The sequence below is a fragment of the Cupressus sempervirens genome, chromosome 9, assembly GCF_028749045.1.
Source record: "Cupressus sempervirens isolate cs-2001-9-10 chromosome 9, ASM2874904v1, whole genome shotgun sequence".
In the NCBI taxonomy this organism is placed as follows: Eukaryota; Viridiplantae; Streptophyta; class Pinopsida; order Cupressales; family Cupressaceae; genus Cupressus; species Cupressus sempervirens.
The window spans coordinates 132,587,331-132,833,247 of record NC_143126.1 but is presented as its reverse complement, the minus strand read 5'-3'; the positions used below and the strand labels follow the sequence as shown (position 1 = coordinate 132,833,247).

At 35.3% G+C, this 245,917-nt stretch overlaps 2 protein-coding genes and 1 pseudogene across 3 annotated transcripts; 2 read left to right on the top strand and 1 right to left on the bottom strand.

Annotated features, from left to right (window-relative positions):
- Positions 1-6,026: 6,026 nt before the first annotated feature.
- Positions 6,027-56,498, top strand: LOC149537884 (mannosyl-oligosaccharide 1,2-alpha-mannosidase MNS2-like). 2 transcript variants are annotated; one of them, XM_089799277.1, is made up of 14 exons: positions 6,027-6,552; positions 17,772-17,819; positions 17,998-18,192; positions 21,478-21,590; positions 21,775-21,840; positions 22,171-22,342; positions 31,196-31,285; positions 31,491-31,618; positions 47,129-47,194; positions 47,372-47,480; positions 47,579-47,677; positions 49,653-49,733; positions 49,944-50,114; positions 55,661-56,498. In XM_089799277.1, the coding sequence occupies exons 1-14, from the start codon at positions 6,397-6,399 to the stop codon at positions 55,988-55,990; spliced, it is 1,824 nt and encodes a 607-aa protein (XP_089655403.1). In that variant the 5' UTR covers positions 6,027-6,396; the 3' UTR covers positions 55,991-56,498. The 2 variants fall into 2 exon arrangements, with proteins under 2 accessions (XP_089655403.1, XP_089655402.1); XM_089799276.1 differs by lacking the exon at positions 6,027-6,552 and having other exon boundaries at positions 17,754-17,819.
- Positions 56,499-74,048: 17,550 nt separating this feature from the next.
- Positions 74,049-135,261, bottom strand: LOC149537882 (putative carbohydrate esterase At4g34215). Its single transcript, XM_089799275.1, has 3 exons — positions 134,836-135,261; positions 134,276-134,616; positions 74,049-74,596 (listed from the first exon to the last, which is right to left on the bottom strand). Exons 1-3 carry the CDS (start codon positions 135,050-135,052, stop codon positions 74,330-74,332), a joined length of 825 nt encoding a protein of 274 aa, XP_089655401.1. The 5' UTR covers positions 135,053-135,261; the 3' UTR covers positions 74,049-74,329.
- On the top strand, positions 76,467-77,479 carry LOC149537883 (protein disulfide-isomerase pseudogene; annotated as a pseudogene).
- Positions 135,262-245,917: the final 110,656 nt, after the last annotated feature.

Below are 245,917 nucleotides of genomic sequence, written 5' to 3'. Positions count from 1 at the left end.
ATGAGTATAATGATACTATGTAATGCATGGAGTCTATTCTGGGAATATTATTAAGTTTGTCTGTGCATCTTCATATTTATGTCTAGGGTAAAGTTGGATCTCAAGAAAAACTTAAAAATCAGGATAAGATCTTGCATTTGGTCCTTATCAATGTAAATATCTCAAAAATTAATGAATATATCCAACATTTATTAAAAGATGTTTTGTGTTTGAATTTCCCTTGTTCTGTTGCATCTTTCAAAGTAGGGTTATTAAGATATCTTCTAATCATTGTAAATGGCTTAAAAGAAAACACAAAAATAGGAAATAAAGGCACCTACTAGTTGCTATAAATGGCAAAAAGAATTTAGATAAGATAACTAGTCTGGAATTGAAAGAATCATGAAAGAAAGTATCACTGCTAGGGAATCAAGCAAATCCCATCAATTTAAAAGCTCGAAGAAGCTTTGTTTAAAATAAATACTTTACAAATATAAACCATAGAACAAAGTAGAAATGTATAGAACAAATGCTAAACATGAATTTAATAGATTAAATATACAATTATTAGTATATAAGAGTAATACAAGATAAGAAATCATGGAGTAATAAAGGTCAAAATAACGAAAATGGTAAACAAATACATATGGTGCCTAGCTATGAGATGAACCTAATAAAGGCAGAGAGAAAAGATTAGATAAACTTCAAACTTTGAACTATCAACGAAACTAAGTATAAAAAATAATTTGGAGAGAGTAAAAGAAACAATAAAATCAAGGAAATTGCTAATCTCTAAGCTAAATGTGAAACTAAAGAGTCTAAAATATAAATTAATTTGGTTTAAACCCAAACTATGAAATACTTTCCAAAACTTCTAGATGGTTGTCTTGCAAGATTTCAAATTATCATCAACAAACTTATAAGATTCTCATGAGTGAATTAATCTATCCTAGATATGGATAGATTGACAAATAGAAGATTCTAATTTTCACTTTTATTGATTTCTAATGACTAATAATTTCAATTGAGCTATGCATGAGATAGGTTTGTTTCGACATAATTTAGATAAGCACAACATCATAAAATTGTGATTGAGAAGTAATGAAGACTCTCTTCGAAAAAGGGATGAATGATTCAACAAGAAATTCCCTTAAAGAAAATAAAAATACTTTACTAATTGTTAAAAATAAATTTGGAGCAAGAAATATGTAAATTAGGGATTGTCCCTTTTAAAATGTAATCATTTGATAGGATCGTGGTCTCAGGCAAGACTAGAAGTTTTCTTGATCCGTTCTTTCCTACCAGTGTTTATTTGGACAGAGACATTGTAACTTTTATTTCATTTTCTAATATAATACAAGGGCTTACGCCTTTTACCGAGCAAAAAAAAATTAATGATTATTAATTGAAATAAAGTATTATTAATAACTAGTTAATACAAATTGATTACAATAGTATATAACCTACAATCAATACTAATAATATAAAACATTATTTAAATTATTTTTTTAGTGTATTACAATTCGAATTGGGACAAATATGCATGTGAAAAATATAACCAATTTGCAAACTCATCACAAAATAAGTACAATTTTGTTTTGACAAAAAAATTAACTTGTTTAAAGGAGAAAGATATTGAGATGATTAAAATGTGTAATCATGAAAATAGCTAGGTCATGCGACTTTTTTTTACAAGAGAACAATAATTATACTTTTAATACTTCTAATAAGTTTTGTTAAATGTTAATCTAGAACTTTATCTAGTATTCTATTACCTTGAAGATAAAAATAAATTTTTATCTTGATGTATATCATATTATTTTATTTGATATTGCAATATGAACAAAGCTCAAATTTACAAAAAATATGGCAAGAACAGAAAATACAATATATTTCATATAGTGTCACATCTCAATTTGCACTTGCATAAATCTAACATTAGTAATAAAAAAAACTAGACAAACTATTCAAAAACTGTCTCATGTTATTGATTCATCAATTCATTGATAAATGTATTTGTGGGAATAATAGTTAGATGTTATTTCAGAAAATGGATGGAATAGATATCTAAATGGTTATGAAATATTTGTTGAAAGTGATTTCAATTATGATTATGGTTTTATGTACTGATATATTGACAAAAAATTGAGTATGAATGAGTGAAGTGAATAGGATAGAAGATGAGAACATGGTTGAGGTGAGAGGAATCATGCATGTACATATGGGAATAATGGTTGGCATAATGGGAATCATGCATGTATATATGGGTGCATTCAATTTTGTATAGAATAATTTGTAAGATGAATATTTTGTGGATTATGGACCTTATGATTGACTCGTTGATGAATTATGTACCATGATTTTTTTGAATATGGAAATTAGGTTAATGGGTACACACGTTGATTTTTATTTATCAATTGCAAAAATTAAATATAATATACATATAGGGTCCTTTTTATTTATATTTTTCAATGAGCCATTGTGATCTTATTTTTCTCTCAGTGTTGATCGACTATGATCAATAACCCTCTAAGAAGAAACCATGTAGATCCAAGTAGAGAGAGATAAGGATAAGAAAAATAGGGAGGTTGAGGAAGAAGAGAGGGTTGTGGAAAAAGAGAGGGTTAGAGAAGAAGAATGGTTGAGAAAGAACAAATTACTTGTAGAACAATGAGATGAGGAGCTCCTCCTAAATATACTCAAGAGGGTCCATCAATAGAAGGAATCAAAGAAGAACAATAAGAAAAGGAAATTGGAAAGGTGGAACCTGCAACAAAAATTGTCAGCGATCAACCAATTGAGGCAACATCTAAGGTAAAAAAAACTCTGTAAAGGATATTAAAACCCCTAAAAGGGGTTCTTCTCATTTTAGTGAGAAGAATGAGCCATCTAAGCCCCAAGAAACATTTTTATTAGTGAAGATACAAACTTTAGAAGGGAGTATTTGTCTAAAGGAGAAAAAGAAAGGGATAAACTACAACAAGAAGGAATTTAGCAAGAGAATTTGGAGGAGCCAAAAAATCAAGGTGATATAGGAAATATTAACTTTGGATTGGAACAAGAGTTACCTTATGAAGAGGAATTGCCTTATGCAAAGGAATGAGGGGTTGAGCCTACAGGACAATAGACAAATCCAGTCCTTGGTTCTGTTACACATTTATTTTACCTAGTAAAATTGGATCCAACATCTAGAAGGAAACTAGAGTACATCCTCATAGATGGTGGTGAAGATGATGAATTACAGGGTGTATTGTAGAATATTAAACTTTTGAAGGATGAGAAAAAATTGGCAAAAGCTAAAGAAGTAGAGCTTTGAAGATTTTGGAAACAAAGATTAACACCAAACACAAGAAAATGAAGGAAGTTCAAAAGGAAAGTGTTCAAGAAGAAGTTGACAGTCACCTATTCTTACCGCATTTACAATTGGCATCACAATGTGAGATTGTATTTGAAAATCATTTAGCACGAAAATTAGCAAGCCAAAGAAAAAGAGAAAATGTAGATTAATTTTTGATGCACAACTCGAGGAGAAAGAGGAAGATATAAAGAAACTAAAGGTCTCCTTAAAACACTTGAAATTTTTGGAAAATTAGTTGTAGTTGTAGAACCCCAATAGGGGATTAAACCCTTTATCTGCAAGAAAATTTCTTTGTTTCCAAATCAGTTAGTCATAGAGTAATTTCCACTTTTCTTGGTTGGACCAAGGTCATTTCTTATTTGTTTTGCTAAAGTTCCCAAATACACGCAAGATCAATTATGTGAGCAAGGTCATAGTTAAGATTGACATTACAATGTGAGACTATATTTGAAATTTATTTGGCACAAAAATCAACAAGCCAAAGAAAAAAGAGAAAATGCAATTTGATTTTGAGACACAACTTGAGGAGAAAGAAGAAGATATCAAGAAACTAAAGGTCTCCTCATAACACATGAAAAAGTTGGAAAATTAGTTGCATAGTTGTAGAATGTGAAAAAGGGCTTACACCCTTTATCTACAAGAAAAAATTCTTTGTTTCCAAATTAGTTAGTTATTAAAGTCCACTCTCCTTGGTTGAACCAAGGTCATTTATGATTTATTTTGATAAAGTTCTTTAAGACATGCAAGATCAATTATTCGAGTTCTACATACATAACTTAGTAGTACTATACAAATCAACAAAGAATCCTTTATTTTATGATGAATATATACAAAGAGCTTTAATATCTTATATAGGAAATGATAAGGAAAGAGGAGAGTTAGCAAAAACTTATAGAGGGAGAAAAAGTAGAAAATAAAAAACAAATAATTGATGAGTGAGTTGAAATGATGCACAAAGATATAGTTGGCCAATGCAAACTTCAGGATTACAGTGAAATTAAGGGCTTGATTTTGCACATGGGAAGGAAATCAAGAGTGCGTGTTAAGAGCAATGGCCTTATCTCACCCAAGCATTAAAGAAGAAAGAACCCCATTCCATTTTAGAATTGCATTACTTTGGATTCCAAGACAATCAAGTACATTCAAACATAAACAAATACCAAGAATAGATGGATTTCCTTAGAGTTTTATTTACTATTACTCCTTTACCAAGTGCTATATTGGTTGGGAGAGTATGTGGTGGAATTTTTTAAGGACAAAGAAAGATGGGAGAATATCAGATGCAATAAGGGTTTCTATATGGAATCCAAGGCAAAAGAGTCACACATGTTGTAGATTATAGGCTTGACATTCTTTATTATAATAGTTGATCCGCTTGAGCACAATCGTGGATTTATGAGGGGAAGGGGGGCGGGGATTTCAACAAGGCTGAAGCTAGTCTATGTTTGGTGTCTTTTTGCAATGTTTTAGGTTTAGTTTCATGAAATTGTAGTAAACTTATGTAAGACTTGGTTATACTTAAGTAAATTATGATGGAATAGTCATAATATAAGGGTATATAATATAGCTCCAATTCTAAGCAAAATGGCAATCAATCTTCACTAAACATGTTGTTTTGAGGTATTTCAATGTGATTGTTCATACCCTCTATTATCTGAGCTAATCTACAACCACAAAAACATAATAGGGGATAGTGGACTGATTACTACTACAAGGAAGACATGGTTAAACCTATAATTAAGGAGCCTTTGTGAGTTATGGTATTTTTGAACTCATCATTTCTATGAATGAAACATGTTGAATCATGCAACTGGTAGTGAATGTTTAGCTAAAGAAAATAGTTATATGCTAATTTAGCCACATGTCCCATGTTGCATGGTTGTGCCACATTTAACATTCCACATTTTAGTTTTGCTTTGGTGCATTTTATGTTAACAAATAAGTCAAGATCTTTAAAGATTGACAAGTGCAATGAAAGCTTTTAGAGCCATTGTTGCTAGCTACTTCGAGACTCTCTCGTATAAAAAGAAGAGAACTCTATTGAGAAAAAATGGATGATAGTTGATAAATCACAGTATTAGATTCTATTCTAGCTAGCATTGCGAGTAGGTCATTGTTGTACCTTTGTCATAGGTAATAAAAGGTGGATGATGATTTTTGTTTGAGAATAGCATAGTATGAATTCAAGGTTACAAATTTGCATTTTAATTAGTACATTTTCAATCATACTTGTTAATTAGAGTAGTTCTTCTCTCCTTTAACTCCTTTAGTGTAATACATGATTAATGTAAGTTGCAAGTTAATCTATTTTATGGTTAATGTAGGTGCAAGTAGTTAAGGTTCTCATAGTAATCCTTTTGTTAATTAGTGAATCTCAATTAATCTTGTCACACACAACCATACTGTTTACTTGCAACTAAAGCTACCCTTGAACTAGGATAAGTATATGATGCTTTAATTTACTTATTTTAGTTGAACATTGTATTTTGATAACTAGCTTGACTATACTATGTATATAGTAGAAGTTCCATCAAAGGAAAAAATATGTCCTCATTCCATAATTAAATGAACTTCCATTAGAATGAAATTACCAGATTACTTTTCTCTCAATTTTTTGGTGCTCCCCATTATTATGCATAAGAATATGCTAAAAAGTATTATAAATATAAATAAATAACAGATAAAACTTACTCAGTCAAACCATTTCATCACAAGCAAAGAAAAAAGAATAACAGTCAAATCCCAGTCAAGCCAAAATATCCCAAGTAAATAACACGGCAAAGATTCAGTCGATACATTTCCATACAAAGGGAGGTTCATCTGGTGTGAAAAGGTCGCTTTCCATTAACTCTATTCAGGTGCGCAACAGGCACGCAAATAGAGTAATGGCGGGTCGGCCGGGAAATGAAAACCCTTTGCCTGAGTTGCCAAATTCCTCATAACCGTTTTTTCTCTTATTTAAAATAAACCAGGTTACGTCAGAACATATCGGATCTGGGAAAATTAAAATCCCTTCAAATCGGGGGAAGGGTTTTTACTTTTTGAATTTTATTTTAGCAATGGTGCGCCATCGATCGTCATCTTCGAGCAGATGGCGGATATTACATCCCTCGTATTATTTGAAAAGACCGCGCAGATTGGCTCTCCTCGCCATTGCCTTCGTCTGCGCAACCTTCCTGGTTTGGGATCGCCAAACCCTCGCCAGAGAACATGAGGTATACATCAATTACTACAGCATGAGAAATGCTAGCTTTTATATTATTTTTGAGATGTAATCGAAGCATCGTAGTGTAAGTAAAATAATCTTTATTCTATATTTGCGTTGACGGATGGCCTCGCAATCTTCAGATTCTTTCTAGTTGAACTCCAGTGAGGGAAGTAGCCAATCGTGAATAAGGAAAGTATAATACTGAATCCTAAAAATGCTAGAATAATGACTCAATAAACATGAAGATTTAATCACGAATTGTAAATTTTGATTATTACGTGGTTCTCACTGTTTAAAATAAAGCTTATCGTCGCAATCCTATGTTTTAAAGGTTTGTGAATGACCTTAATAATAATTTAGATATACTTCTGTATTCGCTTCTGGGTGTGATTGTGTATGTTTTTTAACATCAATGTTTCGGATCATACTCTATGATCCGATGGATCATAGAGTATGATCCGAAACATTGATGTTAAAAAACATACACAATCACACCCAGAAGCGAATACAGAATTTTATGGATTGTGGAAATCTGTTACAATTAATTTAGATATAACTTTGAGGCGTTTTCGGCCTCCAAGGGATCTTCATAGGGGAGGGTGGTCCCTGAACCACAAATCCAGTGACTTTTAGTTTCAGGCATTTTTAATGACATATCTAAAATACTAAAATTGTGAGTTCCCGTCTCCTGTGGTTTGCTTTTTATGCTTGTGGTGGATTTGTGAGTAAGTAAAATGATCCAAAGGATCTTTTACTGTAGGAAAAGTTTAGGCTTTGGAGGAAAATGGTGCTGGAAAAAATGTGTAATATTTCAAATCAAATGATAGCTCTTCACATTTCTCATCTATTGCTATAGATTCGGATTTACATGTAAAACATTCCTGGTTAAGCTCTTTAAAACCACATCAGATGAGGATGCCTTACTAAAAACCAGTTCCTTGCATATTATTGTGGACTTTTCCTTAATATTGCCCCGTTCTATGACAAATGTAAACCTCTGTTCGGATAAGCTACTGTAAGTCGGTGCCTTTGGAGTTGATTATGGTTTGGTCTTTTGGTACAGATATGCATGTATAAGTAAAAAATTGTAAAATTAATTTCCTACAGCTTTGTAGGTCAGCCAGATTTTCACTGTTTGATGTCATGATAAAGTTAAATGAAGGTCAGTGCTGCACGGAAGACCCCAAATTTGATCTTTTGTTTTATTTTTCACACGTGCAGTGGCTAGGATTCAATTCCCTTCACTAAGTGATGTTGTTATAGAATATCAGGCAAGCTTAAATCTCATCCTTTGAATATTTCAAATGAAATGAGGTGCATCCACAAAGGGCACAATTTGGTCATTCGGCTTGAGTTTCAAATACAAGGTAAATGGTCCTAATTCAATTCCTTATGTTAGTGGGTTATATGCCAGAAAAGCTTTTACACTGTGTCATACTTTCCGAAATGATTTGCAACAGCCAAGAACAGTGCCAAAACAGCCTCATAGCCAAGGATCATTACACCATGTGTCAATATTGATCAACAGCATGGAGATTTGTGGCTAGACAAATGATCTTAAATGAGGAAGAATTCTCGACAGAAGATTTCAATGGCCAGCTGACAGGAAAAAGATCTCCATGCTTATGTAGAGTGAGCAACAATGAGAGAAGATCAACAATTGAGCAATATAGGAAAAAGTCTGCCCATGGAAGTCAAGTGTCATTCCGACGGCCACCACCAAAAAGGAATGTGAGGAATAACAAGCCACATAAAATCAGAGGACATGTGCTATATAGCATTGTGTAAATCTGTCCATGGCAAGTGCACTGCTGAAGGCAACTACAATCAATTTGTCAGATTGATCCATGCCACCAAGTTATAAAATAAATGCATCTTTAATAGCTGATGGAAAATAGTTTAAAATGTACTTAATTTGTCCAATCGGCATAAAGTAATTCACATTTATAACAAAAACAGCTCTTAATAGTTAATATATATCTTGTTGCAGCCAAATATAAAAAATTAGACATTTATACGGTCCTTTTATAGCAGAATAATGCACAGTCATGTATCAGCTTCTAAGATCAGTTTTCAAACAACCAGTTTACTTACCCTTCCAGATTTGGATGCCTTTGCACCAAATATTCAATCAATTTGGAGAAAAAAATAGTTTTTATCCTATTGTATTATTTCCATCATCTTTGGTTATCATTCCTCGCTGCCGCTGTATCATAGGATAGGATAAAATATGAGAATGATGAATGTTTTCTTGTTATCAGCTAGGCCTTTATGTAAGAGAACAAATGATCATGCAATTATATGTGACTGGTTGTGAATTTGAAGCTGGGCATGAGATAACTTACCAGGTGACGGAAACAACACAGGGTAATAGTAGGATTAGACAAAAGGAAGGGGACAAATAGACAATCAGTCAATCATTTCTGGCCACTTTGATTTTAATTTTGATGTAACTTTATAAACACAACTTTGCTTAGATTTGTGTTGATTTGCATGATGTTGGTGTTTCTTGCATAGAGTAGGCGATACCTATTCCACTTGGCTAGTTTTTGCTTTTCTGCATCATTTTATTGTGTTTGATTGTCCAGAGGATGCAATTTTCTGTTAGTCTTTTGGAATAGGCTGTGCAGTGTGTAGAATTTATAATGAGTTCATGATAAGTTATGATCTACTAGGATGGATTTGCTAGCTCTGAAGCATGCGTAAGCTCAGATTGCAGTGGATAAATTCACAGTTTTTCTCTTGCAAACCATTGAATGATAGAACTCTGGTGGCTCTTCGAGAAGGCACATGCTTAGGGCATGGATTTGCAATTCTAATGCTGTAAAAGTCCTAAGTTGCCGATTCAGGTTTGAGTTCGAGTTCGTGGGTTTGGGCAATTTTTTTTCCCATTTGGGTTTGTAGGTGGGCTCATGAGTGTGTGTGTATGTGTGTATATATATGTAAAAAAAGTGAAACATGCATAATTGCAAAACTAAGTCATTTCATAGTATGAATATGCGTTGCTTGATCATTGATGAATGCCAAATGTCAAAGATAAACATTAAATACTCACTCATTAATCTATGTTAATTATTGTAAAGCAAATCATACATTGAATTACGAAGTTGCAAAATAAAATTTCAAAACATAGACTAGTTCATGAAATAATAAAGTTTGAAACATAATGATGAATGAATCAATGACAAATGTTTAATAGTTTATGAATGATCATAGTATCAAATGCTCTTCAAGGGTCAAATGGGTCATCAGAAAATGAGGGATCAACGGCTTCATCCCCGGCTGCAACTATATCTAAATCCTCATCACTGGAACCTAAACGGGTTCCACTAGACCCAATGCTGCTATATCCTCCTCCTAGTCTTCAACATTTAGCAATGTAACTCTAGCTAGATCCTGGACGGTCATATCCAAGTCAATAGACTTGAGTAATACATTCCACAACTTCTCTAGCCCCTTCTTGTATTTTGGATCCTTGTGTGACATGAGGCGCTGTGAAAATATTCCAAGTTCTCTTCTTTCTTGGAACCCAATTGGTTATGCTTCACTAGAGTGGGTAAATGAGTTTGTACTCTAATTCCGCTTAGTAGCAGAAGAGCTTGCAACCTAGAGAGACCACCAACAAAATTTTAAAAAATTAGAAATTGTAAATTGTAACACAGTAGTAATTTAAGAGTGCTAATTCTACAAGCTAAGTGGCCTTAAAAAAAGAAAAAAAGAAAACTTAAATACTTAGTTGTGACAGGATCTTAATGGCAAGAGGTTTGAGGTACATATAATCTTGCCCATGTATGTACCACCATCCAATGGCATCCAATCTACTTTGGTCATTGATTGCATCAAAGTCTACATTTTTTCCTAAGACAAACTCGGCAAACTCTCTCCTAACATTCGATTTCACCTCAGGATCGCTAAAGAGCCTGCTCAGTGCCTTCTTACACCCACTAGCAACCACCTCAAGATCTCTGTATAGTGGCATTATACTAGGAATAGCAATTATCTCACTGCTATAATACCTGGGAGAAAGTGCACATGTCAGGAGGTGTAAAGGTGTAGTCATCTTGTTCCAACGATGTAGAACAATTGACTTCACCTTTTTGTACAAGGTGTCCTTAGGATCTCGCTCTCCTATGAATGACCTGGGATGTCAAATGATGTTCATGTTAGTTATCTTCATGTAGTGTTAATTAAAACAAAAAATCAAAATTTCTTGATAAACAAGGATAAAGTATTGTATAAAAAATTAAACTTATCGTTTTCACTCTCTCTAGCATGGAGTCCATGGCATCATAGATGTCCCTCAAACAAGGTTCATTAGTGTCGGCAAACCAAAGCATTAACATGATGGGCTTGGTTCATTCTAATACATAATCCACCCGACTTCACCAATCATCATCCAAGAGCATTGCCTTTACCTTTTAAGCCTTTTTTTGTATTGGTTTGCTTCCATACACCCCATTGGTTGCTAATAACCATTTGGGACAATGCATCGTTCACGCTCACAAGTTGTCTAAGGATGTTTGTGTGTGAAACCATTTTTAACAACCTATTACTATGTTAATTGTAAGTTAATAACACATTTCAAATATTAAATAACACAAAAAATTCAATTATGTAAAATATGACACAAAATGATAAGTGAAACTAAATAATGACTAAAATTTACCTTCAATAATTCCACGTGGGAGAAAGTTCATTAAATTTCTTGTGACATATGGTGGTTTGTCGCAAAGATTTGGGTCTCCTCACGCTCCCCATATGCTTTTCTCACCCATTCAATTGGGGTGCCAATTGCTTTCATCACCAAGTTCAAGGAGTGAACGATGCATGGTGTCCAAAAGATATGATCATATCGTGCTTCTACCAAATCATATTCAACCATACAAACTTTAGCATTGTCCGTTATTACTTGGACAACATTGTCATCTCCCACGGACTCTATGGATTCAATGAGATTTCAGGCAATAAAATCTGCATCCTTTATCTACCTTCACAATCAACTACCTTAAAAAATATTGCCCCCTTGGGGGAGATCGTAATTGCATTTATTAATGGACGGTTTTCGTAATCTTTCCATCCAACAAAGAGAATACTCACCCCTCTTTGGACCCAAGAATCTCTTATTGGTTTGAGGAGGGTTTCTACATTCTTTCTCTCACTACGCGATAAGGTGTTTCTCACCTTTTCATATCTGGGGCCTTGGTAACCATGAGGTGCTTCATTTATTGCTTCCACCATCTCTCTTCAAGAACGGTGATCTCACTCGATTGAACGGAAGACCATTCACAAAGAGGCAATGCCCAACCTTTACATCAACAATATCTCTCAATTCATTTTGAAATGCCCTATCTAATGGACCTCTCTTGTGGGCGGTGGCTTGGGGCATCTTTACTTCTTCGTCATCCATAGAAGGGGTAGGTAGGAAGTGATGTTGTCTAGTGGTTGTTTGAGAGGGTGGTGTTGGTAGTATGTGCTTTGAACTTTCTTGTTTCCCCCTTGACACTTACCTATCAGCATCTTGTTCTTTTAACATGGCTGCTATTTGAGCAGCCAACAACCCCTTCTTATCTCCTTTTGAGCCCTCAAACATGCTGATCCCTTCACCCCGAAGGCCTACTAAATGATGTTTAACTCAGTAATATGAGCTTTTATATTGGGTTTTGCAAAAATTGCATTTCCATATATACCCCCCCACCCCCCCCACATTGTTCAATTCTTGTTGTATACTTCCACAAAGGAGAACTTTTATCAATTTAAAATCTTTGGGATCCGTCCCCACCTACTGAACTCTGACTATTGATTCTTGCAATTTATAACAGAAAAAGTATATTTCAAAACCTATACAAAACTTGATAAATTTTAGAACAATAAAAAAGCTTAAAACAAACTATCAAAGAAGCAAAAGGAAGGATCAAATGCATACCTAGAACACTCAACATTGATTATTGGAAGGATTTGAGACTCCACAAACAATCTCTACAACCTCCTCTTCAAATTTGCGAAATGGGCACACCAAAATGAGAGATTGGATTAGTTAAATGGTTTTTATTAAGCTCCTTTTAGGGATGCAAGAAAAAATATTAAAGAATTCATTGTTATTAGTGTGTTTTGTTACTTTATGGACCCCACTGCCGCGGGTCCACCTGGATTCCCCTGTGGCAGGTGTCAGGGCAGGGTCTGGATTTTGGATTGTGGGTCTGCCCGGGACAGTCTGAAATCCAGACCCTGACCAGACCCGCAGCGGACCTGTGCTAAAATCCAGACCCGGATCCAGGCTCTAAGGTCCGAACCTGGTATCCCAGTGTAAAACTGCTTGCATACTTTGTGGTGCATGACAAGGAGTACTAATGCATGTTTGTTTCAATCAAATCATCTATTTTGGAAGATATGTTCTTAGGCTTGTAGGTGTGTGCTAGTCTGTATACTTTTATTTTTTAAGAATTAAAATCTAAATCAATCGCTTTTGTCCTTGTTTTTTGTGCACCCACAGCATAAACTCTCAAAATTTTCTTCCTCATCTATCTTGGGCACACCTTTTTTCTACCATGTGATTTTTGAATGTGAAAATGTGTCTCAAAGAGCAGGACATGTGCCAGTTAATGCAAAAACGTTTTTTTGTCATCACAGGATTTATCTTTCATCTCACACAATCAATGGTATAATTGCAATATTAAGCAAATTTACCTGACCTCTCACTGACTGTTGTGCACTTGTTTGCTCTCATGGACACTTTCTCAACTTCACAAATGCTTCGCCTCTCAATACAGCCATGCTGTTTGTAGTTTTCTTGCTTGGAAATTTCATTCTTCTTCATTCATGGTGAATGCACTTGACAATCCTGTTTCCAAAGATCCAAACAAAAGGACACATGCAAACAACAGTGTTGTGAAACCTGATTTATGCTTGAGAATATGGAAACAAATGACAAAAGATTTAGCCAAGGGCCAAAATAAGTCAATACACAAATTTCATATGGGTACAAGTTACAACAAACAGCGAGTGGGAGCAAGGATATTTGTTTGTGCGTAACATTAACGCATTTTAGCATGCTAAGTTTATCTTATGCTAGGTAGCTTAGATTAGATTATTTCCAGTGTGCAAATAAATTCGTAAATGTGGATAATTCATAATATCCATATCATTTAGTAGAACTACAAGTCAATCCTAGTTAGCTTCATAGCTCACTCTTTAATTAAAGTTAATGTCAAAATAGACACCGGAACAAAGCAATCTCATCTGTGTCAACTCTCAACCACTTTCAATTGGTACGAGTTACAACAAACAGTGAGTGGGAGCAAGGTTATTTGTTTGTGCAGAACATTAATGCATTTTAGTATGCTAAGTTTACCTTATGTTAGGTAGCTAAGATTAGATTATTTCCGGTGTGCAAATAATTAATTTGTTAATGTGGATAATTCATAATATCCACCTCATTTAGTAGAACTACAAGTCAATCCTAGTTAGCTTCATAGCTCACTCTTTAAGTAAAGTTAATGTTAAAATAGACACCTGGACAAAACAATCTCATCTGTGTTAACTCTCAACTACTTTCAATCAATGGGCTGAATTCCTCAATCATAGCTGGTCAGAATTTCTTGCTCTTGGCCTTACCAAAGCACATATGTAATCCAATATTCCTTTTTTATGATGATATAGATGTGGGTTTAATAGGGCCACTCTGAAAGAAAATGTGACTACAATATAGCTGGAAGACAAAGAAATTATAGAGAGAGATAAAGATAAAAGATACCTGAATATTACAAACAAAACAAGAAGAAAACAGGAGTAACTGAAAATAAAAGGAGCTGGAGCCACATCTGGTTCTATAAACTCACATGGAGAAGTATAAGGGATTGAGAAAGGGTTGGAAGAGTAAACAAACTGGAAATATGCAGATTGTTATCATGCAGTATCACTGTCAGATCATCCATTACTATGGCCTAGTTGAAAGATCCCAAAAGGATCCTTTCATTGAACCTTTGTAAATTTTAATTAAAATAATAGATTTTCCTGTGCTTTCTTTGTGGTCTTAGAGAATTAGACAGAAGATGTAAATTTTAATTAAAATAATAGATTTTCCCGTGCTTTCCTTGTGGTCTTAGAGAATTAGACAGAAGTTGCAGAAAGATTGTTTCTTCTTTTTTGTATTTTTTCCAGATATAAGTAAAACAATAATTAACAATAGCAGTAAATAATATAATATTCAGTCAACCGGGATAGCTACAAATCGTACCAGGCAAGATATGTAATCAGTGTGCCAGCAAAGGTGTTTACAAACAAAGAACGATGATGCTAGTTGCAAGAATGGACCAGCCACACACCAAAAGGGCAGATACGGCTGATGCAAGGCAACCAACAAATCACGTGCCAGCTGAAAGGTAGCCGTACGGCTGCTATAGTCACGCCAAGGCAGCAGGAAGATCCAAACGTGCCAAACAAAACCCTCAACGTGCAATGCACAAGCACCCCCAAACATTGAACTTATCAATCTTTGTCAACTGCTGAAACAATACTGTAGAATGCTGCTGAAACCATCTATAGAGGGTTGCGTCCCAATAGCCAGCTCTAGGGTTTGCGTCCCAGTCCTCTAGAATCGCTCCTCAGATAAGATAAGATAAAAATATTAATGTCCAACAAAAGACCACCAAAAGGTCTATGGGACTGAAAGATTACAATGAGACAGCTGATAACAACAGGGGCACCAAATGGTGTTCGAAAAAAAGCGTACAACCATAACAAAAAAAAGAAGAGAGAGAGAGAGAGAGGTGCAAAGAGAGGCCAAGACAATGACAAGGAGTCTTTTCTTGGCAAAAAGAAATTAGTCACAGAAGGATGTGGCTGCAAATGGATAGGAGCTCTGTCTATCTCTGTGAACTCAATAATTCATAATATCCACCTCTTTTTGCTTTCAGAGAAAAATCACAAATATCAAGAATGAAGATGTAAAAGATAATGAAAGAATGAGCCAGCATATCCTTTTATCTCCCTCTCAAAGCCAGTCGAACCCTAAAGGGAGAATATGCCTTTCCCTTTATTATAAAATGGCATCTTCTCAAGTAAAAGGCCTTTATGTATAGGAAAAACACCCCTTTCCTCAAATAACATAACTCTAGGTGCTGAAGGTCTTCGGATGATGAAAATAAGTTATAATAATTCAAAACCTTTCCAACGAGCTATAACACATAGCCCTGACCAGATGAAGCCGAAATGCCCTTATTACTCCAATTAGCTATATAAATAGCTTTATTTTAATTCATTTAAATGCAAACTTAGAAAATATTTAAAATATTTCCTTTTATTCAATTAGAGAGCTAAATCCAACTGGAAAGCCACACCAACCAAATAATCAGTGAAAGGGTCTTGTCACTTGCCTGTGACTGATGTCAGGCAATGTGGGCCAACTGGCAGTCCCATCCCTAAAAGCTAGGGATGCTTCTAGAAACTAGGGACTATACCCTGTCACCCTAAAACTAAAACTGTATACTGGTCCCGAGGAGCCTCAAATCTGATCACAGTCACAACTTCCTAAAATTTAGGAAAATCCCTAAAATTAATGAACTGCTCCAACTGGGTCCCAAACTGACTGTAGAACCAACTCTGGTCACTGAATATCTAGTATGAGTCTTTATCCACCATTGCTAGCCTACGAGACTCCAATAATAGACGAACTCTCATGACTCTGCTAGTCAGAGTAGAAAGGGAACATGGCACTAATCCATACAAACTGTTTCCACAGTTGCCGTTTGGTGATCAGCATAATCATGCCCATCCTCAATGACAATAACATAATGCTATTGATCATCCAGATCCAGAGAGGGACCAGAAAATCTACTACCAGAACTACTTGATCCATTCCTTCATAAAAATAAGCATTAGACACTGCTTGTAGTGATGCCATATCTCTGCGGCTTTTCCACTGTAATTACACAGCTTACCATGACTTAAACAAAGAAACCGTATGAGAATGGCAACTTACAAAGTACAGGATAGAATTAAAGTCACCAATTGTGCTTTTACAGAGCAGATAAGTGACCGACATGAGTGTGCTTGCTAGTTCAGTTGCAGTTATAAAAAAACATGTGCTGCTCTGCTGTCTGCCAAATTAAATACACATGTGCTGAGACTTGAATATATTATATTTCATTTGAAGGTGAATGGAAATAAGAATGTGGCTATGGTTGAACAAGGAAATAGTCATTTGAGATGATACTAACTGAATACCATTTGCCGCAATCATAGGTGGGCTTGTTCATAAACAGAAACTGATCAATACTAAAATTTTCTAATCGTTCTGCCAGCTTGTTCTTTTCCTGGTAGCAATGCTTAAAAACCACATCCTATAATTTGTTAGTAATTCTTTTTATTTATTTGATAATACTTTTAGGGTTTCAATGATTAATCTTACAGTTCTTACCATCCAAGCATCTGTTAATGATGATAATAGAACTGCCCCAATCTTCTGCTGTGCACATTGGATTCATTTGCTTTTGTTTATGGCTTTCAAAAGTACAGTTGCTTCAGCTTCATTATTGGATTTGACATGAAAAGATATGGCCACCTTTAGCAAAGCTGCTGCTATCCAAACTTTACGCTGCGCCAGCATGTGCAGGTCCAGGATGATCTCTAGCAGTACCATTTAAGTTTTGTTTGAAGAAACCTGATGTTGGGTGCAATTGCGTAGTCTTTATGCAAATATTTATTTTATCCATTACCCCATCAAGAGGCAGACATTTAATAGAATGTCAAGGCGAGAATCATCTAATATTAGAAGCATTGTTATTCTTACAATTGTTTCTGTCATAATTTTAAATTGGAAAGAGTATGTTTTGCGTGGTTTTCATGTAGACTTTTTCTTTTATTGAAGACTCTTGTGTTTTGGAATCCATTATTAGGACTCATGTTTTATATCTCTGGCAACAATCTTATATTGTGCATTTCATTGAATTTTATCATCTATTAGTATATCTATAAGTTTATTGAAACCATTTATTTATACAGTACTGGTTTGCTTGATTTGATTATTATTCTGATGAAATCTTATTTGTCTGGGTATCGAGTAATGCTGCAATTGGATCAATCATGTTCTTGAATTCAACAAGCTCAACTTTCAAAATTGAAACAAAACTTTAAAACAGCATGGGTTCATTAATTTACTTGGACTTGCTTTGACAACTGAATTTCTTTTTTCTAGGTGGAAATGACCAACATTTCATCTTATTTTTCCAGGCTGATATATCCAAATTGATTGAAGAAAATGCTCAACTACAGAATCAGGTAAGTTGACCACAGTTAACATTCAAATATTTGTAAAAGATTTTGAATTTCCCAGTGTAAGTCAATCCATGGAACATTCAATATTATGCAATATAAATCAGTTTTTAATTTGCTTGCAATATACCTTTTAATTTTTTGAAATGTCACATTGATAGAAAGAACAATGTAACTCCTGCAGTTAAGAGATTTAATAAAATATGCTGAGGATTCCGGCAAGAAAATTAGTTTTCCAAAGAAACAGGAGGAAAACATGCAACGGAAGGTGCCTTATAATGATGCTGTTAATATGGAAAGACAAATTAAAGTGAAGGAAGCTATGCTGCATGCGTGGACCTCATATGAGAAGTATGCGTGGGGTTTTGATGAATTGCAGGTTTTCCTTAGCCTCTTTTCTTTAATAAGATAATGGCTTCAGGAGGAAATGTTGTTCGTTATTTCATCAAAGTTTTTAGGATAGTTTTGTTTGTATGTTTGTGAGAGGGTAGTTGTATTTTAATTGTTTTTATTTGAATTTTATCTTTCTGTGATGCATTTTGTTTTTGAATAAAGAATACGTCAACTTCAGAAAGCATATTATAAATCCACCAAAACGAGCCTTTTATTTATCTATCTTGACAAAAACATTTACATCATTACAGTAGTAGTAATAATAGTCTTTCAATGGAAAATCACAACTTTTCTGGGTGGTACCTTTCCTATCGATTCATTATAAGCGGCGTATATTTTTTTACCGTAGAGTGTTTTGGCTGCAAGAATTGCACGGATTACATGCATTGCAAATGCAAGCTACTATGTATAAAGTACATTTATTTAGAACATTGTTGAGTAGGTTAAATGCCTATTGTTTTTTATAATAAGTTTTATCTGACTAGTTATGAATATTGAATTGTTTACCAGATTCTGGTTAAGTATTCGTTGGTCAACGGTTTTATTTTTCTTGTTAACTGTCAGGTCCCCTAAATAGATTTTGCGTAGTGTTTTGTTTCTGGATTTGACTGTGTAGGATTTGTTTGATCAAATGTTGGTAATGATAACTTATAAAAACTTGTTGATATTCATTCTCTTGGTTGGAGTGAAGGTAAGGTTCTATTCGTGACCTGTCTTTGCCTTTCTTCATATTCATATAATTTGTGAGGGACATTGCATCTTGAAACTCATGAGGGAGTTTTCTATAATCTTCATAATGGTGATATTGTCTTCTACTAAATTTTGTGCTTCTTTATTTTTCTTCCCATTGAATGAAAGTATGATGAAGTCTATCAACCAACCGAGTCTTGTTTCCTTGCGTGTAACTTTTCTGCTTATTATGATAATTCTTATTGTTATTGGTTCCAGAAGAACTTACCTCTTTATTTTTCTTGTTGGAATTATTCTGTATTTTCTGGCTGTTATGCTCATATGTAACATATGCTCAATCGTATGTAACAGAATGCCAATTGTTTATGAATCTTATTTGCATAATCTCAGTTGTCATTCTCTCTATCCGCTATGGATATTTCTTGTGCAACAAACTCCAAAGGAGTATTTGTCACTTGTCCTTGTAAAATTGCTCTCGATAATATCTGATAGCTATGTAACTAAATTGCATAGGAAGGAAATCTCTCAGGCTGGCAAGATCCCAGCTGTGATATCATTTGTCATATCCTGCTTAATTTGTTTAATTTTTTTTCCTAAATCTAATAAATCTTTTCTGACAATGATAGTTGACAAATAATTACAAATCTGAAATCAACCCAGAAATTGTTTATTTAACAGTTTATTGTCAGATTTAGATAAATACTTAGAATATATTTAAAAAAGATTGAACTTATCGTTTGTATGCTGCTGATAGTTTGCCTCAGATCTGCAGCATTCTATATTCATTGAAATGCCTTCAAATTGTCTTCAAAATCAGCCTCAATAAAGTTTGTTTGTTCTCCACTTCCTAACAGTTTTCATACTCAGCTTGTTTGAACTTTGAACCACAGTCCATGCTCCAGCTGGAGTGATAATGAGGAATAACATGTATTCTTAATGATGTCTCTGCTTCTCGCATGGTCTTTGTTCAATAGATTCTTCCTCCAACAGTCATGACTTCCTGATTGCCCCTTGGTTTGTGAACTTCAATAGCTCAATTTTTTCAATATCAATTAATACAGACATGATTGGTTGCACATCTGTTAGTGTATCATTATGTTCTTTTATTATTGATTGCAGCTTTAATCCTCTTAACCCCACAATTTGAGATTCTATGGTTTCCTTATTTTAATCCATAGCTGCATGAAGATCCCTCTTTGGAGTATTTGCTATTCTATTTCTCAGATATTTGGTAATTGTCTTGATTTTTCCGAAAATGGTCATCTGCATCTGTAGTTAGAACTTAGAAGATATATTGTCTAGTTAACATGCCTCAGTGGAGATATTTCAACTGCTTGATGTCTCACAACATCAGAAGAATCAATCTTCTTTAAATGATGTTTATAAAATCCATGGAGAACATTGTTGCTGTGTTTAATTTGGGTTATAGTATATAGGCGGGGGCACTCTAAGGAAATGGAACTCTTCTAAGGTGCTACTTGAGCCTACTTCTGCCTTGTTTCAACACCTTTTGTCCTTTTCTCTCATAATTGAATAGGGAACTCACTCTAAAGTTTTTGAAGGAAGTGGCAGAAAAAAACTAAGTAAATTCTTCTTGAAATAAATCTTCTCTTAACAAAAAGAAATATATGGAAACCGGACCTGCTAAACTAGACAGAAAAACTCTGGTTCAGTAATTATCCTGTTACAGAAAAACCCTAGTTAAAGTTCAAACCATCACCCAATCATCCATAACTACATAACAATCTGTGACTTGTACAATAATTTTATTTGGGAAGCTTGCAGCATCATAAGGAGTGAGGGCACTAAAAATCATTATTTCTTCCTTTTTGCCAGATTACATTCCCTATGAATACCATCAAAGCTGATTTTACAGATTCAAGCAGAATGTTGGTAACCGTCATGCTAAGATCATGGTATATTTTCCCCAGAATTTAACTCTCTTCTTATTGCAAGCCAGCTGATAAATGGGGACTGGCTTGATTCCGAAGCATCCACATACATACAAGGAGCATTTTTTCCTTCAATTTCATCTCCGCCATGGCAATTCACCTAATAATGCTGATATATCTGAATTTTGTTTGTAGGGAAGGTGGCAGAAAATGTTACGTTTTTTAGTTATAGCTGGCAATTAGATACACACTTTTCTCTAAAAGTTATCTATATAGTAAAATAATATAAGGTAACCATAAATAATTTCACTAGAGCTTATGTTTGTAATTTTTTTTCTGCGCCCATTTAAACATGATATTGTCTTGAGTTTGTTACTTCCATGTTTGTAGGACGTCTTTGCCAAGGATCCACGGTTTGTTTCGTGTTCTATATACTGAATTGTCCTATTAAAAGATGTGTTTAATGGCGGTTTATTCAATACCAAACAGCTTTAAAAAAAAGTAAAACAATCCATAAGGAAAGTCAATGAATTATTGCAATGCCTGTATGTTTCCATGTTTTAAGGGGCTAAGGAGATGGTAAGATTGACTTTGTTATTATAGTTTGGAAAGTCAAATTTGCTTATATCTGTATATTAATTGATAGGGTATTATGATTTATCTAACTTATCTTAATGTTGGCTTTCCAGCCACAATCAAAAAGTGGGGTGAATAACTTTGGAGGCCTTGGGGCATCCATTATAGACTCTCTTGATACATTGTACATAATGGGATTAGATGAGCAGTTTCAAAAAGCAAAAGAGTAAGTTTTTGATTTTGTATTGTTGTGTGACAGAGACCAAGCTTTTAGCATCCTCTATATGACATTCATGGGATTGGTTTTTGTTCTTTTTTTTTGATTTGATTGGTGGAAGTCTTTCTGAGGGGTTCACTGTTTTGATGTAAAGGCATCCTGAAAAATATGACGTTTATATTGCTTTATGCAGATGGGTGACCAACTCGCTAGACTTTAACAAAGATGTTGACGCAAGTGTTTTTGAAACTACAATAAGGTTCTACAATTCACCTGAAATGTTGTTCATTTTTTTTCTAGTGTCAGAATTTATATAACATTGAATATATTTTAGTCGGTTAAAACCCTTGCATAACAATTTGTTAGTTGATTTAGATAGTGATGACTCCATTGCAAAATGTTAGGTGATTTTGGAATTGTCTAGAGTAGATTTACAAGATATGGGTAATGTCAAGGCACAGTTCTTGATGTGAAATACTGACATTGCATATTTATGACGTGAAACATTAAGAGTCCGTGGTTCAATTATCTGGTTGTATCTTGTGTGTGTTCTACTTCTCACATTATATTTATTCTGTTTTTGGTGCAGAGTGGTTGGAGGACTGCTTAGTGCATATGATCTATCAGGAGACAACATCTTTCTTCAAAGAGCGAAGCAGATCGGAGATAGGTTGCTGCCAGCATGGGATACACCATCTGGAATACCATACAACACCATCAATTTAGAGCACGGGAATGCCCACAATCCTGGCTGGACAGGGGTAGTTATTCAGAAACACTTAAACTTTTCTTTTTTTAAATTTCAAACCCATCCTTGAAACATGCATACTGTAATTTTTTTTTATTTCTACTTATTTCTCTACTTTACTAGATACTTGAAAATTACATCGAAATGGCTGTCTTATAGCTGAATTTGAGGTGACGAGGACCTGACTTTAGGTGAATGTTGCTAGTTGTTACTGTACATTTCAATGGCTTTTCTTTTTTGTATGTATTATTTAATTTGTTCTTTGAGATTTTTAATTTTAATTCAATACAAGAGTCTTGGATCTGTGAACATTATTTGTGAATTTTTTGTCTCGAAGATAAACGAGATTTTCAAGATATTATTAGTATGCAGCTCTTTTATTTAGTATGAACATTTGTTTTCTCTACTTTTTTCAATTCTATTTTTTCGGCTGGGTTGATTTGTTTTTAATAGATATCACAGTGGGCTTTTTCTTCCGAGAAAACAAATTGAAATGGTGAGAGCCAGAAATACAAGTTACAAATCAATCAAACAAATCTATCGTGCAAGCTTCTTTATGAGAAAGCTTACAAGAAGTTTATTTTTAGTTAATAACCTATTTACTAACTCAAAAAACTTATTTCAGTAATTACTAACCTAATATATTAATATATGTACACTTCAACATTTTTCCCTTAATACATAAGGTAGGATCACTGGTAATTAAGCATCATTTGATGAATCAGGACATAATCACAACTTACACAATTATCCACAACTAAATAGGATATAGTAGGGAACAAATCCCAACTCGAGAGGACAAATCTTTTCTCTATGAAAACAATCCCTTCCATTGCACAATATGGCCTAACATTTGAGAGTAAAATCCCTCTTTGTCCGAAAAAATACCAAGCCGCCAACACCCCCCCACCCACGCACACACACCTTGATCGAAAGGGGTATGTAATATGGAGAGGATGTAGTGCTTCACAAGTATGCACCATTTGTAGGTGAGAAGTAACCTTGAGATAGAAACAAGCCTTATCTTCTTGGCCCTTCAGGTTTCTTTAAGATCATTTTGGATTTTATTTTTTAAATACACCATGTGAATCTGAAAAGGTCTGATTAGTGCAATGCATGAATGAAAAGGCTTTGGTCTACAAATATTTGGTGGCATGGTAAAACTAAGCATTGTTAAATTTAAAGATATTGAGTTCAACTAAAAATGGAGCTTTGTACAATATGACTTTTGTTTGAGTTTAAATGAAAAAATATAAAAACCCCCTTTTAATTCTTCTATTTTTTTGCACATCCAGTTCATTGTTTATGGACGCTTCTGTTGTTACAAAATATTCAGGGGAAAGATTTCATTTTTTGTTTCTTAAATGTGTTCAAAAGTTCTATCCAAACTGAAACATAACTTCAACCTCCTCAGGCATGGCAGCCAACATCTTCTTCCAATCATAACATATTCTAATACTATATTGAAATACTGTGAGTCAAAGTACAAGTTACATCATTAGAAACATTTGATACTTTTCATTTATTCAGGAATAGATGATATTTGCTTGTGTTGGCTTACAAGGCCATTTATGCCTCCCTAACTAGCTAATGTGAAAAGTTCTATATGACTAATTATAACATTTATTAAATATTTAACAATTTAACTAACTAATATAGATGTAATGATACCAACTATGCAATCAAATAGTTTGTACAAGTTTTGGTGTGGTAAATGGCCTCTAGGTGTAGTCACATCTCAAACATGTAATATTGATGTTAATTTTCGCGTTTGACTATCATGTTATACAGCTATGCTTCGGTAAGGGTACACATAAAATCTTACTAGCGTTGTGTTGATGTAACTTTGCTCTTCTACTACAAATTTGTGCTTGCTTGAAACTCAAGCATAGGAAGCCTATGTGTGCAGAACACAATTCATAGGATAAACTCTGGGGATTAAATGGCTGCATTTTTTAATGATCATCAATTGGCACTTAATATATTTTTATCTTCATGGCTTATTCAATTGGATTCTTCACATGTATCCTCATTTAAAAAAAAAAATTTAGCAGTACCTGTTCTCTAGCAGGTAAGCACTACAGTAGCATTTTTATGATTATTTATTTTTTTAGTTTTTCTGAGATTTAATCTCCAGATAGTCTTGTCCATAATAGTCTCATTTGTGGATGTGTCTGATGACCTATCATTGACTTGGTGTGTGAGTGTGTATCCTAGCTATATCAAACCTAGGAAGATAAAAGGATTGGCAATCCTTTTAATCTTAACTGGCAACTCAGGTTTCCTATGGTTGACAATTATGCAAATCAATATAGATGAACCACAATCTCTCATAAAGTGGAGAAATAGAGAAAACTTCAAGGGAAAAACCCTCCTCCAAAAAGAGAGATTAAAACACAATGCATGGATGGATGGAGCACTCAAGACCTCGCAAGAACTACATACATCATGCATATACAAAGAATTATCCCCCATAGGAAGGATGATAAGAGACCTGATATCCCCCCCGCACCAGAATGAAGAAGCTCAAACGTTGATGAAGTGTACCTGCAAACAAAAGAGAATCCTATGCCTACAAGAAACATGTCTCCCCTTAGGAAGAAATAGATACATCAAATGATGAAGGAGCCAATCCATGTGCAAATGGAAAAATGAGGAAGGTCTCCATGTATGCATCTTTGAAGACTGAATAGGTGTCTTCAAGCTCAAAGGTTTCATCAAACCATTCAGCTGACCTATGAGATGTGACAAATCGAGTGAAGTTGAAGAGTTGGGAAATCCAATGTCCAAACAAAGTGAAGAAGTATCTTCAAATATGATGCTATCGTCAAAGAGTAGAGAAACCCCCTCAAATATGTCTCCCAAATCTGCAATATGGAACTCGACAAACAATGTTGAGAGGCAATCCAAGTAGTCATCCCACACTACAAGATCTGAAGCACTATGATTATCCTACTGAATAGTAGAACCCATATTCGAAGAAGTTGGAGGTGGAGGAGTAGGAATATCAACACTTGTCTCAAGAAGTCAATGATGGAAGTGTCCAAAGTTCTCCCCACTTACAAAATTCACTCTTGGTACATGGGTGGGTACATCATGAATATCATCATTATCATCAAGAAAATATGAAAAGGAATACAAGTGTGATGCATGATCACCAACTCCCATAACTATGACTAGTCTCCATGTCCCTAATGTAGACATAATTAGGAGTGAACTCAACAATTTTACCTTGTGCCTCATGAGTAATTTGGTAAATGGAAAGGAGATTACTGATTAAGGATGGTACATAAAGAACATCATTCAATGTCCTCTCGATTTCCCACAAACCTTCATATATGTGTTGTTACCCATTAATATATCTAGAGAAGTACAAGGCTCAATAAAAGAAAACATATCCATAGAAGATGCCATATGACGTGATGCACCTAAATCAAGAAGCCGTTTACCTTGCTCAAGTTGTATGGAAGCAATGAGTGCTTGTCCTTTACCTTTGGATGATGATGTAGATGTAGATGTAGAAGTTGCCTTGTGTGTAGGAGTAGACACTGATGAGGGCAACTTGATATTGTTCTTTTGAAGAGTGTTAGTGAGCTCATCAATCTTCTTGTGGAAACATTTATGCTCGTCATGTCCTAGCGTTTTACAATACGCATTTTTCTTTCAGTTTCTTCTAGATGATTCTTCTCTTGAAGAGGACTTGATTTAGACTATGTTGTGAAGGAGAGTCATCACTGTTGTCATATTGCTTAGGATCCCGTGTGTTGCTTCGTAACATTGCCTTTGGAAGCCTTTGGAGAGGAGTCATTTGCAAACAAGGCTTGATGCTTTGAAGGCTTCAACTGACCCATGTGTGCCAACTTTGCTTGTTCCCTTGTGAGTTGAGCTACGAATTCATCAAGAGAAAGCATTTTGTATGCACTACCAAGAGCATCCATTGTAGCATAGAATGTGAAGACAAAAATTGAATATTCAGGACCTAGCTTGGAAAGAATGGATAATATCAATTGATGATCATATTTAGTAATAGCACAATTAGAAAGCTCCAATCTAATAGAATTGAATTTTGAGAAAAACTCTTGAACATTGTCAAAAGTGCATGAATTTAGACCTATGAGTTCATTCTCCAATCTAAATTTTCTCATTCTATGAGTTTTGACCAAAGATTCTATCCAATATTGTCCAAGCATTATGAGGATGTGTGCAAGATGCAATGTGATATAGCGAATCATGAGAGATAGTTGATCTAAGAGAGGCAAGTGCTTTATCCTTTTGATCAAACCATTTCCTCTATTTTGCAACACTTGTAGTTGGTTCTAGATCCTATCCAAGAATCATTCTAAGCAATCCAATACTCAAAAGTTGATTAGAAACCAATTGTTTCCATTCATGATAGTTATATGGAGCAGAGAACCAAAAATTGCGGTGATTCATGTGATTGAACGATTCAATTTAGCCTGGATGATTTTTCCTGAGCTGGTGAATTGGATCACCGATTTTTGCCCATGAATCGCCATGAATCGCATGAATCGGCATGAATCACCATGAATTGGCTTGAAAAATTGGGCAAAACAATTAGGCAACTTAAAAACATAAAAAATACAACTTTTTGATGATTTGTTTAACATTTTTCTCTTGTTTAACCCTTAAAGGCAATCAATTTGTTGAGTATGACAAAAGGCGAGGAAAAGTGAGAAATAGACTTGAACTAGAGCTAGAGCATATAGACTTGTTTTTTTCATTTTGTTTACAGATATACATATGTTTCATGGATCTTCAGCTTACATACATTGAGTGTTTGATGTCATTTGGTTTAATGGATCTTTATCTTACATACATTTATGATTTGACAACATTTTTAATTCTATATATCTATGTTCTATGTTTTCTATTTAACTCAGCTACAAATTACAATTTACATTTTACGTATGTGATGGATTTATCATTTATGTTCTTTGTTTATGTATTATAGCTTTTATTTGTTGATGTTGTAATGTTTAAGTTATATTCAATAAAGGGTGCATGAAATTATATTTATATTGTTAAAATCTCTAAATTTTTAAGGGTTTTTTCACTTTGCTAATTCATAGGCAAGGCCTTGCCGATTCATGATTCGAGTCGGCCTTGCCGATTCTAAGCCAATTCTAAGTTTTGGTTCTTTGATATGGAGTGAGCATTGGAACCTTTGAACAATCCTTTAGGAAACCAAATTATGACTGAAAACAAATGATAACTCCTTCAAATTATTGATGCAAATCAGAAATTTGAAATCCAATGATGATAACTCCTCTTGCCCCACGTCCCGGAGTTGGGGACACACTGGGGACTTCGTTCCCCCCGTCCCCAGCGTTGTCACCAGATTCCATCATCTCTGTCGAGGATGGGGGGAGATCCCGGTGTTGATTATTTGCTGATTCAACTATTTATGTTCAATGTTCGATGTTTAATTCAATGCAATGTTCAAGTATTTACTCTTTTACATCTTTATATCTTATATTATAATACATGTTTTCATTACTAGCATTTTAACTACCATATGTATAGTATATATAACCCCTCCCGTCCCCCGCCACCGTCTCCCCACCATCCCCAAATTAAGGCCCCTTTGCCCCCCGTCCCAGATACTTGTCCCCGCCGTTCCCCCTTCCCCTAGGGCAGTGTAACTATGGATTAACCAAGTTCAAATGTAGCCCAAAAATGACTTATATCTGAAAGTGATATGTCCACTTCAAATCACTGAAAATTGATTATAGATCTGAAAATTAGATAAAAATTCATGCACTTTCAAAAAAATTGCACCTGAAAATGTTACCATATGTGCCCAAGCAAAGCTCTTGAAGTTGTCAATTGCAGGATTGGACAGCAACAGTTTTGAAAATCTGCAAATTGTGTTCAAATTGGGCACCAAAATTCAAAACTAATACCACCACTAGAAACTTCAGGACATCCTGCCCCAAACAAAAAAATATTATTTGAAAAAAGGAGCAGATATGAGCATTTTATGGGGTTTTGAAGTTAGCCAACAAGCCAGTTTGATGATGTTAAAAGATCTTCTGATTGAAATTGATGACAGTACGGCTATCGCAGTACAAAGGCCAATGAGCCCAGGATGGCGACTAGACAGGTGTCAATCATAGTTCATTCAAACTGTACTGACAGAGTGTTGTTGACTGTGCAACTGGATGTTTGATGTGGCACGAACACACACCCACATAAGGCTTGGAAAAAGCCACGGGGATGAGTGTTTATGCATAGCAGCTGATGTGGCAGGCCTCCAAATGCAAACTCAAATCACTCGATTTACCTCAGAGCTGTGAGTCCCCATTGATGTGCAACGAATGGATGCTACATGCCAAAGCCATGGTTTAGGTTACAGAGAGGGATGATCACCAAAGAGATTAGCGTCGTGTGCAGCGGGAGTGTGCTATTTCCTGGGTCATGGAAAGAGATAAGCCCCTGTAGATTGGAACTGTGAGGGATTTGGATCTCACAGCATGGCGACGTTTTGTGAATCCGACCAGAGAGGAGAAGAGAGCTTGCATGCCTTCGATGAGCAGCTATCACAAAGACCTGTAGATCGGGACTGAGGATGCCTAAACTGTGATTGACAGTGAGCCAAGGAAGATGTGGTTGTCGCTATGATTAACCTGATTGGACTCTCCCATAGATCTGCTAAAAGGGCAGTGTGCTGTAATGTGGATGGCACTCTATGTCATAGGAGGGTCTGCATGGAGCTGGAGGGGACCTGTCAGTGCTTTTGGACCTGAGATGAATTTAGTGGGTACCCACACTAATTCTTCATTTTTTGATTTTAAATTTATACTTTTCTACCCTAAAATGTGCAAGTCCCGAGTACCTGCCTATAAAGGATGACTTATGTGTGCAATATGACCAAGTTTTGAGGGACAAGTCTTAATCTGTTATTTGGTCAACAGTTCAGCAAGTAATATATTTACTCAGTCACCACAAACAGCAGTAGGTTTCTCCTTCAAACTGTCACTCTCTCACTAAGTAAGTGATCTTGCACATGCAAGTTATCCTAAGTCATCTTGCACATGTAAGCCATCCTAAGTCATCGAGCACATTTAAGTCAACTAGTGAGCAGAGATTGCCAGTGCCAGTGGCACCATTTGTGGCTCTTCTAATGTACCACTACCTGTATCCTCTAATATGGATGGTGAGGATATTTGTGAAGAGCCATATGACTTTTGATCAATGATGCCTGATTGCTGACACTTGACATTTTTATTTTTTAGCTTCAATATATTTCACAGAGTTTGACGAATAATTAGTGTAATACTGGGATGTGCACCTGACCCCATACCTCCCCGAACCGGGTGCAGGGACACCCCCAGGACAGGTACTTGGTGCACCCAAGCACCTCCACTGCTGCCCAAGCGTTGCCGCACCACGGCTGCACCCGTCGCTGCACTGCTACAACACTCGCTGCTGCACCTGTTGCCACACTGTTTCTGGGTGCTTCATCCACTTTGTTAAGTGGAACAAACTTACCTCTAATTGGGTGCCCATGTGCTTGGGTGCCACATCCACTCTGTTAAGAGGAACACACTTTCCTTTAAGAGAGTGGAGAAGCTGCTTGTCCACAGTGTCTTGCATATTGTAGATCGCAAGACACACACGTATAAAGAGAGCCTAGCAGCATGCTGGGATGTAGAGCCAGAGGATCTGTCTCATATTGATGAGGCTGAGATTGCATCAGAAAGAGATGTAGGGTTGATTGATGTTTTTTTTGCAGAACTTGAGCTTGAGGAGTCCAGTAGTTCCAGTGATGAGTAGTTTGTCTTGGGGGATGATTAGAGGCTTCCCATCACTACATTTTGTCATTTTGACATGATTTTGTACTCATTTTGATATCGATCATGATTCAAGTCATGCATGATGCTACTCATTGTAATCATCTTTATCATTATGATATAAATAATATTAGATGGAACTAATATAAATCCTACTTGCTGATAATTTGGATTTCTGTTTGAATCTGATATATGAATGTTACTATTGGGTATGTAGTATGTAGTATGTTACTATGTTGAATGTTCAATGGTTCTGGTTCCTGTTGCAATTTCGCTATGTACAAGTATTTCAATTTGACCCCCCATGTACCCTCCAGTTCCCCCCTCCCCCCGCCGCTGTTGTTCCCCAAACGTCGCCAAATTGAGGCCCTTTTTTCCTCATCACGGAAAATTGTCCCAACGCCCCCCTGTGCCGGTGTTACACTGAAATATGCTGTGTGATGTATTTTGAACTTAATTAGTGCTTCAAATATGTATATATATCTGATTTTTCAATGTTTTAATTTTTGCATAAACACACCCAAAACAAACCCAACCCCAAAATTTTGTTTGACTGAACCCTTGAATTCGAACCTGAACTAGCTCCAAGACCTGTAACTTAGTTTAAAGATTAAAGATAATTTTGGATATTGATCTGGCAGTGTTCTTAATTTATATGAATTTAATTTTCTGGTGTGTAATAATGATTTTTGAGTTTCTAGAGTTTAGCTGGATTCGTTATTGTGGCTCATAGGATTGCTACATGTATTTTAAGCTGCATTTAACCTTGGGGCATTGGTGTTCTGTAGCATAGACGTACAGGATAGGAGGAACCTTTTTTGGTTATCACATGTATGTACAATCTAGAAACAGAGGAACAAGAATCCATGTTATGTCATTTTGTTGTCTATTATGTCTGTACTGAATTATTGCATAAACGGAATCTTCATATGTTGAATAAGTCAAATGATGTTATTATAAATCTTTTTTGTAGAAAGATTGCATTTCAGAATGTTATTTGTATGTCTAGGTCAGTCCAAAATAGGTCCTGATATGATATTTTGTTGTTTCAGGGGGCAAGTATACTGGCTGATTCTGGTACGGAGCAAGTGGAATTCATTGCCCTTTCCCAAAGAACTGGGGATCCTAAGTACCAAGAAAAGGTTCTATTCTTTTGTCTAATGTTTCCTTCAAATGCATTTTATTTACATGTTATAGTTCTACGTTAATATCATGTAATATAATAAGGCTGTCTCATTTTCTGAGAAAGTAAATTGATGTTCAGTAGGTGTCCATTCTTGATGGGATGGATACAAATTAGTTCTACTGGTAAGAAAGGATGACTCAAATTAATATATGGTGATGCAGGTTGAAAATGTAATCAAGAAACTGCATGCAGTTTTCCCAGATGATGGTTTACTTCCTATATATATTAATCCAAATTCTGGCAATGCCGAAACATACTCAAAAATTACTTTTGGTGCTATGGGGGACAGGTATGTACTTCATTGTTTGGGTGCATTTATAGCACTTAATGATTTAGTTGAGAAGAATTTGATGTTTCAAGACAAATATTATTGTTTTTCATTTTTTAAGGTTTTGATTCCAGCACTTGGCAGTTGATTTTGTATGCTTGTCTGAACCAAATCTTTTGTTATGGATGCTTTTTTTGCATCCAAGAAACACCTGGCTCTTAGGGGTTGAGAAAGGAAAGGACAAAATTGTTCATGGGTTTCTTATGCAGCATAATATCCTGAATTACTAGTTTCTGTATTTATTTTGCTTTCTTCTCTTGTACTTTATGTGAATATATTGGCATAAATTGTTAATGTTCATTTGCATTGAGCTCAATCTGAAGAGCCAGAGAAAGACATACAATAAACACTGAAACTATTAATTGAATGTTCATAATCGTGAATGACAGTCTAGGAAAAGAGGCTAGAAAGAACCTGAGCCTCAAAGAAAATTGAGAGGATTGGGTAAGCAATTAAATTGATTAATTAACCTAGAGAGGGATAAAGTATGGCACACAACATTCATCTGTAGAGATTTCTTTCTAAGCCAGTTATTTGCATTTTCTCATCAATTGTGTAGTGGAAAATTCTTTTGGTGTGCACAGATTAGTTGTAGGACGATTTTAAGGATTTCTAAGGTATTTTTTCAAGAAGCAGTGTGCCAGAAGGTGAACCCTTTAGATTTAAAGGGATATCAGAGCTCAATTAAATTGGTGCACAGTGATAAACTATCTTATAGCCAAGTCAAAGTGTTGGGGATTTCTTACAGCCAAGATAAGCCACTTTTGGTAAGACACAAGACGAATGCCATTATTTATTTGCTCCTGGGTCTGAAAGGATTCCTTTGGCTTAGGTATAGGGCTGAACCTAATTCTTCTTGCTTTGCTTGCCACTTAAAATGTAGGTCATTGAATAATATTAAGTACCAAAGATATTTGATTATCTGTTTTCGGCTCAATGAGCAGATCATTATTGGGTAAAGATTGAGCACTGAGCCTATTACTTTGTATTTTGTTTTTAAATTTATATGAAGTCACTGGGTAAGTTAAAGAGCGCCATTGTTATTAGTATTTCAATTTGTACTACTTTTAGAACCAAAGAGCTTAAGTAGGGACTGGTCTTAATATTTCCAAGCATTTCAATAATGCTAATGGCTGTATAGTAGCAAGCATAAGCACAAGCACCTCCATTAGAAGGCAAAAACATATTTTTCTTTTAAAGAAAACAATGGGATGTGAATATGATGAATTAAATTAGAGGCTGTTCAGCATATAAAAGCACTCAATCAAACTGTTAACATATAACTAATTAAAATCTAGTCTAGGCAAAACAATACTGAGTCCCGTAATGCCTCGATAGAATGCGCAGAAGAAGATACACAACAATTGGGACTAGATACCAGCATATTTTGCAATTCCTTTGCAATTCGAGGATGTGGGGTTGGCAATGGCTTTGTTCTCTCCAACAGATCTTATGGAACCCAGTGCTCCAGGACATCAATTGGTAAATATGAAGACCAAGATTGAGAAAGCCTCAAGCAAACCCACCTCTATCTTTTTATTGGAATGCAGTTTGTAAGAATGTAGACTCCAAGTGAGAATGATAACTAGAATATTCTACTCCAACTTTTGCTTTGTCCACAAATAGTATAAAAGACAAGAGAAGGCTGTGATTTGCCATTCGTAAATTTCAAGAGCAGAGGCTGCTATGCTGTTTTTTTTCAATGGGAGAAGAATATCTCTATTTATAGTTATACATAGAACTGCACAAGGAATTCAGCAAGAACACTAAAGGATGATATTCTTCTTTGCCGAGGTGGGAAAATGACATGGCGGATAGGAGGCTAAAAATAGATTGAATGCAACATCAGGAGAGTTAAAAATGGCATTTCCTTCCAATTGGAACCCTAAAATTCTTTTTTAACATAGTGACATGTGGCAACCCTAGAGGGTCTGGGGCTAGTCGTATAATCAGAAATTGGAATAACAAGTTTGTATCTGCTGCCTTTAACAAATTGCTTTTAGTTACAAATAATGAACTGGAAGTACATGCCTTTGTACTTTATCTCCAATTCTGTGCATACAAAGAGATTATAGGAAACAAATAGAAAGCAACACAATGACAATTTTCAATGCTGTCAAAAACAGAAAAATAGTGAGTTGGAAGCTCAATCAGGTTATAGTTTTGATTTGGCCATGGTTTGTTAGAATGGGCTGGAAATAAAACAGTGAATGTATTTAGCTAACTGCCTTATCAATCACTCTCAAGAGCTAATAATTGGTGGTTTGCTTGAAGCATGGGATTGGTGATTCACTCTAAGCATGAGAAGGCTAACATTGCTGAAGGAAAAATGCGAAAATGTCTCACCTGAGCATCCATACCATATTAATGAACATAGAGAAACGAATTGCTTCTATGGGTTGTGTTGGGACCAAAAATTGCATGGTCAATTTTGAGTACCATTGAGAAATTGAGCCCCATGAATGCTTTTGATGAGATTGTACCCGGCTGTACTTTTGAGCCCCATGAGGTGTTTAATGTTTCTAACACCTTCCTTTCAACCTGTCCACACGTTCCATGAAGTTAAATTGTCATTCCGAGTCTTCTCGTGAATTCTTATTTTGAGCTAGTGTCAAATCTGAATTTTCACTTGTGTCAAACAGTGACAGGAGGCTATGTTTGCATCTGCATATCTTTAACCCAGAAATGTTTTGTGATTTGCTGCCTTGGGAGTATCTAGCGTCCATACCTGAGACCTTATGTTTCAGATTTCAAGTCATTTTGAATCCATTTGACTAGGTTTTGAATCCCTCAAAGTTGGTCATTTACTGTTTTGTGCATTTGCGTAGTTGCACATAATTCTGGGAGGCCCTGTTTGACGTGCTATAATTTTGACCCAGTTGACCCATATGTTGAAATTCCTGTTGCGTTGCATTGTAGATGTCAGAGACTTGTTATGTTTCAAGTTTCAGCTCATGACGAATCCGTTTGATTAGTTTTCAAACGCGATTCCAAATGCAATTTCAAAAGTTTTACTGATGTCAGCATTAGCAAATTGTTTGGTACCCCTGTTTGGGATGTTATATCTTGAAATTTGTGATAGGTGAGGTCAAATGGATTGTACCACTATGTTGTCCCCTGAAAATACTTTAAGTGTGTCAGTTTGCAAGTCTTGATGAATCCATTTGCACATTTTTCTAGGTCAATTCCATTTGCAAAAAATCACTTTTCTGACATTGTTTCCAGTCTGCAGAATCCAAGTAGCCTACTTTGATCGCTCGCCATTTGCGTCTTGTTATTTGTCATGAGCTCAAATCGCAGATCTATACTCACCTCGTGACAGTGAACTAGCGTCCCAATTTTCGTCTTCCCATGTATCCATTTGCCCAGTTTTCGAAGCCAAATCTGAACCCAATTTAATGTTTTTTGACATGTTCTCTTGCAGGCAGTTCTGAGAGGTCAACTTTGATAGCGAATATCTTTTGACCCCGAATTCGTCATGAGACGAGATTCGACAGGGTGAAAGTATGTGGAACAAGGTTTCAGTGTGCTAGATTTCAGAGCCCGGTTAGGTGTTTGGGTCAGTTTTTAAGGCCAGTTAACGGACCTCTTGACATGAAATTCACAATTTGCAAAATAATGGTAAAATCAATTTTGAATGATTATTCAGAAGGTCGAATGTGTTTTGAATCAGTACGAGGTGGCCAGTGGATCAATTTGATGGTTCAGTTGTTCAGAAATGAAATTTTTTTAGTCGGACCCAATTTGTGGCCCGACTGATTCCATCAACATTGACTATAAAGGCTATCAGTTGATTAATGGATATTGTTTATAGTGGGAGCATCATGAAATTTTGAATCAACTTTTAACACACAGTTTCATGCTTGAAGACTTTTTGAAGGACATACTGCTAGTGTATTGTGAGCTTCATTCCTAACTTGTGGGACATAGTTTATTTCTTCTGGTGCTGATGGCTTGTTGAAGTTATGGATAGTTAAGTCAAATGAATGTATTGTAACTTTTGACCAGCATGAGGACAAGATTTGGGCCTTGGCTGTCGGCAAGAAGACAAAATGCTTGCAAATGGTGGCAGTGATTCTCTTGTAAATCTGTGACATTATTGTACTGTTGCAGATGAGGAGGAAGCTCTTCTTAAAGAGGCAGAAGAAACATTGAAAGACAAAGACATGGCAAATGCTCTAGCAGATACTAATTATGTCAAAGCAAGCTGCCAGTTGAAGTCAATGAGCTCCACACATTGAAATACAAAGTTTTGGCTTTGTAAAGTATAATGCATAGAAACAAGTCCACGCCATGATCAAGGGACGTCGTTTAAAAGAGCAACCGGCTTCCACATTTAAAGGAGAGGATCATGCAACCAAAGCCGTCCATACAAGAAGTTCCCATGGCTTAGAAAAGAAAACCACCAAGCAACAAACGTCCAGTAGAGCATGGAAGCCGCAGTCTTAAGACAGGGTGCCAGTCAATGTAAGAGAGCAAGCTCCATCCGCATTGAAGAAGGGAGTCCATGCATCAAAGCCACCAAGTTTGAAGATGTAGTCGATTTTAAAGGCAGAATACACATGAAGAAACAGAGGAGCAGCCACAAAGTTAGTGGTAGTCAAAACAAGCAGTCACGCCATGGTTAAGAAAAGCTCACGTTGAGACAATAAAAATCAAAGACCACACCTTGTTAAAGGGAGGGTCACCCATGTGCAGGGTGAGTTGTCCAACATATTTTCTTGCCAAACAGCAGATTAAATGAAAAAGGCAGTGTCTATAAAAGAGACTCACGTATTAAAGCAGGGGAGCACATATACCAGCAGACATGAAGTAAACCCACGCATCAAAAAACACAGTCTCATGGCACAAACCACTGGCATAAAGGAACAGGGGCGTCTTCTAATAGTCAACGCCATAAACAAAGGAGTCATGGCATCAAAGAACAGATAAAAGCAGGCAAATCAAATAACTCTCCACACAATGTCAAGCATACGCAGTCAAAGATAGTGGAAGTCGGCATGCAAAGAAAAAACTACAAGGAGGCGGCAATGATGAGAGCACTAAGCCGTAGGTCAAGATCAATCAAACGAAAATCCAAAGCAGATCACACAATAGCAAGTAGATACAGGCGTATTAAAAATAATCCACACCAATGGGCAGAGATTCACAACAACTCCATGAAGAAGCCAAGACATTATCAAGAACAGTCTACGCATGAAAAAGTTTTTCCATCAAAGAAAAATTCAAAGGAGACCCCATGGCAAAGATATAAGCTGCTAGTCATACAAGAAAAAACGCAGTCAAAGAGAAGAATATGCAAAACTAATTATCCCACATTTCCCGTGGGAGAGACTTTATATATTTTTAAATATGAAAGCACTCAACATGTTTAATGTCTTAAGTAAAGGTCTTTTTGAAAGGCAAGCGTGCATGTGTTGCTGTGGGACCCGACCTGGATGCGCCAACTGGATGATGACATAAGCTAAATTTTGACGAAAGCTATAGAGATGATGATGTGGCACGCAGAATGGAGATGAAAGGAGATTGTGACACGTGTCCACATCTTATGGACGACGCTATCCCACAAAACTAAGATGCTCGACTGTTAAAAAGTGCGGGAATGTGGGATTTTGACACGTGGCAACGGGTCCCGGGCGTGATGATGTGGCAAGAAGTGCTCAGATTGTCACGATCCGACGGTTGGCGCAAGCCCGCTTTTTGGAGTTGCTGAAAAGATAGAAAATGTGGGTAAGTGGGTGAGCTCCACGAGGCAATGAAGTGGCAAGTTGAGGTCGACCAATAACTAAGCACCATGTGGCAGTCCGGTGACAGCGTGCAAAAATCAACGAATCAAAAGCCGCCATGTGTCATAGAGGTCAAAGTTTGTTTGACCCGGATGGAGATAAGGGGAAAAATGAAAATAATTAAAATATCAAATATTTTAATATTTTCCCAAGTTTAAATTGCTACGTGAGTTTTTAAATTCAAATGAGGTATTTTCCTAAAGTTTGAACTTTAGGACTTTTAAATTTTTTTGAAAATTTAAAATCAGAGTTGCAGACTTAGTCAAGTGTTCTATCAGAGGAGTATTTTTCAAACTAAGATTTAGAGGGTTCCCGGTATGCAAATATAGCAATATTATATATTGCCGGAATTGGGGGAAACTGAACTTTCTGATTCTGAGGTCAGTTTTTGCACAGAATGCCACTGGTTCAAGCTACAGGAGGTTTTCTTCTAGTTTCCTTTTTGTAACTGTATTCAGGTGAGGAAGTTCAGAACTATATTATAACATGGTAATGACCTGAATATGGTTAAAAGATAGTGAAAATGCAGTTTGAGTCGAAGTTGATCACCCATATTCAGTAAAAACTGAGATTTTACCAGCATTTCACGAGGCAGATCAGATTTTGGCAAGCAAAAGGGTTTTCATCATTGATCAGAAGATATTTTCAAATCAGTTACAGAGTAATGATGAAACTAAATCAAATCAAAATGGAAGAAGGAAGAGAGAGGTTATTCAGTTGCAGAAGATTGAATTCCAAGTGGACACATGTCAGGCATAAATCAGATCCGGGAATTCATCTTCTTCTATATCTTTCTTTCTTTCTTTCATTGTAGTTGTTGGCAGTTTTCTTTGGGTAATACCAGCAGGGTTCCATTTTTTCACTGTTAGACCATTCATGGTTCCAGTTTGTTGGAGAAAATTTTGCTCATTGCTGTGATACCAGGGTTTTGGATCCAGTTCTTGATGCATTCCCAATACTGAGACACCATTTCTTTGAGCATTTTCTCTCTTGTATGAACAACATTTAGTTAATACATGAAGGATAATACAGATAGTTCAGATCTGTTAGGTGTTTTCTGTGTTTTCATTTCATGCAGATGAATGTATAATTTCAAGGAAGTTAATACAAAGAACAACAAATGGTTGAGTTTCATCTTGAATCTTGTCTCCTTCATCAATGATCTTCAATGTTTTATAATTTTTGACATAGAGCTTAGGTTGTAGTTGCAGTCCCTTAAGGCTGTATGTTATTTCATTGTTGCCTATGACTCAAAGGGTTACGTAAATGCTTCAGGGAAATCAACAGGGTTGTGAGGTTATTGATGGGGATATCATGTAAGAATGAGGTTTAAATTGAACATTGATGTCTATTTACAAGTTGAATAGATAGATCAGATATCTGAAGATACACATATGTCTCAGATATTCATATGTATGTTTGTGATTCATGGATTTGCCCAATGGTTAAGGCACTGATCAGTTACAAGATCATTAGGTCTTATTGCTGCATATGAGGGGTCTGCTGAAATCAACATTATTAATCAAACGTGTTTTACCCTTTTATGTTGAAGAGCTATCAAAGTTTAACCCTCACTCAGATTGTGCATTTTGTAGAGTTGTAATTAGCTACTGCACTTCTTTGTTACTGCATAAGGCTTTAGGAGATATAAGGGGTTTTCATTTGCTTAATAGATTTAGGGATATGTTTTTGCACTGGTACGGTATCAATTGAATCTGAGGTCTACGCGCCTAGGTCTTGCAGAGCCTGAAGTAGAAGAAAGGTCTAGCCTTATAGTTGGCCCGGTGTCTAAAATGGCATGTTGAAAATGGGAGTTAGCTGCCCCTAGACATGTCATATTCTCATTGGGATAATTGAAAACCCTCCAGCGTTTTCAAACACCAACAGGTTGAAGTGCTCACACATTTGGCATTGGCCACAACATACCTTCTTGGATTGCATGTACTTGTCTAAGGTTCCACCGATATTTGTACCATTACCTCTATAGATTGCCTACAAGAAGATGAACAACAGAATAAGAGTCTAGACATTTATATAGAAGCAATTTCTCCTAGGAAATACAACCATAACAGAATGTTCTCAACCTTTTACATGGGTTCCTTTTGGGCGAAGGCTTTTCCAGTTGTTATTGGTACTACTTTTCTGGAGCATTTCTAAAAGCCTTTTTGACAGTGACATACTTTTTAATATAGGATATAGGCATTGATATGTTTTGACAGATTGCTATCATGTGCAATTGCAGCTATTCAAAAACATTATTTACAAAAAAAAGCAAATATTGAGGACTTGTTCATTATGCTCCTGGCATGATTGACAGGTGTGGTTGAGCTTCTACAAGTGGTCAATGAGGGCCAGTTGGAGCATTTCTGGCAGTTGTTTGTGTTAATGTTTTGTAGCTTTAGTCAACTTATTCTAATTGATGAAATTTGTAATGCCCCGCTCAGAGATCCTTGGGACAAGGATAAATAAAAGCCAATACATTATTTTGTTTGAATAAGCATGCAATCAAACACATCAACATGTAACCGATCAACAAATTGCAATAGAAGACTTAACCAACGATCCAAACATCCAACGATCTCCAAGCGTCACGACTTACCAACGTGATCAATCGATTATGAAAGTTAGACAGTCACGAAACCTAGAATTTTCGATCTGTCAAATTCTAGGAAGGCATGCAATTTTAAAGGGTACTCAAAACACCCAATCTCGCTTTTCAGAAACAGGCAAAAATACCTCTTGTCTCCTTGCGTGAGGAAACACCAGACTGCAGTGTTGTGCGAGGAAATACCTCCTCGCACGAGGAAGTACATTGTTGAACGCCCTCTCGTGCGAGAGAAGGCAAAGAAGGTTTTCCCACGCGAGAGAATACATATCTTGCGTGAGGAATCTCCTCTCTGGCATGAGGTTAGACAACAGAACTAGGAGAAACAATATGCAGAGTAAAAAAATAGGATAATTTCCTCCACATTGGGGAGAACTGGATCGACGGAAATCGAGGCTCGAACGCTCGAATGAATGAACGCTGTTGAACGCCCTCTCGCGCGAGAGAACGCAAAGAAGGTTTTCCCATGCGAGACAATACATTTCTCGCGTGAGGAATCTCCTCTCTGGCGCGAGGTTAGACAACACAACAAGGAGAAACAATATGCATGGTAAAAAAAGAGAGGATAATTTCCTCCACATTGGGGAGTACCGGATCCATGGAAATCGAGGCTCGAACACTCGAATGAATGAAACACAACTAAGCATGCTAGAAGAGATGAATCTAACATCTAATCACCTAATCCATAACATCTAGTATCAATGCGGAAAAGTAACATTGCAATGACATACATGAGCATAAATCAAATATCTCTAAAACTAAAATAACATAAATCACATGGAAATATACTTCGGAAGAAACAGAGAACCATGTGAGCATCTAGCTTTGGAACTGAGCGTGGGAAAGGCCAACTTTGTATGTTGGTCCCTAGTAGTGGTAAAGGTAGCTACGCCTCCCAACCATGTGGAACCTGTAGGCCCACTCCCGTCGTGCTGATGGAGATAGTGATCTGACCTCAAACACACATAAGAGAATTATCCATGGCTAACACAAATCATCTCTAAAACTAAAATAACATAAATCACATGGAAACATACTCCGAAAGAAACAGAGAACCATGTGAGCATCTAGCTCTAGAATTGAGCGTGGGAAAGGCCAACTTTGTATGTTGGTCCCTAGCAGTGGTAAAGGTAGCTATGCCTCCCAACCACGTGGAACCTGTAGGCCCACTCCCGCTGTGCCGATGGAGATAGTGATCTGACCTCAAACACACAAGAGAATTATCCATGGCTAACACAAATCATCTCTAAAACTAAAATAACATAAATCACATGGAAACATACTCCGGAAGAAACAGAGAACCATGTGAGCATCCAGCTTTGGAACTGAGCGTGGGAAAGGCCAATTTTGTATGTTGGTCCCTAGTAGTGGTAAAGGTAGCTACGCCTCCCAACCACGTGGAACTTGTAGGCCCACTCTCACCGTGCCGATGGAGATAGTGATCTGACCTCAAACACACATAAGAGAATTATCCATGGCTAACACTCATGCCAAACAGTACAGAGGATTGAAACCAAGATCATGAGACAATGCAATACAAAAGGTCCTGGTTAGACTCTCTATGGGTCACTATGTAGGGACTCTGGTGGAGAGTAAGTTGCTTGGTACTCCCAAGCTCAACATTGTTACAGATCGTTCCCGTCGGTACTCCCTCGGGAGGCCAATGTGCTGTGTCCCTGACCGAGCTGTGCGTACAATGTGTTTTTTTTTATCTTAGTTAATTACCCATGAATTTATTTAGTTATCACTTATTAGAAACTTCCTCACGTATACCTTGTTGGGATAGCCAGGGTATATGAGAGAAGCCCCTCCATTGACCTTACCCTACATTCCCATGTACATCACACGATGATAGCCCATAGGCAATGCAGTTTCCCAACCCAACCCTAATGAACATAACTCATCTAACAAACAATCGGGAGCTGGGGTCTCGCAAGAACGCGACAAGTGCACACTCATGTGCTCGTGTGTAGGCACACCAACTACACGATGATCATAAATAACAAGGGCTGAATGAGAAACAAAAGACATAAGTAATCAAATCACTCAACCGACCTATATTTAGGAGTACGGATTTGATACAAATCCCAATGCAATAAGAAAATACATCAGGGGTCAGAAAGATATCCCTACAGATAATCTGGATCCACGACCAACTATAGTCCAAGAAAACCTAAGAAATCAGGGCGACACACAAATCGAGGCAAAAACCCAAAATGTCAAGAACTTCGAAATTAAACCCTCTTTTGTTTTTGGGTACAAAAGCCACGAATATCAAATAAAATATGGGTTCAGAGTCCGTATGCAAAAACAGCCAGCATAATGGTGCAAAATCCCAAACCCCCATCCCGAAAAATAGAGAAATGCTCATACCCACCCAATCGGGTAGAGCTAGCAACTAGAAACGGAGGGGAACACTCGTTCTCAACCTCCTAACAAACAACTATAAAAAATAGAAGCAGAAACGGAACTGAAGCTTGAAACAGTAAAACAGGAGAGCCCTGCCTGACAGCCAAAAGGGCAAATACGACTTTAGCAGTAAAATAAAAACCTTGCAGAAATTGCCGAAAGTCACGGCAATCCAAGGTCTCCTCGAGTTAGATCCAACAAGATCAACTTGATGATCCCATGCTCGTAGCTCCTACAGCAAACAAAACAATATTTTCTCTTGAGGAGGATTTGGAATTTGCTCTCAAATTTCTATTTGAAAAAGTCAGAAGTGAGGAATAAAATTCCTTTTTGGATATATATTCACTTTTCAAGTGAAAAAAAGGATTAGGGTAATTAACAAGATCACCTAGTTAAACCCTTAACCCAAACAAAAACAAGCTATTCCAAGTAATTGGAATTCAACTACGACAAAGCTGCTGGGAATAAAATAAAATAAGATAAAGCCCAAAATTCCCTTTAACCAATAAATCACAGTATTCCAAAATAACTTTCGTGACAATTGCGAACCTCTAAATGCACAAACATGCTCACTAGTTTAATCAGATAATGCAAATGAGTCCGGATTTATTAAATCACCGAAGGGTTTAATTAATCAATTAAACAAGATACGTCGACCATATTGGGATGACATTGGCTAGGTAAGAGCAACCGAATCACTAACTCCATGTGCCATTGTCGCGGATATAAATCCTGCACATTGAACAACACGATCAAGTGCAATTGCATATAGTAATATAGCCGAAGCGATAAATACATTAAATCACATTAAATAACCATTTATTTAATCACATTAAAATCATCCATTTAAATCACTCACTGCATCATAAAACGTCTCAAAGCAAGAATGAAGCAAATAGCTGTAGCAACAAATCAAAGTATCCGAAATCCAACAAGTCCATCATATAATCATAAATAGAGTATATGTCCGAATACAAAATAACCAGATATCATCATAAAGCATTAGGTCACATAAATAAGCATCATCATGCAGATATGATCACATTGAACAACATAGCATCTAACATCTATGATGCTTGTAAATCAAAATAAAGTATTTGACCATCAGGTCATCTCGAATGTCCTCGAACATGAGTATCAAGTATCTCTCGAAACCAAAGTAACAAGGTACAAAATGCAAACATGGGAGGCATTACAAAATCAAATTGGCCTTCAGCGGCATTTGATATCTATCCTCCACTAGATAATATCTGATTATACATAGTACGCACAATATAATATTATGATTATGTAAACATCACAATATAATATTATATGTTATTATTATTTTATATGTTATTGGTGTTCTCAGAATTCACTGAAAATTGTTATCAAACTTGTAATTGTTTATGACTGAAATGATAGTAGTTATCATTACTGATAACTATGATAGTTACCATTGATAACTATGATAGTTATTGTTAACAATAACAACTATCATACATATCGATAACAATACAATCACAAAGTTGATAACAATATCGACTATTATATATTGCAAGCTGATGTTAATATTAGCTCAAGTCGATATTGGTATTGACCACCTCATAATGCAGATCGATATTATACAAACTCAAAGCTGATTACTCTGTGTTATACGATATTAAGGTTAGTCTCATGAAGAGACATCTCTTCGTGAGACATACGATCTCATGTAGAGATGCGCCTCCTTGTGAGACCTTGGATGATATTTATATGACATCAAAATCAGTTCTGGAAATATAGTGATCAGCATTCATTCAGTCTTCAATACAGATTGAGCTTGAGATTAGGATGATATTTATATGACATCAAAATCAGTTTTGGAAATATATTGATCAGCATTCATTCAGTCTTCAATACAGATCGAGCTTGAGATTAAGAACAGCAGCAAGTCATATTGATATTTATCAATATTGATTAAGGGAGATTCAATAGCGAATATAAATTTTTGTAGATCAATATTGACATAAATATTACAGTGACATTCTTGTGAGATATAACAGAAATATTTCACATTATTGAACCGTGTAGAGTTCAATTATATCTACATTGATTATATATATACCTACACAATTTGAAATTAAGACTGAAACACTACACAGATCTGATTAGAACATTGACACCTTGAACAATGCAAATGCTTCCTCCCTAAAACAAAATGTGAAAATATGAAACAGGTTGTTCGGGCTTTCCATTGGTTGATTGAACAACTACCCAATTTGTGGAGGATGCGACTCTGCTAGCTTCAATGATTAAGATCAAATGCAGTAGAATAAATCATTCTGTATAGACATATATAAGGATGCTAGGGGCATGAACGTAAAATTTTCTCTAGAGTTAAAATAGTGGGCGCAGACCCTAACTCTGCATCTTGCTTATCAAGAAAAGGGTAGAAATCATGTCAGCATATAGGGGTGACTAATACATGGGTGTATGAGTGCCTCTTATGTGGGCTGATTGATTTGCTAATATAATGATGCAGGAGCATCCAGTGGTGTAAGGGCAATCCTGTATCACCCAAAAATATGCTTAGTGTTAGTTTCTGTTTAATGTGTTTGTATTTCTGGAGGTCCATTTGGTCCAAATAGAGATTCCAACTCTCATAGTTCCACTATTAGTTTTTTGGGTTAGTGTTTTTTTAACACCTTGGGATATGTGCCAGTGTAGAAAATGGGTTATTTTGTAATTGAGCCATAATTATGATGATTCAGAGGGTGTAAGTTGGAGGGATGATTGTACTTGTAATTTCAAGCACTCCAGAAAAAGTATCAGGTCAAAAGGCTTTATGGTTTGAAAGTTATTGCCTTGGATCAAAAGTTATGCCTTCCAAAAGTTGGACAACCATTTCTGGATTCTTCTAATTTTGCACCGGCTTTTGATGTGTCTTTTAGAACCTTTGCTTTGGTGGTGGATGCCAAATGGCATATTCTAAAATGTATTCCTAACCGTAAACCTAATTTGGGTCACCTAAGGTCATTTCTTGCATTGTAAAGGCAGTTTTTGTGGAGTTTGGGAGAAGGTACTGTGAGAAGGGTTTTTCTCCAGAATCTGATTATGTTGTAAGCCCACAGGACATACAATTGAGTCTGTTTTTGCTGTAATGATTGTACTAGCATATCATTTCTAATAATAAAAGTCTTCTTTCATGTTGTGTTCATTTTGTCTTGGTTTGTGCCCTCATCATATAGTCTGTCAAAATAGGCAAAATGGGTAGGCTTGATGGAAAAGGTAAGAAATTGTTTTATCAGAAATGGTAAGTGCCAGAAGCAGATGGGAAAATCCTAGTGGCTTGTTCAGTGAAGAATCACTAGAGTCAGCGAGACAGTTGATATTTTTGTAATTGATTTTTAGCATGCAAGGCTTAGAGCATCTTTAAAGATAGAATTTTAAGGTTTGATAGGCTTCTGCAAAATCTGGCCTATACATTTTGAGACTCTAGTGTGCATAGTTTCAAAAACCATTTGAGTGAGAGGTCAAATAACACAATCTTGGTGTTATTCAGATAGCTGTGTGCACTTGATTTCTTTTATTTCATGGAAATTAGTTACACATGGAAGTAAAGCAAGTTTAAGAGTGAGGTGGAGATGAAGAAATGCCGAAGATTCCCTGATATAGAGAGATCTCAAAAAGAAGTGGAGACAACTCAAAAAGCTTGTCCAAGTGCTAGTTGTTCTGAGCTAATGATTGTTTGCATGAGATATTAGATTTTTGGTGAAATTGGCATAATTGTTTGGGACAACGTGAAAGCTGTCTGCATTGCAATTTGAAAGATGGTATGTGTCATTTTGTGACACAAGGAATTGTAATGAAGTTAAAACCATGAGCCTGATCATAAGATTTGACAGTAGTACTAAACTTCTCCAGGTTTTAGAGTCAAATTGTTTTTTCACCAGTTCACATCAATTTGTTTACGCTTGAACTGATGGTACATACAAATGCTCTCCAGGTCTGCTATAAAATCTAAATGCTAGTCACGTGCATGCAATATCTAGTACTTACAGAATAAAACATTTTGCATCAATAGATGTTGACAAAACACAAGCTTAAAATCTCGCACACGGTGTTTACATATCGAGTTGCTAGATTGTCCTTAGCTTATATGCCTGTCAAGCATCTGGGATCGACATCATTACTTGGGATTTGATATAAAACAAGCATGCTATTACATATGTTCAAAGGAGCATGAAAAACATTTTAGGATTTTTTTTTAACATAGGCTAGATTCTCTTGTCCTGCAGACGTAATGTGATTTTCGTTAAACACATTAGGTTCCCATTTGAGCTCAAAAACTACAAGCACAAAGATTTTTAGAGCCTAGTTTTTAGTTAATTTTCCTGGCTGGTGTTTTATAGAAATATATGGCCCCACTTTTTTTGAGATTTGAAAACCGCTAGTGAAATGTATATGTGACCAACTGAAGGGAAACTTCACATATCATACTAGCTAAGTGGCTCTACTGTATTAGTAATTTGTATTCACAAGAACATAGGTAGTTTTGACTTTCTGTTTCTGGAGATCATATTTTTTTCATTGAGGTCTCATAAGTTAACATATTTTAATGGGATTGTAGCTTAGTATTTGATTCAAATAAGAGCTGAATGGTAGATATCAAAGATATTTTAACCTAGTGCATCCCTTGCTGCCATACAGCTTTTATGAATACTTGCTCAAAGTGTGGATTCAAGGCAACAAAACTGATGAAGTGAAGCTTTACAGGTTTATGTCTCTCTATCCAATACTTTCAAATTCCACAAGTATTATTTTACGTGAGAAACGACAATTGATACATTGGAAACGTCATTTTTTTTTCCTGTGCTGGTTGTGTGAAGTCTATCAAACTTTACCAGATCCAAATCTAGACTTTAAGTGTTATTGCTCTTGAAAATTTTGCAGAGAGATGTGGGAAAAGTCTATGGAAGGGTTAAAGAACTTGATTAGGAAGTCAAAGCCATCTTCTTTTACTTATATTGCAGAGCGTTCTGGTAGTGCACTAATAGATAAGGTGAGATTGCAGTGACCACTCTTTCATTCTTGGGAGTATTCAAATGAATACATAAACCACGTTATAATTGGCATTCTACTAACTTAAGGTATTTGCAGATGGACGAATTGGCATGCTTTGCTCCTGGTATGCTTGCTCTTGGAGCTTTTCATGATGAATCAGAGAAAGGATTAATATATCTTTCCCTTGCAAAGGAGGTATATGCTCTGTAAAGGAATTGTTTTTGTTATTCTTTTCATCACTCCTTGTTAGTCTAATGCCAAATTATGATGTAATTTGTTCTATACACATCCGAGCTGTTTAATAGGATGGCAGATTTAAACACGTCAGGATACCCACCTCAAAGGTCTATGACTTAGCAAATCATCTACCTCAAAAAGAACAAGAGTAAAGACAACTTGGAAACAAAATTTGGAAGCTGTTTTCCCAAAAGAATTTATCACACTTCCCTTTAACTTATCAACCATGATATTATCTGAGTCTATAATCTGGGTATCAAACACTGGTGAGGGTACAAGAAGACCACTGTTGAAGATAGCCTATAACAGCAATTTTTTGGGATAAATGAGCTACAGTTTAGTTCCCAATGCTTAGTCTAATAATAGAGAATGTTAACAAACAACTGCAAGTATGTCAATATACGGGTGTAAAAAGCTGGGAGTTTTTACACTCTTATTGTATCCTACAAGGCTACATATTAATTTACAGGTTAAATGGAAATAAAAACTATATTGTTATGTATATTTGGATGCCAGCTTGCAAAAATACATCTACATACATACAGGCCGACATGCCTATCTGCACTATAAATCTGGATTCTTTCTTACTATGGATGTATATAAGTTCGTCTACATGAAAATGTTTCTATATATGTTCATCTACATGAAAATGTTTCTATATATGTTTTATGATATTCTCAGATACTTAATATACACACATACACCACAGCCATACCTCAATATCAGTATGTTTTCTACTTAGTTGCTATTTAACTCTGCATCCTCAAGCCCATGAATCTTGCCTACGATTTCAGAGGGTGTTCACAGTCACACAGAATTTAATAGATTTCCATGATATCACTTTGATCTATCCTAATCTGTACCTGGCAATATGAGTTTTATGCCATAATGATTGTATATTCAATTTAAGAATTGTAGTATACGATATTGGAACATGCAAAAATCTACTAAACTACTTCTAACTTAAAAAAATGTAATTTATGATTTGTTCTTAAAACAAAGTTTATAGTTGAAGAATATGTTTAATTTTACTAGATTCTAGTGTTTGAAATTGTTATCAGAATTTAGGTCACACCATAGTTCATTTGATGTCAGTTATGTGAGAGTGAATCCAGGTTTGCTGCCGCAGGCATTGACAAAATATATGTGGGTCTTCCAGCATGACCTGGATATTATTTTTCATTTTCTAGAATGGAAGCCCAAAGTTGATGTCCTCTCATGATTCAAGAAACTCTACATCATAATGGCCAAATTTCAATTTTGCATCTTTTTAAGGTTTTAGCTACTAATAAATGTATTCCAGGTCAAATTGGTAATAAACTGAATGGATGCATTTCAGGACAAGTGGGTAATAAATTGAATGAATGCCAAATTTTGTATTGTGACCTTGGTTGCAGGAAATTTTCATACAAGAAGATTTTTTGAAACCTCCCTCTTTTTTAATTAATACCTTCTGATGGCCTTTTGCTAAGTTTCCAAAACGATGTATGATTGCAGTAATTTCCAGCTGAATACTAATATGAATATATATGGTTGTCAACTACTTTATCGGTTGAAAAAAAAGAATAAATATGAATATTGCATTGTAATTTTCAAAGAAGTTCATGAATAGTGTAGTGTATAGAAACTTATATTCCAGGTATATTCTTCTGAATTTAGACTTTTAAAATACTGTCCTCAGTGATGTATGGTTTATTTGTTATGATCTTCATTATTTTTTTTGAATGATTAGATCAATTGCATTGTAAGTTTCAAAGAAGTTCATGAATAGTGTAGTGTATAGAAAGTTATATTCCAGGTATATTCTTCTGAATTTAGACTTTGAAAATACTGCCCTTAGTGATGTGTGATTTATTTGTTATGATCTGCATTTTGTTTTTTTTGAATGATGTGATCAATTTTGTTCTCACTCACTCATCTTGTTTATCTACAGCTTGCCAGGACTTGCTACAACTTTTATAATTCAACTCAAACAAAACTGGCTGGAGAAAACTACATCTTCAATGAAGGCGAGGTTAGAATTTGTCTTCACATATCTAATTGAGGCACATGTAAAAGCTTCACACATGCTTATTTCTGCAATGCCAGATTTGGCTTCATCTGTTTCCTTAAGCTTGTTCCAGGAAAAACATTTTTTTGATGGACAAAATTGAAATTGTAATTTATGTAATTGTCTACAGACAGATTATTAATATCTGAAATTTCACAATGTTTTTTCCCATAGGATATGGTGGTTGGTACATCGTGGAACATCTTGAGGCCAGAAACTGTGGAGTCACTGATGTACCTTTGGCGAATTACTGGAGATGAAACATATAGAGAGTGGGGTTGGGATATATTTCAAGCATTTCAAAAGCAATCACGGATTGACTCCGGCTATGTGGGACTTAGAGATGTATGCTATCAATCTTTCAACAATTTGTTTATTGTTATATTTTTGTATATTGTTGGAAATAGATAGTGATTGGGTGATTAGAATAGGCTGGAATCCAATTTTCTTTTATAAGCAGTTTGCATCATATATTATGTTATAAAAAACTTGACCAAGGTAGTTTCTCTAAAAACCACAGAAATATAAACTGAAATAAAATATCATTATGATTAAACACATTTAAGGAGCACCGGTTGAATGGGCTGTGCATGGTCAAACTGGAATGCTTTCGATGCAGTCAGGCCAATTTTTTTGTTGAAAAAATACATGTTATTTGATAACCTTCTTTTTCTCACATATTTAAAAAATTGCCATTTTCCCCCACTCTTTCTGATCTGTGTGGGCATACGACTTAGGAGTTAATGTACCAGATTCGCCTCTGGGAAGCCCAAAGTTGGGTTCGATTCGCAGCAAATACACAGTCTCAAATTCAGTGCAAATTCTCCCACATGTGACCAAATTCATTGCAAAGTCTGTCAGCAGGATCCAAGCAGAATTTCAAGCAAATTTGAAACCCAGCAGCAGAACTGGGGCCATCTCTGGGCAAAAAATTGACCTTTTTTTTGGACTTTTTAATAGCTTTTTTTGTCTGATTTAGTCTATTCGACCCTCAAATCCTAATATAGACCATTAAAAAGGCCAAAAAGGATGTTATATATGTCATTTGGGCTAAAAAGTTAATATATGGCTGTGTATTTTGCTATGTTGTTTTACTATTAGCATAGTGGTGTATGTACTTATTTGCTGCTGCTCTGTATATATATATAATACATATATACATATTAAAAAACACATGTTTTCATATGGACGAACCCAAAATGAATTTGAACTACCCCCAAAAAAAATTGAACAAATTTCAAATCTGAATCTCAAACCGAATCTGAACCTGAATCCGACTTAGTTAGGAGATGTTAGAATGGCTTCCTATATGTAGGATTGCACTTATATGGATAGTTTTGAGACAAATTTAAGTGATAAATCTTGTTGAAACATACGAGCCTGGTGACACTTGAACTGGAAGAGCATGCCTATAAAGTGGCTATCCTACTTTTTATAAATATCGTGTCACTACTAGGTACCTGTCATACATTGAGATCCAGATAACAAATGACTGTCCTGCTGTATTCTGAAACAGAAAGAGGAATGATTATGTTTGACTAGACATACTCTTCGTTGTCATTTATGCTTGTGGCCATCCCAAATATAACAGTGGCTTATGGCTTCCCCCTTAGATTGTGACTTAATGGAGAAATCAGTGGTTCACTTGTGCCTTCAAGCCCCCACACATGCCTTATCTAAGCAGGGAATAGCAGGTTCGATGCCAAATTTAAGTATTCAAAATCATCCTTTTATTAGGATAATTATTATATATGCAGGAAGACCATTTCTTGATCCCATTTTCTGTAAAATATATTCTCTAAACATGTTAAATTTAACGATACTTGTAGAATGTTAATCTTGTACACAAGTAATGCAAGCCATTTGCACAAAGATGTTTTTCAAATTTAGGATAACAAGATTCTGGCCATCACTGATATCTGGCATTGTAATTATTTAGCACATCAAATTACTGAATAAGCTGTTTGCACTGCTTTTCATCAGCAAGTTTTGTCTAATCTTTTGTCAATCTTTTACCAATCTCCATAGGTGTGTACAGCAAGGACTGTGTATTTCCATTTTAAATTTTTTTAAGCTCTGTTGGATTTGAATTTCCATTTCATCAGAAAAAGTGTAGCAATTCTATATTGGTGATTTGAATTTTCTGTTGAGATTTACTTTTCTTCTGAGTTGGTTCCTGTTGCTACCAAATCATCAACATTTCCAGTCAACAAACAGTAGCTCTTCTATTTTTAATTTGGCATAGAAGTTGGATGTGATTTTTTTAACCTGAATCCCGATGATATTGAATGATAATTTTTCTTTATAGACTGAGTTTCTTTCTTTATAGACGGAGTTCAAAGGGCTTATTTCAGAAAGAAAACAAATTTGATCTTTTCAATTTTATTGTCTTTTACTTTTCTTTACATCAGTACCATCTGCAAAACCTGCATCCTGGTGTCACCAAGTATGACAATTTCTGTGCCTTTGTTCACCCCAAACTTTCGGTCAAATCTCAATAATTCTCTATTAAGCCAGGCATCCTCTAAAATTATTGTGCCATGCATCTTCTAAAATTCTTTGTTATGCAATGTAACTGTGAATGCTCAATTATTTTTGCCTTTTTGGGTTGGGTCCCCAACCTGGCTATTTATATTTGTAGTTGTACTCAATTGGTAGTGTTTACCTTCCTTGGACTCAGCTTGTCTTGTGCTTTTAACTGGTTTACTTTTCCATGTTATCTTTGCAGCTTAAATGCTTCTATCACTTAGTTTACTACCCATGTACTGTTCTATTTTAATTTGATGCATTTTTGACTCCCAGAGACCTGCATTGGTTCCTTGTTGATATTGATGTAGTTTCAGTCTTTCTGAATAGTTTTCACTGTTGTCAACATTGTACTCCTTTTATCCATACAATCTTTATAGATGTGGCTACATATCCCATTTTCCCAGTAAAATTACCTGACTCTGAAATTTTGGATTGTCATTTTTTGAAATCTTATGGATTATGCATCTTTCTGTTATTCTTGTCATAGCAAGAAAATTATTTGGGGAAAAAATTAGCAGACCAAAATTAAAAGTTCTCTTGGAACAAATTGGGAAAAGCTAAGAAAACATGTGATTTAAGGTTCTGCTTTTAACTGTGTTCTTTTACACATCAACATTTCAAATCATATTCTATGATTAGTTTCTTCTATCTCTTCATCCTGCTGATGAATTGTAGAGTATGGTTCTAAATGTTGATGGTATAAAGAACACAGTTAAATTCAGAAGCTTAAATCACATTATTATGGACTGAAAATCTTATGTCTTTAAATAAGGGGCAAAATTGGATTATAAAAAAACATAAAAAATTGTAGGAAATAAGACAAAAACTATTTTTTAAAGAAATGTTAAGGGCATATCCGTAACATAGAGATATAAAGAGCAAATAAAATAGAGTTTAACCAATGGATTATAGAAAATATATTTTGCCATTTAGAGTTTCACAGGGTTTTGCAACAATTTTTCACTTTTTTTGGTCATGTTTTTAATTTTTAGGGATTTTAACACTATTTTAATGCATCTTGAATGCAAAATTCATTAAAAATTGAGTCAACAAATTTTTAACAAATCGGGATTTTTCAGGGAAAAATCAGCTGGCTCCAGGATTTATGATTAATGGGTATAATTGTGATTTTTTGCAGAATATTGCTTCTCTGATTCCTATTATGCTTTCCAAGTCATTTTTGTCCTTTGCTTTGTTGTTGGTGTGCTCTCTATCTTAAGATTTTTTATAACTAAGCATGGTCTCTTTTTGCTTTGTTGTTGGTGTGCTCTCTATCTTAAGATTCTTTATAACTAAGCATGGTCTCTTTTTGTGTGCTGGAAAAATATTATCCACACATCTTTCTGCCTCATAATTTTATTCAGTTGCTCTGTCCACAAGTGCTCCTTCCTGTTAGCATGAACTTTTTGTGATCTACTCGAAGAACATTTTGTATCTTATTTATACTTCAAATATATTTATTTACATGCACTCACTAGTGCATACGTTCCAAATATTCAAAAAACTTGAGTTAATTCTTTTGATCCAACACTAGGAGTCACTGTACAAACATTATTGGTGCTATGAATTAGCTTTACTCATCTCTAGTCGCAGCAAATTTGTCCTTCAGTTCCTTCAATTTTGTTAAAGTGCGCAATTATGAATCTTTTTTTTTCTAAATTTGTTTACAATTAATACAATACTATGGTGGTTTTAGTGATATGAGTAGATTTTAATTTTTCCAGGCTATATTTCCGTCTATATATGATGTAGCTATTACGATAATAGATAAGCTTCTATTATTAGTTAATGTTTCTAATATTAGTTAGCTGTAGTTATCTGTTAGCTTTCTTTAGTTTTCTTTTAGCTAGAATAGAATATTTCTATTCTTTACGATTGTTTCCTAAGGAAACATTGCTTTATTCTTTTGTATATATAGATCTCTCCGTCTTTGTTAATAACAAGCAATTATTTTACCAATTACTTCGTAATAGTAGCAATGGGAGCACTTCATTTATAATAAGCATAATTTTTGTTTTGAGAAGCTTCACAGTCTCTATGGTTCATGGAAAATGTGTTTTTTCCATTTCTAGCACTCATATTTAATTAAATGATAAGCAGCTTTCAAGTTTTGATTTCCAGTTGCAGAATTTCTATTGATTAGTTTGGGTCCAGTAGAAAATTATGCTTGCTGTTGGTTTAGACAGTTTCAGAAATTTGGCTATTCTAGTTTGAACATCTTCAATCTTTGGTCTGGTCTAATAGTGTCCCTCACAGACCTGCTTTTATAACTCCTTGCTCCCATTCCTGCTAACCTTCCAATCCATGAAATTGAAGCCTTGTTCAATTGGGTATTTTCCATGGATTAAGAAACCAATTCAATAAAACATCCTTCTTTGAATGGGAATGTTTCTTGAAATCACCTACACGACAAAATGCAAAACAATCACAATGCCAAACACATCACATAATAGCAAAAATATCCTTGTCCACAACTCTGGATGTATGATGTAATCCAAATAGAAAGCAATGTTACTTTGATCATATGACCTTGGTCATATGTCAGAATCATTCCAATCTATGTTGATTGAGATTAACACCAGAAAAGTTGCGAAGTGTGAACACACCACTAATTGGATCAACACAACAATAGACCAAAAATTAAGATTATTTGAACTTCATTGCTACCAGAACGAGCTGTTAATGCCTTTCCGGTCTACTTAACACAATAGCTGATGTACCTCCTATGCTCTTGTTGCAGCTTCTAATGATGTTAGACAACACTGTCAACCTAGAAACTAAGAAACTCGATGCCAATACATAGTACATAAAGATTCAAGTACCAGTTAGTCAATCTGTATATCTTTGAGTGCATGCATTGAAGAGAGTTCTATGATCTGTCCCTGCCCTTGTCATTCTGACCGAGCAATATTTGTTGCCTTTTTTGAAACATTATATTTTCAATGTAAAGATTTAAAACAAGTCTGAATGCATCAACTTTCTGGAGCTTCAAGTATTGTAGGTCCTTACAATCAATAAGATTCAAATGGATGAATTTAATCTCTTGCCGAGTTTGAGTTGGCTTTGTGCGTTTGAGTTGGAGCCAAGTCTTCCTTAATGTGATATATAAATTCATGGCTTGAATTTTTTTGGTTCAATTTAGAACAGAAAATTCAAATTTTCCATTCGGATACTAAATATTTGTTCGTAAGGTTAAAAATGGGAGTATAAGCATATAGAACATGAACATGCATATCTTTATTGAACATACTTGTGTAATGCATACAATGCAATTTTGAACTCATTATGTCTCATATTCTTCTCTTATCTTGCAGTTAAATATTTATCTTCAGTATTGATGCTCTAATGGTTTTACTATACAGGTGAACAGTGGTGAAAAGGATGACATGATGCAAAGCTTTTTTCTCGCTGAAACCTTGAAGTACTTCTACCTTCTTTTCTCACCATCATCTGTTATTCCTCTTGATCAATGGGTTTTTAACACTGAAGCCCATCCATTAAAAATCACGACTCGTATAGATTCGACCCAGACACTTGGAAATCATCAATATGTCCAACAATTGCAAGAAGTCAAAACAGACCAGAGATTACGTGGTGGAAGATTTGAATCTTTTAATCGAGTCAAGAGCAACATTTTGGAAAGGGGAAAATACCGGGAGCGGATATTAGGTAGGAAAGAAGGTCATTCATAGACTTTCAGAGTTACTAACAAATTATAATTTTTTACTCATTCTTGTGCTTGACTTTCATGGCCATGACTGACATGAATTAGTTTTGAGTAAAGTATTTCAAACCAAAGCCAGAAGTGCCTCACTTTGCAACAATTTGTTGATGGTGCTCATACAATCCGTACAAGCCATATTTTATAAGTGAACTCCATTTGCGGGATTTTATTTTTTGGTCTGTATTTTTAGAATTAGATGTTATAATTTTTTATCACAAAGGGTGCAAGCACTGTAAAGATTAGCAATGTAGACAGGGAAACACACCCTCTTTTCATCACTTTAAAAGCTATAGCGAAGACACGGATAATAGTTTTTGCTGTGTGTTCATTTATAAGGCAGATTTCCCTTTCTACATATGCTTGATGACTGCATACTGTTTAAATGCAGATGTGCCTTGAGGCATAGCATAGTTTGAGGGATTTGGAATATTATAATTTTGTTTTTGTTCTAATTGAAATTTATGTTCAGGATTAAATTTCACTCTTCATAATTATTTTAGGAAGAATTGCAAGTCAAGTCTTTCTTATGATTAGGTGATGCCAATAGACATATATATGATAATTGTTGCAAGTGATATAAATTCAAATAAATATTTCCACTTGTTTTTTTCTGTTTAATGAAGTATATGTTAATAGGTCTTGATGAAGTGAATGTTGCAAGAAAAATAAAACCCAATAAATATTTCCTCTTGATTTTTCGTTGCAACACTATTTGTCTATCCGGTCGAGTGCTAGAAAATTGTATATCATCGCCTCATCAGCACAGAATGGTTCAATTTTTAAATGGCTGGAGTGCCCTTCATGTCTTTGACTATATATGTGTTTGACCTCTCCAATTTAGAGATGTCGAAGCCAATTTTATAACTTATTTCCTCTGTTCTGTGACGTTTCAATATGTTCATTGTGTGCAAATACTGAAACACAATGATTCTACCCTTTCTATAAATAACGGACATGGAACATTGTTTCATAGTTCGGACTGATTAATGCATGCGGAGCACTCGAACAAATAACAAGACTGATGATATACCGTTGACTTAAAAGCTGACGACTAATTAATGAGAATAAAATGTTGAATAGATTGCCAGCCTAGGGCAAGTTTACATACAGAATGATTTCGCCGTCATAAAGAAGTTTAAACCTAAGAACTATTTTAAGATATTTGTTTAACAATATTTATTGACATGCATAAAGGCCTTGAGGTGACCTAAGCTTGGAGATAAGTTTTTGCAAATAACTATTATTTTGTTTGGTTTGAATGCCATTTTTATGGAAGACTTGGAACACATTAATTGTTTCAAAGCATTCTAGTTGACTCTAGTTTCATGAGAAGAGTATGTAATTCTTTGCATTTCAGTATTCTGATTCATTATTTATCTAGTTTGTAATGTGTACATGTAACGTCTGGTGTTTGAGTGTGTTTTGGAAGTTTTCTTTGAGTTGGGCCCTTATGTGTTGTATATGCTCTAAAAGTTGAAATGTTTGTTTTGAAAATATGTATAAGAAGTAAAATAGAAAAGTTGCAAATACCAAATATATGAACATATCAATAAGTGCAAGGTCATTTATTATATCAAAAATATAAAAAATATGATTTCGAATAACATGATACCAAAAGTACAAAATGTCAAAATGTAGCAAAAGGAGGTCTGTAATCATATCGAGGCAAACTCCTCATCATTGGAGCTCAATAAACTATAAAATCATCAACAATCACCTTGATTGAGGGTGGCAACCCTTAGCGCAGTCAAGGGGTAACACTCCTTGCAAGGTTTTGGGGTAGTGCTTTAGGAGTGCTGTCAAACATTTTTCTCACAAAATTGACATTTTTTAACTGTTGAAAATGCGACATTTTTAATGTTTTTGTATTCAAATCTATTTAAGATATTGTCTTCCATTAGACCACCAAAACTAATCAAAAAGTATAAATACATTTTTCGTTTTTTCTTGACATTGTTGGGTGTTGTATATTGCCAATCGTCAGGTTATAACTTGAACTTGCCAAGTTCAAGACAAAAAGATGACAACTTTTAATAAAAATTCAAAATTTTCAAAAATAATCCTTCAAGTAAAAGTATGAACTCGTCGAGAAAAAAACTAATGAGTTTTTACAACATCGACAAGTTTTGCATCTATAAGTAGGACTTAAAAACTTTATTGAATTTTTTAGATGGTGTTCTAATCATATTAGGAAAAATGAATTTTGGCTCGAGGTGCATGCGGGCAACAAGCTTTAGTGGTGATTAAATGTTTCGAAAGTTATTGAAAAACTTATGGAGAGTTAGTGTTACCAAGAGTGGTGCAGTGAGATTGGGCAGGGTGCAGTTAAGTGAATTAAATTGATAGGCTTGAGGAAACGCCTTGTGCTAGGAGAAAACAAGACATGTTCCAACTTGGGTCTTATATATTAACTAAATCGGTTGTTGGCCACTCTCTTTTTCACCCTTGTGAAATACAAAACATTTCTCACATGCGGATGGTGTTTTATAAGAGATTTGTGTTCACTTTTTAATGTTCTTGAAAAAAGCTGTGAGGCTATTCGACAAAAGATAGTCCATATAGACTTTAGACTCATCTATGTTCTATAATTTTACTGTACAAGAATTTCAATCTCTATTTGAACAATACATGGGGTGATAAACATGGCTTTATTGGGTCAGCACTATGAAAGCTGATGTTATTGAAGTGGTTTGTACAAAAAATTTGTGCGCCTCATTTAATGTTTGCACAATCTACAATCTACAGACACTACACTAGTAATTATATATTTGGGTGAGAAATGGCTTTGGATTTTCATTGATTGCATCAATGTGTTGTGTTCCATTCATTTGGGGATGATTCGAGAGGGAAGTGGTTAAGATTTTTAATCTCAAAACATCTATCACCAAGTCTAGTGTGTGCCCCATAATGATCACATATGATGAGACCACATTCAAGTGAAGTGTCATGAGAGATAACTCATTTACCTTGGGCATGCCTCATAAAAAGATTTTATAGGAACAATCGTTTCAGAGAAGATTATGTGAGCAAGATCAACCTGTTTCATAAAAAAATATACAGTTACAATTTAGTGTACCACTTAAACTAATATTGGAAAGCAAGGAAGTCTTATTTTAGAAGATATATAGGGATCGATGGATTTATAGTTAATTTTTATAGCAAGATCCATTTGTTAAATAAAAAAAATATTACTAAGGAAGTTCTACAAGAATGCTAAATATAGGCTAGATAATATTGGTTAGTAATCTAGATAATATTTGTATGTCACTTTTAAGAAGATTTATAAGGATCAATGTTCTCAATAAGTTCCACTAATTGTGTAAATTAAGATATTTCTTGGAAACCCAGTTTCACAAGGGTACTAAATGTAATTTTATATATCACTTCAATTAAGCAATGGTTAAAATTGGTTAGTATTACCATCTTTGTATGAGAGAGAGAGTCGAGACACCATTACAACATGGGAAAGAACAGTTCGTAGCTAAGTGACTAGTTGAGAAACACTTAGAACATGATGTTCATAATGTATTTCTAATTGTAAGAATCATGTCTAATTGTAAGAACCATGTCCCTTGGGTGAGGTGCAGTGATGTCAATAACAATCAAAATGTGAGAAAAATTATAACAAACTACAAAGGAAGAGCTATCATCAATCTTCACGAAGTGAACAAAAGAATCACCAATGGTCTCATAACAAGAATTCTTCAAAAAATGAAGAGGAAGATTGAGAATATGAACCCACATTGGATGCACATTTATTAGTTTGGAAGGATGAGAAATTTTGACCAAGATAGAGTTAACTCCCTACAACATGTTCAACACCTAGTCACGATAATCATAAGAAGCAATAAAAAACCTTTAGTATAGGGGAAGATCTCAATGGTACTAGCAACCAAGTGCTTCCATGAATCCATCACCCAATGATGTAGGTCTTGAAGAAAAGGCCAAAGGCCAACAAATCTACACATTGACCTATAATGTTGGTACAAATTCACATTTTGCACCACAACTTGGACACAAACTACAAAAAGAAAGGTCTTGGTCAAAGGAACTATGTTAAAAGTGATTTGAAATATAAATAAGAATGATTATGATGATCAAGAACCTTGTCCCTTGGGAGAGGTGTAGGGATGTCCATAACAATCAAAATGTGAGAAAAAGTATAATAAACTAGGAAGAGGAGCTATCATCAATCTTCACGAAGCGAACAAAAGAGTTGCCAATGGTCTCATAACAAGAATTCTCCAAAAAATGAAGACAAAGATTGAAAATATGAACCCGCATTGGATGCACATTGAGTAGTTTGTAAGGATGAGAAGGTTTGACCAAGATAGAGTTAACTCCCTACAACATGTTCAACACCTAGTCATGATAATCATAAGAAGCAATAAAAAAACTTTAGTATAAGGGAAGATCTCAATGCTATTAGCAACCAAGTACTTCCATGAATCCATTGCCCAATGATGTAGTGCTAACAATTTTGTCCCTCAACAACCACATGCTGGAGCATATGAAGAGCACTAGTAGGTGGAGAAGAGTGAACACTACAAGAGGGGACGAAATCAACAATAAGATGGAGACAAATCCATTGAGAGAGAGGAGGCTGAAGCAGAAGGAAAATTAACCAAGGGGGAGACATTCATTAACCTAAGGAGTGCCATCAGAGGAAGATTCAATGACCAAGATTATCGAATGATCATCCTTTGCAACCTTCAAACCATGTGGTAACACCCTTATGATGTGACGGAGAATAATACATGGTCAAATGACCAGTAGATAAACATCACTTACATTTGAATAGGAGGCTCTAAAAATCTAGCAATTGGATCGACTAAGGCATCCCCAACCATGTGAACCACATCCACATAAGGTATGTAGAGATGTCAAGGTCAAGGTCAACCAAAATGTGAGAAAAAGTAGATTGTCTCACTTTAGGCATAAGCTTATTCACCTTCAAAATATTACCAATAGAGTTTCCTATGATGGCAAGGCGAGAATTCTCCTAAAAAATGAAGGATAATAATTGGGAGATGAACTTGCACTAGGCACACATTGAGAAATTCAATAAGAGAGTTAAAGGAGATAGTCCATGATTTGGTTGAGAGAGAAGATTAGCCCACATCCATGATTTGATCAATATAAAATCAAGTTCATCCTCCAAAGTAAAACAACAATAATAAAATCTTTTGCACAAGGAAAGTGCTTGATGTTACTAAAGAGCAATGATCTCCAAGATAACATAACTTAGCAGTGTAGATTCATAAGGGAGCGCTAGAAACAAATAAATCCACACTAATGGTAGAAATCCATATTTTCAACCACTATCAGATAAAAAATCGCCACGAGGGAGGTATTGGCATAGGAAATGGGACAAGCTTTCACTTTTGGAGGAACAAATTGAGCAACCCAATCATAGCTCTTTTCACCAGCAGCAAGAATAGGGGGTGAACCCCAATGACACCAACATGAAGAGGACCATCCATAGCTAACTAGAGGGAAGAAGAGCCAAGGACAACAAGTTCTACTACCTCAACACCCCCAAAGGCAACCCAATAGATGACTACAACACAAATGAGGGAGTCAAAGCCTTGGGTTTCGAGTTCAAATTTCCCCTTGGGTGGGAAACTCTAGCGACGTCCAGAGACAACACGTTATACAACATTGTTATGTGATATCTTATTGTAATGGTTAAAATCACATTTCTATATAGGTTTTTATGTGTTCTCTTTTAAATTGGTTAGATTAGTGGGATTTAAGAGCCATAGCTCATCTTTTATTTTCCAACATTTGGATTCTTCTTTATTGTATGTAAGTTCAACAAATTGTACCGTAAAAAATGGGCAATCTATGAACCTTTAGGATATTTTATGCAAGGATGATGTCACAAGACATTATAGTCCATGCTATTTGCTATCATCTAAGGCAAAGAGCTCATTTTCCTATTGTTGTGTTCCCCATTCTTTAAACTCCATTTCTAGTAATAGTTGGATTTTTGTTTTCTCTATAATTAAAGATATTGTAGTTTTGTTTCTTGACGAAATCTAAATATTTAACAATTATATCATTACAAAACAAAAATTATTTATGCTTTACTTTATAATATGTTCTTTCTAGTCTTGCATGAGGAATTTTAGTTTGGTTTGTAATTTTAAAATTGATTGTTTATAGCCATATATTTTCTAAGCAGTAAAATCTATTTATTATAGGTTTATATTGGAGAGAAAGGCTTAATTTTTTTGATATAATAGAATATGGTGGAATGTATGTCAATTTGTTACATTTTTTCTTTATCAACATTGTATTTGATGGAAACAAATATAATTTATGGTTGATCCAAGGAGTATTAGTGAAGAGGAATTATTGAAGATGATTGATAGTGATGTTGTGATCTTATGGATGTTCACTAAATTGGTAAGTCTCAATATTATATCTTTCACTAGTGATTTTTCTACATGTATTTGGGTATTATTCTCTAGGAAAAATTTATATGGTGGTTTATCAAGTTCAACAAGCTTAAAGGTCATGTTGAGAATTAGACTACTAAGAAAACCAAAGTGGTACAGATTAATAATGGTGAGAGACTTTTCTCTAAGTCCATATTGCATACTCACATGCATTGTTAGAAAAATTACAATACTCTACATAGTGCAACAAAATGAAGTGGTTATTAATGTGGTATGATCACTATTGAGTCCTAGATCACCAACTAGAACACTCCTAGGCTTCTCTACAAGCCTCTTAGGGTTTTCTTCCTCACCCTATCCTAAGGGAAACCTTTCTCTATTTTCCTTCTCCTTGTGATCCTTACCAATCAAATTGAATCAACACACTACTCTTGACCCCTTCCAACTATTTCCTTTGTGTCCAAACTCCCATCTAACCCTCTTGGCTTGTCATGCCATCAAGATGTTGTGTTGAGACTTCTTTCTAGGTCCATTCCATGGATTTTAGAATCATTTTGGTGGTTAAGTCCTTAGATTTATTGTAGATCTCTCCAAATCTTCTAATTAGGCCTTGTACCCCTAGAGCCCCCAATTAGGTCTTCTAATAGGGATTTTGAGCAATAACTTCCAAAACTTGTTAAAAATATGCCAAACCAATTTTGGATTTTAACGACCTTTTGGACAACCTTCAAGATTTATTAGGTTTCAAACCCCTAACTTGTTTGTACAGTACTGTAGCAAAACATCCTATTTTCAAGGGTTTCAAGGGTCTGATAACAACCAATGATAAATTGGATACAATGGGAAACCATTTGGATTCATTTGACCACTAAAATTTGACCAAAGGATCTCCACTTAATATCCTACACAACCATGCTCTTGATTGGCATTGACCAATCCATCCATTCTAACTTCCAAGCTCTACAAAAATATTGAACACCTAGTCAAGTGCAACAAATCTGCCTAGGGCATGCTTGAAAAATTAAAAAACACCTCCTAGAGCCTCCAAAATTCATGTGTACAACATATATACAGTCCTCTTCTTGATTCCAAGTGGCCATAAAGGTTCAACCATTGGAAATCAAGAAAGAGCCATTTCTATGCTTCTAACTACTTACAAAATAGTGAACAAAGCAGTATGAAAGTATTTACAAACACCTATCAAACCAATTGAACTTGTAAACTCAAAGGAACATTAAGAAACTAGATTCAACAAACTATTCAACCATGTAAACACAATACCCTATTCAATCCATTAAAGTGTGGATCAAGGGCTTGAAAACAAGACTGTGACTACTTGTTGCAAGTTTGCTCTTCTCTTCAAGCACAATGTTCGTACAAAATGAATGCCAGCCCTTGTCTTGGGTTTGAAAATGTGTTATATAGGCCTTGTGCATGTGCGGAAACTAACTATGCCACTCCCCTAACTAATCTTGTTGGGTTTTGCAACTTGTTATCAAGTTGCCATGACAACTTTGCAAAGTTGTCATGAGCAACTTTGCAAGATTTTTCATTTTCTTGCTCCATATCCTCAACTTGATCAAATATGGTGTAGATAAGTTAAAAAACATTAACCAACCTCATTTTATACCTTTTCCACTATTTTGACACTCTTGGTCAACTTTGACCATGTTTGACCAACTTAGCAACATTGTGCAATTTGTCACTAAATGGATAACTTATTGACTCCACACACACACACACACACACACACACCCCTATCAACGTAAAAACAATGGCTCTAAACCACTCTTGAGACTTTATTCTAGTCCCTATTGTCTGGTGGTTGGCTAAAACCACCTACAAGCCAAAATTTGCTTCAACATGTCATATTCCTAGGTTCTCTTACACTAGTTATAAGGTTGAATATGATCTTATAGGATCAATCTAGAAGTTCGTTGAGAATTATCAATCTAGGGCATGAGTTTTGGGTCAAGGTAGTTAAGACTGCTTTTATTTAAAATATTAGGTGTCCAACTTTTTTTCTCGAGGTGAGGAAAAATGTGAGATGTGGATAACTAAAAGACTCTAACACATTCAAGAGTAATATGAGACGTGGTTAACTAAAATGCACCACCACATTTAAGAGTAATTAGTTTTGATTCCCTTTGCATGTTTCTAATGGAAAACAATTCAGAATAATTTTCTATTGTAAATATTTTTAGGAGAAAATCTATATGAGTCAAATTAAAGAATTTAAGGGAGGGGGTAAATAAAGTTAACATTTTAAGTTAAAGTAATCTGCATATATTTTGTATTATATATTTGGAACATGTGCATTATAATTTAATTTTGCAAGGAGTTAAGTTGATCATTGTGTATATTATAAACTATTGAAGTTGATGAAGTTAACAGTTTAAGTTAAAGTAATCCGCATATATTTTGTATTATATATTTGGGACATGTGCATTAGAATTTAATTTTGCAAGGAGTTAAGTTGATCATTGTGTATATTATAAACTATTGGAGTTAAGTTGATCACTATTTTGGATATTAATAATATGTTTATCACTAGGTAGAATAAGTAAATGATTACATAACTTGAGTTTTAGTTGTCTAATTTTTTTGGAATGAAAGATCTAGGTATTGCTAGGATTAATATCCATGTTATATTTGAGTAAAATATTAGGATAGAGGAATAACTTAAGATTGTATAATACAATATAGTTGTTATAGTTATAAAATCAATGATAGGGGATTATGCGATTGTATGCATCATATAAGCAAATGAGACACCAATTTTATATGGAACCTCTTTTACAAAAAAAATAAAATTTAAACCATTGCTAAAATATACACGCAATTATATTAAAGAAAATTTAAATTCTTAATATATATCTTTTGTCAAAGTCTAAATCTATAATGCCAGCCATTACCAAACTATATAATGACCATATTGTGATGTTAGTGTATCAATCTATCACATGCCCCACTAAGCATGATGTCCATTTAAATATTGAATAAATAAATAAATATATATAGTTTCTTGAAGTCTAATCTATAGTGCCAACCATTACCATGTCATACAATGCCAACCATTACCAAACTATACATTGACCATATTGTGATGTTAATGTATCAATCTATCACACATCCTACCAAGCATGATATTCATATGAATCATCACCATAGATGATAACCAATTTTCAAACAACAAAATTAAACTAGCTATAGACTAAATAATCTAGTATGAATTTATCTTATTATATAGTCACAATAGTTATCACTAGGTTGTGGTTATGCAGCTGCAAAAAACGTCTTCCATACGAAGGAGGGATGCTTAGAATTCTTTTAAAAAGTTGTAAAAACCAATACAAGAGTAAACCTTTTTCGTGGCAGGATAGCCAATGTAAGCTTAAAATAGAAATGAAAAATTTCTAGCTACTCTGATCTATTTGTGGTACCTTAGAATACCATCCAAAATAAAACCATGTTCTTAAGATATCAATACATGTACCATAATAGTGTTGCAAGAACACTTGTACTATCATGCACACCCCAACGATATACTAATAATTGGGAAACCTTATTTCTCCTCCAAATCAATTAATGACATCATCATGTATAGACATATCTCAATGATAAATCACAATAGTTGAAGCTTACATAATTCTATCACATCACATTATGAAGCTACACACTAATCTAAAGATAAAATCTATTTAAGAATCCACTATAGTTGAATATCACATCAAAGTTCCAACACATGCTTGGTATGGAAAGTCATAGGGACAAGGTTAAAAATAAGTTGTTTTTAAAGACAATTTGATAGTAGCTCAACATGCATGATGACATAATATACCTTTATTCGTAGGTAGTAAATTGATTTTGAAAAACCATCCCAATTTTTGAAGGTTAAAAGAAACAATTCCACTTGTGCATGTGATAGGTAACCTTGTATATAAACATGTCCATAAAAGGCCAAACATTGCATTGATAATGAAAGTTCTAAGTAGGTTTAGGTTGAAATAACAAGACACACATTAAGAAAGGGTTTTAAACATTTGAAAGGAACTACAAATTACTATTTGGGTTATCATGGTACTAATGATGTGGGTTGAACATATAGGATTCCTTTGACTCCAATTGGATGAGAGATTCAGGTAACAAGAAATCAACAAAAGGCTATGTTCAAAGTTCATAGTTCTGATTCATTATGCAGAGAGGCTTTGAATGTTTTCCATCTCCACCCAATGGGTAATCGATGAGTTGTAATCTCTCTACGAGTTGGTAAAATCTCGTTCATGTGTCTCAAGAATCCAAACAATGTCTTTTTGTCTTCTTTTTCTTCCCATTGTGTATAATGCATATTCAATGTTCATTATCTAGTTGTTCATATGAGAAAACTTTGGAACAAATATAACATATTTTCACAATTTGTAATTTCGAAATGTAACAATTTTTTGATTAAATTGTATTTAGTATTTTCACATCAATACTAAGCACAATTTAATCCATAAATTGTTAAAATTTGATGACTTTGGAAGTTTAGAATACCCTTAATCTAGCAACTCGAATTGCATCCAACTCTCAATTCAACTTTTATAGAGGCACACATATGTATCAAGTATTCTACCAAACATGATCAATAATGCAACTGTGTCCATTCCAAATCAATGAAAAATAACTCTTTTTTTCCAAGGCATTTGAATTTTGAAATTTTTGTAGTATGAGAATTTTTGCAACTAAGCTAGGCCAATCTTTAATAGAAAATAGAAAACATTATTAAAAACCATAATTTGGGCTGGTATAAGTTACCCACTCAAAGAAAGTCACCCACATGCAGAGATGTTAATTTTGAAAAGCTTCCTAAACAATTATGATAGTTTTTTGTGTGTAAATGTAGATTAAATTTATATCAGATTTAGTGTAATGAATTTCTTTATATTTCATAATTGAATGGTTATTAATGTCTAATTTTTCATATGCAGATTTAAATAAGAAATTTGTATCTTGATCTAATACCAAATGTAGAAGTAATGTAAGTCTAGTATTTACAAATACTAAATATATCAAATCTGCTACAATTTTGTTATTGTTCGATTTGCTCTAGATAACATTTATCAATCTCAATGTATCTAGGCAAATAAATTCAAGGTTATATATATTATTTGAATGGTAATGTCCTTAAATGGACACATCTCCACACAATGGAGACATGTCCTCCAATATTCAATGGCTCATTACAAGGAAGAGGCCTAATCATAATTGTGATCAGTCAAGACTTCATTCTTAACTAAAATAATATATATGATATGTATGAGATCGCTGAACATGGAGACATTAATTAGACTGAATCTGATTCAATATCATCTACAATCAGTAAAGATAAAACATGAAATATTCATAGTTAATTTGTACGAAAAGATTTGCCAATATACTTGGATTTACAATTATGATATAGTATATATATGATGAATAGTTTTCCAATCTATGTATATACATGCACACATACACACATACATATACACATATATATACAAGTATATACATGTATAAACACATATACATGTATATATATACATATACATGTATATACATGTATACATATGTGTGTGTGTGTGTGTGTGTGTGTGTGTATCATTCATATATCTGACCTTACCTATTATACTTTAACACTCCCTCTTAGCTAGAGAACATAAAGATTTAACCAGGTATATATATCACAATAGATTCATCTATTGTGAAAAGAGATATCACCTAACTCATGATATTTGATGATATAATATGCTCAAGAATATCAAGTCACATGACATTGTTCTTATAAATATCCATGTTATGGTACGTGCACTAACATCACGTCTCATGATGTCTACCACATCAAATCATGGTATCACACAGATAATATAACGATCTACAACTGATATCAAGCCTCATGATATCTATCAAAATATTCAAGAGATACTAACTATCGTGACATGTCCACGAATATCAAGTCATATGATATTCATCATGATAGAGAACTAATCATTGTAAAGTTATCAACTTACAATGTTAGATACAAGTATATATTATTTGAAAGATTGTCACCTTTCAATAATGTACACGTGGGATCCATAAAGTCATAGAGTCACACATATGAAACAAGAGTTTACACATTAACCATCTTTTATATATTAGTACAAATAAACAATTTTGAGATTTAATCTCAATAACTTACATTTCAACCATACCAAGCTTCAACCACATAAACTGGCTTTAGGCATTCACTACATAACAAATATCTGGTCTAGTGTTAACCAATTACATTAGAGATCCAATTATTAGCCTATAAAGAGTAGGATCTGCAAATCTAGATTCTATTGTCGCTTCTTTCAACTTATATAAGTTGTTTTCCATGGGTGTAGACACCAACCAACAATTTAACATTCTAAATATCTTTAGAAGATTAATAGTATAGTTTCCTTGACTTAAAAGAATACCATCAAAATTCTGCCAAACTTCCAATCCAAGAAAGTGGTGTAAAATACCCAAGTGCTTCATGTCAAATTTTGAGGCTAGGTCCTTCTTACATTAGACAATAAGGCGATCTTCCCCTATAATTAGCATGCCATCAACATATAGCATTAGTTTTAACATATAACTTTAAAATAGAGATTTGGGTATGCATCATTCTTTGTAAACCGTAGTCCCATAAGATAGTTGTTGATCCTTTCATACTAGGCCCAAGGAGCTTGTTTAGGTTCGTATAGGGCCTTCTTCAATTTGCATACATGTGAGAATGTACTATGAATCACAAAACCTTTAGGTAAAGTTGTTGTGCCTCTTACTTTCTCTGAAAGTTCCTTTGGGTGTTGCATAATTTTCAGCTTCCTTAATCAATTTTCTGGCCCAAAGTGGTCTCTTTTGTTGTTATTATTTTGATTTTCCTCTTGATGCTCCCTCTGAATCTCAAGAGTAGTTTGGTTCTCATTTGTGGTTGCTGCTGGTTACAACCTCTAAAACTTAGAAGCATAATCCTCCTCCATATCTTTGAATGAATTCTGAATTTTTGGTTCATTAGAGCTCTTTTCCCTCTTGAAGGTAATGTCCTCCTCAAAGATGACATCTCTACTTAGTTCTACTTTTCTCTATCCAAGTATGTATATTATGTAGGCTTTTGAGGTTTCACTGTAGCCCACAAAAATTCCTTTTTTTCTAGAAGGCTCTAGTTTTGACCTCTTTTCTTTAGGCACATCGATGTAAACATGGCAACCAAATATTCTTCAGTGACTTAGGTTTTAAACCAATAAAGGCCTCTTTAAGAGTTTTGTTATCAAGGTGTGAATGGGGACACCTTTTTTGAATGTAAACAACAGTTCTAGATGCTTTTGTCCAAAATGAGGTTTCTATGTTTTGATCATACAACATTGCTTTGGCAACCTCTACAATAGTTCTATTTTTCCTCTTAGCAACCCCCTTTTGTTGTGAATTGTAGCATACAATAAATTCTCTCTTAATCACGACATTAACACAATATTCTTTGAAGGGTTCTAAGGTGTATTCCCTCCCATTATCTATTCTCAGTGTTCTAGTTTTCTTTTCAAAAGAGTTTTCTATTAGGGATTTGAACTCCTTGAACCTTTTAAGGATTTCTTCTGACTCTTTACACTCAAGGAAATATATCCAAGTCTTTCTGAAGAAGTCATCCACATAGAATACATATTATGGAAATCCTCCCATGGAAGGTACATACATGGGTCCAAATAAGTTAGAGTGGACTAATTCTAATATGTTTTTCGTTCTATTGAAACTATTTTGAAATGTTCCCTTAGTGTTTTTCCCTAAAGCACACCCTTTGCATGCCCTATGATGAATTTGATTTAGTTTGGGTAGTCCTATTATTAATTTTTACATTGAGATTAAGGAACGAAGATGAATGTGTCCTAGTCTTCAATGTAAAATTTCATGAGTCAATATTGTCATGAATAAGGGCTTGATTTCTCTAAGTACAAAGTTTGTATAGGTATCCTTGTCTCATGCCTATAGTTTGAGTTTTTTAAATTTTTATGGTAGAGTTCTTTGGTCATGCCTGAACTTTCCCATCCATCAAGGTAACCCTATACCTGCTATCTTCAAGGGCAGTTATGGATACTAAGTTCCTCTTAATCCTTGGTACATATAACACCCTAGTGAGTTGAATAGAGAAGCCATTTTCAATTTGATGGTGCAAGTTCCAACCCATTTTACTGGATGTGTAGAATCATCCTCAATTGTTACTTCTTCACCAATTTCTTCTATCGTTGTATCTAAGTGTTCTCTAAATCCTATGATGTCTTGATGAGCCACTATCAATCACCCAGGTATTAAGTTTGTTTGATACCTGATTTGATAATGCCAAGTAGAAAACAAATTTCTTGGAATCATCTTCTATGTTTGTTTTTCCAACCTTAGTAAATGATGCTAGTTTCTTTATTCTGTCAAGACACTTGGTTGCATAGTGTCCATATTGATCACATCTAAAACATTGAACTTGGAAAACATCTTTCCTCTACTTGGATGAACCCTTTCCATGAAAATTTCTCTTCCTTTTGAAATTCTTCAAGTATTACATTTCTTATGAGAATTAGTGTTTAAAACATGAATATCCTCATCTATAAGTTTTTGTTTGTTTTTTATGGTCATATGTCTAGTTTCTTCTTGTACATAGTTAGATCTTAACCAATCAAATTTTGGGAGTTTTAATCATGCACTTATTCCATGAACACATAACTCCCATGAATTTGGTGGGCCACCTATAGCTATTAGTGTTAACTCTTTGTTATCAATTTCATATCTAACTGTTGACAATTGATCCCTTAGCTCAGCGATTCTCATGAAATATGCATTGATGGATTCTCCTTTGTTCATGTTTATGTGATTAATTTTCCTCTTTAGTATAAGGGTTTTGTCACTGTTATTTATTTCAAATGTGCTTTCACGGGATTTGAACATAAGGTATGCAATCTCCTTTTTTGCCAATATAGGTACTATAAGATCCCTAATTGCATCGACTATTAGTTTCATGACTTTTTGTTATTCCCAATCCATTGAGATTTCTCTAGTTCATTCTTCGGTTCCATCTTCTTATTTTTCATAAATGAATCTAACTTATCACATTTGAATCTGATCACATTTGACATTATGAAGAATGAGATGTGACTGCAAATATCAAGAGAGTGTAATCTGATATCTCAAATTTAATCTGATCTTCCTTAGCAAGGGTCTGATACCATGTAAATGTAGATTAAATTTCAATCACATTTAGTGTGATGATATTTCAGAATTGAATGGTTACAAGTCCTTGATTGGTTACATGCAGATTTAAATCAGAAATGTGGATCTCGATGTTATACCAAATGTAGAAGTGATGCAAGTTTAGTATTTACAAATACCAAATATATTGATTTTGACATTGCTCGATCTGCTCTAGCTAACATTTATCAATTTTGATGTATCTAGGCAGATCAATTCAAGGTTATATATGTTATTTCAATGGGCATGTCCTTGAATGGACATGTTTCCACATGGTGGAGGCACTTCCGTTCATGACATGCCCTCCAATATGCAAAGATTCATTACAAAGAAGAGACTCGATCATAATTGGCATTAGTCAAGACTGCATTCCTAACTAAAATAATATATATAAGTATGAGATCACCAAACATGGAGAGATTAATCAGACTTAATCTGATTCAATATCATCTGCAATCAATAAATAGAACATGAAATATTTATAGTTAATCAAAATGAAAAGATTTGCCAATATAGTTGAATTTACAATTATGATATGGTATATGAATGATGAACAACACACATACACACAAACACACACACACACATATCTGACCACAGCTATCACACTTTAACACTGTATTTAATGTGCATGAAGATTTATTGCGATCTTAGCATTTGAATAGTTTAACTAGTAAATTGGACACCATGGACAAACCTAGGTGCCATATGCAAATCACATTACAGGTCTCAAGCAACTACATCATCAAGTTCTGATATTCAGATTTATAGAGAGATTGGATTCTAACCATTGAATGATCAATTCCAATCAAACCCCTCAAAGCCAAATATTTGCACACATTCCCACCAGAGGAACCAAAACACCACACAATTATAACACGAAGACAATTTTGTTAAGGCAGACTTAATACCTTCAGGAAGATAAAAACATCAACTTTTCTCCTAACATCTTTATAACTCAACATATTTCAATAGTTTTGAAAATTTCAGAGGGTATTTTGACTATGTATTAATACTCCAGCAACCACAAGCAAGAATTTCAGCTAAAATGTATAATTGCATCCTTGAAAGAATATATATAGGGAACATATAAACTTAAAAACATCTTTATGCAGATATAATTTGAGACATTTTTCGGTGACTCTCTGGCCAAAAAAGTTCTGGATTGAGAATGGAGAATAGTTATAAATTTCTGAACTTTGGATCCTGCAATCTGATCAGGATTTTCAGTACTGCAATTGTGTGCGTGTCTGTGTTTTATGTTGAAATGCAATTATTAAAAATGAACCAAAATAGATAAGAAAGTATAAAATTCAGAAGGTAAATACAAAGCGCTGTACTCACTGTGACAGTCTACTGATTCAACCATCAAGATGATTATATAATATTTCTTTCATTAATTAATGAATACAAAGTACAGAGACTAAAAACCTACAAAATTAAAATTGGGTTAGCATGTAGGTTTTTCTTCTCTACATGCTGACCTAAAAGTTGTCAGCTTATGAGTTTGACAACTTTTGGGTCAGCGTGTAGGTTTTTCTTTAATAAAATGTATTATCGTTATTATTTTGCATCTGTCATTAAATGTAAGCAATTCTGAAGCATTTACAAGTTCATTTCATGGATTATTGAAATATAATGTAATCTGTCAACAAATGACAGCTGCAGGGGACATCATCAGTACAACAATAAACCACCTTGAGATTTTGTATTTCCAGGGGAATCCCATTCTTCTGTTTTCTTTGGATGATGGAAGGGATGTTTTATCCCCATCCCCAGGTTTCCAAGAAAAAACCCTGACTGCATAATTTTGTCATTCTGTTATGGCAAGCCCCTAGCATTTTCTCTTTAACTGCATTATTGCAAATGAAAACTGTAGTGTTGCATCCCACACCGGACACCAAGCATCTCAGGTTCTTCCATAGAAAGATCTGTCCATGTATTTTAAAATGAATTTGTAGATGTGTGGTTTTGTATAGCATTTCTTGTGTGAAAAATTCTTGTACTTTCATGGTTCAAATTCTTTTTCTGGTATTGATTGTGTTTCCTGTGCTTGCAGTATTTTATTATTTTTTCAAATAGTTAGTCAGCGCTAACTGATCTCAATTCAATTTGTTTCTTAAATTTTACCATTCCAATGACTACTGCTTGAATCAAATTGATAACAGCAGGAATTCAATGTATCAAGTTATCTTGTTTTCTAGAATAGGACAACCTGTTTCTCCATAATATCTATTTTTCAAAAACTTATTCCAATAAAAACATTTTGTTGGCTCCTCATCCACTCACTTCTTGTACATTCAGTTGATTTTCTGATCTTATGTTTTCTATCAACATCTAATTACTTTTCCAAAAATTGTAGAAGTAAACTTGGTTACAATTGTAAGTTTTATTGTTAGTCTTTGAAGAAAACAATTGGTCCGCTTTGTTCTGTTTTATTGATCAACATTAGTAGCTTTAAGTGATACCTTCAACAGATGTCTTGCAGAATGGATAACAAAGTAGGTTTACCCCAAAGCCTTAACAAAGTGGAATTTGATATGTTAATGAACTTCTTGATTTCTCTTCTAGAAACCCTAACATAAGAAAATCATTTATAGGGTGTCGTCTATTTAAATAAAGTTGGTGCTAGAACCTTAAACAGATTGAATTTATATTACAGAGCAGTCACTCGGTGCCTGACAACAGTCACTACGAATCGTAGGTGAATCCTGAGAAAGGCCATATTGTAAATAGGCATCTGCTAACATTTTTCCAAGTTGCACCTGTGCCTCTGTTGTCAAGTGAAGTTTGTCCTCATGAAGAGGTAGACCTTTGGCATCAACACAGTAAACATTTGGGATCTTTGTTTTCAACTGTACTTCCCTGACTTTCAGCACATTTTCACTGTATGGAGGATCACCCATGGATATTGCAACCTATAACACACCACAAAGAGGACAGCCATGAAATGAACGAGTACATGGAGTCACCTATAGTCTCATAATTTGAAGACACATATTATTGTGAAGTGTCAACACCGGATAAATGATAATATTTTCAAATTGGACCAGCAACAATATTAGTACAGAAGAATAAATGATGGAAAATCAATGATTGCTGCCCTTTATTATTGCTTCTCTTCTCTATTAAACATGAATGCAGTAAATCCTGAGAATGTGAACCTTGTATCACCTCACATATTGATATGAATTGCTAGAAAACAAGAAGTACTACAGGCATACTACAGAAGCGACTCCCAATTGAGCAGAGCAAAAATTCTTGCTTGGCAGTGTGGTGAGATTACCAAGACTTAGTATTAGCAGGCTGGGATTATTCCTCTTGATAAGGTCTAATCCCAAAGTCTAGATTCCTGGTGGCCTGTGTAAAAAGTCAACCTTGATAAAATCGAGTTTATAAAAGAGATTAGGAAACCGACACACAAATCAAATCATGCAAGTGGAAGGTTTCATGTCTTACCAAATATATATACTACTTCTAATCACGACATAGAAGGAATAGGGTACAACGGATGTCACGAATAGCAAGGTGCGGAATGAAGATTCAACTAGAAAGGAGTAAACACATCAAACTAATTTGCCTACACTTCCAGATATTCATTCAACATCTTTCAATGTGATGAGGTGAGGAAATGCATATATTATCATATGGTTTCAATACAAGAGATGGTAAAACAGTTTGTGTCCGTAAGCTGTTGACCTTACGAGTATTTGACAATTGATGGTTGACATTTCATCCCTATGGCTAAGGACTTATCTGTAGACACCATGTGCAATGGATTGTTGGTGGTGTCAAGTGATGTGTGAAATGGATTAGTGACTCACATAAGGGAGAGTAATGACACAATGGCCTGTGCGCAATGCATGCATGTTGCAAAGGAGTGCATGGTAGAGCTAACAAAGGTAAGGGTGTGCACCATGTTCTTTAAGGCTTGTTTGGCTATGCTCTACCCATTAATGCTTTCTTCAGAAGAATAGTCTCTAATGCATCTTCAACGACTTTGGAAGGTAGACATGGAGCTAGTAAACATTGAACAAATTTACCTTATCTACATATTGTCCTTAGCTACTTCAAACAATGATGTGAACCTTGGTGGATACAAACTATGGCAGTTCTGATGATTTCATCTTGCATGACTATGTGCTAGTGCTTAGGATCCAAGTCCAAAGGATTTTGACTTGATGTTGGCTCAAGAATAGAAGGAAAATGTGGCTTTAGGAGTTCCATGTTCAATACTGGATGAGATACCAAATATTTTTGTAAAAACTGTAACTTCGACTATCATGCTGATCTGATTGTACAATCACACAGATGTGATCTAGCATTATACACACACACACACACACACACACACACACATATATATATATATATGTTCCTTTATAGGCATTATTGGCGTCTCTTTAGGGATACTGGTTTTTAAGGATAACCTTAACTAAAGTTAGTTAATGTCTTTATAAATCATATTCTTCATTGAGCGCCGATTATGGGAGTTATATTATAGGGCCGACCTAGATAGGGTCATGTCCCTTCAAGGGACATGCCCTTTGGTTACCTTATATATATGAGATAGAAATGTGGATAATGAACACACAAGTACAAAGAAGTCTGTTCATTAGCATTCTCTGCCTCATTTGAATTAGTAGTAGAATATATTTTATTGCAGAATTATTATATTAGCAAGAAGGAATAACATTCATCTGTAATTGATCAAGACCATCTCCAGCACTATATAGGTTATACATCAGTTTGATTTACAGGTAGAATTTGCAAAAAATTTACATGGTATCAGAGATCTGGTAGTCAAACCTAGGCTTTGCAAATTAAACAATCAGACTTAGTATATCTAGCATCATTCTTCTATCTTTAATGGCATGCATAAAAAAATTAAGAGGATGGGTATGATCATTGAATAAAGTGTGAAATGGCGATCTGGTGGATGTTCATCCTCTGTCTTGCAATGATCCTGATATCGTGCACTCCAGATGCAGAAGCAAAAGTAGGAGGAGAGTCCTCTTTCTTGACCTTAGATGCCACCAATTTCTCCGATGATGTGTCAAAGCATCCTTTCGTTGTTGTTGAATTTTATGCCCCCTGGTGTGGGCAGTGCAAGCGTCTTGCACCTGAGTATGAGAAAGCTGCAGTTAGCCTAAAAAAATAATGATCCACCCATTGTCTTGGCTAAGGTTGATGCTAACAAAAAAAATCATGTAAAGCCTTGGCTGATTATGGAGTGAGAGGTCTTCCAACTTTGAAAATCATTCGGAAAGGCGGAGCAAACATTCAAGACTACAATTGCCCTCATGAAGCAGATTGTATTGTTGAATATTTGAAAAAGCAAGCTGGTCCAGCATCTGTATAAATCAAGTCTGCAGAAGAAGCTGGCAGTCTTAGTGGTGACAAGTGTTCATTGTAGGAGTCTTCACTAAACTGGAGGGTGACAAATTCAGAAATTTTATTACTGTTGTAGAGGAGTTGCGTTCAAATTATGAATTTGGTCACACAAATTGATTCTACAGTCCTTCCTTTGAAGGATTTTCCCATTGAACCACTGACAGTTCGGCTATTTAAGACTGTTGATGACGATATGCTGATTTTCAGGATTTCAATATTGAGGCATTAAAATATATTAAAAAAAAAAGTTCGTTGAAGGAGCTAGTATGCCTCTTGTAGTGGCTTTGACCAAGGACCTTGCAAATCATCCTCATGTGTTGAAATTCTTCAACTTCCAAGGTTGTGTTCTTTCTCAATTTTAGTGTAGATAATGCAGAAACATATATATCTACATATCAAGAGCTAACAAAGTCTCACCAAGGAAAATGTGCAAAATTTCTCCTGGCTGATCTTGAGGCTAGTCATGGTGCTTTACAAAGAAAATTCTAGAAGTACTTCGGTCTCAAACCTGAGGATGTGTCATCCTTTTTTATTCATAATACAAAAGATCGAAAGTTTCTTAAGGAGTGAATTAAGGTAGAAGAAATGGAATCCTAGTTGAAGGAGTACTTTGACAGAACACTGAAGGAGTACAAAAGTTTGAGCCCATACCTGAAAAGAATGATGATCCTGTGAAAATTGTTGTGGCAGATTCTCTTCAAAAAATGATCGTATATTCTAGGAAGAATGTGCTTCTGGAGTTCTATGTTCCTTGATGTGGGCACTGCAAGAAACTTGCTCCTACTTTGGATGAAATTGCAATTACTCTTCAAAATGAATGTGGCGATGATTGCTAAATTGAGCTATGTCCCTTGATCTTTTCCTCTGAGGATGTTCTTGCAGGAAAAGGAGGATTGATATCAAAGTGTACAGAGGAAGCCACCAATGTCAGAGGGAATCATTTCCAAGAGCATTCGAACCTTTCCAAGTGCATTCTAAACATAACAGGATATTTTTCTGTTTAAGGTTGAATGTCAATAGGGATAATATATTATATTCATTTTTGAGTATGAGTTAAAGAATTAAAACTGGTTAAACCAATAATTCTGAGATAAATTTGGACTAAGTGACATAAACAGAAAATTCTCATGGTTTGATAATGACTTGTAACCCCTTGAGAAGTTATCCATAATCTTTGGCTAGATAACGACAGGGATAACTTTAAGGAACCCCCCCCCTCCCAAAATTTATAAAATTGTGGCGAATCACATGTCATTTGGGTGAAAAAAAATTAATAGTGTTGGCGAATTATGCGTCAATCGATGGATATTTGGTAGCGAATTTTTTAAAAGTTTAGACAATTTTTATAAAATAATGGCGATTATAATTTTTGTTTTTAATAAAATTATTAATACTGATGGCGAATTATGTTTTGAAATATGGATATTTGGTGAATATTTTAATAACCGATACCTTTTTTATAAAAAAATGGCGAAATTATTTTCCAAATAATTGAATTAATTTATTTGTTATGGCGAATGGTTTTCAGAAAGTTATGTTAAATGTATTATTTGAGAACTCAGACCGTCTGATGATCCAAGATCAATGGCCAAGGTTTAATTTCGGCCAACATTTCTTGAAGGAAGAAGAATAGTCGAGGTAGTCACCGGAATGTTGACACGTATCAAGGTAAGTTGTCTGCGGAGTACAATGTATCCAGAAAGAATTAAATTCCATGTCAGTGATAGCGACATTCTCTCGCTAGTATAGCCACTAACCACACAAATTGTGATGTGCTAGACTAGCGACATTGTCTGCGGAGTACAATGTACCCGGAAAGAATTAAATGCTACCACTAACCACACACCACTTCCCAAATTGTACAGCCGATTTCTGAAAGTTTTTTATCGACAGTTACCAATACCATTGCAGTTTAGTTTATTAAAAAAATAAAATTTAAATTTTTAATTGAACCAATTTTTAATATAGAGTTTGAAAAACTCATAAAATTAATGAAGTACAAGTACTCCCATCAAAACATTGATGAAGTACTTTTAAATTGTTATCAACAAATAAACTATTATTTTTACATATTTAAATATTTTATATTGATAGAACATATCAGTTTTAAAAGGATATTATAAAATAAAATTTATTGATCTCTTAAATTAAAAACATGTTCTATTTATAACCTCCCAACACTGAATTACTTAGTGTGAGGCTTGAAATTTCACAATCACCCCTAATTGTGAGATAAATTTTGTATTAAGTTTAATTAGTTAAATGCCTTTAATATATTTTTAATAGTATACACATTTTGATATGGGTTTATAGTGTATAACTGCATGAAAGGAAAAGTAAAAATATATTTTTGATAATAAAGGAAACATTTTAGCAAGTATTGCATATTTATTTGTTCTCTAACTAATTTAAAATTAGAAATATTCAATTAGGTAAAAAACAAAAACAAAAATTTACAGTAAAGATATAAAATACTATCATTAAAATTTAGTCAAATGACTTTTACTTCCTAAAAATAATTAAAATGATTATTTGTTAATCTAACTAGGATTCAAAGGTGTTATATGATAAAAAAAATCGTTTACAATTTTTTACAAATTTTATAATTCGCTAGTGTAACTTGAGAGCATTATATTTTTTACTTTAAATTGACAATTTATAAATTGAACTTATATTTCTAATTACTAATTAAATTAAAACAATAACGACAAATACATGCACTTGTTATTATTACCAATACAAAATGAACAAAGCTCGGATGATTGAAATGATAAACATTAATTACATGTAGATTATAGACAAAAATTAAAAATTTAAAGTGAACAAAGCTCGGGTTATTTAAATGATAAACATTAATTACATATAAACTATTAATTATAAGATTCAGACTACTGTTCGATGATAATATATTGACGGTTGAAGGTTTATTTCGGGACCAAACGTCTGAAATGAAGCCTCGACCTTGTTCAAGTGTCCGAAATGGTGACACGTTTCTGTCCAGCATGTATCACTTAAGTTGCAGGAGATAGTATATTGATGATGGATCATGTAGTGTGATCCGAAATATCGATGATAAATAAACACACACAATCGAATCTAGAAAATTTAGTACTTTAGTATATTGATGTCTTGTCACTATTAATTAATTACAATTTACAATTGGCCTTTTCCATCGGCTAAGCAGCTTCGCACGCATTACAGGACATGCCATAGTCCACAAGCAGTAGTACTATTAGTCTTAATTACGATTGGCCTTTTCCATCAGTTAAGCGGCTTCACACGCATTACAGGACAATAGATGGTGTTAGTGTTTAATTACAATTGGCCTTTTCGGCACGTACTTGCAATTATGTTCAAGATTTGAGAATATTTGCTAATTTAATGTAATTGAATTGGCACTCGGACGGAAAAAAAAAAAACCCTGGCACCCTGCCCACCGAGCTTATTTATAGACGATTGAGCTACTTCTATCATCATTGCTCATCTCATTTTTGGTAGTCGATAGGTTTGGTTTGTTTGGTGTTAGTCTGCTTAGCAGTTTGAACTTTGCAGTAAAGATGGACAACCCTATTCGCCTGAGATGCACTTTGGAAGAGGAGCAAAAAGCCTTTCTAGGTCGCGTTCCTGAGGAAAACCTCTTGTCAATTTGCAATGAGGTTGTTCCATGCTCTGGTGTGAAGTTTGTTATTGCTGCTGTCAAAATGGTTCTGGAGCGTGAGTTTTTGAAGAATGAGAATCAGTATCATGTCAACAGTGACATTATGTCACAATTTCTAGCCTCCCTGCTTGACCTCGGAGAAGCAAGGGTTGAAATTGTGGTGCTCCTGAGGAAGATTTTTTAAGTAGTATATTTGGGCGATGACATTGAAATTGTCGCTCATGTAGTTTTAGGAGTGGGGATCCCTTGGGCAGGTGAAGTCCACAAGCTTCTGGAACCTGGCCAGAATGTGGTCTTGCAACCATTTTTACTGGGCTTGATTGTTGGGTAGTTGCAGCACCATAGGAAATGTGCAAGAATTGGGTTGAATTTTCTTCGAAAATGGTTTTTCCTAGATGAAGTGGAAGATGGCAACCACTGGCTACAAGAATTCGCAACCATGGTCGATTCTGGTGGTTTCTAAATTCTATGACGAATAGTACAGTAGTACTAGAGTCTAGGGTTTTCCCCTAATTTTGTAAATTTGTAAATTTCAAGAAATATCAATGAAATTTCTGGAGTTTCAGTTTCATATAAAATTGTATTTCATTGTTTTAACTTCTTATGCTTACTTATGCAACATTGCAATATTTTACATTTTTGAATTTCCTATTGAATTGTTTATAAAAGCCTATGTGAATATAAATATTATTTATAATGATAATCACTAATACATTTCCCCTAGAAACAAGGTTGTAGAGCAACGTAGTTCCTCCCTCAGACTTTACCTAATAGCAAAATATGTTATTATTAAAAAATTATGTAAACTTGATTGGTTCATGATGAAAAAGGCAATGAAAAAATTCAATTTTCTTCAAGAAAAATACAAATTTTTTTTCAACACCTCTATTTGTAAAATGTTATTCAAATATAGATATTTCAATCAAATATAGACATTTTAACTCTTTTAAATTGTCAATTTTCAAAAATTATTTTTTATATAGTTTAATTTCATATTTATTTTAATTTTAATTTGTATATAAGTTTAAATTAGAATTTAATTATTTATATTTTTTATTTATATATATAAATAATAATTTTATTAGATTATACATTTATTTAACATATATAATTTTTACTATATTGATATTTTTAATTTATACTTTAAAATACATAATATTAATTTTGTATCAATTTTAATAAAGTTCAAATTATTTAGCTTGGTATATTATCAACTTTATTTATTTCAAGTGTGTTTGATTTTTTTAAAGCATAAATGTTATTTTAAAATTAATTTATGTTTTTTTTTATGCATTATATTTAACCTTAAGAATATTGTCCAGCTTCTGCAATTGAATAAAATTATCACTTGAACAAGATATATAAAATAATTTAATAATTGAAATTAATCAATTTAACTCTTTTTAAAAAAAATTATACAATTTTATCTATATCTCATGTATAATTAGTTGATAAATATCTTTGGTATGATAAATGTTCTTTAGGATGTCATCTAATTTTAATTTAGCATGATACTATAATGTTTATTTATATATTCTTTTACTATTTTAATTAATATACATCATTGCAGTTATATAATTTAATAATATACTAACTATACTCGTAATTTAATGGGAGTGGGACCCACGATCCACGGGGCCACCACACCATTCACCGATGTCGTTGGATGTTTATAGATCAATGACCGAAGTTGAGTTTCGGGATGAAAGGAAAAAGAAACCCTATCATTTCAAATGCGTTTTGGAATCATGACACGTGTCACTGCTCAGTTAACACATTGACATAATCACATTCCACTTGCAGTTAACAGTGACGTTATGAATGACATTAATACATTATGACGGGTTAGGTAACACTAGTGGTCCACGATTCCACTCACACTTAAACTGAAAGTGTACTGTGTGACAAGTGTGACGACTATAGACTATAGAGTATAGATTGTACAATTTTGGCACGTTAAGTTTCATTAATTTTGCAGTTATACGTTGTCTGTAGGTTTAGAAATTAGAAAGGGGTTACAAATTACAATTTACAAAGTTACAGCGCAACAAAGTTACGGATTCTTAATTTCAAGGTTGAGGATTGTGGTTCGAGGAAAGCAACAAACTACAGTCTCTCAGCTCTCTGCAAAAATCAAAACTAAGGGCAACGTGACCGTGAACGGGTAAGTGTAACTACTAAAATCCTGAAAATTTACATCCCGCATTTTAAATTTTACAACTTTACTGTTTATATTATATAAAAAAATTTAGTCTATAAGGTTTTAATTTTGAATCACCCCTGTAGGCTTGTAGCTGTGTTTAAATATTTACCACGATGGGAAAAACAAAAACCAAGAATAACATGGGACATGGGCAAAATAACAGAATTCCACAATATGCTTAAAACACCAAGTTTCAGTGATTTATTCCATGATATACATGATCCTGTTATTCATGGAAATAAGGGTATAATGGAGATAAGATTTGCACAATCCAAATAAGGCTTCAAAATTTTGTTCATTTAACCCTAGTGTAAATGCAACTGCAAGTAAAATTGCACCGTGGGTAGCTGGGTTGGCACACATGGCGTTACCTCAAGTATTCCCTTGCCCAAAAATTGTTATGCTCTGCGCTGAAAATTATGATGAAAATAGAAAAGCAATTGTGAATAAAATTACTCAGGAGGAAATTTTGTCCATTACTGAGAATGAATTTGCTAGTCTGTTGAACCTAGGGTTTCAACAACAACAGTCAAACGTACATATTGACCTGGGAAAGCTGGCAGATGATTATGAAAAATTAGATGCAGAATAGAGAGATTCTTATATCAGAGGAATAACAAGCGGTTGTAGGCTGAGTCCAAATCACATGCCTCCTTATGATTTTGAATTTTTTGTGCCATGGGCACAGGACAATATTTCCTTGCTAGCATTTTGTTTGGGATTGGATAATAACAAACAAGTGGATGCCAACATTCTTGAAATGCTTTATCATATTCATTTTAAAAAAGAACCAGTAAGATATCGTTATATTGAGCACATTGTTCATTGCATGCAAGATCAATTACTAATGATTCAAAGAGGTTCAAAGAAGACATTTAGATTCACAACCTACTTGTGCTATCTTCTCCTAGCAAAGCATCATGCATTATTTGAGGCAAACAAGCTTTGCAGTCAGACTCAAGGCCAAAATCCAATATATGAGTGGGCACCTCAGATAAGGATGATTGATAACAGAAGGAACTACAACAATTTTGTAGACCTCTTTTTGGCACCAATGTACCATAAAATTACAAGCACTCCAATGCATAGATTGCCTGTTACTTGTAGAAATTGCATTCAGTTCGGAAGTGAACTACAATTGGCTGACTGGTACTTAATGGAAGAGTACACTGTGTTAAGGTTTTACGGTTCATGGGTAGAACCCTACAGACTTCCAGTACATGTAACAGAGAGGGTATTTGCATTGGAATATGTACAAAAAATGGAGAGCACAGATGTACTCTTTCATGGTCACCAAAAGAAAATGATATTTCCCTCCTTGCCATTCTCCTTTGGAGGGTTCGCATTTGAGAGAAGAGGATTCAAAGTGGCAGAAGCCTTTTTTTCAATTTTTCAATTTGATGTTGACAGTCACTGGCAGTATGATCCATTGAACATAATTGGAGCAAGGCTTAAGGGCATTGGGACTTCTGCAAGCAAATATCAACATGAAAGTATGCCTTTGATTGAAAAATTTAAAAACATGGACTCCTGGGAGGAGGTCAAAAAACAGATGGAGAAAAATGCTGCTGAAAATAATATGTCAATACAAGAATTGTCATCACAAATAATGGCATTGCACAAACAGAAAGGAAAAGTGCAGGGCATGACATCGTCCAATTTCTACAAGAAAGCTGATAAACCATCTACAAAACCTATTCCAAAAGAGCTAATGAATGATTGTATAGATGCTGGATGGAGTCGAAGCAAAATTTCTCAATTTTGGGAAATGAGGAAGAATCTCGATGAGCCAAAGACCTCTTTAGATCTTGAAGAGGTTGAAGAGGATACAATATTTGACAAATTGTGGAATAAGGAGCATCCACCTGAAGCACATCACAGTGATATTGATGATGATTACGATGACCAAGATTCTTTGAATCCCTCATCCAGTACACAAATTCAGAGAGGAGTTGATGCATCCACCAAACTTCTATATAGCAAAGGGGCAGAAATTGTAGAAAAAATGGGCTACCAAGGTTATGGTGGTCTAGGTCCCAGTGGAGAAGGGGTTTGGTTACCACCTCAACCACCAGTTGTAGCACCAAAACATGGTCAGAAACCAGGCCTTGGGCATGGAGATCAATCATCAACTCAGTCAATTCCATCCACATTGGATTCATCTCAGTTAATTAAATTTGATCCTGCTTCATTTACAGTTCCACTTCCAAGCACTCAAATTCAATCCGAATCAACTGTCACTCCCACAGCTGTAGATATCATGGGTACAACTACAACTAGTGGTCCGAAAAGGACATTTTATATAGATGCAAAAAAATTTGGTCCCGGAGATCAAGAAAGTGTAAAGAAGCAGAAGGTTATGACAAATATTAGTAGTAGTACTGCTACTAGTACAACAACGCCAATGGTGACTGTGAGTCCAACAATTGCCCATCCTTTAGGACAAAACCCTCAGAACAGTCCACAAACCCCACTAATGGGTCTAGGTGTTGATTATCCTCATGGTATTGGTGGAAGCTCGTACATCAGAGCAAGTGCTACTGCTATTTCACCATTCAAACATTCAATTGTCTCACAAAATCCTGAGTTTCGTTACAATGAATTTGTAACTAACTATGAAAAATCAAAAAACAAGAATAGACAAAATAGTAAGACAATGAAGATGGAAGCAATTGTTGCAGCTCGTGATGCAGAACCTGCAACCAACAGGTTATTTCCCACATATGACCCAGATAAAGATATGATGGAATTCATGGTTGTTATGCCCCCAGCTAGAGATAACAATCCACCAGAGAGTCAATTAGATCCATCTGAATTTCAAGTTAGCACCCTCCAAATGGATTTATCCAAAATTAAAAATGTGGACAAGATAAATGTGTCCAAAATGACCAACCAAGTGGTCTACAGTTCAGTGATGAAGTTGGAGAGAGAGAAAAGAAAGCTTCAGGGCACAATAGATAAGTTAAAGGCAGACCTGGCAAATGTAAAGGCAAGTGAGAAAGCAGCAGTAAACAGGTGCAAAGAATTAGAGAAAAGGATAAAAAATTCATCCTCTGGCTCTAAAGAAGCAACTGAACAGTAAGAACAAATGGACGCAGAACTGAAAACTCTGAGGGAAAATTTGGAAAAAATGGGAAAAAAACTCCAGGATGAAAAAGACTCTTCAACAAAGTTATACAAAAACTTGGAGAATGCTGCAAATGTAAACAATAAGTTAAATAAAGAATTGGAAAATGAGAGGGTAAAAACAAAACAGTGGGAAGAGAAAGCAAAAGGGTGGGAAAATAAAGCAGAGCAAATAAGAAAACATAGTGAACACCAGTACTCAGAAATGAAAGAAGACCTAAAGAAGGCAAATGATACTATTAAAAAATATGAAAACGGCTTGAATGACCATGTAAATAATACAGTAAAACAAATAAAAAATTACTTCTAGGGGAAAATAAAGACTTCTACTGATAGGTTGTGTGATTGGTTCGAACTCTACGAAGCTCTTACAGATGTTTTTGGGAAGCTGAAAGAGCAACTTGAGGAAAACAAAAGTTTTGGTCAGAGACAGAAAACTGCAAAGCGGATTATGGAAGAAATCAACAGCACTGTTGACAGGCATTTGGCAAGCAAGGGAATTCAAGACCGCATTGGTTCAATAATAAAGGCGATCTTTGTATTTCATAAATGTCAAAAACTAACAAAACCAGAAGAAGTTCTTGCTTTATTTGGGCCAAAGCTCGCCAAGATGAACAATAAAACAACAAAATTGATATCTCTTGGTTTACCGAGTCCTGGCCCTGATTTCTCAACAATGGGTTTCGTTGGAAGAGAAGTTTACAAACAAAAGTTGGAGGACCAAATAACCTTTGATTTAGGCAACCTTCCTCAGGACAGAACTCATGAAGGCATTGCAAAGTGCATCAAAACATTCGCAAATTTGCATGCACTAGTGGAACGAACATTGCTTGAAACTCGCTCTTCCAAGTAAGGAATGCTGATGAGAATGCAGGTCATTTACCATAACATCAAAAATTTTGCCCTTCCAACCGAAGAAGAATGGAGCATACTATAGAAACTTATAGTCTGTATGTGAAAGTACTTTCAGTTTCAATCATCTCTATATCTTTACTATATATGAATATCTTTCATATTATCCTACATACTACAGTCTAGACTCTAGAATTGAGTTTAAAGTAACAAGTTTGAACTTTGTTTTTTGAACAGGATCAATGTTGCAGTCTTGCAGATGTTGTTGCCTATGCTAAAATTGCTAATTTACTAAACCGGCCTGTCAAATGCAGAAATGTACAACTAAAGTTGTAGAGATGTTGTAGACTTGTAGATGTCTTACTGATTTAGATTTTGAGACTTCACATTAGGCAAATCGACCTGAAGTTGTTGTTGCTCCCTTGTTTCTATAAAAGGGAATTCAGGGTCATTGGCTTACAAGAATTGTACCATATTAGCTGAATATTGCAAATGAAAACCATTAATAATTATTAATTGTGGAATTGAATCTATGATTCTATCTAATTTTCATGTTTTCCAATTCAATGTATGTTGAATAAATGAATAAAATAGAAAACAAAATTTCATTCAGGAATTTCAAATTCAAATATGAATGATCATTGATAACATGATATACACTACACTCTACAGTAATAATACTCTTTGTTCTCAAATTTTAATGATGAAACATAATACATTCTAATTTCTTGCTTTTCTAAAATGAACATTGAATGATAGGATATCATATAGTAGTTAATAAGTTCAAAAAATACCTATTGGTTGCCACTGCTAATTTAGCAGAAATTTCCTAATTTTTCCAATTCATCTGTATGTCATCATCATCATCCAATTCTGGTAATCCAGTTGCTTCATTGTTCTCTTCATTTTCGTTTGTGTCTTCTTCAACTTCAAGTTCACTCCCAATCCCATGGCCAGTGCCACTGCCAACTGTACTTGTCCCACTTGGAGTCGCTGTAGGAGATTGGTTAATGGTGTTGCCCAGTCCCACCCTTCTTCTTTTGCATCTTTTCTTCCAGATTTCCAATGCTTTTTGAAAAGGAAAAGTATTGACATTATACCTAGATGTGTATACCCTCAAGCATGATTCCAAATTCTTGTCTAGTTTGTTTCTTAGCTTTGATTTTAGGAAGCCCAAAGCACTGAAAACTCTCTCATCCTCCACTGAACCCAATATCATGGTTTGACATAGATCAACAAGCTTGAAGTACTCTGAAATTTCTTCACGCAACAATGTGCTTTGTTTTAGTTCTGTCCAAAGCTTTGTTGCCGAGCCCTCTTCATGTGGGTTACACATTAATTGATATTGATGCTTCATGGTCCTTGCAAAGGTGCCTAATTGCTGTCTAAGAAGACCCTCATCTAATATTCTGTTGATATCTAATATTCTGTTGATAGTCACTCCATTGAATTCTATAGATTTGCAAAGTTCCTTTATCAAAATCAACAGCCTTCTACGATAATCTTCCTTATTGTTGAAGGACCAATATTGAGGAAACACAATTGCCATGGCCTCAAGCAGTTGATCATACGGGAATCGTGATATTATTTCAGAGAAAACTCTATAGGCTATGTCCCTTGCAGTAGATGCTATAGACTCAACGATCTTGGTAAACTCTTCCCTTGTAACTCTTGTAGCTCGCTTCTTCGCTATGTCCCTTGCAGTAGATGCTATAGACTCGACGATCTTGGTAAACTCTTCCCTTGTAATTCTTGTAGCTCGCTTCTTTGGGGCACTGTAGTACATTGATATCTGAAATCCCCTTACAAAAACACATAAATCTCCATTTTCAATGATCTTTAAATAATTATCAGGATCGTCCAAATCTATTAGTTTCCGCCAGTGATTAAATCTTTCATCGGATAAATTTAGGTCAGTACGATAGAGACCATCGAGGGCTCGGCATGACATTTTACGCAACTGAGCATATTCTACAATATACATGGCTCTTTGCTGGGCTTTTTTCATAATTAACCTCATTTCTTCTAGCATGGGAAGAAGAGATGCCAAAGTCAAAAGTGTCTCTATATTGCTTAACCTCCGAAGCAAGTCGCCACATCTTTGATTTTCTGCATTGTCCCGATTTTCGTACATCAGTCCAATCAAAGATTGATATTCGGAAAATACTCGATGCGCTGGTCCATCCAAAGAGATCCATCTGGTATCAACATCTTTTAGAAGCTTGTTTCCATCGGTAATTCCATCAGCAAAGTGCTGAAATTCCCTAAAATGCTTGGGACTTCGAAAAAAATATGCATACAACTCTCTTACTAAATCTTCAACCTTGTTTACTGAAGGAAACTTCTTCACAACTCTAAAAGCAAGATTCATCCTATGGGCCATACAGTGAATGGCAACAACATATGGTGAACAAGAAGCCTGCATCTTTGTGCAAAGACCATTCCTTTGACCTTGCATTACTGAAGCTCCATCCGCTCCAACACAGACCAACTTCTTCGCTATTGTCAATTCATCCATAGCTCCATATTCAATTAAATTGCTCTTTACTAATTGAAATACAGTTTCTGCTGTCGCATTGTCTCTCAATTTAGCAATAGATAGTAGATGTGGTTGGCGGACATTATTCTGTATAGTATAAACATGCATGCATACCCATGACGTATTATCTATTGCCGTAACTTCGTCTAAGGACAATGCAATAAAGGTTGACTCTTATTTTTCTTTGTACATCCTCTCTTTCAACCTGCGCAATACAACTTGCCCATTCTCATCCACTGTTTATCGACCAATGACTGACAGGATAGTTAGGAACTTTCAGAAAGTGTAAAAAACCACTCATTTCTAGATAGTCTGTCATTGGACGCCCTCTGCTCAAAATATAGAAAACATTACTTAATTGAACAGCTTTTCCATGTTCTTCTACTTCACTTGCTTTTGCAAAAATAGCATCAATAGAACCTTTAACTTCACTAGGCTTCGTCTGAAATTTTTGAAACATATAATATTCTTCAGCATTCCTTTTATGTTGACATTGCTCCTTTGTTTTATATCTTACCACTTTTGTTTTCTTACCATCTACAGTTGAGGTTTCGTAAATCTTACCAACATGTTTCTCTATGGTGTCTAGTTTAAGCTGCAACCGCTTTTCCTTTTTATACTTCCAACTACAAATTGCACATCTGCATTCTACTGGTGGCTCACCTACAATTGGATTGTCCACGGGCTCAATGAATGGATACTTTGCTGCCCAATCAAATTTAGATCTCTTGGCCATCTCCCAATGACGATCAATTTTTTCTTTCGATTTTTCTCTCCCTTTAGTGTCACTGTTACTGTTAATTGCACCATCATCATCACTGAAGTCGATTGATTCGTCCTGGTACTGGTTATTTACTAGATATTCTTCTTCAAGGTCATCTTCATTAGAGATATCAGGTTTTGCAACTCCGTCACCAGATTTATTAGGCTCCCCAATTTGTTGAATGGACTCTTGTGTCAGTTGAGATTGTACAGGCTCCTCTGATGATGTACCTTCCTTACTTTGACCAACACTGTTGCGTCTACCCCCGCCAAAGTATGAAGATATATTTTTGCATTTCGTTGGCCTCTCTTGGACATCTCCACCTTCATTAGTCCTACTCCTCTTCCTATTTAAATTTGACTATGACATCTCCATCAAATTAAGGCTGCAATAAAATACTATGGATTCGTAGTCGTAGTCATTCCGGTTCTCTACTGATTGCAATACTATGAAGAAGGCTCCTTCTTTCGGCATGTTTCAATAATAAAACTCATATCTTAAATAGACAACTACAAATAAATTGTTTTCATTTTGGCGAATGGGCCGACCGTTACATATGATAAGAACTAATATTTGGTGAAGCCCGTGTAATTTCAAGTAATCGAGTGGGCGAATAGGGCAGGAATTTGGGACTCCATTGTGTGTGATGCATGGCAAATTGGGTCCTAGGACAAATAAAAATTTCACATAGGAAAATGGGAATTTGGCGAATGATGATCATCGAAAGAGACACTCAATTAATTCCGTGGCGAATAAGAGTAAACATTAAAGAGAAATATGGGCGAAGAACCCGACTACCAAATTGAAATTACGTAATAATAGTGGCGAACGTTCCGACCACTATATGAGTATTTTATAAAATCTGGGCGAACCGGTCAACTAGTATACGGTGTTTTTTTTCGCCAATTTCTATAGCCCGATCAGGACATATTCGCCAATTGGCGACTAATCGCCACTAAAAAAATCCCTGGATAACGGGAGGGGACCTTACAGTGTTCACATTGAGAGGCAGTCCTTCCAAAAGTAGTTAACCTAAACTTAGTAAACTCTTCACTAAGGGAATAGATCACATTAAGTGTCATAGACCCCAGTTACTTCAATTTGGTTTGACTTATAACAGTCTTGGATAAATTGAAAACTTGCATACGTGGATTGAATCCACCTTAGAGATGCTCGAACTTAAGAGGGAGTTTATATATGGGTCTACTTTCACCTAGTTTTGCATTATAAACTCCTCCTTTGGGGATTCATATGTATAAGCATTTCTTTTACATATATTTTAAATGGGCTATGTATTTAGTCAAGACTATATTTAGCCTAGGCTACATTATTGGTTGTGGTTGTTATGAACATTGACTATGTTATAGCAAAGTCTAACGTCTTTTATATAGTTAAGTCTATAATTGAGATATTTGGATATTTTGCATTATCATTTATTTGATATGTGAATATAGCATAGACTATATTGTTTGTATACATATGTGGCTAAATTCATCTATGTGATTATATTTTTATGATTTGTGGATAGTGGCAATCCACAGTTTGAATCTTCTCAACTCAAGAATGGAGTACTTGGTGGACTTAATGTCCGGATACTAGTACTCGGAGTACTTGGTGAATATCATGTATTTGATATTCGGATACCAGTGCAGGTGACATCATGGATTTGATATCCGATTTAGTACTTGGTGGACATAATGTCCGGATACTAGCACGGGTGACATCATGGATTTGACATCCCATTTAGTACTTGGTGGACATAATGTCCGAATACCAGCATGGGTGACATCATTGATTTGATGTTTGATTTAGTACTTGGTGGACTTAATGTCCGGATACCAGTACGGGTGACATCATGGATTTTATGTCAAATTTAGTACTCTCAAACTAGAACCAAAATGAGTGATTTATCTAAATCAGAACCATCCATATTTCAAATGCTATTTGGAAGGATGCTATGACGGAAGAATACCAATCCTTTATTGAGAATGATGTTTGGAAAATTGTTCCAAGGCTCGAAAGAAAAATCTGTTGTTTCTTCTAAATGGATATTTAAAATCAAGCATGCTGCTGATGGTAGCATTAAGTCAAATTCATAGCCAGAGGATTCTCTCAGAAGGAGGGAATTGATTATGAAGAAACCTTTGCTCCAGTTACTAGATACACCTTTGCAAGAGTAGTCCAAGCTATTGCAGCATCGAAGGGATGGAAAGTACATCAGATAAATATGAACACAACATTTCTGAATAGAAAGATTACAAAAGAGACCTATATCTTCTCTAATGGAGACTAATCTACACAAACTTAAGGAAGCAGTTGCAGAATCACCCACCATAAATTCTACTCTTTACAGAGAAATTATTGGGCCTCTTATGTACCTGGTAAATACAAGACCTGATATTTTCTATGTTGTTAATGCCTTAAGTCAGTTTATGTGTGAGCCAAAGGAGATCCACCTAGTTGCAGTCAAACACATTATGAGATACTTACAAGACACTCTTAACCTTGGGCTCTAGTATTAGAGAGTTGACTTAGACTTACATGGGTACACAGACTCAGATTGGGTTGGAAGTGTTACTGATAGGAAAAGCACTTCAAGATGTTATTTTAAGTTAGGCTCAGCAATGATATCTTGGATATGCAAAAAGTAGGTATTAGTAGCATAGAGTTCCACAGAAGCTGAATACATTGCCATAGCAATGGCCTTTCGGGGGGCATTTTGGCTTAGAAAGTTACTTGTGGGATTATATGATCAACCCACGAATCCTACTATTATTCATTATGATAATCAAAGTTCCATCAAGCTTTTTGTGAATCTAGTTTTTCGTGATAGGTCCAAGCATATTGAAATTCCTTACCATTATGTAAGAGATATGGTAGATAGGAATACTGTAAAATTAGAACACATTTGCATTGCAGATCAGACAACAGATATTCTTACCAAACCTCTCTTGAGTGAAGATAGATCACTTCAGGAAAACACTTGGTATGGTTGAATTGTAATTCATTTGTATTCTTTAAATTATTATTAAATTTTTTTATTATTGTTAGGCTATTGGTTGTTATGTGCTCCACAATTTGTATTCATTATCTAAGAGGTGACGATCTCTGAGATAATGAATACTTGGATAAAAGACATTATGAGAGATGACAATCTCTTAGATAATGTGCTAAACAGTAGAGATCTACTGTCAAATCTAGATGAATTCAAGATCACATTGTGATGTAGACATTGTTATGCCTATGAGTCAAAATTTGGATAAACGAAGAATTTTATTATTCTCCGGAGTTTATTCTGTGTTCTAGTAGATCTTAACTGAGGATCATGTTTATTCTCTGAATTTTGTCTTGTAAATTTAATTCTTTGCAATATTGTTATATCACTAGTATATGTCATATGACAGGATAGTAATATGACATAGTATCATGTGTTCAATGATACCACATGCTAAGAAGATTCAAATAGATATAGAGTATCATTTATGCTTATTCATCGTAATTGATGATGCTAGATATGTTATCTCTTAGTATGATTATCAAGTTAATAGGAAGTGTTAAAACTGTAACTTCAATTATCACGCGGATCTGATTGTATAGATTACACAAATCTGATTTAGCATTAAATATATATATATATATCTTCCTTTGTAGGCATTATTGGCGTCTCTTTAGGGATACTGGTTTTTAAGGATAACCTTAACTAAAGTTAGTTAATGTCTTTATAAATCATATTCTTCATTGAGCGCCAATTATGGGTGTTATATTATAGGGCCGACCTAGATAGGGTCGGTCATGTCCCTTCAAGGGACATGCCTTTTGGTTACCTTATATATATGAGATAGAAATGTGGATAATGAACACACAAGTACAAAGAAGTTTGTTAATTAGCATTCTCTGCCTCATTCGAGTTAGTAGCAGAATATATTTTATTGCAGAATTATTATATCAGCAAGAAGGACTAATATTCATTTGCAATTGATCAAGACCATCTCCAGCACTATATAGGTTATACATCAGTTTGATTTACAAGCAGAATTTGCAGAAACTTTACAATTTTAAGAGATAGAGAACATAAATATTCCCATCAATAGTGTAATGAACATCTTGATCTTTTGGTGTGGACCCTTGAACTATTCCTTCTAAAGATGCAATGAAACTTTGTCATCAACCTTGCAAGGGATAGACATGTCATGGTGCTCTTTGTACTTCTATTGTTGGCACAAGAGAATTAACTGGACATTTTGACAAACACTTGTTATGTGTTGCAAAAACTTTTCCACTTTATCCAATTGTTCTTGTGTGCACAACTTTGCATGAGGTGGTGTGCAAAACCATATGTCTAAGGGTTCTATAGGGTGGAATGTAAGACATGTTTGTCAAGGGATATGCCCCATAGAATTGTGAAAAGCTCTGCTGAAGGCATATTGAATGTATGGTAGGCTGTCATCCCAAATGAATAATTGCATGTAATTTTAAATGTGTGCAACTGAACACCTTCATCTGGTCATTTATCTACATATGAAACTTGACAGTTTGCAGACTGATCTGGTTGTGTATCCGTCTCTCACAAGGATATCCAAAAAGTGTTGATAGATCCTGGGTTACAATTAGGCACAATTGATATAAATAACCCTAAATACACCCAACCATGATTAAATAAGAGATACAAAGTCTTTGTCCAATGATGCTCTTCTTGTAAGCAACCATGATTGCCAAGTAAAAAAAATCTATCCACTAGAACAAACAATCAATTTAGGGCTTTGTTATAGGCAGTTCACTCATGAAATCTATACTTATAGATTCCCAAGGCCTTTATGGAATTGCTGGAGGTGTGTAAAGCCTAAGTTTCATGTTTGTGGGCTTGGCTAATGCAACAAGGAGTACAAGACTTGATACGACACTCAATGTCTACATCCATGTGAGGCCAATAATTCTTTTGTAGTGCTACCAAAGTCATGGTAATGCTAGTGTTTAGCTGTCTTGTCATACTATGCCTCCAGATTCGTTGACAGGGTGTGCTTTCTAGAACATGGAGATGTTTGAGTTTGAAAAGGAAGCCTCTTAAACAAAAATCACCAACCTATTTACCTCATACATTCACAACATAGTCCTATCCAAAGTGTAACTTTACTAAGTACAAGTCCTATCAATTGGCAAAATTGCAGCTATGCAAGTCCAAAAATGTGATGATATTGTGAACTGGAAATCAGTCGAGGCAATGTGTTACCTAATTGTTTTCCCCCTTCTTGCACATGATCACCAAATGGAACAACAAGCATGCCATTTCATGAAATCAGTCGAGGCAATGTGTTAATTGTTTTCCCCCTTCTTGTACATGATCACCAAATGGAACAACAAGTATGCCATTTCATGTGATGTGCACTCCCAAGCATACTCTATGTGCAGAAATTAAAGTAGCTCATGATCAATTGAATGACTATCTCCTTGCCAAGAAAGTAGTGAGGCCACTACTTAATATCTTGTAAAATTGCATGCAATTCCTTTTCATATGTTATATAATGCAAAACCATCATTAAATGTCTTTGAATGATATGTAGATAGATGCCCACGTTGTTGAGTATAGCATTGAATCCATCGTAAAATGTAGTAGTTTGGATGTCAAAGGGGTGCACAATGCCAAGCATTATCAAAACAAGTGTTTTGCAAAGATGTTGCTCGAGTTCCTCAAAGGTGCATTGTTGTGTAGGTATCCAAAAAGATGTTGCCTTGGCTTTCATAATTTGGCCACGTGACCAAGCAATGTGTAAGATGTCAAGGACAAAATTATGGTGGAAGTTAATCAGTCCAAGAAAGTTGTGTATTTTGCTGATCAAATGTGAGGTAGACCAATCTTGAATCACCTAGATTTTCCATAAAACTGCACAATGCTTGTTGACCAATAATATAGTCTGGCTAATTAATTTGCTCAATTTCAATGGTAATACTTGCTAAAGTTGGCTTTTAAATTGTATTAGCATATATTGTCTAGCACATGCAAAGAAGCACAACATATATCCCATTAATGTCTTGTTGAAGACGAAAATGACATCCAAGTAGACAATGATAGGAATGATAGTAACTTGTGAAAGTTCAGAAGATGTCATTTGTCAACCACATAAATATCATTTGCACATTGGTCAAGTTAATAGGCATAAATATCCGATTATACAGTTCCTCCTTGGTTTTGAATGTTGTTTCCCAGATGTCTTCAAAATGAACTAGCATCTAATGCTATATTGACTAGAGGTCAATACTCATCGTGCACCATCGAGCTAGTCAAAAAGGTCATCAATGTGCAACAAAGGTTATTCATTCTTCATCACAATCTTATCAATTACACAATAATCAATATAAAGGTGTCATGTTCCATCCCTCATTGGCACAAGAACTATCATGTTGTCACATGGATGAGAGCTATGTCTAATCTTGCCTTGATTAATTAGCTCCTAAATTTAGCACCAAACTTCTTCATTCTCCCAAATAGATTTCTAGTGCAAAGAGATGTTTGGAAGAAGGCTGTTAGAAAGGTCAATCTTTCCTTGGATGTATTAATTGGGATATTCCAAGGATCCCTAAATGTAGTTTGTCCTATTGTACACATGTGGAGGACATGTCATTGTTTGTCCTTTATTCCACATGTAAGGACAACTCTTTTTTATTCCTTTATTTAGTTTATCCTCCTTAAGAGGATTGTGACACTTTGCACACACCTATTATGAATGTGGCATTCATAGAAATGGAAGTTACAAATGCAACTCCTTTCTCATCTTTATATAAGAGATGCTCCTCCTTCTTGCTACTTCACTCTTATCACTTTGATGTTATTGTATTGAGCTATTTTGCTCCAACACACACTCTCTCTCTCTCTCTTCTTTAGGCATTCGCCTTCATTCATAATACTCACAAGGGGTTTTCTTTGCTTTCCCCTTATAAATCCTTGTCTCCATTGTCGAACCATCTTGGTGTATGCTCTTGGATTTTGCTTATCTTATGGTAACATTGTTTCACACTTAACTTACTTGGATTGTTTCTCGTTCCTTGCTCAATATTATCATTTCCTACAAAGGCATCCATTGATCAAATCAATTTGATGTTGTACTGCATAGCATGTAGGAAGACCTTTGCAAAGATATCAGCAATTCTGATTTCTTGGACAGATGCTTGTAGACTACCCATAAGAAACACAAACTTTTGCACGTATGAAATGAACTTGAAGCATTGTTTGGAAAATAAGAAGACTACTTGTGAAGATTGAAGTAGAAATCATTCGCCTGTGCAATCCATTTCTGTCGTGCACACATATGGCCTTCCAAGTAGAATGTGGCAAACTTCTAGCAATGCAATGCTATAGGTGATTGGGTCCTACATGGGTTTGACAACATGAAGAAAATGTTGAAACTATAGCCCAGAAATCAAAGATAATAATCAGCAAATAAAAAGAGGAAAACTGAAACAAAGAACACTAGAAATATCCTAGGAAAACCCTTCGAGAATGAAGGGAAAAACCCAGCCACACAACAAAATATATCTTTATTGATAATAAAAGTTCAAGTGTACAATGTCCTTTACTTGATGTGAATATATAACAATAGAAAAGACTCTTCACATTATAACCGGAGGTCTCTTGAGATTCCTATAACTCCTATAATTAATTATGACTCTTCGAATATTCATGCCTCAATGCATGAGAATGACACATGTCATTTACATTTAATATTACAAATTAAAACTTAAGTGTCTTTTTCAGCTGAACATAACAATAACAGTAATAACGTTCATATTTTTAGAGATAAAGATCTCTATCACAACTACCATCTTCAACATTCCCTCTTAGCCAAAAAGAGATCTTTAGCTGAACAATCACACAAGACTACAACCAAAATGTTAATGATGAAATTTTATCCCATATATCCTATTAGATTCATGAAAAACTATAACAATCAATCATATTCATTGAATCGCTCAACATGAAACCTTGTAACAATTAATCACATTCATGGAATCTCTCAACATGAAAACTTGTAACAATTAATCACATTCATGGAATCACTCAACATGAAAAGATTTCTTAGACTCATAGCTAAGCCTTTTATTCACAGACTCTCTCAACGTGAACTATCATGGAATCTCTCAACATGACATCCAACTCCCATCACAGAATCTCTCAACGTGATGACATTATGGACTTTCTCAACATGATGTTCACTATCGCATAGTGAAAGAGTTATCATAGCTGAACTTACAATCTCATTTATTCACACACATAAAAATAACAAACTAAGACTTGATTCCATTTAAGTCTCAAATTTCATAAATAACACAAGCATCACAAGCATCTATGAGAGTGATGGGGATTCCATAAGTGCTCCCTCTTAATTATGAAGCCTCCTTTTGAAGCTAAAATCTCTCTCTCAAGCTCAACATCTCCCTTTGGAGCTATATTCCTTATCTTGTTACATCCTGCAAGTAACCAAGAGAGAATAATAAAATCAATTTATCATAAAAAAAATATATACATTATGACAACATAAAATGGCAAGATACTATGCTATTGCTCAATATTCCAATTTTGAATGCTCATGTAATTATCCCATGTGCAGACTACAATACAGCTCAGTACTATAAATTCTCAAACAGCTCTGCCCATGAAATATATCTGTCTGCCTGAAGGTATATCAAATGAACACATCCAATATATAAGGATGAAGACTACAGGAATTTGATCAACCAGCGTGAATATCATAATTCTCTAGCCAAAGAATACATTAGACAACCTGTATAACTCCAGCAAAAGAAGAATGATAGACACCATTCTGAAAAAAAACGTTTTTCAGCCAAAAACTCTCTTATAAATTAGAATGTGCCATGCAACCACGCACAAGAGATTAATAAATATTAATGACTTACAATATCAACTCTAAAATGTTATGCACTATTCCTAGTAAAATGAACACTTATCTCTTTCGAATTTTTCTCCATAGCAACTTGCTGGATATTTACCTGTGACTTGTTTATCTGTTTTTTTTTTCTTTTAGAGCCCAAGTGAGGTGTGGCAACAGTTATAAAGCTGACTGGTTCCAACCCAGCAATCATACCCCTTGATTGTTCCTTATCATATTGGAACATGTTCCCATTTGTTAACTCCTTGTGCTCCACTGTAATCTTATTCCTTGAGGGTGGCTCATATAGTCGCCCAATGGAATATCTTGCTACTCATCAGCTAACTGCTCCCCCATCACATCAATCCCGTCCAAGGTCAATCTTGATGCATTTCGTTCACTACTTTGTCAGGAAGCTTCTTAATGAATTGATCTACGGTGAACTTCCAACTGTCTTCCACCAATGCCATTCACCATTATTATGAGGTGATCACAGACGGGTTTATTTTCGCCGCTCTCTTTGGCCAATAACAGATGTTGGCCCCCATTTTCACTCTTGCACAATTCTGCTTCTGAAGCCATTCAAACAATAATAATGGCGATAATGATAAGTTTCTCATTACTCTCTATTCATGGTGAGAAAATCAGATCGAATGCTTGCCTTGAGCTCAACGCTCAACATAAAATTCCGAGCTTCCTCTCCGTCAATAAAAATTTGCCCAGAAATTAGAAAGAGCTCTGACCAACCAAAATGACTTAACATAAAAAATAGAGAAGTAAATGAGAGAACCACCGTGGATCATAATGGACGGTGACAACATGGCAAGATTATTATGACACCTCCAGAAATAGCGGTTATTTAAAAACAAGATGCAAAAAAAATGATTAGACTCCAAATTTAATATCACTGGCAAGAAAAGATATACACATGATGCAACATCTCACTAAATATTTAATTGATGATGTCGTAAATACTTCAGAGCGCTCACCTTGTAAGATTCAAGAGCATTACTTTAATATCGAAGATTTGAATTCCTCGACAAAGAAAAAAATAGGAGAAAAGACACCAAATAACAAAACCGAAAAACAAGCAACTACGGTGCAAAATTGCTCATAGAAACATAAAAAGACTCTATAGGAATTACGGCAAAGGTTAGCATAAGATCATTCAAAAAATCCACTTCTCTCAAAGGTGATGGAGACATAGACAAAGAAGACAAAGATCCCTCTACAGGTGGTAACAGAGACTGAAATTACTCATGAAGAGAAGAGAGTGGTGAAGAGTTTCAATGTGGGCAAATCGTGCCAGCTCAACACCACTAATCACAAAAACCCTGAAGCATAAACCAAACATATTGTGATAATCCAAATGATCATAAAGCAAGTAAAACTAAATAAATGATGCTTTTGCTTTAAAAAAAAATCCAAAAGAATTTAAACAAGAAAGCTACTATCTACCCATGCAAATGCAGACCCTAAAAATATATAACATGATGACAAGTGATGCGAGGGCAGATAATGCAAGACATGCATCTAATAATAAAGAGATATGGACACAAATAATCAGAGCCAAATGAATAGAAAGAATAAGAGAAGCTCTTATAATTGTGGTTATCTAATCAAGCTCTGATACCATATTGAAACTATAGCCCAGAAATCAAAGATAATAACCAGAAAATAAAAAGAGGAAAACTGAAACAAAGAACACCAGAAATATCCTGGGAAAACCCTTCGAGAATGAAGGGAAAAACCCAACCACACAACAAAATATATCTTTATTGATAAAAAAAAGTTCAAGTGTACAATGTCCTTTGCTTGATGTGAATATATAACAATAGAAAAGACTCTTCATATTATAACCGAAAGTCTCTTGAGATTCCTACAACTCCTATAATTAATTATGACTCTTCAAATATTCATGCCTCAATGCATGAGAATGACACATATCATTTACATTTAATATTACAAATTAAAACTTAAGTGTCTTTTTCAGCTGAACATAACAATAACAGTAATAACGTTCATATTTCCAGAGATAAAGATCTCTATCACAGCTACCATCTTCAACAGAAAATTGGTGTTTAAACTAAATATCTTTCCCTTGTTACAACCATCCCAAAAAAGCATGATCTTGACTCTTGCATGTACTTAAGTGGAAAGAACTAAGCACTTGATTAAATCTTACACAAGGATGTTCTTTTCACTATGAACAACAAGATGACATGCATTGGTTGTTTGTTAGCCCAACACTTTGTATGGAAGAGATGCTTGTGTTCATTCAAAATGTCAATTGTCATGTTGTGTGTGCTAAGACACTACACGTCTTAATTAGTCTTTGATTTGCATGGAACCTGATGTAGTCTAAAGTTCTAAACAACCAAAGACCATTACAGGTGATATTCAACATCACTTTGGTAACAAAAGCAATGGTAATGGCACCAATCATCACCTTGTTTTTTCTTGTCCTTATCCTTAGTAAGGCCCAAACATGTTGAACCCTTTGCCTCACTCTCCTTGCATCATTATTCTCATGTTAAATAGTTCTAATCTTGGTAAGTGAATCTTCCAATGCTTAAAGTGTTACCCTTCCATTCATCAATGATATCATGCTTGATAACCCCTTTGACTTGCAACTTATAGTAGGGGTGGGTTCATAAGTGGTATTAACTAGAAGTAAATTGCGCTTAACCCTAATATGCAATTTTGTTAATGATAATCTAACTCTTGGTTGTATTCATGAAGGTATGATCATAATTAGAGCTTTATGTGATTCAATGTGTGAATCAAGTAAGTTATAACTCTAGGTGTAAGTATGCAATTACTTAAATTACCTTGTAGCATTTTATTAGATGTTGACTAATGATTGAGTTAAATATAGATACAAAGGTTCCATCTACTACTAGTAGATTGAATTTGTTAATTTCTAGGATTGGTGCAAATGTACTAACAATTGCCATTGTATTGATTGTGTTCCAAATGCAAATGAAGGCTTATAATTATTTGAGGAGGAGACGTGTCTCTACGGGTTAATCATCACTAGTTAACATATTAATATAATAGTAATATATATAGTATATATTATATTACATATATATTATATATATTATATTACATATATATTATATATAAGATATTTATCTAAATGATGATTTACCATCGACAATGTATCTCATGGTAAAATCAATTCGACTGAAGCTACAACCTTAACACTCCCTCTTAGCTAGGAAGGATTTGTAGAACACATTATGCTCTCAAGTATATGAAGAAATATCATCTCAGTATGATATTCAATTCATTATGAGGTTAAATTTCACACCTCTCATAACACCTAATTGAAACAATTTCCATAACTTTAATATAGCTTAAACACCACCTTAAGTGCGGTCTATAATAGTAACTATGTCATGGTGTTTGGCAAGATCTGGACCTAAGAACCATAACAAGTTGGTTATCATGGTGTCTGGCGAAATCCGACCCAAAAAACCATGATGAGTTGGTTATCATGGTGTCCGGCAAAATTTGGCCCAAAGAACCATACTTGCTCCTAGACATCCAACACATTTAGGTGCTACAAGTTAATGTAGTGTATCTAGGAGTTAGGTCAAACTATTGATAAGGTCATCACCTTACAATGATTACCTTACCTTCTGGTTGATACGTTTGTTCATGACTTCCAGCACTCTGGGACAACTTAATGAAGTCTATCATGATAACAGGTCTACCATTCATAAGATCGTCACCTTATAATGGTTAACTTCTGTTTATATATGTCAATGAAACATCGTCACCTTTCATTACATATCATATGTGAAATAGTAACCACCATGAACCCAATTAGAGGGTGGTACAAAGGCTTTCACTTTAATTTTCTCTCATAGAAAAGAATGCATTACAAGGAGTTTCACTTAGAACTTCTACTCATGGAGAAGATATCATTCACAAAGAATTGCACCTCAAAAAATTCTCCCTTTGAACAATGATCCTGGGAAGTTAGGTCCAATAGTTACTCCCTTAGAGGCTCTCTTCCCCAAGGATTCTTGTTAGACTAACTCTGAATCTAATATCTAATTTTCTGGTGATAAGTCATCACTTTCTCGTGATATACATAGGAGTAGGCCCATCAAAATCATGTAGTCACACATGTATTTCTAGACTCCCTTTGAGTATCAATCTTCTAAGCTCCTGCATTGCTTTGGAAGAAGTGTCATATCCCTCTTAATGTAGAAGAATCTCATAATCTCAATCATCAAAGATGTTTGCTTCAAGAGCCTCATTTTATCCATCTTGATCATTAGGGTCTTTGGAGCTACTAACATTAGATTGAGTTTGCACAATATTAGGTAGCATATGTGAAGTACCAACCTTCTTTTCTTGTAAGAATATTCTCAAACATAAAGGAAAAGATCAAGGCAAATAACCCTTATAGTATGTATAGAATTACAAATAAGAGAGAGACTACAAAGAGTAGATAAATGTAAATGATAAGAATACTTATCTGCACATGAAGATTCATAATTTGTCTTTTTAGAGTATTTGAGAATAGAACATCTCCTCTCTAAATAAGGTTCAAGTGGGAATGGAACATTGACTGTTATTCCCCCTAGAATGTAAAATTTTCACTCATTCTTATATTGATGAACAATTTTGTATCAAATATGACAACTCCTTTCTAGGTTCCAACTTGCTCTCTTTGTCCATTGAAGGTCCAAACATTCATTTAGCTTAACAATAGAAGTGAATATGTTCTTCCATTTTCTGAAACTTGTTCACAATATGCCAATATCTTGATTGAGTATGATTGTGCCACATGTATGAATTTACAACTCATACGTCGAGTTTCATTCATCAAAGAGAGACTTGCAGATGGTTCAAACGAATTCTTAAAAGCTTCATCAACGTCTCACAACTCAAATTTCATTTGTTCATACAAAGGTATTGTTTGATCTTTTGATTAAACCTATATTACACACATCTTGCAATCTGTGTATTCCAAATTTATATTATTAGTGAATCTATCACAACGTGGTTTACTCCCTCTGAATTAATATGATCAAGATCACTAAAGGTTGACTGAATCATATCCTCTATATGTTCCCTCTCTTTTAAGGTTGCCTCAAATGTCAATCTCCCTCTGAATTCCAATCTTTCTCTTCCTATAATAATATCCTCTAAGGAAAGATCAAGGCACGTAGCTTTTATAGTATGTATAGAGATAAGAGAAAGACTACAAGAAGTAAATAAAGGTAATTCTCAAGATATAATAATAAAAAATACTTATCCCAACATTTTGGAACAAATAAATTGATTACATCCTTCACGATGTAAGACCTTTCTATATGTATGTCATGGTCTTATTTCTCCTAACATTTGCTCACTACTCATTCTCATTTTCTTTTTAATCACCATACATAGATATACTTCAGAATTTAAACTCAAGATATATATATGCACGACTTGATTTTTTTGAATATCTTATTCGTTGCACACTTCTTCCTTATATACTGCTCCCTTAATTTATCATATTTAGTCTTTCTTCGTGCTAGTTGATATAAATCATCAATGTCTCGACCAACTTATAAATTGTGTTAATTTAACTTAGAGATTGAGATATAACATATTGAGGTAATGCTTAATATTTATTGTTCCCATCTTTAGAGTGTGCAAAATCACATGACAAAAAGTTGTTATAGTTCGGTGACCCATCTCATTTCTAGTGTATGAACTTACTGATTCCTATTGATTTGTTGTTGTCCTGCAATTCAATCCCACCTTTGTCATCACACTCCATGTCCTTCCATGGTCTGCAATACTCCACAATATTTCCATTCTCCTATCTAATATGTTGCTGGCACTAGTGGTGGGTCCTTGTGTGGAATATGAAACTGCTAAACAAATGTATTCTGCACTATGCATTAATAGGTCAAAGATCCATTTTGTTTAGTAGTAACAATAGTACTTATCAGGTGGCACATCCATATTAATGCCACTTTCTTTGGAATCCCATATTGCTGACGTGGTATATGAATATTCCGCTGTTGTTGATGGCTCATCTCATTTATCATCTTATTGCTATAGAGAATTCGAACCAGATCCCTTCTAAATTCATATACTGATTTTTCTCAATTACCATTATTTTTACATGTATCCAAGTCTATTATATTTCATGTTATAATAATACTTTTCTTTGCTGATTCGTAATGCTCTTCCAAGTTTAGGCAATACCTTTCCTATTAATTCTCCAAGTTCTTTTTCTCATCTCCTTCTAACGTGATGTTCCACATCCTAAGCAACTTATAGAATGTCTATGGTTTGTGTGCCATTGTACAGGTGCTTGTTTGGATTGCCCGCACTAAATTCTTTAACTCTTTGTCTGCATTCCTTTACTAATTTAGTATATTCATCATGTCTCTGTCTTTCTGGTGTCATGATAGTGAGACTTATGCGCTTTTGTGCAATGATATGTTGTCGTTACAATGATGGATCCTGATTGCTTTGGCTTTATGCAAACTCTTTCATGGTGACCCACGAACTTTCACATGAATAGTGCAATTGCCATTAATACTTGGTTGGCCTTTCCAAAATAAATAGGTATGCCAAGACTCAAGCCTGATAACATAAGACCCCTGATAGTATTTCTGATGGTGTCAGGCCTTTATCAGCAACTCAAAGGCTTGTACCCTTTTCCTCCTTCGACGTGAGGTCTTAGAATAGCTTCAACATGGAAGTATAACAGTTCTGCGATTTTTCAATTATATGTAATAGAGGAACTTGAAGCTACGACACGTGTTTGAACCATCAATAAACTATTATGAGATATATAGGTAGACATGCAGAAAATTATTTTTATTATTGATAAACTCCCTTCATTCTCCATTTGATAGTTAGGAAACTCATATATTAGACAAGATTTCTTACATTTGCATTGGCTCTAATACCATGTTAATTTCTAGGATCGCTGCAAATGTACTAGCAATTGCCATTGTATTGATTGTGTTCCAAATGCAAATGAAGGCTTATAAATATGAAAGGAGGAGACATGTCTCATGAAGAGACATGTGTCTACAGGTTAATCATCACTACTTAACATATTAGTATAATAGTAATATAAATAACCATATATATTATATATAAAAGATATTTTTATAAATAATAATTTACCATCAACAATGCATCTCATGGTAAAATCAATCCGACTGAAGCTACAACCTTAATAGAGTTAAATGTTCAAATTGTTCTTCTAATTGATATGAGGATGATGCCAATGATATTACATTATTTGAGAATGAATTTCATAAATAAACATGTTTGTATTTGACATTGATTTTCAAGGTAACTTCTAAATGATTAGGTTAGTGATGTTTTGACCATAGATATAAGGCTTATGAATGCTCTATCATATTTTTGGTTTTGCTTGATCTTGTTAATTTTGTCATAAGTACATATGCAATGATTCAATAAGTTCAAAATGACTAAAGTAATGATAGTGCTAACCTTATTAGGTGTGGATTATTGGTAATTGAACAGATAAAAAACAGTGTCATTGATGTGAATTGATCCTTGTCGATTTAATTTGAATTATTGCAATTCTCTACTACTAATAATCCTCATTTTGTATTGTCACTAAAATGAGAATTTAAATGATATTTTGGACCTAATGTGATGTTAAATGGATAGCTAGTGTTAAGAAAACATAGACTTGAATGATTGTTTATATTTTGAAGTGGTTCATTTTGAATGTTAAAATCATTTTTGAACACAAAAAGGCATTTTTACAAAAAATGTTTAAATTGATATTGTGAAATATATTAGTGTAGTTGATGTGGTTTAATCACAATGTATCATATCTTGTATTACATATGGTGTTGAGGTGTAATCTTCGTGCACATGAGTTGATGTTGTTTTTGGGAATGAATAGTGTAAATGCCTTGAATATGCTTCTACTATATATTTCTCAATGAGATTTGATGTACATATCATGTGTGTAAGTATACATAGGTTTCTAGTAGGATGCAAAAGATATATCAAGAAACCTTACCCATTTCAATTTACACAGTAACATAACAAATGCCAATGTGTTGAACTACTATAGCTAGATGGCTTGACCATGAGCAATTAAGATCCCAATGGCGAGTCATGTTATTTTCTAAATATTCATATTTTACCATATAGAATAATTTTATGTCTTATTTATTCCTAAATGTGTAAACTTGGATTTTCACTTTATCGAGTACTTCTTATAGTTTGAGAATGTTGATTTCTTAATCTTTTATGCATTTATGATACCCCAATCCAAGTGCCCTACTTGAATACATATACCTACAAGTTGTTTGTGCATAATTGATGAGTTTTGTGTGCTCAATAAATACCTTGGAGGGACATACATTAAGCATGGAAGGGCTTTAGTGTGGGATTTCCAAGTATACCCTTTTCTCTTCCTAATGGGTGTGTAAGTGGAGTATGTGATAAAGGCTAAGAAAGGCCAAGGAAGCTAAGTTGATGTAACTCATGTTAAACAAAGGTTGCTAACGAGGACCGTGAAAAGAAATCTTTTAGGCAACAAGGTTTAGAACTTCAACAAAAAGCAATTATGATAAGACTATTAATAAAAAATAGAATTACATGAAATTGAAAAAGAGCCTAAGGTACAAGAAAATGCCTTATTCAAAAGGAATACAGAGCCAAGTTACAAAATGATTTTATTAAAGGATCTGTAAGTGCGAATGATGGGAATTTCATAACATCAACCTTGGGTACAAATTCAGATCAATCTAGCTAAGTCTATGAAACCAATGGCTCTTATGAAGACAGAGTTGGAAGGTATGAAAAAAATCCTGATTTTAATTTGTCTACTAATTACAATACATTAGCTTGGCAAGAGGCTTAACATTCATGAGGAAGATTGGAAAAGTCAATTAATGGAGACAGTTGAGTATGGAATGCAAATCATATCAAGGTTGAATAATCACAAGATGTGGGATCCAGGTGAAGATTTCAGATTAAAGGTAGAGCCTCACGGTTGTGTTACTGGGTTACTGAAGAGTAAAAATTACACAATCCTGGATTTACCTTGCAGCTTTGAACTACCTGCTATTGTTTGTTCTGGTGTAACTCTTGTAGTTTCTCTTCTTATCCCACTCATACAAGATCAGACAAATATCCCTGAATCATATGCTAGTGCAAAACTTCTTCATGTAAAGCAATTTTTATGCTTGGAGGCATGCAAAATTTTACATATAGCTGAAGCTGTAAATGATTATCTTCAGCCAATTACATTTGTGGCACTTCAAGAAGAAGAAATGATCAATTCATGCCAAAATATCGCTACAAATGCAGGTGCAACAAAAAGAAACGAGTTGCATTTTACCAACTAAGCATATGCATTGCTTGGTAGCTGGGGGAAAGAGTCGAATGTGGTAAATTTGCAAGTCTACAAGCTCATGTATTCATCAGACTTTAAGAATGAGAAAACATGTGCCAACTTTGCACTTCTGATTGAAGCGATTCTCGTAACTTTGCAAGTCTACAAGCTCATGTATTCATCAGACTTTAAGAATGCGAAAACATGTGCCAACTTTGCACTTCTGATTGAAGCGATTCTAAATGACAGCATTGCAAATGTAGAGACAGAACTGCATCTAAACTGCAGGTAGAGTTTTCAAATCAATATTAATACAAAGCAGAGAGGTGAAATTGGATGAAGGTCACTGAGGGATGCCGAGGCTTTCTAGGAAATTCTGTGCAATGGTGTAGCTGGTAAGCTTATGTACCAGGTTAAAGGTTCGCAAGGATCAAAGAGTGCAAAGGAAAATGCCTTAAAGATCATTAAAATGAAAGATCTGCGGTTTTGTTCTGAAATGCACCTCCTCCTCTTGATTGAATCAAATAAAACTGGAGCTGCATAAGTGTAGTGAACATTGATTGGAAATGCATTAAAAATTGTGCTTCAACAGAAAGATTAGTTAAATTACTGTGTACTTTTTCTGAAAAGGATAATAATGTGTAGGCAGTTCTAGAAGAAATTTTGATGGACAGGACGACTTTGTTACAGTGTGCAACATGAAAATCAGAAGATAATAGCTTGGCAAGAGGCACTTATGAAGCTTCAGAACTGATAGACAAAGTGATTATTACTATTCATAATGGTAAAAATATCAGTAAGTTAGATGCATCACATATATTGCACCGCTCAGTTCTTCGAGACTCCTTAAAGAAGATATCATGAAGAACGATGTTTACAGATCATTAACTTCGATTCTTAAAGTCAATGAAAGCAAAGCAAGGAATTTCTTCTTCGGGTGTAAGAAAGTAGTTGTGAGATTGGCAGCCTCAAAGAAGGAATAACCAAAAGCGGATGTATCTAATCTCAATATGGATGAAAAATCACCTGGTGTAGCTGTGCGAAACTTGCATCAACTTCATCAATACTTGTTGCCTCCTCACAATTAGCTGGGCATATATAAGCTGGAAGGGACTTATATTCCATGTCAGCATGTGCTTTACCAAGAAGTCATATGCCTACAACAGGTTCATATGTAGCACAAATCCATGGGTCTTGGTCAAGAAAAAGTATAGGCTTGATTGTGGATAAATACAGTCCTGTTGACAACAACATATTGACCAATCTTCTACCTGCTAACGCTCTCCCTAAATCAGAATCACCATTTTATGTAGCAAGGGCAACATTCTTTAATTGTGTTCTTGAACTTGCAATTACCTGGGTTCAGGAAATCAACTACTCTGTCCAGTGATATGCAGGTGTTTGTTTTACCTCATGGGAAAAAAAACTATTGGGGGAAACAAATGGCTTTTACCAAAGTCCAATGCAGCATATCAGTAAAAGGTACCTAGGAACAAAAAAGAAATTGATGGAAATAAACAGTATTGGAAAGGTGAAGGTTCTCAGATATGGTGCAAGAATATTTGAAACCATTTTATCAACAATTGTGAAATTCCAAAATGCACAAAATAGTACAATTGCCCTTGATACAAACATTACAAACGAGTATGTTACACCATAGATAGACTACTGGCAGAGAACTCTCCCACTTGCAAAAACTGGCCGAGTTTTCTAGCTTGGCCGATTTTTATGACTTCTACTGGCGCCAAAAACTTGCAGAATTTTTGGCAAGAACTTGTTGAGTACTTATGGAGTTTTAGTTAAAAACTCGGCCGTAGTTTTATAACAGCAATTAAAGGCAAAAAACGACCCAAATCAGTTTCATTTCTTGTTTCTTCACTTGTATTTTGCTGAGAGGGGAAAAGTCTTCCAAAAACTTGGAAACTGATTTCAATCAATTTGAAGCGGACTGGAGGTGGGTTTTTTGCACATTTGTAGCAGGTTTGGAGCTGAGTTTTTGAAGAGGATGACATCAATGATTTAAAGTGGCAGGCTATGGAGTGTTGATGAATAGCATCAATTGAAGTAATATTAAGTACTTGAATTCATGTTTTATATTAACTCTGCTTCACTGGTGAAATATATATTTATATATATACCTATATATATATACACACACACACACACACATATATGATTTTATATATATATATAATTGTTCACAAGATAACTTCATAATTATCGGGCTCATGTCTTGTGAAGACTATTATTATCGGGGCTTTGTATTCATATGTTCTGCCGCCGATCGCAAAGAAAACATATTACATGGAAACCAATTACTTTTGTTAATATGGCAAACTAATGATTAGGCATGCCCACGTAGAGGCACGACTCTACGTGGCCTTTGGCCACCTAGAGTCATGTCTCTATGGGGACATGACCCTCCACCTTAATATGCTGAGTAGTCATTGGGATCAATATCAATACACGACATTAACAGTCCTAGTGATTGCTCTCCCTGCAGGTTAATATAATCAAGATCACCAATCCTCCATTGGCGTTCAAGTTTGAAGACAACATCACACAGACTGCTATTCAAAGAAGAAGATCTGCATCATTTGAACATCACCATCAGTCTGAGATACAAGTAAGATAATTTGTATTTGTGCAAGTCTGCTATAATAGTTTATCTCTATTAGAGATCCTAACATTTACATGGTATCAGAGCCATCCTAATAAGAAATTCTATTATTCAGAATTAAAACTAAAATCTCAAATTTCAATATTAGAATTTTATCCTCAAAATCAAAATGGTTAATCGCATAAGACTAGAGGATAGACTTGAGGGAGCATCAAATTTCTCATCATGGTAAATTCGAGTAACGATAGTATTAAGAGAACTGGAATTGGAAGAGTACATAGAAACATACAAATCTATTCCTGAAAAGGATCCAAATAAAACGTGGAAAAGACACAACAAGGCCATGAAAATTATTATAGACTCCGTGAAGGATCATATTCTCCCTTCTATATCCAATCTTAAAACTGCATTTGATATGTTTTCCACTATTAAGAATACTTTTGAAATCAATAATACTAGTAGACTGCTAACTTTAAAGCAAGATCTTCTATACATAAAAATGAATAATGGGGAGGTAATTACGTCCTATTTCTAAGAATCTTCGAGTTAAAAGATCAAATTGCAACAATTGGAAGTCAAGTTGATGACAAACAACTTAGCATGATAGCCTTAAGAGGATTTCCACTATCTTGGGAAACCTTCATTCGAGGTCTAAGCTCTCGACCCAAGCTTCCTAAATTTGAATTACTCAAAAATGAATACACCCAAGAAGAATAAAGATTAGTTTCAAGAGGATTAAGTATAAATCAAGAGGGAGACATTCAAGTTCTTCATGCAAATTCAAACAAGAAAGGAAAATTCAAATGTAACAAAAAGGAATTTAACAAACCTTATAAGAAACGAGATTGGTCAAAATTAAAATGCTTCAAATGTGACAAAATTGGTCACTCACAACTTCTGCCCTGAACGAAAAATAATTCAAGCAGCACTAGTATAAGTCAAAGATTCACTCTCACAACTTCTAACCTGAACGAAAAAGAATTCAAGTAGCACTAGCAGAAGTCAAGGAAGAGAAAGAGGAAAAAGAAGAAAACCTTGCATTTTATCTAGCCCTCTCAAGTGAATTAAACTCAAACAAAAACACTTGGATAATAGACAGTGGAGCATCTTGGCATATAACAGGTTTTAGAGACAAATTTGAAAGCTTTTCAGAACACTCCTTAGAAGAAGTAACTATTGGAGATAATTCTACTCATCCAATTAAAGGTATTGGGTCTTGCTCAATTCATCTAAATTCAGGTATTACTCTCCAACTTAAAAATGTTTTATAAGTACTTGGTATACAAAGAAATTTGGTCTCTATTTCTGGTCTTGTTGATCAAGGATTTAGTATGACCTTTCAAGAGGATAGAGCTCTATCTTGGCCAAAGAACTCTAACATCAAAAAAGCTATATCTATTGGATTTAGAGAAGAAAGTTTATATAAACTTTGTAATCAACAAAATTTAGCTCTAATCATGAAACTTCAAATTCTACCGAAATCTAGCATAGGAGACTAGGCCACCTTCATTTTCATGCATTGCCATCAATAGGGAAAATTGTAAAAGGATTACCTAGTCTTAAAACTAATCACTTAGACATTTGCAAAGGATGTGCCCTAGGTAAAAACTCCAAGAGTCCTTTCCTAAAAGCATTCACAAATCAAAATCTATACTTGAACTTATTCACACTGACCTATGTGGTCCTATGTCTATACCTTCCCTAAATGGGTTCCTCTATTATGTAATTTTTATTGATGACTATTCTAGAAGAACTTGGATCTACTTCCTCAAACAAAAGGAATCAATTGAAGTATTATTAAAATTCAAAGAATTCAAAGCTCTAGTTGAAAATCAGTTAGGAGAAAATATAAAAATTCTAAGATCAGACAATGGAGGTAAATATATCTCTGAAATTTTCAAAGATTTTTGCATTACTGTTGGGATTAAGAGGGAGTTTTTTGTACCATATAATCCTCAACAAAATGGAGTTGCAGAGCGTAAAAATAGATCAATTATTGAATCAGCCAGAGCAATGATGCATGACCAAAATCTTCATACTTATTTTTGGGCCGAAGCATCTAACATTGTAGTTTACATTCAAAATAGGTGTCCCCATTCAGTATTAGAAAACACCACTCCTAAAGAAGTAATTATGGGTATCAAACCAGATCTAAGTCACCTAAGAATATTTGGGTGTCCTGTTTATATTCATATTCCTAAAGAGAAAAGAACAAAACTAGAACCATCTAGAAAGAAGGGAATACTTATTGGATACAGTGAAACAACCAAAGGCTACATGATCTATGTTTCGGGTCAAAGAAGAATTGAGATCAGTAGAGATGTTAAATTTGAAGAAGATATTGCCTTCAATCTTTCTAAGAACAATGATGAATCATATACAGAAGCAGTCATTGAAATAGATGAAGATCACCTAGTAGAAAATGAGAGGGAGAATAATACTGAACCTGCTTCACTGACTATTTCAAATCCTGAGGATATTGAAAATGTCAACAATAAGAAGAGGCCACTTTGGGCTAGGAAAATGATAGAAGAGAACCATATTGAACTTGACGAAGTAATCAGAGAAAGTAAGAGAACAAGAAATCAGTCATGTTATGTGGCATTACTAATTGAACTTATCAAAACAAAACCTTCAAATGTTGAAGAAGCCTTATCAAGAAAACCTTGGAAAGAAGCAATAATTGAAGAATATAATTCTATACCAAAAAATGATGTATGAAATGTTGTACCTAGACCTAAAAACAAATCAATAGTTTCTTCTAAGTGGCTTTACAAAATCAAGCATGCACCTAACGGTAGCATTGAAAAATACAAAGCCAGATTTGTAGCACGTGGTTTTTCATAGAAAGAAGGTATCAATTATGAAGAAACATTTGCCCCAACTGCTAGATACACATCTGTCAAGACTATCTTGGCAATGGCACCATCCAAAGGATGGAAAGTTCATCAAATGGATGTTAAAACAACATTCTGAAACGGTGAAATTGAAGAAGTTTATATTGAGCAACCAGAAGGGTTCTTCACTCATGACAAGAAATCTCAAGTTTGTAAGTTAAAGAAAGCACTATATGGTTTTAAACAGGCTCCCAGAGTATGGCATGAAAGAATAGACAGCTATCTAACAAAGTTAGGGTATTCTAAGAATTAAGTTGATCCTAACTTATACTTCAAAATAGATGGTGATGACATGATTATTCTTGTGTTATATGTTGATGATTTGTTGCTAACAGGTGAAGAACATCTTATAAATAAGTGCAAACTAGAACTAACAATAGAGTTTGATATGAAAGATCTAGGTCTTCTCCACTACTTCCTAGAACTAGAAGTCTGGCAAAAGGGGAACTACATTTTTCTAAATCAGGAAAAATATACTATTGATATTTTGACAAAATTTGGAATGATGGATTGTAAACCAGCTACTATTCCTATGGAAGTCAACCTACATAAGTTGAAGGATGATATGATTAAATCTGAATCTATGGATCCTACTCAGTATAGGCAGATTATTGGATCTTTCATGTATTTGGTGAATACGTGTCCTAACATATGTTATGCCACCAATACCTTAAGTCAATTCATGTGTGCACCTAAGAAGATACATCTAATGACAGCTAAATATATCTTAAGATATCTAAGAGGTACTATTGGCATGGGAATCAAATATGATCAAGTTGAAATCAATCTTCATCCATATTCAGATTCTTATTGGGCAGGCAACTCTACTAATCATAGAAGTACTTCTGGATGTTGCTTCAGCCTTGGATCTGGGATGATTTCTTGGTTCAACGGAAAACAATCCTTAGTTGCATTAAGCTCTATTGAAGCAGACTATATAGCCTCTTCCTTGGGAGCCAGAGAAGTTGTATGGTTACAAAGGTTACTAGTTGATTTGTTTAAGAAGTCTTTGAAGCCCATGGTCATTCATTGCGATAATTAGAGTTGTATCAAGCTTTCAGCTAATCCAATTTTTCATAATCGGTCTAAGCATATTGAAATTCCTTATCATTACATTAGAGATATGATAGATTGAGGTGTTATCAAACTAGAGTACATCAGTACTAATCAACAAACAACATATGTTTTTACCAAGTCTCTTGCTAAAGTGAAGTTGGAATACTTCAGAGGAAAACTTGGCATGATTAAATTGTAACATTGAATATTGAATTTAAATTTAAATTTATACGTGTTTATGCTTCTATGGTTGTTTAGTTGCATCAGATATGTAATGAAAGGTGACAATCTTTCATGGACATATATATTCAGAAGGTAATCTTTGTAAGGTGACGATCTTGAAAATGATAGGCCTGTTAGCATGACAGTTTTTTGTTCCAGATATGCTTGAAGTCATTGATAACGAATGCATTATGATTACTCTAGATATTGTATTGGACAATTAGAGATCATAATATATGTTATGATAGTGTTCATAACATAGTGATTAAAATTATTTGACAAGTCACTATTTCAAAGTGTTAAAGTCAAATAATGTGTTCAGATATTCTATATTTTGATATCTATTAAAGAGTTTATTACTTCTCCCTTGCTAAGAGGGAGTGCTGATGTATAGCATCAGTTGAAGTAATATTAAGTACTTGAATTCATGTTTTATATGAACTCTGTTTTACAGGTGAAATACACACACACACACACACACATAATTGTTCACAAGATAACTTCATAAGTATTGGGCTCATGTCTTGAGAAGACTATTATTATCAGGGCTTTGTATTCATATGTTCTGCTGTCGCTTGCAAAGAAAACATATTACATGGAAACCGATTACTTTTGTTAATATGGCAAACTAATGATTAGTCATGCCCACGTAGAGGTATGACCCTACGTGGCCTTTGGTCACGTAGAGTCATGTCTCTATAGGGACACGACTCTCCACATTAATATATATATGCTGAGCAGTCATTGGGATCAATATCAATACACAGCATAAACAGTCCTAGTGATTGTTCTCCCTGCAGGTTAATATAATCAAGATCACCGATCCTCCATTGGCGTTCAAGTTTGAAGACAACATCACACAGAGTATTATTCAAAGAAGATCTGCATCATTTGAACATCACCATCAGTTTGAGATACAAGTAAGATAATCTGTATTTGTGCAAGTCTGCTATAATAGTTTATCTCTATCAAAGATCCTAACATTTACATGGAGGGGGTGGATTTAGTTTCACGTTGGATGACATTGTATTGAATGAGTAGTCACTGCTGGTGCCAAGAGAAGCTAGAGGTAGAGCTATATCAAGGATTGAGGACAAGCCACAAACTGAGTTAGACATACCGAGCAAGAAGGCAATGATGGCTAGTGCAGACTTCTAAGATTAGACCCTCTAATTCTACCTTTTCCGTTAGTTTTTATTAAGGCTGAGAAGAGGAAGATGTAATTGAAATGATGTATTTCCTTTTAGTTTTACATAAATTATTTACAATTTTGCTTCCAGCCATGAGTCTTCCTTAGGAGAATGCGATTTTGTACCCACTTTGTGTTTAAATATATCTAGACTAAGCTTGTTTGTTTTGTGCTCTCATTTATTGACTCATTGGATGTATCTTCTCATTGAATTTTGCAAAAAAATGCATTCCTAATTAAATTTAAGCAATTTTTTAAGTTGTGGAGTTTATGATGAAAACTGGCCAAGCTTTCCCCGAATTTAGTTTTCTAACTATGTGTTACACCATCAAAAAAGCATTATGGTTCTAGATTATGTTTTATTCAGGTTCATTAATTCCAAATATATTAGAAATGCATGTTCTCAAGAATGAATTTACTCACTGATTGCTATGGCATCCTTATCAGATTTGAGAATTAGAATTCAAAAGAAAATTTCTATCCCCATTACAACGAAAACCTTTTTCACTTTGGAGGAAGAAGTATGTCATGTTATATTTATTGAAGATTGTAGTTGTGATAGAGATTTCTATCTTTGATACGATCATTATAACCGTTATGGTCATCTTCAGCTGAAGAAGACATTTGTGATATTAATTGAGATAATATTATAAATAGAGACGAGTCATGTGCCATGCGTAAAGGCATGCATTTGGAACATGAAGAGACTTGTTTTGTGAAATTGAAGAGATCTTCGATTGTGATGTGAAGAGTCTCTCTATTTGCTATAAATTGTATCAAGCAAAAAACATTGTACACTTGAACATTTCTTTATAAATAAAAATGATTTTTTGTTGTGTGGCTGGGTTTTTCCCTTCAAGTAGAAGGATTTTCCCAGAATAATCCAGTGTGTCTCTTGTATCTATTTTCTCCTCCCTCGTTGTTTATCATATTAAAAACTTAACATGGTATTTAGAGCTAGGTCATAACAACAATATAGGAGTATCAATGTTTTGAGAAGCCGTGAGATAGATTCTATTAGAATATTCTAATGTTTCTTTGATTGTCATCTTAGTTAGTCTTTAGTTTATCAGGTAGTCTGCATTTCCGTCATTAGTTCACGATTATTTCTTTTAGAAACATCGTCTTTGTAAATCTATATAAGGAGCTTTCATCTCTTTTGTTTAATACAATTAAAACAACATCAGTTTACCATAACATGGTCTCAGAGCAGGTTGATGGAATTTCATAAAATTTGGCGGATTTTTTAAGAAAAAAATGGAGCCTCTTTTGATCTGGAATTTTTTCCAAAAATTTGTTTTTTGATTTTTAGAAATAAATATTGTTACATGTATTTCATGAAGCTTTTGTGGTTCGTCTTCGAGGATTTTTGCTGGAAATTGCATGCCTGGTTAAGCATTTTAATCCTGCGATTCTTGGTTGCAACAAAAGTATCTAATTTTTTAAGGGTTGCATGTACTCGCATGTACTTGCATGTTTGTTGCATGTGCTAGTTTACCATGCAAAGTTTCATGTTTTGCAGCCCTTAAGAATTTCTAATGGGTTTTCATTTTTTTTTCCCTTAAAACTTTTTTGGTGGGTTTCCATAGCTTTTTGCTTAAAATTTTTTGATGCAATTCGCAAAGTTGTGTGGGATACCTTGATGGGTTTATAATTTTTTCCTCAAAATTATCTGTTGGGTTTTACGGTTTACCATTTTTCCTAAAAAACAAAGCTTTGTATTCTCTGGTTTTGACTGATTTTTCACTTCAAAAATTGTGTTGGGTTTTTTGATTTTTCTCTAAAAAAAGCATTGCTTTTTGCGGTTTGTTTTGGGGCATCGTGCTCATCTGCAAAGTTAGGAGGGTTTGCCGATTTTTCTTGAACATCGTGTTAGCTATTCTCAGTATTTGTCTTTGTCTCTAGGGAAGAGCAACTTTGTTATCCAACATCAGGTTGGATATTTTATGATGATTTCTGGTTAGATGTTTTGCTGATTTTGGGAGGGTTTGTGGTAGACTTATCTCAATGGTAGAGTCAATGGCAGGCTTTTTGTCTCGTTTTGCAGAGCATTCAAGAAGGGGGTGCCCTTCTTTGATCTTTTATGGACAAATTTTGGTTTCTTGGTTATTAACATTTTGCAGATCCAAGGAGGGTCTTAACAACAACAAAATGTTCTTTAGAATTTGTGACTAAAAGACAATGGTTAGACAATGACCATTAAGGGAGGGTATTAGAATATTTTAATGTTTCTTTAATGGTCATCTTAGTTAGTCTTTAGTTTATTAGGTAGTTTCTATTTCCATGATTAGTTCACAATTGTTTTTTTTTAGAAACATCGTCTTTGTAAATCTATATAATGAGCTTTCATCTCCTTTGTTTAATACAACTACAACAATATCGATTTACCATAACAGATTCTCACTCTTTGAGGCTCTCTGTTTTTCTTGGACATGTTCTGTACTTATCTGTATTTCTCTTTGTTGCTGTTGCATGTTTTTGTCACAAAGGTTATAAGCGTTGTACACGGTAAATCAGTCAAATAAATACTGTAAATCTGTGAAAACAAAGGCATTACTCAATGGTATTTCTTTGTTCTTACCATACAATTTGTTTGCCATTTTTCTTTTGATTGGTACCAGCTTTATTGTGAATTTTGATGGATTTAGGATCCCATTCTACAATGTTTTATTTACTTCTATTTTAGTCTTTGAATTTGGCTGAGATTAGCTTTACTCTACATTCAACCCTTAATGCCAATAAATTTGAGGAACATTAGATCTTGTTTTTAGCAGAATTCGAGGGCATGAAGGAGGCAACGAAGATGACTTTTCTATGGGCAGAGGCAGTGCTGGCACTAGGCATCGTGGCAAGCATGCTATCGATCATGGGTACCAGTCAATATCTCATGCACAAAGTTGCTCATGGCAGGCCTAAGCATGGGAGAAATGATAGATTTGATGTTTCCATGGAAGAGAGACAAGCACCTGCTCAAGCAAGCTTTTGCATTGCATTCCTCTATGGAAATTAGGAGCTATTGGAGAGTTTGATTGCATAGAGAGGGATATTACAATAATAGATAAGACGTCTATTATTAGTTAATGGTTATCTTGTAAATATCTTTAGCTTTAGTTTGCTTTCGTTTTATGCTTTCTCTGGAATAGAATGTTTCTATTCTTTACGATCGTTTCCTAAGGAAACATCGTCTCTTCCTTTTGTATAAATTGACCTTTCGGTCTCTGTTATTAATAAGCAAGTATTTACCAATTACCTCGTAATATGGTATCAGAGCTAAATACTTAAATTTTTTCAGAAAAATTTATAATTTCTTCTTGAAATTATTTGTTTAAATTTTTCCAAAATTATTTCAGCTAATTTCTCCAAAACCCACCTAGGGTTTTTCTGCTTGGAGAAATTCCCGAATTACGGGTCTGCAAATCGCGTGGAAATCGTGGCCATTTTTTGAAGACTCCCGTTTTTGGGGTGAAAATCTGCATATTTTTGTATCAAATCTTCATGCTCTTAGCCGTCTCAGTCTGTCATCGTGCTCTAGGAAGCAGATTCGACCATTTTTCATCAAGAAATCTGAAGTTTTTTCAAGTTTTTTTTAAGCTAGGGCCGTTTTTTTCGAAACCCTAATTTTTGGGGTCGAAATAAAATTTTGTTTGCATATTCTTGATGGGTTTTTCGAGAGCTCAACTGGGTTGTTGTCCGTTTTTCTGGGTGCCTCGATTTTCGAGCCAGCGGATTCAGAAAATGACAGCAGATTCCTTCTGAGTTTTTCAAGCTCTCTTCTAGGTCATTCTCTGATTCTTCTGGGTCTTCCGTATTTTTGCCTCGAAGAACGTGCCTTCACAGATTTTCACAATTTTTCATTGAAAAACGTGCCATGGCATCTCTGACAAATATTCTGCTCGAGCATAATTCCAAATTCAATGGTCACAATTATGGAACCTAGAAGCAACGCATCATTGCAATCTTCGAATATCGAAACACTGATCAACTTGTTCTGGGTGTTACGCAGTGTCCGACTTCTCCGAGTCCTGATCAAGATACATGGGATCTGAATAATCGAGAGGCAGTAATGCTTCTCAAACTATCTGTAGCTGATGACCAGCTTTCTCAGATTCCATCTGGCAAGACAGCGGCCGAAATCTGGACACATCTAAAAGGTCTTCATGAGACTTCCGACAAGAGCAGAGCCTTCTTTCTGAAAAACACTCTGTTTTCTATTGTCATGGATGAGCGCACCTCGCTCCAGGCACACTGAATCGGATTCAGGAAATCCGTGATCAGTTACTTGCCATCGATCGCAAGATGGAGGAAGAGGATATTGTGATAATCACTCTTCGGAGTTTACCAAATTCCTATGAGCATTTTATCAAGACTCTCAACATCACATCTACTGGTGTTGATCTAAAGTTCACTGATCTCTGCACCCTGCTACTTCAGCAAGATCGGTGGAAACAATAGTTCGGTAGCAGCTCCAGTTCCACCTCCACTGAGCAAGCCTTTGCTGCGAAATCCTTTCAGAAGGATAAGGGCAAGTTTCAACAACCATCTCAGCAGAAGTCTTCTGCTCCAGCATCCGATGGTACCAAAAAGAAGAACATTCAATGCAACTATTGCCACAAGTATGGTCACATGAAGGTTGCATGTCGGAAACGCTTAGCTGCCCAGTCTAAGCAATCAGGTTCGCAACCCAAAGCGAACAGTGCAGAGCACACTGAGCAGGCGGAATCTGCCTTTTACACTTTCATGGCTAAAAGACCCACAGATCATGTACAGTCATCTGCCTGGTACATTGATTCAGGTGCCTCTTGACATTTCACTCACCCCAGAGACTGGTTTACTGACTACCAACCTTGTTCAGATTCTGTTATCTTTGGTGGTGGAGAAGAGTACACGGTTGTTGGTAAAGGCAACATTCAAATTCAGTCTGTTGGGAGGAAGCTCATATTCCTTGATGTGTACTACGTTCCAGGGATGGAACTAAATCTACTCTCGGTCGGTCAGTTGCTGCGACATTCTCCACACTTGGCAGTCACCTTCAGTTCACATCAGTGCACCATCACTGATCGGGCGACTAAGTCTACTATTGCAGTTGGTCTTGAGGATCATGGTCTTTCCAGACTTACTGATTCTGGTGATTCTCAGGACTTAGCTATGGCTGCTCGGCGATCTTCCATCAGCACACTTTGGCATCAGCGATATGGGCACTTAAATGTGCATTATCTCTCACAACTTGCTTGGGATGAGCTTGTTCTTGGTTTGCCAGAGATTCAAACCCAACACCTTGGAGTTTGTGACGCATGTCAGGCTGGGAAGCAACATTGCACACCTTTCCCCAGTGGCGATTCTTGGCGAGCTTCTCAAGTACTTCAGCTTGTTCATGCTGATATCTGCGGCCCTATGGCCACTCCTTCTGTTCTTGGGTACAGGTATTTTCTGTTGTTTGTAGATGATTTCAGTAGAAAAATGTGGGTGTATTTCCTTAAAAAGAAATCCGATGCATTTATTGTATTTCAGAAGTTTAAACCCTTAGTTGAAAAAGAGTCTGGAAAATCTATTATTACTCTTAGATCAGCCAATGGGGGGGAATTTTGTTCTAATGTTTTCTCTAGCTTCTTGGATACACATGGCATCCAACGCCAGTTCACCACACCCCACACGCCACAACAGAACAGTGTAGTTGAACGTCGGAACAGGACAATCACCGAGATGGCTCGTTCCATGCTCGAACACAGACATGTTCTGAAGCGTTTTTGGGCAGAAGCAGCTAACACTGCAGTTTATCTGTTGAACCGGTCACCCACAGTGGCGGTCAAAGGTAAAACTCCGGAAGAGGCCTGGTCAGGTCGCAAGCCCAGAATCAGTCACCTGAAGGTTTTTGGCTCTCTTGCTTTTGTTTGGATCCCTGACGCTTCACGCACCAAGTTGGATGCCAAGAGTCAGAAACTGATGCTTGCTGGATATAGCAGTCTTCACAAAGCCTACCGCCTTATTGATGTTGAGACATCTCGTCTCATATACAGCCGCAATGTAGTCTTTGATGAGCAGCGAGGACCATTCATGCCTGTTTCTCCTGTTCCTGATCCAACAAACCAGCCTATGCAGGTTCATGATTTGGGAGTTCGGCTTCCATTAGGTCCACCTGATGGGAGGGCTCCAGTAGCTCCTACAGCTCCAATCCTGCCAGTGATACCTGTACAGCCACCTCCGGCTTCTCCTGCAGGATCACCTCGTTTTGAAGATGCTTCACTTGAGTTTGATCCAGATTCTTCTGATCAGGATCCTGCTGATCAAGCATCTCCTAGTACTACTATTGGTCATTCTCCTCTCCAGCCTAAGTGGTGGGCTAAGACACTTGCTGATCTTCATGATGATGAGCTCATTGATGGGAGAACTACTCGGAAAAAGAGCAAAACTATAGATTCTGTTAACTTTGCTCTTATGGCCAACATTCACAGTGCGTTTGAACCTCAAACATATTCCGAGGCTAAAGGAATTCCAGAGTGGGAACAGGCCATGCAATCTGAACACCAGAGCCTGCTGAAGAACAACACTTGGGTCCTTTCTGATCTTCCCCCAGGGAAGAAACCCATTAGCTGCAAATGGGTCTACAAAATCAAATACAAATCAGATGGTACTTTGGATAAGTACAAAGCTCGTTTAGTGGCAAAGGGCTTTTCTCAACGTCAGGGCATTGATTATGAGGAGACCTTTGCTCCTACTGCAAAGATGAGCACCATCAGATTAGTCTTAGCCATGGCAGCACAGTTTGGCTGGAAGGTCCATCAGATGGACGTAAAGAGTGCTTTCCTGAATGGTGATCTCCATGAAGAGGTCTACATGACGCAGCCTCCTGGTTTCAAGGTTGCTGGTAAAGACCATCAGGTTCTCAGATTGGTAAAAGCTCTCTATGGTTTGAAGCAGGCCCCTCGGGCATGGTACATCAAGATTGATACGTACCTCAGTGATCAAGGCTTCAAGAGGAGTTCTTCAGACTCAAATCTGTACATCAAGACTACTGACAGTGACATCATCCTTCTGGTTATCTATGTGGATGATCTGATCATCACTGGCAGTTCGACATCTTTGATTCAGGGAATCAAACAACACTTATGCCAATCTTTTGATATGACTGACCTTGGGCTCATGCATTATTGCTTAGGTGTTGAAGTTTGGCAACAGTCTTCTGGTATATTCATCTCTCAGTCCAAATATGCCAGAGCCTTGTTAGACAAATTCCGAATGCAGGATTGCAAACCTGCATCTACACCTATGGAGAAAGGTCTCAAGTTATCAGCCAAGTCTGATTCTCCTTCCGTTGATGATACTACGTATAGGCAACTAGTAGGCAGCCTCATCTACCTATCTGCTACTAGGCCTGATATCAGCTTCGCAGTCAGCTATATTTCACGCTTTATGACAGCTCCTAAGGTTGATCATTGGATGGCAGCAAAGCGTGTGCTTCGTTATGTGAAGGGCACTTCTGATTATGGACTATTGTATTCTCGGAGTTCTAATCCTAAACTCAGTGGGTTCACAGATTCAGATTGGGCAGGCTCTGTTGATGATAAAAAGTCAACATTTGGATATGTGTTCAGTTTGGGATCCGGTGCAGTCACATGGACCAGCAAGAAGCAGCAGGCAGTTTTTCTCTCTTCTACAGAGGCTGAATATAGAGGGACTGTTAAGGCAGGATGTGAAGCTGTCTGGCTTCGTCGGATGCTTGGGGATATGCAGATGTCACCAGCAGGACCGACTACTCTGTTTGTTGATAACGAAGGCGTTATCAAGTTAGCACGGAATCCAGTCTTCCATGAACGAACCAAGCATGTGGATGTTCATTGTCATTACATACGACAACTGGTTGAAGACGGGACTATAGATCTGCAGTATGTTCCTACCTCAGATCAGACTGCAGACATTCTCACCAAGCCTCTTGGTCCTGATAAGTTTGTCAAATTTAGAGGACAACTTGGTGTGTTAGATAGATTAACCATTAAGGGAGGGTATTACAATAATAGATAAGACGTCTATTATTAATTAATGGTTATCTTGTAAATATCTTTAGCTTTAGTTTGCTTTCGTTTTTTGCTTTCTCTGGAATAGAATGTTTCTATTCTTTACGATCGTTTCCTAAGGAAACATCGTCTCTTCCTTTTGTATAAATTGACCTTTCGGTCTCTGTTATTAATAAGCAAGTATTTACCAATTACCTCGTAACAAGGGATCCTATTTTGTTAGGCAATAAAATAGCAAGTGTTTGGATGGGTGATCTCTAAGCTTGGCCTCAGCCAAACGACAATGGGATGGTCAAGAGGGAAAGTTCATCCCTCATCAATTGACGGGAAATTGTGGGCTTTATTGGAAGAAAGGGCTTCTGAGATTATTTTGTGTGTGCATTTGACTGTAAAATCTGAGCAAAGGAGGAACGAAGTTAATGACTACATCCAATGGCTTGTTCTAGGGCGTGTTGTTCACCAACATTCGACTCTTCTCACCTTTTGTGCCAAGTTGTATAGTCAGGATACAACTTATGTGTATTATCGATCCTTGTGCAGTAATTATTTTCCAAGGATTCAATTGGCATGAGCTTGCAAGGAGTTGAATGCAAGAGGGACGAACGTGGGAGTTAAAATTTGCATGAGAATGAGATTCTACTCTCTTTTTCCTTCATACGATTGGTGCTAGGGCAAGATTTTGATGTGATGATTGTGTGAAGTGGGGCAGAGTGGATAAATGTTGAAATGCTTGGGTTTTGAAGCAGCTATTATTACAATAATAGATAAGACGTCTATTATTAGTTAATGGTTATCTTGTAAATATCTTTAGCTTTAGTTTGCTTTCGTTTTTTGCTTTCTCTGGAATAGAATGTTTCTATTCTTTACGATCGTTCCCTAAGGAAACATCGTCTCTTCCTTTTGTATAAATTGACCTTTCGGTCTCTGTTATTAATAAGCAAGTATTTACCAATTACCTTGTAATATGGTATCAGAGCTAAATACTTAAATTTTTTCGGAAAAATTTATAATTTCTTCTTGAAATTATTTGTTTAAATTTTTCCAAAATTATTTCAGCTAATTTCTCCAAAACCCACCTAGGGTTTTTCTGCTTGGAGAAATTCCCGAATTACGGGTCTGCAAATCGCATGGAAATTGTGCCCATTTTTTGGAGACTCGCGTTTTTGGGGTGAAAATCTGCATGTTTCTATATCAAATCTTCATGCTCTTAGCCGTCTCAATCTATCATCGTGCTCTGGGAAGCAGATTCGACCATTTTTCATCAAGAAATTTGAAGTTTTTTCAAGCTTTTTTCAGCTAGGGCCTTTTTTTTCGAAACCCTAATTTTTGGGGTCGAAATTTTTTTTTGTTTGGAGATTCTTGGTGGGTTTTTCGAGAGCTCAACTGGGTTGTCGTCCGTTTTTTCTGGGTGCCTCAATTTTTGTGCCTTGATTTTCGAGCCAGCGGATTCAAAAAACGACAGCAGATTCCTTCTGGGTTATTCGAGCTCTCTTTTGGGTCATTCTCTGATTCTTCTGGGTCTTCCGTATTTTTGCCTCGAAGAACGTGCCTTCACAGATTTTCACAGTTTTTCATTGAAAAACGTGCCATGGCATCTTTGACAAATATTCTGCTCGAGCATAATTCCAAATTCAATGGTCGCAATTATGGAACCTGGAAGCAGCGCATCATCGCAATCTTCGAATATCGAAACACCGATCAACTTGTTCTGGGTGTTAAGCAGCGTCCGACTTCTCCGGGTCCTGATCAAGATACATGGGATCTGAACAATCGAGAGGCAGTAATGCTTCTCAAACTCTTTGTAGCTGATGACCAGCTTTCTCAAATTCCATCCGGCAAGACAGCGGCCGAAATCTGGACACATCTAAAAGGTCTTCATGAGACTTCCGACAAGAGCAGAGCCTTCTTTCTGAAAAACACTCTGTTTTCTATTGTCATGGATGAGCGCACCTCGCTCCAGGCACACCTGAATCGGATTCAGGAAATCCGTGATCAGTTACTTGCCATCGATCGCAAGATGGAGGAAGAGGATATTGTGGTAATCACTCTTCGGAGTTTACCAAATTCCTATGAGCATTTTATCGAGACTCTCAACATCACATCTACTGGTGTTGATCTAAAGTTCACTGATCTCTGCACCCTGCTACTTCAACAAGATCGGTGGAAACAACAGCTCGGTAGCAGCTCCAGTTCCACCTCCACAGAGCAAGCTTTTGCTGCGAAATCCTTTCAGAAGGATAAGGGCAAGTTTCAGCAACCATCTTAGCAGAAGTCTTCTGCTCCAGCATCCGATGGTACCAAAAAGAAGAACATTCAATGCAACTATTGCCACAAGTATGGTCACATGAAGGTTGCATGTCGGAAACGCTTAGCTGCCCAGTCTAAGCAATCAGGTTCGCAACCCAAAGCGAACAGTGCAGAGCACACTGAGCAGGTGGAATCTGCCTTTTACGCCTTCATGGCTAAAAGACCCGCAGATCATGTACAGTCATTTGCCTGGTACATTGATTCAGGTGCCTCTCGACATTTCACTCACCGCAGAGACTGGTTTACTGACTACCAGCCTTATTCAGATTCTGTTATCTTTGGTGGTGGAGAAGAGTACACGGTTGTTGGTAAAGGCAACATTCAAATTCAGTCTGTTGGGAGGAAGCTCATATTCCTTGATGTGTACTATGTTCCAGGGATGGAACTAAATCTACTCTCGGTCAGTCAGTTGCTGCGACATTCTCCACACTTGGCAGTCACCTTCAGTTCACATCAGTGCACCATCACTAATCGGGCAACTAAGTCTACTATTGCAGTTGGTCTTGAGGATCATGGTCTTTTCAGACTTACTGATTCTGGTGATTCTCAGGACTTAGCTATGGCTGCTCAACGATCTTCCATCAGCACACTTTGGCATCAGCGATATGGGCACTTAAATGTGCATTATCTCTCACAACTTGCTCGGGATGAGCTTGTTCTTGGTTTGCCAGAGATTCAAACCCAACACCTTGGAGTTTGTGACGCATGTCAGGCTGGGAAGCAACATCGCACACCTTTCCCCAGTGGCGATTCTTGGCGAGCTTCTCAAGTACTTCAGCTTGTTCATGCTGATATCTACGGCCCTATGGCCACTCCTTTTGTTCTTGGGTACAGGTATTTTCTGTTGTTTGTAGATGATTTCAGTAGAAAAATGTGGGTTTATTTCCTTAAAAAGAAATCCGATGCATTTATTGTATTTCAGAAGTTTAAACCCTTAGTTGAAAAAGAGTCTGGGAAATCTATTATTACTCTTAGATCAGACAATGGGGGGGAATTTTGTTCTAATGTTTTCTCCAGCTTCTTGGATACACATGGCATCTAACGCCATTTCACCACACCCCACACGCCAAAACAGAACAGTGTAGTTGAACGTCGGAACAGGACAATCACCGAGATGGCTTGTTCCATGCTCGAACACAGACATGTTCCGAAGCGTTTTTGGGCAGAAGCAGTTAACACTGCAGTTTATCTGTTGAACCGGTCACCCACAGTGGCGGTCAAAGGTAAAACTCCGGAAGAGGCCTGGTCAGGTCGCAAGCCCAGAATCAGTCACCTGAAGGTTTTTGGCTCTCTTGCTTTTGTTTGAATCCCTGATGCTTCATGCACCAAGTTGGATGCCAAGAGTCAGAAACTGATACTTGCTGGATATAGCAGTCTTCACAAAGCCTACCGCCTTATTGATGTTGAGACATCTCGTCTCATATACAGCCGCGATATAGTCTTTGATGAGCAGTGAGGACCATTCATGCCTGTTTCTCCTGTTCCTGATCCAGCAGTCCAGCCTATGCAGGTTCATGATTTGGGAGTTCGACTTCCATTAGGTCCACCTGATGGGAGGGCTCCAGTAGCTCCTACAGCTCCAGTCCTGCCAGTGATACCTGTACAGCCACCTCCGGCTTCTCCTGCAGGATCACCTCATTTTGAAGATGCTTCACCTGAGTTTGATCCAGATTCTTCTGATCAGGATCCTGCTGATCAAGCATCTCCTAGTACTACTGTTGGTCATTCTCCTCTCCGGCCTAAGTGGTGGGCTAAGACACTTGCTGATCTTCATGATGATGAGCTCATTGATGGGAGAACTACTCGAAAAAAGAGCAAAACTATAGATTCTGTTAACTTTGCTCTTATGGCCAACATTTACAGTGTATTTGAACCTCAAACATATTCCGAGGCCAAAGGAATTCCAGAGTGGGAACAGGCCATGCAATCTGAACACCAGAGCCTGCTGAAGAACAACACTTGGGTCCTTTCTGATCTTCCCCCAGGGAAGAAACCCATTAGCTGCAAATGGGTCTACAAAATCAAATACAAATCAGATGGTACTTTGGATAAGTACAAAGCTCGTTTAGTGGCAAAGGGCTTTTCTCAGTGTCAGGGCATTGATTATGAGGAGACTTTTGCTCCTACTGCAAAGATGAGCACCATCAGATTAGTCCTAGCCATGGCAGCACAGTTTGGCTGGAAGGTCCATCAGATGGACGTAAAGAGTGCTTTCCTGAATGGTGATCTCCATGAAGAGGTCTACATGACGCAGCCTCCTGGTTTCAAGGTTGCTGGTAAAGACCATCAAGTTCTCAGATTGGTAAAAGCTCTCTATGGTTTGAAGCAGGCCCCTCGGGCATGGTACATCAAGATTGATACGTACCTCAGTGATCAAGGCTTCAAGAGGAGTTCTTCAGACTCAAATCTGTACATCAAGACTACTGACAGTGACATCATCCTTTTGGTTATCTATGTGGATGATCTGATCATCACTGGCAGTTCGGCATCTTTGATTCAGGGAATCAAACAACACTTATGCTAGTCTTTTGATATGACTGACCTTGGGCTCATGCATTATTGCTTAGGTGTTGAAGTTTGGCAACAGTCTTCTGGTATATTCATCTCTCAGTCCAAATATGCCAGAGCCTAGTTAAACAAATTCCGAATGCAGGATTGCAAACCTGCATCTACACCTATGGAGAAAGGTCTCAAGTTATCAGCCAAGTCTGATTCTCCTTCCGTTGATGATACTACGTATAGGCAACTAGTAGGCAGCCTCATCTACCTATCTGCTACTAGGCCTGATATCAGTTTCGCAGTCAGCTATATTTCACGCTTTATGACAGCTCCTAAGGCTGATCATTGGATGGCAGCAAAGCGTGTGCTTCGTTATGTGAAGGGCACTTCTGATTATGGACTTCTGTATTCTCGGAGTTCTAATCCTAAACTCAGTGGGTTCACAGATTCAGATTGGGCAAGCTCTGTTGATGATAAAAAGTCAACATCTGGATATGTGTTCAGTTTGGGATCCGGTGCAGTCACATGGACTAGCAAGAAGCAGCAGGCAGTTTCTCTCTCTTCTACAGAGGCTGAATATAGAGGGACTGTTAAGGCAGGATGTGAAGTTGTCTGGCTTCGTCGGATGCTTGGGGATATGCAGATGTCACCAGCAGGACCGACTACTTTGTTTGTTGATAACGAAGGCGTTATCAAGTTAGCACGAAATCCAGTCTTCCGTGAACGAACCAAGCATGTGGATGTTCATTGTCATTACATACGACAACTGGTTGAAGACGGGACTATAGATCTGCAGTATGTTCCTACCTCAGATTAGACTGCAGACATTCTCACCAAGCCTCTTGGTCTTGATAAGTTTGTCAAATTCAGAGGACAGCTTGGTGTGTTAGCTAGATTAACCATTAAGGGAGGGTATTACAATAATAGATAAGACGTCTATTATTAGTTAATGGTTATCTTGTAAATATTTTTAGCTTTAGTTTGCTTTCTCTGGAATAGAATGTTTCTATTCTTTACGATCGTTCCCTAAGGAAACATCGTCTCTTCCTTTTGTATAAATTGACCTTTCGGTCTCTATTATTAATAAGCAAGTATTTACCAATTACCTTGTAATAGCTATAGTCGTCAGTTATGGTGTACCATCTTTCGTCGACTTGTGTTGATAGTCGTCAGTTTTATTGTCGTTCATGGTCTTGGGCTGATTCACCTTTGACTTTCATAATATTATTTTTGTTACAAGCTTAATACTCCTTATCAACCAATGAGAATTTGGTGACATGGACAACAACTGTTTAAGTCTTGGCAACACTTATTCTTTTTTTGTTGAGTCTCGATAGGTTGTGCTTGCCTGGGTGAATATGAACGATGTCTTGTAATCGTTGTCACTTGTAATGCCTTCTTTGCGAAGTATGAATAAAGTAATTGTAGTTTGTACATGGTGGAACACCTATAGAGACCATAGGGATGATCGTTCTCGCATGAGGAGGCAAGCAATGAATCACTTACATTCAACTATACTCATGACTGAGAGGCCTATGAAGTTATCTAAGAGAACAGATATCATTACATGTTCTACAACGTAAATTGAAGTTGTGATTGTTCAAATCAAACGGCTTGCCTATGTGAAAGAGATAAGTATTCTATTTTGTTATAAGAACTAGCTATGGTGTAGGGTTTTTCATTAATCTCTACGATAATCTCTCTTGGTTGCAGCATGCAATGGGATCAAGATGTTGATTTAGAGGGAGTTGATTCAAAGGGAGATGTTTTAAGCTTCAAAGGGAGGTTTCATCTGCTATTTTCTTGCAATGATCAAAGTTGTTTATGTTCAGAGTGAGTCTTTATGGATTCCTCGCCATTCTTATACATGTTGTTAATGAGTTTTTATTTCTTCTCTGTGACAAGTTAGGTATTGTAGAAATTGCGACTCTTGCTGGAAAAAAGTCTCAACTGTGATTTTGCTTCTTGTTGATTATGAGTTCTTATTGTTAATGAGTTTTTATTTCTTCTCTGCGACAAGTCAAGTATTGTAGAAATTGCGACTCTTGCTGGAAAAAAGTCTCAACTGTGATTTTGCTTCTTGTTGATTATGAGTTCTTATTCAAGTGAAATTTACAAAGTTGCAAGGACATCTATGAAAACTCTTTCACTTATGAGGAAAATCATAATGAATATCACGTTGAGATATTGATAGATTCCATGATAGCATCACATTGGGAGAGTCTGTGATGTTAGCTGGCTGTAAGCCTTGCAGGCTTGTCATGTTGAGAGATTCCATGACATGATCACATTGAGAAAGTCCTCGATGTAAGAGTCTTGCAAGATTGTCATGTTAAGAGATTCCATGGCAACATCACATTGAGAGAGTTTGTGATGTAAGCTGATTGTGATTCTTACAAGTTTTTCATGTTGAGTGATTCCATGAATTAAGGTATGCTGAGATAACATGTTTTTACGTGAACTTGTGTGTTTAAAATTTATCATTGACATTTTTTGGTTGCATCTATGTGTGAATGCTATGCCAAAGATCTCTCTCTCTTGCTAAGAGCAAGCGTTGAATATTGTAGCTGCGATAGAGATCTTTATCTTTGATATGATCATTATAAGCATTATGGTCATATTCAACTGAAGAAGACATGTGATATTAATTGAGATAATATTAAATATAGAGACATGTGTCGTGCTATGCATTTGGAATATGAAGAGACCTGTTTTGGGAAATTGAAGAGATCTTCGGTTGTGATGTGAAGAGTCTCTATTTGTTATCTTGTATCAAGCAAAAAACATTGTACACTTGAACATTTCTTTATCGATAAAAGTGATTTTTTGTTGTGTGGCTGGGTTTTTCCCTTCAAGTGGAAGGGTTTTGCCAAGATAATCTTGTGTCTCTTCTATCTACTTTCTCTTTCTTTATTACTTTTTATCATATTTTTGAGTTAAAAACTTAGCACTATTTACTACTGATGAACCGTTAATTGGACTAATTGAACATGCAACCACTGCATTAACTGGATTAATTGAACTCCCTGCAATGTCCAGTTTGCCTCGAGAGACATGACAAACACATTAGGAGAATTCTAAACACAGTCTGCAATCATTCTTTCCACTCTGCCAGTATGTCAAAATGGATAGATTTGTCCTGCACAGGCTGTAGATATTGTCAATAGCAGCTTGAGAAATCAACATGTTTCAACATCCTATAGGTTTGTGTTATATGTGGATTTGTGGGATGTGGAAGGTACAAATCAGCTCATGCAATTAATTATTGGAAAGAAACCCAGCATTGCCATTCACTTGAGTTGGAGTCTCAACATGTCTAAGATCATGTAGGGGATAACTATGTTCACCTACGTATTCAGTTAAAGACTAATGGAACACTGGTTGAATTAAAAACTGAGATACTCATTGCAAAGATGTCGGTGATGAATGTGGAAGATGTGAATGCAGTCATGATGTTGGGAGCTTGTAACAATCAAAACTGCTGCTCTGTTCCAACCATGACTAAGTTCATACGCTGCTGAATTTGTTGTACTAGTCAACTGTAGTTGAAAGTTGTAACCATTGACAGTAGAAGTTCTTTCACTGTTTCCTTAATTTTTCCATCAGACTCTACTTCACAGCATGATAGATCTCTCAACCACTTGACTATGAGAAACCATCTTAAAATTTTCTGGTCAATATTTGGTGTGTGTGTTTGTCAACAGCTGAATTCGTTACCTCTGAACAGTAAATTGACCAATCTATAATCATTCAAGTACAACAGATAAGTAGATTAACCACCCAACACTGAAGATGGGATGTTCTATACCCCAACTTTTGACATGGAATGCCAATTGGGTTGCTTTACACTAAAGTGACAAAAAACAAGCTCCTGTGAAAATCATCCAGACATGTTTTATGCGTTTTCAGCTGAGTGTCCAAAACATGTGACGTTTCAGTTGCAAAGAAGATCAAGCTAGGAAGAGTATTTTAGGAATGTTGATTCAGGTCCACTGTGTTTTTAAAGGCTCTACATAAGCAATTGACTTCTAATCTTGCTAATTTAGCAGTTGACATAAGTAGACACAGACTCTTTTTGCTGTACTTTCTCCGAAGTAAATCTTGTGCTCTTTCACTGTGTGATTGTTTTTGTTGCTTTCACTTGGCTCATTTTAATACTATTTTCATTCATTCACAGCTGATGTGTCCTTTGAACCACATTAGCGAGCACCACATTTTATGTCAAGGCTGTTATATTATATATACAATGTTTTCAAGATAGAGCAGCACATATAATCATAATTAGTCACATAAGATTAGGAATAGATATCGACCCTTTTTTTCAGGTGGCAAAAGAGCAGGAGGGGAGGGATGATACTATATGATTATAGCTATCAGTAAGCTATGCGAAAGAATAGAACGTGTGATCTATCTAATTAGAGTTTATGCATTAAAAAGGGTTATTCCCGCTTTCAGAAAAAAGCTCACAAGGAAGACCTTTGTAACATCCATGTGCTCTGCAACTATTAATTTGAAAGAAATAGAATATAGTAATGACATAATATGATGGTTTATTTGTGGTATTGTGATCCTTGTTACTGAAGTTCAGACCCCTTCTGGGGTGTTATTGCTAGAGTATTGATGTTGGAAATGAGGTCCCCTTGATGGTGGTTTCACTGGTAAATTACTCCAATGAAAATCATTTGCTAACCCAAAAAAAATACTGTACGGAATCCTTAATTGCAAGGACAGGCTTGGACTCTGATTCAACGGGACTAGCCAAAGAGGAAAATAAAAAAGGTGTCCCCGCGAGACATGTTATTCATAATTCGCATACCACCACCGTACTATGCATGGAGACAGTGGTAAAAGTTGAAATTGGGTATAATTCATCGTCAAAACAGTGGTTAGAGTCACTTTATAGAGTTGGATATTGGAAAAACCTCAAATTGAACTGTACGCCATCTACGCCAATGTTCGCTCAGCAAGAACAAATATACCAATTAAATAGACTATACTTAATTGATAAACACAATCTGAACAATACCTGAAGGAAAAGGAGATTGGGTTGTTGCAGATCAGAACGAACATCGTGGATAAACTTCTCTAGATTTTTCTGGTAACAATCAGCAGACTTTTCGTGAATTGCGTCGCTTTCACCCTGGTACCACAAAATACATCTCAGAACACCTCCTTTAGCAAGAGCTGCTTTTGTCCTGTGGATCATACTATTATACAGGAAAGATCCCTTCTCCCACTCTGTGATGGCAGTACCACCAATTGCACAGGGCACCAGACCAATGGAGCATGAACCTTTTTCATAATCCCTGTAATGTTTCAGCACATTGTTTGCAAATGCCATTCCCGGTCCTACTCCACACGTTTTGTCTGCATTTCAATGGAAAGCAGTAGCTACAAGTGTTTAATTTGAAAAATGAATAATTTTCTGATTTTCAACGTCAAAGAGCAATTGGGAAAATATTCACAGATTCGAATTGGTTGTACATATTTATGAGTATGCGCATTTTCAAAAGTGCGAAGAAAATAAACTCTTTTCATTAAAAACCCAATAATTGAAGAAATTGGTATGCGGGTGTGTTCGCTTACGTTTGTCTATATCTGCATGCAGGGGGACATAAGCTTTCTCCCAGTGAAGATGAGCATTGAATCTGAGAATGGAAGAATGTGATTGACACTGAGGAGGAACGAAAGAGTCCCATTTGTGCGCAAATACTCCTCCTCTTCCTGACATGTTGCTTTGCCCTGAAAGGATGAAAACATCCATTTCTACTGGTGAAACACCATCTATTGGCACTTTGTCCATTTATGCGTGCACTATAAAACAAATTCAAAAATTGCTCAGCTGGGCACTCCCCTCAACTGGTTAAGGTTTTGTGATTTGTCCAATTTGTTCAAATACGGGCATTTAGTTGCCTTGCCAGTCTATCTGTTGTTCAAAAGCCAGTGGTCCGATGAATTTACGGTACTGGGTGTCTTTATTCAGTGGATCGTTGAATAAAAAATATACATAACGTTTATGAGTTGTGTCTAATCAATCAAATTATTATTTTTTACTTAAAAATTTTAGGAAGTGTTATGTGATTAAAATAAATCAGAAAATTGTGAGTGGGATATCAGAAAAAAATTAGTCTATTTTAATATACATGTGTCTACTACATGAGGTCAATTCGTAAGTCATTAAGAAAAAATGTGTATTTGTACAACTTATTTAAGTAATAGCTATAAATAAATTATGCATCCACGCACCAAAATCAAATAATCACTATTACATATCACAAAGGGACTATGTAGTTGTCTCTAGTGACCAAGTAGTAGTGACTAAGTAGTTGCCTCTAAGTAACATGATATAGTATTTATAAGAGTGCACTATATAAAGTGTGCACCTAGTTTTGGTCCTTCTAGAAAATATGTGAAAACACGTGCCACACAGTGGCTTGTATTTGCATTTGTCATAAATTATAATTTATACAATGAAAGTTAAATTGTTTAATAGTTATAAGAAAATAAATTAAGTCATCTAATTAATATTTTAATATAATTAGATAAAATGTTTATATAATTTTAATTTTTTTAAAAAAAATTTAGAAAGTTTAGAAAAATTATGATTCAAAAAGGACATACATATTTAAATATTAGAAAAATAATGCTTTTCTTTATAAAAATATTCATAATTAAAAATAATTTAAATGTTAGTGTTATAAGTTAGTCGTGATGTTACCATGTTCCATTAATCATGTATTTAATTTCTGAACATTATTAAATAAGTTTTATGCGTATCATAGATAAATTTATATATAAGTCATTCTTAAATATTGTCAAGAGGTAGTGCTTGCTAAAAATCGTTCTTATAAGACCCAAAATATACAAGCAATCAAGTTAGAGTAAAATATTTTTCATCATTTTAGGAAAAAAAAATCTCACAAATAAACATTAGAAAAATTATAAGTTAGAATTAGAAATAAAAATACAATTATAAGTTATAATTAGAAATAAAAATACAAGTATAAGTTAGAATTAGAAAAATTATAAGTTAGTTGAAATAGAAAAGATTAATCAATAATAGTATTAGCCTATGGCAAATACAATAAGATTTGTCCAAACTAAAGCTTTTGATTAAGGAAAAAAAGAAGTTTTCTATAAATTTAAATACACAAAATTTTAAAAAGATTTACATAAACTTAAAGGCATGAAATCTACACATTTGAAAAAAATTAAGCATAATCATCCATAATTGAAACCACTTTACATGTTAAGTTAAGTGTTATCCCTAAACTTGTCCTGGATTGTGTATGAAAAAAATAAGTGTAAAAAAATATTTGGATCAAACCACCGAGAATAAGAATATTAATAATTTAATATTAAATATGATCACAAAATGATAAAATATTAAATTTTACTAAATTACCACTATGAAAAGAAGGTGAGAGTGGGCATTATTTAATATGAGAATTTCAAAAGATTGTTTTGGCTACAATGTAGTTGATCTTATTTTTTATATCATGTGTCTTTTTTAGTTTTAATATACTATATGTAAATGTTTTTTCTTTGTATAAATAGATAAATGAGTGATGTTTGAAATTAGGGATTACAAAAGAAGTTCTATAAAATAACAACGATTAACATAATATACTATAACATAATAATAAAAATCATATCTGAAGATTCATAAATTCACATATAAGAGTCCAATTCAATCAACCAATTAAAACATAGAAAATTAATATAGTAAATTTATAACGTTAAAAAGTTATCCTCTAGTTTATAAAAAACTTAATATTTATATAAAATAAATAAGTAAAATGAGTTCAAATTGGTATATTAGAGTTCATTTAATAACCCGTTAATGCCTTAGCCTAACAACAAGTACTAATTAAGAAGACAATAAATTCCTCTTATCAACAATAGTGTTATATGTTTTCAATACGGAGAGAAGGGCGAGGGGGGGGGGGGGGGGAGAGAGAGAGAGAGAGAGAGAGAGAGAGAGAGAGAGAGAGAGAGAGAGAGAGAGAGAGAGAGAGAGAGAGAGAGTTGAAAGCCGTACATGGGAAGTATGCCTACGCAAAGATGATCGAGTGTTTCACAATGTAACTCCTATGATGTTAGAAAAAACACCACTATATAGAGAGTTAGATACCAAAATAGGATGATTGCCAACATATCAATTGATGCCAACACAAATATTTGCAGATAAAGATGGTGCTCCAAATGTGCCAGATTTGAAACAAAGCAATACAAAGTATGGAATAGGGTGAGGGTTTGAATCCCATGAAACCAGAATGACCAAATAGGGAATATCTATATCTTCCACTATCAAAATGGAAAACAAAGCTTAGCTCCAACAGGGATTCAAACTTACAATAAAATAATCCAAATCACATACCTACGACAACTAACTCGATGGACATATATACCTCGTCGGAGGAAAACTCCAGAGGGAGAAATAATGTGCTAACACATGACACGATAAATACCTATGCATGCAAAAAATCAAAGATGGGCCCAAGATATACATAAATAAATTGGGACCTTAAATGAAAAGTTATTATTTCATTTTTATTTAATAACAGGACTATTAGATTCCTCCTGTCCCAAAAATTGCTTGCCCTTAAGAAATTGCATATATGATTTTGGAAATCCTTTTGTGATCAACTTCTTCAATTTGGAATCAGGCACATAGTAGATCTCATCGTCGTAGTAAATGGTATCATCAATCACCTTGTATCTATCATCTTCTATACATACATCCATCAAATGACATGTAAAAGTATTTTTGGAGTACTCGACCAATAGATGAGCCCACTAATTATTCAAGGAATGGTGTTTAGCATTCACTAACAAATTTTTACTTGCCTCTATTCATGTCGAAGTTAGATTTTGGGATCACATCTTTTTTGATAACCGCCTCCATTTTCTTGATTGTGACTTCCCTTGGTCCTTTATTCGACATTCCTCTTAGTAACACTCTTTTTCCATCTATCTCAAATGAAAAGTCCATCCTCTTAAGCTTTGGGTATACTAATTAGGGGTCTCCATCCACTAGATACCCATTATGATATCAACGTCCACCATATCTATGACAAAGAAATCATCTATTAGGGTATTATTTCCCATGGTAATGTTGAGCTGTGGAATCACATGAGAGTAGGGTAACAAAGTTCCTATGGAAACCTTAACCTCAAATCCCCCATGCTCCATTATGTGCAAGGTCTTATTAACAACCAATGATGAATTAATGAAATTAAATTTGGCATCACTATCAATTATGACTATGACTCATTTTCCATGAAGTATGCCACAAACCCTGAAGATACTACTTCTAGCCGTTGTAGTGAGGGTAGCAAGGGAACCCCCTTTTTGTACTAGTGCATTTATTCTCTTGACCTAGTTAGTTTCTTTAACAAGTATTCTACATACTTGACTTTCCTCATCATTGAGAAACTATGATATCCCACATCAAGGAATAAAAATTGTATTAAATCATAATGAATATTTAATACAATGTTATTTAAATTGATCTAATCAATTACTACAATTTATTAAGGGGTAAATACATTTACTAATGAATGATCAAATAAACAAATAAAACTGAAAATAAACTTAAGACACCCTATCTAATAAATAAATAAAAAACATTAATCAATTTTTGATAAACAATACCAACTAATACCAATCAAATAAAAATAAATATAAACTAATTAATAGAAATCCTCATGAAAGGGGACTCACCAACCTCTATCTATAAGACATGTATAAGAGGTATGACCTTTCCTATGTCCCTTTGGAGGCATATAAACATTGGCTAGTCAACAGGTAAAGTGGCATGGATCCACAATCATCAAAACAATAATCAAATAAGAAATCTTCGATAAGAATACAAATTTATCAGGAATGAAATGCAAGAGGAAGAAGAGACAAGGAAAACATCATTCATACCCATCCAATGCAACCAGTCTGTTAAACATGTGCAATCAAACAATGGGATGACAAAGCAATCCAAACTATCTTTGACATAGGAAAAGAAACAAGATTCCTAATGAATCCCAGTCATCGAACAATGTATAAGAAAATCAAACAATAAAATCAAACAAGCTGGATGATTATTTCATCTACTAATCTGGTAAGCCATCAGTGAGTATTGGAAGTTAATCAAATATTGTATACATGAGAAAATACAAGGATCTGATAACTTCAAACACAAGACCATATAAGCAATCACATAGATTGAATAAAACACATGATAGTTATAACATCTCAAAATGTGAATCACCTTCCTATGGAAGAGAGTAGCCAGAAAACACAATTGATATACATGTGATAGAGAAGCACTCCACACAAGGTCACATGACAATAAATAGAAAACATGATTCCACATAGAAACTTGAAGAATGCCCAAATGCTACAAAAGGTATAAATGTAGAGCAGAAAAATAATTAAGCAAGAACGATACATAGAAGGGGGACGCATAATATGATTGAATGCAGATTGAGGATAAGGGAGATATAATAAATATTTTTGTATAAGAGAAACACATAAGATTGGACAGAGACAAGGATGTAACAAGTAATAATAAGTATTGGAGCAGTTATAAACTCTAAACATTTATAAAAGAGCAGTTTCATGAGGTAAAGAAGTATCCAACCCATCCACCCTAATAGGAAGGGGAACAATAATACAAAGAATGATAATGATCAAACCAAAAGGAATAAACTAAGAAGAATAAATAGTAAAATAGAAATAGTGAATGAAGACAATAAAAATATAGTTGTAGAATCAAAACCCAAAGAGGAATATCTCATTTGGAAATTAGTAGAGTAATCTTCATTTAATACTTATTAATCATGTCAAAGATGAGAACTATAATCAAGTGTATTCTTGATAGAGGGCATTCATTTTAGGCTGTCAAGCTCCATTAGTGGGAACTTAGAGACTAAAGGGCATTCAAAAATGAATGTCGGGATTGGTGTACCAATGAGAGATTAGTGAAGAATCTCTTAGAGATAATATATATTGTAGTGGTCAATCATATGCATATGTTAGAGATAGAGACTTAGTCAGAGGTGGGATATCTATCAAGTATTATTGTATAGAGCACAATCAGAGATCCCAAATGAGGCCTTAGGAAAGACATTCTTCATATGATGATTGCCTTGTCAAGAATTATTTCTCATTAGAGGGTTAGGTGATTTAAGAGGAGTGTTTCTTGAAGGATTAAGAAGGGTTAATAAGGGCTAGTAATTAGATTGATAGTTGATTAGTTAACATTTCTAACATGTTTTGGATTTTAATATATAAATTTTTTATATTGTAAGTTAACAACTTGTTGCAAGTTCTAACATTTGTCCTACAGCTAGAAGAGGGACATCACAAAAACACCTCAATGTAATGAATCTTCCCCTTTCCAAGATAGTGATGAATCCATGTCCATGACTCCTTGTAAGTAACACAAAGATTTCTTCTCCAGAGCTCTTGTCGAGAGTCTTCATCTAGCGAAGATTTTTTTCTGAATTGTCTCATTGTCTTTGTCTTCGTGTGGGGGAGGTGTTGGAATATCTATGTAGGTTTTCGAGGAAGATGTGGCTATGTCACACACCTTCTTAATAGCTTCCTCGAGTGTGCATGGGTTGAATCCTTTGATCCAACCTCTCAAGGGTTTCCTCAACCCATCCATGAAGAACATGATCTGATGTCTCTCAAAGATGTCCGTGACAAGTGTTGATAGCCTTTGGAACTCTGTAATGTAATTGTCTACCATACCTATTTGCCTCAAATATGCCAAATCTTTGAAGTTTACTTCAAGATCCTTCCCATCAAAATGGTTGATGAGTCTCTTAGTGAACTCAGTAAAAGAGGTCAATTGGTCATGGTCGAGAGTCAACAATCTGTAGTGCTACCATTCTTGTGCCACTCCTTCCAGATGGAGTGTTGTGAACTTGATTGCTTCCTCTTTAGGCATCGGTTTGAGTTGAAAATAAGTGCTTTCCTTCATAATCCATGTATGTGTGGTGATCACTCCAAATCCATCAAGTGGGGATACGTTCACTTTTCCAATATTTCTCTCGAGATCATCATTAAAATAACCACAATTTCCATTGCCTAAATATCTCATTCTTAGTTCAACATAGTCTTTGTAGGATATATTGCCTTCCATATTCACATTCCTCCAACCTTCTTGAAGTTGTTCTTGTATTTCTTGGAAAGTGGGATCTATTTCTTTGCATGGTACTTCCATCCTTGGAGGGAAAATTGGTATTGAAGGTCTAGAGAAAGAGGGTTGAGGATTTATCCTTCCCATTAAAAAGTTTTTTTCTATGCCCACTTTGTTCTCTGATTGCTTTTCCCTCGACTAATTTTTGTAATATTTATTGCATAAGCCTTCGAGTTTTGTTGATTTGAATTTGGTTTATGCTTATCTCTCTTAGAAGATTCTTGAGTTCTATCATAGGATCTTGTGGATCCTCCATTCTACCAACAAAATTACCTCTCCTTCTCCTTCATGTATAAAATTGCATTTACTTCCACAGGCTAATAGAATCATTGGCTTTGATACCACTATAATATTCTCGACGATGTTAGAGTGCACATGGGAAGAGATAATTATTGACAAAGGAATGATATAATCTATATAGAATGTAGAGTATGGGTCGTACAGTGTCGATTTTGTATGAAAGACAAGGTAAGGGGTGTATGGTATGATGTAGAGAGTTTGTGGTGCATGGAGTAGTCCTTACATCATCTGGGTGACCAAGAATCAAGTATGAAGGTTGCTAATGACCATACAATGGAAGGTGAATCTAGTTGTATGAGGTGTACGATGTGCATTTACAAGGTGTGAGTGTACATAGAAGAAGTGTGCTGAAGCAAGGCAAACTTGCCAAAGGTAGATGTGGGGATAATTTGGCATACGAAGGAGGACACAAGTGGGTGTAATTTGGTAGGGAAAGAGTAATTTGTAAGTTGTACAAGGAAAGTATTCCTATATGAAGATGATTGAATGTTGCACAATGTAACTCTTGTGATGTCAAAGAAAATGTTACCATTGTGAGAGTTAGATACCAAAATAGGATGGTTGCCAATGTATAGATTGACACCAACACAAATATTTGTAATTCAGTACAAAGATGACACTCTAGATGTGTGAAATCCAAAGAAAAGTAATACAAATTATGGAATAGGGTGAGGGTTTGAATCCCAGTGAAACTGGAATGACCAAACAGGGAAGATCTTCCACTTCTGAAATGACAAACAAAATTGAACTTCAACAAGAATTCATAGTACAATAAAATAGTTCAAATCATGTACCTACAAGAACTAACCCTATGAACATATATACTTCATTAGAGGAAAACTCATGATGGAGAAACAACATGTCAATACATAACACGACAAAAACCTAGACCTAAAAAATATTGAAGATGGGCTCGAGATATACATAATCAATCGGGACCCCAAAGAAAAAGTTATTATTCCATTCCTATTTAATAACAAGAATATTACAAGAGATAGATATTGGGAGATAAATAAAGAGATGAGAGAGAGGCATGCTACCTTAACCATAAATCCCTAACGATACATGGCATATTTAAATTATTGACATGAAATTGTTTGAAGTATATTAAATTTAATTATTAAAATTTATAATGATATTTTTCTTATTTAATTTTCTCTAACTATTTACTCGTTTAATTTGGAAGGTTTAATGGAGAGTAAGATAGTGCTCATAATACAAATAAATAGTTTATTCATTGATTTTTATTAATGATTATATATATTTTTTTAAAAAATAGTTTAATATAATTCAAGAAATGAATGTAGAATTATATAAATAAACTAGGTTTATTATTTAGTTTGAATAGGTATAAACAGTTAGATTGTTGAATATTTTGGGAATTCATTTATTTAATATTTAAAAAGTCATATTTATATGAATGTATCATAATTTATTGTTGGCAATTTGGCTAGGTAGATAGGTTGGATTTGTCATTTATGGCAACATAGAATTAGTGCTGAGTGAGCAAAGTATGGAGATGAAGTTTTGGTAGTTTGACTTAGAGAACTATCTAAGTATTATACAGTGTATCTAGTGTCATAGTTAGAGTTTTGGTTAGTGCAATTCACAAAGGTATTTTTGGCATGTGTGCACTTAGGTGTGGAAAGTACAGACTATGAGGATACTACAACTAGGAGTGTGAGGAAGTACAAACAGTACAAACAAAGTTATTACAATTTTTTTCAGTTACAATAATGAGCCGACTGAATAAGACAAAATAAAGGAAACATATATTTTATATTAAGGAATTATTTTATTTTTAAGAATAATTACTTAACTAATTAGGGACGACATCCTAGATGATAACACTAAGAGGGAAGGGTGTACTTTTTCATTTTGGAAAATGTGTAAAGGAAAGAAGGCCAACTGGACAAGTAGTATGGTATAAAGGAAAGTTTCTATAATGCAAAGTTGTGTGTTGTTTATCATTAAAAGGATGCAATTATTTTGTAATGAAAACTTTGATGGTAAACTAGTAAAATGAAGAGTATGTGAAGTTGATACAACGAGCTATAAAGGTCATATAAGATATTGAAGATATCAAAAATTGTAAAAAAAACTTTTTGTATCTACTCTATTGTATATGGTATATCATTGTATATTGCATGTTTGGGTAGTGAGCTTAGATTGCATACATTCTGTAATTGTAATAACAACTCCTAATAGGGTTGAGACTTCTAACAAGGCCCATTCCTCTAACAAGGACCAAGACACTATATAGATGTAATAGACTCCTAACAGGGTCAATATCTTTCACACCATACTTTTCATTAATGGATCATTTTGTGGGTACCATACCCATTGAGGTTTTCCCTTGGCCAAGGTTTCCCTACTTAAAAAAAAATGGTGTTATGTGTTGCATTAATTTTTGGTTGTGTTTACTATTTAGCTTAATCAATTTATTCATTTATGCAAGTTATAAGACTGTTAATGATATCGATAACTGGGAAAAAATATTGTGGAATATTGATTCACCCCCCCGCTCAATATTTCCTATCTAACAATTGGTATTAGAGCATAGTTACTCAAAAGAGGCCTATCATCTTGAGTAAGATTTCTATGGATATGGATCAGTTACAAAAGAACCTAAAAGAATCTCTTGAACAACTTGATATACTTATAGAAGAAATAGATACTCTAAAGGATACATATGAAGATTCCAAGGACTACATTGAGAAGTTGAAAGATGAGATAGAACATATCAAATCTAAGAAAGTGTTTAAAGATCAAATCAAGGACTACAATGAAGTTTGAAGGCTTAAGAAAGAAAATGATATTATGAAGTATGAGCTAAAGATTACAATATGAAGTTGAGTCTGAAGGATGATGACAAGGAAATTGAATCAGGTTTGAGATGAAAGAATGCATATTTGAAATCAAAACTTGTAAAGATGACATATGAACTTAAATAATCAAAGTTTCAATAAGAAAAATTTGAGAAGTACAATACAATTGTGAAGGACGAACTTACCCTGTCTAAGCTACATCTTGAGAAGTTGTAATTCCTGTAGTGAAAAAATTGATAAACATATCTATATGCAAAGACCTTCATATGAAAAGACTAGTTTTGGATACTTTGAAGGAGAATCGCCTACAAAACATGAGGTTGCAAAGGAATCAAATATTGTGATCCAACAACCTAAGCAAGAAAAATAAGATCTAAACAAAATTGAGACAAGTCAATATGAAGATGTAGCTAAGAAACTTGAACGAGCTGAATCACCTTAAGAAATAAGGAACTGTTGAGTTGTCATTTTGCATGATGCTTAACGAAAATAATCCTTTCAAACTCCTCTCTTGAAAAGCTAATCTTGTGGATCAACTCCAAGGTTCCAGGTGATCTTGTGACCTATTGAAATCCACTTAGTTGAAGATAAATGTTTTTATTCACAAGGAGGCCTTTGTTGGTTTAGATGATTTCAGATATGATGTAAAATCTATTTGTTTCTTCAAAATAAGACACACAAAAGAACTATGTTTTTGCATTTTCTATTTTTTAATGAATGCAATCTAATCAATGCAACTAATATGAATTCCTAATCTAACAAGGGGGTTAATAAAGAAAATAAAAAAGATAAGGTAACAAGAAACTTTAAGCAAATAACACGAAAGTAAAATCCTAATGAACATAAGTTATAGAAACAACACATCTATAAATTAAGCTTTTGAAGAAATTGGTGGGTAACCAATGAAAGTAGGAGCAACGCTTCCTTGATTCCATTGATGCAAGTTTCGATGGGAAATTTAGTAACCGTATGATGTTTCATTCTTCATCAAATCAAAAGGCCACATAAAGTGCGCTCATGCGAGACAAAAAGTTATGTAAGCACAATTTGGTGATTTCTTCTCGAGCTAGATATGTCAGTGAAATTTGTCGAACTGTAGCAAACACTAGAATTAAAAGATCTCACAACCAGAAATAACACAATAAACTTTTGCCTCAATCACAATTCCATGAACATACATTCACAAAAAATGACACATTTAGACAAGAATTACTACACTCCAAGTGTGAGCACGAAAAGCATATAATATTGCAAAATAACAACAGTCCTGATTACATATTACAATCCTGTATTTATAAGAAATCATCTCCTCAATTTGTGTTGAGAGTGAGAGATATCTTCATGCAATCATATGCTTCTAATTTAATAAAACAAACTAATTATATACAAACTAACCATCTAACTACTGCTTAATAGGACTCCATCCATTTTTATATCATTAATTGGATGCATGAGCCTTTACATGTCATAAAATAAAGAAATAATGAGAAAATAAGAAGAAGAGAGTCTTCAATCGATGTGGAAGTGTCAAAAATAGAAGCTAGTCCTTCACTGGGCATATGTCGAAGTTAAACTGTTGTCAGAATGTGTTTTTGACGCATGGAAAGCTCTAATTTTGGAACTAGCAGTTAACTGTCGATGCACCTTTGGAAAAGTGCACCTCAGAAAAAGCACATCAGCGTGCCTGCACACCTCTAACTTCTTCAAAATTCTTCCAAAATTTTGTAACCAAAAAGTGCACCAATGCACCAGTGCACCAACACACCTCAAAGATCCAAAATTGCAAAATTTTATTGAGTGTCAAAAATGAAATTCTAGCTTCTGGGTCTTGTCCCCCTTTATACTAGAGCTATTTCTGGATGCTTTCCCTTGAATTGCTCAATAATCTCAATGATTTTTGTCACATCCAATAAATCTAAAGAATTATACTTATCCTTGACCTTCTGCCTGTAGTTGTCTACCTCAATACGAGTCTCAGGAAAATCCCTAATATGAAGTGTGCACCAACACACCTGTTGGGGTGCGCTGATGCACACCTCATTCTAGAATTAGGAATTTTTTCCCTTTTTACATTTGAGGGTGCACACCAATGCACCAAATTAGGTGCACTAGTGCACATGCTATTAGGTTAGAACTTGTTTTTTTATTTTATTTTTTATGTTCTCATTAATGGAGGAGGTGAACAGTAGTGCACCTAGTGAGGTGCGCTACTACACACCTTCGAATTTGAAGTATGCTAATGTGTTTAGTGTTTTTTTTTGTAGGTGGAGATGGTGGAGGTAGCACACTAGACTGAGAGCACAACTACGAAAAGGAGGGTGCGATGATGAAGACTTGGAGCGTGGTCTTTAGCGAAGATACAGAGAGATCAATATAGCAAGTAAGGAAAGGAAAAATGCAAGGTAAGGGGTAAGGGACCCCCCCTTCCCCCCCAAATAGGCTCTACACACTTTCGTTGTAGCTGCATAGGTGCGCAGATGCACAACTATTCTTAAAAAACCTTTTCTCCAACTTGGGAGCACTAGCGCACTTTACGACGTGCACCTGGTGCACCAAAGTTCTTAATACTTAGCTAGTTCTCTGAATCTTTTGATTTTCGACCTTCAGGTTTTTTCAACAGGACTTAGACATAAACTAGGGGCTAGGAAAGATCTCAAAAATGACTTCTAGCCCAGGCTAGAAGCCTAAAAAGCCAAGCAAAAGGTAGGGGGCCCCTCATTTCTGAAAAGAAATGGGACGTACATTGTGGAACCACAAAAAATAGCCCCAAAAAAAGGAAGAAATGACAAAGACATTTCTTGATTAGCAAACATTCTTTTGACATGTGTCAAACACTGACTCAATCTCGACCATTCCAACGTATTTCAAATGACTTCACAATCAAAACTTCAGGGTCCAAAACCTCCAAGCACAATGTGTGCTCTGTATATTTATTTCCTTTGACATCTTGGGATGTAGTATGATCAACATTTTCTGACAGCATGGAAATAATCTTCCACCCTATTTGGCTTATCCACTGGGAATCTCCATGAAGGTTGTTTATCGATCCTTTCCCTGACTAGATGAGAGAATCAATTTGAGGGCTCTTAGTGGGTTGTCTCTTTACTTTTAAATTTCTTGGTAATCCTTTGAATAATTGCTCCATATAGCTCATAATGTCTCCATTTAATTTTTTTGATGAAGCAATGTTTTGGTACTAGATAGCTCATTTTGTATCTATTTATCATATTACCCCTTTTAGATCTTTTAGAATCCTTCAGTCTTAACACCATTCTCTCTCTTCTTGTTTTCTTTTTTAAAATTTTTTTTCTTCTGTATCTTAACTATGCTTAGAATGTGTAGCTAGGACATAGGTGTTGTTTCTTGAATTCAATCTTTTGTGAACATCCCTTGCGTTCCTCTTTTAGAACTTTTGGAAACTCTCATGCCAAATAATGATCTTAGTAATCCCTTTGAGAAGACCCTTCTGTTTGAACCAATTGGGGTTTGGATCATCCCTTGCTGTCTTTAGTCTTAATTTGACAATGCCTAAAACAATTGATCTTTAAATTTGCAAAGTGTTGAGGACTTGTTGGTCTAGAATCCCGAATTCAAGACCGAAAGTCCCCCTATTACTGCAAGTAACATCCATTCCTCAATTGGTATAAGACACACAATTGTCAAAATGTTTTGACAAAGAAATACGTCTTCCTAAAATTTGAAGCAAAAGAGTAGTTAGTAAGATATATCAAGATAAAATCTTGAGTGCACCTTACCCCCCTAGACTAACGCAACTTTGAAAACAAACACACGACTGAAAGAAAACACACAACTGAGAAACAAACACTCTTACAAAAAATAAACACACTTGCAGAAATGAAATCTAGCTAAATTTTATTTTATATTATTTTATTATTTTATTTATTTATTTTGGGTCTTCTAGGCTTCAAAATAATGTTTCAAAAATTTCCCATTAACTGGCAACAGAACTGATTCCCCTTGTAAGGAACTAAGCCTAAAAGTTTTTTTTTTTGAGAATCTTCACAATCTGGTAAGGACCAATCCACAAGCATTGAAACTTAGTGTGGCTACCCTAATTTTCTCTCGCCTTATCCCAAAGTAGAACAAGGTCAAAAATTTTGAAGAATTTTATCGTGGCCCTCTTGTCGAACCATCTCTCGACGACTGCTTGATGTTTAGCCATGTGCTCCAATGTAGCTATCCATTTCCCTTCCATCTCCAAAAGATTCATCAATCTAATTTGTACTTTTTTAGCATCTTCAGCATACCTGCTCATGAACTTTAGAACAAGAATTTTGAGATTAAGTGGGAATACTGGCTTTTGTTTGTAAACAAGCAAATATGGAGAAGTCCCCAAAGCGTTCTTGACTCTCACTTGATCTATTCATAGAGCATATTTGAGTTGCACATGCCAATCTTTAGGGTTCTCCTTCAATAACCGTGTTATTACTATGATCAAACTCTTATTTGTAGATTCAACTACCCCATTTCCTTGTAGGTAATAATTCAAAGAGAACTTGATAATAACCTAATTTTCAAATGCCCATTGAGTCAAGAATACTGATGCAAAAGCTGATTCGTTATCGCACACAAGGGCAAATGGTATTTCGAATCTAGTAATAATGTGTTCCTCCAAGAAATCCATTACCACCTTAGTAGTGCAATTTCTGAAAGTTTCTACTTCTGCCCATCGTGTACAATAATCAATGGCTATGAGAATAAAAGTGTGTCCAATTGACGATGGTAGATTGACTGGACCAATAAAATCCAACCCCCACTTTGCGAAGGGGCATACCTTGTATATTGGTTGTAACAACATTTTTGGGTGCCTTTCTCTGCTAGCACTAGTTTGACAAATATGACAAGAACATACATGCTCCAAAATATCTTTGAATATCATAGGCCAAAAATTACTTGATCTTAAAATCAGGTGAATAGTTGCTTCTACCGAACCATGCCCTATACCATATTTATTGTGAAATTGTTTCGAAACTTCCTTTGCTTCCTCATGTCCAAAGCATTTTAGGTAGATTCCTTCATAGTTCCTTTTGTACAACTTGCTATCATGCAACATATAGGATTCACACTTCATTTTAAGCCCTCTACATTGTGAACTATTCATCCAGTTGGGGCATTGATTCTGTAGAAGATAATAAATGATATCCCAGGTACCAAACATCTATCACTACACCTTGACCAATAGCAACTTGAGATACTATCATTTTCTTCTGGTCATTGTCATTTGTTTCACTATCACACTTAAATTTCTTTTTGTCTCCAATTTGGTTATCAATTATAATTCTTGATAATCCTTGACCTCTAACTAACCTCATGGGTTGGATCTCTAAATCAAATTCTTACAATATCGCCATCCATTTACCTCATCTTTCACCAAGTTCATTCTGCATCAATAATGTCTTTACTATTGGATCAGGAATAATAGCGTACACCTTGCTTCTTAGTATGTAATGGGGGAACTTCTTTATCGCATTAATTAAAGCAAAAGATTATTTATCAAGGTTGGAATAATTCAACTTGACATTTCTTAGAGGGAAACTCATAAAAGCAATAGGTCTTTCATCCTCCTTCTTCTGGGTTAGGATCCCAATGCATGAATGTTCTGAAGTGAAGGAATATATCTTAAAGGGAAGCTTGTAATCAGGACTTACTAGTATTGGAGCCATGGAAATGGCTACTTTTATATCCTCAAATGATTTCTTTACCTCTAGAACCCATTATGTTTTAGCCCCCTTTTTGAGTAAATCATTAAGGGGATGTACTATCTCTGCAAATCCACTTATGAATTTTTGCACAAAATTTATCTTTCCAAAGAAATACTTGAGTTCCTTTCAACTGTGGGGAGGTGATAACTTCAAAATGGCTTCAACTCTATCAGGATCAATGGAGATGTTGGCTTCAGAAATGACATGACCTAGGACTTTTCCCTTAGTAACCCTGAATGAACATTTCTTGGGATTGAGAGATATGTCATATTTGCGACATCTATTGAATACTAGTCTTAGATTAGCAATGTGAGTACTTCAATCCTTTGAAAAGATAGTTAAGTCATCCATGTAGATAACTATATACTTATTTATCAATCCCTTAAAAGCTTCGTCCATGGCTCGTTGAAATGTAGCCCCTACATTAATCAATCCTAATGGTGTTCTTCTGTAGGCAAAGGTTCCTCATTTGGTCGTAAAGGTTGTCTTTAGCCTATCTTCTTCTTCTATCATTACCTCATTATATATTGAATACCCATCCAAGAAAGACATCATCTTTGAACCATTCGCAATTTGCAGGACCTCATCTAGTGAGGGTAATGGGTAGTTGTCCTTTTGAGATGCCAAGTTTAGGTTACAAAAATCTATGCAAAGTCGTATCTCCCTGGTCTTCTTTCATACAAGAACTAAATTAGCTACCCACGTAGAGTGGCACACGGGGAAAATAATCTTAGCATCTAGTAACTTCTTGACTTCCTTCATTATCAAAGGTTTGAGGATAGGATTGATAGGTCTTTGCCTTTGTCAAAAAGCTTTGGCGTCGAGTTTGAGTGGAATATCATGTGTAATAATCTAAGGATCATATGTCTTTAGTTCTTCATAGCTCCAAGCAATGACATCCTTATACTCTGTAAGAAATTTGAGCATGTCTTCCCTTTCTTGTGGATTGCATGCTTTCCCAATTCTTAACATTTTAGGATCTTCATCTATACCTCCCTTTCTCTTCAGTGACCCTTTTATTATATGCTGATTTGTCACAATAAAAAATGCACTCCAACTTGATCATCCCCTTAGGAATAGTATTAGTTTTCAAATTCAGGATTCCATCTTCATCTTGAAGCTCATTGTCCTTAGGTGTATCATCTGGAGTGTTATCAATTTCTTGTCCCTTAAAGTGGCTACTGCACATAATAAATTCAAGTATATGTTGATCATCCTAAAAAACTTGAAAGTTTGTGATATTGTCAGGACTAGATGGAGCAACAACCAATTCGACTGAAAATCGTTTTAGTTTTGTTCTTTCGACTAGTTGTAATGCACTTGCTAAAATAGTGAGGGCATCTACTACTATGTTTTTCTTTCTTGGAATAGACCTTATGTTCAAGGCTTCAAAATCATCTAGTAAATCCCATACCCTTTTCCTATAAGCAAGCAACCTCTTATCATTATAGGAATATAATGATTTCACTTGTTGAATGACCAACTAAGAATCTCCTTCGACTACGAGAGCTGTAACTCCTTTCTCGAGTGCAAAAAGAAGTCCTTGAATCAATGGTTTGTATTCTACAACATTGTTAGTACATATAAACTACAATCAATATGTTGCATAGAAAGACTTACCTTTTGGACTAATCAACTCAATACCTACATTGACTCCTGATTTGCATTTGGAACTGTCAAAGTGAAGTGTCCAAATTGGGTTGTCCTTAGGTTTTCTAACCTTATGCTTATTTTTCCTTAGCTTTTCCTTTACCTAAGCTTGGAGCGATTATCTCTTGGGTACCCATTATAGTCTTTTGCGGGGTGGGCTTACTAATTTCCCATCGTCGTTCCTCGAAACAGGGAGTGTATATTTTTCTTATTTGTCTTGAATTCCACCTATGAATTCTTTGATTTGATCCACTTTGGGTTTAGGATGGATGACTACCAAAGTCCATCCCTGGCCTTTTATGTACTATCTTCTTCTTTGAACTTTGATCATTCTAGGTGGAGGAGAGGAAAAACCTCTGCCATCTAAAGAAGTATTGCTATATGATGCATTTAGATCTTCAGTTTCCTCTTCAATCTCTTCAACAACGTTAGACATGTTTGTAGAACTTTAGTTTTCTATGGGTTCATTTTGTGGATCGTTGACTTTCTCTACTCCCATCATTTGTGTTAATATCTTAGCAACTACTTCTTGGCATGATGAACATTCAAACTTTGAATGGCTAACTTTATGCAATTGACAAAATCCTGGAAGGAGGAGGATATTAGGGTCAGCTTCTTCTCCTAAACACTGTAATTAGCCATCATGTGTTCTATGAATTGTGTTACAACCTCATCTTTTGAGGTTGAAGTTGTGGAGTCCATATCTTGATCCTCTGATATTTTAATTGAAGTTGTATCAAAAACCATTACCTTGTAGGAGCCTAAATCTATTTGTAAGAAGGCTACCTCATTAGGAGCATTGTATTATGTAATCATCTTTTTTAACTTTGGCTTTGGATCTATTTTGATTTGGTTGTTCAAACCTTTCCATGGTAATTAAAGCTAAGTAAAATCCGTGGAAAACCATCCCCTTAGGCATTTCATCCATTCTCTACTCAGGAGTAATCCATATGTTTCTAGGATATCAACCACATGTATATCAATGACATCTTGAATCCATGGGTTGACTATTAACTATATCCGAACATCTTTTAATATGCCAATGACTTTCACTTCTGTTTTGTCCAACTATATCACTATTCAATTGGTAGGTTGAGGGTTGACTCCTAACTTTTGTGCTATGGACAATGACATGATGTTACATGAAGCTTCTGAATCTATTAGGCAATTATGAAGATTCTTCCCATATATCCTGATGCTAAGCAAAAATGGGGGTACCTCCACCTTGTCTTTAAACATAGTGGGCAATGCCTCCGCAACACTAACTTGTTGGGATACTATCTTTTGTGGGGTAGTATTCGCATTGTGGCATGTCTTTGTATGATCCACAGTCTTCATGAGCGCTTCTCATTGTTGTGGAAAATTTTGCAACATGTCAAACATGGACATGTTGGCCTTTTTTTACTTAAGGTCTTCTATATTATTATACTTCTTAGTAGACCAAGCAGGATTTTTCAATATCATTGGTGTATTTCCTTGTCTCTGATTTTTTTGTCCTCCATACGGTGGTTTAACTGGTACCAAATTGTTACTTGCTCTTGGATTGGGGGGAGTTGGTTGCAATGCTGAGGGAATTCCATCTGTCAGAGTTTCTTTTCTACTTCTCAAGTTGTACGTATTCCAATTGTCATTGCAAGAAGAAAACATCTCTTCATGCTGAAGGTTAGGTTCTTGGCTAAAGGGGAATGAGAATTCTTCATTGACTGGCTATTCTACCTATGTACTTTGTGTAGAATCGTAGGATTCTAATAGCATGGCATTAAATTACACGAGAGGAGGATTGTCGTTTACTTGTGAATTTTGAGCCATTTCTTGATTTCCATCATAGTACGAACCATCATTGTTAGATGGATTTTTACCATCATCATATTTATTGATATCTATATATTGAACATTGTTGTTGTTATTGTTTACAAGAATGCTTCCATTATTTAGATGAGTGTTCCATTGTTGATTTTGTCTTTTGAAGCCATTATTATAGTCAAGAGGATTGAAGTTGTTCCCTCCATTATTGTTTCATGTACTATTGTTTCCACTATTGTTGTTCCTGTTATAATTTTGGCCATAATTATTGTTGTAGGGGCCAATATTGTTCCTTTGAAAATTGTTATTTTGTCCCTATGACAACCTTAGATGAGTCAAATCGTTGTTCATTTGTGACATAGTCTTTTTCATTTGACCAAATTCAGAAATAAAGCTATTGTCTACTTCTACGAAACTGCTACCTTTTGTTCAAAGAAAGCAGCTTTCGGGGGTTCATACCCTGGATATGTTAGAGCGGCGTTTTGTAGAGTGAGTGCCTGTTGTAATGGAACTGGATTCATAGGCATGAATTGGCTAGGCATCGTGGGTACTCCAATAGGGTATGTTGGCATTGTTGTGACAACTTGAGCTAGGAGCATCAATCCTCCTCCATTAGGATTGGCTTGCTTAGTAAAAGTTATTGCTTCTACGAAGACTTTTTCCAATGTATTGATATTTTCTGGAGGAAGTCTTCTTAGAAAGATAGCAGTAAGAGGGTCCATAGCATTGAGGTAAATCTGAATAGCTGCTTCAACTGGTATAGTATATGGTGTTTCCAATTTGTGATATGCCATGTGAAAGCGATGATTGAAGCGTGAAACCATCTCAGCTGGGTCCCTTTTGATTGATATGAATTGTTGATGTATCACTGTTGGTTTGATAAAAGTTTTGAGTTGTTCTAGGAACAATTTTTTGAAAGTATCCCAATCTCCAAATACATCCAAGTGGCAAATTAACATACCAATTAAAGGAAACTTCCCCCAAAGAATAGGGGAATAAACAAAGAACCACATCCTCGTTGGAAATCTATTTTTGATTGCAAATTTCTTTGAATACTTTGATGTGATCTTTGGAAATTCGTGTTTCTCCATAAATGAACCTTGGGCAACACTTCTCAGCATTCTTAGGGAGGTCATGGAGTGCACCTCTCAAGTTGATTGGTGAGTCTACATCATTTACAAAAAAGGCCATTGGAGGATTTGGTGGACCTAAGGGTGGCTATTGTGGAGGTGGAATTGAAGAAGATGATGAAATGTTGAATGGAAGTGGTTGAATTCGAGGTATTCCTTTGTCACTACGAGGCTTGCAGAATTGGCTAAGCTTGAGAAACTCGTGTGTACTTGGGGAAGATTTCAAAGCATCACCCAAATGGGGATTTTGGATCAAGATCCTCTAGTTTGCATCAATTCTAGAAAAAGTGCACCTCTGTAGAAGCACACTTTCTCACAAATATGACGTAGCTCAAGATTTGGTGCAACAGTGCACTAGTGCACCAATACACCTGAATTTCTTGAAAACTCAAAAAAAATTGAACTTGTAAAAAGTGCAAAATTTCAAAATTATGGCAGACTTTTCTTCTATTCGAAAAATCAAAATGGCAGCCCTCCTTCTAGTGCCACTTTTGTTGAGTTGTCATTTTGCACGATGCTTAACGACAGGAATCCTTTCGAACTCCTCTCTTGAAAAGCTAATCTTCTGGATCAACTCCAAGGTTTTAGGTGATCTTGTGACCTACTGAAATCTACTTAGCTGAAGATAAATGTTTTTGTTCATGAGGAGACCTTTGTTGGTTCGGATGATTTCAGATATGATGTAAAATCTGTTCGTTGCTTCAAAATAAGACATGCAAAAGAACTATGTTTTTGTATTTTCTATTTTTTATTGAATGCAATTTAATGAATGCAACTAATATGAATTCCTAATCTAACAAGGGGGTTAATAAAGAAAATAATGAAGATAAGGTAACAAATAACTTTAAGCAAATAACATGAAAGTAAAATCCTAACGGACATAAGTTACGGAAACAACACATCTGCGAATTAAGCTTTCGAAGAAATCAGTGGGTAACCAATGAAAGTAGGAGTAGCACTTTCTTGATTCCATTGATGCCATCTTTGATGGGAAATTTAGTAACTATATGATGTTTCACTCTTCTTCAAATCACAAGGCCATGAAAAGTGCGCTCATGCGAGACAAAAAGTTATGCAGGCACAATTTGGTGATTTCTTCTCGAGCTAGATACGTCAACAAAATTTGTCAAACCGTAGCAAACACCAAAATTAAAAGATCGCTCAACCATAAATAATGCAATAAACTTTTGGTTCAATCACAATTTCGTGAACATACATTCACAAAAATATGACACATTTAGGCAAGAATTACTACACTCCAAATGCGAGCACCAAAAGCATATATTATTGCAAAATAATGGTGGCCCTGATTACATATTACAATCCTATATTTATAAGAAATCATCTCCTCAATTTGTGTTGAGAGTTTGAGATATCTTCATGCAATCATATGCTTCTAATTTAATAAAACAAACTAATTATATACAAACTAACCATCTAACTGCTGCTTAATAGGACTCCATTCATTTTTATATCATTAATTGGATGCATGAGCCTTTACATGTCATAAAAGAAAAGAAATAATGAGAAAATAAGAAGAAGAGAGTCTTCAGTTGATGTGGAAGTGTCTGGAAGTGTCAAAAATAGAAGCTACTCCTTCACTAGGCATTTGTCAAAGTTAAACTACTGTCAGAATGCATTTTCAATGCATGGAAAGCTCTAATTTTGGAACTAGCAGTTAACTATTAGTGCACCTTTGGATAAGCACACCTCAGAAGAAGCACATCAGCACACCTATGCACCTCTAACTTCTTCAAAATCCTTCCAACACTTTGTAACCAAAAAGTGCACCAGCGTACCTCAAAGTTCCAAAACTACAAAATTTTATTGGGTGTCAAAAATGAAATTTCGGCTTCTGGGTCTCGTCCCCCTTCATACTAGAGCTATGCTTGGATGCTTGCCCTTGAATTTCTCAATAATCTTAGTGATTTTTGTTGCATCTAGTAAATCTAAAGCATTATACTTATCCTTGACCTTCTGCCTATAGTTTTCTACCTTAATACAGGTCTCAACAAAATCCCTATATATGAAGTGTGCACTAGCACACCTCATTCTAAACTTAGGCATTTTTTCCCTTTTTACATTTGAGGGTGTGCACTAGTGCACCAAATTAGGCACACTACTGTGCAACCTATTAGGTTAGGATTTGTTTTTTTAATTTTTTTTATATGTTCTCATTAATGGAGGAGGTGCGTAGTAGCACACCTAGTGAGGTGCGCTATTGCGGACCTTTGAATTTGAAGTATGCTAATGTGTTTAGTGTTTGTAATTTTATAGGTGGAGATGGCAGAGGTAGCACACCAAACCAGGAGTAGAGCTACAAAAAGTAGGGTGCAGTGATGAAGACTTGGAGTGGGGTCTTTAGCGGAGATGCAGAGAGATCGCTGTAGCAAGTAAGGAAAGGAAAAATGCAAGGTAAGGGGTAAGGGACCCCCCTTAAATAGGCACTGCACACTTTCAATGCAACTGTACTTAAGAAACCTTTTCTCCAACTTGGGAGCACTAGTGCACTTTAGGAGGTGTGCCCAGTGCGCCAAAGTTCTTAATACTTAGCTAGTTCTCTAAATCTTTTGATTTTTGACCTCTAGGTTTTTTCAACAGGACTTAGACATAAACTAGGGGCTAGGGAAGATCTCAAAAATGACTTCTAGCATGGGCTAGAAGCCTAAAAAGCCAATAAAAAAGTAGGGGGCCCCTCATTTCTGAAAGGAAATGGGGTGTGTGTTGTGGAACCACAACAGGAACCAATTTAGAGGAAGATGTTATGCATGCAATGAATTTGGTCACATGAAGAAAGACTGTACATGCAATTATTTTAAACCTATTTCTTGGTATTCTTATAATTGTCATGGTTTTGGTCATAAAGCTATTGAATGTAAGAAACCTAAATTTAATAATGATAATTGTAGAATGTTTAGAGGTACTAACCCTACAACTAGCATACCTATTGGAGGAACCAATGTTATAAGGAATGACATCATGTGTTATAAGTGCAACAACTTTGGACATATTGCTAGAGATTGCAGATTACAGATCAAACGGTTAGGACCTAGATATGGAAACAATGTTATTGCATGTCATATTTGTAACAACTTGGGTCATACAACAATATTTATAGGATGAATAATATGCAAATGCCAAATAACATGAGGAACAAGATGAGAAACCCAAACTTTAGAAGGAATGTGAATAACACTAGAAGAAATGAGAATGACAACAAGAATTAGAGAGAAAATGTGAAAGACTTTGTAGGAAACCTTGATGAATCATTTGTTAAAGATAAGGTTCTAGTAAGTTTGCACGTTGTATTAGAAAAATAATCAAGTGAAGTACCTAAGAATATATTGAAGTCAGTGATAGTTACCAACCAGTCCTAATCAGATTGAGTAGTTCATTTCATTATAGTTACCAACCAATCCTAATCAAATTTAGTAGTTCATTTCATTAAGGAGATTAGCATTGGAATATTGTAGAAACCCTTAAAGATAGAATTGGGGATTGCACAATTAATGCAAGGTATATATGAATGAGAGGAAGCTATGGTTATGTTTGCATCAATTTTGGAGTTCATATGCGAGTGTGTGAAGAGAAAGAAGTTTTGTGGTAGATAGGAACAACTTTTTGTGACTGTGTACTTGTGCAATTAATGCAAAAATAAATTTGAAAGGATTTAAGGATCAAAACTAGATTTGTATCTACTATTTGATCATGTGAAAAGTTAAGGAGAAACTTAAGGCAATTAAAGAGCAAATTGAAGTGTTTGAAGTGAATTTGAAGTGTGTACAACATCAAATCCTAGTTCCACAGCATATGAGGTATTTTACGATCTTATGAAGGTTAAAATTGCAAATTGTGTTCAGTACTCAATTGAGATGGATAAGTCTATGATTCACAATGTGGAAGATATCCCTAGATCTAAGATGAATTTGAACCCTATCTCACATTTGGAAGATAACCCTTCAACCATGTTTTGTAAATTCTAGATGGCATGTTATATATTGAAGGTATTGGTAGTTATATAAGGGGTAAATTTGAGACTATAGGAGAAGAAAAAATCTTAAATGAATTTGACCATGTTTATAATCAATACATGTCATTTAAGGTAGGTTATGACCACCTAGGGCATAATGACCTAGTTATATACCTATTTCAACATGAGTAAAATAAGAAAGAGTGGACTAAGATGATCTTGAGCAGAATTCATGATGGAAGATTCTGGATGGGTGACAATGTAGTTGTGATATCAATTAACCTTATTCATGAAGTCATTGGTTTGAGTAGTGAAGGTTCCATCCCATTGAATGAGAAAAATGTAAAGAAAATAGTACTTGAGAACACTTGATTTGAGTGTAATGAAAGAGAAATACTTTTAAGTAAGATCAAACATAATAATGTAAGGTTTTTGAGCAAAATTATGCCTACAAAGCTTTGTTCTGGTTCTAGAGAGGATGATATGGCAACCAAATTTGTCCATACAATGTACAAACTTTGTGGTGAGAAATCCAAAGTTTATTTGTGTAAAATCATGAGAGTGCAGTTGATAGAAAAGTTGGAAAGGATAAAGAAAGTCAGAAATGGATAGTTTAGGTTTTAGTCTTTGATTACCTATATTTGTTTCCACTTGATGAGAAGATTCCCATTCATGCCAATTTCTAAGTTAACCAATAGTGACAAATGCACAATGGAGAAGATAACTAATTTGTACAGAAGACATCCCATGGATAAAATTGATCTAGCAATGCAGACCTAATTGTCAAGACATTCTAGAGTGAGATGAAGCAAAGATTCAGAATTCCACCATTTGTGGTGAGCAACTTTAAGGAATAAAGATGTTTTATGGTTGACACAAATTTCACATATGTTGAGGTAGTTAAACCCATGATTTTATATGTTGATCCCTTTGGATACAAGACTACTAAAGATGAAATTAAAGGATATGTGAAGGAAATCCTTAAGTCTAATCCAAATGAAGAATTTGACAGATTTGGAACATATGAAGATAACATGACATATCAAGTAAAACTTGAGAAGTTGGTTAAAGAAAAGTTGACAACACCTTGAGGAAGGTTATGGAGGCATTGTATATGACTCCACAAGAGGTTTCAATAGTAAAAAAAACTATTTCAATTATGAAATAGATTGGGTGAGAAAGCATTATATATGTACCTTCATTGGTAGTAGTAGGACCTTCTCCATTAGCTTGATCATTAGCATAAGTAATTAAAGTAGCTGAACTAGCAAATAAATCATCCACCATCCCATATGTAGTAGTTATACAAGTATAACCACAGGTCACACCAACTGCTTCACCTATTCATTTGAAAGAAGAAGAAGAAGTTAGTGTAGTAGAGGTGAAGAGAAAGTATGCAACGTTAGTAAAGGTCAAACAAGAACCAACATAGGCTCTTAGATATAAAAGAATGAAAGAAATGATAGATGAACCTAGTAAGAGACAAAAAGTATTAATGTCCTTTGAAGGGAAAAAGAAAATGAGAGGATACATTGATATCCCTGAGCTCATTGGACAAGAAGAGCAAGAGAAGAGCAAAGCAAAGAGTGTGAGCAAGGGAGAAGAAAGCAATGGAAGCCTAAAGTTGAGAAATTGAATTGCACAATTAATAATGATGGCAATTTTATGCAATTGTACAAGTATTATGATTTGTACAACAATATTGAGAAATTAGAGGTAGAAAATGTAGTAATTAGCCATATGATCATAAATAATAAGAAGCTCAATGACATACAAGGAGTTATTCCTAAATATTTGTATGAAATAATTGTGAATAGGAAGATGAGAGTGCAAGAGGAAGACAAGAAAATCAAAGAAAACATGATAAGGAAATTGTGTAAAGTAAATAATGAAGAGCATCTAGAAAGTTTAATGAAAAGTCTTGAACCTTATTTGAGAAACAATACTAGAGATTTTTTTGATTATGGGAGGAATCTACAGGGAAGTAAATAAATAAATTGAGGCATTCATAGTAAAAATGATGGGAAAACTTAAGCCACCAAGTTCCTAGAAAATAATAGCTATAGAGGAGAGTATAATGCTAGGGGGAGTAGTTCATACTCCTTTCACAATTACAGTACCTACAGAAAAAAAGATAAAATAGTTCCTTCACCAACAACAATAGTAGCTATAGAGGATACACAGATGACATAAGTAGAAGCACCAGCATCAGAGGCTCCTCAAATTATAGTTGGTACAAATACCATGAACATTGATAGTACAAGCATCACAATGCATACAATAGAAGATCCTTTTAAGGATTTTGGCCCCTTTGTTGATAATTTGGTAGGTTGTACAAGCTCTAAAGAAGAAGAGAAGAAGGGTGAAGATGAGGAGAAGAAAAAGGAAGAAGAAAAGAGGGAAGAAGAGAAAAAGAATGATGATTTGTCTACTTTAGTAGATGAATTTATGAAAATTGATAATATTTTTCAAGGAAATTGGAAGGTGATTACAAAGGAAACATCTTTGAGTGTACCCCAGTTGAAATAGACTAAGCTTGAAGTTGACAAAGTTGTTTTCTAGCACGAGGATGAAATTTTATTGGTCACTCCTATGAGAAATGCAAAAACACCAAGTTCTTCAAGATCACCATTGGAATCAGTTTTAGCAACATTATATGAAGATGAAGATGATGATGATGATAAAGTTGGCTTGATACCATCTTTGAGAAAAATTATTGAAAAGAATAAAAAAGTAAAAAGTCTACAAGGAACATTAGTGGAAGTGATAGAAAAGTTGGAATATTAGCCACTGAATTAGACCCATAGGTGAAGGATAAAGAAGTAATCAAAGAATTTGATAATGCACAAAATCTTCATGGTGCTAAATTGTTTAGAAAGGTTTGTGGAAACATTAGAGAAGACCTAAAAAGTCTTGATACAAGTGTTAAGGTGCTAAGGAGATTCTTGACAAAAGGAAAATAATTATATGATAAATGTGCCCTATCACATGATTTCATCAAGGACATCTGAGATGAGTTGAAGGTCAAATTAGAATGATTGAAGACTCTTGTCAATGAGATACGAAGTCCCAATGTAAAAATTATTGACTTGGAGAGAAGAATTAACAAAGTCCATGATGATATTGGACTGTTAGAGCTAAAGAAAGAAAGGATATTGAAAATGTTTTCATTATATAGAGCACCTCACCTTGAAGATTGATCATGTACAAAGATAATTGGATGAATGCCTTTCAACCAAGGTATCATATGAAAAATTTACATACACAAAATTGAATGCAGTAGAGATTGCATCATATGGATTATGTGCACTACTAAGCATATCAGATGTAGTCAAGGAAAAATGGGACACATAGTTCTCTATTTTGAAGAGAAACTTTTTTGATTGTATCTCACTAATATCTAGTAAGCAAACATAATTGTAGAACTTCAAATTTGATTTGTATATAGAGTTTTGACTCACCTTTGTCATTGATGTGAAAGGGGGAGTGTAGTAAGGATAATTGTATGCATATATAAGGGGGAGTAATACTATAATGAGGAGATATAAGAAAGTAAAATGATATAAATAGAAATGATCCACATTTTGACATTTTGAAATTTTGTAATGGCCATGTGAAGATTTTTACATGTTTTGAAATTTTAATTTTTGGGACTTAGCCAATTTTCCCATATGTTTCCATTAATGCTAAAGAGGGAGACTGTTGGAAATTTGGCTAGGTAGATAAGTTAGAGTTGTCATTTATGGAAACATATAATTTGTGTTAAGTGAGCAAAGTATGGAGATGAAGTTTTGGCAGTTTGACTTAGAAAATTGTCTAAGCACTACAACATTTGGGGTCAAATTACGATGACATAATGTGTTTTTTTGCAATTTCCCTGATGTCGTTGCAATACCGACGTAAGTGTCATAATTGTGACACCCGTGTAAGTATAAAAAAAAGAAAAAGAAAACAAAACATAAATCATTCCCCATTTATTTTGATTATGGAGAGTTACACGTGAAAGAAGGTGGAGAGCTCTGAATGAGGGTGGAGATCTTTGAACATCATCGTACCCTTATTCTTGGTGCATTTTGTTCCTATGATATATCTATGTATTTTGTTATCATGCCCTTGCTCTATGATTTCATTATTTTGATCTTTGTATTTTGTTGTCGTGCCTTTTCTCTGTGATTCAGTTGTCGTGTCCTTGTGATCTTTGTGTTTCATTGTCATGCCTTTGCTTTGCAATTTGATTGCCATGCCCTTGTCATCTCTGCATTTCATTATCGTTCCCTTGCTCTATAATTTTGTTTCCATGTCATGCCCTTTCTCTATGATTTCGTTGTCACATGGTGCCCTTGCTCTGTGATTTCATTGCCATGCCCTAGCTCTATCATTTTCTTCAAGGGTATGTAAATGTTGGTTTATTTTCCTTCTAAATAGGTATCTCTTTATATCTTCTTCTAAACATGTATATTTAAACATCTTTTTTAAGGTGCTTATTACATCTTAACCCAACAAAAAAAATTGATCCAACTGCATACATATTCCAGAATCCGCTCCCAAAAAAACTCACTCAACCCATGCTAAGTGACTTACCTCAAGATCCTCCACAAAAATAATGTAGACCAGGAAAAATGGGTAGAGTTCGCAAGAAATTTTACAAAAACATATCATAGTAAATATTTTTATAAAGAAAATAGCCATAACCAGTTAAATGGATCTAGTTGCTGATTAGCTGGCTTGATAAAAAATTCCTATAGAATTGACATCAAATTAACTATGATAAAATGAAAAATTAGTTGTTCCTAGCTAGCGGGATCAAATACAATTTTCCAAGGTGATAAAATTGCATATTTAAGGAATTAAAGAATAACTTTAGTGAAGAGTAGAGTGTAAGGAGTTGAAGAAGCAAGTTCTACTTCTGTGTAAATGTTATAATCATAAGGCTCATTCCCTTGTAGAAGCCTCTGCCACAATGACATTACCTCTAAACCATGCAAAGGATGTTGAAGTGGTTCCCAAGCTTGAAACACTCTTATAAGAATTTGATACTTGGGATCATCACAGGGAGACTGTGCCAATACTTGAAAAAATCATATGAGCATTTGATATTTGGACTATAAATTCTCAAAAACACTTGCAAGTGATTCCAAAGTCATAGTACCTATTGCAACACTTTCCTAGATTCTATCCAGTGGCTCCCATAATATCCTCTATGTTGTCTAGCTATTGTTTCTATCGTGTAGTCCCTTTCTAAAGCTGCTCCTTCTCCTTCACTCTTGTGCCTTACAGTTTGATTATCAAACTTCTAAATATTTGCCTCTACCTTATCTAAAATCAACTTCACATTATGTTGTAACTCTGCCATAGGTGTTTGATCATCGATAGCTTTCATTTCAGCATTCAAGTTTTCAAGATTGGTCAACACCCTCACTTGCAGACCTCTCATGTCAAGCACTTTCTATATAGTTTCAACACTATGTTCTTTCTTTTGAGCTAACAGTTCTTCAGGTGTATTTTCTTGTAAAATATTAATTTTGTTGAACAATTATAAACTCTTAGAAAGTGCATTGTTGTTTTCACGTATGTATGTATATATAATAATGAATAATAATAATATTTTCATGTATGTCAAAATAATAACTAACATTACCATTGGATCATATAATAATGAAGTAATCAACCTAGTTAATCAACAACTATACCAATTTAATTGTTGTTTCCAATGTCATAGTATGTACCACAAAACTTTCCTAGATTCTATCCAATGGCTCCCATAATATCCTCTATATTGTCTAGCTATTGTTTTTGTTTTGCAGTCTCTTTCTAAAGAAAGTGCAACATTAATTTTGTTGAACAATTGTAAACTCTTAGAAAGTGCATTGTTATTTTCATGTATGTATGTATATATGTATATGTATGTATGTATATGTACAGAGAGATCTTGTGGATTGTGGATTATGGATTATTAAAAAAAGAGAAAAGAAAACACCACATAAATCATTCCCCATTTGTTTTGATTATGGAGAATTGTGTGGGAAAGAGGGTTGAGAGCTCCAAACGAGGGTGGAGAGCTATGAACATTGTCATGCCCTTCATTGTTGTGATCTCAAAAAATTGTTATCGTGATCTCTACATTTCATTGATGTGCCCTTGGTTTGTGATTTTGTTGATGTGATATCTGCAATTTGGCTGTTGTGCCGTTGGTTTGTGATTTTGTTGATGTGATATCTGCAATTTGGTTGTTGTGCCCTTGTGATCTCTGCATTTTGTTGTCATACCCTTGCTCTCCTGTTCGGTTGTCATGCCCTTGTGATCTCTGCATTTCATGGTCATGCCCTTCTCTGTGATTTCATTGTTGTGCCCTTGCTTTGCAATTTTGTTTCCATATCGTTCCCTTGTGATCTCCATGCCCTTTCTCCGTGATTTCATTGCCGTGTTGTGCCCTTTCTCTATGATTTTGTTTCCGTGCCCTAGCTCTGTCATTTTTGTCAAGGGCTATGTAAATTTTCATTTCTTTTCCTTCTAAAAATGTATCTCTTTATATTTCCTTCTAAACATGTATATTTAGAGATCTTTTTAAAGGTGTTTATCACATCTTAACACAACAAAAAAATTGATCCAACTACATACATATTCCAGAATCCAAATAATAAAACAATAAAACTCACTCAACCCATGCTATGTGACCTACCTCAAGATCCTCCACAAAAATAATGCAGACTCGAAAAAATGGATAGAGTTCGCAAAATTTTTACAAAAACTTATAATTGTAATATGAAGTTTTTTCCCTCCTTTTTAAGGTAATGTCATCCAATTACTTATAATTTTAACCTTCATAGGTAATTATCATTTTATATTATTGTAGTATTTTGTAAGGAGTACTTTCCCTTAACAATTTATAATCTTTGACAAATGACTTAAATTAGTGATATTACTCAAACTGGAGTAAATGTCTCCTTCACAATCAATGTCCAATTCTTTCCATGACTTAGAATATTGGACATCTCTACTATCACAATGCCTTAGAAAAATAATAACAACGAGCTGAGCTAAAAAAAATCAATAAAACAGTGGAAATTTAGCTAGTTTAAAGTGATAGTACAACCAAAGGTAAGGGAAAAGTCTATGAATTCAGTTCATATTCATTTATTTCTAGTTTTATTCTTTAAACTCTAAATTGCTTTCTTGTATTTTTTGAAATAGGTTGTTTGGGATTTTATGCGTTGAAACCCTAAGCCCAAACCCTTATATTTGGAGCATTTTTGTATTCATTTCATTTTTGATGTGTGTTGGCTTGTGATGGAGGACATACCAGAATAATTTTTGGTAAGAAACAACCAAAGGGGAGGTGTCACTACTATCTTGAGGATTTGTGTGGGGAATTTCATGTGCCACAATAGCTTGTAGATAGAGTTCAGCGAATGGGTTAATTTTATTACCGGCCAAAATGGGAGTGAGTGAATTGTTAATGCACCTTTTTTCAAAGATTATAATGCCTTATAGTTTATAAATATTGTTTTATGTAGTTTATGAATTTTTGTGGTTCACTTGTTCTGTTTAATCATTTTTAATTTATCAAGAATGGGTGCAGGTAACTTTGGTTATGTAGTAGTTGTTCCTTTTCAAGCTCAATTCAATTCAATATGAGAGAAAAATTGAGTTGTCCAAAAGTAGTTAAAAAATGCCTTGCTGTGGAAAACTTAGATTTTAAAGTTGTATTAAAAAATGCTTTTAAGATTGTGCCACCTTTATGTTTGTGAGTCTGGGTATGAAAAATCAATTTGAATTTTTGTTTGTTATTATAACACAATCTCTCACAAAATAACAACTTCGAATGTTAATAGTAGATTCAAATAAATAAATCAACAAAAAAATAGAAAAGAATAAAATAATTTGTAAATGAACAAGCATAGAAGTGGTAATCTATTTTGTATTTTCTATCAGAATAACTTATTAAATGATGCTATTGATAGTTATTAGATTTTTTAAGACAAAAATCAACAACTACTTCTCTTTGGTTTTTTTGCTCAGTAATATATTTTGTATTAATATTGTATAAGAAGTTCAAAATTACATTGCTTTTGCCATTGTTTCTCTTGGCATATTCTTCTTTCCATTACACTAGTCTCCAAAATTTATCTCCTATATGCAGTATAGTAAACTTTATAGTCTACCTCGTAGGCTACCATACTTTTCTATCTACCCTAGGGAACCATTACAAGTACATTTCTAAGCCCACACTTTTGCCAAAATTGGGCAACATTCGACTTGACACATATTAACCATTGAACAAAACACACATTTGATGACACCTGGATGCTAATTATCCCAACCATTCTTCTACATCTCCTCCCCACCAAACAAGTATCTCTTTATATTTCCTTCTAAACATGTATATTTAGAGATCTTTTTAAAGGTGCTTATTACATCTTAGCATAACAAAAAAATTGATTCAGCTACACACATATTCCAAAATTGAAACAATAAAACAATAAAACTCACTCAACCCATGCTAAGTTACTTACCTCAAGATCCTCCACAAAAATAATGCAGACTAGAAAAATTGGGTAGAGTTCGCAAGAAATTTTACAAAAACATATCATAGTAGATATTTTTAGAAAGAAACTAGCCATAACCCAACAAATTGGGTCTAGTTGTTGATTAGTTGGGTTGATAAAAAAAATTCCTGTAGAACTATCATTAGATTAGGTACAATAAAACAAACAATTAGTTGTTCCCATCTAGCAGGATCAAATACAGTTTTCTGTGGTGATAAAATTGCATATGTAGATGCATCACTTGAATGCTAGGCATGAAGCACATTCCCCAATTTATAAAAAATAGTTGGATATAAAGGATTCGTACGCTAGTCCAATAATAGAAGCCAAGGATTTAACCATGCATGTATTAGCAGACTATCCTTGTGAGGATCCCAAGTATCTACTGCTATTATTAATTTGGGCATCACTATATGATCCCGAATATTATGAAGTACTAAAGTTGGTAGTAACTTCTCCCATGTCTCCATAAAATGTAGCATAGATTCAAGCTCCCATGGCTCCTAGGAATTTGTAGTAGCTATTCTCATTGCTAGAAGAATAACTTCAGTGAAAAGTTGAGTGTAAGGAGTTGAAGAAGCAAGTTCTGCTTCTATGTAAATGCCATAATCACAAGGCTCATTCCCTTGCAGAAGTCTCTACCATAATGACATTACCTCTAAACCATGCAAAGGATGTTGAAGTGGTCACCAACCATGAAACACTTTTATAATAATTTGATACTTGGGATCATCGTCGGGAGACTGTGCCAATACTTGAAACACTCTTATAATTATTTGATATTTGGATTGTAAATTCTCAAAGACACTTGCAATTTGTGATTCCAATGTCATAGCACGTACCACAACACTTTCCTAGATTCTATCTAGTGGCTCCCATTTGTTTTGATTAATTGTGGAGAGTTGAGCATGAAAGAGGGTGGAGAGCCCCAAATGAGGGTGGAGAGCTCTGAATGTTGGTGGAGATCAGTGGAGATCTAGGATTTGTTTTACCATTCCCTTGTGATCACTGCATTTTGTTGTCATGTTGTGCCCTTGTGATCTCCATGCTCTTGTTCATATATAATGTATGTATGTATGTATGTATGTATGTATATATATGCATGTATGTATATAAACAAAGAGATCTTGGCACAACAAAGAAACAATAAAACTCACTCAACAAGTAGCATGGCCATAGATGCAATGGCAACACCTATTGGTAAGTAGATTCCTCTTTTTCTCTCTTATTTTTGATGTGTTCATTTCACTTATTTTATTATTTCTAAGGGACATTTTGTAAAATTGGATTCATTTTATGTAGGAGGTGATGAGGACATTCTTGGATGTACCTGTGATAAATTACTCATGAGCAATGAAGATGGACTTCCCCTGAGAGTAGCAAGAGGTGATGAGGACATTCCAGGTACTTTAAAGATTGATCTCATGATAATCCAAGTAACTTACCATGCTTATACATGTATGAATGTTCAGGCAATCAACCTTACATTTAATAAAAGGAATATGTGCTTTTAAACAAGATTTTGTCACAAGCTTTTAAACATAACTATATAAGGAGTGAGTTAGTATGTATATAGGTTAACTTTATATTAACTGTCAACTACAACTCAAAGGTTGTACTGGGGTATTACAATATTGTAATTATAGAAAACTACCTAATTCACCCGAGTGGGTGTATGATGGTGAAGAGTTGTATTAGGCAAGTAAAGCTCACCAGTGGTTATAGGAATATAGCTACAACAAAACAATTAGAAGCCAAAACTACATATTTGTTAGAGTGAATAGTTCAAGGGTCTTGATCTTATGGATATGAGTATGTAGGCAGCCTTGTAGGTGAAGTATGCCTCCAATGTGTAGATGCTTTGGACATAGTTAGGTAGCACTTAACTATTTTTAGTATGTGTTTGGTTGTAGTGAAGACTTTAGTAAAAATATTATTACAAGAGTGAGAACTAGATTGCACAAAATAATATCTCAAGGAGCTTGCAGGCTTGTGCAAACTTTCTTTGACTTTAGTCACAAATCGTTATACCTTTGTCAATACGATTCATTGGTCTAGTTGTTGATTAGCTAGGTTGATTACAAATTCCTATAGAACTATCATCAGATTAGGTACGATAAAAAAAAAAATCAACTGTTCCTAGCTAGAAAAACTTTCTTGTTATTGTCTTCCTCATGCTTTTTACCTGTCACCCTCACCATCTCTACCCTAATTACTTATTTCTCCCATTGTCTCAACCCTTCTAGGCTCTGTATCATCTTGATTTTTTACAAAGGTATGATGTTTACCAATTCTACAATCAGAAAATTTCTTTTCCATATATTTGTTCTTGTATTTTCCCTCTACATCATATATAATATCATCATATTCAGTACCTCCATAAATCTCATTCCTCTTATCAAAGCATTTCATAGAATTTCTATTATATTTCTTTGAATTCATTCCAATATGTCCATAGTTTATATTTTCACTATCATGGTCATGATCATATCTTCTCCTTTTTTCCCTTTTTTTTGGTACCCTTTCAAATGATTCATTGTCTAAATCTCTTTTCTTAGGGACTTGAATCACGAATTTTATGCCTTTGCCACTATGATTCATTAGTCTAGTTGTTGATTAGCTAGGTTAATTACAAATTCCTAATTTTCTATTAAATTTCCCAATTTATAATGAATGGTTCAATATAAAGGCTCCATCATTGGTCTAATAATGGAAGTCAAGGATGTAATCGTGCATGTATTAGCATGCTCTCCCTATGAGGATCCCAAGTATCTACTGCTGCTATTAATTTGGGCATCACTATATGATCTAGAATGTTATGAAAACTCCTCCCATGTCTCTACAAAATGTAGCATAGGGTCAGGGTCCCTTGGCTCCCAAGAGTTTGTAGCAGCTATTCTCACTACTGGAAGAATAACTTCAGTGAAGATTTGAGTGTAAGGAGTTGAAGAAGCAAGTTCAACTTCTATGTATATATATATATATATATATATATATATATATATATATATATATATATATATATATATATATATATATATATATATATATATATATATATATATATATGTATGTATGTATGTATGTATGTATGTATACATCTATGTATGTATATGCAATAGTAATAGAAAAGAAATATGGAATGTGTAATGTTGGAGAGATTGCTTTCCTAAAAAATCTATTTCTAAAATTCAACTTTGGTTATGAATATTATTAGGAAACTTCAATGCTCATACCCCTTTAACTGGTTTTCTTGTTATTTTTATCTTTTGGGAGAGACCAGATGATTCTTGTGACTATTAAATTCTATCCATTACAGGGAGGATTGAAGACTAATGGAAAAAAGTTGTTTGTACATTCAAGCTTGACACAAACAACTTTTTGCCATTAGTCTTTGATCCTCCCCACAATAGGAAAAATTTGATAGCCACAAGAATCATCCGGTCTCTCCTAAAAGATAAAAATAATAGGAAAACTAGTTATATAGGTAACAACATTGTAGTCTCCTAATAATGTTCATAACCAAAGTTGAATTTTAGAAATAGATTGGTTAGGAAAGCACTCTCTCCAATCTCACACATTCCATTTATTTTTCTATTATGATGCCATCACAATTTTGATGGATAGTTGTTGGACCTACATCATTGTTGTTGCATAAGCGTCTCATGTGGGACAACATCTTTAATGGATAGTCATTAGACCCACAACATTGTTGTTGTATAAATGTCATACTTGTGACAACAACTCCAACAAATAGTCATTGCAATTATGACAATGTTTTTGGAAATCTGATTGAAAAGATCATTGTTGAAGATCAAAGAGGGAGATTATTGTAAAGTAATGTTTTCAATAATTGTTTTGTCATTGATGTCAAACCTGCTATTTTTTGGAATGACAATTGCTTATAAGATCCAAGTACTATCACTTAGTTGATTGATGAAGAGGATTTAATCAACAAGATGTAACAAGAGTACCTAAGAGAAAGGTTGAGTTATGATTTTGTAATGAAGTACAAGGACCAGTTAAGACAATGGTTAAATGATGTATTGATAACATACTTGAAGATATAGAAGTTGGTCACACTTAGAAACATTGGAGAAGCAAGTTGGAATTAGGTCAATTGCAAAGCTTAAACTAAGTTCATTAGTGAGTCCTGAGCAAGCTAGTTCAAGTCGAGCAAATTTTTAGTTAGAGTAGAGCAAATGCAAAATCTAGTGTGTGCCAAGTGAACTTCAGGTGTAGAGTGAACTTCAAGTGCTGAGTGAAGTTCAAGTGCCGAGTGAGTACACAGTAGGTGCTGAGCATCAATAAAATGTAGTTGATGCTGAGTAACACAGTAGGTGTCGAGCATCAATAAAATGTAGTTGATGCTGAGTAACACAGTATGAGCCGAGCACCAAAATTTCAATAGTGCTGAGCTACTGCATTATTTGAAAGGTTCAAGATTTGCCAAATTTGTGCTGACAAAGTTGTTACATTGAATTTTGATAAATAGTTGGAAGATAAGGATGATGAGCTGGTGGCATAGAATTCTATGTAAACTATTTTTGAGCAAATTCAAGAGGATTCTTCAAGATGTTTCTAGAAGAAATAAGATGTGGGTTAGATTCAATGAATCCTACTTAATCCATTCAAGCTGAAATTAAAGGATGAAAGAATCAAGTGGGAAATTTTTTTTTAGACTTCTATTTAAGGAGTCATAGACCAAGAAGCAATAGCTTCTTGTTGGTGTGCCAAATTGTGAAGTGGTTGAAGGGTGTCAAGGAGAAGACATCTAAGAGAAGGAAGAATAGAGCACAGAGACTCTGCTTCGATAAGTGGTCAGAGAGAGATGATTACACTGGTACATTGAGCATGAAGACTCAAGGAGAAAAAGCTTGAGAGGAGGACAAGTTGTTAGAGCTATAGAGATTGAAAGCCATGAAAAATGTTATAAGCTGAAGAGTGATCTGAGATCTGCAAGATAAGTTGTGAATTGTAATAAGGTCAAAACCCCTTATTGTTACTCTTTGGAAATTGCATTAGTTAGGGTTATATCCTATGGACTTAGGTTGGTTTAATAGCCATTTGTAAATCCTTTAACAAGGTGGAATTCCAAGTGAATGTTCTAAAGTCTTCTAACTAGGCCCACTTCTAACAAGGTGGTTAAATCCTTTAACTAGGTCACACTTAACAGTGTGTTGTAGCCTTTAATAGGGCATCACTTCAAAAGAGTGAGAATTGAGTAGCTTGTTACTGGTGGTTTTCTCAAATTGGGTTTCCATGTAAATCACTGTGTTGTGTTGATTCTTCATGTGTTATGCTTGCACGTTGAATTACAGTGACCCGCTGAATAGGAATGTTTAAGCTTGGACGAATGAATAGTTTAATAGGGCTACTTTACTTGATGAAAAGTTTGAATTGGACACTTGGACCTTAAATAATAAATTCACCCCCCCTCTCAGTTATTCTAAAACATTTCTAACAATTGGTATCAAAGCCATCTGCTGTTTTAGTTTAAAGTTACTAGAAGCAAGAAGATCAAGATGTCCAAGAGAGAAGTTCCCAAGCTCAACAAAGATAACATTATTGCATGGAAAAGTCTAATGAAACTACACCTTGGATCAATAGGTGATTATGCAAAAACCTCAATTGGAGTAGAAAATGTAGACCCGACTGGACCCCTCTCTGCAGATGATTTGAACAAAAGGAAGGAGCACAATCAGGCAATGCTAGAGATTGCCCCTGTACTTAGCTATGCTAAATTTGATGACATAAAAAGATGTGACACTAAATTCAAGATGTGGAAAGCCCTATCAGATATCTATGGAGGAGATCAGAATGTTCAAAGAGAAAAAAGAGAAAGCCTTAGAGGAAAGTTTGATGACATGAAAATGGAGGAAGGAGAAAATGATGCTCAATATGGCTCCAGAATGAAAGAAGTGGTAAGTGCAATAAGAAGTTTGGGTGGTCAGTTGGAAGAAGAAACTTTCAATAGAAAATACTTGAGAACACTGCTCCCTATCTATGCTATTAGAGTTACAACCATCCAAGAGCTAAGGTGTGTATAAGGAAACACACTAACCTTTGAAGGAATACTGGGAAGACTCACTACATTTGAACTATCCAATTTTGATAACTATAGACCTAAGAACCTTGAGTTTTCTTTCAAGGCCAAGTTGACATTGAAAGACACTGAGGAGGTGAAATCAAAGAAGAAGAGTAGAAAATAAAAACATGCATCTAGTGACAACAACACAAATGAGGAAGGTGTGGAATAGTTGGAAGCACTATTGGTTAGAATATTTCATAGAGGCAAAGGTAAATTCAAAGGTAAGATCCCTGTCATTTGTTTCAATTGCAATGAAGTAGGTCATATTGCTACAAGGTGTACACACAAGAAAAATTACAAAGAAGGAAACAAGTACAAAAACAAGAGAGAAGATGATAGCAGAGATTACAAGGATAGAGGCAAAAGATGCTACATTGTTGAAGAAGATTCTAATGAGAATGATGATGAAGTAGTCTATGTGGCCATGAAGGATGAATTAGATGAAGATGAAGCAACAACACTGGTAACTTGTGTTAACACGAATGACAAGTGGATCATAGATAGTGGATGCTCACATCACATGACAAGAGACAAAAGTAAGTTTATTACCTTTACTCAATATGATGGAAATAGTGTTAGATTTGGAAATGATGCTCCATGTCAAATCAAAAGAAAAGGTTCTATTAAACTTACAAAGAAGATTTCATGTGATAGTGCATATTATGTTGAAGGATTGAACTACAATTTGTTGAGTGTATCACAACTAGGCAATGTAGGTTGCAAAGTAGAATTTGGAAACAAATCTGCCAAAATCTATGACACTAATGGAAATATGATAGGAAAAGGTGAACAAACTAGGAGTAACTTGTTTTACCTAGATATGGAAGATGCAACTTGTCTTGTTGTTAGACTTGATGATGTTTGGTTATGGCATAAAAGGCTGTGTCATGTTAACTTTGACAATTTTATTAGCATCAACAAAAGGAAGAAAGTTAGAGGTTTGACTAAGCTGAAGAAACCTGAAGACACAATGTGAAAACAATGTCAACTAGGAAAGATGACTAAATCTAGTTTCAAAAACAAAACATACACTTCCAAAGAAGTACTAGAACTAGTCCATACAGACTTATGTGGCCCAATAGAAGTCCAAAGCTACCAAGGAGACAAATACATAATGTTGTTTGTAGATGACTACTCCAGCGTGATGACTGCAATGTTCTTAAAGCAAAAATCTGATGCATTTCAAAATTTTAAATGGTATTTGGCCAGAGTTGAGAAGGAAATAGCAAAGAGTCTGAAGTGCCTAAGATCAGACAGAGGAGGAGAGTTCACATCAAAAGAATTTGAGATATTTTGCAATGAAAAATATATCAAAAGGCAAACATCAGGACCAAGATATCCACCTCAGAATGGTATTGCTAAAAGAAGGAATATATCAGTAATAGACTATGCTAGAACCTTGATGATGGAGAAAAATGTTGCTCTAAAGTACTAGAGAGATGCTATAAGTACTGTTGTTTACACCTTGAATAGAGTCCAAGTCAAGAAAGGAACAAATGCAACACCTTTTGAATTATGGTATGGTCACTTACCTAATGTAAAATATTTCAAAGTATTTGATTGTAAATGCTATATTCTTAAAGATACTAGAAATGACAAGTTTGATGCAAAGAGTGATGAAGGCACATTCCTTGGATACTCCACTAGAAGCAAAGCATTTAAGTGTTTGAATACTAAAACTAAAAAAATTGTGGAATGTGAATTTTGATGAGCATGTAAAAGCCCAAGTTGATGAGTCCAAAAAATTAGAAGATTATAGATCCTTTGTATACTTCTATGAAGGAATGACTGTTGAAGATAATGCTACCAATCAAGTTGGAAACCAACAACAAATCTCAATATCAACCGAGTCACAACCAGTGAATGTCGAGCTGCATTTAGAAGCTGAGTTGTAGAATAAAAATATTGTACAATTTGACTCTAAAAATAGTACACATGGAAGAGGTAATGAAATAATAGATAGTGATGTTGAAAGGGACTCTGAGGCTAAAGAACCAAACATGAAAAGAAGGACAAAACCAAGATTAGCCTAGTATGTGAGGAGACATCACCCTGTAGAACAAATCATTGGTGACAAAGATGCTAGACCAATGACAAGGAACAAACTAAGAAATGAATCATGTCTAATGAGTAATATTGAACCTAAAATAGTGAAAGATGCCCTACAAGATGATGACTGATATAAAGCCATGAAAGAGGAAATAGACCAAATTGAGAAGAACAAAACCTGGACCTTAGTTCCTAGACCAGCTGATAAGAATGTAATTGCTACCAAATGGGTGTTTAGGAACAAACTTGATGAGAATGGTGAGATAAAAAGAAACAAGGCAAGACTAGTTTGCAAAGGTTATGCACAAGAAGAAGGACTGGATTATGGAAAAACATTTGCCCCTATTGCAAGACTGGAAGGAGTTAGAACACTACTTGCTTATGCTGTTTACAAAGGTTTTAAAGTCTACCAAATGGATGTAAAGTCTTCTTTTTTGAATGGTATACTAGAAGAGGAAGTCTATATAGAATAGCTAGAGGGATTCATTGATGAAAACATCAAGGATATGGTTTGCAAATTGCCAGAGAACTCTATGGTTTGAAGCAAGCACCTAGAGCATGGTATGAGAGACTGAACAAATATCTTGTGAAGATTGGATTTGAGAGAAAAAATGACAAAAAAAACTTGTATATCAAGGTAGAAAAAGGTAAAGATATTTTGATATCTGAAATCTTTGTTGATGATATAATATTTGGAGGAAAAGATACTCTATGCAAAAATTTTGCTGATCAAATGAAACATGAATTTGAAATGTCAATTTTTGGAGAAATAAAATTCTTTGTTGGTTTGAAAGTACATCAATTAAAGCATGACATATTTGTGACCCAATCAAAATATATCAAGGAGATACTTAAGACATTTGGATTAGAAGACTCCAAACTAGTCAGCACACCAATGGTAATAGGACATAAGTTATCCAAGAATGATGAATCTACTAAAGTAAATCAGACATTGTATAGATCAATGGTTGGAAAGTTGAAGTATGTTGTGCATAGTAGACCAAACATTGCATTCACAGTTGGAATAGTGACAAGATTTTTTGTAAATCCAAGAGAAAATCATCTGATGGCAGTAAAGAGAATATCGAGGTATCTAAAAGGAACTGATGACTTTGGCTTATACTATAAGAGGAGTGAAAAGTTTGAGTTGAGAGCCTACATTGATGCAGACTAGGGAGGTAATATTGATGACATAAAAAGAACCAGTGGAGGAGCACTCTTCTTAGGGAAAATATTGATTACTTGGATCAACACAAAGTTGTACCTCACAGTCCACAACAGAAGCTGAATATGTTGCAGCTGCTATTAATTGCACCAATATTGTGTGGATCAAACATCTATTGTAAGGTATGAAGGAAGAGGTAACTGAACCTGTGATACTCTATTGTGATAACACAAGTGCCATCAACATTTCAAAGAATCCTATGATGCATGCTAAAACCAAGCATATTGTAATTAAGAATCACCATGTAAGAGAACTGGTGGAAGACAAGAAAGTGAGGATGGAATATGTTAGCTCAAAGGAACAAATTGCTGACATCTTCACAAAAGCATTACCTAAAGATGCATTTGAATATCTTAGAGGAAAGTTAGGGGTGATACCCCTAGCCAAGGCTACTTAAGTAACAACAAAGATTTCCCTACATCAAATGAGTAAATTGTTGAAATATTGCATTGATGTAGAGGATACTTACTCTAGGATTTTTCCTGAAGTAATCAAAGTACCAAAGTCCCAAATTAGTTACAAGTAAGGTGATAGAGGGAGAAATTGGAAGTTCTAGAAAATGCTATATTTGCATGATTAAGATGCTAAAACAATATGTCTTTGACATTGTTGTCAAAGAGGCAGAAATAGCAGAAAACTGATCAACAAAAAAAGAAGAAAAGAGGGAGAAATATGCAGAAACTAATCAATAGCATATGAGGAGGAAGAGAAGTAGCAAGTAACTAATCAAATCTATAGGATCAAATGGACAGAGGGAGAAATAATGAAAGAGGAAGTCAAGAGAAGTGGAAACTGATGGTAGCACAATTACTTTTTGGCATTTGACTTACTGTTCTAACTCAGTTAGCATTTTGATAACTTTTTTGAATAGTTTGGTCTGATGGTGGATCAGTTTGGTTTCCATCAATGCCAAAGAGGGAGATTGTTGGAAATCTAATTGAAAAGATCATTGTTGAAGATCAAAGAGGGAGATTATTGTAAATGAATGTTTTTAATCATTTTTTTGTCATTGATGCCAAACCTACTATTTGTAGGAATGAAAATTGCTTATAAGATCCAAGGACTATCACTTAGTTGATTGATGAAGAGGATTTAATCAACAAGATGTAATAAGAGTACCTAAGGGAAAGGTTGAGTTATGATTTTGTAATAAGTACAAGGATTAGTTAAGACAATGGTTAAATGATGTATTGATAACATACTTGAGGATATAGAGGTTGGTCACACTTAGAAACATTGGAAAATTAAGTTGGAACAAGGTTGATTGTAAAGCTTAAATTGAGTTCATTAGTAAGTGGAGAGCAAGCTAGTTCAAGCCAAGAATTATTTTAGTTGGAGCTGAGTAAATGCAAAATCTAGTGTGTGCCAAGTGAACTTCAGGTGCTGAGGGAAGTTCAAGTGCTAAGTGAGTACACAGTAGGTGCCAAGCATCAGTAAAATGTAGTTGATGCTGAGTAACACAATATGAGCTGAGCACCAGAATTTCAATTGCCGAGCTGCTACATTATTTGAAAGGTCAAAGATTTGCCAAATTTGAGCCGACAGATTTGTTACATTGAATTTTGTGAAATAGTTGGAAGATAAGGATGACGAGCTGGTGGTACATAATTCTATGTAAACCATTTTTGAGCAAATTCAAGAGGATTCTTCAAGATGTTTCTAGAAGAAATAAGATGTGGGTTAGATTCAATGAATCCTACCTAATCCATTTGAGCTAAAATTAAAGGATGGAAGAATCAAGTGAGAAAAATAATTCCAAACTTCTATTTAAGGAGTCACAAACCAAGAAGTAAGAAGTACTCGCTGGTGTGCCAAATTGTGAAGTGGTTGAAGGGTGTCAAGGAGAAGACATCTAGGAGAAGGAAGAATAGAGAACATAGACTCTGCTTCAATAAGTGGTCAGAGAGAGATGATTTCACTGGTACATTGAGCATGAAGACTCAAGGAGACAAAGCTTGAGAGGAGGACAAGCTGTCAGAGTTGCAGAGATTGAAAGCCAGGCAAAATGTTATGAGCTAAAGAGTGATATTAGATCTGCAAGATAAGTTGTGAATTGTAATCAGGTCAAAACCCCTTATTGTTACTCTCTAGCAATTGTATTAGTTAGGGTTAAATCCTATAGACTTAGGTTGTTTTAATAGCCATTTGTAAATCCTTTAATAGGGTGGCATTCCAAGTGAATGTTCTAAAATCCTCTAACCAGGCCCACTTCTAATAGTGTGGTTAAATCCTTTAACTAGGTCACACTTAACATTGTGTTGTAGCCTTTAACAAGGTAGGCCTTTCATAGGGCATCACTTCAGAAGAGTGAGAATTGAGTAGCATGTTACTGGTGGTTTTTCCCAAATTGGGTTCCTACATAAACTGTGTTATGTGTTGATTCTTCATGTGTTATGCTTGCATGCTGATTTACAGTAACTTGCTGAATAGGAATGTTTAAGATTGGATGAATGAACAGTTTAATAGGTCTAGTTTACTTGATGAAAATTTTGAATTGGACACTTGGACCTTGAATAACTAATTCACCCCCCCTCTTAGTTATTCTAAAACATTTCTAACAAGTATATGGCCCTGTCTGACTTTAATTCGCGACAACTTTTGGCATTGCAATTGAGACATAAACCCTTGTCATCATAATTTGTGATGAAAAAATTCTAATGTCTATCTGATAGGAGCCAAATCCTATTGGTGTCACTTGGGCGATGGGTGGTCATCACAATTGCGATATCTAGTTGTCATAATTTGGGCCCAAATGTAGTAGTGAAGTATCATCTAGTGTATTTGGAAACACAGTTAGAGTTTTGGTTAAACACAGTTCATAGAGTTATTTTTTGCATGTATGCACTTAGGTACAAAGAGTACAGACTATGAGGATATTGCAATGCAAGGTAGTACAAACAATACAAATGAAGTTATTGTAGTTTTCCAATTGCAGTAATGAGCTGACTGAACATGAAAAATTAAGGAAACAAATATTTTATGTTAAAGAATTATTTAAATAAAATAATAATTACTTGACTAATTAAAAATGACATCCTAGATGTTAACCCTAAGTGGGCAAGGTATAGTTTTGTATTTTGGTAAACATGTAAAGGAAAAAAGCCCAATTGGACAAGTAATCTGGTATTAAGGAAAGTTTTTGTAATGCAAAGTTGTGTGTTGTTTATTGTGAAAAATATGTGATTATTTTGTAATGTAAACTTTGATGGTAAAATAGCAAAAGGCAGAGCATGTGAAGTTGATACAATGAGCTACAAAAGTCATATCAAATATTGAAGATATCAACAATTGTAAAGAGTTTTTTAAAAAAAAACTCTTTTGTATAATGTATATCATTGTATATTGCATTTTGGGTAGTGGAATCAACTTGCATACATTCTATAATTGTAATAACAACTCCTAATATTGTTGGGGCTTCTAACAAGGCCTAGTCCTCTAACAAGGACCGAGACACTATACAAATTAATAGACTCCTAACAGGGTCAATATCTTTCACAAGATACTTTTGATTAATGGATCATTTTGTGGTTACCATCCCCACCAAGGTTTTCCCTTGGCTAGGATTTACCTAGTTAATAAAATATGGTGTTATGTGTTGCATTAATTTTTGGTTGTGTTTATTTCTCAACTTAATCAATTTATTCATTTATGCAAGTTATAAGATTGTTAATGATATCCATAATTGGGAAAAAGTTTGTGGAATACTGATTCACCTCCCAATTGCCCCCTTCCCTCTCAATATTTCCTATTTCTAACATTTATATATTATTTCTTTTGGCTTAATTTTTTCATCTAGTTTCTACATCTTGAATATGAAGTTGGTGTATAGAAGTGGAACTAAGTTGGTGTGTAGAAGTAGACCTAATTTGTAGGTTTGAACTAGTAGATAATTGTGGTCAAGTTATAGATGCACCTTGAGTTATTCTATGTTTAAATTTAAATGGTGGCAAGAGGTATTGTTCACAAATTCTTCAAATAATTATGAGTAATTTAATAGTTATGAATTTGGATTTAAGAACAAAAGTGAACATAATGTGCCTTGGATAGTGACGTAAGGAAATGATGAGACTAGGATGCTTTACAGTTACACTATGATGATCTCATAAGATGAATTCTTGATAAAATTTGTTAATCCTAAATGATTTCATAGAAATTAGGTTATGTCCAAAAATACACCAACATAATACACACATGTGTGCTAGGTTGGCTCAAAAAAATGATGAAGGGTGTTCCCCTTAATACCATAAACACATAATAGAAATCAAGAAACAACAACAAACATGAGAAGAAAATATGGACTTTTTATTTGTGACGCAAATGCAAAATTAAAGAATTCACAAGTAAAATATGCTAACCCACGTGGATGCTTTCATTATAGTAATCTGCAAGACAAACTGCGAACTATCACCCAGAGCTATCCTAGACAATGTTCGATCCTTTCTTAAATAGGCAATTTCATGCCGCTCGAGAAGGTTCTAGATGCTCAAACTTAATACCTAGGGCCAAAAAACCCTAACAATACATCTAGAGTCAGCTAAATACATCTTTGACAAATTATTTTAGAAATTTTGGTAGCTCAACTTCGAAAGGCCATAACTCTTGAATCGTTGCTCCAATTGGCTATTATAACCACTTTTCAGAAATGCTAGCTCCTAATCTATAGCTTTAGAACAATGCAAGCACCCTTATATTTAGTTTTCGGACCTCATCCAGGAACTCTAAGGCCTTTGATGGTGAGCTTGAAGATTTTTCTACAAATTTTTCCACCGAAAATCCACAATAACTTCTCCAATACTTAAGCTAGAGCAATGAGATTTTTATGGTAGGCTTATAATTCCAAAATGATACTTCATGTAGAAAATGAGAACATTTTGAGCTCATATGAAAAACTTACTAAAAATAACAAGTTCCCATAAATAGTAACCACTCTATCTACTAGTCCTTATTAAAATAGAAAAGATCGAAAAAAATATTTTTGGGTGATGCAAGACTTTTCTAACACTTAGGATGCTCCTACATCAAAAAACTAGTAGGAAGAGGTTTTCAAGGTTCAATTTTTTTTTGAGATTTAAAAGTTAAAGGTTCATATCTATATGTGAAAAACTAATTGAGGTAAATTTTACCTCCATAAATATGGAATGGAGTGCAAAATGGGAGATTTAGGGAGAAAAATTGATTCATGGGGATGAGGGATGAAGTAGCTAAGCTAGAATAGGTTCATGAGATCATTTTCATGCAAGGATGTCACTTCTAGACTTGTTAATCATAAAGTATACTCTAGGTAGGAGTAGACCAAAAACATAAGGGAAAAGGGAAAAAGGCACAAGTGTAAAACTTTCTCCATTTCATTTTTTATTAACTTTTATCAGTATGTGAACTATCATGAAGATGCATGCACCAAAGTAAAACTTGAGCTTGAATCAACGTGGAAAGTCATTTTTTTAAACATTTACTTTTAACTACTTATTGGTCGATATCTAATATGGCTTCTTAGATGTAGTGCAAGAATCATAAAGGAAGTAATAAATGTTTAGAGAAATGAATTTTATGTTTATTATTCTTATCCCCAAAAGAGAATCAATCCATATTTTTAGGTCTATTACTCTATGTAATGTGGTATATAAGATTATCTCAACTTAATGGTTCAGATACTTAATTTTTTTCTTAATAGGCGATGTGTGCTAAAAGTGGTCATAGAATAACATGTGCATTACCTTATGTCAATTCTTATTTGACATGATAATAAAATGGTGTGAATTGGATTTACTACAAACCTCAAGGGAGAGCCAAGATACATGAATTCACATCTTTTATTTAGTGTATGTGATAGGGATTAAATTTGAGTATTTACAATGAACTAGGCTAGTGATGACCAAATGGAACAAGTTTAACATAATGAATGCATTACACAACATAAGAATAATAGAACTAGGCTAGTAATGACCAAATGGAACAAGTTTAATAAAATCAATGAATTACAAAACATAAGAATAATGGAAAAAGGTAGATCTAGAAATGAGGTACATATATGGTGATGATAATCTAGATCTAACTAGGCATAATAAATTTGTTGGGAACTCATGTCCTAACACAATATAAGCATTAGCTAATGTTGGAAGTTACTCAAGTAAAAATTTAGGTAGTTTTCCTTATAAACTAGGGTAAAAAATGGAGGACACAATTCCAAGATCTTTATTTCTAAAGTTCTAACTTTTTTTACATCTAAATTTATTAATCATTATTTGTTTTCTCTATTAAAATCACTATCGCAAGGTGAATTCTCTAGACATGCACCAACACACTAGGGAAAAATATTGTGTTCTATAATTACTTCCTTCTTCCAAAATTGATGTTGATGTTACCATCTCCACAAAAACAATGATGGTGGTAACAATAATCATGTGATCTCAAGTGAGTAGAAGCAAAATAATTACATAAATGATAATGATTATATTAGGCATGAAACCCTTTCTTGAAACTCATGTAAAGTGATGATAAATTTCCCTCATATAGTCTTTCATAATTCTAGTACATGTTCATAACAATAAAAATAAAAATTCATTGATTGCAAATAAAAGTATGCTAGATAATGTCCTTAGACTCCTTATCTTAATTGATCTTGTTGTTATAATGCTTGAGATGGAGGTTGATTTGCATGTCTTATGCAATGCGGGAGAGTTGCAAGTGAGAAATAGAGTTTATTTTATATTCAACTAAATATCCTTTCACAAATGATCATCGGAAAAAGGTTGACAACAAGGTTATTTTTATTAAGGGCCCAAATGTAAAATATAGGAAATTGAACTTGGAGCAAAGTTGGGAGGATGTTACTATTAGGTGCTAGAGAATTGCCCCATTTGGTAGTTCAAAGGGATAGTAACCATAAGATGTGACTTATGTTGCTGATTAGGTCCCAAAATTAGCATATTTGATCTTTGTAGTGCCTCTTGAGTTTGTAGTCTGAACCTTGTTATATTTTGATCCGTGAGATACTTGTACTCATGTTATGTTTTATATTTGAGATGACCTAAGGGTTGGATGTTATACCTTGATTTCAGTGTCATAGATGTTTCACTACTATGTTGTTCAATTTATCATATTTTCATGTTGATGCCATTTTGAGATGATAGTTGGTCTATGATGATATCTAGTTATCTAGTATTTTGGACATAATTCTAATTTGGTTATATGTGGATTTATGCTATTGTCATTTACTTCATTCTTATTTCATTATGCTTTATGCAAATGTGAGTGATGTAAATGGACTATTTTAGTATAACTGATTAATTGTTTAAATTAGGTATTTATTACATTGATTTCTTTGGCTATGTTATTATATGCAATTGCACTTGATCATTTGTTTAGTGTGTAGGATTTATATCCTTGATAGTGGCACATGGAGTTAGTGATTCAATTGTTCATATTTTACCAATGGCAAACCTGTATGGTTGATGTATCCTATTTAAATGTTTTATTAAACCTTCCAGTGACTTGTTAAATCTAAACTCATTTGCATCGTGTGATTAGACCGGTGAGTGTGTCTATGCATTTAGAGTTTCACATTGTCGCAAAAGTTGTTAACAAAATTTCTGTGATTTTGGGTCTTCAAGCTTCAAATTTTATTGAATTTAATTTCTAGCAGCTTTTCCATTGATATATTCCTATTACTAGGAATAGCTTATTTTTTTTTGGATCGATTTGGGGTTTAACTAGGTTGGCTAGTTATTTGTTGTAATCGATTATTCATTGAAAAAGTGAATAAGTATTGAAAGAGGAATTTAATTCCTCACTTCTCACTTTTGTAATTTGGAAAATTGAGAGTTTTTATAAAATCCTTTTCTGAAGGATTGGTTTTCTAGTCATTGTGGGAGCTATAGGCATTGGATCTTTGCAAGGATGGACTCGTTAGATCCAGCTCGGGGAGACCTTGCTTTTCCATCATTTTTGGTTGTATCTATAGGTTATTTATTTTTCTTGGTTGTTTTCCATTTTAGCCCTTTTAGCTGTTAGGTAGGGCTCTCCCATTTTATTGTTTTAGCTTAGTTTCTATATCTATTTCTGGTACCTATTTGTTTGGAGGCTGAGAACTAGTGTTCCCCTCCGTTTTTATTTGTTGGTTTTGCCTAGTTGGTCAGGTATGAACATTTTTCCAGTTTTTGGGATGAGGGTTTGGGGTTTCGCATTGTTATGCTGGCTTTTTTTGCATACATTTTTTGAACCCAAATTTTATTGGATTTTTGAGGCTTTTGTGCCCAAAGACCAAATGGGTTCTTATTTTGAAGTTTACTATTTTTGGGGTTTTTACCTCGTATCGCATGCTACCCTATTTTCTTGAGTTTTCTTGGCATGATGTTGGTCATGGACCTAGATCATCCATTTGGATGTCAATTAGACCATTATTACACTTTTATGTTGCATTGAGATGTGTGCCACATCCATCCTCCCGAGTTTTTTTTTGGTTGAGTGATATTTTGCTTGTGTTCTCATCCAGTCCTTATGTTATGATCTTCATGATGGTGGTGCACGACACATGAGTACATGCACATACATTATTAGGTGACTTACAAGGCTCAATCTCCCGTCTATACTTTAGTGGAGTTATGATCATTTGTGGTTGGGTTGGGCATATGCAGGTCTATGAGAACTCATTGTTGGATGAGCATGGGTAGGGTAGGTGTCATGTCCCCAATTTTTTGGTGACAGTTCGATTTAATTAATTTAATTAATGGTTGTCCAAGGATGACTAATTAGTTATTTTAATTAAATAAATAAATATTAAAAGATGACCTTGTATTTAATAAAGTGACTTTAGTATTTAATAAAGTGACTTGGAAAATATTTAATAAAGTCACTTGAGGGATAAGATCAAAAAGGTTCTAGAAGTCTCTGGAGAGGATGGAGGGAAAAGAATAAATAGGCACCTCGGGGCTCCATTCGAGGGAGGCAGTTGATTATCTCTCTCTTTGTTTTCAGATTGTGATTCGGTCACGGGTGCATTGTGGAAACCTAGGGTTTTCGGCAATTGTCACAGTTGGCCATTGAGAACGATAACTCTCAATTGGTACACGATTTTGAGGGTGTGAAATATCATCCGAATTATTGCAGATTGGAGGTGACGCTGCAGTCATTTCATCAGGGACAAATCTGTGGCCTAAGGCCAAATCTTGCGATTCATTGATCATTGGAGGTTTAGTTAGAAAGGAATTAACTAATTGTAGTATTAGAGGAAATTCAGAAGGAAGTCGGGAAGAGAGTTTAAAGAGACAAGGATCCGATTCAGATCAACAGGTCAAGAAGGGTTCGAATTTCAAAGGAAATTACAAGCAACGATTTATTTCCAGCAAGCAAGTTTCGGTCCCCTGAGATGGGCATTTTTTTTTCTCAAGATACTTTCGTCGCTTGAGGTCTAGCAGATATCATAGGATTGAAGGTTTGTGGACGTCGCAACTTATCTGAGCTCCAAGAGAGCGCGATCTGTGATCAGCCTGCAGTGGAAACTCAAGCGTGCTTTCAACGTGGGATCTGAGAAGACTCTGGCCCAGGCAGTCCGTGTTGTTCACGAATTCGCCAGAGACATAATTCGAAGGAGAAGCTGTGAGGAAGGAGATCTCAAACCAGACTTGCTGTCCAGATTCCTCCAACTGAGTGAAGGAGGATTTGACGAGGAGTCTTTGCGAGAAATTGTGCTGAGTTTCGTGTTGGCAGGCAGAGATACGACGTCGTCCTCTCTGACATGGTTCTTCTGGCTCTTATCAGCCAGTATCCCGTAAATTATTAAAGTCAAAGTCTAGAGCCGAAGGCTATCACGAATATTCGCAATCTCACAAGCCCACTTGTTAATTCAAAAATATTGGAGATCCTTTTTGAAGACGAGCGAAGGCAAATTGCAAAGATCATTTTATAGTACGGGATATCTCATCTGTGGTAAAGCCGGCATCACCACCGTAACAAATGGTATTGAGTCGCATATGTTTGGTTATGATATCCAAGTCTGCGATGAGGGAGGTCGAGGATCATTGCGATGGAGTTGGTCGAATTCAGTTGAACTCAATATGTTAGAATGTCCAAAGGTATGTGAATCACTTGACACAGATTCCCGTGTTCATGAAGGCTTAAGGTACCCACGGCGAAGACTACCCCACTTATGCATAGTGTTGGCCAGCTGGTAATTGGAAATCCATGATCAAAATATACATACGCGGTGATACCCGAGCACCCCTATATGGAGAGATATACTTATAAAATGCATGGCTTACATAACCTGCATGCATAAGTTTATATTGTTGAGCCTCACAAAGAAGTGAAGTCAAGTTTCACTTTATTTCACAAAGATCTGTTTGTGAAGCTAATTATATTGGCGCCGATGAAGTCATTGAAATTGCATTAAGGTGCGTCAAGGAGAATGGATAATTACGATGGTTTCATCTCTTGCTTCAGTATACTTTTATTTCAAGAATTCTTTTGACAGTCATTGTTCAATCAATTCCCGAATTCTGTTATTAACTATTGCATAAGGATTGATCTTATTCATGTCAAGTACTTTGAGTAATCATTCTCCAGTATAATTACTTAGTGTTTTCAGTTCAGTAAGGACAGAGCTTGTTGACTAACTATTTGACGAAATGTCAAACCTTTGAAGTGTTAAATTTTGGGTGTAAAAAGTAAGCAATAACCTGTCAGGGTTATCTCAGTGGTATCAGAGCGGTTTTCTTGCCATCCTGTGGGGTAAGAACCGAATTACATGAGTGATCAGCACTCGACTTCAACCAAGATGGACAGGTACAGCACAAAGTCTCCAAGGACACAATCTCGGACAAGTAATAGACGCAGTATTCAGAGTCAGAATTGTGGAAAGGAGGACTATTCAGGCATTCAGGATGAGCTCAGAAAGATTAAACATAACATGTCTGAACTGTTGGTTAAACACCACCGTATGCTTAACAGGCTGTCCGTCCCAGCTAAGGTGAGTAAATCAACTGGATTTCATTTTGGCAAATCTTCTCACGAAGCGTTGACAGATACAATGAGAGATGCTACTAGGAACCTTAATGAGGAGTTCGAGATACAAGTGTGCAACCAGTCAAAGGCTTCAGTTCGGTCACAGGAAGAAGCGGTGAAGGACATTATGCTGATGGATAGTAACTGTCAACTTGACACTCAAGTTGAGACAGTTGAATACGAGCTTTCCAAGGGGGATGTCTCATGTACTCTTCCGACAAGCAATGATTTCAGTAAAGTGAGTTCAGATGATGATGAAGATGTCATTGTGCATGATGATGAGATACCTGGTGAAAATGAGCAGACATCAAGCATTTATTTTGCTGACAGAGAGTACCAGGCTCAGTTAGATGCTTCGTCACATGAGGATGAAATTGGCGGTATTTCACATGATTTGTCCAGCTAGCTGAAGGTAAGCAAAGATAGTATTGTGGCTTCTTTATCTCATCATGATAGGATGCGGGAGATGTTAGAAGAGCACATCCAGATGATTCAGTTACAAGGAAGACATAAGGGAGTTCAGGCAAATTCTTCCTGCTGTGACTTACATGCAATTGGTGAAGGAATGGGGACGATGAAGCTGAGCTATTTACATCTTCTATCAGATCGTGACCATCTTCTAAGCCTTGCCAAAGACTATTCAGATGCCATGAGGAGGAAGGAGGAGGAAGTTGTCAAGCTTTCTTGCGAGCTTGAGGACACTCGAGCAACTTTGGCATTACAGGACTGGGAGAGGCATAGAAATGAGCATGGCGTGGAGCTAGGCTTAGTTTCATCTTACATGCCTGACATTCAGCTCCCTGCAGCAGACGGATCATATATGGTAGCTGATAATGTTACGAGTTCATCTTGCATTCACATCCAGGATACAAGGACAATGGCAGACAGGTATGTGAAGTTAGTTGGTATTGGTCACATTACTCAGGTAAGGAGTTTGCTTGAGTTACCAGCTGTTCCTTGTTTACGGATATGGACTCGAGAATGTTTCAGGGGTATTTGGGATTTAGTTGACTGGAAAGCACTTTATGGTAGCCATGATTATTTGAGTACTATCATGGATTTGATTAGCAGAATATACGGTGTTATCTTTCCTTGTGCCAGCAGAACATCCGATGTTGGTATTAGTTTTTATGCACCGTTGTTGGGTTTGGTTCATATTTCCAGTCGACCATCCTTGCTGAAAGGTGTTGAAGGGTTTTCATATTTGGAAGCATGTACAGATGAGTCCCAGGATTGTTTTGACCTTGATGACATCCGGGAGAATGAAGTGAACAGTTTTGAAGATTCGGCTTCCTTGACAGTTTCTTTAGGTACAGAAGAGCTTGATAGCAGGACTACAGATTTTGACACTCTGGATGTGGATATGAGTTTCGAAGTTGATTCGAAAAATATAGATGGTAATAATCTAGAGACCAGTATCTTTGAAGACATTCCTCCAGACAATGTGTCAGAGGGAGTTTATAGAAGACAATCTAGCCAGAGCCATCATGTGGTTAGCCAGTTGAAAGTTAGTGAGCGAGACATCGCTATCGCTTGCGAGCATTTTGATACTGCTCGTCAGTTGTTGGCTGTTACTGGTTGGGGTTCTTCTATGACAGATGAGTCCAGCGGTGGTTACTTTTCTTTGGCAGAGATTCATGCCTTGCGTGAAGCTGTTCGGATTTTAAAGCAGGATTATTTACGATTGGTAGCCGACCGTGATCACTTGGTTGAGTGGGGAAGCATAGCCTATGAGGCACTCTTGGATCGTGAAGAGGAGGTGAGTGAGCTTTCCCAAGAGCTCATAGCGACTACTGAGGCATTAGAGGACACACAACGAGATCTACAGAAGTCGCAGTTTCAGTTGAAGGAGGTGACCGTGGAGTTGGAGCATTTGCGGTCAAAACCAGCCCCAGACCCAGTTCATTTGTCTAATGAGGTAGATGACGGTAAGTAAACTCCTACAGTTGCTTTTGAGGAGCTTATTGTTGAGACTGACACATATGTTCAGGGTTTGGAAAAAGTTGGTCTTAATGAGTTCGGGATACCGGTAGAGTCAAGTTTCCAGATTGATTCTTCTCAGTTAGTTGATAGTGTGGTACAGTGGGGTATGCCACCTTCACAGGAGGATTAGTTGTGGTGTGCAGGGAAGTATATTGATGCTTCCTCGTATAATTTTTACTGCACTAAACCGTTCATGGAGTATTTGTTGGATAGTGCATGTGTTCATTTGGACTCGCATAAGGTGACATAGGGTGTTCTCATCCAAGATACTAGTGTTATTTGCAGATTGGTTGAGAAGATTATAGGGGTCCTTTCTACTATGCTACCTCACAGGGATCTTGAGGAGGGGTTTGTTGAGCAGAATGCACGGGATCCTAGCCAGCCTACAGTCACTTGGAGTCAAAAAATGGAGCCATCTGTTGATTCCCAGTTCAATGATGATGAGCCAGCAGCAGAGTTTGGAGGTTCTTACCGACATTATATGGTAGGGTACGCTCATCATTTTTCTTTTGACACAGAGATAGAAGATTTTATTTCACACAGATGTAGATTGGCTCCAGTTTCTTATCATCCATTAGGGGATAGATTGGCACCATCCTTTGAAAATAAAATTGGTAGTAGCGAGTTACTCAGCCTGTAGCATCGACACACCTGGAGTAGTTTGTCAGGGATTGGATTTGATGGCAATAATTCAGGTACCTATGGCTGTTGTCATATCTACAATGCAGTTGGGTGCAGGTGTCTTTTTGACAGGGGCTTGAGTTTTGATAGAGTTGATGTTTCAGTTGGCTTGAGTTTCGCAGAATGTTTTCTTCTACTGACATCTACAGTTGGTTTTCAGATGATCTCATCAGAAGTGTCAGTTGTTTGGATGTTGAGTACAGTTTCTCAGTTACTGGTATTGATGATTTCTCCACGGGAGTATGATGAGGATTGGGATGATACACAGATTTACATTTGGGACCCAGGCATACTGATTGGTTCATGGTTCAGCCATTGCTTGGGGACAAGCAATTTCAGGAAGGGCGGACTGTCATGTCCCCAATTTTCTGGTGACAGTTCAATTTAATTAATTTAATTAATGGTTGTCCAAGGACGACTAATTAGTTATTTTAATTAAATAAATAAATATTAAAAGATGACCTTGTATTTAATAAAGTGACTTTAGTATTTAATAAAGTGACTTGGAAAATATTTAATAAAGTCACTTGAGGGATAAGATCAAAAAGGTTCTAGAAGTCTCTGGAGAGGATGGAGGGAAAAGAATAAATAGGCACCCCGGGGCTCCATTCGAGGGAGGCAGTTGATTATCTCTCTCTTTGTTTTCAGATTGTGATTCAGTCACGGGTGCATTGTGGAAACATAGGGTTTTCGGCAATTGTCACAGTTGGCCATTGAGAACGATAACTCTCAATTGGTACGCGATTTTGAGGGTGTGAAATATCATCCGAATTATTGCAGATTGGAGGTGACGCTGCAGTCATTTCATCAGGGACAAATCTGTGGCCTAAGGCCAAATCTTGCGATTCATTGATCATTGGAGCTTTAGTTAGAAAGGAATTAACTAATTACAGTATTAGAGGAAATTCGGAAGGAAGTCGGGAAGAGAGTTTAAAGAGACAAGGATCCGATTCAGATCAACAGGTCAAGAAGGGTTCGAATTTCAAAGGAAATTACAAGCAACGATTTATTTCCAGCAAGCAAGTTTCGGTCCCCTGAGATGGGCATTTTTTTTTCTCAAGATACTTTCGTCGCTTGAGGTCTAGCAGATATCATAGGATTGAAGGTTTGTGGACGTCGCGACTTATCTGAGCTCCAAGAGAGCGCGATCTGTGATCAACCTGCAGTGGAAACTCAAGCGTGCTTTCAACGTGGGATCTGAGAAGACTCTGGCCCAGGCAGTCCATGTTGTTCACGAATTCGCCAGAGACATAATTTGAAGGAGAAGCTGTGAGGAAGGAGATCTCAAACCGGACTTGCTGTCCAGATTCCTCCAACTGAGTGAAGGAGGATTTGACGAGGAGTCTTTGCGAGACATTGTGCTGAGTTTCGTGTTGGCAGGCAGAGATACGACGGCGTCCTCTCTGACATGGTTCTTCTGGCTCTTATCAGCCAGTATCCCATAAATTATTAAAGTCAAAGTCTAGAGCCGAAGGCTATCACGAATATTCACAATCTCACAAGCCCACTTGTTAATTCGGAAATATTGGAGATCCTTTTTGAAGATGAGCGAAGGCAAATTGCAAAGATCATTTTATAGTACGGGATATCTCATCTGTGGTAAAGCCGGCATCACCACCGTAACAAATGGTATTGAGTCGCATATGTTTGGTTATGATATCCAAGTCTGCGATGAGGGAGGTCGAGGATCATTGCGATGGAGTTGGTCGAATTCAGTTGAACTCAATATGTTAGAACGTCCAAAGGTATGTGAATCACTTGACACAGATTCCCGTGTTCATGAAGGCTCAAGGTACCCACGGCAAAGACTACCCCACTTATGCATAGTGTTGGCCAGCTGGTAATTGGAAATCCATGATCAAAATATACATACGCGGTGATACCCGAGCACCCCTATATGGAGAGATATACTTATAAAATGCATGGCTTACATAACCTGCATGCATAAGTTTATATTGTTGAGCCTCACAAAGCAGTGAAGTCAAGTTTCACTTTATTTCACAAAGATCTATTTGTGAAGCTAATTATATTGGCGCCGATGAAGTCATTGAAATTGCATTAAGGTGCGTCAAGGAGAATGGATAATTACGATGGTTTCATCTCTTGCTTCAGTATACTTTTATTTCGAGAATTCTTTTGACAGTCATTGTTCAATCACTTCCCGAATTCTGTTATTAACTATTGCATAAGGATTGATCTTATTCATGTCAAGTACTTTGAGTAATCATTCTCCAGTATAATTACTTAGTGTTTTCAATTCAGTAAGGATAGAGCTTGTTGACTAACTGTTTGACGAAATGTCAAACCTTTGAAGTGTTAAATTTTGGGTGTAAAAAGTAAGCAATAACCTGTCAGGGTTATCTCAGTAGGGTAGCATATAGAGGGGGCTTCTATCTCCCAGCCTAGTGACCATTTCCCAGTGGGTTGGCAGAGGAAGTTTTTAAGTAAGTGATAACTAAATAAAAAACTAGGTTGTAATAAAAATTAAAGATAATAAAATGTGTGAGCACCCAATTTAGTTTGAGGACACAGTGTGAGAGCCTTCTGTTAGGGAGTTGACTTTCTATAGTTCCATGCTTGGGCTTTTTGATACCAAATGACTCTCCATGATGTCAACCCCTGCATAGTAGCCCATTGAGTGGCTAAAAAGGACCTATAGTTTATGCATTGTCTCTGATCTTGGTTTCCGTCATCTTTACTATTTGACATGAGTGTTTGCCATGGATGTTTGTTTTATGTGTGTTTGTGGTTGGATCATTATCTCCATCAGCATGATGGGAGTGGACCTATAGGTTTTGTGTGGTTGGTAGGCATAGCTACCTATATCATAGCTAGGGACTGGTGTACAGAGACAATCTATTGTCCTAATGTGACTATTTTTGGATGTCTTCACTTGGTACTTTGAGTTCTAGAGTATGCTTTCTTGTGATTTATTCTTTCATTGAAATGCTTTTATATCATGTTTAGATGATGATAGTATTAATGCATTTCCTTATTATGATGTTTAGCATATGATGTGATGATGTTATCTTCTTAGTTGGAGTATCTATTACTTTTGGTTTAGCATGTTAGATTCCTTGTTCTTATGATGTTATTTCACTTTAGTAGTGACATCCTTATAAGACAACTTTGACTATCTAGTTGGCAGTTTGGGATGTTATGCACAGGGGATGGCTAGGACCTTTGAGGTTTCATGATGCAATTATAGTTGGGAGGAACCACACACTTAGGTTTTTATTTGAGTACATTGCGATGTTGCTTTCATTTCTTTCCCTTCACCGCTATGTTAGATGGTTAGATGTAGTTTCCATCTTCTAGTTTTTTTTTCAAGTGTCTATGCCTTGAATATGGATCCAATATTCTCCACACCTAGGAAACCATGCATCAGCACTGGGAGATACTTTAAAATATCGCACATCCAAAGAAGAAGAATTGTGCAATACTAGAAAGTATTGCATGCCCATAGAAACTCTATCGTGCGATACTTTGAAGTATCACATGCCCATTGGAGAAAGTTTGTATGATACTTATGAAGTATCACACAACTTTAGAAGTGTCACCCAAACTCTAAAAGTATCACACTCCTTCTTTAGAAAGGTCATATGATACTAGAAAGTATCACACAATGCTGAATTAAAGTATCATGCAAGTCTTAGAAAAACTAGTTCGGGTGGATAGTGGGCACTTTTCAGTTTGATTGAGAGTTGTTGTGAGGTTTTTTGGCTACCCTCTTCAATGTTCTTGAATCCCTTGGGATTGGATTTTTTATTCAGAATGTCCCAAATTTGAATTTGATTGTGTTCTTCCATGGTTGATCATTTTTGGTTAGTAGTGGCATTTGGAGATCCATTGGTGTTTAAGTGTTTGTTAGTCTTCTATTGCGATCTTTGTGATCCTCATATGTTGAGTGTCATGTACATCCATAATTGTTAAAAAAAAGTTATCTTGGATTGTATTGAATCCTTGTTCCAAGGATCTCTAGGTAGGGCATTACATCTAGTACTAGAGCCCATGTTGCAACATTGGGATCTCTATGTTATGCTTCCACTATGATTGTGTTTTATATTGTGTATTGTTATCTTGTGTTTTCTTATCTTGATATCTCTTTGCAGTTCATGCTTATGACTCTATGCTTGTGTTCTAACCCTTATTTTGTGACTCCATCGTGATGCCTCCTACACAAAGAGTTGGTGGTTGAGGTGGTAACTAAATGAATAACTATGAAGAAGAACACCAAGAAGAGGAACATTAGGGTGGATAGGGAGAACAAGGTAATAATGAATGGGGTGGAATTGATGCCGGTGATACAAGAGATCCTAGCTCGGTTGAGGTCTCGTACTAAGGAAAACCAATGCGATGATGGTCAGGAAGATGAATCTCATCATGGAGATTCCCACAGGTCTGAGCATAGGGAAGAGGAACTTAACCACAAGTGTAAACATTCTCGTACACCACTCGATAGAAGAAGGAACTAATGGAGGGGCCATGGTAAGGATGATGATGATTTCACTCAAATTGAAATGATGTGGGAACTTCAGAGATCCAAACCACCATTATTTGATGGCCAGGGGACAAGACTCAAGGCTGAGACTTGGTTACTAGATATGGGGTGTTGTTTGTCCCTACTACCTTATGGGAGCAATGTGAAGACCCATTGTGCTATCATGCAGTTGAGGGGACATGTTTCCATTTGGTGAGATATGGAGTGCAAGAAGCTTCATATTGATGTGGTAGATCTCACTTGGGAGATCTTCGAGGAGAGATTCAGGGAGAAATTTCTTTCTCCACAGTACTGTGAGGCTCATACTAACACGTTTCATGAACTCAAGTAGGGAAACATGATAGTGGATCAATATGAGAAGTGTTTACTTGGGTTGAGATTGTACTCGAGCTATTGACATGATGAGGAAATCCTCACGCAATATTTTGTTAGGGGCCTTTAGGAGTCTATCATTGGGGATGTCCATGTTCATCAACTGAGGACACTTGCACATGCCATGGAGAAGGCAAGAATTTTGGAAAGTAATGAGACCAAGTGGTTCAATAGAAAATTTGGTTCTCATAACCAAAGTGCATGACCTTTGAGGTAGGATGCATAGTATTCTTAGTTCTCTGGAAAGGGCTAGACCCAGTCAACACCCTCTAAGGGTGGACATCATTGTAGGAATCTCCAGAAAGGATTCTGGACCAAGGGTGGACAACCTTTAGGTAACTTAGGAAAGAAGGGAGATGACCAGAGCCATGTAAAAAAATATTAGTAGGATCACCCTCCTCAAAGTGGTCAACAAAACTCTAGCAGGAGTAGTGCACCTTATTCTAGTACTACTTAGGGTGGTCATGGGACTAGATCTAGCTTTGTGGAAAAATTCTTTTCTTGTGGCTAGCCTGGTCATAAAGCTTTGGGATGTCCTATTAAACCACCTTTAGGATCTTGTAGAGGTGCAACTAGATCGGAGTCTACTATGGGAGTTGCAGGAAGGAGTCATCGAGTCTTTGTGGTGGTTGATAACTGTCAAGTTCAACACCAAGGTATATTAGTCAAGGCTACATGTATGTTGCATGGTATTTCATCTTTAATTTTATTTGACTCAGGTGTTGCCAACTCTTTTATTTCACCATCTCTTGTTCATCAATGTGGGCTAGTGGCAGTACATCAAGTTGGTAGGTGGTAGGTTAAGTTAGCCATGAGTTCCAAGATGACTATAGACTCCTTGGTCAGAGGTTGTAGTTTGGATTTGGGTACCTTCACCACCATAGTGGGTCTTTGTATCCTACGTCTAGGATCATACAACATTGTGTTGGGAATGGATTGGTTAGCCACCCATCAAGAAAAAATATATTTTTATCGTAAGTCAGCTAGCGTGTTGATGACACAGGTGGGTAGGTAGAACTTTTGGGAGTTCAGAGACTAGTCTCACTTTGAATGATCTCAGCTAATTAGCTAAAGTAGAGTGTGCGAAAAGGTTGTCAGATGTTTCTTGTTTCTATTAGTCATCTCAAGGAAGCCTAGAGAAATATAGTGATACTGGATGATCACCCACTCCTTCATGAGTATGCAAATGTGTTTCCTAATGAGATAGCTAGTATGCCACTATAGTGTAATATTGGTTTTTAGATTGATCTTGTACCAGGAGTGGAGTTGATTTCACGAGCTCTTTACTGCATGACTACTCAGAAGCTGAGTGGGATTAGATTGTAGTTGGATGAATTATTGGCCAAGGGCCATATTCATCCTAGTGTATCCCCATGGGGTGCACCAGTTATCTTTGTGAAGAAGAAAGGTGGTTCCTTGCATTTATGCATTGACTAGCAATAGTTGAATATAGTGACAGTGAAGAACCGATATCCTTTGCTGAGAATAGATGACTTGTTTGATCAAATGAAGGGAGAACGAGTGTTCTCAAAGATTAATCTTAAGTTAGGAAACCATCAGCTTTGTATCTAGGAGGCTAACATTGATCAGACAACTTTTTGTACAAGGTATGGGCATTATGAGTTCACGGTTGTACCCTTTGGGTTGACCAATGTGCCATCAATGTTCATGAGTTTGATGAATGGAGTATTTTGCACATAGCTCGATCAGTGTGTCATTGTATTCTTAGATGACATATTGATCTATTCAAAGAATTTTGAGGAACATGAGGTCCATTTAAGTAAGGTATTGCAGTGCTTGAGAAACCATTAGTTGTATGGCAACTTGAGTAAATGTGGATTTTTCCAGTTAGAGGTGAAGTATTTGGGGCATATCATCACTTGTGATAGTATTGTGGTAGATCCAGAGAAAATACGAGCTATCACGGGTTGGCTAGTACTACTAATGTTTTAGAGGTTCATAGTTTCATGGGATTGGCGGGTTACTACCATCACATCATGAAGGATTTCTCACGAGTGGCTCATCCCATCACTTCTCTTTAGTGGAAAGGGAAGAAGTATGTTTGGTCAAACCAGTGCAAGGTAGCATTTAATGCTCTTAAGGAGTGTTTGACCAGTGCACCAATCCTTGTAGTGCCTAATCCTATAGGTGATTTCATGGTTTTCATAGATGCTTCATTGGAAGATGTGGGTGCAGTGTTGATTCAAGATGGTTGTGTGATTGTGTATGAGTCTAGGAAACTCAAGGACCACGAGCTTAACTACCCCACTCATGATTTGGAACTTGTGGCTATAGTGCATGCTCTAGTTCATTGGAGGCATTTCCTTTTGGGACACATGTTTGAGTTGCATAGCGATCATAGGATCTTGCAGTATATCTTTACCCAATCAAACTTGAATGCACGATAATGTCGCTGGATGGAATTCTTGTGTGAATATGACTTTGATTTTCACTATATTAAAGGGAAGGATAATGTCATCAGGGATGCCTTGTGTAGGAGGTGACATGAGGTATTAGTGTTGTCATTAGGAGTGGATTTACGAGGCTGTATCTTTGAGGCCTTTCCTAGTGACACTTGGTATTAGGAGATGAGGGTGGAGATCAGGTCTAGACATACCCTTGAGGGAAGATTTTTATGTTATTTGATTGAGTTTGATGGACCACTATGACACTTGGGGCATATCTATGTACCTGTGTCTGGTGATCTTCATACCTTGGTTTTGTTTGAAGCACATCATGCACCATACTTCGCACATCCTGGCATCAAAAGGATGCATGCTGATCTTAAACAATTGTACTTTTGGATAGGGATGAGGCACAATGTTGCTAATTTTTTTGCTTGATGTCTCAAGTACTAGAGAGTGAAAAAGGAGCATCAACATCTGATTGGTCTTTTGTAGTCGCATACCATTCTAGAGTGGAAGTGGGATACAATATCTATTGATTTCATCATAGGATTACCTATGTCATCATGACATCATGATTGTATTATGGTGATAGTGGACAAGTTGTCTAAGGTAACACATTTTCACCCATTAGAGCATCCTACATAGCTTCTTCTTTAGCACATGTTTTCTTGGAGGATATTGTTTGTTTGCATGGGATCCCTCATTGGATTATTTTGGATAGAGGCCCAGTGTTTACTTCTGCACTATAGACATCTCTCCAAAATACTTTGGGTGTGCAACTCAATTTAAAGTTTATCTTATCATTCAAAGACTGATGGTTAGACTAAGAGAGTGAAATAAGTTTTGGAAGATATGCCTCACATGCATGTGATGGATAGGAAGGCAAAGTGGGAGGATTATTTATACCTAGTTGAGTTTTCATACAACACTAGGTATCATAGTTCACTTAGCATGCCACCTTTTCAGGCCTTGTATGGTAGATTGTGCCATATCCCTTTAAGTTGGGATCATTTAGAGGAACAAGTTCTTCTAGGTTTGGAGATGCTTCAAGATATGGAGCAGTAAGTTGTTTGTATTAGAGAGTATTTATTTTTTGCTTAGGATAGGTAGAAGAAGTATGTAGATGCCCATAGGCTGGACCGTCAATTTTCTGTTGGTGACAGAGTGTTTTTGAGAGTGCAACCAAGAAAGAGCCCCATCCATTATGAGAAAGGCTCTAAGTTGACACCACATTTTGTCAGACCATTTGATATCCTCAAGAGGATTGGTCCTATTGCTTATCAACTAGCATTTCCACCTAGCCTATCACACATCCATGATGTTTTTCATGTTTATGTTTTGACATAGTATATTCTTGATGTGACCCATGTTCTTGATTGGGATGCTTTGCAAGTGGAGGACATGCAACTTACTTTGGAGCCCATTTGTATCCTTCAACATTGAAGGTTGACTTTGAGAGGTTGGGACATAAAGTAGGTAAGGGTCCAGTAGGACCCGAGTGATGAGACCTCTGCTACTTGGGAAGATGCTACATGATTGAGAGGAGTGTACCCTTATATTTTTTCCGACTTCTAGGAGTAAACCTATGCTAAAAAGGGAGGATGTAGTGCCTCTCATGTTTGTAGTATGAACCTTGTTATATTTTGATCCATGAGATACTTGTACTCATGTTATGTTTTATATTTGAGATGAACTAAGGGTTAGATGTTATACCTTGATTTTAGTATCATAGACATTTCACTACTATCCTATTTAATTTATCATATTTTCATGTTGATGCCATTTTGAGATGATAGTAGGTCTATGATGATATCTAGTTATCTGGTATTTTGGACATATCTCTAATTTGGTTATATATGGATTTATGCTATGGTGATTTACTTCATTCTTGTTTCATTATGCTTTATGTGAACATGAGTGATATAAATGGATTATATCAATATAATTGAGTAAATGGTTAAATTAGATATTTAATGCATTTATTGCTTTGGCTATGTTATTATATGCAATTGCACTTGATCATGTGTTTAGTGTGTAGGATATATATCCCTAGTAGTGGCACATGGATTTAGTGATTCAACTGTTCATATTTTACCAATGTTATCCCTGTATGGTCGATGTATCCTATTTAAATGTTTAATTAAACCTTCCGGTGATGTTAAATTTGGACTCATTTGCATTATGAGATTAGACCAGTGAGCATGTTTGTGCATTTAGAGTTTTGCATTGCCGCAAAAGTTGTTAAGGAAATTTCTATGATTTAGGGTTTTTGGGCTTTAAATTTTATTGAATTTAATTTCTAGCAGCTTTGCCATAGATGAATTCCTATTACTAGGAATAACTTAATTTTATTTGGGTCGATTTGGGGTTTAACTAGGTTGACTAGTTATTTTCCCTAATTGATTATTTACTTGAAAAGTGAATAAGTATTGAAAGAGGAATTTAATTCCTCACTTATCACTTTTGTAATTTGGAAAATTGAGAGCTTTTTGTAAAATCCTTTTCAAAAGGATTGGTTTTTTGTTTGTTGTGGGAGCTACAGGTGTGGGATCTTTGTGAGGATGGACTCGTTGGATCTAGCTTAGAGAGACCTTGCTTTGTTTCCATTTTTTACTGTATTTTTAGGTTATTTATTTTACCTGGTTGTTTTCCATTTTAGTCCTTTTGGCTGTTAGGTAGGGCTCTTGTGTTTTCTTTTTTTAGCTCATTTTCTATATCTATTTCTATCAGTTGTTTATTTGGCGGTTGAGAACTAGTGTTCTTCTTTATTTTTGTTTGGTAGTTTTGCCCAATTGGTCGAGTATGAATATTTTGCTAGTTTTTGGGATGAGGGTTTGGGATTTCGCACTATTATGCTGGCCATTTTTGCATACGGTGTTCACACCCAAATTTATTTGGATTTTTGAGACTTTTGTGCCCAAAGACCAAATGGGTTTTTATTTGGAAGGTTTCCAGTTTTGGTGTTTTTACCTCATTTTTTTTGTCATGCTATTTTCTCAAGTTTTCTTAGCATGATGTTGGTTGTAGACCTAGATCATCTATTTGGATGTTAGTTAGACTATTGGTGCACTTTTATGTTGCATTGGGTTGCATGCTACATCTGTTCTCCTGAGTTTGTTTTTGGTTGAGTGATATTTTTCTTGTGTTTAGATCTAGTCCTTATGTTATGATCTTCATGATGGTGGTGCACTACACACGAGTATGTGTGCATACATTTTTGGGTGGCTTACAAGGCCTGATCTCCCATTTGTACTTTAGTGGAGTTATGATCAATTGGGGTGGGGTTGGGAATATGCATGCCTACGGGCACTCATTATTGGATGAGCATGGGTAGGGTAGGGTAGCATATGGAGGGGGCTTCTATCTCGTAGCTTGGTGACCATTTTCCAGTGGGTTGGTAGAGAAAGTTTATAAGTAAGTGATAACTAAATAAAACACTGGGTGGTAATAAAACTTAAAGATAATAAAATGTGTGAGTAGCTGATTTAGTTTGAGGACACAGTGTGAGAGACTTCCATTGGGGAGTTGAGTCTGCCCAGTTCCAAGCTTGGGCTTTTTGATGCCAAGAAACTCTCCATGATGTCAACCCCTACATAGTAGGCCATTGAGTGTCTGACAAGGACCTATAGTTTATGCATTGTCTCTAATCTTGGTTTCGGTCATCATTACTATTTGGCATGAGTGTTAGCCATGGACATTTTCTTTATGTGTGTTTGTAGTTGGATCATTATCTCCATTAGTACCTCATTAGTGGACCTATGGGTTTCACATTTTTGGGAGGCATAGCTACCTATACCACTACTAGGGACCAGTATATAGAGATGGTCTATTTTCTTAGTGCGATCATTGTTGGATGTCTTCACTTGGTACTTTGGGTTTTGGAGTATGCTTTCTTGTGATTTAGGGTTTCATTTAAATGCTTGTATATCATGTTTAGATGATGTTAGTATTGACACCTTTCCTTATTATGATGTTTAGCATATGATGTGATGATGTTATCTTCTTAGTTGAAGTATCTATTACTTTTGGTTTAGCGTGTTAGATTTCCTATTCTTATGATGTTTTTATGCTTTAGTAGTGATGTCCTTATAAGACAACTCTAACTATCTAGTTGGTAGTTTGGGATGTTACGCATGGGGGATGGCTAGGACCTTCGAGGTTTCATGATGCTATTATGGTTGAGAGGAACCACACACTTAGCTTGTTATTTCAGTACATTGTGATGTTGCTTTTAGTTCTTTCCCTTAACTGCTATGTTAGATGGTTAGATGTAGTTTCCATCTTATAGCTATTTTTTTGAGTGTCTATGCCTCGACTATGCATTTGCTACTCCCTAGTGTGGAGGTTCTAACTTCTTGTTTTGTCTCCTTGTTTGCCTTGGTGCATTTCTTGCTTTTCCTAGGTGACCATGCATCAACATTGGGTGACACTTTAAAGTACCACACACCCAAAGAAGAAGAATCATGTGATACTGGAAAGTATCACATGCCCATGGAAACTCTATTGTGCAATACTTTGAAGTATCACACACCCATTGGAGAAAGTTTGTATGATATTATGAAGTATCGCATGGCTTTAGGAGAAGTGTCGCTTAGACCCTGTAAGTATTGCACTCCTTTAGAAAGGTCATACAATACTGGAAAGTATCACATAGTATTGAATTAAAGTATCACCTAGGTCTTGGAAAAACCTGTCTAGGTGAACAACGGGCACTTTTCAGTTTGGCTAAGAGTTTTCAAGAGATGTTTTGGCTACCCTCTTCAGTATTATTGAATCCTTTGGAATTGGATTTTTTATTTTGAATGTTTCAGATTTGATTTCGATTGTATTCTTCTATGGTCAGTAGTGGAATTTTGAGGTCCGTTGGTGTTTGGGTATTTGTTAGTCTTCCATTGTGATCTTTGTGATCCTCATATGTTGAGTGTTGTGTACATCCATACTTGTTAATTTTTTTTAAAAAAATCCTGGCTTGTACTGAATCCTTGTTCCAAGGATCTCTAGATAGGGCATTATAATCTTGATCAATCATATTAGACAAAATCAATGATAAAAACAATGAGAAATGATGAGGGGTGACAATTTTTAATGTTATAATGTTGTTATTTTTGAAGATTGAAGTAGACATATAGAAAGTTAAAAATGAAGAAGTCATTATAGTAGGGTTGATACACTCCATGGAGAATTATAAGGAGGAGGATATGTTAATCAACTTGAATATGGACAAATATTATGATCAGGTTAGCATGACATCTTTTCATAAAGTGCTCCTTTCTTTTGACTAAGGCTTTGACTAGGTTAATTGTGCAATGACTTGTGTTAGGTCTATTTCATTTTCTATACTAATTTTATGTCTTTTATGCCTTGTGGGGCCTTCAATAGGGTGACCATTTATCAACCTATTTTCTTAAGGTAAAGGTCAAGGGGTTTGGAAGAATCTTAAAACTTGATGTTATTCAAGGTATTATTCAAGAGTAGTTGAGTTGGGGTGATATATATTTTTTCATTCTTACATATGAGGTTTGGATGAAAATATTTTGATGGGAGATACCAAAGTAAAAGAAGCGACTCACATCAAATAGAATCTAGATATCTATTTTGCAACTTGAAAACAAAGGCATAATGAAGAAAATATTTGCATCTTATTCTTCAATACCCCTCTTATTTAGTCTATAATTACCATATTCACATATTTTAGATTTGAGCTCTTTATTTCTTGTGCATGGGCATTCCAATCTCTGTTTTCACTTCCCTAGGGGTACTTGGAAAAAGCTATTAGATAAATTTCACATGAGAGATAACTATTGGATTTTTAGGTGGATTTCTTGTATTGGAAGAGTGTTTTTATTGAAATTAATGGTAAAATATCTTCCCATTTACAAGTATTTAGTGCAAGTGGTTCCCTTAGCTTTCATAAAGGAACTAGATGGTCCCTTTCAAATTTTTTTATGGGTTGGCAGTTTGGTGTCATCAAACTAGTGTTCAATTAAGTGAGAGAATATATGTAGACTAAAGTAGGAGGTTGGTCTTGGTCTATGGCATGATAACCTCACTAGTCTTACCTTGGCTGCTAATATTTACTAGTGAAATTGTATTAGCAAGATCAAGATGGGACCACTATCATTTCTTCCAAGTATTTGATGGGAGTGAGTAGTGAAGATGTATATAGGATCTACTTGTTAATTAAGGGAATTCAAATTTTAGATACTCTTAAAAGAGGGGCCAACTTAGTTTAAAAATACTTTTTATATGTTTGTAATAGGGGTTCTACGACTCTACTCTAGTATGTCTTGGGAATTCCCCCTAATATATTTAAAAAAATGTATTTTCACTTGTAGTCTCTATTTCATAGCTCCTTGGAAGGTAGGTGACCTTGTGTCGAGTGCTTAAATATTGTTAAGTTTTTTTGATAGGTAGAGGATTTTAAGTGGAAGGAATCTCCTAGTGGTTATTGAGGGATTCTGTTATAGATCAAGAAGAGTTAACTTATATTTGAACATTAAGATCTTGTAGTTGAGTTAGATTTTAGCGTTAAGAGCTTAAAATTCCTTAATGAGGGGTGATATCTTGGTTTAGAGCCTCAATCATAAGGGGTACAATAGATGGTGTCTAGGTATTAGGGTGTGGACTAATCGAAATACATGAGGATGAATCCCATTTGTGATATAATATGTAGAATAAATTTTTATTGGAATAAGTTCAACTTCTTTTTTGTAGTTTTCCATAATAAATGTCTCACCTAGGATAAACTATAGAAATATGGCTTTTAGTGGTTTTCTATTTATGTCTTGATAGTGAGGAATTTTCCTCACTTTTAATTTTTAGTGCTCATTTTGTGAATACATTTGTCACTTATGGTGGGGATTTTTGAATTAGACATGAGCTAATTTATCTTATTTAATTAACCTTTTGATGATCAGAATAGGCCTCTATATAAATCATTTTTCTTCAAGTGGACCAAAATATCCAATACTAATCTATCCTTTGGTAGATTTGACTAGAAAGCAACCTTAAAATATTTCAAGGAATTTCGTGATCCTATAATTATGAAAAAGGATCATACCTAATGATTTAAAACACTTTTGAATATAAATATGAGGTGTGTCTATCCCCTTGGAGCTTGATGAGGTTGAGATGGTGCATGTATAGAGCTTATTTGAGAATGGTTTAATATCTTGAACCTCATTATGGGGGACATTTCATCCTAAAAAAAAGTTATAGAAGCAAGGAAGATGGTCTACACCTTCAATTAGCGTCTTCAACAATAATACAAATGGATCATTCAGAGGAAATCTTACACATGTTTGATTTTGAGGAGTTGGGAGAAATGTTATTACCATTTTCCTCTTCTTCCTTTTTATCTACAAAGGACATCAAACTAATTATATTATGAATGTTCTTGTTATTCATATTACTCTAGAAAGGGGGTGCATGGGTAGTAGGTTATTTGTGATCCAATTATCACACTTTGATTAATATGTTGAAAAAGTAGAACCTCGATGGTTTTAATCCGGAGTTGTTTTCAACATTTCAACACTTTTTTTGTCTAAGAAAATAAGTGTATTTTTCTTCCTTTGTTCACCTCTCAAGAGAGTGGAATACTATGTAAATTTATTTTTCTAGGTGGGCTTCAGAGCACATAGTGAATTGGAATGATGACTAGGATCAACTTCCCCCGAATTGTTCTCAGAGATCAGATGATTTGACTATTAAGAGTTTTCTTGTTTAATTAGTTATAATGTTTAGCATTGTTGTGGGTTTATTTCTCAACGTGTTTTGTAAATGTCCTACTATTTGGACTATTTAAGGTCCCTATTAGGGGTTGGGGATTGACTTCTTTTGTTAGATTGTTGATTTTTTATTTTTTATTTTTTTAAAATTTAATAAAATTTTACCCCTCATTTAAAAAAAAATTAGTCAAATTTATAAATTTTATACAATTGAAATTCTTATAAAATTGCTTATAGGCAGATCCTTAAATTAATTGGATACATGTAAATAAATAACTTAAATTAAATTGATACATTATTTAATTAAATATGTGTATAAAATTGTTAGTGATGTACATCTATAATATCAAAATTATTCATGTAAAATTACATTTATACACATTTACTTAAATGAGTATATATAAAACTAAACATTTGTGATGCATTTTTATGTAACATTGTTTTATATGTACAATTTTATTATAGGTGCATGTAAAATTTTATGCATATAACCTTATAACAAAAATAAATAAATTAAATATAACCTAATAGAAAAAAATACTTATATCAATTGATATAATCCCCCTATAATTATGTTAGAAAATTTGAACTTCCCTTGGATCATAGGGCATGAGTAGCATGGGAGGCACTAGAAGAAGGGTTAGTAAAAATTATTATTAATGGAGCCTCAAAAGTCAATCCTAGAGATAGAAAAGTTGGGTGTGTGACAAGAGATCATAATGGTGCAATATTAAATAAGAAAACATAGTTATTGGGAGTTGTGACAAACAATGATGTAGAATACTAAGTGGCCCTGTCTAGACTAAAATATGTTTTATAGATCAATGCTAGAGGATTACATCTTGAAGGTGATTCCCTTATTACTATCATCAAATTAGGCAAAAAGACCCAAAATTGTAAATTAAATAAATGGGTTTTAAAACTATATGTGAATTAAAAGGAAAGTTTGAATACTTTAAAATAATGCATCTTTATTCTAAAGAGAATCAATACGATTGATGACTTGGCCAATTCAATAGTTGGGTTAAATGTAATTACTTTATCAACATTGTGATGCAGGGTTTCTTTGACCTCTCTATTTAACAAATGAAACATAATTTTTTCTCTTTAAGGGTAGACCAAATGAGGTGATAGGAGTTATGGGAAATGAATGAGAATTGGGTTTTCCAAGAGATATGTGAATGTTAAGCCTTATTAAGTAGATGAGCAATGACATTGTGGGGAATTAAATTCCTAGTCTTGGTACAAATTCTCTACTAGGATAATCTACTATAGACCATTGCACTAAGGGTTACCTCCATATAGTTTCAAATGACCTTATTGAGGGTTGATTCTTATGATCAATTGAAATGTTTATTATTTCAATCCATGATCTGATTTTTCATCTAATGAAGATGGTTTTAGGTGAGGAAATTTTTCTCTTTGGATATACGTATAGTGTAAACTCAATTGTCTTGGCTATTTTTCTTGCCATAGTGTTGGATGCTAGGAATTTAAAGGACATTATTGGAAAATTATACATAAATATAATCTAGGGTTATTTCCTTGGAGAATTGTAGAATGCCCTTGAGAGTGTGGTGTGGGGAGTAGGTGTTCCATTCCAAATATTTTATTATGTCATTAGAAATAGGGGTTGGGATGTGGATAAATTTTTATTATTATTTAATTTTGGCATGTCTCTTCTCCCTAAGAGAAGAAATGTAATGGAAATGAGTTTTCATTTCTTGAAACAATTTCTTGATCTAGCCCAAGATAGCAAGTTGGTTTGGCTAAAATCTTATTCAAGTGAAGATGATTTGGTATAGTCAGGTGAGGCATATGCAATAAACAAATTGGAGGACTTGATGATAGCTAGTGATTTAAACAATAAGGCTCCTATAATTGAGCTTCCATTGGAGGAGGAAGACCATAGTTCATCTAGTCCTAATTATCCTATGAAAGTGAATATGAAAAAGCTAAAAAGCATTAAAGTTGGTAATTCAGTTTTAGATTCACTATCTAGTGTAAGGTCTTTAACTTGGCAAGTACTATATTACTTTTGTCCACATGTCTACAATAGAACATTTTTATTCTCCATTTTATAATTATTAGAAGGGTTTAGATAAAATTAATTATTCTCAATGATGAATATTAAGTCATGAAGTGTGGGTTGGTTAACAATATTTTTCTAATGATATAAATAATTTGAATCAATACTAGGTTGTAGCCCATAAGTTTTCATTTATGATACAATTAATATTGATGAAATATTCATAATTATAAATTGGTTCATTAATATAACATCAATTGAGATAAAATTATGTATGTTGACATTGATATAATATTGAATTAAATTTACACAAATTTTCACATTTGTAGTTCCTCTGTAGTAGATAATAGTTTCCTTGCCATTAACTTAACAAGTGATTAATATTTTGTTTTATATAAAATCAAAATGTTTCATTTCCCTTCACTAATTTTTACTTTTAATATTTCTCATTTTTTCAATTGATGAAGATGATAGAAATTTATTTGCAGATTATGAAGACAACATTTTCACAAAATCGATGCAAGAGAAGATGCAAAATTCAAAGTAAGGATCTTGGGGTTAAGTTTTTACAGACATGGGAAGTTGTTTTTGGCATGAATTCCAATGTCTTGGATGTCTCACTCTTATGGTAAGATCTAAAATAAAAACTTGATTTTAGATGAAGCCTCCATGTTGCATGGAAACTACATGTGCCCACAACATGTTAAACCTCTTTAAAACTTGGTTAAATAGTCTTCTATGATGTAGCTGGCTACACAAGGCATATGGTGTTGTTATTTTCCCTAGCTGTATAGTCATCCATGCCTATTCTAGTTTCTATCCTTTCTCCTAGTTACTTCCCCTCCCTTCGAACTAAGATTGATTAGCGTGGGATAAGATTGATTAAGATGTTAGCAATTGCATTTTTTGTCATTCTTTCTATGTGTTTTTGGTCTTTTTCATTTTTGTTTTGCTCTTAAGTGTAATGTAATTAGATCTAGTATAAAATTGAGTAGTGGTATCTGCAAGTATTTATTTAGTTAATTAAGAGTTGATGCTCTTAATTAAATTTTTTGTAGTGGTTACCTTTTTGGTTGATATTTCATTTAAAACAATGTAGGATTTGAGGTTAATTTTATACATCTCATGCCCCACTATAACCATTACACAATCAACCCAACAACTTTGCAACATCAATAGAAGCCACTTGTCATCAATTACAACAAAACTCTAGTTTCTTCTGCTTATAACCTTGACTCATTGTTCAAATGCAATAATGATGTCTATGGTGAGGACAAAGAAAATCAAGAGATTGAATTTTTTGACTATAGATTCTTTGAAATCTTGAATTCCTCTAGCTATTCTTCAAATCCAAATGCCCTTACAGAAGATGAAATCTCTGGTAAAGACCATACTCTGAGAAAGGTAAACCCATGGAAGCAATGGAGAAGGGGTCACATCAAAATTGGGTTCCAGGACTTTGATGGTTTCATTTCAACTTCAACATTTAATATGGTCAGACTAGGTTCTGAAGAGACAACATCAACTGATTGCATATCTCCATGTCTTGCCTCCATCACTTGTAGTAAAATGAATTCTATTAACATTCCTATTATTGATCATGAACTTGATAAATTCATACCAGATTATGGAATGGACTTAGAGGAATTAGGATTTGTCACTAGTTTATTATATTAACTTGATGTATGGGGTACATTGATACATATATACATTGATATTTTTAGTACGGGTGCATGATAAAGGTGTTAGAATGTTTAGAATAACTAGGGGGGGGGGGGGAATCAGTTAATCAAGGTTCATTAGTACCAATTAAAATATCAAACACTTAAACATTTTATGTTCAACATTATCCTACAGCTCGATCTCTACTATAATCTAAATAACACTATTAACTTGCAGTTTACTATCTTAATATAACAGACTTGCTGAATGTAAACATTTGAAATGTAAAACATCATAAAACATTCAATAGAAATTTGACACTAGGATTTAACATGGAAACCCAATTTGGGAAAAACCACTAGCAACATGTCACCACTTTTTAACTCTTCTAAAGTGAGCCTTGTTAGGAGCCAACCTTGTAAACAATTATAATGCACACTGTTAAATGTGATCTAGTTAAAGGATTTAATCACCCTTTTAGGAGTGGCCTTGCCAAAGGACTTTAAAATATTCCATTAGAATATCACCAAGTTAAAGGATTTACATAGCTTGTTATGTTCTTGATGACTATTAGGTCAACCTTTGATTAATAGGATTTCAATACAATTTTTTTACAATGATTAGAAAGAAATAGTAGGGCTTGATCTGTATGATGACAAATCACTTTGTAGTTTCATATCTCTATTTAGTTCATGTGTTGAATCCCTGATAAGCCTTCCTTGTCATCTTTGTCCTCATTTTTCTTGGAAACCCTTTCAAGCATTCATCTGTCTCTTCACAAAAAACTTAAGCCTTTTGCTTAGATTTTCTTATCAACCTCAGTAGCTTTGTTCCATCTCATTGGAAATGTTTCGAACACAATTAGCTTCTCCACTCTCTTATATTCTTTGTGTCTCACTCTCCACACACTCTTTAATTTTTCTTTGTGCCTCCTTAAATAGATAATTTTGGTCCTTTTGTATTTTCCACACTAACCATATATATTAGGGTTTATTATGCAATGGAGCCTAGTGGAACTAATCACAAGGTGATCAACTAGTCCAAAAACCCTCTTCACTGAAATCCTCAAACCAAATCTCTTGGTAAAGATGATCAAATATGAAAGCACCAATCACAAGTGCTACAAGGATGATACTAGGTTATCACAAACCTACACAAAAAAAGGGAAACCCTAATTACTAGGGAACCCTATGAACACGGTAACTTATCACAAGTTACTTATAATGTGTGAATTGAGCAATTTTGGGAAAACTACCTTAAACTTCTTCAAATGACCAAGGAAGACTCTGACACATGGGGAATAGTATTTTTAGGTCACCAATGACATGAAACAATGGTTAACACCAAACTATGTAAGTTTTCCACATAGTTGCTTTGTTAAACCATCCAAAAAGGCTATTAGCCCTTTTTGATGAAACTCAAATTTTAAAGGAAATATCTTCACACAACCTAGGGAAAAAAAATCAGTTTTGGACACCCTTTTGGGATTTAAACAACATACAAAAGCACCAAGGTTTGATGACATAAACAAATTGGCTTCATTCACTTTCTTGTGTAGACAATTAAGGCAATTAGGCCTCCATTTACAAAGGAAGTGCATGTTCTAGGAATCCATCCTAAAAAAAAATGATGGGAAAATGTGAGGAAAATCCTAGACAAGTTACAAACTTTATTTCAAACCTTGATGCCAAGTTTGGTTGTAGTTGTGGAAGATGCTGCATCCTTGTCCTCACATGCACATGGGAAATGCATGCCTAGGGCATCAAATTTCTCAATGATCCCTGTAAGTACAAACATAAAACCACTTACATCTTAAAAATACATATCCAATCCTATAATTTCACTAGAGGCTATTAAATTCCCATGGTAAAATCCTCCTCTATTCTTGAAAATGCTTCAAAACCCTAGGTTAGCAAGAAATCTGGACCTACTTAAACAAAATGTGAATATCTTGAGTTAGGGGATAGATGGAGACTTCAAACTAGATACATTGGAAAATTAATTTATCCACATATCCAAAAATGTAGGTCTTACACTCTAGAAGAATATATACAAATTTGTACAACATAGGACAATAGGCTGTTTGTAGTAAAAATAGGGTATTTTATTGATTTAAAAATTGAAATTACATTATCTCTCATTTGTTGCCTATCACCCACCTAAAAGGGCTTAATATAGGAATTCCAATGGTGATAAAATATTTTCAAACTTTTTATGGCTGTTGGAAATTTTTTTGCTTTGATTTGCAAAAAGTTGCTTAAAAGTTAATTGACAACTTTTCAAGTAATTTTGCATTTTTTTGCAATTTTTGCGCTTTATAAGAAAAAGTTATGGAAAATTAAATCTAATCACCCAAATAGGTCCTAAACATGATAAAACATGAAATAATCCAAAATCCTAAGATTCTAGGCCCTTTGACCATCTTTGACCATAATTGACCAAGGTCTTATAATAGTGCCAATCTTGAAACTAAGTCATACAATTTTGGTCTAGATGCCTATTTGATTAATCTTTATGAGGTTTTATATTGAGATTTAAGGTTTTATATTTGGATCCAAGGTTTGATATTGATTTATTGTGGGTGCTCATGTTAGATATAATAGTCCACCAAGATAACTGAGAGGGGGTAGGGGTGAATCAATTATCCAATTAAAACATTTATCAACTTTAAATAATCTTAACCATCCAATAATAGTAAACAACAACAATAACAAGATTCATATACACAATTACACTAGATTTGTTAATTAGGGAAACCCTTGATCAAAGGGAAAACCCTAGTGGGAATGATGCTCACAAAGATATATTGATATATATTCCTTGTTAGAGGATGGACCCTGTTAGGAGTCTATAAACACATTTAATACATAAGAGTCCTTGTTAGGAGACTTTGAATCCTTGTTAGGAGATTCCAACCCTATTAGGAGCTAGAGAAGGTAGAAGGAGCCATTGTCCAAACAACTTCTAGGGAAAGACCAGTGAACTTCACTGTCTAATTGATCTCTCAACTATTCCTTGTAGAATAATTGTTCGTATTGTGCTTTAACCTCTTTCCTCTATCTTGTGAAATAGACCAATCATTGCTAGACCTTGTAGACCAGGTCACAAACCTTAGATCAAAACCTCGGCAATGAAGTTCTCTCCAACTTCACTCTGTTCTGCTTATTCTCGCATATCATCTTGTTTCTCTTCTATTCCATTCTTCATGCTTCTTGTAATCATTCATTTATTCCTACATAAAAAAGGAAAATTTCCTTCCTTTATACTGAATCCATAAAACAATTCCCTAAGTTGGCTATTACACCTTCTCAATTAATTATTATAGGACCTCATTAAGAACACATTATACTTAGTGATAACATTAATATGTCACCTTATAGATTGAATAAATTTCCATACATGTGATATTATGATAAGTGAGATTAGCCACATCATCTCCAACATGTCTTCTATATGCCTTTAATATTTGTTCTCAAAATAGCAGCTCTACTAAGAGATATAAAAAGTTTACTAGAACATGCTTCTGTAAACTCTATCTTAGAACAGTCTTCACCAAAACTTGCATAACTTCATCCAAACTTAATATCTTATGCTTTCGAGGTTAGCTCCATATACTAGATACTTAGTAGTATCTCCCTTTAACCTTGCTTAGTGAAAATGCTCAACAATCTATCCATACCAACTTGATCTTTACCACTATTCTTCTATCAGATACCACATAAAACTACTATGTCGACATCAATAACAAACATAGTCACGAATGTAACATATCATCATGATATTTATCTAATCATATTTCTACAATCTCCCTCTTTGGCATTGATGGCAACATAGATGAAAAACATCTAGTTCCAAGAATACCAATAGTTAAAGCCTGTTATCCTTTTTTTTTTCAAATCCTCTTCATTAATCATTCTCCCCCATTGATATACCTCAATGTACTCTATATCAAACTATTTTTCATGCTGTAATCTCTCCCCCATTAACATCAATATCAAAGGTTTCATCAACTATCTATCTATGCAACAACTGTCTCTAACTTGCTCAAGTGTCCAAAGACACTGTTCAAAACAACATTCATCAAGAGTCCTAGATGACTCTATCCATCACAGATAATCCCCCATACAAGAAGCATCAAAATTTAGTGCAGACAAATAATAGTGCTCTGTATTACTAGATTGATGCACTCTTGCATCATCTACTTTGATGTAGGAAGGGGCATAACCCCTAGCATACCTCACAAATACTTAAAAGTTTCTTTCAAAAGAGGCTTGGTGAAAATATCTACAATTTCTCTTTGGTGCTTACATACTCCAATATGATTTCCTTTTCTACAAATTTCTCTTTCAACATGTGATATTTGATAGAAATGTGTTTAGTCTTATAATGCAACATTAGATTATTAGACATATTTACTGTGCTTGTGTTATCATAATGTATGACAACAAGTTCACTGAATTATATCCTTATATCCTTTAGCATCTACTTCATCCAAACAACTTGATTACAATTATTTTCTATTGCAACATATTCCACCTCTGCTGTACTCTATGAGGTACAATCCTACTTCTTTCTTAACCAAGAAACTAATCTTCCTCCAAGAAAGAAAGCTCCACCACTGGTGCTCTTTTTTTCATCCATACTGCCTGCCCAATCAACATCAGTATAAGCATATAAAGTGAAACCATTAGATCTGTCATACCACAATCTAAACTTTGGTGTTCCCTTCAGATATCTAAATATCCTTTTGATTGCTACATAATGTGCTTCTTTGGGATCATCTTGAAATCTTGCAACAATTCCAACTACATTTTCTATATCTGGCCTTGTGTAAGTTAGATATTGCAATCCTCCAATCATAGATTTGTACTTCTTCTACTCAATAGTAGGTGTCTCATCCTTTGTAGATAACTTGTGTTTATTTATCATAGGTGTTCCAACTAGTTTACATGTTTCCAAACCAAAATTTTTCAATAGATATTTCAAATGCTTAGTCTGAGAAATAAATATTCCTTCTTTACCCTACACAATTTGTAATCCTAAGAAGTATTTAATCTCTCCTATCATTCTCATTTCAAATTCCTTCATCATTTCTTCTACAAACTTGTCACTTTCATCATCATCTGCTCCAAATATGATATCATCAACAAATATTACCAAAATCATCAATCCATCATCTATTTCTTTCCAATATAGATTACTGTCTGCCATACCTTTTCTAAATCAATGTTTTGTCAAATGCTTTTCCAACCTTTCATACTAAGTTTTGGGTGCTTATTTTAAGCCATACAATGCTTTCTTCAATTTCCATACCATGTCCTTGTCATCTGTTAAAGGAAAACCTTAAGGTTGTTCTATGTATACCTCTTCTTCAAGTTCTCCATTTAGAAATGCTGACTTGACATCCATTTAATACACTTTGAATTTCTTATGTACTGCATAGACTAAGAATAACCTTACTACTTCAATTCTTGCCATAGGAGCATAGGTTTTGTCATAGCTTATTCCTTCTTGTTGTGAGTAACCTTTACACACCAATCTTGCTTTGTTTCTTACAAGTTCACCTTGTTCATTCATCTTGTTCTTGAATACTCATTTTGTTCCTATCACATTCTTGTCTATTGGTCTAGGGACTAATTCCCATCTCTCATTCTTCACTATCTAATCTAATTCTTCTTTCATAGCTTGCTTCCAATAGTCATCTTCACATGCCTCATCTACATTCTTTGGTTCTACTTGAGATATCAGACATAGTTCTTCATTGATTCTACTTCTTATCATCACACCTTTATCTCTATTGTTGATGATCTACTCTGGTGGATGATTCTTTGTCATATTCTTACCATAAGTAGGAGTTGCTATCTCAACTCTTAGCTCTATTCTAGGTTCCAAACTTTGTTCCTGCCTCAGCCCTCCTTCATTCTGCAAATCATTATTACTATTAAAGAATACTTAATCATTCTATATAACAATTCTAGAATCATCCTCTTCTTCACAATCATCAACAATAGTTACCAAGGTTATCTTTTCTAATACTTCCTTTTTCATAACCACTTTAAGCTTATTATCCTTAACATCACAATCATTCAAGAATCTTTCCATACTAGCTTTAAATTCTTCATCTTCATTAGAAAGTGAACTCTTTCTAGTCTTTCTTACTCTCTTAGGGTATGTAGATGAAAAATGACCAAACTCTTTACATGTCCAACAAGAAAATTTTTCCATACCTTCTTTTTCTTTTTTTCACAAGTAGATCAATACCTTCTTTGATATCCATGTCTTCTTTGGATGTGGATCTTGTGCATCTATCCAGAAACTCAATGCTCAATTCGGTACACAATTTTGACCCCTCACTAAGAAGCTCCATCTTTTGGGTGTCAAAATTTCCTCCAGCATACTCAAGACTATCTTTTTTGAAATAACTCACCACTAATCTCCCAAAGTTGTTAAGCTTATCCTTTAAGGACTTGATGCTTTGATACCAATTGTTAGAAATAATAGTCCACCAAGATAACTAAGAGGTGGGGGGGGTGGGGGGGGGTGAATCAGTTATCCAATTAAAACATTTATCAATCTTAATTAATCTTAACCATCAATCAAAGTAAACTACAACCATAACAAGATGCACATACACAATTACACCGTATTTGTTAACTAGGGAAACCCTTGATCAAAGGGAAAACCCCAATGGGAATGATGCACACAAAGATATACTAATATTTATTCCTTGTTTGTAATCGCTTTTGGATTAGATTGTGTTGATATTTTTACCATCAACGTTTCAAATCATACTACATGATTCATCATCAGAATGAGAGAGCAAGAGCTACAAAAAATAGAGTGAGCTACATATTGGGACTAACTCCAAAGATATAGGGGACAACAGGGAGAGATAAAGCACACAAACCAAGGGAGGAAACCCTAAAGAACTTAAACTATAAATGTAAACAAATAAAAAGAAAATAAACAACAATATGAAACTTATAAAAATAAAATAAAAGAAAAAGAAAAATAATAAATAAAGACAAAAGACCATGAAGAAAACCATGTAAACCACACATAACATGGAGCCCGAGATCTTATACACACACACACACATCTATCTATCTATACATACATACATGTACATATATATACGTACATACATGTACATATATATACGTACATACATGTACATATAAGTACATATGTACATATATGTACATATGTACATATATGTACATATGTGTACATATATATTATATATGTACATATATATACAATGTAAATATATGTACATATATGTACATATACATATGTACATATGTACATATATGTACATATATGTGTATATGAGCAATGTTAGTATGCTAATAGAAACCAAATTTAAATAAAGCTTCTACAAATTAAACAAAATTCATAAACTTCAAGATAGACTAAGATGAGCTCTCAATTGAAAATATGAGCCATTAATGGGCTCTCTCAATGAGAAGCTCTCTTGTTGAGTGGCTTTATCTAAATGGATAGGATGTATGCTCAATATGCTTCCAAAGGCTTCAATGGATGATTGTGGATTTTTGGTGTGGATAGATGGCTTTAGTATGGATTTGGCTCTCAAAATAGAATTATAACTTTACTTCATAGATTGTGTTATTTTGCAAAGGGGAAGGATCCAATTTATAGGCAAGAGGCTTGAGGGATTGAGGGCTAAGATGCAAGGATGGGAAAAAGCTCATGGAGGGCTCAGATTGCATGAGAGGAGAGCACATGGATTGTGCTTCTTTATAGCCAATCAAGGAGTGACACATGTCACATGGTGAGAGGATGGAGGAAAGGGGAAGGATGAGTCAACAAAGGAGGCTCAAGGGATAAAATCTTCATAAAGACCCTCATAATGACTTGTAAGAGCAATAAAAGGGCTTGTAAGAGTCATTTATGACCTAGTGGACTTCATAAAGTTTTATGGTTGAGATATTTTGAGGGTGATGAGAGCAATTTCGACTTGGACTTGATTAGGAAGGTTTTAAGCTTGTTTAGGCTTGTGAAAATGATTAGAGGATGGATTAGGATGGTTTAGGATTAGCTTAGGGATAGGCAAGTGGATGGCATTTAATGAGGGTGGGTGAAGGAGGAGATATTTGTTAACTTTGGCTTGGGTTAGTAATTCTTTAACCCATGTTTAGGGAATGTGACAAGGTTAGAAGGGGATTAGGATTAGGGTTAAAGACATCTTCTAGAAGAGTCTAGGCTTTGGATGAGGATGAAGACTTTCTAGAAGAGTCTAGAATTTCCTAGGATGAGGATGAAGACTTCCTAGAAGAGTCTAGAACTTCTTAGGATGAGGATAAATTAGATTTTTAGGAAATAAATAAAGTTTTATTTATTTTAAGGGTTTGGGTTGAGGAGATATTTATTAAAACTTTTTTAATAAACATGAAGATTAATATTTAATCTTAATTAAATATTTTGAGTTGGAATTAGGGGTAGGAAATGATGGGATTAGCCTTTAATCGAAATTAAAGAAGGATTAGAAGATTTTGGAAGAGGTTAGTGGTCTTAAGGAAATTGGCCAAGTTTTGGGCAAAAAATAATTTTTTTATTTATTTTGAGTTTTTTGGTCAATTTATTAATTAAATAATTAATAAATAAGGAAATAATGTTTAAATAAGATTTAAACATTTTTGGGAGGGATTCCTTAATTAAATATTTTTAATTAAGATAAAGGGATTTAATGGCATAAAAATTAATTAATTAATTAATTAAATAATTAATTAATAAATGATGATGTCATCAGGTATTTTTTCAAAAAATAAAAATACTTTATTTTTTAAAGGATTTTTAGGTGTCTACAATATGTACATATACATATATGTACATATATGTACATATACGTATATGTACATATATGTACATATACGTATATGTACATATATGTACATATACGTATATGTCCATATATGTACATATATATATATATATGTACATATATGTACATATATATATATGTATATATCTATGTATATATATGCACATATAAGTATATATGTACATATGTATGTACACACACACACACACATATGTATATATGTATATATATACATATATATATATATGTGTGTGTGTATATATATATACATACATATATATATATATATATATATATATATATATATATGTATATATATATGCACTTTCATACATACATAAATGTATAAACACTTCTATATATAAATGCATAAGTACATATATATATATATATATATATATATACATATATATATATATATATATATATATTAATATATATATGTGTGTGTGTATGTACATATGTATATATATGCAAGAAAATAAGCATAAAAGCATGTCAATGAATATAAATATATCTATATATATATGTATATTATATATATTTATATATGTATATTATATATACATGCACACATAAATATATAAATATAAATATAGTGAATTATATATATACATGCCTATAAGTATATATGCATTTATAAACCCAACAAAACCTAGGGAATTTAAAAAATAAAAAATAAAAAAAATAAAAAATAAAAATAAATAGAAAATAAAATATAATAATAATAATAAATAAATAAATAACTATAAATAAATAATAATAATAAATAAATAAGAAAAAAAGAAAAAAAATTATAAAAAAAAGGAAAGAACATGAAAGAAAATACCAACACTCAAAAAACAACAAAAAATTAAGAAAGGAGGGGAGCAAGAGAAGAAACTAATGGAAAACCACAATAGAGTCTAGGACCTAGACCCTAAACGAAAGGCACAACACCTAGAAGAGAAACACAAACCACAAAGCACACGAGCAACCAGAAAGGAACAAGAAGAACCCACTAGACACAAAAGAGACATTGCCTTAGAGGAAGGAACACAAACCACCCAAGCAAAGGCTGATGGGTGGGGAAGAGAAAGATATGGGAACTAAATGAAGGAGAAGAGGCGTGAAAGCAAGAGGAAAAGAGAGGGGGAAGATTAACCCTCAAGTCGATCTTAAGAGGCAAGCATAGGCTACCATGCAGGGTCAAGGGTCCAACCATCATCATGATTAAGGTTGATGGGGTGGTTGTTGATTTCAATGACATCCTTGAGCTTTCTTTTAAAATAGTTGTCCTCTTTGGCAAGGATTTGTGTGTTTTCCAAGAAAATGTGATGTTTGGTAGAAAAGGAATGCTCAGCTAAGGCTGACTTGTAGAGCCTATCGTGTCTAATGTTGACAATGTGCTCTTTGATCTGAGTGTGGAAAGAGCAACCCATTTCACCAATATAAGGTGTGCCACAAGAATAGGGCACTTTGTAAACTCTTGATCTAGAATAAATATCTCTAGAGTCCTTGATAGGAGGGACCCCATTCTTGATCCTGGAGAGAGGTTTGAAAGCTACACTCAAACCTTTCTTGGAAAGGATCTTGGAGATTTTTTGGGAGATTCTTTCCACAAAAGGGAGGGAGGCATTCACAACATGAGGTGGGAGGGAAGGTTTGGGATTATATATGGACAAATGGAAGGCTCAGCTTGCTTTAGGGCAGCTGAATTTTTTTTGGGAGAATAGCTATTGCATTTGAAAACTTGATAGAGATGGTTAAGTTCCAGATTAAGGTAGTCAACGTCACAAATTATATGGGCTCTCAAAGCAAGGGTTGTAGGATGGTGGTGGGAGGATGAATGGATGTTCCTTGTTAGAGGATGGACCTTGTTAGGAGTCTATAAACACATTCAATACATAAGAGTCCCTATTAGAGACTTTGAATCCTTGTTAGGAGATTCCAACCCTATTAGGAGTTGTGTCAACCCTGTTAGGAGTTATAGAAGGTAGAAGGACCCACTGTCCAAACAGCTTATGGGGCAAGACCACTGAACTTCACTGCCCAACTGATCTCTCAACTTTTCCTTGTAGAATACTTGTTCATACTATGTTTTAACCTCTTTCCTCTATCCTCTCAACTAGACCAATCACTGTCAGACCTTGTAGACTAGGTCAAAAACCTTGGCAATGAAGTTCTCTCCAACTTTTCTCTGTTCTGCTTATCTTTGCATATCAACTTGTTTCCCTTCTATTCCACTCTTTGTGCTTCTTGAAATCATTCATTCATTCCTACATAAAAAAGGAAAATATCCTTCCTTTATACTGAATCCATAAAACAATTCCTTGAGTTGGCTATTACACCTTCTTAATTAATTATTATAGGACCTCATTAAGAATATGTTATGCTTAGCGATAACATTAATTCATATGTGTGATATTATGATGAGCGAGCTTAGCCACATCATCTCCAACATGTCTTCTACATGCCTTTAACCTTGCTTCTCAAAATAGCAACTCTACTAAGAGATATAACAAGTTTAACATAACATGCTTTTGTAAAATCTATCTTAGAATAGTCTTCATCAAAACTTGCATAACTTCTTACACACTTAATATCTTATGCTTATGAGATCAGCTATATATACTAGACACTTAGTAGTATCTCCCTTTAACCTTTGTTAGTGAAAATGCTCAATGATCTATCTATACCAACTTGATCTTTACTATTGTTCTTCTGTCAGATACCATAGAAAAATGCTATGTTGACATCAATGACAAACATAGTTATGAATGTAACATATCATCATGATAATGATCTAATCATGTTTCTACAATACTCTCCCATAGAAGTATCATCAAAATTTATGATTTTGAAAATTACTCCCCCATAGAAGTATCATCAACATTCATGCTTCTAATAGCTCCTACACCATACTCCCCCTGTGTTTGAAAACTCAAGTTCCTACTTGAGGGCATTTTCTCCATAGAAGTACTATGTTGTTTGATCTAGTCTTCTATCATCCAAGTTGTATCAATATTGGGGAGCCTTTTCCACTTGACTAAGTGCTGCATGTACTTCTTGCTTCTAGTTTGTTTTAGCAACTTGGTGTCCAAAATTTCTTCTAACTCCACTAGTTTTCTTTGAGGGAGATTAGTTACATAGTCTTCACTATGGATATATTCTTTCTCACCTTGTTCACTTGCTAAATCTACTATGCCTTTGTATGGGGTGAGGCGTGCAACATTGAAGACTGGAGAAATTTGCAAGGTAGGGGGAAGAGATATCTCATATGTATTTTCACCCATCTTATAAGTATACTACATGGTCCAACTTTCTTCATCTAAAGTTTGGAATATCTACCTTTAGGTAGTCTCTCTTTTCTCAAATATGCCCAAACCTTGTCTCCAACTTTGAAGTGGATTTACCTTCTTTTTTTTATCAACACGTTCCTTGTATTTTAATGTTGATCTCTGTAATTCTTCCTTGACCTCACGTTGCACCTTTGTAATGAGTTTCGATAACTCTTCTCCTTGAGCACTAATTTTGAAATCAAATGGTAGTTTTACTAGATCCAATGGTCCCTTGGGATGAAGGCCATACACTGCTTGGAAATGAGTCTTTCCTGTTGATCTATTCATGGAGTCATTAAATGAAAACTCTACTTGGGGAAAGAGTAGATCCCAACTTTGAGCATACTTCTTTGTGAGACATCTTAGGAGATTTCCTAAAGATCTATTTACCACCTTAGTTTTCCCATCAATTTGTGGATGGTAGGCAAAATTGTAGGCTAGGTTAGTACTAAGTTTTTTAAAAAGTGTTCTCCAAAAATGACCTTGAAATTTTACATCCCTGTCAGAAACAATAGTTTTTGGTAAACCATGGATCTTAACTACTTCCTTAAAGAAAATATATGCAATATGAGAAGCATAATTTGTGCTTTTACATGGTAAAAAGTGGACCATTTTACTAAATCTATCCACTACCACAAAAACACTATCAAAACCTTGCTTAGTTCTAGGTAGCCCCATGACAAGATCCATTGCGATTGATTCCCAAGGTCTTGTGGGGATTGGTAAGGGTTGATATAACCCCTGATTTGTTGAAACACCTTTGGCTTGCTAATATATGGTACAAGTCTTAATGAACTTCTTTACCTCATTGTTCATCTTTGGCCAATAATAACTTCCTTTTACCATGTCTGCTATCTTGTCAATGCAAAGATGTCCTCCTAGACCACCATAGTGTTTCTCCCTAATGATATTTTTCCTCATTGAGAATTTGGGAATGCATAACTAAGCTTCTTTGAGTAGGAGTCCATTCTAAATTAGATATTCAGAGAAATTTTTATGGCATATTCCAACCATCTTTGTGCAAACTTAAAAAAATCTCTACAAAATTAAGATCATTAGCATATAAGTGCTTGAGGGAATCAAATCCCACATTTTGTAGTTGCACTTTTTCAACTAGACCAAACCTTCTACTAAGGGTATCAAAAACTGTGTTTGTAACACCTTTCTTATGTTTGATGTGGAAAGTATAAGCCTATAACTACTCCATCCATTTCAGATGTCTGACACATAGTTTTTCCCGAGAATTGAAGAAACTCAATGCATGGTTGTTAATGTATACTACAAAATCCTTTGGAATTAGATAGTGCCTCCATTTCTTGAGAGCTTGTACCATGGCATAAAGCTCCAAGTCATAAGTTGAAAACTTTTTCTTAGCATCATCTAGTTTCTTAGAAAAGAAAGCTACTGCATTACCTTCTTGGCTTAGAATTGCACCTAAGGAAAAATTACTCGCATAAGTTTCCATAGTGAAAACCTTATTGAAATCAAGTAGAACCAAGATTTGGTATTAAGAGATTCTATTCTTCAAGTATTGAAATGCATCATTGGCTTCCTTTGTCCAAGAAAATTTAGTCTTCTTTCCTCCTTTGATGGTGTTAAGCATGGGCATACACACATGGCTGAAGTTTTTTATAAACTTCCTATAGAAGGTGGAAAAACAATGGAAGCTTCTTACATCACCTTGGTTGTTTGGTGGGGTCTAGTTGATGATCGCTTCAACCTTCTCAGGGTCCATCTTGAGGGTATCTTGCAAGATCACAAATCCTAGGAACACAAGTTCCTTCTTCATAAACATGCACTTTTCCAATTTGATCACCAACTTGTGTTGATGAAGCCTCCTCAGTACCTGCTCCACATGATCAAGATGTTCCTCCTTGCTATGATTGAATATTAGTATGTCATCAAGGTAAAAAAAAACAAATTTTCTAATAAAATATATGAATATCTCATTCATAAGCTGCAAGTGCTAGGGGCATTGCTTAACCCAAAGGGCATTACTAACCATTCAAAAGAATCTTTAGTAGTTTTGAATGCTATCTTACATTCATCACCTGGTTTTATTCTGATTTGATGGTAGCTAGACTTCAAGTCTATTTTGGTGAAATAATAAGCTCATCCTAGTTCATTTAATAGATCCTCAATTCTAGGCATGGGGAATCTATACTTTTTGGCAATCTTTTTGATAGCCTTGCTATTAGTACACAACTTCCATTTTCCATCCTTTTTAGGAGCAAGGACAAACATAACATCACAAGGACTTAAACTGCTTTGTATTAGACCCTTTTCCAACAAATCATTCACCTACTTGGCAATTTTAGCATATTGAGTTGGTGTCATTTTATAGGGTGCCTTGTTAGGTAAGGAAGAGCCAGGTATCAAGTCAGTTTGGTGACTAATATTTCTAATTTGAGGGAGGCTTGTGAGCAGATCAGTAATAATAACCTGACTATACTTTTGCAACAAATCTTTTATTTCTTTAGGGATGGGATCCTTATCCTTAGAAGCTATCTTTTCTTTTGGCTTAGAGACCAAAATAAAACCTTGGGCATCAAGTTCCTTCAAGGCTTTAATCATTTCTTTCTCCCCTATGGTTACAATAGTAGGTTTTGCTTTAGGATCAGGCATGGGCTTCATGGTGAAGGTTACACCATTCCTAGTTATAGAATAAGTATTCTTCTTGCAACGGTGGATGACATCAACATCATATTGCTAGGGTCTTCCTAGAACTATATGAGATGCATCCATTTCTACAACATCACAAAGTACCTTATCCTTGAAGTCTACTAGAGAAAATTCTACCCATGCTTGTTCTGTCACTAAGGTTTGTTGGCCCTTTGTTAGCCAAGAGAAATGATATGAAAAGGGGTGAGGTTTCTTAGGTAGTTTAAGTTTTTCTACCATTTTAGAGGAAAATAGATTTTTAGTAGAACCTAAATCAATCAAAAAATTGTGTGCCTCATCATTAGACATGCTCCTTCCTCAGGTTCAAGTTCTTTGAAATCAAATTGCTCTTCCTCCACAATTTGTGCTCTTCTTTCCCCTTGATTATTGTTTTTCTTTTTAGGGAACTTTCCTACATGGTGTCCTACTTACAATTGTAACATGTGAGAGGTCCATTACCTCTTCCTCTTCCTTTGAAAGACTTTCCTCCTCTATAGTTTCCCTTAGAACTTTGTCCTCCCTTATCTTTATTCTAATCAGTAGGTTTGTTTCCACTATTCTATCCCTTGTTCCAAGAATTATTCTTGGGCTTGAAGGTTTTATTATTCTCCTTTCCTTTATTTTGATCCTACCTCCTCTTCTATTTTTCTTCCACCTTGAGTGATAATTGATAGCACTTGTTCACAAAATTGGGGTGTGAAGGCCAAGTTCTTCTTGGATGGGTAACTTAAGGCCATCCATGTACCTTGCAAATTTTTCTTCTTTATCCTCTATTGTGTTCATCTTCATACACAATTTTAAGAACTCCTCTATATAGGAACTAACATCTAATTCCTTTTGATTTAGACTTTGTTCACTCCTATGGATTTGTACACCATAGTCTTTGGGCACATATGTTTCCCTGACTAGTGCCACCATTCTGTCCCAAGAAGACATCATGTTTCTTCCTTCCTTCACTCTCTCTATCTAGATGAAGCTCCACCAAGTCAGGGTTGCTCCCTTCAACTTGGACTTTTCCATCTTTACCCTTTTCTTCTCTAGGATTTCTTTACACTCAAAGAAACTAGTTAGGGCATCTATCCAATCTAATGCCACATCAAAATTATTTTGGCCATTGAAAGTTGGCAATGCCAACTTCCCCTCCATGGTTCTTTTATCCATGGATTTGAGAGCATTCAAGAGAAGCCTTTGTTTAGTAGGCACTTCATCATCTTCATCAAGATATTCAACCTCTGTATTCTAATCTTCTTGAGATAGTGTGTCTCTTTCTTTGTCTAACTTTCCTTTGACTTCCTTCAACCTCTTTACAAGAGAAACATTGGTTGCTCTTTGCTCCCTTACAATTTTTTCTAGTTCAACATTTGTTACCCTGGTAGGTATTTCTTCCTCTTCTATAGTAAGAGCCATGTCTCTAATACCACTTGATGCAATGGAGCCTAGTTGGACAAGGTGATCAACTAGTCCAAAACCCCTCTTTATTGAAGTCCTTCAACCAAATCTCTTGGTAAAGATAATAAAATGTGCAAGAAATAATCACAAGTGCTACAAAGATGATACTAGGTTATCACAACCCTACACCCAAACAAGGAAAACCCTAATCACTAGGGAGTCCTATGAACAATAAAACTTATCAAAAGTTTCTTATAATGCATGAATTGACCAATTTTGGGAAAATAATCTTAAACTTCCTAAAGTGACCATGGAAGACTCCAATAGATGGGAATAGTCTATTTAGGTCACCAATGACATGAAATAATGGTTAAAACCAAACTATGTAAGTTTTCCACATAGTTGCTTTGTTAAACCATCCAAAAAGGCTAGTAGCCCTTTTTGATGAAAATTAGATTTTAAAGGAAATATCCCCACACAACCTAGGGAAAAAAATTCAGTTTTGGATACCAATTTGGGACTTTCACAACATACAAAAGCACCAAGGTTTGATGACACAAACAAATGGACTTTTGTTCACTTTCTCGCTTAGGCAATGAGGGTAATTAGGCCTCCATTTCCAAAGAAAGTACATGTTACAACAATCCATCCTGAAAAAGAATGATGGAAAAATGTGAGGAAAACCATAGACAAGTTACAAAATTGATTTCAAACCTTGATGCCAAGTTTGGTTGGAGTTGTGAAAGATGTTGCATCCTTTTCCTAGCACACACATGGGAAATGCATGCCTAGGGCATCAAATTTATCAATGATCCCTCCAAATGCAAACTTAAAACCAATTTAATCTTAAAATAAATATCCAATACTAGGATTTCACTAGAGTCCATTAAATTCCCATGGTCAGATCCCCCTCTATGCTTGAAAATGCTTCAAAACCCTAGGTTAGCAAGAAATCTGGACCTACTTAGACCAAATGTGAATTTCTTGAGTTAGGGGATAGATGGAGACTTAAAACTAGAAGAATTAAAAAATTTCTTCATCCACCTATCAAAAAATTTAGGTCTTACAATTAGAAAGAATCTATATGAATCCGTACGACACAAGATAGTAGGCTGTTTGCAGTAAAAATTGGGTATTTTATTGATTTGAAAATTGAAATTACATTATCTCTCTTTTGTTGCCTATCACCCAACTAAAAGGGCTTATTATAGGTCTTTCAATGGTCATAATGATATTTCAAACTTGTTATGGCCATCGGGGAAGCTTTTTCTTTGATTTGCAAAAAGTTATTTAAAAGTTGCTTGACAACTTTTCAAGCAATTTTGCATTTTTTTGCACTTTTTGCACTTTATAAGAAAAAGTTATAAAAACTTAAATATAATGACCCAAATAGGTCCTAAAAATTATAAAACATGAAATAATCTAAAATCCTAAGATTCTAGGCCCTATTGATCTCAGATTGGTTTTGACAAGTGAGGTTCAACACATTTAAGCCATTTACTTAGTTCATGCCGAACTAGTAATACATGTCAAGAACAACATGTATATATTGGACCATGCCAAGTTGCAATGAGTGCTGAGTCACTCATGTGCCATGTCACTTAGGTGTCAAGTAGATAAACCATGTTGAGTGACTCAGAAGCCAAGTAAACAATGGATGTCAAGCAGTGCAAGTGCCGAGTCACAATAACAATATAGTGCATGCTGAGCATCATAGACTTCATATGTCGAGTGACACAGTTTTGACATATTTTTTTGTAATGGAACAAAAAATTACGTAAACCATTTTTGAGTCAACTTAAGATTAGATTTCAATATTTTGGAGATAAGGACAAATCTCTATTTGGATTCCCTATGCAATTACATGCAACCAATTAGAAAATGGGAAGGATTAAGTGGCAAAATGGATGAATCTCAGCCATATATTCATACCTAACCCTAAGCCACTAGAGTCTTCTTAAGGAGGATGAATCCCTAAACTCTTAATGGATGGACAATGAAGAGATTATGGAATGAAGGAGCGGACAAGATAGTTTGCATGCAGAGCATTCATGGTGACCTAGAATTGAGAGTGAATTGTAGAATCAATTAGAGAAGAACAAAGGATAGAGAAAAGGATACAACATCAAGACATCTGATCATGAAGGATCAAGAAGACATTTATTAGAGGTAATATGTTATCAGGAAAGCATGTGCCAATCATAGGATCTATGCTGAGACATTCCAACAGGTGATTTCAGTTAAATCTCTTAATAGAGTAGTCCTAACATGCTGTATGAAATCCTTTAACAGGGTGCTTACTTAGTTTTAATTTGAAGTCCTCTAACAAGGCACACTTCTAATAGGGTGTTGAAATCCTCTAACAAGGTGAGACCTAACAGTCTTTGTGAGCCTCTAACAGGGCAAACCTTTCATAGGCTAGATCATGTTTCATGGTCAAAACATTGTAGCCTTCATTGGATACTATAGTATTGAAGACTTATGGGTGTCATCCCCACCCCAGTTTTACCTTCTCACTTGGAGGGTTTTTGGGTGATCATATCTGGTGTTATGTGTGATTGCTTACATATTTACATGATCTAGATGTATGTGCTTTACATGTTATTTTAGTTTATCTATTAAATGCATAAGATGGATGTGTGGTGAAAGTTTTATGGGTCCAAGCTTAAACTACTGATTCACCCCCCCTTAGAAGTTTACTCTTTCCCCTTGTAATTCCAAAAATTGGTATTAGAACCTTGTTCTGTGAAAGAGAAGCTTTGCGGCTTCGAGGAAAGATCTTAAAATGGAAGTCTACAAGTTGGGAAAGACTATTGAAAATAGGATATTGAAATACATCCCATACTACATCAACTGAATGAGGAAAGAGAGGAACTAAAGAAATCTTTGAAGAGAAGGAAAGAGATTGTTATTGTAGAGAATGAACTCAATACAAAGAGATACACACTACCAAGCTATTTGGAGATGGCGATTCCAATGAATTTGATGTAGCAGTCATAGATCTAATGGAAAAGAATATAGTCCAAGTTGAGGAAATTAGAAATCTCAAGCTAGAACAAGAATCACAAGCTATACTACTATGTGAGGTGACTGAACAAAAGAAGAAAGCTATAGAAGACAAAGCCATGATTGAAGAAGACAAAATAATTCTGGCCAATAGATTGGAAGAGAAGTCAATAGAGCTAACCAAGATTTGCAACATGTAATTGGATACCCTAAATCAAATGATGAATGCCAACTATGAATTGAATGTCAAAGACATTGAGATAACTACATTGAAGTTGTAGAATGAACAATTGCAGAGTGACCTAAAGAGAGAAAATGAATTTGCTAAAAGTTTCAACAAACCAAATGAAGCCATCAAATACTTTGAGCAATTATTGGGATCCCCTAAATCCAACAATGACACATCAGGACTAGGCTACACAAGCACTGAAGAAGGAGAATTGTCGAAAGTTGTAGAAGAAAGGAACATCAAAGGCAAGAATTTCAAACCTACTTGTCATAATTGTGGTAAGAAAGGACATATTGCTAATATGTGTAGGAGAAAAAATACAAATCAAAATGTCAAGCCTAAGAACATGACTCATTGCCAATGGTGGCATATTGTGATGGTTAAGTTGTTGAGTTGTTAGCCTTGCCAGCAAGGTTCAAATCTAATGGGGATGAGGTCCCCTGTTTGTGGCCTCACTAGTTCATAGCTCCAGGTCAAAGTGTTTACCCCTCAAAAAAAAAGATTCATTGTCATAAGTGCAACAAGCAAGGTCATCAGGCACATGAATGCGGAACCAAGACCATGAATACAAAAAGATTTGAAGGATATTGCTACAATTTTTAGAAGTATGGACACACAGCCTTTGAATGCAGATCCAAATCCATGTGGTCATCAAACAAGAAAATGAAGGTAAGGAACAATGGCTACTCTTATAATTGGGATTATAATACAAGATATAGTTGTCATTATTGTCAAGAATATGGACATGTTCCTGAGAATTGTATTAGGACACACTTTAGTGGTAACTACAAAAGGTGGTTGAGCCAAACCACTTGCTTTAGTTGTTTGAAGACTAGTCATATTAGTAAATATTGTCCAACTAGGTCAAAGGCACCAAGTTGTGAATTTGATAAAGGCAAAAGCAAGGAAGATGTTGAACACATCAGAGATGATATGAACAAGACATGGAAAAAGAAAGATGTTTGTAGCACATCAAATGGAGAAGAGGTCACTTCACCCAATGGTTAGGTGTTCATACCTCATCGAACTAGGCAAACAAGAGGTAAGTGGGACTGATATTTAAAGGCTATATCATGCATCAGTTCCAAAAGGATATAGTACTAAAAAGAATAAATTAGCATGGATAAAGATTCAAGATGTTAGAAATTCAAGAAAAATCTTTAAGTTTTTCATGTTGTTGTTGAGTATGAATCCTTTCCTACGTATGCCGAGTGGAATGTAAGAAGATGCTAAGCTAGCAGTCTAGCTAGTTGTTGTTGAGCTCGTAGTAGCTACTGAGAGATGGAAATATCAATGGATGCCAAGTGAACCCAAAATTGGTTAATTTTGAGCTTGCAATCGTGTAAGCACTTAGCATTAAATGCAAGGCTTTTGAAGGGTCTATGATCAATTTTTGCTCATTCTTCATCATTTTAAATTTGAGAAAGAGCGAGTAGAGTAGAAGATGATTTAGAAACCTTTTCAAAGAATTTGCAAAGATCCTATTAGTCATTTCATGCTAGTTCATTAGATATCACAAGGTATTTATCAAGAGCCAAGCTATGTAGTTTTAATTTTCATAAGCCCTAGTTTGAAAAGATGGCATCTAGCTTGAAAAATGTTGAAGGGAAGGAAGATTTAAATGTTCATCTTGTTATTAATGAAGATAAGCAACCTAAATTTAAATCCATTCTTGACATCACTTACAAATAAGACCCATCTGGTGCATTGTCTATGATCCTGTCAAATGTGATAATGATGCAAGATGTAAGGAAATGCTACAATTGCAAGATAGGAAGCATAGGAGACATGGAAATAAGAGGTGCATATAATAGATTGTGTAAAAATGGTGTTTTGAAGGAAGAATTCAAAATTTTTGAGAAAAAGGGTTTAACATAGCCCTAGATTTTCCTAATGTATTTAAAACTGAGTGGATACATATTGTGCTAAGCCAAATTTATGATGGTTCCTTGTGGCTGGAAGGAGGAACAATCAAGATTACTAAGAGAATAATCCATAGGGTTACTGGCTACCCAACCCTAGATCGACCAAAGACACTTAGGAGTGATTCTAAGGAAGTCATTGAAAAGAACATTGGAGCATTCTAGAATAAAAGAGGTATGACTATAGATACCATCACTGATCCATTGCTAAACTTTGTAGTAAGGGTAATCTCACATAAATTTTATCAATCTAGTAGATTGAATAGTGTACCCTACATAGCTATGGATGTTGGTTATAAGATTGTCAAGAAAGATCATACATATGATCTAGCAGAACTTCAACTACAACAACTTATGGAGAATCTTGGAGCAATAAGGAAAATCAAGAGTGCACAATGCAAGTTTGGTTCTATACTAGTTTGTATATTATTTTATGTATAGAACACATTTCCCTCATTTGGAATAGTAGGATGGAAAACTAACAGATTAGTTGCAGTACAAATTGGGGAGTACATTGAGCAACTAGGAGAAAACTTTGAGTCATTGATGACAAGTTACTTTGAAGATTTCAAGAAGTCAATGAAGGAAAGGATGAGGATACCAATTTCTTTAGTAGAGAAACATTACAATGATGTATGTTTTCTTGTTGATTCTGACTACACATTCATACAAGCTACCATACCAAGGGTAAGATGGTTGAGACCCTTAGGTTATGAGGTCAATGTAGATGAAGCCTTTGCAACAATAAAAGCTCTACTTGCAGAAGAAGTAGATAAGACTACTAAAGTCTTCAAAAATTATGAGATGGTAAAATCAAAGATTTCCATGGAATTAAAACTGCCTCCACAATCAAGAAAAAAGACAAGTTGGTAAAGAAATTGAAAGCAAAACTTGGAGAGGATACCGAGGAGGAAGATGAAGAAGAAGAAAAGGATGAAGAGGAAGATGAAAAAACACAAAAAGAACCTCTAACTTTAACTCAAGGAATGGGAGAAGACAAAGAGGAGGAATAGATTGAAGGTGCTGAGGGAGAAGAAATGGAGGAAGCACCCTACTCCTACTGAGTCAAAGAAAAGGAAGGAAAAGGCACAACTAGTGGCAATGGCAAAGAAGATTGTCAAGCCTTGTAGTGCCTCTCGTGTTTGTAGTCTGTACCTTGTCTATTTTGATTCAAGAGATACTTGATACTCTTATTATATGTACTTTGAGATGACCCAAGGGTCAAAGGTTATACTTTGATTCAGTACCATAGATGCTATACCGCTATGCTGTTTAGTTTATCATATTTGCATGTTGATGCTATTTTGAGATGACAATATATCTATGATGATATATGGTTTATGGTTTATTGGACATATTTTTTTATTATGCTATGTGATGGATTTTATGCTATGGTGATTTACTTCATTCATGTATCTTTACACTTTTTGCAAACGTGAGTGGTGTAAATGGATTAATTAGTTATTTAATGCATTAATTGCTTCAACTATTATATTATATGCAATTTCACTTGATCATGTGTTTTAGTGTGTTGGATTTATATCCTTGGTAGTGGCTTATGAAGTTAGTGATTAAGCTATTCATATTTTACCAATGTTGTCCCTGTATGGTCAACTTATCCTTATTTTAACTATTTAAATTAAAACCTTTTAGTGATTAGTAAATCTGAACTCATCTGCATTATGTGATTAGACCAATGGGAATGTCTTTGCATTTAGAGGTTCGCTATGTCACAAAAGCGTTAAGTGATTTTTTGTGTTTTTGGATTTTCAGGCTTTAAATATTTTCAGATTTAATTTTTGGCAGCTTTGCCTTAGGTGAATTCTTGTTACAAGGAATAACCTGTTTCTGTCTGGGTTGATTTAGAGTCTAGCTAGTCTAATTGGCTATTTACCCTAATCGACTATTCACTCAAAAAGTGAATAAGTGTTGAAAGAGGAATTTAATTCCTCACTTTTTCTATTTTGGATTTCCAAAATTTGGAGGGCTTTTTGGAAATCCCCTTTTGAAGGATTCAAATTCTATTCATTTTGGGAGCTGTGAGCGTGGGTTTTTCATGAGATCAGTCTTGTTGGATCTAGCTTAGGGAGACCTTGCTTTGCCACCACTTTCCATAGCTTCAATAGATTCATTATTTTATTAGGCTACTTTTGGAATTTTCCCCTTTTTCTGTTAGGTAGGGAGTTTCCATTTTATGGTCTTTGCTCTGTTTCAGCTTCTATTTTTGGTAGTTGTTTGATAGGAGGCTAAGAACTAGTGTTCCCCTCTATTTCTATTTTTTGGTTTTTCTTGGTTGGTCAGGTATGAACATTTTCCCTATTTTTGGGATGGGGGTTTGGGGTTTTGAGCCGTTATGTTGCCCGTTTTTGCATACGGTGTCCAAACTCATTTATTATTGGATTTTCGAGGTTTTTGCACCCAAAGACCAATTGGATTTTAATTAAATTTTTTTTCTAGATTTTGGAGTTTTTACCTCATTTTGTGTGCCACCCTATTTTCTTAGGTTTTCTTAGCACAATGTGGTTCATGGACCTGGACGATCCGTTTGGATGTCAATTAGACCATTGTTGCACTTTTATGTTGCATTGGGATGCGTATTACATCCATCCTCTCAATTTTATTTTTAGTTGAGGAACTTTATATCTTGTGTTCTCATCTTGTCCTCGTGTTATGATCTTCATGATGGTGGTGCACCACACATGAGTATGTGCACATACGATTGTCAGAGGACTTGCGGATCTTGACCTTTTGTGGTACTTCTGAAAGTTATGATCATTGGGGTTGGGTTGGGAATTTGCATGCCTATGGGCACTCATTATTGGATGAGAATGGGTAGGGTAGGGTAGCATATGGAGGGGGCTTCTATCTCGTAGCTCAGTGTTCATGGCATCAGAGGTTGGTAGAGGGAGATTTATAAAAGTGATAACTAAATAAAACACTAGGTGGTAATAAAACTAAAGATAATAAAATACATGCGTGAGAGCCTTACCATTGAGGGAGTTGCATCCGCATGATCTGAGCTTGGAGAATCTCTGATGCCAAGTGACTCTCCATGATGTCAGCCCCTACTTAGTAGCCCATTGAGATGTATCACTATTACTTGTAGTTTATGCATTCTCTTTGTCTTAGATTCAGTCATCATACTACTTGGAATGGGTGTTAGCCATGGATGTTGTTCTGCATGTGTTTGTGGTTGGATCATTATCTCCATCAGCCTGATTGGTGTGGACCTACAATGCCATGTGGTTGGGAGGCATAGCTACCTTCACCACTATTAGGGACTGCTATATAGAGATTGTCTTTTTTTCTAGCGTAACCATTGCTGGATGTCAACACTTTGTACTTCGAGTTCCAGAAAATTCATTCTTTTGGTTTTTATGCTGTCATTGGAATGATTTTATATCATGTTAGATGATGTTATTTATTGACACATTTCCTTACTTTGATGATTAGCATGTGATAGGTGATGTTATCTACTTTGTAGGATTATCTTATGCTTTCTATTAGCATGTTAGATTTCCTTATGCTTATGATTGTAGCATGTTTTAGTAGTGATGTCCCTATTATGATAGTACCAATGATCTGATCAGTTGCTTGGGATGTTATGCATGGGGGATGGCTAGGACCCATGATGGTCTTATGATGCTATTGATAGTTGGGAGGAATCATGCATTTAGTTTTCTTTACTGTTTATTGTGATGTTGCTTTCAGTACTCTACGATGTTTCCCTTTTATTCTTTCCCTTCATTATTTGATTAGATGTTTAGATGTTGTTTCCATCTTTCCATCTTTTTGTATTATATTTGAGCATTACACCTCAAAGTGTGGATCTGGTACTCCCCAATGTGGAGGATTTCTTTTTCTAAGTCTTTGTCATTTTTGTTTTAGGCTTGTTGATGTAAATTCTCCCACAAAATTGTGTTTCCTTGTGCAAAATTGTACCTTCTCGCGTGAGAAAGTAAGATCCTCGTGCAATGTATTGGGGTTTCTCACGTAGTGTGGGGTGCTTCCTCACATGAGATCCCACACTAGTAGTGGGGGCTGAGGCAAGTGCATCCTCACGCATAGTGGTGCATTTCCTCATGCAAGAGTGTACTTCCTCCTATGTAGTAGTACACTTCCTTGCATGAGAATCTACTTCCTCATGCAAGAATTTATCAGACTATTGGCCTCACACGAAAAATAGGGGGTATTTCCCTCAATTTTTGGGGATCAATTTTTGGAGTTTCTAGTACCCTTTGGGATGCCTTAAATTACCATGCTATGATAGATTTTAGATTATGTGTTATGTTGTCATTTTGGCTTCCGTTTCCTATTTTATGTTGTGTCAGTTCAAGTAGTGGCATCAGGATATCTGTTGGTTACTGGGGTGGTGGTTAAGACTTCCATTGTGATCTTTGTGATCCATGTATGTTGTTTTCTTGTGCACTTACACTTAAAAAAAAATATCTTGGCTTGTATTTCATCCTTATTCCAAGGATCTCAGGTGGGGCATTACATTCGATATCAGAGACCATGTTGAAACATTGGGATCTTTGTGTTATGCTTCCACTATGGTTTTGTTTTCCATTGTGTATTGTACTTAATGTTTGATTATTTTGATATCTTGTTAGGTCATGTTTTTGAATCTTATGCTTGTGATCAAAGTGTGTTGACATTATCTTGTTGCTCCCATAGTGATGCCTCCTACACATAGACCTGGTGGTATCATAGTAGTAACCGTGTAGAAGAACATCATGAAGGGGGACATTAGGAAGGAGAGGGAGAACATGCTAATAATGCTAATCAGAATGGTGTGGGGCCATTGATGCCAGTGCTCTAGGATATTCTTGCTCGGTTGGGCCCTCATGTTGAGGAGCGCCAACATGATCATGATCGAGAAGAGGGATCTCATCATGGAGATTCCCATTATTCAGAGCATAGAGAGGAGGAACATGAATGTGAACATTCCCATTCTCCACTAGGTGGAGGAGGGCACCATTGGGGTGGTAGAGATTGCAACAGTGAAGATTCCATCAGATTGGATATCATGAAGTCCCTTCAGCAATCCAAACCACCATTGTATGATGGCAAGGGAAGTAGCCTCAAGGCTAAGACTTGGTTTTTGGACATGGAGTGCTGCTTCACCATGTACCCTTATGAAACTAAATGAGAGCCCATTGCATAATCATGTAGTTGAGAGGACCATGCATCCATATGGTGGAATATTGAGAGTCAGAAGATTTAGGTTATTGTTGTAGACCTCACCTAGGAGATCTTTAAGGAGAAGTTTTGAGAGAGATTCCTATCACCTTAGTTCAGAGAGGCCTATGCTGATTGGTTTCACTTAATCTGACAAGGAAACATGATAGTGGATCAATAAGAAATTTGATTCTTTGATCTTAGATAGTATTCTTATTACAACCATGATGACTTACTCCTAGATCATTACTTCATTCGAGGCCTTAAGGATGCCCTCATTAGGGAAGTCCTTATGCACCAGCCCAAGACTCTCTTTCTCACTGTAGAGAAAGCACATATTGTAGAGGAGAATCTGGCTAGAGGTTTCAATAGTAGATTGGGTTCTCAGAATGAAAGTGCAAGGAATTTAGGGTAGGATGCATAGTTTACCCAGTCTTCGAGAAAGGGTCAAGTCCAATCAGAACCCTCACAGGGTGGATATCATAGTAAGGGTAAGAAAAAGTTTTGGCATAAGGAGGGATAGTCTTTGGGTACCTCTAGAAAGAAGGGAGATAACTAGAACTGAGGATAGAAGTCTTAGTAGGATCGACCCCCTTAGAGTTTTCAGAAAAATTCTAGTAGGGGTAGTGCACCTTATTCTAGTGCTACCGAAGGTGGTCGTGGGACAGGTCCCAAATTTACCAGAAACTGTTACTCTTGTAGCCAACATAGCCACAAATCTTATGATTGTTTGATTAAACCATCTTCAAGACCTGGTAAGGGCACAACGAGATTTGAGCCTACTATGGGAGATGTGGGTTAGAATGATAGAGTCTTTGTGGCAGTTGACAACCATCAAGTAGATCATTAGAGTATGATAGTCGAGGCTATAGTTACATTGCATAGTATTTCAACTTCAGTTTTGTTTGACTCTGGTGCTTCCAATTCTTTCATTTCACCATCTCTTGTTTAGTAATGTGGGCTAGTGGAAATGCATCGAGTTGATAGGTGGTAGGTTGAGTTAGCCACATGTTCCAAAGTGGCTGTAGACTTGCTGGTTAGCAGTTGTGTTTTGAATTTGGGAACCTTCACCACCATAGTGGATCTACACATTCTACTCTAGGATCATATAAAATTGTGTTGGACATGGATTGGTTAGCCACCCATCAAGAAAATATTGATTGTCATCATAAGAAGGTATAGTGTGTTGATGACACAAGTGGGCAGGTTGAACTTTTGGGAGTCCCGAGACTAGTCTCACTTCATATGATCTCAGCTAATCAACTAAAGCAGAGTGTGCAGAAAGTTTACCAGTTGTTTCTTATGTCTCTTACTGATCTCAAGGAATCCAAGAGCTGTACAGTGACACTTGATGATCACCCACTCCTTTGTGAGTATGTTGATGTGTTTCTTGATGAGATTCTGGGTATGCCACCACAACATGACATTGATTTTTGGATTGATCTTGTACCAGGAGTAGAGCCAATTTCATGAGCTCCTTACTACATGACTACTCAGGAGTTGAGTGAGCTTAGATTTTAGTTGAAGGAATTATTGGCCAAGGGCCATATTTATCCCAGTGTATCCCCATGGGGTGCACCAGTCATCTTCATGAAGAAGAAGAATGGATTTTGGCATTTGTGCATTGACAATCGACAGTTGAATAAGGTGATGGTGAAGAACTGTTATCCTTTGCCAAGGATAGATGACTTGTTAGATCAAATGAAGGGAGCATGAGTGTTCTTGAAGATTTATTTTAAGCTAGGATACCATTAGCTTCATTTCCAGGAGGCTGATATTCATCAAACAACTTTTCATATACGGTATGGGCATTATGAGTTCATGGTTGTACCCTTTGGGTTAACCAATGTGCCATCAGTGTTTATGAGTTTGATCAATGGTGTATTTAAAACTTACCTTAATTAGTGTGTCATTGTATTCTTTGATGACATATTGATCTATTCAAAGATTGTGGAGGAGCATGAAGTCCACTTACGTTAGGTATTGCAGTGCTTGAGAGACCATCAGTTATATGGAAACTTGACAAAATGTGGGTTCTTCTAGTCAGAGGTGAAGTATTTGGGACACATCATCACTAGTGATGGAATTGCAGTGGATTTAGAGAAGATTCATGCTATCATGGATTGGTCGGTACCCACTAATGTCTCATAAGTTCATAGTTTTATGGGATTGGCAAGCTACTACTGTCGCTTCATGAAGGATTTCTCACAAGTAGCTCATCCCATCACTTCTCTTTAGAGGAAAGGGAAGAAGTTTGTTTGGTTAGACCAGTGTGAGGCAACATTTAATACTCTTAAGGAGTGTTTGACTAGTGTACTAGTCCTTGTAGTGCCTAATCTTGTAGGTGATTTCATGGTTTGCAAAGATGCTTCATTGGAAGGCATGGACACACTGTTGATGCAGGATGGTCGCGTAATTGCATATGAGTCTAGGAAATTCCAGGACCATGAGTTTAACTAACCCACTCATGATTTGGAACTAATGGCTGTAGTGCATGCCCTTGTCCATTGGAGGCATTTTCTTTTGGGAAATAGGTTTGAGTTGCATAGCAATCATAGGAGCTTGTAGTACATCTTTAGTCAACCAAACCTGAATACATGATAGTGTCGTTGGATGAATTTCTTATGCGAGTATGACTTTGATGTTCATTACATTAAAGGGAAGGAGAACGTCATCACAAATGCTTTGAGTAGCAGGTGACATGAGGTACTAGTGATGTCATTGGGAGTGGATTTGTGAGGCTATATCTTGGAGGCTTTGCTTAGTGACACTTGGTATTAGGAGGTAGGGGTGGAGATTGAGTCTAGATGTACCCTTGAGGGGAGATTTTCAACTTATATGTTTGAGTTTGATGGACTACTGTGTCACATGGGGTGTATCTATGTACCTGTGTCAATTGACCTTCGTACCTTGGTTTTGTTGGAAGTGCATCGGGCACTATATTCTGCACATCATGATGTCAAGAAGATGCATGCTGATCTGAAACAGCTATACTTTTGTGCAGGGATGAGGCGCGACGTTGCTAATTTTGTTGCTAGAGTTCTTGAGTACTAGAGAGTGAAGGAAAAGCATCAACATCTGGCAGGTCTTTTGCAACTGCATACCATTCCAAAGTGGAATTGGGACACAATATTTATTGATTTTATCATAGGGTTGCCTATGTCATTACAAAGACATGATTGTATCATGGTGACAGTGGAAAAATTGTCCAAGGTGGCACATTTTTCACCCATGAGAGCATCCTACATAGCTTTTTCTATAGCACATTCTTTCTTGGCAAATATTGTTCATTTGCATGGGATTCCTCATTGGATTATTTTGGATAGAGATCTAGTGTTTACTTCTACACTATAGACGTATCTCCAGCATGCTTTAGGCATGCAACTCAATTTTAGTTCGGCTTATCACCCAGAGACCGATGGTTAGATTGAGAGAGTGAATTAGGTTCTAGAGGATATTCTTTGCATGTATCTTATGGATAGGCAAGTGAAGTGGGAGGACTATTTGTACCTTGTTGAGTTTGCATACAACAACGGGTATCATAGTTCCCTTGGCATGTCACCTTTTTAGGCCTTGTACAGTAGACCATGCCATACTCTTTTGAGTTGGGATCATTTAGAGGACTAAGTTCTTTTGGGTCCAAAGATGCTTCAAGATATGGAGTAGCAGGTTGTTCACATTAGGGAGCATTTGGTTACTGCTCAGGATAGGTAGAAGAAGTATGCAGATGCCCATAGTTTGGATCATCACTTTTTTGTTGGTGATAGAGTGTTTTTGAGAGTGCATCCAAGGAAGAGCCCCATCTATTATGGATAAGGCTCTAAGTTGGAGCCATGTTTTGTCAAACCTTTTGAGATCCTCGAGAGGATTGGCCCTATTTCTTATCGACTAGTGTTGCCACCTAGCCTGTCACACATCCACGATGTTTTTCATGTTTCTATTTTGAGGTAGCATATTTCGGATGTGACCCATGTTCTTGATTAGGATGCTTTTCAGGTAGTGGATGGGAAGCTTACTTTGGAGCCCATTCATATCCTACAGTAGTGGAGGCTAACCTTAGGAGGTCAGGACATTGAGCAGGTAAGGGTCCAATGGGACCCAACCAATGAGACCTCTACAACTTGGGAAGATGCTACATGATTGAGGGGATTGTACCCCTACCTTTTTGTTGGCTTACATGAGTAATCTTGTACTAGTGGTGGAGGATGTAGTGCTTCTTGTGTTTGCAGTCTATACCTTGTCTATTTTGATTCGAGAGATACTTGATACTCTTATTATACGTACTTTGAGATGACCTAAGAGTTAGAGGTTATACTTTGATTTGGTACCATAGATGCTATACTACTATGCTATTCAATTTATCATATTTGCATGTTGATGCTATTTTGAGATGACAGTAGATCTATGATGATATCTAGTTTTATCGTTTATTGGACATATTTGTTGATTATGTTATGTGATGGATTTTATGCTATGGTGATTTACTTCATTCATGTATCTTTATGCTTTCTGTGAACATGAGTGGTGTAAATGGATTAATTAGTTATTCAATGCATTAATTACTTCAGCTATTATATTATATGCAATTCCAATTGATTGTGTGTTTTAGTGTGCAAGATTTATATCCCTGGTAGTGGCTTATGGATTTAGTGATTTAATTATTCATATTTTACCAATTTTGTCCTTGTATGGTCAACATATCCTTATTTTAATTGTTTAAATTAAAACCTTTCGGTGATTAGTAAATCTAAACTCATCTGCATTATGTGATTAGACTAGTGGGCATGTCTATGCATTTAGAGGTTCACTCTGTCACAAAAGAGTTAAGTGATTTTCTGTTTTTTTTAGTTTTTGGGCTTTAAATCTTTTCAAATTTAATTTCTGGAAGCTTTGCCTTAGGTGAAATCCTATTATGAGGAATAATCTATTTTTGTTTGGGTTGATTTGGAGTCTAGCTAGTCTAACTAGCTATTTACCCTAATTGATTATTCAGTCAAAAAGTGAATAAGTGTTGAAAGAGGAATTTAATTCCTCACTTTTTCTATTTTGGATTTTCAAATTTTCGAGAGCTTTTTGGAAATCCTCTTCTAAAGGATTCAAATTCTATTCATTTTGGGAGTTGTGAGCATGGGTTTTTTGCGAGATTAGTCTCATTGGATTTGGCTCGAGGAGACCTTGCTTTGCTACCACTTTTGGCAACTTTAATGAGTTCATTATTTTATTAGGCTATTTTCAGAATCTACCCCTTTTACTGTCAGGTAGGGCCTTTCCGTTTTATGGTATTTTCTCTGTTTTAGCTTTTATTTTTGGTAGTTGTTTGATAGGAGGTTGAGAACTAGTGTTCCCCTCCATTTCTGTTTGCTGGTTTTGCCCAATTGGTTAGGAATCAACATTTTCCCTATTTTTGGGATGGGGGTTTGGGGTTTCAAGCCGTTATGTTGGCTATTTTTGCATACGGTTTCCAAACTCATTTACCATTGGATTTTTGGGGTTTTTGCACCTAAAGAACAATTGAGTTTTAATTTTGGGATTTTTCTAGATTTTGGGGGTTTTACCTCATTTTTCTTGCCACCCTATTTTCTTGAGTTTTCTTGGCACAATGTGGTTCATGGACTTGGACGATCTGTTTGGATGTCAGTTAGACCACTGTTGCACTTTTATGTTGCATTGGGATGCATGTTGCATTTGTCCTCTTGATTTTTTCTCAGTTGAGGGACTTTCTAATTTGTGTTTTCACCTAGTCCTTGTGTTATGATCTTCATGATGGTGGTGTGCCTTACACAAGTATGTATGCATACGATTGTTAGAGGACTTGTGAGTCTCAACCTTCTATGGTACTTCTGGAAGTTATGATCATTGGGGTTGGGTTGGGAATTTGCATGCCTATGGGACTCTTTATTGGATGAGCATGGGTAGGGTAGGGTAGCATATGGAGGGGGCTTCTATCTCGTGGCTCAATGTTCATGGTGCCAGAGGTTGGTAGAGGGAGTTTTATATAAGTGATAACTAAATAAAACACTGGGTGGTAATAAAACTAAAGATAATAAAATGCATGTGTGAAAGCCTTACTGTTGAGGGAGTTGTATCCAAATGATTTGATCTTGGAGCATCTCTGATGCCAAGTGACTCTCCATGATGTCAACCCCTACTTAGCAGCTCATTGAGATGTCTGACCAGGACCTGTAGTTTATGCATTGTATTTGTCTTGGATTTAGTCATCATACTACTTGGTGTGTGTGTTAGCCATGGATGTTATTCCGCATGTGTTTGTGGTTGGATCATTATCTCCATCAGCATGACAAGTTTGGACCTATGGATGCCACATGGTTGGGAGGCATAGCTACCTTCACCACTCCTAGGGATTGGTATACAGAGATGGTCTTTTGTTCTAACGTGACCATTGTTGGATGTTGACACTTGGTACTTTGAGTTCTAGAGTATGCTTTCTCGTGGTTTTTATGCTATCATTGGAATGCTTGTATATCAAGTTAGATGATGTTATTTATTGATGCATTTCCTTACTTTGATGATTATCATGTGATAGGTGATGTTATCTACTTTGTAGGATTATCTTATGCTTTCTATTAGCATGTTAGATTTCCTTATGCTTATGATTGTAGCATGTTTTAGCAGTGATGTCCCTATTATGATAGTTTTGATGATCTGATTGGTGGCCTTGGATGTTATGCATGGAGGATGGATAGGACCCATCATGGTCTTATGATAATATTGATGGTTGGGAGGAACCAGGCATTTAGTTTGCTTTACCATTTACTGTGATGTTGCTTTTAGTACTCTGCAATGTTTCCCTTTTGTTCTTTCCCTTTGTTATTTGATTAGATGTTTAGATGTTATTTCCATCTTTCTATCTTTCTGTATTATATTCGAGCATTACACCTCGAAGTGTGGATCTAGTACTCGCTAGTGTGGAGGATTTATTTTTCTTAGTCTTCATCCTTTTTGTTTTAGGCTTGCTGATGTAAATCTTTGCATGAAATTGTGTTTCCTCACATGAAATCGTACCTTCTCGTGCAAGAAAGTAAGATCCTCATGTTGTGTTCTAGGGTTTCTCGGGTGGCATGGGGCACTTCCTTGCTTGAGATCCCACACCAGTATTGGGGGCTAAGGCAAGTGCATCCTCATGTACAGTGGTGCATTTCCTCATGTGAGAGTGCACTTCCTCGCGCATAGTGGTACACTTCCTCACGTGAGAATCTGTTAGACTATTAGCCTCACATGGAAAATAGGGGGTATTTCCCTCAATTTTCAGGGATAAATTTTCAGAGTTTCTAGTACCCTTTGGGATGCCTCAAATTACCGTGTTATGAAAGATTTTAGATTAGGTTTTATGTTTTTTTTTTGGCTTCAATTTCCTATTTTGTTTTGTGTCAGTTCGAGTAGTGGCATTAGGAGATCTATTGGTTACTGAGATGGTGGTTAAGACTTCTGTTGCAATTTTTGTGATCCATGTATGTTGTTGTCTTGTGCACTTACACTTAAAAATAAATAAATATCTTGGCTTGTATTTCATCCTTGTTCCAAGGATCTTCGGGCAGGGCATTACAAGCCTAGCCAAGCCAAGTCCATTGCACCTATCACCAGAGCCAACACATGTGCAACTACCCAAAAGGTCAAAGAAAAGACCAAGCAAACAAATAAAGGAGGAAAAGAATAGAAAAGATAGAGAAGAAAATATGTGGCACAACCAAATTTGGATGAAGAGAGGACAAAATCAGATGATATCAGCCAATTCAAAGTGGACTCTCTCTAATCTTGAGAACTTATTGAAAAATATTAAGAGTAATGTTAATTTTGATAAATTGGGTAGGGAAGAGAAGAATCAAGTGGAAGAGGCTTTATATGCCATGATGTCAAAGTTTAAGAACACTCCACTAGAATTTGCCAACTAAATACCTAAAAGCCTATATGATATTGTTGAGAAAAAATGACATTATTGTCTGAATGTATAAAGGAAAATCAGGAAAACTGCATTAGCACAAGTAATGCTAGAGTTGACAAAAGGACAAATTGCTAAGGCTGTCAAGAATTATGCAGTTAGGTTCACACCTAAATACATAGCCTTCAACATTCTCCAAAATAATATTGAAGATGTTTTCAAGAAATCAAATCAAATATGGAAACTCATTTATGGATTGACCACTATCAAGGAAGGAGAAGTTGATCCTTCAAAGGGTAAAGATGATGATAAGGAAGATGACAAAAAAGAAAGATGGTGACAAGGAAACAACAAGATGAACAGAGTGTGTAGGACACACAAATGCCAAGTGTCTGTCCTCCTCATGACACAACTAAGACACATGAAACCATAAATATAAAGGATGTTTTTGATGCATCAACTTAGAACATCAATCCACTTACTATAGAAGATTTGAAGAAAATACTAGATCAGTCTACACTCCAAGACAAACTATGTGGAAATCTAGTATTGCTCAGTGTAGAAGAATTGTAGAAGGTAGTGACTGATGTCACAAGGGAAAAGGTGGATCCATAAGAAACACCTTCAATCATCCCTTTAGTTACTCATGTACAACCTTTGATTCATAAAATAGTAGATACATCCACCAAGGTCGGTACAAGTGTTAAAATTGATACTGATGAGAAGAAAGTAGAAGAGAAAACTAAAGGACAACAAGAAACATGATAGATAGATACATCTGTACCTACAACATAGGAACAAGGTGCTAGCCAAGTCATAGTTATAGACAAGGGCAAGCCTAAAGAGATAGAACCAAAGGTGAAGGAACAAGTGGCCATGCAAGCACTGGTAGCTTTGCTTGCATCTGCAACTCCTACTCAAACTCTTCAAAGGCCGAGCACATATGCTACCTCATTAAAGATCTCAATGCCAAGCCCATGCTCATCAAAGGTGGAAAAGGTAATACATTATGAAGACATAAGCCTTGATGAAGACATTGTGATTCCAAAGTATGATTATGATAGTATGACATTGCAAAAAATAGACATTTTGCAACATGCCTTAAAAAGGAAGAAACAACAAGAAATGCTTAGGAGAGAACACAAGAAGAAGCAAGCATTTCAAGATATAAAGGACATCTTTCTAGATGCATTTAGTCTGCTGACTCCTGAAGAGACCAAGCCACTAATAGAACAACTGACATATATAGTCAAAAAGTTCACTAATGAAGACCTTGATACAAATGCAAAACTCTTAGAATGGTTAGAAAAGAATTTTCAAAATAAGGTGAATGAGAAAATATCTAGTGAGATAGTACTACAACAAGTTGCATTAGTAACAAAGGTTGAGGATGTGAAGAAGGTACTTGAGAATATATTCTCACTGTGCAAAAAACTATACAATCCTGCACTCTTCACCCAACAGACCAAAAGTCACATTTTGAGTCTAGAAAGTCAAATATCTACATTAGGTACAAGAGTACCATCAAATCTAGCTCAGAGTGAGAAGCATTTTAGAACATTACTTTAGACATAGAGTTAGTTAGCTATCTTAACAATAGATGAGGCTAATATTAGAGCCAAATTGACAAGTATTCAAGCTACCCTCACCCGACATATGGAGATAATGCACAAGGAGCTAGGCTATACTGAAACACTATTGAAGAAAGACCCCAATATTTCTACTCTAGATGGTCTAGTACACATTGCTACCAAGCTTTCAATCCAAATTAAGTCATTGGATGTTGCATGTGATAACTGGGATGCATCACTAAGGATAATAATGGATGTCTACAAATCCTTTTTGGACAAACACACCATAGGTGTATAGCCCATTTGACATAAGTGTCAAAAAGTGGGTGAAATATACCAAAGGGGGAGAAATATACCATCGAGGAAAAATGGAGGAGAAACATAATATAGGGGAGTATGAACAAAAGAAAAATAAATAAGAAAGCGGGAGTATAGCAGTAGATATATTTTTGAGAGAAACTAAGCAATCAAGGACATATATCAGCTAAGGGAGAGCATATCATATGAAAGAGTATCAGTAATATAGTGCATTGAAGTCAAAGTGTATCAGTAGAGACACATTCACTCAAAGGGAGCACAAGATTTTGGATACAATATAAACATATTAACTCAAGGGGAGCTATCAAATTTTGAGGTATACAAGTTAGTGCAAAATTTTTAAATTTTTAAATTTTGTATATAGACAGAGTCATGGATATGTTATGCTTGAGAAATTAAGGATAATATTCTATATTTAAGTGTTTTTTACACTCATGTCAAAGGGGGA

Bases quoted from the DNA above. Each gene is read 5' to 3' on its own strand.
- LOC149537884 (XM_089799277.1), top strand. From the start codon at position 6,397: ATGGTGCGCCATCGATCGTCATCTTCGAGCAGATGGCGGATATTACAT. The intron at 31,286-31,490 runs GTTCTATTCTTT...ATGGTGATGCAG, and splicing joins ATCCTAAGTACCAAGAAAAG to GTTGAAAATGTAATCAAGAA. The intron at 50,115-55,660 runs GTATGCTATCAA...TTTACTATACAG, and splicing joins GCTATGTGGGACTTAGAGAT to GTGAACAGTGGTGAAAAGGA.
- LOC149537882 (XM_089799275.1), bottom strand. From the start codon at position 135,052: ATGGACAAAGTGCCAATAGATGGTGTTTCACCAGTAGAAATGGATGTT. The intron at 134,617-134,835 runs GTAAGCGAACAC...ATTGAAATGCAG, and splicing joins GCATGCAGATATAGACAAAC to ACAAAACGTGTGGAGTAGGA. The intron at 74,597-134,275 runs GTATTGTTCAGA...GGTGTGTTATAG, and splicing joins CCAATCTCCTTTTCCTTCAG to GTTGCAATATCCATGGGTGA.